Source organism: Rattus norvegicus, chromosome 9 (genome assembly GCF_036323735.1).
Source record: "Rattus norvegicus strain BN/NHsdMcwi chromosome 9, GRCr8, whole genome shotgun sequence".
NCBI lineage: Eukaryota > Metazoa > Chordata > Mammalia > Rodentia > Muridae > Rattus > Rattus norvegicus.
Window position 1 is genome coordinate 80,221,570 of NC_086027.1, and position 288,358 is coordinate 80,509,927.

Genomic DNA, 288,358 nt, shown 5'->3' on the forward strand with positions numbered 1-288,358 from the left:
GCTATCTTTTTTTTCCATTGCATGGTTTTAGCTCCTTTGTCAAAGATCAAGTGACCATAAGAGTTTGGGTTCATTTCTGGGTCTTCGATTCTATTCCATTGATCTACCTGCCTGTCTCTATATGAATACCATACAGTTTTTATCACTATTGCTCTGTTATTACTCTGTTATTACCTCTGTTATACTGCCTGAGGTGAGGGATGGTTATTCCTCAGAAGTTCTTTTGTTCAATATTAGAATGGCAACTTCAGCTTGTTTCTTGGGACCATTTGCTTGGAAATTGTTTTCCAGCCTTTTACTCTGAGGTAGTGCCTGTCTTTGTTACTGGGGTGTGTTTCCTGTATGCAGCAAAATACTGGGTCCTTGTTTCGCATCCAGTCTGTTAGTCTATATCTTTCAATTGGGGAATTGAATCCATTGATGTTAAGAGATATTAAGGAATAGTGATTGTTGTTTCCTGTTATTTTTGTTGTTAGAGGTGGAATGATGTTTGTGTGGCTCTCTTCTTTTGGGTTTGTTGCAAGGAGATTACTTTCTTTTTTTTTTTCTAGGGTGTAGTTTTCCTCCTTGTGTTGAAGTTTTCCACCTATTAACCTATGTAGGACTGGATTTGTGGAAAGATAGTGTATAAATTTGTTTTTTTTTTATGGAATATCTTGGTTTTTCCACCTATGTTAATTGAGAGTTTTGTTGGATATAGTAGCCTGGGCTGGCATTTGTGTTCTCTTAGGGTCTGTATGACATCTGCCTAGGATCTTCTGGCTTTCATAGTCTCTGGTGAGAAGTCTGGTGTAATTCTGATAGGTCTGCCTTTATGTTACTTGACATTTTTCCCTTATTGCTTTTAATATATTTGTTTTGTGCATTTGGTGTTTTGTCTATTATGTGATAGGGGAATTTCTTTTCTGTCCCAATCTATTTGAAGTTCTGTATGCTTCTTGTATGTTCATGGGCATCTCTTTAAGTTAAGGAAGTTTTTTTTTCTATACTTTTGTTGAAGATATTTACTGGCCCTTTAAGTTGGGAATCTTCACTCTCTTCTACACTTGTTATCCTTAGGTTTGATCTTCTTACTGTATCCTGGATTTCCTGGATGTTTGGGTTACAAACTTTTTGCGTTTTACATTTTCTTTGACTATTGTGTCAATGTTTTCTATGTTATCTTCTGATCCTGAGATTCTCTCTTCTATCTCTTGTATTCTGTTGGTGATTCTAGCATCTATGACTTCTGATCTCTCTTCTAGATTTCTTTCTCCAGGATTGTCTCCCTTTGTGATTTCTTTATTGTTTCTATTTCCATTTTTAGAACCTGGATGGTTTTGTTCAATTTCTTCATCTGTTTGATTGTGTTTTCCTATAATTCTTTAAGGGAGTTTTGTGTTTCCTCTTTAAGAGCTTCTACTTGTTTACCTGTGTTGTCCTGTATTTCTTTAAGGGAGTTACTTATGTCCTTCTTAAAGTCCTGTATCATCATCATGAGATGTGATTTTTAAATCAAAATTTTTCTTTTCTGGTGTGTTGGGATATCTAGTATTTGCTTTGGTTGGAGAAGTGGGCTCTGATGATGTCAAGTAGTTTTGGTTTTTCTTGCTTAGATTCCTGTACTTGCCTCTCACCATCTGGTTGTCTCTGGTGTTAGCTGGTCTTGCTGTCTCTGACAGTGGCTTGACCCTCCTGCAAGCCTGGTGTCAGCACTCCTGGAGACTGGCTTTCTCCCAGCAGGATCTGGGAACAGAGAGCTGTGTCACAGAGTCAGCTCCAGGCTCAGGCAGAAACTGGAAGGATCCTATCCCAGACTGCTCCTGGGTTTCTGTATCCTGAGGGCTCCAGTCAGGTCCCATAGAGTAAAAGTGGTGGTCTTACCTCTGCTCTAAGGTGTATCAGAGTTCCTGGAGATTGGCATTCAGCTCTGGGCACAGGCAGAGTCTGGAAGGATCCTGTCCCAGACTGCTCTTAGATTCCTATGTCCAGACACTCCAGACAGGTTCCTCTTGTGCCAGGAATGTGAGCAGAAGTGGTGGTCTCCCTTGAGCTCTCAGAATTGTCTGCAGTTCTGAGAGTCCAGCTTTCTTCCACATGGGATTGGGGTACAGAGAGCCATTGAGCTGGGTCAACTCCAGGTGCAGACAGAAACTGGAAACTTGTTTTATTTTTCTTAAAGAGGACTCTCAAGTTATGAAAGTTGCAAGTTAATCAACTGGGATTTCAGGATCTAATTGTCTACTTATGAGGAGTGTTCACTGGGGAATGAGGGCAATAGAAATGATTTAAAAACCCGAGTTTTGTTAGATGACTGAAAACATTTTTGCTATTATCTAGACATATATTGATGTTGCAACTGATGAAGAATAAAAACTAGTGACTTCCTTTCCCATATGGATATAATGAAACTCTTGAAATTACTGTCTAGACGGGAGGACAGGGCCTCAAAGACTGAGAGATCTTGGAGCACAGTACATGTTATGCCAGTGTAAAGAATTACCTTAAGGAGAGGTTGGGGCAACCTCTTAATGAAGGATTTAGTAACGTCATAGAATAAAATAATTTTGTAAGCATTTAAACATGACTATCAAAAGTTTACTGTGAGATCCTTATTAAATTATTTTCAATATAAAAAACACAAATGAAGAATCCTAGCTTAATACAGTTTCGGTTAAGATAGGAGAAGATGGCTCAGTAGGTAAAAGTGTCTGCCTCCCAAGCCTGGTGACCTGAGTTTGATCCTTGGAACTCATGTAAAGTGGAAAAGGGGAAAAAAGACTCAATAAAAGTATCGTCTGACCTCTACACATACATTTTATTATGGCCATTACACACACACACACACACACACACACACACACACACACACACACACTACTACTACTATTACTACTACACTACTACTACTACTATTACTACTACTACTGCTGCTAATAATAATAATATTTTTTAAAAATTAAAAAGAGGCAGATTCAGAATTAATATTGTAATGAAGGTCATTTCTCAATATCTTTAAAACTTTGTAGGGAAAAGAAATTGGCAAACACACATTCTCCACATAAAGGAAGATGGCTAGAGTGTAGGAATTAATCATAACTGAGAGTCACTCTGAGGAACAAATGGAAGTCAATATTAAAGGCTGATGTAATTATTATTCAGATGGAACCTTTGAAGCAAGAAGGAAACTAAATGTTACTCAGTATAATTATGGGGCTGGGGAAACACCAAGGTATCTTAGCAATTATGACTGCTATAGTCAGCTCCTAATTTAGGGTTGTTTCTTAGAGAAAGTATTTTTTCAATTTTGCAGTGACTTTAAAGAAATATGTACTCAGTCGAAACTGCATATTTTAGTTTAATTTAAAATTTGAATTTTGGTTTTTTCCCAGGCAAATGACGTATGGTACCTGATCTCTTATGATGATCCTGGGTAGTGACAGCAAGGCACAGCTCCGAGCCAGCCACATGATCCTGTGAGTAAATTACTGTGACCTACAGTGCATGCTGTTGCTAAGATATTCTGTAGATTAGGTGGCGGTGTTCGTGAATTTCCTGGGGAGATGAAAAAAAAAAAAACATCTATCCACCAACAGGGAAAAGAAACAATTCTGACCAAATCTAGCCTGGTGAGCCACTGAGTTTACTTGGCTACCCTTGGGAGCATCATGATTCAAAGGCAGGGACATCACTAGGAGATCCTCTGGTCAACAGGCAGCTGTGTTGTGAAAGATTCACCTCCCACAGCATGGCTAGCTCACGAAAAGCTGAACCACTAGAGCCTCCTGGGTAACTAATGACCATCTACATCTTTGTGCTGCACCTCCGTCATTGCTAACCACTTATATAACCTAGGGGAAAGAGGGAAGTTTTCGGTCTCATCAGCATCGTGATTCCTGTGAGCCCCCAGAGCCCCACAAAGACTCATGACTCTGAAAGATCTCTCTCTTTCCTCTACCAGAGAATCCTCATAACATCTTATAACACAGCTGCTGATGCAAGACATTGTAGCCCAGGAGAAACATCTATAAAACTGACATATTAAGTTCCCTTTCGATTTATAGTATTTTCAACTTATAAATTTATCAAAATGTAATTGCTAACCCCACTGAAAGTTGAGGAGCATACCTTCTCCCTCTTTGTTTAATATGCTAAAAAGAACATTAAAGTAAGAAAAAGAACTATTTGGGAAGATGAAGGGGAGGAGAGAAGAGTGGGGACAAGGAATGGTAATGGAGTAGACGTGTTTGTATGTATGAAAATGTCACAACAAAATACAGTCCTGAAAATGTCAGATATTTGGTATGCAAGTGTAGCTCGGGGACCCTGCATGAGGCTTTGGTTCAAGTCTCATCACTGATGATTAAAATTAAAATAGACATTACTTAAAAATTACATTTTCATTTGCCGTTCCCTGTTTAATGTGTATGTATAATTTTTGGCCTTTTCAATGTTTTAAAATCAGGATAGTATATGCATCAGTTCAGATGCCTGAAGAAAGAAAGGTGTGAGAAAACGACATTCCTTCAAAACAGCAAACATTGGAGGTGTAAAACCACTGTGCAAGCACACTTATCCCGGCTTGCCATGGTACCCATCTGCCCCCATCTTCCACCATCATGACACTTGTCTTTGTTACTTTTGTAATGTTGTCAAGAGATGCGGTAACCAAGTTAACTTATATAGGAAAACATCTACTGGAGCTAATGATCCCAGGGGGTAAGGACCCAGGATTATCTTGGCAGCAGGCAAGCAGTCAGGCATGACATTGGAGCAGTAGCTGAGACCTAACATTTGATCCACAAGTAGGAGACAGGTAGAAAGAGAGCTAACTGAGACCGGCATGGGCTTTTTGAAACCTCGAAACTTGCCCTCAGTGATACACCTACTCCAATATGACAGCATCTTCTAATCCTTCCTAAATGGTACCACCAACCTGGGGGGGCCAAACATTCCACTGTATGATTCCACCGAGACCATTCTTATTCAAAGCATCACAATACTACTCATTAGTTGCTTAAAGCCTGAAAGCCTCGGTATACGTTCTTACTTCAGAGTGCTGTATGCTCCCCAGTGGTTTCTATTAGATGTGTGTGTCACTCAAACAGTCTAAACTGCAACACTGACCTGTAAAAATACTGAATTCTGCCCTCGCTGCCGACATCCTCCCTAAGTCTGAGATCCAAGGACTGGGCGCCACACTGCTGCCTTTTATGTTTTGTTTAGTTTTGTTTTGTTTTGCTTTTTTTTTTTTTCAAGACAGGGTTACTCTGTGTAGCCTTAGCCATTGTGGAATTCACTCTGTAGACCAGGCTGGCCTCACACTCATAGAGATCTGCCTGCCTCTGCCTACCAAAGGCTGTGATTAAAGGCCAGCACCAACTGGTGACTCTTTTATCGGTTATGGTTTCTGAGACAGTCTCCATCTGTAGCAAAGAGAAGTTTCCTTGTGGAGGCATGAGGCCTACATGTACATGTGGATAGAAAGGTGAATATTTAGAATGAAGTATGCTGGTTTAGTAAAGTAGGTTCTTCTCCAAGATCCATGACTTCAGATCTAATCAAAGAGCTACGGCAACTAAGCAGTGCTTAGAACAGGAGAGAGAGTCTTCTTGAGGGAAGAACGCACCAACCGTTCATCCAATGTCAAATGGTCAGGCCCAAATACACACATAAAAGTAACATTATACAGTCTGAGTGCGTTGTATTTAGGAATGTATAAGCATATACACATATTGTCATATGCCCATTACAATAATAAATGAAAAAAGAGGCCATGAATTTGAAAGACAGCAGGGAGAGGCATGTGGGAGGGATTAGAGGGAGGAAAGGGAAGGGGGAAGTGGTATACTATCATCTCAAAAGTAAAATAAATTAACAAAAGCAAGTTAGCACATGCACATGCATAACACACACAGACACACAGACACACACACACACACACACACACACACACACACACACACACACACACACACCACTGCACTCGAGGATTCTGCTTAGCGTTTAACAATGGCTCAGTGTCATCCTTCCTTTCCTAATTTGTGAGGCTTGAGTAGCTCCCTGTTTCACTAATCACCCTGTCTAATGCTGGACCTGCTGTTCCACTTCAAGCATCAGGCATGGGAGTTTATTTTAAGGCAAGGAGGATGGAATTAGGGGAGAGGTGAAATGATCTGTGGAGCTAAGGGGGAGAGTTCACTCAGGTGCCTAGAAGCTGGAGAACTAGGCAGGTGAACACAGCACACGCACCTTTGAGATGACCTCCTTTGCAAGGCCCAGTTCTTTCATGTACCCTCTCCCTTAATACTTATACATGACCCATTGCCATCTATGCTAAACTTCCCTCCCGAAATCTCCCTAGCTTCTTATGAAGGAAATGCTCACTTCTCTGAACACCTGGTGTGCTAATCTCAATTTTTTTTTTCTACACATCTCTAGCACCACTGAGGACAAAGCTTTTCTAGCAGTTATCTTGCTCTATCACAACCAGTTCCAAAGCAGAAAGCCATGTAACAACAAACATGTTTGAACTTGTGGATCTGGCAATTGGACGGGATGTTTGCAGCGATGGTGGATGGTCGAGGACTAGGGCAGTCAAGCATGTATGTCTCTCTCACACAAGTCTCAGGCTTCTTAAGTGATCTTCTCACAGAGTCTGCCAGCAACATGGCCTCTGGGATGTCAAGATTTTCTTTACACAGGAGCTATGAACGCGAGAGTGAGCAGGAAGCTTCTTGTATCCCCACCTTAGGAATTCTGAAATGTCATTTCTGCCACATCTTCTATTTAATAAGTCTCTAAGGCCAGTGTGCATTGAACAGCAGAAGCACTAAATGATGTCTCTCAATGAGAGAGGTTGCAAAGCATTTGCAGATACACGTGACCCTTCACTGGGAACTTAAAAGCTTCCTGGGTGCACCACAACACAGATTTCAGCACTTGGCTGGCATTTCAGAAGGGTAACGCCCCACAAAGTTGGAAACAAAGAGGGATGATCCACAGCACGGCATGGTAAGTCTGACGGGAGAGCATTCAACAGAGACAACAAGAGCAGACTTCAAACCTCCGTAAAATGGGAAAAACATGTTGCTGTTGTGTTGGGGAAGAGAGGGGATCTGAGTCAGCTCTGTGAGTAGAAAGCAGGGAATACATGGAAATAATGTCAACTTCACACTGCACTGACAAGTCTTAATTGGCTCTCTCCCACATACAGCACAACACTGAACATAGCTGATAGGATTTCAGCACAGCCAAAATAACAGTATAAGGTCTACACACTCAACCTTATCTATGTGTTCATGAGAGGGCCAGTCTGATCTGACACAGAGCCCATTCCCTTTCACCTGACACACCATTAGAACATATGCGGTTTGGGCTATTTCAGTGGATAATACGTTTAATAATAATTTCCCAGAAATGCGAGATGTTGCTAGAGGCGAGTTCCTGATAATACTAAGAAATGATGCAGCTGTTAAGCCAAACAGCTCTATACCCGGTTAACATTCTCCCCTTTCCCACAACCTGCTATCCCCTGTCATGCACATCCCCGCAGACTCAGCTCCACTCCCAATTCTTAGGTCAATAGAAACATGAACACTTACACAACCTTCTGAGCTTCAACATTGTTCCACCGGTGCAGATCTGACGCTGAAGGGTTTTTTTTTTTCTTGTAATTACATATGACCTTCTTTCTCCCTAGCCCCCGCCCCTTGATTTTTCTAATCCCTGCTCCTTAGTTTCATGCTAGACATCTGTTCTTAGAGGCCTTATGCTGACAAGTCCTTCATAGTCAGAGTCCAGGGGAGCATCCAGTAGTTGGAGACGGCACAGGAATCTGCGGACTCTGTGTTCCACTTTGTGTGGGATCGTTTCCAATGCTGACTTCCTGACTACAGAACTTTTAATCCAAGCTCTTGTTAGTTTCTCCTTGTGCCAGGATGCCCTGCTTCTTCATGGCTAAGTGACATTGCCAATTAATTGTCTGAGCCGTACCTGAAGGAGTCTGAGGCTGGCCTCTTCGTGATCCTGTACTCGTCACTGAATCAGCTCCCGATGTCAGCAACCTCAGATGGTTTTGCTTATCTTTCTCCTCTTAGCAGTGGGGCCTATGTTTGATGACAAAAGTGGCATTCCTTGCCCTGCCTGACCATCTTGCAAAAAACAACTGGCTAGTGTTTATATTCCATCAATGCCCAAAATAGAACCTTCGGAATCTCCAAATTAAGGCATAAATGTGTATGAAACAAATACAAAATTCAAGGAATTTTGTTAACAACAACAATGGTAACATTTTTAGTTACTTTTCTAAATATTTTATATGTTTACCCAGTTTCAATTTAGTCACCTGGCTTATTCTGTGGGTCCTGTTATTCAATTTTCCATTGCTTGAGTAACGTACCTGGTTAATGATCTGAAAAGTGGAAAGGTGGTTTTGGCTTAAAGTTTCACAGGTTCTAGTCTATGAGTTGACTTTGACGTATAGCGAGGGAACACATCGTGTTAGATGGGTCTGCTAAAACAGCCCCTTCACCTCATGCTGCCAGGGAAGAAACAAGAGATGGAGGAGGGGCTGGAACACCACAGCTACTTGAAGGTTATATGTTAGGGACCTAATTTTCTTTATCTGCCCCCAATTTCTAAAGAGTCCATGAGCTGGGTATCAAACCTTCAACATAGGAGTGATCAGGGCTGTACCAGGGCCTAAGCAGGAGATTAAATTGAAAATCTGGCAATTGTGTTCAAGAGTCCTCCGTCAAACTGATTCTCAGAGGCTCCTGCAGATGTCAGTGTGTCCTAAGAGGGCACCAAGCAATGCAGTCCTCATTTGCTGACTTATGGCGATGGGTGTTTTCACTAATTTATCTAGGATCTGAATCATAGCAGTCTTAGTTACTGCTCAATCGCTGTGATAAGACAACATGACCACTGCAGTTTATAGAAGGAAGGGTTTACTGGAGTTTACAGTTTCAGAGGATGAGTCCATGATTATCACGGCAAGCAGCATGGCAGCAGACAGCCAGGCATGACAATAAGCAGTGGCTGAGAGCTTACATTTTATCTGCAAGTAGAAGGCAAAGAACAAGAGATTGGGAATGACGCTGGCTTTTGAAACATCAAAGCCCACCCCTAGTGGCAAACCTCCTCTAACAAGGCCACGCCTCCTAATCCTTTCCAAACTGTTCCACCCACTGGGGATCACCGAAGTATTCAGATATATGAGCCAATGGGGAAAAAATTCTTATTGAAACCACCACAAAAGCACAACTTTGATTCAACATAAATCTTTTCAAAGGATAAGAACATACATGAATCTTTCTCAGATATTACCAGGAGTAAGTACTTTAATTCATTTTCAAAGTTACAATCAAGAATCATCATAAACAGTATACCTTTGGTCTATATTTAGAAGGTAACAAACACATAAAAGAAAGCAACTTATACATTTCTTCCCCCTTAAAATAATACTTAGTGTAATTAGTGATTCCATTTTAATAAAAGTTAGTCCAGGTGACTAAATAAACTCTATCTCACATTTCTTTAAAAAAAAAATAGGAGTTTCAATTACCTTGCAATTAAGGCACAATTAGCTTGTTACAGGTCATGATTTAATTGCATCAGTCTGGAGTTTATTGCCAAATTATCTTGTTAGCATTCAGAGCCTTTAGGCCACTGGATGTCTAACTAAACAAAACATGTTGTCATAAATCTTTGCTGAGAAGGGACAGACGAGGGTATTAAAGCCACATAAAAATAAAGAAGGAACCAAGACTTTGAACGGTTCCTTCTTAACAAATATTCAGTGTTAGTCAGGAATGGTGCTCCACACATGTAATTTTAACACTTAGAAGACTGGGAAAGGTAGATGATCTCTATGAGTTTGAGGCAAGCGTAGGCCTTGTAGAGAGCTATGCACTAGACTCTCTGAAAACAAACAAACAAATAACAGGGCTGTTTAGCATAGCTGCCATTTCAAAGGACCTGGGTTTGATTCTCAATACCCATGTGATAGTTCACAAAGCTCAGTTAACTCCAATTCTAGGGAATATGATGCCCTCTTTTGGCCTATGTGAGAACTGCAGACACGTGGTGCCCCTGTACACATACAGGTAAACTACTTATACTTATAAAATAAATAAATATTTAAAAGTAGATTAAAATTTTAAACAAAAGGAATGCTTGATATTGCCAATACTAAAAAGGCAATATAATATGTGGGAAGCATTTCTCTGCTATGAAATGAGCTGAGAATCATAGCCAGACAAATACTCAGACTCTGCTCAGGAGATTAAATGATGCTTAGGGAATCAGCCATAGGTTTACATACATTTAAAAGTTTCCTATAATATTTAGTTCTGCAGAACATTGAGAAGGAAATCTAAGGCAGGTACTGGCTTACATAGCTGATTAAATGACCACTTTGTAGACCAAGGTCTTTTTTCCTTTTATTAAAAAGAGTTTTTTTCTCACATAATGTATGTTGATTAGAGTTTCCCTTTTTTCACCTCCCAGTTACTCCCCAACTCCCTTTCAGACCAGATCCACCTCCTTCTTGTCTCTCATTAGAAGACAAAGAGGCTTCTAGGCCATAATAATAAAATAAGGCAAAAAACTAACACATCAGAATTGGACAAGACAAATGAACAGAAGGAGAGAACCCAAGAGAAGGCACAAGATTCAGAGACCCACTAGTTCACACGCTCAGGAATTGTGTAAAAAAGCTAAACTGGAAGCCATAATATAGACACAAAGCACCTGTAGGATTAAAAGAAGAAAAATATATAAATAAAAATACAATATAATAAACTTAAAAGAAAAGGCCCAGATACAACATTGTAAGTCAAAGAATGTTCTAAGAGCTCAGTGAGTTCATTTTCTGTTGAACATCTACTTGTAGGTACCATTAAAAGTAGTCTGTTTCCCCAATGCAGCTCCTTTGGAGGAAAGAAAATTTTCACTTGCAAGTGGTTATCAGTTGGAGAGAGCTTCTCCGTTAGGGATGGGGTGTCTCAATTCTATTGCGTGATGAAATGCTATGACCAAAAAGCAAGTTGGGGAGGAAAGGGTTTATTCTGTTTATGCTTCCCCATCACTGTTCATCACCAAAGGAAGTCAAGACAAGATCTCAACCTGGAGGCAGGAGCTGATGCTGAGGCCATGGAGGAGTGCTGCTTACTGGCTTACTTCCCATGGCTTGCTCAGTGTTCTTTCTTTTTTTTTTTTTTTTTCTTTCTTTTTTTTTTTTTATTAACTTGAGTATTTCTTATATACATTTCGAGTGTTATTCCCTTTCCCGGTTTCCGGGCAAACATCCCCCTCCCCCCTCCCCTTCCTTATGGGTGTTCCCCTCCCAACCCTCCCCCCATTGCCGCCCTCCCCCCATAGACTAGTTCACTGGGGGTTCAGTCTTAGCAGGACCCAGGGCTTCCCCTTCCACTGGTGCTCTTACTAGGATATTCATTGCTACCTATGGGGTCAGAGTCCAGGGTCAGTCCATGTATAGTCTTTAGGTAGTGGCTTAGTCCCTGGAAGCTCTGGTTGCTTGGCATTGTTGTACTTTTGGGGTCTCGAGCCCCTTCAAGCTCTTCCAGTTCTTTCTCTGATTCCTTCAATAGGGGACCTATTCTCAGTTCAGTGGTTTGCTGCTGGCATTCGCCTCTATATTTGCTGTATTCTGGCTGTGTCTCTCAGGAGCGATCTACATCCGGCTCCTGTCGGTCTGCACTTCTTTGCTTCATCCATCTTGTCTAATTGGGTGGCTGTATATGTATGGGCCACATGTGGGGCAGGCTCTGAATGGGTGTTCCTTCAGTCTCTGTTTTAATCTTTGCCTCTCCCTTCCCTGCCAAGGGTATTCTTTTTCCTCATTTAAAGAAGGAGTGAAGCATTCACATTTTGATCATCCGTCTTGAGTTTCGTTTGTTCTAGGGATCTAGGGTAATTCAAGCATTTGGGCTAATAGCCACTTATCAATGAGTGCATACCATGTATGTCTTTCTGTGATTGGGTTAGCTCACTCAGGATGATATTTTCCAGTTCCAACCATTTGCCTACGAATTTCATAAACTCGTTGTTTTTGATAGCTGAGTAATATTCCATTGTGTAGATGTACCACATTTTCTGTATCCATTCCTCTGTTGAAGGGCATCTGGGTTCTTTCCATTTTCTGGCTATTATAAATAAGGCTGCGATGAACATAGTGGAGCACGTGTCTCTTTTATATGTTGAGGCATCTTTTGGGTATATGCCCAAGAGAGGTATAGCTGGATCCTCAGGCAGTGTTCTTTCTTAAAGAGCCCAGACCACAAAGGGCTGGGTCCTGCCCCATTGATCACTAATTGAGAAAATGCCTTACAGCTGGATCTCCTGGAGGCATTTTCTCAACTGAGAGTCCTTCCTCTCTGATAACTCTAACTTCTGTCAAGTTGATACATAAAACCACCAAGTACAGATGACTTAGTTTACGTCCCTTTTCAGCTCTAGGACCCCATCTGGTGCAGGCCCATACAGGCTGTATGTATTCTGCCTTAATCTTTGTGAGTTCATATATGCACTGATCTTTTGATTTAGGGGGCGTTGCTTTCTTGGTATCCCCCTTCCACTGGCTTACACTCCGCTTCTGAGCCCACCAGGAGGGGTTTGATGGTGTTATTCAATTTAGTGATGAGTGTTCCAAGGCCTCTCACCCTCTGTGTAAAATCTGGCTATTGGTCTTTGCATTTGTCCCCATCTGCTGCAGAAGGAATCTTTTTTTTTTCTTATTAACTTGAGTATTTCTTATTTATATTTCGAACGTTATTCCCTTTCCCGTTTTCCGGGCCAACATCCCCCTCCCCCCCTTCTTTATGGGTGTTTCCCCCCATCCTCCCCCCCATTGCCGCCCTCCCTCCAACAATCCCGTTCACTGAGGGTTCAGTCTTAGCAGGACCCAGGGCTTCCCCTTCCACTGGTGCTCTTACTAGGATATTCATTGCTACCTATGGGGTCAGAGTCCAGGGTCAGTCCATGTACAGTCTTTAGGTAGTGGCTTAGTCCCTGGAAGCTCTGGTTGCTTGGCATTGTTGTTCATATGGGGTCTCCAGCCCCTTCAAGCTCTTCCAGTTCTTTCTCTGATTCCTTCAACGGGGGTCCTATTCTCAGTTCAGTGGTTTGCTGCTGGCATTCGCCTCTGTATTTGCTGTATTCTGGCTGTGTCTCTCAGGAGCGATCTACATCCGGCTCCTGTCGGTCTGCACTTCTTTGCTTCATCCATCTTATCTAATTGGGTGGCTGTATATGTATGGGCCACATATGGGGCAGGCTCTGAATGGGTGTTCCTTCTGTGTCTGTTTTAATCTTTGCCTCTCCCTTCCCTGCCAAGGGTATTCTTGTTCCCCTTTTAGAGAAGGAGTGAAGCATGCTAGCTGAGAAAGGCACCAAACTATAGCAGAATGTCATTAGGACTTACTTTACTACTACCTTTTTGTTTGTTTGTTTTTATTACTGTAGTATTTGGTTTTACCCTAGATTCCCCAGGCTATCTAAGTCTCAGGGCTTTGATCACCTGAGCAGTGTTTGTTATGGGTTCCATCTCATGGAGTGGGCCGTAAGTCAAATGAGATACTGGTTGGTTACTCCCACAAGCCGAGCCATCATTACCCTAGGACATCTTGCAAGCACGAGGTCTGTGACTGGGTTGGTGTTTACATTTCTCCTTTGGTATTGTGCAGAGTATCTTCTTATACCAAAGATACTGACATGTAGGGTTGAAGTCTCTATATAGGCATCAGCTCTACTTCTTCGTGTATAATGAGTTGTGTAGGTGTCTCCAGCCATGGGGCCTTGCCATCAGTTTGTGGAGAGCGAACTATAGTCTTTGAAACAACTTGGGATATTTGGAGATTCCCCTGGGACCTCTTTGGCCAACAACTAGATTAGATATAATCCAATTACAGTATTGGGAGCTTTATTTAGTGACAAGAAATGCCCAATTCAGACTATGTATCCCCCATTAATTGATGATTTTACTTAGATTACCGTTTTCTCTCTCTCTCTCTCTCTCTCTCTCTCTCTCTCTCTCTCTCATACATCTACAGCTGCCAGAAGCTTGGGGAACATTGGCTAGAAGACAATTTCAAGTATACTTTTCAGGATTTGGGTCTCAGCATAGGATCAAAACAAAATCATCTTAACAAGCAATGTGGGCTTGAGCACGGAACATTCAAGCCATTCCTCTTTCTGCCAGCCTTACGCATTACATCTGAATCCATCATCTGATCTGGGCATTTTGTGTCTAATGCATTTGCCCTCACATTTATGCATCACTTTGTTCTGATAGCAAGTTTCCCTCCACTCTTCAGAACTGAGACTACACACAACTCATTGCAAAGTAAAAATGTGCTGTACTCTGTTCAGAAAGTATGAAAAATGCTATTTAGGGTAATAAAATAAAACGTGTTTTCCTTCTGGAATTCCTTTCAACTTAGCTCAGTATTTTCATTTGTCATTAAATGTTTTAAATGGAGAACATTACATTCCTTTTAATTATTAGGGCAAAAGTTACTGTCCATTTTTATATTGTCAAATAGCAGTTTTATATGTAAATTTTAAATTGCAGAATGGCCAAAATTATGTGTTATGAACTTTATGACTTGTACTTGCATGGATGCTGCATAAAAACAAATCAGCTTGTATTTCACTTCTTGGTACACACACACACACACACACACACACACACACACACACACACACAGCAAACACTGTAGCAATTGCTCTTTCTGCAATGCTTCAATGTAATCCATAAAAATAATGTAAGTAAAAAGGGACAAAATTGAGCTCCCCAGGCCTTGTTTTCTTAAGACACCAGGGTCCACTACTCTTTCAGATCCTCTCTGGTTTTGAGAAAACCCCTAGCCATTGAGGGCAGTCACACACACAGCAACCACATAACTTTGTGTGTGTTGTGAGTCATGTTGAACCCCAGCATGCTGTGAATTAACCAGAGTTCTTCATAAGTGCTGTATGTGCATAGTCCAGCAGACACACAGATTCTATATGCTTTAGATTGCCTCTCTCTCAGCTACCAAATGCTTCTGAGATTCACACATATCAAGAGTTCAAGTCTTCCTAATACCAAGTAGGATCCTATTATACAGATATGCCCCAATTTGTTGAGTCCATTTGAGAGCCGTGGGAGAGTTAGTGCTGCTTGTCTGCAGTTTGGGGACAACATCAAGTATGTTCTGTGCACATCTGCACACGAGGCTGTGTAAAGGCACACTTTCATTTTCTTGCACAGTTAGGTAAAGGTGAAATGGGTGAAATGTGTTATAGGTTAATGTCTAACTTTCAAATAAATTTCCAAGTAGTTTTCCAATAAGTTTTTGTGTTTCACTTGAGTGCCTGAGAATTCATAACTGTTCCATATTTAAATGTTCTGCATTTTTGATTATTTTAGCACTCTAGTAGTCTGAATCAGGATGCTTTAGTTAATGTTTTCCTAATGACTGACCATAGTATGTTTATTTTTTCCTAATAATTTCAAGGTCTTGTAGAACGGACACCTTTCTGAGCATCCCTAAATAGCAGATACTCTTTCCTTTCCTTTCCTTTCTCTTCCTTTCTTTTCTTTCTAACTTCTGGACCACCATCATCTTTGTTATTTTCTTTAACAAATACCTTAATGAATTATTTCAAAGGTAACTAAAAAAATGAGTACCAAACTCTCAGGAACTAACCACCTATGTACTAATAAAATCATTTTTAAAAGTCCGCCATGCTTCATCCATTAACTTCTCTTAAGTCCACCCCCACACTCACACCTGGTTAATTTCATTTTATTTTGCCTTGCTTAGTTTTTTTTTATACTTGGTTTTGTGAGACAGGATCTGGCCCAGGCTGGAGTCAAAGTTGCAATCCTCCTGCTTCAGCCTCCTGTGCCATTATATTAAGGCAAGTCTGGGACTGTATCTGTCTTATTCACATATATTAACTCTAGTGTTTAAAGAAGCCATATGTAGTATTTAGTGAGTGATTGCATATTTCACTTACATGAAAGTTATTTTGTGTTCTTACATCTAAGAAAAATCATCACTACGAGGGACCTGTAAGTGAACTCGTTTTGTGCTCAATTTAAATATGAATATCAAAAACCACTTAAAAACCACCAGTTTGGCATCTGTATCAGTTGTCAGTGGGATGGTATATGTTTAGAAACTCTACAGCTTTTTCTTTTTCCTGGAGCTAATACCGCGTGATTAGCTGCTGGGATTCCTTGGTTCTAAAGTAATAGCTCTGGGTAAATCAGTGATGAGAATGACCTTCAACTTGGTCGATTTCTAACCCTCAGAAGCTGTTTACTAAAGTCTGTATTAGGTGGAATATTGAAAAGTCCATCATACTCGTCATGGCATTAGAACAGAATTACATGAGTCTGGTCTGATGCAATTGAATACATGAGTCATAAAACTGACTGTGGAGATGGAGTAAACAACCAAAGTAGCCTGTAGCATAAAAACATTCACAGGCTGCTGATTGGGAGAAAGTAAAGCAGAGGCCATTCAAATTCCTGGAGCCTGCTTTCCTTCTAAGGCCCAATTCAAACCAGATAAATCCTCCAAGAATCTAGTTCTACGAGGTGACAGACAAATGAGAGTGTCCGAGAAGCAGGCCAGGTAAATATGCCTCCACGTCCATCTCCTTTATCCCCACAGTTAATTTGAAAACTAAAATGATCCCGAATCTTCTTGAGAGCTTCATTAGACTAAATGCTTCAAGGAAGGAAGTGTTTGCAAAAATACAATCATTGTATAATGGTCACAGTTTTGTTTTCCCAAGGAATAGCAGTCTCATGAATCAGGAAACTTGATTAAGAGGAGACATGAGTTTGTGGCTCCTGAGTTTCCCCACCGTGGTGATTGAGCCAGTGCATTCACTGACAGGATTCTCTCCCACAGCTGGCTTTTCATGCCACTGGCTGTGGACTGCATCATACGACGGTATTACATTTTCTTTACAAACGGCAGTCTAACAGTTTTGGTTAATCCTTATGTTGTGGTTAGGTGCCAAAGCTCTATGAAGGCTTCGGTTTAAAATAGCAATTATTTTAAACTATATCTCTTTTGTACACCACGAGTAAATTGGATTATGTTTTCTGAGCCTCCCCGGAGCATTAGCCAAAGCTTTTCCAGTATTATAAATCATCTTTATAGGCTCAGAGATATTTTATAATAAAGGTCGGGATTTCCCTAATCTTTTTAATGTGAAATTCATGTTTCCATCCCTCCATTAATCCTCATCCCATTCCGATGACTCCACTCACACATTCAATTTATCTAGGCTATCAGCCAAAGTGGAACCCTTGTTTACTTCCTTCCTAAGGCAATCTCTTCATCCAAATTACCCAGGGCACACTAGCCCTCTATTTTGACCTTGCTGGAAAAGAAAAGAAAAAGCCACATGCCTCCGTTGACTGTGGGTTGTGAGTAGGGGGCAGGTTTTGTAGGTATCAGTCTTTGTGGATGGTTGGTATAAACTGAAGACTTTTTTTTCTCCAGAAGCACACATTAAAGAGAAATAATGTAAAGATTCTTTTTATGTACCTGAACTGAACCGGAGTGTAACATTAGATTGCACTGGATAAAGAACTTACTCACTGACAGTCTGCAGCTTATACTATTGGATTTATGCCTATCCCATTGCACACTAGGTTAATTAAGCCAGTGCTGGGTGGCAGGAGATTTTAAAGCTGAACTCTATTTGGCATCGTAGATTGCCCTCTCTCCCTACCCACCTTTTTCCTCAGAAACAACAAAATCCAAGTAAATAACCAAAATCCACTCTACAAGAAGCAAAATGTCATTAGAATCTGAACCTATTTAAATATGATTCTTCACAGAAAATTAGAAAAATAATTGTCATTTCAGAAGTTCGTTTTAGGTTGAGCATGAAAATGTTCTGGTCCCTATCCACATGCATGGAACTCACAATTTTAGGTCAATGTTATTTAATATAGATATAGTTCCATGCTGCCTGAAAGTATTCAAATTGCCCATCAGTTAGTGTGGAGATATTTATATTACATTCTTTTGAGGAGAAGCAATAGAGCGCCCATCTTACATGACCCGTCAAAAGCATTGTCTTGTCCTAAAAGAAGTCTAAACCTTTGTTTTCGGGATCTGCTCAACAGACTAGTAATGTATGAAAGATTCGGGTCCGTCTGGATTTCAGTTCCTGTCTCTTGGAATATTGACTCTTGGCTTTATTTAATCTCCTGGTTCTATGTGTGCAGTTGTAGCTTAGGTGTTGCATGTAAACATGACATTGTCTGCCACGAAAGATGGACAGTTCTTTACTTCATACCTCAGCAGAAAAGAAAACTTCTCCCAGAAGCTTCCTAGCAGACTTTCCAGGGGGTCTCTTTTGCTAGAATTGGGTCACATGCCTATGTTCTATCTGCAAAGAGAGTTAAGAAAATTCTGTGTGACAGTGTGTCAGTTTTTAGTAGAATGATATCTGGGCCAGGATGGAGTATTTGGTTAAAAAAAAAAAAGACAGTAGAGGGCAATGACAGCTGCCTGTCAATAATTTATAATATATTAAGAGTATTTTATTTTTATTTTTAGATTTTGTATAAATGTGTATGTCTAAGTATGAGTTTCTGCATGTGAATACAATGTCCAAGGAAGGCAGGGCACGTGTTGGATTGCCTGTATCTGAAGTTATAGGCAATTGTGGGCTTCCCAAGGTGAGGTCTTGGAACCAAATTCAAGTCTTTTGCAAAAACAATATTTACTCTTCACTTCTGATGCATCTTGCCAGCCCTTTATATCACCACAACCCTGCCAGTTTTGGTGTTCATTAGTTAGTTGTCATGAAGACAAATACCAGAGATAATAAATTAGAAAGAGGGAAACAAGAATTATTAGGGCTTTTGGTTTTAGAGATTGCAATACATGATTGGTTGGTTCAGTTGTTTGAGGCCAGTTGTCAATGGGTCACATTTGAAGAGGATTGCAGAACAGACTAAAGCCTTTTCTTCCATAGCCAGATAGCTAGCTAGCTAGCTAGCTAGATAGATAGATAGATAGATAGATAGATTAGATAAGTAGGTGATGTATAGATACATAATGCATACATACATGCAAACATACATGCATACATATACGCACACACAGCTACTAAGGTTGTCCCTTTGAAGAGCCTCTAGTGAGCTTCTCCACTCAACCTTCTAAAGGTTCTACCAACTCTTAGTCACAACATCAGATGGGGACATGATCTCCTGGAATAAACTGCAGATACAAACTACAGCAAAGGAAGAAAAAAAAGTTACTTAGAGTTAAGTATAATTTCATTTAAAATAAACTTTTGCTTGGTTTTGGAAAGAAATTAGAATCATTAAGTGACAGATATGTTTTGTGGGAGATTCTAATTAAACCTTTTGAATTTCTCTAAAATGTTAGATTCCCTTTAAACATCCTTAGACAAAGAAACCATATTGTGATGTTACAATTCCAAATAATAAAAAACAATAAGATGTGATGAATTGAAAAACTAAATCACATTCTTTCAATGGGACACGGCAAAGACCAAACAAGTAGTAAAATGATTAGGAAAAGAGACCCCAGCACGACAAGGCACAATGGGAGCCAATCAGATGCAAGAGACAATCAATGCCGTAATTATATTCCTCAGCAGATGCAGAACTAAAGGCGTCAGTGCACCTGGTCTGCACAAGCCAGCGCTAGATTTGATGGACACTGTTGGAGAGGCAGAGGGCAACAGTACAGAGTCTCTCTTCGTTTGCCTTGATTCACTTAAGAGCCAAGTTAGATTAGATTTTCCCAGAGTAGGACAATGCCATTCAGGAAAAAAAAAAGTGACAAAAAGAGCAAATGAAATAATAACAAAACAAAGAACGCTCCCTCTTCTTAATCTTCCCATACTGAAATTTTCTGAAAGCTTATTTCTTTGATCACAGGCTTCTGCTTTTATTCTAAAAGAATACAGTTCTTCTACCCAAACAAACACACCTTACTGTAAAAATGTCAGGCAAAAACATTTCGTCAATAGGGATTCAAAGAGCCAACCTCGTGATGTCTTATTTTGTTGTTTACATCTTCTGACTGGAAAGAAAATGATACTGAGAATTGGGAAGGGACTTAAGATAGTTTAGAAAGTCCCCAACTAAAGAGACAGAAGTCTAAAACCTCCTATATTTTCATCAAAGACAGGACATGGTTGATGTTTCTCCTAAACACCGGAATAACCACAATCTGAGCTGCATTTAATTGAGGATTAATAAGAGCACAGAACTTAGAGCACGTGATGCTATTCCATACACTGAAAGAAAAGATCCTCCCCCACCCCAAACACACTACAGCAAAACTTATTTAAAAAAAGCAAAACCATCATAATGAATGTAGAGAAATGCCATTTTAATAATCTATTAATTTTTCACGAATAAAGGCTCTTAATATTCTTCATTATCCTAAAAGTCAAAATCTCCATTTCAATGGATTGTTTTTAAGGGGAGATGGAGGGAAAAAATCTAATGAATATTTATGTCTAAATCCACCTAGATTTGCCTGGTGACAGGACACAGAGCCTTTTTATAGGCTTTAAAAATGTGTGGAGCCCAGTGTGTTAAACCGAGATGAAAATCATGTTCAAGTGACTGGAGCTGGAGGCATCCCAACAGGTATTCCAAAGCTCTTAAGGCAATCACTGTTTATCATGGGGACAAATGCTATCCCTCCAAGACACAATACAATAAAGCCAGTAGTTATTACATTATAGCATAATTGAGCTGGATATATTTGTTTTAAGCCTGTGAAGCATTGGAGTTAGCACCGGTCATTCAGAGTACAGCAATTAATTGCTCCATCTGTTAGTAAGTAAGCAAATGGTTATTGAACACCTACTATATATTCATGGATATTGGAACAACGGCAGTGAGCTGATTGGAGTTTCTGCTCTCAACTTCCAATCTTTTTCTTTCTCTTACCATTTTCTTTAGGGTCCAGTGGAGAATTCTGAAACTTATTTTGAGAGACATTCTCCAGTGACCTCAATAGACAGAAAAAAGATAAACATTATGTCATGTAGATATGTACAGTCCTTTCCTATTTCACTCCAAACATGTCTTTTTCCTTTTATTCTTCTTTCATACAATCATCCCAACTGCAGTTTCCCCTCTACACTTCCTAGTCCTCCCCTCAACCTCCTTTCTCCCCAAGATCCACTCCTCCTCCATTTCCCTTCAAAAAGGAAAAAAAAAAAAAAAAAAAAAAAAAAAAAGAGCAGGCCTCTCAGGGATTTCCACTGAACTCTATGCATAGACTTGTTTGGAATATTTGACTTAATCAAATTCTGTTAAACTCATATGGGTTCTAATATTTAAAATATTGGCTGCTCTTTGAGTTCTTAATCCACTTTGAGTTGACCTTTTTAACACTTATTTTATGTGTTATGCTTATGTTATGTGTTTATGCTTTGTTGGCATGCATGTATGAGCACGATGTGTGTGCCTGTTGCCCAAGGAGGACAGAAGAGGGTTTTGGATTCCCTGACAGACTGACAAAGTGTTGTGAGCATCCGTGTAGGTGTTGGGCATCACACTGGTCTTCTGGAAGAGCACACAATGTTGTCTATCACCTAGCTACATCTTTCTAGTCTTCCTGCTCGGTTTTGTTATTTTTGTGGGTATGATGCTGTCAGAATGATTTTGTCTAGGGTCATGGGGTGGGGGTGGAGAACAAAGAGACACAGACACAGACACACATACCATCACAGACAGAGACACAGAGAGACAGGGACACAGAGAGAAAGGGGCAGACAGACAGACAGGCAAAGAATACTTCTCAACCTTAAAAAACCAATATCCTTCCACTTATGACAATTTGAGTGAAAGCAGTCATCATGCTTAGGGAAATCAGCAGGCACAGAAAAACGAAGTAATACGAGACTTTTCTTATCTGTGAAGTCTGCAAATGTGAAACCCATAGAAGCAGAAAGGAACACAATAGTTACCAGAAGCTGCAAGTGAGGCAGGAAGGTGTGGAGAGATGGAGGCGTCAGTGGGTGCAATAAGGCATTTTAGGTCACGAACTGCGTGATGACCTTGGCTAGTAATAATGTATTTTCAAAACCGCTAATAGAGTTAATCTTATACATTCTCATCACAAAAGTATAAATTTGTGGTGAGACAGTTAATTGGATTTATTGACTCATCCCATATTCTTCATATATCAAAGCATCCCATTATATACTGTATACAATAAAGCCTAATTTATCAATTAAACATAAACTATTTAAACGGTGTCTCCAGTAATTTAACAACCATGGGTGGATGATGAGACGTGTTTATCTCACAAATAAGATTAGCGTACTTGTCAGGTTTGTCACCATGGTCAATAGAGAGGCTCTGGAGAGATAGCTCCTTCATCCATGGGCTCGCTGCATAGGCATGAAGACCTGAATTCAGATCCCTAGCATCCATGTAAAAATCTTCCACAGAACGTAGAGACAAGAGTACACCCAGGGCTGGCCAGCAAAGCTAATCTAGCAAACCTGTGAGCTCCCAGGTTCAGCCAGAGATCCTGTCTCCAAACAAACAAAACAAAACAAAATGGTAAACAACTGATTGAAGAAATGGCTTGAGGCAGACTTACAGCTTTTGCATAGGCACACACATACACATCTACACACTCACAAGCACGTCTACTTTGAGTAAGAATGTCCCCCATAAACTCAGTTGTTTGAATGATTAATCATCAGGAGTGGCACTACTTGGGAGAGGTTAGGAGGTATGGTTTCATTGGAGGAAGTGTGTCACTGGGGGTGGGACTTTAGGTTTCAAAAGCCCAAGCTCCACCCAATGGTTCTGTCTTCAGGCTGTCTGTGGAACCAGATGTAGAGCTCTCAGCTAACCATGTCTGCCTGCAGGCCACCATGCTCCTTGACATGGTGACAGTGGACTAAACTTCTAAAACTATAAGCAAGCCCCAATTAAATGCTTTCTATAGAGTTGCTATGGTCACGGTATCTGTCTATCTTAGCTCATTTTGTGTGGCAACTTGACACAAGCTGGAGCTATCACAGAGAAAGGAACCTCAGTTGAGGAAATGCCTCCATGAGACCCAGCTGTAAGGCATTTTCTCAGTTAGTGATCAAGGGTGGAAGGGCCCAGCCCACTGTGGGTGGTGCCATCCCTGGGCCGGCAGTCTTGGGTTCTATAAGAAAGCAAGCTGAGCAAGCCAGGGAAGCAAGCCTGTAATATACCACCATGGCCTGTGGATCGACTCCTGCTTCCTGACCTGTGTGAGTTCCAGTCCTAACTTCCTTTGGTGATGAACAGCAATGTGAATGTGTAAGTTGAAAAAACCCTTTCCTCCCCAACTTGCCTCTTGGTCATGATGTTTGTGTAGGAATAGAAACCCTGACTAAGACACTGTCTATGGCAATAGAATACTGACTAAGATACCTACCCACACGTGTGATTGTTCATCCTCCCCAAACAACATCCCCAACCCCCAACATGAATGAAAAGGTAAACGGAAACAAGAAAAGTCCTTTCAGTATATGATAAATATCAAGGAAACAGAAAGGAATACATGGGTTAAAATGTCAGGTTTGGGGAATGGGGGATTTCTTCCATTTGAATGGTAAGAAACTGCCTCAGAGAACCTGACATTTAGCACCAGGATTGGGAGAAACTCAGGGTTTGAAACAAGCAGCTGCATTGTTTCTGCTGACTCTTTCCACTTAACTTGGCAGTGGGAGAAGCCATGGAGACAGATAGGACTTTCTAGGAGAAGTTTTAAATGAGGTCTTAATGAGAAATCTCCCTTCTAAATGTTACATACAAACATAGGACATTTGCCAGCCAATACTCCGGCCCAGAAAACTAACTATGTCAGAGTACAGGAGGAGGGTAGAAGAATACCAAGATTCCAAGTCTTTCTTCCTTTCTAGATTATTTTAAGGTTCACCAGATGTTAATATAGCCCAATTCGTTTAAGTCCAACACTGCCTTAATATCTGCACCATCCAGAGGTGATATTAAAAATCTAGCCAGTCTTTCCAGAAATATAACCAGTAAGTCATACTAGAAAGAGAAATCACTGAGAAAGATTGATCTGACTTTTACCTGACTCTCACTCCCTCAGATGACGACCATAGGACTCTACCACGTTTCTCCTGGGAATACTCAGTAATACATTAATTACAATTAACCAGGGACTTTATTATGGACCATATTCTATAGGCATATTTATGAATGTGTTCATTTCTCAATTATAGTCCTTCCTGGCTGAAATGAAAATAAATGGAAAGAAGGAATGTGCAAATTGTAGATACTGGTTCTTCAATTTAATGAAGGAATAGTCTGGTCTATAACTATTGTTTAATTACTTTATAAAATTAATTTAAACATATTCTTTGTGGGAAGAAGTAGACAATAATTGGCTGTAGGCAGGCTCCTTTGTAAGTGGGGAATTTTCCATCATTTCTTTATCTGACTTCAGATCTCAACATAAACTATGATTCTTCGGAAAATCATGCATATTGTATTAATGCCTTGCTTTTTCTAAGAAAATCTTTGTTCCACCCCTGAAGCCTAGAGCATCATAAGCAAGTCTCTATTCATTTTCACAGACAAGAATTAGCATGTTTATATAATTAAGACCTTATTCATTATGTTCTTTTGAAAATAATCAGAAGATAATTTCTGCAACATTTGACAAAGTTTCATTTTTTCTTTAAGTGTGAAACATTTTAGATCTACAAATACTGATGAAAGTGAATTGTATTGTAAAACATGTTAAATAGTGGAATGTTTTAGAATTACTTAAAATAATCAGGTAGAAGCTATCCAGGATAAACTCTTGAGCCAAGGAGATGGCTCAGAATTTAAAGATGTTTGCCTCCCAAACCTGACAGCCTAAGTTCAATCCCTAGGATCCATAGGGTGAAAGGACAACCCAATTACATAAATTGTTGTCTGACTTCCTGCTCATAAATGGTGTGACATGTGACACACATGTTTATACACATTCACATGCAAACACAAAAAAATGATAAAAAGATTTAAAGAGTACGACTAATTAAACTTTTAGGATTTATACTTTTTATTTTTTTTTAATTTTGTAATTATATTTATGTTTTAACTTAAGTTTTCTGTAAATAAATATAATTACAAAATTAAGTGTACATTTAACCCAGTTTAGTGGCGAGTTCTTTAGCCTTTGCCTTTTCCAGCTTGGCAATGCGAGCCACAGACTTAGGACCCAGGACGTTGCCTCCCCAGTGGTGGCGGATCTCATCATATCTGTCATTATAATTGGTCCTAATAGCTTCCACCAGCTTAGCCAGAGCACCCTTGTCTTCCGAGTTAACCTGTGTGAAGACAACAGTGGTACATGTCTCCTGTGGACCAGGCACCCCAGCCTGGCCTTTCCCTTGATGATGCAGTAAGGCACCCCCATCTTTCGACAAAGGACAGGCATGAAAACCACCAGCTCAATGGGGTCTACATCATGGGCAATCACCACCAGCTGAGCCTTCTTGTTCTCCACTAAGGTGGTGACTGTATTGACCCCTGCTCGGAGGACAGGTGGTCTCTTAGTTGGGACGTCCCCTTTGCCAGCAGCTTTCTTCTCAGCACTGGCCAGCAGCCTCTGCTTCTTCTCCTGCTTTGTCTCTGGCCTGTACTTGTGGGCGAGCCCTAGCAGCTGAGTCGCTGTTTGCCTGTCCAGGGCCTGGGGGAACTGGTTGATGGCAGGAGGTACTTTGAGCTGCTTATAGAGGATGGCTCTTTGCCGCTGCAGCCTGATGTAGCAGGGCCATTTGACGAAGCGTGTGAGATCTCTTTTGGGCTGGATGTCCTGCCCAATGCCGAAGTTCTTAGGCCTTTTCTCAACCTTTTTGGCCTCTTGTTTCTTGACCACGGCGGGGGCCGGGGCCACCTTCTTCCCCTTGGCCTTCTTTCCTTTGGTCATCTTGCTCGGCTGGAGGAGAGAGCAGGATTTATACTTTTGATTGTTTTTTGTTTGTTTGTTTTTATTTTTTAAAAAAAGGGAGAACCAAAGGTCTTACAGGCAAAAATAAATATCCTCCACAGAACAACATTTCAGCAAGGGGTGGTAGCTGTGGGAAAAGGCTGTCATATCACTTCTGGTGCTAAAAATCAGAATGACAAGGAGGTAAGAAGTGAAAGCTCCTATGTGCTAACATGAACTTATGACGTGAGCCAGCCCACTTTGCATTAAGCATCAGAGCATCTATTAGTGCACGTAAAGAGTTATGAAACCACACCTGACTGAACGGCTTTCATTGCTCTTCTTTCTTTGCTGAGTTTCTCATCCCCCTCCCTCTTTTGGGTATTCTGGGTAGGAGAGATGCATATTAGATAGATGCTGGATAGAAATTACCTGTGCTATGTTTCCTTTTTCTTTCAGAAGTCTTGGTAAGCATTATGTCCTTTGAAGAGGCTAGAGCATGTAATAATGATTCTGGAAGAAAAGCACCTTCTGCATAGACTTTCTTTTCTGAAACGGGAGGAAACTGTTTGTTCTTGAACAATGACATTTGACCTTTCCCTTAAATGACTATTTGGAGACATAATAAGCCTCAAGCTGTTCTTTCTGCAAAATGAGCTTGTTCTGAGTTAGACAGTAGTTGAGGGAAGGGATTTGTGCAAACCGTTTGGATAGACTGGTGCCTTGAGGGTGTGGAATTGAGCCCCAGGATTTAGTTCCTAGGCACATTTGAGTCTTGCTACAAAAGCAGATATTTAAGGAGCTGTTTTGATTTTAGTCTGGCTGCTGAGAGTATAGCTGATTTTCCTTGAGTTACTTTCAGGAAATAAGCAAACAGGACAGGAAGATGGCTCAGGTGGTAAAGATGCTTGCTGTCAGGCCTAATAAGTAGAGACTGGTCCCAGACCAGCAGTGGTGGAAGGAGAGAACCAGCTTCCACAAGCTGTCCTCCAATTTCTACATGTACACTCTGACACATGAGCATCCCTCTCCCACCCACGCACACTAAATATAACTCTTAAAAAAAAAAGCAATTATCGAAGAGAATCTTTTGCTTAGCTTTGCTTTCCCGTGCATGGTTTCTGTCTGAACTTAGAAAGCATCTTTTAATTCCTCCTATTCACACTATAAATTGTGTCATTTCCAAGTCCCTGTCAATCAGTTCACTTCCAGAGTGAATCCTCAACATAAACTAAAATTCAATCTACAACATTAATTAATATGTATTTAAAACACGGTACACTGGGGAATTCTGTTTCCTTTGTTCTGTACACCTTCTAGTTGTAATGACCTTTTCTCCTGCCAACATGTTCCTGTCCCTGTCACAGAAACAGCTAACAATGCATTCGATACTCATATGGTCTGCAGTCATCAGCTACTGAGAATCGTATACTTTCTTACAACACAGTTCACATTTAAGATATGTTTCACGGGGTATCTTTGATAGCATTAATGCCTTATGACATATTTCACTGTCTTCTAAGCAGCATAGACATATAATCTAAAATTTTGAGGTATATCATTTAACATTTTATGTCATCTTCTGTGGTCTTGCCACTAAATGACTGATCATGTATCGTTGAGATCATCACTTTCACTATTGAACGTGGTGCTGAATGGGAGCAAAACTGTGTCATGTACCCCAGGGTGCATGCTCAGCCAATCAAGCCACTTCCTCCTATCTTTCTAGGCTATGTAGAGTTTAAAACAAACAAATAACAATAGTCAACATCCCTCCTCTAAAATAGAAAAACCCCATGTAGTGAAAGTTGTTAAAACAATCCTTTAGTATGCACATAACACCCACCACAGCTTCATCAAAGCAGGGGACTACTGGAACAATAGCTCATTAGTCCAGGTTCCTGATAAGAAAAAAGGTCCACTCTTAAAATCAAATATACTGGATAACTCATCCATTCTATATCAAATCTTTTAATCACTGAAGGTGAATGGTAAAGAAGTGTTAAAGCAGTAAAGGAGACTCAACAAATATTTGCTCAGTGAATGGAAAAAGCAAAAAGAGGGTCCATATGTGGGCAAGTACTAAGTCCCAAGCTGAAAAGAAAAGCCAGGCATAGTGGTGCATTCCTTTAATCCTAGCACTTGGAAGGATGAGGCAGAAGGGTCTTTGGTTTACATATTGAGTTCCCTGCCAGCCAGGAGCTACATAATGAGACCCTTTCTCAAGAACATAGAAAACAAACAAACGAACACTGAAAATAAGAGGCAGGAGTAAGCCTTGGAGGTCAATGTGGCAAGTCACACTTTCAAGAGTTTCTTGTGTCTGGTACATGATCAAATAAGTCCAGGCAAGATCAAGTCAACCTTCCGTGCCTGCGAGTAGCTTATGCTGCATTTGACTGAAACTAACTGCTCTTGGGCAAGCAATGTTTACCATGCAGAGATAGTGACTCAGTGATGTCTGATTTTGTCATGTTCAAGAAATTTGAATTTTGAATGAAATATTAGAATATATGTTGATATTTTATTTTCTGAAACACTACATAAATTAATTAAAACTTATCTTTCTGTAAAGTCCTTTTTGGTGACTTTTATTCTAACAGTGGCTCTAGTCACTGAAAATTCTTTACAGTATATTAGTCCAGTTTTTACATGTAGCTAATGTAGAAATATTAACACTCTCGTCCACAGATAGTGTCTTTTATTGATCAGTACCCTTTTACCTGTCAGTTTCATGAACTGAGGGACCTAAAAGTGAGACAAACAGGGACTTATCTAGCATGTGTGTATTTGAGAGTGCCTCTCTTCTGTAGGTGACAAACTCTTATTTGAGTGTATACAGTATATGTGTGTAATGTAGAGACACATGTATATGAATCCATGCAGAAGCCAAAGGATAGCTCTATCATTGTCCACTATATTCCCTTGAGACAGGGTTTCCCACACTATCACATACTATAGCACATTATACTACACTATACCATACTATAACACCCTATACCACATGATAGCATACTATACTATACCACACTATACCATATGTCTTAATTAGGGTTTTATTGTTGTGAACAGACACCATGATCAATGTAAGGTTTATAAAGGACAACATTTAATTGGGACCCGCTTACAGGTTTAGAGGTTCAGTCCATTATCATCAAGGCAGGAGCATGGCAGCGTCCAGGCAGACATGGTGCAGGAGGAGCTGAGAGTTCTATATCTCTTCCTAAAGGAAGCCAGGAACAGACTGAGCATCCTCAGGCAGCTAGGAGGAGGGTCTCCGAGCCCACCCCCACAGTGACACACTTCCTCCAACAAGGCCACACCTTCTAATAGTGCCACTCCCTGGGCCAAGTATATGCACACCATCACACCATACTATCACACACTATACCACACTATACCATACTCTACCACACTATACCATACTATACTATACCACACTATACCATACTGTATGGTTGAGGATTGGTCTGTTGCTATATATCGTAATGCTAAGTACTGCCACCAAGGTCTGGTTGCCCCCATGTATGAGGAAATTGTCATGTACACCAAGTGATGCTGTGTAAAACTTCTTAATTTAAAATTACTGGGTTGAATAAAGATGCCCATAGCCGATAGAGCTGGACAGAAGAGAGGTAGGTGGGCTTTTAGTTTCCAGGCTTAGGCATCTGAGGTAGGACAAGAGGAGAAGAGAGTGTGAAGAGAGCAGATGCCATGGGGTAAAGGATCAGAAGAACTGGCCAGTCAGAGCAAGAGCAGCTCAGACAGAACATGACAAGGCATATCTTGGGGATATTGACAGGAAGTGATCAGAGCCTGGAGTGGTGATATCTGCCTAGCACTAGTGGTGTGAAGGCTTATTAGAAATAAGTATAATAATGGCTTTGTGTCTTTTATTTGGGAACTGGGTGAATAAAGGTGGGGTAGAACCCACAATTGACATTGAATATTTATAAAACACTATACCATACTATACCACCTGGCATTTTACATAGTTGCCAGACACTTGGATTCATGTGTCCCTGCTTATGCAGTAAAGTACTCTCACCTGCTGAACCATCTCACAAAGCACACAAAATTATTTTTAATAATTATGACTAGTAGCCAAGGGAATAAGGTCTTTATTAGCATGTATGAGACCCAAGCTTTGATACCCTGAGAATACAAAAATAATTTATAAAAAAAAATTTGAGAAAATAACTTTAAAGCAATTGAAATACCACAGATTTCTTTTATTTAACTTAATAGTTATATCAGTTTAAATCAATAAATTTAAATAATAAAAAGTATTAACAAATAAGAAAACAATGATGCTTATTTATCATCATGCATTCTTTAACGGGAAAAGTAACATCTAGATATTGGTCTGTCACTCAGTGAATTACATCAAATAGTTCCTGCATTCAAGTACTCCACAAATTTGTCAATGACTTTGTCATTTTTGGATACTTAAGTTCATAATCATGTGTAAGTCAGTCACACTATCTTCACTCTTAGTTGATCCAAGAACGTGTTCTATTAATTTTAATTCAAAAATGTTTCTCTGACACAAAGCAACAATTATACAAATAATAGCAATAAACTAGAAATAAATTTAACTTGGGTTTATAAAAATCTCATTTTAGGTCTCTGTACTGTGGACAGTGGCCACCACTATTATGAACAAATATGTGACAGGAAGATGGGAAATACATAAAAGACACTGAGGTCCTTGTGCTGCGGAGTGACACAGAACTCAAGATGTGACGGCGGTGAGGACCAGGCTGGTGTGAGTGGCCTGTGCTGACACCTGAGGCATTATGAGGACATCAGATCTTATTACAGATGTTTGCGAGCCACCCTGTAGGCGCTGGGAATGGAACTCAAGACCTCTGGAAGAGCAGCCATTATTCTTAACTGCTCAATCATCTCTCCAGCCCTGGAAAAATAAAATCTTATTTCACAATAATTCCTAGGTATCACAATAGTCTCCATTTGGTTTTCTCTTTAGGATTGATTGTAGCCACTTTAAAATGGCCTTGCCATCAAAAAATGTTTAACACTGAATGTTCCACTAACATGCATGAGGCCCTGGATTCTATCACCAATATCATAAAAATAATTACTTGGGGGCTGAAAGAGTAACTCAGTGGCAGTGTGCCCTGTTTAGTATGCTGAAAGCCTTGGTTTTAATCCCAAGTACTAAATAGGAGGTAAGTAGGTATATACGTAGGCAGACAGACAGACAGACAAATGCTAGACAAAGTCCAAACCCAGAATTAAAGATATGTGGAATTTATGAATGACAGACCCGAGTGGTTTCTTTCCTCTTTATTTTCAATATAACTTACTTTTATAATGAATATATTGTAAAAGATATTACATTTAATATATGTAATACACACATAAGATAATATGTATCTTGTTTCTCAAGAACATAGTTTGGTGCAGGCAAGGTAGCAAGTTGTCTTATAATAGATTTAGTTATTTAAAGAATGTGAGTATAGCATTTTAAGAAAGAAGGGAACAAAGAATAAAGAAATCTTTAGTGAAGACGGGATTAGGAGTGAGATGACCCTGGTGGCTACTTGTAGGATTAGAATGTTCTGCTCCAATGAGAAGTATAGCTCTCAGCAGGAAAGTAATAGCATTCAACAATATGCACTGGGTCAAAAGTGTACTTGGAGGATCCCTTGCATCCTCTTGGCCTGTATTTTGGCATCTCAACTACCTTTACCCATCTGCCTTTGGTTTTTCCTAAACATACAGAAGTATATTAGTAAAGCCCATTAGTAACTTTGTCAACCATTTCAAACTTAGCCCTGCGAAAGATTGCATTCCTAGTAACAATACTGACTGTGGATTTTGTTTGTAGTCAAAGACACGTGATTAAAACAAAAATGGCATTTTAATTGGTCTTTTTCTATTTTTAGATTTTCTACAAAGATTGGATCCTGATTTTGCCTGCATCGCAGTGGCAGATCCCACTGCCTGACTTATTTTAGTGTTTTTTTTTTAAATTAAGACATATTAATTATACTAAATAATGGGTTTTATTCTATTTTCTATGTACACATATTATACTCACACCATGCACATAACCACACAAATTACACATACACACACACACACACACATACCTTCATGTACCATACATACCTCCGCATACACATAACCACATGAATTACATACATACACATTACATACACACTCATCATATACCATACACATATCCACACATGCAACATGCCCCTACTACACATAGGCGTGTTCACACACACACACACACACACACACACACACACACACACACACACCTTGAACAACTGGGAAAAGTATAGGAAAGGGAGGGAAATACAGGTGAGGAAGAACTATCATGAACACACCCTAACTTCCCACTACCCTATTGGTTAGCATGATTCCTGTGGCGACATAAACAAATATCTACTAAGTTCAGATAGGGAACCAGTGACAGACCAAATTATGGATACTTTGGTTCAATTTGGCGACCTGTGAATTTTACTGGTCACTTATGGGAGTATAAATGAGGAGTTACTTGAAATGACTCAGAGACAGTTGCATCACCAAAGTCTACACTAGAACGACTGACAGCTCATGCAATCTGGAAACCTGAAATACACTGTGTAGCCTGCAGGCAACTCAACAGATTTGGAGAATGTCTCTTTCGAGCAGCTCAGGTGGTTTGGGTCCAACCTCTTCTAGTCATGTAAAGTCAGTATGGCTGTTCTGAGTGGTCTGATTTCTAGTAGTGCAAAGAGGTAATGTGGCTGGCCTGAATGTCTCTCAGTAGTAATGTGGCTGGCCTGAATGTCTCTCAGTAGTCTATACTGTTTATATAAGCTTGGTAGGGGAAGCCAAGGAGATCTAGTCAGTTTCTAGGACTTCCTGAGACCTTTGAGTTTGCTCCTTGAACGTAATAAGGAGATTTCCTACAGGGTGTAATGGTACACTTCCCTTTATAACAGTTCATGCCTTAAGGACCTTCCCTCCAAGATGGAGGGTTTTATCTCTAAGAAAATTAGTACCCTCTATACACCTGCCAACATCCTATTTCTGGGAGAGCTTGGCAAATTATCAGATTTCCCCTGTGTCTTACTTAGGGTGTCCATTGCTGTGAAGAGACACCATGACCATGGTAACTCATATAAAGGACACTTAATTGGGGGCTAGCTTACTAGTTCAGAGGTTCAGTTCATTATCAAGGGAAGTCCTGGGGCTGGAGGAGCCGAAAGTTCTACATCTTGATCCAATGTTCGACAGGAGAACACTGGATCCCATTAGTTAGAAGGGTCTCAAAGCTAACACCCACAGTGACACACTTTCTCCAACAAGGCCACACCTACTCCAACAAGACCACACCTCCTACTAATTCCACTCCCTGGGCCAAGCATATTCAAACTACCACACCCTACTTGATCTGATTTTCTACATACAATCATCACATTCAAAGAAAGGAAGACTCAATGGTGGACACTGAACTAACTGAGCCTGGTTCCCCCATTTTGAGTTAAATTTCTTCCCTTTACTTCCCAGAGATTCTGTTACTGCCCCAAAAGCTGCCTCTTAGAAGCAGGGTTTCGGCTCTTCCTCTTGTCTGTGGGTCTGTTGATGTCATAGAGTCGAGCAATGGTTTGGTTTTGACCTGCTTTATTTCTGCTTCTATAGAAAAGATGGGTCCAACAAAGCATTGACTTAGATTCAACTCTGCGCTGTTTCTTTTTGCACGTGCGTGTAATTGGACATGTACACATTAATGTAAAACTCCTAAACTTTTTGCTATTTTTATTAATTATATATATTTCTGTGTTCTAACCAGAAGAGGATGTTGGATCCCTTGAAGCTGGAGTTATGGCAGTTGTAATTTGTCCCGTGTGGGTACTGGGAGTTGAACTCAGTTCCTCTGGAAGAGAGGAATATACTCTTAACCACTGAGCCATCTTTTTAGTCCCCAATTTAAGGACAACGCACTAAAGATTATTATGGTGGTCATGCCTGGTGAGGTGGAGAGAGAGTACAAAGAATTGGACTCAAAAATTAACTAAACCACTACCCAAAGACTACACATGGACAGACCCATGGCTCCAGCTGCATATATAGCAGAGGATGGCCTTGTTGGGCACCAATGGGAGGAGAAGCCCTTGGTCCTGCCAAGGTTGGACCCCCCAGTGTAGGGGAATGTCCTGGGGGGAGGGGTGGTTGGAGAGGGGAAACAACCTTATCGAAGAAAGGGGAGGGGGATGGGATGGGGGGGCTTATGGACCGGAAACTGGGAAAGGGAATAACATTTGAAATGTAAATAAAAAATTTCCAATAAAAAAAGAAATAAAAAAACAAAAAGAAATATAAACCATTCATATATGCTAATACCAAAAAAAAAATCAACTTAATGTTGTAGTGCCAGGGAAATGTTAGAGATCTACCCCCACCCCCCAAAAAAAGAGGAGCCAATCCGATGCAGTTTACATTAGGGTCTTATTCTATTCCAGCTAGCTCAAGCCCTTCCACTCACTACCGCTTGGGCAGTTTTGGTGGAAAGAGCTGGAGAGACCAGAAATTCTGGTCTTGCTGGGGATTAGTTTAGACTGGAGCTCTCTGCTCCAGTTTTGTTGGGTGGAAACTTGGAACCTAATGCTAGGTACCAGCCTCTTAGTTTACCTGAGTTCAAACTTAGGTCAGGTTCTCTAAAATGGAGTCTGAACTTAAAAGATTTGGCATCTCGGTCTTACGTGAAACATGTAAAGTTTTAAGGGAGATTGAGTTCCAAATCACTGAATATTATACAATTAAACATCAGTGAAACAAAGCAGAATGAGACTTTTATAAATACCTGCTGGTGTTTTATTCTTTTTTAGTATATTTTTTGGCTTGCCTACGCGATTTTGTCTGTATTAAATCATATGCCATCGATTTATATGATATTCTTCTAATTATGCTTTCATGTACACTTAATATAAGTATTATTATATTTGGTTTAATCAAAAGATCCTGTAACTTTAAAAACGTGAGAATTCATTCAAGGCATTGCTAGCTTGAACTGAGGAAACCTCAGTTTCTCTGTTTCTGACACTGGCAGAAAGAGGCACGTATGTCTGTGTTGCTATCTTGTTTAAATCCATCAACTCACTAGGAAAGCTCTCTCTATGTGGTAGTTTCTGCTCACTGGTACATCATATAATGTCTTAATGACCTAATTGGATTGCTAGGTAGGATTTAAACAGTGAACTCACCACAACACTGAGACAAAGCCTCTTCCCTACGAACAGTTCATAGCCTAAGTTATATTTTAAGAAAACAAAGAATAGATCAACAACTGCAGATGGGAGAAATACTTGAGAAGCTGTTTGGTTACCTCGAATATTGCAGAACCACATGGTAAAAAAAAATAAATAAATAAAAGCAGCAGAGTTTATCATGATAGTTCTACAGATCATTGCTGGAAAGGGCAAGATCTGAAAACAAAGACTGCGAGTGGGATGGTCTGGGGGCGGGGTCTGAAAACAAAGGCTATGAGTGGGGTCATTTGTTTCTCACATATTAAGTAAGCACAGGTCTGTTTTTCAGTATTAGTTTTTAAATATGGTTACAAATAAAAAGGATAGAGAATAACTTGATTTTCACATCATTTAGAATCATTATTCGATTTCTCTAAAGGCTCTTCTTTCCAACTGCAATTTGGTGGGTGATTGTAAACCAAGTTTTCGTGGGCTCTGTATGGAGGCAACACAGTTTATAATTCAATCTTTGGAACCAAAATCCAGTAAATTTAATAAGGCTCTGGAGTTGCATATTGTTTTTGAACTTACATTTTCAGTAAGATATTAGCTGTTCTTAGGAATCAGAGCCTTGGATTTCAGCCTTTGTACTTACTAAAAACACCTGAGGAGCTTCAAAAGCTCCTGAGTTCATGCTGCATTGTTAGTAATTATTATTATTTATATGAATGAAACCTCAGATTAGTATAATTTCCCCAAGTAATTTCAATGCACATCTAAAATTCTGATATAAAAAACGCTACAGTGGGGGCTAGAGGTGAAAGGACAACATAGACCCCATTTGTCTCCATGTTAAGGACCAGGCCTGATTTCAAAGCAGGTCGTAAGGCACCAGGTTCAGGAGTAGAACATACATCCCAGAAACTAAGTCATAGGACACCAGCTCTAGAAACAGATAATAAAATCCAGAACAAGATCATAAAACCCCCTCCCAAAGAACAGCCTGGGGTTAACCACAAAAATGGGGAAATATATCAGAGTGGCCCATCTGTGCTGGGCAGCCCTATTTTATCACATGGTTGAATGTTCATGACATAGAAATGCAAACTAGGGTTGGGGATTTAGCTCAGCGGTAGAGCACTTGCCTAGGGAGCACAAGGCCCTGGGTTCGGTCCCCAGGTCTGAAAAAAAGAAAAAAAGGAAAAACAAAAAACCCCCAAAAAACCAAAAAAGAAATGCAAACTACCTGTGATCCCCCCTAGGACCCACCAATGAAATTTTAGATTATCTAATCCTTCTAGAGGGTTGCCCTGGTTCCCTACAAGAAGGCTTGAGTGCCTTTGTCTGCAGTCGCCATTTTAGAAAATGGTTGATCCCCACATGCTGGTTGTTTGTGCAGAATAAACACCCTTTGTTTTTCCATAATGAGTCTGGGTTCTTCCTTCAGCGATTTTCTGACCCTTATAGAGCTATGGCTCAGCAGATAAGAACAGGTTTCACTTTTTCAGAGGAGCAGAGTTCAGTTCCCAGCATCCACATTTGTGAGATCCTAACTACTTGCAACTCCAGTTCCGAGGGAATCGGGTACCTTCTTTGGCCTTCAACGGCACCTGCATGTAGGCGCATGTCCACACATACAGACACATAGGCATAAATAAGTAATAAAATAAATTTTGTTTAGAAAAGAAAATGCCAGACAGAAGACAGTATGCTTGAAATAAAGCTCTTCCCCTTATACAGTATAAATATACAATATAGCATTATGAGGTGCAATCTCAGATTGTTTAGAAAGGAAGGTGGGATATAGGACTCCTAGGAACTGTTTTATTATTCCTTATTTGTCATAATTTATGCAGAGGTTGACTGAGCTCCTGTATGTCCCATTTTAGGCTGAGTCGGTTTATTCTGTCTTTATGGTGTCACAGATGTAAAGAATATTCTCCAAATGAGTTGTGTTAGCTAGTTGACTCACCGAGCATTAGGTTGTTAATTATTTGAGTGGATAAACACATCTACAAATCTCTTACAAATTCCAGTAACATTGGTGGGTTTCGGGAAAGCCTACAGGGAACATGGGAATTAAGTCTATATGTAAATTCCTCTAAGGAATAATGCATCATCTGCCAGTCCCATGTCAATTTAAATTCTAAATACCTGAACTTGATTGAAACTTGGTTTGGAAGAATGCTTCTCTGGCATGCACAACACCCTAAGTCTTTTTCACTGGCACCGTGTAAAACTGAATGCAGTGGCACTTGTAGTTCCACCACGCAGGACGTGGAGGCAGGAGGATCAGAACTTGAAGGACATCCTCTGCTAGAGCAAGTTCACAGGCATCCTGGACTACATAACCCCATTTCAAAATACAAGCACAAGCATAACTCTGTTTCAAAGTACAAGCACAAACAGCACAGAATAAAGTTACATGAAATTTCAAACACTGCTTTCATTCTGAGTGTCCATATTCCAAGTGCTAAGAAGCTACTTGTAGTTAGTGGCTGTCTTGTTGAACAATACACAGAGAACACTTCTATCAGCGCAGAAGCATCACATAGGATAGTGCTGTTACAAAATTACCAATTCGTATGTTCCAGAAAGTGGTTAATTTTATTAGATCAGCACGTATACTAGGTTTATACTCTTGAGGTAGGAAGCATAGGGAGAGTTGAGCAATCTGGACCTCTGCTTGGTTTGGATTACACACCGTGTTCTAATGTGCTTATAATTCTTACCTGCACGTACTATTTACCCACACCTGAGAATCATTCACCCGCCAACCTATTAGCTTTCCAGGTCCCTGACCTTCATTGAGCTACATGCATACTCCACATCAAACAACAGAATATGTTTTTTTTTCTCCCATTAATGATCAACAAACTCAGGCAGACTCTATTTGATCATACTTCAGTAATATCTGGGTATGAAGGCAGAAGACTGATCTCGTCTACACCAGATTGGGTGCATGTACAATGAGGCAAGCTATGTCCTCTAAGTGATTTTTTTTTAAAGTGCGTGAGTGCGTTTGAGTTCATGTGTGCATGGGGTGCGTGCATGCGTGTGTGTGTGTGTGTGTGTGTGTGTGTGTGTGTGTGTGTGTGTGTGTAAAATGTGATTACAGGTGCCTTCAGAAGCCAGAAGAAGGTGTCAGATCTCCCAGGGCTAGAGTTTCAGGCTGTTTTAAGTCACCCATTATGGGTTCTGGAAACCAAACTGACCAAACTCAGGACCACTGCAAGAGAGCAAGTGTTTCTAATTGTGGAGCCATCTCTTATGCCTCCCTAAATGAACTTTTACAGTGATTTATTCTTCTTATTATCTATATTTGTAATTGGGCATTCATATGGCTACTGTCAAATACATCGTGGTAAAGGACCAAAGCAGTAAGGAGAGACATATGTAACTCAAGACTGTCATCAAAACACAAACCTTTAAAACGCATTCCTTAGCAAACAAGGAAATCCCATAATGAAAGTGCTTGAGTACTCTCCATCTTGCGGCCAGCCATCACTTTTGACAGTGCATTCTCTTGAAGATTTGTCCTATCATTTGACTTTGAATAAAGTTTTCTTGCTACTTTGTAACCCAGGTGGGTCTTTGTTTCAGTTTTTACAATCCTTACCTGCATGTACTATTTACCCACACCTGAGACCCAGGAACCTACCAAGCTGGAAAGAAGACTGAAGGAGCCTGGAAACACTGGCCCAGACTCTGACTTCTGGTAACAGTCTTAAATTATAGAAGATATCTTTCAAAGACTATAAACTTGATGGTAACTTGTAAGAATAACCCAAAGAGACAAAACAAAGCAAAGCAAAAAGAAAACAAAAGCAAACGAAAACATTGGGGTTCAGTATAAGGTGGAAACAATTCTTTCAACTGGAAACCATAGACTCTGACTATTCTCTAAAAGCTGGAATTTTCAGGGATTCCTGAAATGAGGATAAGCAAGCTCACCATCTACTTTATGTTAAGCAAAACCAGTCACTGTCTTCCACAGAAAACTGTGGTTTCAGGAGTTTTGTTTTGTAAAATTTTAATCTTATCTACTATCTGTGCGTTCACACACATGTGTCACGCACCATGTCATGGTATATGGAGGTCAGAGGACCACTAGCCATTGTTAGTTTTTGCCTTTCCCTGTAGGTTCTGAGTGACAGAACTCAAGTTATCAGGCTTGTGTGGCAAACACTTCTTTACCCGTTGCACCATCTCGTTGATGTTGCTTCTGCCTTTATTACTAGCAAGCTGAAAGGAAGTCACACTGTGACAGAGTCAAAGACAGCTATCACTATGCAGACCTTCCCATAGGACTTCACTGGAGGACTTTAGCATTCATTCAGTCCTCTTTTTAAAATAAGTCACACGAGGAAGATAATAGTACTTATGCTTATTCTAAAAATAAAGAAACTGGTTACAATGACATTGGGAAAGGTATTCAAAGTCACACTTATGGGAAACTGGTGGTGAACTTTCAAACCGGAAGCTGAAGCAAAGCACTGGGTCAAAGACTAATCCCTAGCTGTTTTGTCCACAGTCTGAGGAGGCAGCGGCATCAGTGTGCCTGAGCACTTGTTGGAAATACAGAATCCTGGGCTCTATCCCAGACTTATGATCAATATCTTCATTTTAATAAGATTTCTAGGTGACTTATGTGTACACTCATTTGAGAGGCAATTCTCTAAACCTCTGCTTTATAATCTCCCTCAGACGAGAAACAATCAATGTTGTAAGTGCTTCCAAAAGTGTACTTGGAATGAGTGTGCGTGTACTGGCATGGTGGGGTGCTCAGTTAAGAGCCAAACACAAGGCACATTGTACTGTAACAAGGCTTCTCTAAGCCCCTTTGTGATGATTTATATATGTTTGCTCAGGGAGTGGCACTATTCAGAGGTGTGGCCTTGTTGGAGTAGGTGTATCACTGTGGGTATGGGTTTAATAGCCTAGTCCTAGCTGCCTGGAGTGAGTTTTCTACTAGCGGCCTTCAGATGAAGATGTAGAACTCTCAATTCTGTCTGCACCATGCTTGCCTGGAGCTGCCATGCTCCCTCCCGCCTTGATGATAATGGACTGAACGTGTGAATCTGTAAGTCATCCCCAATTAAATGTTGTCCTTTATGAGACTTGCATTGGTCACAGTGTCTGCTCACAGCAGTAAAACAATAAAGAAACCCTTGAAGATAGAAATTCTTAGACACTTGTCAAGAATGCAACTTGTTCCCTAATCACCCACTAAGTCTGAAGGTGTATTTTATTTTACTTTAATTTTTAAAGAAAGTACCCTAAGCGATTCCTATGATGAGGAGTCATTTGATTCTCTTCGTTTGAAGACTTCATTGAGTTCAGCTTTAGAATCAATAAGTGATGAAGATCGGAATTCACTACACCTGAAAAAACTGTGTCTTAATTCAAAGTGCTATATTATCATCTTAAAGAGGCAAGGGCCTGTCAAAGAAAGGGGTCTTTTATTTTTTTTCCAAAGAAGCAATGAAAAAGAGTTTCTGGGTACAAAGGATGGCAGAGCATGGGGTCCACACAGCAGTGATGAGAGAAGAGATTGCCAGAGGATGATCAAGGCTACATCTTTTGAAGCTATAACCGACCATAGAGATGGGTGCTTCAGGCTTAGGAGGCCTGATGACATTAAATACTATAATCACATAATTAACTTAACTTGCTTCAAGTCTCTGCTCAGCAAGCAACCTTCTGATTAAAGCTCAACTTCCTAGGGAGCATGCTCTCAGGCAGAAAAAAATTGTTGCCTGGGGTATAGGCGTGTTCAATTCAGGATTTTGTTGTAAATCAATAATCTGGAATTCAGATTTCATCCACCAGCATCCTGGCATTTAATGTGAGTTCATCCATGGCAGAAGGATGTTAACACCTTGGATATATAAGGAGCTGGGGTGTGATGACAGGTTATATACTAATTGGTTTGTGCAGGAAAGGTCTATCTGAGCAGACCTACCAGAGCCTGTTTCCTTGGATGCTGTTGTCAAACTAGGATGTTGTAGACTCTAGATTCTAGAGAAATAACAGATAGAATGAGTACATTGTGAAATAGGATTTATTAGACTGACTTAAGCAATGTGGCTCAAGTGGTCAAACAATGGGTATCTATCAATACTAGAGAGGCTGAGAACCCAGTGGCTGTCCATTCCATGATGCTGGATCATGGTAGTTCCAATATGGTACCATATTGGCTTGGAGGATTCTTTGGTTTACATTGGGAGGCCAAAGAAACTGGACTCTCATGTAAATGAAGGATAGCAACAGCAGCAATAGCAAGACTCTAAGGCCAGCATGCAAGAAATTGCTTTTGTTTCCTACCTCTTTATATCTGAGCTGCCACTGCAAAAGAATCTACTCTGTGAGGGGAGTCTTCTTTCTCATTCCAGTTACTTCTTCCAGGAAATACTCTCCTGGGAAGTCTTAGTTGATTGCAGTCAAATGGCCAACAAGACTATCATGGGTGTGTAGATGTTCCTTCTGATTGAAACATTCCTTCTGGAGGAAGGATCAAGGTTACTAGGCTAAAGAAACTTACAAGACCCGCGAATCCCCTTCTTGATCTTGTTTAAGCAGTTAACAGTTGCTGTGGGTAGGAATCGGTGGTGGTGTGGTAGATGCCTACAATACCAAGAACTCTAGTGGTCCAACTTCCATGAGCTATCTCTCTGGCTTTTGATGACGTAGTTCCCTGTAGTAAAAATATTAAAAATCCTGGCCCAGAGCTTCTTTCCAGCCTTTGACCATTTATGCTCCTGAATAAAAGACACACAGAGCCTTTATATTTTTTAAATAGCCTTAGGCAGCACAGTAGCTGGGCAGCTGCCTACCCTCCATGCTGTTAGAATTTACTTCCCTATTGATATCCCCAAGTTATCACTTACTATTTACTATGTTTCATCTGGGCTGCTCTTTCAGCCCCCAGGACCATGTTCTCATGGTCTTGTGGCTCTCCTCCCTTCTGCAAGTTCTTCTTCTTCGTGGCTGCTTCCCTCCTCTTCTTCCTCCTCAGGGTTCTCCAGCAAGCCCACAAAACCTCAACACCACCTAGGTCACTTCTGTCCAGCTATTGGCTGTGAGCATCTTTATTCACCAGTCAGAGTTAACCTGAGGGCAGGGTCTCAGGGGCTACATGAAGACTCTAGGTCTAGGGAGGGAGGCGGCATGTGGCATTACAATAGACAGTAAAAGACAAAACTTCAACAGTTGCCCAAGTCATATCTACTCTAAGTGGTCTTAATAAACAATTTGTGCTTGGGCAGAGCCATAGTTTTGGTCGGGTGAGTTGCCATTTCTTCATGTATCATGAGAAATATGACACAAACAAATACTTTTGCTCACCTGCTTGTCTAATTATATAGTCCAAGACATTTATCTTTGGTGGGTAAAAGTCACTAAATAACAGAATAAACAAGGAAGAGTTTGCGAAAGTATACATTTTCCAGACAAAAAGGTATATAGGAAATCATGAAGGCAATAAATATTTTGCTTATGACAAACTGAAGTAAGTAAGATATGCAGTAGGGAGATGGTTATGAAGGCTGAGGTGCTGACTGAAGAATTTCTCTGAGGAGTTGAAGAGATAACTCCATGGTTACAAGCACATACTGCTCTTTCAGACAATCCAAGTTCAGTTCCAAGTACCCACGCATAACTGCCTGTAACTCCAGCTCCTGGGCCTAATCCTCCTTCTCCTCTGGCCTCTACAGGTTCTCTCTCTCTCTCTCTCTCTCTCTCTCTCTCTCTCTCTCTCTCTCTCTCTCTCTCCACTAGCCCTCCCATTCACACACATATGTATGCACACACAGCTACAAGTAATTTTTTTAAAGAACTGATTTGAAATTCTTTGACAGTAAATTTCTTTGCCTTTTCCCACACACCCCTTGTAGTAAGCTAAATCATTTAGCTAAGGAAACTAAATGAGTTCAAGGTTCCTGACAGTGTCTAGACTTAAGCTTGAGAAAGCATTCTTCAAATATCTGATTTACTTTGCCCCATTCACAAAGTTCTCCTGAAACATGAAATAGCTTTTTATCTTTGCAGCTTATCTCTTTGCAGAAGGATGTAGAATGCAGAAAAAGCCTACCTGTTCTCTGTCCCAGGGCTTTAAGGACAGAGATAGCTAAGAGGGAAGGGGGTAGCCATCCTGCTACTTCTTTGACATGAAAGTATGTGCCCAGATATAGTATGTCTCAAAGGAGTTTCCTGTAACACGTGAGATATTGTTAGGCACTCTAAGGTATGTCACATAAGACCAAACTGGACAGTAAAAAATGAAACAGGAAAGGAGGCATTGAGTTCCAGCCAAGTTGCCTACACTTGAGTGTCCATGGTCACTGACTTGAAAGGAATGACCTGTCACAGTCCTCCTGGCAGAGTCAAGTGGCCTCTGAGTAAGTGTGAGTCCCCATGCCCATGTAGAATGTGTAGCAAATGTCCAACAGAGAGCTGGAGTCATTAGGAAACAAGACAAAAAAGAAGAACAAATTATAAATTACATCAGTCCAGACTTCAGTCATTCATGGAAAAAATAGCAGAACCCAGGAAGAGGGGGTGTAATCGTACACAGAGGTTATTGCCTATGGAAAATATGATCTTTTTCTGCCACCACTGGAGCAGGCAAGATCCTCTTCATTATCCCTGCAACAATGTTGTAAGTGTTGCCTATGACTCTATCTGTTCTCCACTGAGGAAACCCGTTTGCCTCCTTTCCCTTTGCTGTCCTAATTTTTATTGAATTCATCTCCGAATCTTTCTTCTTATGATTACCCAGAAATGTCTCTTGCCAAGGTCACTCATGAATATGTCAAACCCAATGGTCAATTTTCAGCCTTTATTTTAATCTCACAAGCAGCTGCCTAGACAAGGTCAGCCACTCCCACCCTTTTAGAAGCAATTTCTTCCCTTAGCTTACGTCTTACACATAATTTCTGGCCATCCCTTCTCCACCCCAGGAGGACTCTCTCTGGCCTTTCCCTTTCAATTGTTTCTCTGCTGTGGCCATGCTTGAATTCCTAAGTGATTTTATTGAGATTGTGAGTTTCATTCTACATTTCTTCAATAGGGAACTTTACTAAGATTCTAGACACGCAGATCTGTGATGTACTCAATGTTTCCTTGTGAATATCTCATCAGAGTTTAAAACTTAATGAATTTTAAACCCAGCACCCCATGCATCCTGGCATCTCCACTATAGCCAACCTCTGCTAAGTGACCTATTCTTTTATCCATTTTCGTTTTCTTTTGGACTCTGTCTTCTTTCTCTTCTACTTATACCTTCCTCACTAATTTGCCAGAAAACTCCATTAGCTTTAGCGTCACAATATACCCAAAACTTGACTACTCTCTACCATATCCGCAGTCTCCACTTTCTGCCACACTGGCTGCCTAGACTGTCGTGACTTCAACAGGTCCCCACCTCTCTGCCCTCCTCTGCTACTAGAGTGCTCCTGCAGGCTTGGTGGATTCCACACTCAAAGAACAAAGACAGAACCACCAGGACTTTGTCTGTTAGACTATCAGTTCCATTTCCTTCTGCTTGGCTTTCCTAACTGTGCAAGTTCTTTCTGTAGCCTTGAGAAGATAGCCACTAGAAGCTCTTTTTTTTTTTTTTCTTTTCTTTTTTTTCAGAGCTGGGGACCGAACCCAGGGCCTTGCACTTGCTAGGTAAGCGCTCTACCACTGAGCTGAATCCCCAACCCCACACTAGAAGCTCTTGACTCTGCCTTTCCTAGGTTACTAATTTGAGAAGGAAATGTCTGTTCTGAAATTTAATATTATTTTGGAAATGAATGGCTAACTTTGCATGTGTCAAATCACTAAACTAGTTAAAATGGTCAGCAGAAGGAATATTACCATGCTGGGTCAGATGACTACATCAGTTACTGGGATGGAGAGGGGGCACTGTGATTGACAGTGTCCTCAAGACGGCCTTTCATAGGAACAAGGGAACTCCAGACATCAAAAATGAGAGACTAAGACATAACATGGACCAGATAAAAATATGACATCATAATTTAATACATTTTATTTATTGTTTTCAGCTATGTAATTCATTTGATCCCATTTCCCATACTAGCGCTACTCTACAGCATTAAGATGAGGCTAAAGTGATTTTGTGTGTGAACACATTCTTGGAAAAAGTTAATTCATTATATCTCCTATTAAGTGAATGCTGCCTATTGTAAAATGTAGATTGTTCCATGAGTAGTAGCTGATGAGATATGGACAGACACAAAAATGTTCTGCATAATTTGTCATAACAGTGAAGGTGTGGGTAACAGTCAACTAAAGATGACTTGGATATGTATTCAACATATTACTAGAGATTCTAATTGGAGACACAGACAAGAAAAAAATTAAATATCATGCAAATTAAAAAGGAGAGAAAAATAAAATGACCTTTGCTTAGAGATGTCTTAATAAATGTAGAAGTCCTAAATATTCTATGAGAAAACGGTTGGAATTAAAAAATGAATCCGTCAACACACAAACATAAATTGCTCTCCTATACAGTAATGATGGGATACTCCACAGAGGAGATGAAACAACTGTATTTTTGAAATCGGCTGTGCTTGCAATCCCCAGTAGCAGCTGAGTACCGTGCAGGTGCTTACATGATGAGAGCAAAGCCCTTGGCAATCGGGGCTTTGGGTCAGAGTGCTTGTAGCAGAGAGCTAAGGAACTTTTTCCTTCCCTTCTGTGCCAGTCCTGTGCATTCCTGAAAGACATACCTCAGAGAACTCTGGGAGTCAGAGCTCAATCAGTGTTCTGAGACTTCCACTCAGTCTTAGTCAGGGTTTCTATTCCTTCACAACATCATGACCAAGAAACAAGCTGGGGAGGAAAGGGTTTATTCAGCTTACACTTCCACATTGCTGTTCATCACCAAAGGAAGTCAGGACTGGAACTCAAGCAGGTCAGCAAGCAGGAGCTGATGCAGAGGCCATGTAGGAATGTTATTTACTGGCTTGCTTCCCCTGGCTTGCTTAGCTTGCTCTCTTATAGAACCCAAGACTACCAGACCAGGGACAGCACCACCCATAATGGGCTGGGTCCTCCCCTCTTGGTCACTAGTTGAGAAAATGCCTTACAGCTGGGTCTCATGGAGGCATTTCCTCAAGGAAGGCTCCTTTCTCTGTGATAACTTCAGCTTGTGTCAAGTTGACACACAAAACCAGCCAGTACACACTCCAACCACAAAGATACCATTACAGCCCACCACTACATTATGCACAAATTATACATATTCAAATTAGTGTATTCAGTGATAAATAACTGTAATAGTTTAAAAAATTCGGCACATATTGCCCAGAATTTTACATGTAACAAATCACTAGTAAGTGGTTGATACAATTGCTTTAATTATAACTCTGTTTTACTTTAGATTTTCTTATTTTCCACTTGTACAAATAGGAAAATAGTTAAACTGTCTTTTTGAAAGTGTTTTGTTCTAAGTGGTATCTTTGTTCTTAATGAATGTAATCATGGGCAACACTATTAGTAAAGTGGTTGTGTGTTCAATTCTTGGCACTTTAATGGAGTGTCTTTTACACAGAATCAGCATTTTAATTAAAAATTGTTAGCTATAGTCTCTCTCTGCTCCCCCAGCAATTAGTAATCTCCTAAAACTAAAAGTGCAAAACTCTGAAAGTCAAAATTACAATGTATAATTTATATATGTACATTTCTAAATTGAAAGACACTTCTTTGGTCTTAGAAACTGTTTATTTACTTATTTTACAGTTCCAGAGATTGAACCCAGGGCTGTGTATATGCTAGGCAAGGGTTCTGCCTCAAACCCCATTTGAAAATTTATTGAGCAATGAGAACATGCTACTAATATTCTGGATGTGTGTTAACACAGTGATAGGGAACAGCCTGGCCAGTCAGTACTCCGGGGAAATGGTGTGTGGTGGGAAGAGAGAAACACAGAAATGATTTATAAAGTAGTCTGGAAATGCCTCAGCAAAGGCACACGAAAAAGTGTTCTCGCAACAAAGGACAGAGCAATCCACTCAGCCTGCCCCTGTGAGAAGGAAGACCTCTAAGGAGGGTTACAAAGTAGAAGGGATTCTAAAAGGCTGAGGAAGAGGAAGTCTTTGAGGTAGAAAGAATAATAGGAGAAAGGACCCACTGAACCCCCAGATGATCTGGTAAGATGTATGTGTCTTTATGGGAAAGAGGGCTATGAATTATAAAATCAGCTTATAAGCCATGTTCGGGATACTGTCAGCATCTTTACTCTACAGATGATGGGGGACCAGTGTGGATTTGTAAGCAAGGAACCACTAGATCCACTGTGATGAATAATGTCAAAGAAAACGCTATTTGTCTCCTTTTAACTCTCTGCATTATGTTGAAAAGTTTTGGTTAATGAAGCAAGAAGGCCTTTGAGTTCAGGTAGGGTTCAGAGGATAGCAACTGGCCTCATCTCTCTATGCCACCTCACCTTATCCATCCACTGGAAGGTGGATGAGAAACCAGGCAGAGGACATTTTGGAATAAGATAAGTGTATATATCGTCTTTCCATTTTTTTTCTCCGTCACATTCGATGTTTTACTATCTTGAAAATTCAGATTTATAGGTGAAGTGAAAATTGCCACACTCCTCAGAGGCAATTCACTCCTGTGATTCAAATCACTCCTGTAGATGGTAGATTCTGTTCATATTATCAAGAGTGGAGGGTCCTCCTCAGAGAACAGGGAATTCTCAAAACACTCCCTTCCATTGTGGAGAGGCCCACAGGAATACAGGCTCAAATACTTCTTCATGTGCATTTCTTACTTTGATGTGAAAAGGAAACCATGGAGCTCTTATGTAGTATACCCCAACAAGACAGGGAAGAGATAAGTGTTCAGAAATCTATGAAAACATAGCATTAGAATTCTGATTCCAAAGATGTTATCAAAACCCTCCCATCCCAGCAGATTCGCTGTAATATGGCATCAAACATCATTCTTTCTCCTTTTGTCTGAATAAGCTACCTCATGGGAAACTGCATTTTCAGAAGTTTAAACTGCATTTCAGAATCAGGATGTGTGGTTTCCATGCCAACAACACCAGCTTCTCTTTTGTTTCCTCTTCACTTATTTATCCATTTCACCAACACATACATACTGAAACCACAGATGTGTCTTGTATGTGCAAGTAGTGAGAGGGTTAGAAGGGCAAAAGAGATGTCTCTGTTGAGTTTCAGGTCTAGTGAGAGAAACAAGTACCAAGCCCTTTAGCAAATGTGTGTTCAGTGAAGTTGAGTCTAGGTAAGACTTTTCTGCCTGCCAAGGGGTAGATTAGATTCGCTGGAACCTCTGACCTATGTCCTGGGATGGCTAGAAACTTCCCTAGGCACATGTCCTCAGCCTCCATGATCCGTATTTGTTCAGGCCTTCCATTCTCTGTGATGGAGCAGTCACATTTGCATACATCACTAAAGGTGTTGGCATGCCCATTCCTTAGTGTCCACATTCATTCGTGTAAAGCATTTGTGAATGTGACTAACTTTAACAAAGATGCAATGTTAATGGCACCAATCCATAAAGATGCTGCCCAGAAAATGGGTGCAAAAAAAACCAATTAGAGTATTCTTGCTTCTACAAGGCCATTCAAACCTTTGAATCCCTCCCCTCTACTGCCCAGAAGCAATCAATCAATCAAGCAAGCAAGCAAGCAAGCAAGCAAGCAAGCAAGCAAACAATCAACCAACCACAACAAGGGCAATTTCCAGTAGAAAAACTTGTTCTAGTACTTAATTAATTCCTTGGTACTTTTTTTTGAGACAAGGACTCAGTATGTAGTTGATGATATCCTTTAACTTACAAGGTAGCCCCAGTTGTCCTCAAATTCATGATCACCCTACCTCCACCTTCTGAGTCCTAGGGCCATCATATGCATGCCTGGCTCCTAATAACATTTTATACCCCCCAAAATTGTGTTACCACCTGTTAAAATATATATTGAAAGTCTAGATACATAACAAATTAAGATGCAAGATTTCACACGAAATGAGCAGATGATAAAATGTTAGAATAAGGTAGGGGGAGGGTCAGATTTAAGCTGAAGGAACAAGGCAGTGAAGCTTTGCTGAATCCTGCTTGGCCATACAAGGGATATCATAACATAGTTTCCACCCCTGGAACAGAGCCAGCAGAGTGTGGGCTTCCCTGAGTGTCTATGGTTGCTGTGGGTGTAAGGCTTGTTTGTATAAAAATATATATATTTTACTTCACATTCCATCTTCAGGAAATATTCTCCCTGCCAACATTATTGGGAGCTATTCTCCCTGCCAAGGTTAATGACTCCATGATAACTAGAAACAGCACAAGTCCAGGAGTTGATTTGTCTATGTCTCAGCAAAATAGTAAATGCTAAGACCATCAGGACAGCTCTTAAGACTGTGGGAAAGAACTCTGAAAACATGAGTTCAAAAATATATAATTTCTCTACCATGCAGAATATAAGGATGCAATATTAATTGTATAAGGAACTTCATACGTCTAAAAGAACAGAGGCATTTGCACTATGTCAGACACTAAGGATGGAGATAAAGAGATTTAGGAAGTGATGATCAAAGGGCAAGATTTGATCAGGCTAAGTTATTTGTTTGTGCTTATAAAGGCAAGCAGATTCCTGAGTTCAAGGTCAGCCTAGAACAGAGGAATTTAGGTTCAGGTCCAGGGGTGGTAGGAATGGTAATTTCAGGGCGGGGTCCCACACAGCTAGCTTACTGTTTGTGCTTAACAAAGGCAGGCAGATTTCAGTTCTTTTGCAATGTTAAAAAAAAAAAAAAGATGTGCTTGCTGTCTCTTACTAAACCAAGGGGCTAGGGATATGAGATGTTGATTCATGGGATAATCAAAAGGGACCTAGGGTAATGACTGAATTGACAGGTAAATAAAAGACTGGACTTTTGGTCTGTAAGAGATGAATTATCCAGAGAGATTTTAGAAAGTAAGAGAAAGCAGAACATAGGCCATCAGCTTGTAGCCCACACTTTGAGTCCTTTTTTTGGCTGCTCTCAAACATCCCTTCTTTTGGGAACCCCTTGTCCTGTCTGAGGTTGGTTCACAGCAAAGCTTCTCTGGGAAAGTGTAACATTTCTCAAAACTGTTAGATGGGCACTGTTAGATATTAAAAACTGTTAGTTCTTAAAACTGTTAGATGTTAGTGGAGAAAGAGTATTTGTACTAGCAAATCAGTGAAATGGGAAGGAGCAGAGCAGCACGAAAAGTGCAAGAGGTCAGAAGAACTAGATCTTAAAGGAGAAGGGGAAAAGGATCTGATGAATGGGGCATAGGAAGCAGAGCCCAGATCATAGGAACCTCAGGGGTTTAGGTCCATGGTTCTTCCCTATCAAACAAAATGACATCATTAATGGCTTTTTCTAAACTTTGAGTTTATTGGTCATTGAAACAGAAACAGTTGTGGCAAAGCTGGCAAAGTTGTACACGTACATTCTCTCTCTCTCTCTCTCTCTCTCTCTCTCTCTCTCTCTCTCTCTCTCGGTACAAAGCACTTCTATAAAGGGCATGTAACTTGGCGTTCTCAAGTAGCCTATCTTGTAATCATAGGTATAGTCCTCTAGGAAATAAGATAAAAATATTTTCATATTAATTTTTCTTTCACCAAAACATTTCTTGTGGAGAAACCAGAATTGTGAGGGTTTCTGGAAAAGCTTAAAAATGTTGTCTGCCAGCAGCACATGAGTTCTCTCCCCCTCTTTTCAGGATTTGCCCAGGTAACACACCTATTTCCTCTCAATGAGCAAGAAGCTTCTGGTCTGAGTTTGTTTACCACCAGGGTAAAACTGTTGTCTCATCATATTCTTACCACAATGCACTTTGTGGGGGCTCACTATATCCCCATGTATTCAAAGTCCTGGAAACCAACATGCATACCTTCTGTAGACAATATGCAGTGTGCTCCATGCTTCCTGTTAATTGATCTTTAGCGCGTCACACAACACACTAGATTCATGTTATTTTCTAGAAATAAGTTGTTTGAACACCTAACTGTCTCTTCAAGTCCACCTTACTTTTCTTCTCTGGCCCTATTTTTCAACTACTAACACCCGTGCCTTTTCAGCTGTCCTTTTATTGAAAGTAATAAGTTAAGACATCCATCGTGAGGTGGGTGGTTCACCTTTCCCCTAAGGCTCACCAGCATATACATGGCATGCTCACTGTGTTGAATACAGAGAAGCATTTTTGGGAGCAGTAACATTCAGCAATGTCCATTATCATTTGTCAGCCTTAATGCTGCACACTTTCTGTGGAGCGTAACACTTTCAAAGGAAGAGATGTTTAAAGGTGATGTCTTCTTCAGAAAGCATCCATCAGTTGTTGCTGCAATTGAATCTGCTGTAGGTGTTAAGAATCTAGCTGGTCTTCCTGTGAGTCTACACTTATGGTGGAACCTTGGCTACTGGTATCAACATTCTCGTAGGACTTTTGGTCTTTGGCAAAGTTGATGAAAACCTGAGTGTTTTCAAGGAAACGAAAGACATTAGTGCCAGGTTTACCAGAAGAAATAAAACTTAATTCTCTCCAGTTATCCCCATCCCCTCCCTCCCTCTCCTGCTCTCTGCTCTTGCTCTCACTCTTTCTCTGTCTCCTTTTCTTCCTTTACATATTCACACTCTAACAAGTTACAAAAGCAAGACTTCATCAGGACCTGCTTACATGCTTGGTCACATCCCCCTAGATGTCCTTGAGACAGCCAATCTCAGTTGGACTTTAAAAATCATGCCCATTGCTGTGAATATAACTATATTTTTGTCATGGTCTAAATTCAGAGCTATAGTTAAAGATCTCTAGCCACATATTTGTAGTCCATATGATTCACATCGATACTTTCATCATGTATGGGTGAGTCTGATGCTCTATCAGATGTTTACATAGAAATGTCAGGAGAGAATTCACTAGTTTCAGGAAGTTATATCACTAAAATAAAATGTGTGTAGAACACTCCCATCATGTTAAATTGGCCAATTTTACAAATAAGTTTGCCAATATAATTGCCAATGCAGCTCTCTTTACATGATTAAAATCATTAAGTAATTAGTTGTAGGTTTATCCAAATATCACCAAGAGTCTAGTTTTCCAATGCACGATACTCAATGTTGGTCACGTAAGTCTAAGACTAATTCTAGTCTTAATTCCCTATAAAATATTAATCCATAAACACAGCACAATCCATTGACTTATTTTCAGACTCACTTCAAAGTCAAGCATAGCACTTCATTTTTGTAGGTCTTGTTGGTAGAGCTACATAAAACTTAGTATGGAGATGATGGATGACCTAGGAATGTGCTAGCATTGAGAGGAAAAGTAGTTAAGAGGAAGGAATTCTTCAATTGTTAAGTATGTGAATTTAATAAACCTAAGGTTTGTTCATTTTCTGTCCCTTACCCTAGTTCAGAACTGACCAATAGAAACCTTCCTTATGAAACCTACCAAGAAAAAAAATTAGAGGAAGCATTAATAGCTAATTATTTTGCAGGTGACAAGAGTGGCTCCTTGCTTCCCATGTACAGGTAAACATTTATGGAAGTAGATGCCATATATAATAGAAAGAAATCCCTTCGTTTCTCCACTAAAAATAGTTAATGTCTTTCATATCTTATTTTTTTTTAATGCCTCAAATGCAGTTAGAAATAAATTAGGCTCTTTGCTAAGGTTTTCAGGTGCAAGATTAGGTACTGATTTAATTAAAAGTAAATTAAATGCCATTAAAAAGAAATAAGCAGAATGCATAATAACTAATGTGGATCATGGCACACATCTTACCTCCTCCAAAGTGGTCTGGCTCACGAGGAAATTAGTGATATTTAAAGCAGTCTTGTTGGTTTCCAGAAGGTCAAAAATGTTTGCCACTCCTCCTGCTGTGACTGGCACATGGTACTCTAGCATGCTCAGGTGCTGATCCTGTGGGGACCGAAGGGGAAGACTTGTTTTACAATGGCAAGGTAGCATTGACTTGATCAGATTTCACTTTCACTGGGGGAGGGGGGGTGGGAGGGGACGCTGAGAGTTGTTCCACTGGGGGTGGGGGTTGGGCTGGAAGGTGGGGATGAAGCCATTGGTGTAAATAGTGGGCGTATTTCTGAAACTAACAGCTTGTAGAGATGAGATGAAAAAAATTTACGAACATCAGAGAGAAAACAAATTAAAAAGTTAATGAAAATTTCAAAGCATCCTGGGCTCGTGAGCATTTTGAAAGTTACGTTCTCATCTAGAGAGGGAGAAATAACCCTGTAGGGTGCAGCCCGTTCACAAGGTCACGCTCTGCTTGTTGAAGAGCTTTAGTAGATTTGCTTCATGTTAAATAGGTCTAAAGTCCCAGGACTCGGCTGTTCAACTGATATGAGCTGAACATGCTAGATTTCAGTCTTGTCTAGAAGGAGCCTTTTTGTTCTTTTCCCCAATCGATGTTGCCTACTTTTCTTGATTCACCTTAAAAGGCTTTTCCATTTTCAAACTTTTAACACTAGGATCATCTACTCCTTACTCCATCACTAAGGCCTTGGAGAATGTCTAACTCCTGCTGTTCTGAATGGTTGTCTTTAGCCATCCGGTTTTCTGTAAGGCATCTCTCCACCTTGACCTTTCCCCTCTATTTGCACCAGGCCGGGACTTGCTGTTTCTCTCTCTGTTAGGAGTGGCTGCAACAGCTCCTTGGAAGCCTAGAAACTAGATATGCTGATTTATTCTGGGAAAAGCAGCAAGGGAATCTGTTCTGAGTACTAGATACATCAGATATCTTGGAATCTACTCCTGTGTCTGTAGATCCTTTTACAGCCTTTTATCCCAGACTTCCTCTTTCTCCCCTCTTTGACTGGAGCCTGGCCTCTCCCCTAAACTTGTACTTTCCTTGTGCCTGTCTCTGTAACCTGACCTTCTTTCGTATTTAATTCTCAAGTAATTGCTCCAGATATTTCCATCCATAGATGTAGACACTGCAGCAGACGTGTCAGGAATACCTCTTGGGGGAAACTGACTTTATCGGCAGCTCATCTGCTGTTGGTAGTTTTAGGTATGTGCCCAGGAGGCTCAGACCAGGCAGGGGAAAAACCCAAAACGTACGCTCCACTCAGCAAGTAAACTGACAGGACGAGAGAGACTAACATGGTTTATAGAGCAGAGGCTTCCTGTGGTTTTCAATTCTGATGATTAAAAATGGGCTTTAACAAGAATCTTGAAAGCTAATATTCCTAGAGAAATTATTCAAGGCTTAGGGAAACTGAGGCCAAAATTACGACATGGAGATTAAAATAATTATTTTAAAAATGTACTCTTTTGCTGTCTAATGCCACTGCACATGAATATCATGCCCTATAGTCTGTGAAGATATCAGACATTGTCCACACCAGGTTTGTAAAGTCGATGTTTATTCCTGCTTACAAATGAGAGAAAGCAGAGTTCAGAGGCTTTAAATGTCTCCTTAGATAGCGCCTCTCACAGCCACACTCAACCATCAGCTTTCAAACTTCTTTCTGTTATTTTACTTTGTTTTACTCTTCACAATTATTTGTCATGCTCAATTTGTATAAACTACCTGCCTCTCAATGATGTTAGACTGATTTTTTTTTTCTGCAAGTCCATTAAGTAGGCGCTATGTGAAGTTTAAATGTGTGTATCCCTGTGTGTCCATCTGGCTGATTTTACTAGCTAAGCAGGTGGGAACAAGCTCCGTCATACTTGAATCACCCTGGGAGCTGACGATTGCTCAGACCTGTGTGAGTTTAGTTTTCAAAGGAAAGGAATAGAGCGATTAAAAACAAAAACAAAAACAAAACAAAACAAAACAAAAAAAAAAACCCTCTCAGCTGCAGGATTCTGAGCTCACTAATTTTTCTTTTCTAAGAAATACTGTTGGTCATATAAAGCCGGCTATTCCTAGGTTCCCTAATGTATGCATGCTGCTCTAATAGTAATTAGAGTGGAAATGGAACTTGAAAACAAATCCAGTATGATCAGAAAGACTTTGCAAGGAAGAAACTAACATAACAAATGTGAAATAACCAATTGAAAAACACCTTTAAAGATATACAAAAATCTGCGGATATTACCTCTTTGTACAAAGTTCAAATCCTGAACTAATGGATTACGATGAATCTCGAAGCTGTGACCCACTAGGAAATCGTGAACACTCACTTTGTTAACACTGGAAAAGACAGTCAAGGTCAAAGACGGAGCCACCACTTACTTTTAAGTATGTTTTTGGAAAGTGCAGCTGCATAAACTTTGTGAGGTTTTCCATGCTCACTTTATTATTTTTCAAGTGAACCTTGACAGTAAACCCACGTCCAAACCTAAAAGTGCAAAATACAGTATGAGGTACATTTTGCCAAAATAGCTCCCCTGGAATTCGAGATAATGAAATAGGTCCCAAGCCAACCATCATGTCCCTTTTTCTTATCTAAAGACTGTCATTTGGCATAAAAGTTCAGGACGTGCTGCAAGCTGGAAGTAGTTCAACACTTTGATTTTTTTTTTTTTTTTGGTTGATTTGTTCTTCCTGTCTACCTCTATACTGTGTCAGAATGTTTGAAAGCATACAGTGGTGACTTCCTTTGACAATCGTCGATTGGCAATAATACAGGTCAATTTCTGGAGTTAAGTTCTTACTAAATTAGAGCACAGTCTTGAGAGGTCATTAGAGATTTGATATCCACCATGAAGATTAGAGGCACTGGGATTCCAACACTAAATATGGCGTTAATATACCAGTGTTAGCCTCACTAAGAGCAGACTTTGTAAACAGGTTATGACACCCTACAAGCGACTCAAGGTCTCCGTCATAATTTTGTCTTTATCTCAGATAACAGTTTTGATAAGACAATTAAGTTACTGTATGGAGAGGTATACAGTACCATCCTGTAATTTGACGATTCACATAGATATGTATAAGTACACATACACTTGGGAGTATAAACTAATAATATAATTCTAATGTGATGCTAATATGATATTTATGCATCTTTCCCCAATGCATTCTTGATTAAAAGGTTTTCAATGTGGTGAAAATGTTAAATAGCTTACAGAAAGCTTGTGCAAATGGCAAACGAACGTGGTAGATTAAAAAATCTATGCCTTCATGCACTTGTCAAGTCTAATTTGTTATTGGGTACATTCCTGACACTACTTCCTGGGAGTATTTTGGTTGCAAATTATTTATTAGTATGACTATTAGGAGCTTCAACCCTTCTAGGTCTTGAGAATTTTAACTAAAAACTACAATAAACCCTTAATAAAATAATTTAAATTTAAAGTGTGTCAATGAGTATTTCCAATGAGGAGTATCTCTACTCATCTCAGTTTTTCTACTCATTGCACAGTGGCTGCTGGGGTGTAGGAACTGTTGGAGAAATTCCCCTACACAGTGTGTAAACAGCATTATTTGTTGGTTACCTGCTTTTTATATGTTGTAGAGACCCAATGCACTGGAACCTTCCATTCACCATAATGGCCAGCCGGGTACAAAGGGCTTCACATTCTTCCATGCTGAAAGAAGAAACAGATTCCTATCAACATCCAGGGCACATAAAATTGGGTCGCAGTTCATAAGCATATGTTTAATTAGTTCATTATAGCACTGTGGCAATCTCCCTTGAGGGCTCTCTTGATATGGTTTAGCTGTTAAAGGCTAGGCTCATAGCCCAAACAAGAAATCTCTCTTGAGAAAGAACAAAAAAAAAATATCTTAAAGTACTAATGAAACATATGCTTATGGATGTATATTACTCTCCTCACACATTTGAGGTTACCTCTCATGTCTGCAACACCTCTACTGTCGAACCCAATAGTCCTTTCAAACTCATTCAAGCTTTGACTCAAGACCTATGTTTCCTATGAGGCGTTTCAAAAATGATCCAGAACACCTTTTATTCTATCTTATATCCCAGTTGATTTTGTCTGGGAGTTTATAAACAGTTCTAACTTGTACAAGCTCTCTCGTTTCATGCATGATGGTACTTAGAGTCTCAGTTCTCTCCCTGTTCACTCCATGCAGAAGTTTGTGGGACTAAAAAGATGAGCTCCCCGGTGATGATCTCAAGGCTGGATACAAACAAGTGATAATAAAGAGATTTAATTAGTTTCTGCTATGTGATCATTATAAGGAAATGTAAGGTCAGTCCAGATCATAAAGAAAAGCTAATATCCTAAGAGAGGCGTAGATCAAATGCTTCATTGTCACCCCTTACTTAGGAGACTAGGAGGCTATTTTGTGGAAGAGAGCCCCATGAGTGAGTTCTAGGGGACAGGTGAATGAGAACCTGCTGACGATTGTAGATTCTACTTCAAGAAGAAAGCACAGATGAAGAAATCCATGAAGACAGAAAGCACAGTGTATGCACACAGAGCTGAGAGTCATTTGACCTCACTAATAGGAGGCAGCATTAAGTGGGAAAGACTGAGAATTCTGAAAGTCCACAGCAAACAGTAGCTAAGAATAAGCAGGTCTTGAGAACTTCATGGTAAAAATGTCTGCCGAGACCCTCTGCCTTGCTGTACCCCAGTATCCTCACTCTGAACCCTCTAGTCTTTACCTGTTACCAATAAGCAATGATCTAAACAGGTTGGGGAGAGGACTCAGTGGGTAAAGGTACTTGACCACCTGAGTCTGGTCTCTGGGACCTATGTGGGAGAAGGAGAAAACTGACTTCCTCAAACTGACATCTGACCTCTACATGGAAACACACACACACACACACACACACACACACACACACACACACACACACACACTCATGGAGAGACACATACTCATACATACTCACAGGGAGAGACAGAGAGAGAGACAGAGAGAGAGACAGAGAGAGACAGAGAGAGAGACAGAGAGAGATACACTCACACAGAGACACACAAACTGACAGAGAGATACAAACATAAACATACACACACATACACACACTCACAGAGACAGACATACAGAGATACACACATAAACACACACACACACACACACACACACACACACTGTTAATAAAAATTAAAACCCAAATACTCCAGATAACGAGGAGTACTCATGTGTTCCCCAGGATTCCTTGGGACCTGACTCAGTTTACCTGTGAGAGGTGAGGATGACAGAGCATTTGTTCTGCACCTCTTCTGAAATGATCCTCCAGAGGTGTCGTTTTGACTTGGGATCCATTCCAGAGCTTGGCTCATCCTTAATAAAGAATTACCAGAAAAATTTATCAAATTAATTAAGTTTTGATGAGGTTCTTTATAAGAATTGCTGCATTTCAACTCTCTGGGACCAGAAATCATTTTTTTGAGATCCCATGACTAACGTGTTTTATACATAATAGGCTTTTTCTGCTTCTGTCAAAAGCTCAAAATTAAGCATTTTAAATTGTCAGTCTGTTTAAGGAAGTGTTTCAGAGAAGCTGACACCATGTTACTTTACATCCGTCTCTTATGTTTCCTTGGGGAAAAAAAAATCTACTTCAATTACCAGGAGAGCAGAGTTTTTACATTTAATTCTGCAGTCCCACATACAGAGTTGAAGCTTTGTCAACAAGATTGCCATCTTTCCCCTTGAAGCAGGATGTGGCTGCGAGCAATAACGTGCCAGGTGAAGCAGAAGGAAACACAGCCTGATGTTTCGGTGGGTACGTTCCACAGGTATTTTTAGTGTTTTGTTATTAATTGAAATTTAAGACTCTCTGGGAAAATAAAAATAAGATTTGTAGAAGGCGCCAACTGGAAAAAAATCCGCAAATACTCTTCAAAGTGGATAGGCTTTGAAAGATTCAGACAGAGATATTTTTAAAAATACAACAGATAGTGTAAACAAGCAATAGTGGATCCTAACAAGTGTTAGATAAAAAGAAGTTATAGGTTATGATTAGAGAAAAAATGTATGCACGGTGGAAAGAGTCTGGCCATCTGATGCTCACTTTGCATAGAGGTGTGCTAATTTAAACAGAGCGGTGAGCATTCCTTTGGGGGAATGATAAAGGAGGTATTGTCATCGCTTCTATTTTTGTAGAAAGTGGAATATGCAGTAAATACATACAGAAGAAGGGCTATGCCTTCCTCCTGTAGCCTGTATTTCCTTAGCTCATTACCATACAACATTTACACAGTGCTTTTACATGGAAACAGCTTTACGACTTTTATCTCACAGGGGTGCCCCAGGATTGTTTTGTTCAATTTAAAAGATGCTTGCACAATAGGGTTCCATTAAAAACATCGACAGGCAGCGATGTAACAACGCATTATAAGCTTCCAGTATTCTAGAAGGATGGTCGTTCTAGGTGGTTTAAATGACTGGATCCACCATGTGACTTAATCCCTAGAATCATCATATAGTGATTTATAACTGAACTTGAATGCATGCCGCTCAGGTTCTTTTAAAACTTGGAGATCCTTGAATGAAGACAATCTTGCAAAATAAGGACGTGTTTATTTCTCTGAAACAAAGGTCCTTGTGCTTTGTTGGGGCTGGGGAGTAGAACTCTACATCAGTAGCATGTGCAATTTATATGTTCAGGTGATCAATTAAAATTTGCAGCTCTTAACAAAATATAAATGTAGAGCGCGTCTCTTGATCCTCTCCCTGATTCATATAAAATAACACAGTGTATTTTCCATCACTCCACAAGTTGAATAACTCATTTTTAAGCTACAAAGGAGAATAAATTTAGTACAACACTTTGTTCTAAACTGTGCCTTTCTTCCTCAGCAAAAATTGGACACTGTGAGTTCACTTGATCAGTACCTAACAGAAATATGATTTCATCAATAAGTGGGAATTAAATTTGAGCCTGCTCTATGACTTATTTGGAACCCCTGAGCTGGCTGCAGTTATTTCAAACTCACATGCTGAGTGTTTTCTCTGAAGCCCCCCAAGCCATTGCTTCAGACACAAAACGCTTCCCGAGGATACTGTCATGATAGTAAATTATTTGCTAATACAAATTCTCCTAATGTGGTGACACTGTACGTGCTTTGACAGTAACTGGCACATAGTGGGACCTCACTGGATGTTGACGGTACTGCTGATGAGAACGATACACGCGCCTGATGTGCTGTTCTAATTATGTACTAGCAGCTTCGTTCACGATGCCTCTCTTACCAGCAGGAGGATAGACGGTTTCCCTATCAAGGCCAGTGCAGTGGACAGCTTCCTTTTTGTGCCGTAACTGCACATGGAGGTAGATCTGTCCTTGTATGCCATCAAGTGAAGTCTCCTAAGGAGTTTATGAACAGTCTGTGGATAGGAAGAGAAGGGATTAGGCAACCAGACCCCCCTTCAAACTCTTAAAGCACCAAATGGAACAAAACACACCACTGGATAGAAATGTTTCTCATGGAGAACATAGGCCTTGAAGAGATGAAAATATTTAAATTCAACATAGATTTTATTTTCATCTTTTAAAGACCACTTATAAAATTAACACTTAGTTTAAAGAGAGAAAAGTAATTTTCTGCAGGTAGGCTTTCAAATGGGATAACTGCCCCCCAATGTTTGTACGTGTTTACCTTCACAGATTGTACCATGCTGTTAGCATGGGATTCTCCTACAAAGCTTAAAAGCTGAAGAGATCTCAGGCAGAATTCAAAAGCAGGTTTCCCATTGATTGCCATCCGAGTCCATCTTTCCTTCTTACTGAGCCATGAGTTGTCAGAAAGACTTTCGGACTATTTAAAACTGACCTGCTCTCAAAACTGTCATACATTCGGAACCATGAGTTCGTGCAGTTATTTCTGTATTTAAGTAACCCTAGCAAATGACGGACATCCTGGTTGGATGCCCATCAGGTCTCCAGAGTTTGAAGAACAAAGAAACATGCCCCAAGAGGTTAGTCATTCCATTACAAAAATAAATTGTTGCAGTGGTAGAGGTAATAAAGGTAAAAATTAAGGCATTAGTAATATATTATATTGTGTAAAATATATATATATATAAATAATGGAAATAATAAAAAAGAAGTAGAAATCGAAGTTCTGCAGAGAATCGTGTGGACCAATTTGAATACTTTAAAAAGAAAATCCCATATCACCAATCAAGGTTCAACTTGGAGCAAGGCACAGTGGGACTATCTATTTATTAATGGAACTGAGCAAACTCAGGCCAAGAAGCTTCTAAAGTTAAGCTTGTGGACAGATGTAGATAGATACAGACCACATCATCAAGCCAAGTTGGCTCACTGGTTAGAGGGGCATTTTATGATCTCCCACGTGGCATGATGGCTTTGCCAGAACAGTCATGAGAGGAGGGACGGAGCCAGCAGTGGTCTTTAAATGAGGCAGTCCTCCGCATATGTACTCACTTCTTTGATGTCCTTCTCTGGAATCCCATGCACTCTGGCATAGAAATACAAGTGTTCTTCCACGGTCACCAGGTCGTCTAAGGCATCTTCCTGAGGGCAATAACCAACCAATGAGCTGTGAGAATCCACATGTCCCAGGGATCTAAACGGAGAAAATCAGAACACATGACTTTCTAAAAAGAGGTCTTGAAGTATCGGGCTAGCGGCTTTGTTTGGGTTAAAATAGACAGCAATTTTGATAAAAGGAGGAAAATAGTTTATCTGAGTCATAGTCAAGGTTTAAAAACAAAACAAAACAAAACAAAAAAAAAAACAACCCAGTTACTCCAGCGATTCCCGCCTTAGGTCAGGAAGATTTATAACACAGTCATGAAATTAGATAAAAGTCCATTTAAATTATGTTGTACTCAATAAATAGAAGGACAGGTTTGTACCCGCTCTTGTTTCTGATCAGGATGTTTCCACTGGAAGGAATTATGTCTCCAGTCAGCATCTTAAATATAGTGGTTTTCCCTGCTCCATTCACACCAAGGAGGCCAAAACACTGGAATGGAGAGAGAGAAAGAGAGAGAGAGAGAAAAAAAAAAGGCGTAAGCTACAGAAACACGTTGTTATTATAACTTCTTCCTCCACCCTGGGTGAGACACCCCCGGAAGAATAAATCACTATAATTACTTCTGAATCCTGTACTGCTCTTCTGGCATTTGGTAAGACTTTCTCTTCTAAAACAAATGGGTATTATGGGCTCTTTTCCCTCTAAGCATCTGAACATCTGCATGTAGAGAAGGTCTGCTTTACATATGCTATAGTGCCCCTTTATGTGACGTGATAAAGTACCCCTCAGGTAAGATGTGCTAACTCAAAGAAGTAATTACAGTTATAGATTTGCACATAATTTACACAAAATCAAAACTTTACTGAAAAAGCCACTGATGCAATAATTTATGTCATTGAGTGAGTCTGACGCATGTGGTCCAGCTCTGCACAGAAAACTAAGGGGAAATAGCAACAGCCAAATTCCCTTTCTCCTTCCAACGCTACCTGAATCTTTTACCTGTGAAAACCATAGGAATAAAAGTCAACACATGCTAAGACCCTCCCTCTGAAAATGGCTGTCTTTCTGGAAGACTTTGAATAGGTCTAGGAAGGAGAGGTGCCAAAAAGCATCCTGAACAAGCTTCCTGCTGATAGTGCACTCCTCTGACAATGACAGTGGCGATGGGCTCAGGACCTGCTGTGTGCTGAGGATGAACCCTCCCTAGAAATAGCAAAAATTCATATGGCAAACATACATAATACATACATATATATACACACATACAAACATATACACATAAACATACATAAACCTACAAACACATACACACAAACACACACACACAAGCATACATACCCTCACAAATAAACACACAAACACACATACATGCATACAAACATACACACACATACACACACAAATACATACACACATACATACACAAACACTTCCACCCCCACAATACTCAATAAACATACACATACAATTACATACACACACAAACACATATACACAATGTATACACAAACACACACCCCACAAATAGACACACAAACACAAACACATACATACATATAAACACACATACAAACATACATACAAACACACATACCTACCTAGACTATGAAAATATTCAGGGCTTGGGTTTTCAATTTCTAGAAAACAAAGCCAAACCACGCCCCCTACCTCTCCAGCAGGTATCCCCAGGCTGATGTTGTTGACAGCTATAATCTTCTTGTGGATAAGCTGGTAGGTCTTTGTGAGCCGATGGAGCTGGACCAGGTCAAACTCAGCTGCACCGCTCTCGACTCTTAATCTCTCAGTGTGCACATCTTCGTCTTCATCTACTGTCTCCATGACAGGCGAAGATGTAAATTTTCTGAAGAAGAGCCTGAAAACCAGATTCTGAAATGACGTGACTCAGTCTGGACACCTCAATGCTCTCACTTCTGTGGAAGTCCATTGCCTGCCTACCGTTAGGCTGTTCTTACATTCATTATGTTGTCCTGTTTAAATGATGTCGGCAGAGGTAGTCATGTTCTTCCCATTATCTCTACAATGCTGGCAAACAGTGCTTACTTTCCATGGACGACAGATCTATGGATCCATTGTTCAATGTTGGAATCCTGATGTCTAAATCAGGTGCCTGCCTGAAAGCTAGCTTCTAACAGGGAGCTCAGAATCATTAGTGGAACTCCACACTTAACAAGCCCAAGATCATCTATCCCCTTATTGCTCTAACAACTGTTCTCTCTCCACTTCTTCCTTCCTCCTTTTTGGCCCCCTTTCTTCTCTTGCTCCTTTTCTTTCTCCATCTCTTCTTGTTGTTGTTTATTGTGGTAAATCTAAAATGAGGCATACCCTCTTAATTACATTCTTTTCTCTCCTTATATCTTCAAGGGGAGATAGATCCCAGGGTCGTATTGCTAACAACTAGCAGGTCTCTCCTTTTAAATCATTAATAACAGGGACACTATTTATTCTGCATTCTATTTACAGCTAATGTCTCACTGAAGATCAAGGAGATAATTGAAGCTTCTCAGCAAAATCTCTCAGTTCTAGCCTCACCCCAGTCTTGTCCAACAAACACCCAATCAAAAGAAAACCAAACCTTTTAAAGTTCTGCAAATCAGTTATTTCAGGTCTACCCTGAAAATCTCTGCTTCTTTTAAAAATGGTCCAAGGATTCCAAAACACGGTGTTTTCTTTATATCTATTCTGGTCTAAAAAGCCCACTCATGCAGTCAGTTTCCCAACACTGGAAATGCCTTCGAACCCTCCCTTTGTCATGGGCCATTTCCCTGACTATTTCTATCTCCACTATAAGCTTCAGTTTTACCAGCATTTCCCAGGAACCTACACTGCTCCTGTGTCTCTGACTCTTGCGTCCCAGTCTGCACTGGTTCCCCAAGAATTATACCTGCTAAGGTATCATGTGCGTGTGCTGCTCTCTGTTTGCTCACCTTCAATAGACTGCCATTGGTTTGTTCAAATAAGGTCCAAACCAGATCTCTTTACTAAGCATTCAAGAGACCCCATAACCTTCCAGCCACACCATAAGCCAAATAGCCTGCTATTCACTACATTTATTCTATCTTCCAAACAAATAGTATAATCTTTTAATTAAGTAGTCTATAACATTTTCCTCTTTTTTTCTTTCTTCCTTTTATTATTACTTAATTAAAATTTTTATTTTCAGTAGGTAATCCGAGTTCATATTAAAGTTAAAATGGTACTAGAAAATAGAATGTCGAAAGTAAGCCATCTTCAAGCAACACTGACATTAAGATAATCCATTGTAAGAAGGTAAATTTCCTTTTATCTCACACAGTAATATATAATACTCATTTCTTAGCCTTTCACTTTCATTTAGTAACTATGAGAACAAATATTACATAGATATTGAACCGCTATCTGTGTGTGTTTACATGTGCATATTTGAGTATGTATCAAACGCCTGTGCAAGTATACTTGCTCATGAAAACGCTCATGCAGAAAAGGATGCTGGGTGTGTGCTCCATCACTATCTTATTCCTTTGAGAGAGAGTCTATCACTGAACCTAGGGCTTGCTTTTTTTAGTCAAATTAGATGCCCAGCAAGCCCCAGGGATCTGTGTGTCTCACACTACATCCAGCAACGCTGGCTGCAGTTACAGGCCTTTGCTGTGCTATGCTGGGTTTTGCATGTCGGCAGTGAGCATCTGAAGTCAGGCTCTTAGGCTTGCACAGCCAGTTTTCTCTGCTGAGTTGCATTCCTCACTCCTGGATCATTCCTTCTGATGGCTAAGTAGTGTTATATTTATGAATATGGATGTATAAATTAGGCAATCCCTAAATAAAGATAAGCTGCTTGTTCGTTTGCTATTAGAAATGACGAGTGTGGTGACGTAACTCTATACACATGGCAGCGTGAGGTTTGTGGTGTTGTCACTAGGAACACTTCCTAGGAAGGGGTAAATATACTCGGCGGTGCCCCTCTTCCTGTTTCTGTTGCTCTCCTTGCTTCATCCCGGTCATCTTCTCCTAGACTCACTGTCCACACTACCAACTCAAACTTCTTTTTCACTTCTGCATGCGAAGCCTTTATTAGCTTCCTCAACTCACTGACTCTCTTTTAGGGCGACAGCTGTGCTTACTTAATTTTGTTTCTTACTCTATACCAACCCACTATGTATAAGGTTTGTGGCGCTGTCATCCGGAACGCACAGAAAGGCTGGACAACTATTTACTAGACTTAAATGAATGATACATTATGCAACCAGGTTTTAAAAGGCTCTAAACTAGACTTTCCAGTGTTGCTAGAGGAAAACACCAAGATTATTGCGCGTCCCTGAGTGCTCTGACGCAAACATCACGGAGGGGAAATGCTGTTCTCATCTGCCTCACCTGAGCTTCTTTATCAGCCACTCATTGATGAGAAGTCGCAGCAAGAAAAACATGGTGCCCTGAGAAACCAAGGCCACAAACATGGCTCCTAGCTTATCCATTTCAAAGGTCTCGCTTGGATAATCCACACCATAGGCTTTTAAGAAATCCAGGACTGCCTGTTGCTGTGAGAGTTCAATCAAACCGTAGCCAAAACAGAATTGGGGGAAGATCAGGAAAATTCGCTTGAGGGTTTCAGAAATAAGTTCTAGAGTCTGAAACAAGAGAAATAACAAAATGTAGTTTTAGGATTCCGACTGATTGACGAAACATTTAAAAGTGGATGAAGACAGATGGAGACGCCTAGGCAGATTGGCAATTATTTCGCATGTATGCTGCAACTGCATATTATAGTTGCTCCACAAATGACAGTATGACAGAATTTGTTATCAAAATGCAAGTGAAAAGAATGTTTTTTCCTCAAAGTGGCCCAAGGTATCCAGCCCAATTCTGGAGACAAAAATCACTTCTAGACCTGGCTTAGATTCAGTGGGAGAGGTAAGCCTGGTTAGAATGTTGGGATGCAAAGCTGTATCACTGGGTTTGTGAGTGAGAGAGGGTTCAGGAAAGCTTTTGAACTTAGGGAATCTCAACCTGGGTAGGGACAGAGGTGAAATGAGATGGAAGGAGAGACAACAGATATCAAAGAGGCAGAAATGGCTCATTTTCACGTTATTCACACTTGAGGCCAATGACTTCCACTTTACAATTTCCCTTCCTCCTCCTGAAGTGGCCTTGCCTATCCCTCACCTCACTTCATTTCCTCTCTATTCTTTCGCACTCCATTGCCAGGGACTGTTAAAGCTTCTCTTTCACTGATCATAATTGTTAGCTCTGAATGGCAAATGATGCTTACAATGAAGTAGATTCCAATACATGATTGAAAGGGAATTTTTCCCCCTATGAGTGTTCAAATGAATCCTAACCCATAGCTATATACATAATCCATTCTTGCCACCACTGCACCTTTGGGATCTATTAATGAGTACAATGTTTAGTTGAGCAGTTAGTGCCATATAATCTATCACTTTCCTCAAGACCTAGCAAAAGTCAGTATTGCTAACATTCAGTCAATGCAATAATAATGAACATTAACCTATACAGAGCTTAATTTCTTTTCAAGCTATACTTTCTCATTTTCTAAATTTAAATCAAAAGATAGTCTTTCCTATCTAAATACAGAGTAAAGGAAATCTTCCCACATGGAGCATGTTAAGGCTTCTGGTTCATTTGCTGAACTTTAAGTAACAAATAAAAGACCTTACCGGATCATTAGGCTTTTCCTTGGAAAGGAAGTACACCACCGACAGGGAAACAATGGAATTGATGCCAAAGAACAGGTTGACACACACATAAGTGATGAAGGCCATCCCTGTTTCATGGAAGAGACCAGCCAGCAGGTACATCCAAGAAAATGTTGCATAGCTGTAGGACAGAAATACTAAAAATTAAAATTATGCCTTAGTTATTCTAGTCTACAAAACAATAAAGTAAAGCTCGGATGGGTTTCCCAGGGAACAGTAAACATGAGAGGAGAGTAGCCAAGCCCTGAAGCTAGGTCTGTATTTCATTCTTCATTTTGACAAAAGACCCTCAAAGGATGTTTTTAAAATGACAGCAAGAAGCTTCTCTTTTAAGAAACCCATACAGTTTCTCTGTCATCACAACTACAGATTCCTTCCCTGCAGGGTATGGTGTTACTCTGCCCAGGCAAGACTTTGGCTGCTCAGAAATAGGAGTTTGAATTGGACAAATCTGATCATTTAAAATTGAGGAAAGATAATGACATTGTTGTAGGTAGTTAATAAGGTCTGGTTAAAAGACAGGTGGCCTAGGTTGGGCAAAGATGAGCAACTTCAGTTTGAAATAGATCTAGCAACAGAAAGACCATCTAGTTGTCCCAGTTTTTAAACAATTGATTCTATCCATGCCTTTGTAATAGAATCAAGTTTTACAGTGGATGTCAATTATATCATGCAACCTATATTACTCTAACATAGAAACAACAGTCTTTATGCCCTTACCCATCTGGAAAAGACAAATAAAAACAGACATAAATTTTACATGTACCTTATAAAGCCATAGATAGTAATGTACTTTGTCAATACATCTACCAACACATACTCATACTTTTCTGATCATTCTAAAATATTCATTTTATATACTTTAGATTATGTGTATAAATTGGTACAGTGCATGATACCCGGTCAGTGCCTGTTAGCGATAACAACATTAACTTGCAGAAGTGTGGCACTTACAGGCTGTGCACTAGCAAATGTTTATGCTACATTAGTCATTACTCATGGTAAATGACCCCAAGACAAGTGTAAATTAACTGATGAGACTCAGGTCCTATTGTGTCTAGGAGTGCTTAATTTTATTCATTCTTTTTCTCGTTGCTTGATCAGCAGCTTACCCAAACAGCAGAAGTAGGAGGGATACAGCGCCTAGATTGTTTCCACTGTAGAAAGCAGGGAGCTTGAAAATTGCTATGACACCAATTGAAAATGCTACAGGAACCAAATAGAAGACCTATAGATATAGACAAAGCAACGTTTAGCATATGGCAAGCATTTTTTTTTAAATCAATAGTCCACCTTATTTAACTCTGCAATAAGTCAACCTAGAAAAATTCTGAGAAAATGAATTTTTATTTATCTTCCTGTCGTTGTAACATGCAGCTCATTTTACATTGATCTCACTTTAGGATTTGTCTTCTCCAATATGAGGTCAAGGCAATTTCAATCTATATAGATACACAAGAAATCCCTGGTGTTCCTGCCTCAAGGCTTAAGACTTGGGATCATTCAGTGACAGGGGTTCTGGGAGAAAGATAAGAAAGGCAGGGTTTTTTTTTTTTTTTTTTTGGTATTAGAGTCAGTCCTAGAAGTATTGATTTCATTTTGGATGCTGCCTCTCTCTCACATGGCTGCTTTCTGAGACTTGGTTATCAGTGTTAGGCATTCCAGGCAAAACAGCAGGACAACAGTTCTCAAATCACAGGTTCTTGAAATCACAGGTATCTGAACAAAAACTTCAGTATTCTGTTTACAAGCAAAAATATTAGAGGCTTAAGAGTTTGCAGCAAGATGCATGCAGCGAAAGCAGAGGTGAATCTTGTGAATTGTACCGGAACCAGTAGTCCTGATAACAGGATCTCAGTACCGAGTAGACCTTCACAGAAGAAAGCATTGAAGCTTCCTTAACATTTAAGCTCATGTGAAGTACAGAGCGGTCATTAGAATTCTTTTAGACTTGGGTTCTACAGCGGGCACATTTCAGACCTCACTGGATGCATTAGCAAAATGGATCTGTGGTTAATTACTCTCCAACTCTTCAAGCCAATGATCTTGACAACAACTCAGACAATCGCTGCAATCACAGGCAAACGCGTACATATTCATCTGGGCTCTTGGCCAACGCTGGTACATTTGGAGTCAAGAATGATCATCTGAACTTGGGGACCACTTTACATAACGGCGAGCGCTGTCAATGAAATACATCCCTCCTTGTCCCTGCTAATCTTCTCTAGTGTGTCATTCAGCAGGCGCTTACTTTGAATTTTTCACTATTAGTTGATTAAATTTTTATAAGCTTGATCATCTGGCACTACAGGGTAATGTTGATAAGCTCTTATTTTGCTACAATAGTGGTTCTTAGACTTCAATGTGCTTAAAAAAATCACCTGGGGGATCTTGTTTGAAATGCACGCTTTCTACACTCCATTTCCCAAGACACAGATTTAAACAGACCTGAAGAGAGGCCCAGGAATCTGTATGCTGATGTGCACTCTACGAATCTGATATCTCACAGATAAGGGAAAATAGGTTTCCTTTTCCCTCCAACCATCAGATGATATAAGCCCAAGTCAATTGGTTTTTCTTAATTCTCTGTCCTTGCAGTAATAATTTGAATAATTAGAGCAAATAGCTCCTGAATACAAAGCTGATAGACTTCTACCCAAATTGATCCTGTCTTGCAATGACAAAAGTTACTCACCATGTCATAGATGAAGTTTGTCACCCAGTAGCATGTCACACCGATGCCGGAAATGTGCTGTAACTGCTTGGCTTTGGTCTGATGCTCCCTGACAATGTAGGTGACAAAGCTGGCAGTGGTGACAGAGTAGCCCATCAGGATGGACAGCGCCACTAAAATATCGATTAAACTGCTGATTCTATCATGAGCAATAGGGAGAGGAAAGTACACATAAGTTTTTGGAACTCCTTCCCTTTCAGGAAGATTCATGACTAAAACCATCAACAAAGCAGTACAAGAGCTGGCTGTGACACAGATAAGGCTTCCTGCAAGGCAGCCAGATACTATCTTCGACATGACTCTTCTGTGACCCTGGAATAAATGTAGCACTAGTGCATCTGAATTGGCTAGGGATGCGCAATAGAAAAGCCGCGGTCTCCAAGGGTTACAGAGTGCATGCAAGGGATATATAGATCTTCAGCAAAGAAACAGTACTTAAATGCTATGCAGGGAAGTCAAAATGATGAAGTACTTGTGCACTTGACTCAGAAAAGCAGAGGACTCTGTGAATCTACAGTTGACAAGCTCTACTTGGCAGCCCTTCCCACACCCTTCCAGAAACTTCCTTTCGTCCCAGTTAGTGACTTATATATTACCAGCCCTACTAGATTGACATCCATTCAGATACCACTGTAATTTCCAATCATTGCACATTCTGCAGAAGTGCAGCTATGCCAAAGGGAAGGTAGTAATGTCAAGGAAAGAGATGCGCTTACGTGGCTTGTTCCTGGTCTTGCACCCCTGGATAAGGGTGGCTATACATGATGATTCCTAGAAAGAGGGGAGAGTTCTGCTGTTAGATGGTACTTAGTTAATCAGGAGTACCAAGTTTTACATGAATAATACACAATACTTTGTTTCTTACAAGATGAGCCAAAGAATAGTACTTCCAAGATTCTTAATCCCATCAAATTATCTTTTCTTAATAAAATAAACAATGTCTACTTGTGTGTAGAACATTCTGGAAAGATCTAAGAACATCTACTTCTTATATAGTACATGCCATACTCTGGAGAACATTCAAATGATTGCTTCCAACTTCCTTCTGTCTGGTCACTTCTATTCGCATTTCAGCTGTACTTCAGAAATAGAATACATTTAAATAAACAACTCAAATGGTCATCAATTATATAAGTCTCTTCAAATATCCAACAGCATTCTAACCCTCCTTTCTGAGTTAATGACAAGGGTCAGGAAACATGGCCAAGTGAGAACATGGTCCTTTCTCTTTTACTATTTCTAAGTTGCTTATTGTTTAAAAGTCCTACCAGAGCAGAGACTGGGAACCTCAATGTTGCATATCCATAAAAACTCAAGAAGCCCGAGAGCTTCTTGCTACATCCACACTTAATTACGATTCACTTAATTCTATGGTGACCACAAGGTATTGAGTTCTCAGAGTTGGTTATACTTTCTGAGTTGGAAGCAAGGCTCTTTCCTCTCCTTTCCTAAAGGATCTTACTAAGCCAGAGTCAAAAGTGGACAGGCAAGTTTCCCAAAAACTGTAATGTGGAGGCAGCGTGCATACTGTCTACACAAATGTGGGAAAGAATGGTAGGAAAAGAGATGTGGGGCTCCTCTGTACCTACACAGTTATAAACTGAGCAAGAACTTTTGTTCTCACTGCTTGTATGGGATATGTTAGAACATATGTTGGGACATTTCAGTGCAAGTACATATACTTTAGGCAACTTAAATTTGTAGAATTTATTAAGGTAAATATGCTACTTTAAGTTGAATTCCTCAACAATAGTGTGCTGGATAGTCTTATGTCCACCTGACACAAGCTAAAGTCATCTGAGAGGAGGAAACCTCCATTAAGAGAATGCCTCCAGAGGATTGGGCTGTAGGCAAGTTTGTCAGGCAGTTTCTTATTAGTCAGTGACTGATGTGGGAGGACCCAATTCATGTGGGTGGGGCCAACCCTGGGCTGGTGGTCCTGGGTTCTGTAAGAAAAGCAAGCTGGTAAGCAGCATCCCTCCATGCCCTATACATCAACTCTGGCCTCAAGCTTCCCACCCCATTTGTGTTCCTGTCCTGACTTCTTTCAGTGATGTACAGTAATGTGAAAGCATAAGCCAAATACATCCTTCCTTCTCTGAGTTGCTTTGGTCACGGTGCTTCAGCACAGCAATTGTAACCCTAACTAAAACAAATGGCATGTTGAAGAAAATAAACAGTTAAAAACAAAGAAAACAACAGCAACAACAACAACAGCAAACCTACTTTGAACTCTGTTTTTAATCACATTGTAAGGGAATTTCCTTCTCGTATGTTCTGTGAAGATTAATAGTCTCTGTTCTGTATTCATTTATTTGTTTGTTTATTTTAAAGGAGATCTCTCTGTGCTCTCTGACTCACCATGTAGACCAGCCTGGCTTAAAACTTACCATGTAGATCATCAGGCTGGCCTTAAACCTACACAGATGTGCCTGTCTTTGCCTCTCTTCTGAGTACTGGAATTAAAGGTACTGACCACCGTGTTCTTCGGCTTTTTGCTTTATTTCTCTGGGCCCTTCATAAAACCCAGTAGATTCCCTGTAGACAGGGGAACGTTTGTCTTTTCTTTATACATTTTATTTCAAAAATCAAGAAATATTTTTTAATTAACCAGCGGAATCTTTGAAAATACGGTCTTATCCACTCAGTGTAGTGCTGTGGAATAGGGCGCTTCCATGAATATCTACTGAAAGATGTAGTCAGGACTAAAGTCCTGTCTGACAGGCCTCCCCACATCCTCTACAGCAGCCAATACCGTGTCTTAAGAGCATGACTGATCAATGGGTGCATTGAAACAAATCAAATAATTTTTCAATTAGAATTTGTCCTTACATGGAACCTACATCAAAAGTAGGCATTTTCTGTAGTCACTATAGATATGAAGCTAAACTGAGATGCTCCCTGTGGGTACAACAAAGGGTGGGAGGAGCACATGGGGGGGGGAGCATTTGCCAGAGAAAACGTGCAAACCAATGTTCTTTGAAAAGAACCCTGATTTTCCATATGAAGTTAACCACTAGAGGGAACCACATGAATGTAACAGATACTGACATTGCCAATGAAAGCTAATTAAAATATTTTATGAGCACATTAAGCTTCAGAGAAAATGAATTTTACAGCTAAAGAAAAACCCCAGTTCACCTGGAATCCTGCAAAGATGTCTTTAAACACGTGGAGGATCGTGAGGGAGTGGTGGTGAGGGGAAAATAGGTTGAACTTTACAGACAGGTTAGGTTCTCTTGCCACGGGAGAACCCACTCATGTATTCCAAAACATTATGCATTTTTAAGAGTGACATAGATTTCTTCTTTTCTTTTCTTTTCTTTCTTTTTTTTTTTTTTTTCAGAGCTGGGGACCGAACCCAGGGCCTTGCGGTTGCTAGGCAAGCGCTCTACCACTGAGCTAAATCCCCAACCCCAGATTTCTTCTTTGAAAAGAAGAAAATATCTCACAGAGAGGGCAGAATGTTGCCACTTTTTTGTAAGTTTGAGTAGACAAATTAATAAGGAATAAAAGACATACTTTCCTTAATTTATGTAAAACTTCAAGTTTTATTTTTAAATTGAAAAGTAAATTTCATTTCAGGCTCAGCATAAGTTTTATGCTGCCAGACTCTTTTATCCTCTGTACCTTAAAACACAATGGTAAGGCCCCTCAACAAGCCTGCGGGAGTCTAGAGTGGTCCCGTTACATTAATCTCAGTAATGAAGACTAATTTTAGAGGAAACCAGGACACAGGTTTCCAGAAGCCAGCCCTTTAGACGAGGTCGCATCCTCCTGTTCTCTGTATCTTCGCTACATCGCCCTGGCTGTTTCTATAGCTTCTGTGCTTTCATTGTCTGTCACAACAATGTGTGTTTTTGCTCTGAATAAAACATCCCACAGAAGGCTTTCCAACACCATTTCAATCCAGGTTAGACTCGCCTGGCTTTAGTCACCATTTCATTTAATTTACCACTTTTGACTTTGTCCTTTATTAATGTGCTATACCTAAGGACTATTCATCTTGTTATTTTTCTTTAAAGCTCCTCCTGCTAGGAAAAAAAATGCCAAAACAGTTGGATGAAACCACTGTTTCCTCTGAGGAAGACTCTGCTGCTAGAGTGAGTGTCTGACACTGCAGTGACATAAGCAGACTCCAGAATGCATGGAGGTGGGGTGATGGAAGGAAAGGGGGAGGGTCAGCTTTCATAAAAGATAGTTTGTATCATTTATCCTTCCTAATAGGCTGTTTATGAGGCTGGGTCCTGGCCAGAAAATGTATTATTTCATTTTTTCTCCCTCCTTATTATTATTATTTTAGGATCATATGGAAAAATAATTTGAGCAAAGCTCAAGGAGATGAAATGGTCTGATGAACAGTAATTGAGTTAGAAAAAAATAAATCAACTTCCTTTAAATCCCAGTCCTATTTAAAAATGATGTGGAGGGCTGTGGGGAAATGAAACGGGAGTAGATCTGCCTGAGTCTGGAGAAACAGCTTGGAGCATTAGCAAAAGGACAGGCAGGACTCAGAGAGCCCAGAGTTCAAATCCCACTTTAGTACCTCAGTGAAAGCGTGGGGGCAAACAGTAATGTTAATGCAAAATCAAAGTATGTTTTTGCATACTTTGATAACATATATGTGTCATATATGGTAGCACTTTGGGTGCAGTGTAGACCTTTGTGTTTTAAAAGCTTTGTCTTCATAACTCAGTATGGTGGTGCACAACTTTAAGGCCAGCACTCAAGAGGCAAAGGCAAGTGGATCCCTGTTAGTTTCAGGCCAGTCAGGGCTACCCGGTAAGAATTGAATACTTTTCATAACATTTTTTTGTCTGCATATATAGATCATATGAACATATACTTATGAATATTAATTTATTAGCCAGCTTTTGTCTGCAGACAAATAAATAGCTCTGAAATATTTTCCACAAGACACCACCGCTACTAGCTGTGAGAACAGAGGGGGTGTTATTATCCTGACTTGATAAATGAGGAGATTAAATTAATCTGAAGTTAAGGGTGTCACCTGGAATGTTCCATCAGGAAAGAGTTACAATTTCCAAACGCTTTCTGAAGATCCCTGATTTAGATGCTGTGAAACACCCTTAACAGGGAAGCAGATACGGGGAGCACGCTTACATGGAAGGCTGTAGAAAGAGTTTATAATTAGAGATAGCTCGGCACAGTGACCCTACCGTGTCGGGCAGCATCGTACTCCGACATGTTAACTCTCAGGAGGAAGTTGTTGAGGCTGTTGAGGTAAGCGGGGAGGGAATGGTAGCCTTCTGGATCATACCACACCTGTCAAATTTCAAAAGGAGACAAGATCAGGATTGTATTCAAGTAAAATAGGGCTTTTAGAACATCCGATAGGATACTTCATTTTAAAGGAAAGCCTCGATTTGCTAGTGACTCATTCATAGATGGATCTGTGGGTTTTTGGTTTATAGGTGAGTAGAGATTAGGGAGTCTGCTATTCTAAGTAACGGAATGCCTAACAGCTGACTTAGCAGCCGCTCTAGATGCTTCTACGGGCAAAACCTGAAATGAACTGGAGAAGCCATTGTTATCTCCACAGTGGACACATAGTGATTCTGAGAGGAAAGTGAAGCCTCTTAACAGCAGTGATAAAAAATGGATAGTAAGGGAATGTCAGGGGGTTGGGAAGGGGGGGTGGATGGGGAGGGGAACACCCTTACAGAAGGGGAGGGGGAGGGGTTAGGGGGCTGATGGATAGGAAACTGGGAAAGGAAATAACATTTGAAATGTAAATAAGAAATACCCAATTTAAAAAAAAAGAGGAAAAAATGGATAGCAGCAGAGTAGAGAAAGTAATTTTAACAATATGCAAGCCTTGGGTCCTTACCAACAAAATTGCTAGTTTTACCTCCCTACCCCCCCCTCCCCACACTTGCTGTTCCTAGTTATATATAGCCCTCAGGATGTTTTACCCTCTACATCAAAAGCAAGGCGTTTAAGATACTAGCGTGCTTTTTACATGGTGTTAATTTAAAAATTGGACTCTGGTTTAGAGAGGGATAATTTCATATTAGAAAGTCCCTTGAGTTTGAAAGGAAATTTACTGTGTGGGGAAGGGGACACCAAAATCTCCAGGATTGTTATTTCCCACATAGCTCTGTGACCATCTGGGTTCCACAGTGTCTATGGAGTAGGGACGTTGTGAGAACGGAATTAATTTTTTTTCCTAAAAGGTGAAACTGCTGCTTGGCATAGAACAATCCTGGACTAAATGGATATTAATCTCTCTGCTTTCACCTTGATTCTGCCCAGAGAGAAATGTTCGCAGAATATGGAAATTGTCTGTGACGGAAAATAAGCAAACAACTAAACTCCTTATAACCACTGTTTATCATCTGGGCAGTCATCTGTGTCTGACTCGGTGGCTGGCTTGCCGCTCTTTGGAAGAAATAAACAGTGGGCTTATTTATCCCTGTTAGATTCGTCGCTACTCCAGTATTGGTGAGAAGCAAGGCTTTAGCCCACATCCCATTCTCTAAGAGACTGCGATATAAACATGAAGGAATTGCAGGGAAAATAAAGGCGTTTCGAGACACAAGCAACCATCAGGATCGCGCGCATTAATCCACCGCACACAAAAACAATCACTGGACGGCGAGCCCCGTACTGATCCTTTTCACAGCGCCACCCCTTTCCTTGACTGTGTGATTGAGTTTCCCCTACTCTTTATGTTTACAGAGGAGTGGACGCGGTCCAGTGCTACTGCCTGCATCTTGCTTTGCTTATCAGTGGTGCATGGGAGGAGGTTATTTCCACGGCTGAAAGTTCTATGAATGAATGAATGAATGAATGAATGAATGAATGAGCGAATGAGTGAGTGAGTGTGTGAATGAGTGGGCAGATGAATGAATGAATACTTGTGATATACAGATTATTTCCACTGCTGAAAGTTCTATGAATGAAAGAGTGAATGAATGAATGAATGAATGGATGGATGGATGGATGGATGGATGGATGGATGGATGGATGGAGTGAGTGAGTGAATGAATATGACCGGAAGTTCTTATTCTACTGCAGATGGGTGTTGAGAGCTACATTTTTGATTACTGGGAAAAGCACCATTGGGAACAGTTTCTACGTTCTTGCTCTCGTGTATACATGCCTCCTTAGAGTACATATCTGCATCATGCAGAATTGACTTTACATGTTTTACGATGTTTAATATGTTTCCTGTTTCTGACATGAAAGTGTTTACATATACAAATCCCATATCCCCATTTATTTGACCTCCCAGAAGAAAGTCCCAAATTTACCTTAGCAAGAGTTCTATTGACAGGGACAGCTGTCACATCAAAACGAAGGTCGTTAGTCAATTTCATCCCAAAACTCCAACCTCCATATCTACATAGAGCAACAAAATTTTTATTTGTTTTACTGGGTAAAATCTCCCTAAGTTGATCAAAAATATTTAAGTAGGAACTTTTTTTCTTTTCTACCCAGAATACAAAACGAAATAAATACAACAAATACATTCAGAACTAGATAAATATGTGATATTTTTCTATTGATCCTTTTTTATTATATTTTAACTCAAGTGTATATCTTTCCTAAGGCAAGAGTCTCGTGAACAAATGCATTGTCTGGGATGGTGGCTCTTGCCTGTGATCTGAACACTCAGGAAACTGAGGGAGGAGAGCGGCTGTGAGCTCTGAGTTGGCCTGATCTACAACTTACAATCCCGCCTAGGTAATAATTTTACAGTCACACTACATTAAACAGTTACATATACGCAGTGAGCATTCTGAAAAGGAATGCTATAATCTAAGCTTTTCCTCTTTCTATCTCAAAACTCAACATTATAATGCTTAAATCTTTTTTCAGGTAATTGATACCAGAGTGATCTAATTTATTATCTTTTTTTTCAAATTACTTAATTTTCCTTGGAAATGATTTTTCCCTAGATTTATAGATTTTTTTGATCGGTCCTCCTTTTTTTTTCTTTCCCTCTAAGATCCCTGAATGTGAGTTTGACATGTCAGTTTATGGTCTTCTTAAAAAATTGACTTTAAAATTCAAGTAATAATTCCCAGAATAGACTAACTTAGATATTCGCCAAATTAGATCCAACTTAAATAACAGGACAGTGCAATAACCTCATCATGGATGAGATGGTGTAGAGATATAATTAATATGTAAATGATACCATTGCTCTTTTTAAATGTGGATAGTTTAGACTAGTTTTTCATAAGAAATCCCTTTCTCTTATAAATTTACTTTACCATAAATTATTTGACTATATGAAACACCTGATATCCTTGAATATAGAAAACGTTTGTTTCTATGTAAACCCATGTCTATGAAATTTTTGTATATCTGTAATTAGAAATTTCAAGAGAGAAAAATACCAAAATATTAACAGTGGCTACATATGAGTAGAAAACATGATTTTTTCTTCTTTAGCTTATCTGTAACAATAATAGCGCACAGTGAATGTGAAGAATTTTATACACTGAGAAATGAAGGAGAGGTGGAGGGAAGAAAAGAGTTATGACCATAAGTTCATGGGCTTTATATCCTAGCAAATGTGCTGGGGGACATTTGACAAATGGCTTCACATGGCCTTGCCACACACAGGACATTTTGTCCACTCACAGACACAATCTGCATTGTAACTCGGGCCAACTGTCATAAAAAAAAAAGTCATGCTTTCAAACTCTAAGTAAATTCAATCCAGTCAAAAATTTTGTCTATTGCTCTGAGAAAAAATAAGTACAAATTCAACAATACATTTAAAGACCTTAAAACACTAGTGATTTTTAGTTTGCTCAAATGGATCTTAATTTAGAATCATTAAATTTCTATACATAAAACTGTACAGAAAGCACAGCACTAAAGCATCTGTGCTGCTATATCAATGATCAGATCAATCATCAATCAGTCAAATCAAAGCAACGATCAATTTCCCTAGATAAATAATTGGCAACCCTTACTTAATGCTGTTTTGGAAATCAATTAAGAATGTTACAAACAGAAGTTTTACCTTTTCTGTACAAAATGATTTGCAGTTGATATCAAATAATTTTCCATGTGTTTTCCAGTGAGGTTATAAATAACTTGGGAAGAGTAAGTTCTTCTATGAGGAGGGGAATAATTAAATTTAGGGCATTCCTGGAAAATAAAATTATCAAATTAAGTTCTTGCCTGTCCTGTGGAAGTTAAATAGACAATGTCAGTGTCTCCCGATTTGTCCATCACTGTACGGGCTGAGGTGTGATCAAACTGCCTTTTGATTCACAAGAACTTTGGGAAAGAAGACAACTTGTCTATTTGCCAAGAAATTAGAACAATTGTCACTTAGGTCGGTCGAGCAACTACATGTGCTTAGGACTCACCCGAGCTAAACAGAGCACGGGTTCACAAATACACCATCTTTCATTGTTCTGACGAGGTAAGCTCTTTTTGGGGAATATTTGGAAATTTAGGAAACAGAAACATTTCAAACACTTTAAGAATTCACAGGGAATCAAAAAGGGATCTGCCTCCAATTAAAAACAATGTTATAAGAGAAAACTCATCAAAACCACAGCAGTGGATTGAACACATGGTTCTCACTGCCTAACCTAGGAGTTGTGTGATTGTTTAGTAATTATTGGTTTACATATAGATTTTAACGTGTTAGTTACGTGTGTATGTGTATTATTTAAGAACTAATTTTAGGCTTACAGAAAAGTAACACATACAGGAATGAGAGTCTTTGTGTCTGCCTGAACCACTAGGAACATCTCCACAGACAGCTTATGTTTCTAGTTGCTTATTTATTATTTGGGATTTTAAGGCAGGGGCTCTAGTTCAGGCTGGCCTCAAGCTTACTACGTGGCTGAGGATTCCACTGAGCTTCTGATTCTCTTGCTCGCACCTCCCGAGGACAAAGATTTCAGGTGTGTGCACTCTGCCCAACTCCGGAGGTTCAAGTTCACACACTTATTTTTTACACTCAGCCAGAGTAAAAACCTAGCTCTCCTTTGGGTCCTGAAACTCATTGCCATGATATCTAGTCTGGAGAGATGCACCTCTTCCTTCCAGAGCTCACTCACACCCAGCCCCAGAGCCAGAGGCTCACGGCACATGTGAGCTGTATCAAATTGCAGACTTCTCTGAAATGCCGAGAGCAAATTTCACTGACCGCACAGCCACATCTACCCTAAAGATCACATTTCTGAATAGCCTTGGCTTCCCAATTAGTCAGAAGTTGTCTCCAAGTAACCAGTATAGCTCTGAAGGTTTTATTTTTTTTTAAATTGCATTGCATTATACGTATAAAAACCCACATGTATTATAAAGGCACTGCTTGATGAATTTTGACAAACTGGACACACCCACGTAATTAGTAAGTAGGAAGGTGACAGAAGCCCATCAGTTCAAAGCCTTCTCACACACCCTGCAAATTGCTACCACCCCCAAAAGACCATAGCTGTTGTTTTAGCCATTTATTTATGTAACTAGCACACAAAATCATGAAGGTTGTTGTTGTTATTGTTGTTAATTTAGACAAAAGAGTAAAAACTCTAAATGGTAGGTTAGACTAACATTTAAAAATTGAAAAAGATCTCTCTTATTTTTTTGGACCCTAGTTCTTATAGTTAATAACTACCTTGCACAGGAACTCCAAAATGGACTGTGCTCACTGGAAGGGTTTTTATTGTAAAATATTGTACTGTGATCAGAGTACAACACTATGACACTTGAAGAAAGCCTTGCTAGACTCTTCCTGCATGAGAGAAGAGGTTTGGTGCTTCTTAGAAACCAATAGTGACTTTTCTTCAATAAAAAATTTATTTAAAAACTTTGAAAGCATCTCCTCTAGGATGCTTGCTTTGATACATGAAATGTATGTGATACACGTGTATCGACTCAAATGGAAGTCTTGAACCTGCCTAGTTAGCTTTGCTATACAAAGAGTTTAGGGAGTTGATAGCTTAGAAAAAGAAAATCTGTATGCATGAAATAAAGATAAAGTAATTATTGGATAAATTTTAATATTTTCAGGAAATTAATGTTGATGCTAAACTTTTTCAGGTGTTGCTTGGGGACGCATGGAATTCCTTTCTAGACTTCCCAGTTAACTGCCTGGGAGCGTGTTCACTACATTTTCAAATACAACAGTGACGGTCACTTTTTGTGACACTGTGAAACTGAGCTTTCCAGCTAGAACAGAATTGGTTCCACAAAGACCATCTTCTACCTCTGGAAATGTGTCCTGGTTCAGATTTAAAACAGTGACCTGGAGTTCAAAGTCAATATTTTTTGAGCACCCAGGCCCATATCTTTTGAGCTACTAGCTTCCATAAAATGAAATTATACTGACTCTTTGGTAACCTGGATAGATCTTTCAAGTTTTGCTATTTATTCTCGCCTCTTTTTTTTTTCTTCTACTGAAATGGGATTCTCTTTTACCTGGACATTGTCTGAACAGGAGCAAACACCAAAGTTGTCGATAGCTTCTCCACTTGTGTTCCACTTTCCCAGATTGTCTTTTTTTAAACACTGCCTGTAAAGAGAAAGGATGCTGAAGTGAGGTGTGCATTCTGAACTGAGGTGTGTAGAAGTGAGGTGTGTGTATACTGAAGTGAGGTGTGTAGAAGTGAGGTGTGTGTATACTGAAGTGAGGTGTGTGTATACTGAAGTGAGGTGTGTGTATACTGAAGTGAGGTGTGTAGAAGTGAGGTGTGTGTATACTGAAGTGAGGTGTGTGTATACTGAAGTGAGGTGTGTGTATACTGAAGTGAGGTGTGTAGAAGTGAGGTGTGTGTATACAGGCGTGTGCATGCTTGTGAGAGAGAGTATAAATAAGTAGTTAGTGTTAAATTTAGGTGTGTAGACCCGGGTAGGAGATTGTGTAAGCCGACTGTGCGATGCACTAGTGCTTTTGATTGGCATTTCGTGGGGGTGGGAATTGCAGGGCAGCATCGGTTGACTAAGAAAAGTTAAGTCAAAGCTCAGTGAATTTTCTCACTGTGGCAGGATGAGGCGGGGTACTTTCTTTGTTCATTTTCATTCTTCTCAGCATCTCGGCTGATAATACACTAGGGTCAGGTTAATACATGCTATGTGCTATCTAGGAACTTTAAATAAGCTATTATATATATATATTCACATATATCAGAAGAAGAATCAGAATTCTTAGGTCTCATCATACAATCTAGACTTCCTTAGACATATACACTAGTCTCTATGGCCCCTACTTTCTTTGTCAGTAAAGAGATTAATGAGGCTAGAGATGGCTCGGTGGTTAAGAGAACTTGCTACTCTTGCAGATGACCTGAATTTGGTCCCCAGCATCCATATTTGTGGCTCATAACCACTTGTAACTCCAGTTCCAAGGGATCCAATACTCTCTTTGGCCTCTGTGGACACAAGGTGTGCATGTGGTGCACATACAAGCAGGTACTCATACATACACACAAAGTAGAAATAAGCAAATCTTTAAAAACAATAAAATGGGATTAACAATATGACCTAATATTGTGATTGTAAAATATAACAATACAAGAGGTGAGCAAATGTAAGGAACCTAATGTTTATTATTATGGTATAGTACTGCCGAGGAAATAATAAAATGAAAGATACAGACTTTCTATCATGATATTATCTCTTTCCAGTAAAATCACACACATATACTTTATGTATTCCTACACACACTCATGCAAACTAGAATTCTGGAAAGAAGAAAGGAGAAGAACTTACGAGTCACTAGTATTCAAACACACGTTGTCAATACCAGGGAAATTCCATAGAGCCGAGACCAGGGCATTAGTGCTTGGATCAAAATTCCTGAAACATCAAGTGACAGGGACTCATCAGTAAACACATGTTCACTAACAACCCTAAGATATGAGTTATGCTATCTCCAAGACTGCTTTTCCATTTCTTCCCTCTGGTCCTACTTCTCTGCCTCTACCAGTCTCCTCCCTTTCTCCACGCCTACACATATGCTGGATATGAATGGTGGTCCTGAGGTACCCACCCTATAGATATAAACACCCACCCTATAGGTGTAAACACCCACCTTATAGGTGTCCAAAAACCTATGAAAGATACAGGCTTTGCTGCCCCAACGTTCTCCTATGACTTGAATGTCGCCATCACATGTGGTTTAAGTCTGTTCAGTAAGAGTAAACATCCCCTTGACTTTATTTGTAGATGCATATAAATCCTCTTAAGTTACTTGGTAGGCACAGAAGCAGCCCATTTCTTTAGCAGAATTAAGTGGTGCAGCTCCCAAATTATTTGTTTTTCTCCACAGACCCTGAAATCATTGTGGAAACAATCTCGTCAGAAAGTAACTCACGCGTAGAAGGCTGTCTGTTCGGAGTTGCCGTAAATGGATGGAGAGATCAAGAGCTCGGGATAGCTGTTGCTGGAGTCTCTCAGGGTGCCCAGGCCCATGGCGGTGGCTACAAAGACGATGGGAAGAACGACCTGAGCGATGAGACCTTTCCAGTTCCTGCGAGTGTGATGGAACCTCTTGATGAGAATAGCCATTATCTTCTTCAGCAACAGCCCAAAGCCATCCAGCCTCTCGCTTCTCGTCAGGACTTTGTCTGAGTAAGGACAAGAGATTTAATGCAGTTCCAGGAAACCTCTGTACGACTTCATGAACTGCAGGTGAATGATATCATGTTACATGGGTGGGAGAAGCCTCTGTGTTCTCTATTCAGACTGAAGCCTCTGCAGTCCATTTCTAATATTGCCCTAAATAGGGGACCCCCAATACGGGCCTCGTATATAGCTGAACTTAAGAGTGTTATGAAAATTGTGATTCACTAGCATCAGTTACAATACATATGTATAGTAAGTTTTCTGGGACAAATGAAAGATTCTGAATTTTGTAAATGAGCCCTGATCCCTACTCCGATGTCTCAATGCAGACCCAATATATAATTACTAATTTTGATTAAATAGGAAATAGTCTCATCAAGATTGAATTCAAATAATATAAATAAAATATTGGCCTAGTGTAAGAACTGGTTCTTAGCACAGGCTATGAGTTTTGATGTTTCAATTTCTGATATGAAATACACTGAACTCACGGGACACGTAGGAAAAGGAAAGCTTCTCCAAGATATAATTCTGATTCAACCACATATTCATATGCTGTTTTTAGAAATTAAAAATGATTATGGCCTTTCAAGACTCCACATTCAGTTTCTATAAAGAAACCATTGAAAACTTGTCTACTATGCACCCCCACTCTGAAATGCCCTCCAAGGCTTAAGAAAGTTTCCATTGCTTTGAGGCCCATGGAAGACACGGTGGCTATTGCCGCTCAGTGGAGTGCTTAAGTCTAACCATTTCAGCAGCTTCCCCCAAAAGTAGCTTCAAATAGAGCATTCTCGTCAGAGACTCAGCACAAGACATTTTTACATGTTATAGGACAACGGTATCTGTCAACTCTGTGTGCGTTTAAAATTCTCCATCATAAATCATGCAGCTCAAAAAATCATGATCTCCATTTAGCTGATAAGGAAAAAAATACAGAGCTGCTTAATTTAAGATGAATTCCAATTAAACAGAGAGAACATGTTTAAATGCAAACTCATATCTCTGCAATGGGGAATTGTACAAGGAGCTGAATATTTTGAGTTAATTAGTATGCTTTTCTGTTCCTTGAGAAATGACATGCGGATGACTTACAGATGTATCAAAATGGAGCAAATGGGCTGCCTCAGAGATAATGCCAATGAGGGGACATTCTAAATGAAGAATAATCTCAAATCATGGGGAAAAGGCAGAGGCAAATACATAGAAGCAGATGACCACTTTCCAATCAAAGCCCCCAATTCCTCAGATTCCACAGTTTTATCCCCCAACAGTTGATAAACAAGAAATATGACAGAGGAAAGATGAGACTCTAATTCCAGAATTACACAAACATCAGAGATGATCTTTTCTGAGTTTTCGAGACAGGCAAATATTTAATTAAAAGTTCTGTTCCTAGAGATGTTCCTAAAGTTCTGTTTAAGCAAACGTTTGAAATGACTGCTCCATAATTCATATATCATTTTACTACATGTTTCCTTAAGTAAATTATGTTTCCAGGGTATAAATTAACTGTCAGCAGGAGACCAGGTGACAACAGAAGCTGTTTTTAAAAGAACTTAAACCCTAATGTTATACCGAAAATGTGATTTTTCAGACATATCCTGTGTGAAGAGTTGAAGGTGAAGCATTTTAATATAGACAATGTCTTCAGGTCTAACCTTATCAAATCATAGACGCTACCCCGAACAAAGCAATTTTTGCCCCTTGAGTGAATCATAGTTGGGGAACCTAAGGGCTAGACCTCACCTTTCCCAGTGAGGGATAATTAAAAAAAACACAACTTTTTTTTATGCTTTTGCTCCCACATATATGCACCTAGTGTTATTAGCGTGCTCCTGACCAGATAACTGTGTCCGCCCCTGCACAGCCCTGATTGCAGGAAGAATTGTAACTTGTGAAGCACACTTCTGAAATCACAGAAAGTTACATCTGCAGACGCATTTCTGACAAACAGAGAGCCTCCCTCCCCATCACCTGTCAAAGGTATTCCCTAGGTTTACCTCGCTTTCACAGCCATCTCCCTTTTGAAAGTGAGAATTTGATCTTCTGTAATGAATATTCTGTGTGTTGAAGGATGCTTGTGTGTATTGGGAGTGTTAGTTTAAAGAGAAACTTTAAAGTTGATTCCACAAAAGGAGTAAAAATCTGCACCTATTTTCCCCAATTATGTCGTCTACGAAAATTAAGCAAAATCTGCGCATTAGGTCTGTACCGTCTCTGTCAGTGAAGTTGCTGCTGCTCACAGACAAGTCATCCGGAGTTGAGGTGCCATTGGCACTGGGGTTCCCAACCTTCCTCTGCGTCAAGTGCTCCAGACTCATATTGCCACATTTTTGTGAATCTTTCGTCAAGTTCAGAAAGACCTAGAAAGAGAAGCCAGATCACTTCATTAACAAAAAAGATACGCATCTCTTGGACCAGACCTTGGTCTTGATTCTGAGTTATTATCACACTTATTAGGACAGCTGTTTCCAACTGACATTAAGAGAATATGCTTTATGTATAAAACATGGTCATTCTTACGTTTTGGATGAGAAATGGTGAAAAAATACTTTCTTTTTAGAAATCAATCTTCTGTTAGAATGGTACTGAGAATTGCAAGTGATTCTGTGATACACTTACTTAAAAAAATACATTTCCCTTCAATTAGAAAAACACCTGCACATATTTTTCTAAGGGCAGAGAAAGTCATATGAGCACCAATACATGAAGTAGTGTGGTGGGGTGGGGATAGGGAGAGCTCACTCAGTATAGTATCGTGAGGACTGGAGGTCCAATCCTAGAACCCACATACAAAAGTTGGATTCATAGTGTGCACTTGTAACTTCAGCACTGGGAGGGCGAGCATAGGCGGAACCTTGGTACTCATTGGCCAACCAGTCTAGACTTTGGTCCAAGCCAATGAGCAACATTGTTTCCCAAAATAAAGCCCTAGAGAAATAACCCTACAGTGTTGTCCCATGACTACTCCAGGCATGTGGACAAAAGTGCATGTGAACTCCTGCATCCACATGCAGCTCCACACATACACAATCATGGACATACACAGGAATGTGATATGGACAAAGTCCAGAGGCACAGCACTTCCCTATGTTTACAGTGCTGGGGTCAATTTCCAGCACTCTAAATTAAATAAATAAATAAATAAATAACAATGGATGATAGATAGATAGATAGATAGATAGATAGATAGATAGATAGATAGATAGATAGATGGGATAAGCAGTAAGGAGATGTCCCTCTACCTCTTCGACAGTGGTATCTGAAATGCCATAGCAGCCGATGTTGAGTTTACCCATGCCCTTGTCCAGTGCTCTCAGGAGTGACAGGTAAGCTCCTGAGACTTTGGTGCTGAATGGAGGGAGCACATATACAAGCTCTCCCCCAATGTCCTCCTTGAGGTAGGCTTCAGGGAGGTGTGACTGGATCATTGCTGTCACAGCCACTGTGTCACAGATTGCATTCGTGTCTAGGTTTGGGCTCTGTGGACAAAAAGAAAAGTTGTGTCAGTGCTCCTGAGTCAGACCACATACCATCCCTCCGGCCATCCCCTGTCCCACACGGAGACTTACGAGCCACATCCCTCCCAACCCCCACCCACCTTCCTCTCTCATGCTTTCATGCAGCAGCAGTTTTGCGTCTCTAAGGCTGTGGTACAGGATGCCATGCTGTGGTGTGTGTGCCCCTCAAGGTCTCTGCACCCAGGCAGCCAACACTCCCTATTCTCTCCCCAGCTCCAGCCCATGGTTTAACTGACACTTCTTTTCTCGCTCCTGGTTTATTTTGTCTACATTTATAGAAATAAATATTCTATGTAATTTATCATCGACTAATTGATAGTGTGTTAAATAATTTACATATTGAGCATAACATCTGAAATTTCACATTTCATCAAGCCCAAAGTTCATGCAGCCGGAACATGGAGTTTATATTATGAGTTCGTTGATGCAGCCTGGGTGCCTAAAATAATGATTGGGTACATCATTCACCACAATATCCTCTAATATATGAATTTCTAAATATAATGATAAATTATGGTTATTTTATTTTGGAAGCTCAAGGATAATTTTGTTAGGGTTTAAAAGAAAATATAGTATAGATTAGGAGAAAAAGCCATGCCTTTTCAGTTAACCAACGGGGTAGAAGTAGACAGCTTATTAAGGAAGAAAGCTTTATTAAGATGACTCCTAATGACTTATTGCCATGCCCATAGAGCAGGACATGCCACAAGTCTCATCTGAGAAGCATCTTGCAGCAGATGATAATTAACACAGATACCGTCACTTGATCAATGTGCAGAGATTAAGAAACTACAGCGTGTTCAGCCGTAAGTAGAATATTCATAGCATACCCTTCGTGAAACAGCTCATGGAATTTCAAGGAAGAGGGAGCAGAAAGATCATAAGAGCCAGCACTAACGGATGACTTCAAGGGCAGTTGCACATATGGACTCACAGTGGTAGGGACAGTATCCATAAGACTTACTCTAGATCCAGCCAGGCACAATGGCAACATGGGGTTGGGGGGATGGGCACAGCATCCCATCACTGTCTGGGAAGAGCAAATTCTACTTGCTGTTGGGAGAGGGAGAGTCGGTTTTGTTTAACAAGGTGACCACTATCAGGTTGACCTCAGTCATGGCAGGTCCCTGCTCTTGAAGGTAGTTGAGCAACACAAACTGGACTTGACTAGGGTTGTGTGGAGAAGGGGAAACTAAACTAAAGTTGTATGGGTAGGAAGGGGAGAGATGGACAGAGGGAGTATGGGAGTAGTCTGGGAGTGAATGTGATCAAGCTACGAGGTATCAAATTTCCCAAAAATTAATACAAATATTATTCATGGAAATAGGAAAAGGCACTTGTAAGAGTGGAAGCAGGTGAGAGATCTAACATAAGAGCCCCGCCCTAAGCCTGAAATACTGTGTATATTTTGGGAATCGTGCCAAGATAACTTAGATATAGAGTCATTCAGAAGAGTCACATCTGAGTCACAGTTTCAACTACACAGTTTAACACTTGCCATCACAAAGCAAAGACATGACCTCTTACGTGCTCTTCCTTTGCTTTCTCTAAGCCAGAGAATCTAAATTTCTCTACAGAGGCTGAAGTGGTACAGAAACAAACAAACAAACAAACAAAATGCTGGCAGTCCATCAGTAAACTATAGAAGGACAGCATTTTGTACAGTGCCCACCACAAGGGAAATTACTGGAAGCTTAGGAAAATTTGGAGGTCAAATGCAGAACTACTATATCAGACGCCCTTAGGAAGGGAGCAGAAATCTGGGGTTTTAACCAACCCATTTGCTGAGATTTGAGAACTACATACTGATGAATCTTGGCAATGAGTTAAGTTGGAGAGAATCTGTCTTCACCTTATAGAAGCGCTTAACTCATGACCCCACGATGCAGTGCCCTTTCTCATACAAACCTTCTTCTTGGTGAGTGTGAGGTGGTAGCCATCTCCAAAAGCTTCCTTGAGGTAAAATGGTGAACCACAACAACGGAGCCCACCCTGTTCCAGGAAGGCAATGCGGTCACTCAGCACTTCAGCCTCATCCAAATGGTGTGTCGACAGAATGATTGTTCTTGCTTAAAGAGACAGTCGAGAACAATGTCAAATGAAAAATGAGGATACAAGGCCCCCACAGAACAGAATTAGCAAGAGTAAATCCTGGGATTTCTGAGGACAGAGTGGCATTAATTGAGGTGAGTGAACCTCTGTAACAATCAAAGGAAAACTCAGAAGGCTGCCATTAAATATATAGGAGGGGGTCTTATATGTAATTTAGCAGCAAGTGCTTATTAAGATTCATAGCTAATGCGCTTCATTTTCTGTGGGCATCAGCTACCTTTTCTCATTTGTCAGAGTTTTACCTCTGTTGTTTCAGTGTGCTCTCTCTCCCTCTCCCCCCTTTTCCCCTGTTCTCGCTCTTGCTCTCCCTCCTTCCTTTATGATAAAAATGGTAATTTAAAAGACTTTTTGAATATTCCTCTCTGCACTCCAGAGAGAATAATCCACTCCAGTCTGATTACTTCTCTGAATCACATCCTGTTAGCACTTATTCCGTGTGTTTTCAGTTTATTTTCATTTGTGTACATTTGGTATCTCTAATTAGATTCCATGCTTCTGTAGGCAGACTCCTCTAGTCTCCCAATAAGCCTCGATAAGTTTAACTCACAGTAGTCCTGGCTATGTATTAACAAATTGACCCAGAAATCTCACCAAGAAATCTTAAGACAAAAAGATCTCACCTCAGATATTTAGAGGGTGTTATACACAGAAAAGCTTCAACTTGATTTTGGGAAGCCCTACAGGTAGAGTTATGACTGTCCTATGGAGAAGTTATGAAAATTATACATACCAGTTTTGTTCTTGGATATGACATCCCATATACTTCGGCGAGAGCATGGATCAACCCCAGTGGATGGTTCATCCAGAATCACGACCCTTGATCCACCGATGAGGGCAATGGATATGGATAATTTCCTCTTCATCCCTCCTGACAACGTCCCAACTCTCTTATGGCGATGGCTGTACAGTCCAGTGTCTTTTAAAGTCCTTCAAGAATAAATAATGAGCAGTCCTATTATGTTCATAATCAATGAATACATCTCCAATGAGGTGCAGTACAGTACTGAAAATGGGAAGTCATTTATTGTCGTTTATCATCTAATTATTGTCATAAAAATAATTAGTAAGAAGAACCGTTCATTTGACAAGTGGTTAGAACATTGAACATTTTGTGCTAGATTACGTCATAGAAAAAAAGCAATGAACAGAAAAAAAACTTTTTTCATAAAGAGATTGTACAGGCATGTGTGCAGAAGATGAAGAAAATCCAATTATGCCCAATCTCAAGAATGTTTATAATATAACAAGTGCTAATCAGCACCCAAGTAATAAAACAAAAAGTCATATGAGCAAAGACTGGAAAAGTGTTCATTTGGCCAGGAGTCTCCAGATGGCCCTCAGGAAGGGAATGGTAAGTGAAGAAGAACAAACAGAAGGACCTGTGGTGGGAGTCGGTTGTGACTGGTCAAGTGCACGTGCAGGCCATGTTCACAGGGCAGAGTAAAGGGAGAATGTGACAGTAAGTAGTCAGATGTGGGATGGAAGGTGGGTCTGTAGGCCTTGCTAATGACATTATGGGATATCATACTAAGTGTGGCAAAAGCCACCCAAGGGGATGCAGGAATGACACAGTCTGATATGCAGTTGACAAAGCTTGTTAATAAGAATCCATGAATGGGGTGGGGGGAGTAGTAGCTGGAAGTCCATTTAAGAGGCTTTGAGGTTTAGTACCCAGGCAGAAATGAAAACAAAAGATTTGGGGTAACATATAAGGCACCAGGGCAGAGTTGAACAGTGCATGCATAACTGTCTGGTGAGGATAATAATGTCAAATGAATATGTGACCAGAGAGGTAAGAAGCAAAGCAAAATGCTTGTGAGAGAAGATTTCCCACTGCTATTGCTACCAGAGCTCGACCGACATGGTATATTTCCTTGGGAGAGCTTAACCAGTCATGCTCTTATTTCTGGATTGACTCACCTTTTAACCTCTTCGTGGAGCTGCTTTTTGGTCCAGTGAGGGACTTTGATGGAACCATATAAGAGAAGGTGCTCCTTGGTGGTGAGATAACTGAATAAGACATCATGTTGCATGCAGACCCCCATGTTTTTCCGAACAGTATTCAGATCTGTCTTGATATCTTTCCCATAGACAAAAATGGTACCTGCCGTGGCACCAAACAGCCCGGTCAGCATGGAGCTGGAAAGGAGGATGTGATAAATTAGGAATGGACCAATCACTCAAGCCAGACAGAAAGACTAGGCATAATTCACGTGCCAGCAAGGGGGTGGGAAGAACATCTCTTTAGTGAAGTCAAGCTGTGGGGAAAAAAGACAATAAGAGGAAATGAAAAAAATGAAACTGACTTTTAGTTGTTTACGGTGCTGTGTGAATGCTACATGATAGAGGTGGTGGTGATAATGCTAAAACTGAGGGTGCTTTCTAGTTGAAGGTACGCTCTCTTTTTGAACATACCATGCTTCCTTGAAATCCTATTTATATACTGGCGAATATCCAATTTATGTCTCTGGACCGAATCCTATCATTTGCACCCAGATGTGTGCTATGAATCTACCAGAAGATGCTGCATCTTCATATGATGCCTTTATGGTAAGATGCCCATGATACTGTGCTGTATCTTCCATTCGCTAATAAACTCCCATAGTGCTTGCACAAAACTATATTTCCTTTTCCTTCCTTCCTTCCTCCTTCCTTCCTTCCTTCCTTCCTTCCTTCCTTCCTTCCTTCCTTCCTTCCTTCCTTTCTTCCTTCTTTTTGTTGGGAAGGTTCCAAAATATATATATTTTAAATGGAGGTCAAAAATTAACACGTGACTTTAATGCGTCAAATCCATTTAATAACGACATTAAGTCAGGCATAGCAAACATGCGCCTCTAGTCTAGTTTACTTTGGAGACAAAAGTGAATGTCAGAAGTCACATCTGCATCTTTGTCTCTTGGTCACCTAACTCTACCAACATCTGCTACCACCAGGGGGCAGCAGCCATCACCTCACCGCATGCCTGCTTCTTGATCCTCCTACCTCTCTGGTCTTCTCAGTGCCATTCTCTGTATTATGGCCAACATATGTCTACCTAGAAAACTGTCAACACTTTTCGAGTAGTAAGTTGGACAGTTATTTCAAAATCATCTCCTCCCCCTCAGAACATGATCCACAAAAGGTCTAGAGAAGGGACCAGATTTCCTACCAGTCTTTCACAGTCCTAAGTCATGAATCAAGGTAATATGCAATTTCCTCATGACATCCATCCATTGAAATACAAACAACATGTTTTTTCCCTCATATTTAAGGGTTTATATCTAGACCAATAAAATAGGGCATTCTTATCTGAAGTTATAGCCTCATCAAACACCTTCTCTATTGCTTTTCTCCCCAGCCTCTTATTTCCTATTAGAAAATTCACTTTATAAGTGTTCCCTTCTAGAACCCAACCCTGGCTTTTAGCAGGTTATACAAATAAGAGGCTGCGTGTTTACTCTTACCACAACCTTCACTTGTCTCCAGTTATTTAGAAAAATATATTGTGCCAGCATTTGAGTAGTTCCTGAGTCTACTCAAGATGATTAAACACAGAATGTGGATGAAGTGAGACATGTCCTTAAGGGCTTGGGTTTAACAGCATCTTAACACGGGTGGCACATGCGTGCTGGCGGAGCCCTGGAGGCTCAGCGTCAAAGCAAACACGCAAACAATAGAATGACCTGAGAATCCTGGGATCCCAATCCTCCCTTTATCAGGATGGTCAGTAGACAGAAAGAACAGCTGTGCACTGCTCTTGACCTTGACTGTGTGTGATGCTGGTGGTTCTGTGTTTCTCCACAAATCAAGGCTAACGCTTCCTGTGACAGGGCAGATGGTATGCTGTGTTCATGCTAGGGTGTGCAAACACAGACTCATCCCTGGCCTGGGTAGAAATACAAATAAAGAGGGACAAGCTGATTAATGTAGCCGTACACATCCCAGACCAGGGATAAGCCAGAGAGCACATGCAGTCTGAACAGAATGGCACTAGTGAACCCTACCAACAGCTCCTGTCTCAACAAGTAACTCTGGGTTGCAGAAGGCTCTATGCTTGGCAGTGATTCTCAACCTGTGGGTCTCCGCTCCTTTGGGGGTTCACACCAGATAATCCTGCATATAAAATATTTACATCGCAATTCATAATGGTAGCAAAATTACAGTTATGAAGTAGCAATGAAATAATTTTATGGTTGGGAGGAACTGTGTGAGAGGTTGCAGCATTAGGAAGGTGGAGAAGCACTGATCTAAGACATGCCAAGCACACTTACTTGTTATGTGGAAATTATACTGAACTAAACATCTTAAGACACATAGGGGAAGACAGCACTAAATGCAGCAAATGAACCTATCCCATGCTGGCCTAAGATTTAGAGCTCATGGTTTGGAATCTGTGGTTTAGATTTCATTTCATTCGCGGAGAAGCTGAACCATCCATAGGACGTAATAGCGCTGCTTTCTTCTCAGTTTAAACCCTTAGTTTATAAAAAGCCATTGTTCATTAATAATATCCTCCTCTGACATTTAGTTGAAAACTAACATACATTGTTGTGGTTTTGCCAGCTCCATTTGGTCCCAGCAATGATGTGATGTGCCCTTCGTAGAAGTTCAGGTTGAGGTTATCAACAGCTGTTTTTGAGCCATAGCTCTTGGTGACCCCATGAAGGGCAACTCCAACTTGGAGATCTTTAGGTTCAGGTTCAATGTTGGAGGGAAACGCACAGTCAGGACCTAGAGAGGAAGGAGAGGAGTTGTAAGCTCATAAGTAAGTAATAGAGCTGGCTTAGACTTTACTTTAAAAACTAAACATTATATAAATATAATCTTTAAGTTTAAAGAGTTCAGGGGCAACTAATTTACTATATTCTCTAGCTTCCTTCTGACCTGCTTACAGAATGAGCAGGACTACAAAACCACATTCTCTAGGGTTTATTATATCAGCCTTCTCTGTCAGAAGAAGCATTTCCCGAATGCAGTATCATGTTTATGGTCTCTTTTTTTTTTCTCCCCAACAGATCTTAAATATTCAAAAGATAACCCAGAAGGGTTGTTCTCTGATTGGGAAGGATGTTATCACTTTATGAAATAAATGTTTCCAAGTTGTGCTTTTACAGTAAGACAGTTTTCTTGGACCGGTGGCTTACAGAATCCAGCTAATTTTCCCATCTACAGCTTCTTCAGGAATCACCAGGCCACCGCTTGCAGGGGGATCTTTAATTTATAGAGACGATGGCACTCGCCCTGGGTTTTGTGCTCTTTGTCTCACGTTAGCTGTGGGTTATACTGCATGACCCAGTTTTGTTTCTTGGTCACTCCTATGACTGGCAGCAGATGGCTAGAGTAGGGGATGCGGACTGTGGGCAAGGAAGAACATTTTTCTCTACGTGAGTCTAACTGGACCACAAAGGGATCTACAGGTTTGCTTAATTAGCAACATATGCTTACCAACTGAGCTAATGAGCCCAGAAGAAGGCACAATTCAGTCCCTGTAAGAATGTAAACACATATGTGTAGACATACTCACCCATAACTAAAGGGTTGATAATTTTAGCATTTAGGAAAATGTAGCCAAACCCACTACTTATGTGATTTTAATGTCATTTCTGTTGTAATGACACAAGCTGTTGACCTACTTGTCTTATTGGCAGAAGGGTTTGTGCTCTGCATCATGATGTTAGTAAACATTAGGCCATTGCTTTTCTCATGCTTCACCTCGGCACATCCAAATCGCTCTTTCCAGTAAGAAGGAAGGACAGGAAAATACCATGGAGCTGCCATGCCGTATGTCCCTGTAATGAGAACACATAGGAAGAGCGATTACTACCTAAACAATGAAACGCTGGATGGTTCGGAAATGACTTCATTTTGTAGAATACTACATAACGTCAAAGGGTGAGTTCCGCTCACAGAGTAAAGCCAAAAGGATCCTCTCTTTTAAAAAGCAGTGTCAGTGAACAACAGTTATAAAATTTGCCCATTTGAAGAGTGCAGTTGGATTATTTTTGTTCATTTACAAATGCAGGCATCACCACCATGGTCCAGTGTTAAACTAATTCTGTATCCCCACAGCATTTTCACAGGATTCCTTTCCATATACCCTGGTCCTACCTCAAGTCCCACACTAGCACTGGTATGCTTTCTGTCTCAAGACAGTCATTTTTTAATAAACATTTTGTGCAAATGAAAGCACAATGTATTCATCCATCCACTGAAAATGTACACATATCAAGAATACTTCGAGGGAAAACACCTAAACGTGTTAGAAAGAATAACTGCTTGACATCCAGAGTGGGAGGCCAGTCTATGTTATAGAGTGCATTTCATTATCCATAAATTAAGAGACTTAGGTTTTATCTTATCGGTGTATCAAGCTTCTATTTGGAAAGACTGGTTGGACCTGACACTACCACATGATTTTGAATTTACCTTGTCTTTAAAAGGACAGTGATACAAGAGACACAGCAACAAATTTAATCTGAACAATTTGGTCAATTCATGGTTTTATTATACCATTTCAGAGGTTTTGGAGGGCCAGTCAACTATTAGCTCATGTGTATTAGCTGACTGACAGCCATGACGAGAAACATCTGTGCAGGTTCCTACCTGGGAAAACATTCCTGACGTACCAAGCAATAAAGAAATAAATGAAAGAGTCTGCTAGGATTAGACAGCACAGCCAGCCGAATGAGGTGGTATCATCCTGGACAGGGGATTTGTACATATTTTCCCATTGAAGACCTGGAAATTGAACACAGATGTTTATTCTTCCTTGGCACCCATCACAGTTAGAGATAAAGCCCCATTTTAAAGAAATCAAACGTACCAATGCCTTGTTCTTCATACCGGGCAATATATTGACTTGCATAGCTGAATGCTGTTGGGGACAGCAGGCTCTAAGAAGAAAATGAACAGTGGTGATAGAACAGCAGATTTCACTTGGAAGGTCTCAAAATGCTTAACATGTTAGACACATAGGAAAAGTAGATGCTCACTCTCTACGTCTATTTTAAAATACTGATGTTCCTTGCCAAAAATACTACAATGAGAGAGAGAGAGAGAAAGGGGGGGGGGAACAGAGAGACAGAGGGAGAGAGACAGAGACAGAGAGAACGAGGAAATACTTGGAGAATGCCTTTTAACAATCCAAAATATATGTTTAAGCTTATTAAATATTGTTCAGAAATTTATAAGGTAGGAAATTACAGAGTAATAGAGTGTGAAGACTCAAATTAAATGATATCAGGGCCAGAAAATGTTCCTAAATTTATTTCAGGTGATAGAGTTTTGAATGAGAATATACTAAAATATTTATTGGTTGAATATTTGATAATAACTACAAATTATAAATTTAAGTTTTGTTTAAACCTAGAGCAGTCAGGGTTGAATTAAGGTTATTCATCAAGCTCTATGTCTTTGAACAGAAAAGCCTTAATATGACAGGAAATGTTCTGCTTTTTGAATTTTAAATTCAGTCATCTTAGTTCTCAATTTAGTGCTTCTGGACTAGGAAAAAGCAGAGAAGAATCCACATTTGAGCATAGACTATCAATGCCTTCATCACTATTCCTGCTGGTTGTGTGTTCCTCATGAAAACTATGATGGCTTTTTATTCATGAGAATGGTTCTAACACAAGAGGTTCTGAGATGTTTAAGGATTCGAACCAGAGATGTCGGAATTCTTAGTGATCTCTAAAATGTGGCAGGTAATATTTTAACTGTTCAAGAACCAGAGCCTAACAGCATCACTAATGGTTCTAGAAGCTGTGGGGTTAGGGAAGGGGTGTTTCCTTTCAGAGTAGATGGCAATTAGAAAAGTCGTTAGAAGAGTTAAGTTTATTTTGCTATTGCATTATATTTTAATTATATAAGTGATCTTTCAACTGGAGTGTACTCATGAACTAAAGGAGGGAGGTATTTATATCGCACAAGGGTGCACTCCAACAGTTGGCTTACCATGAATACTTTAATAACATAGCTCAACTCATCCTCAACCGTAACCAGAACAATAAATGGGAAAAAGGCGATGACGTAGATGAGGCTTCCAATCAGAGCTGCAATGTTGGTGTTGTTGAAGAAGACACTGATGAGATAGCTCATGGCAATCACTGAGAAGCTGTAGTCCGAAAAGTACAGGAACAAAATGAAGCCATTTGTCTTGGGAAGAATATTGCCGAACTTGAGGATCACAATGAGGATGGCAATGGTGACCAGTAAGAATCCGATACTCTCTATAAGCCAGGCAAAGAAATGGCTGCAGGAGTTCACGCCCATCATCTTCATGTACTGGAAGAAGGAGGAAGAGTTAGATGCTTCTTTGTCTGATACCCAAGTAATGATTACTTCTGTATCGTGACAAAGTGTCCAAGAGTCTTACATGGGACTCATTTGAATAATTTATGAGAATTCTCTTGGATTGCTAAGACTTTTTGTATCAGCTCCTCTTGGATTTTATGTTCCCAAAGTGGCATCCCAACATAGACAATGATTTTATCAGAGACGACCCTTCTCACTAATAAAAACACACACTTCTAGGACCAGTGAGGTAGCTCAGTAGACAGAGGCTCTTGACTGAAGACCTGGTGAGTTGGATTCTATACCAGCATCTTAGAAGACGATAAGAAGGACCAACTCTTGAAAGCTGTCTTCTGACCTCAACAATGTGTGCCTGCTTGGTGTCTTTCTCTGTTTCTCTGTCTCTCTCCCAGAAAATAAATCAGTAGTGAGCACTTGCTTAGTTGCAGAGGTCCCGAGTTCAATTCCTAGCAATACACACCCTTGAGCATGCGCTCGTGCACACACACACATACCATATATGCACACACATACCTCTGTATGTACAGTACAGTGTTAGCTTTGAAACGGGTGTCTAGCTGACTTCCCTAGATTAAACCCTAGATTAAATTGATTTAGATGAGGATATCAAATTTATGGTGTCTCCTCTATTATTTTACAGCATGAACTTGACATTTGCTTAGGTATAAATATTTCAGTCTGGTTTAAAAGCCGCACATAGTTTAACTTCAAATAGGGATTGGAATAATAAAAGTCTATATATTTTTAATAAGCCTTAATGAACAATATAACTATTGCTTCTGTTTCTCTATTTCATGAGAGAAACACAGAAGATTAAGATTCTTATTACTCAAAATGTGGCGGTTTGAAGGATGATCTTTTGCCTTTTCTGATAACCTCCTCATCCCTAACATCAGTGGACAGCCTGTGTCAGTCTTGGCTTTTTTTTTTTTTTTTTTTTTTTTTTTTTACAAAAAGGCGTTCATACACCCATGAACTGAGGTATGCGATAGGTCCATTTCTCAGCTAATATTCTTTTCTGAGTCAGTAATATCCCTAGGGCCAAGATATTCCACTGGAGACCTTCTACCTGAAAAAGATCTGCTTTTACACAAATGCAAAGGAGTCTTGTCCATGACCCCCCCTTCAACCTCAGTAATCTTAAATTTGGTACAAGAAGAGCACTGAGGAAACCAGGACATTCTAGCTTCCAGTTATAATAATTTATGGTTAATATTAAGCTTATAAATCTAATGTCCCATTTTGAAATAATAAAATACATGTTCCGCTAACAGCTTTATCGTCCAATGTTTTTATAGAATAAATATTTTTTAATCTCTCTCTTAATACTGTATAGAAAGACAACAACAACAATATAATAATGCACTGGGTATTTTATTCTATGTAGCAGACATTACCTTCTGGGTTTCTTTCAACTTATCACATTTGATAACTCTGCTTGCTCTTGTTACCATGGAGACAGTGCCTGCCAACAGTCTAAGCAGTGGGCCTTAAGCTAATCACCACTGAGAAAAAGCCAGGAACTTCCTCTCTCAACTTCGTCCTCTCCCCTCACCTTCTTCTATGCCTCCTCCTTGGCTCCATCCTCTCTGAAAAGAAGAGCCCGTCTATGTTTCCAAAGGAAGAGGAAGAGGAAGTTAAATGTTTCCAAAGGAAGAGGAAGAGGAAGTTAAATGTTTCCAAAGGAAGAGGAAGTCAACGCGAAGAAGTTGCATTAAGCAAAGATTTACTGCGGAAAGTTCCCCGTAATTGCAATTCCTTGAAAACAAACTTACATTTTGATTTTTCTAACAGGAAGCAAAGCTCACTGATTTTACTCCAGAAATTCTCACCACATTTCTCACCCAGTTTAAGAAAATTATTTGTGTCGGTTTTGGTGTCTCGACTTCAGAGATACTTATCAATCCCAGTGTGATTCTGACATGCAGACTCTTTTTATCTGCCTGGGTATTATTTGCATTTTGAGATTTAATTACTTATGGAGGCTTGAACATAACTAATTGGAACACACATAACTAAACTATTTAATCTTATTGGCTCATAAAACAACGACAACAATGACAAGAGAGAAAAAACCTCCCCTCCACCTGCAATCTGAATACGAGTAAGAAACATGTTGCTACCTTTCTAAAGAGAATATCACATATGTAAGCTACACTGACACCATGAAATGAAGGGTACATTTTATATTAAATATGCTTTTCTCTCCTGGTGCCCAGCAGGCCCAATTGAAAGTCTTTATGTTTCTAGAATATTCTCTATCTGTAAACTAATTAAAAGATAATATGGCAAGCCTCACAACTAAGAATGAAGGTGCCTATCACAATAATTAGGAGTCGTTTAAACCCAAGATGTGATTCTGGTTGCTAAGAGCTGATAAAACTCTGAGACTGGTCATTTCACTTTCCACAGAAACGGGCTGAGCCAGGTTCTCTCTGAGGTAATCACAGTGGATACTCTAGCATGAAAGTTCGATGCAGAACTTGAGGATTTCACGCCACAAGGACCAGCTGTATTCATAACAAGAAAGAGCCCTGAGAGCACACAAGTCATTCATAAATCATCTGGAATTGCTGCCAACTTCCTGATAGCAAAGAAGACCAAAGACATGGGTGGAAGATGGCCTCAGAGAGTGGACGGCTGCTTTTCCTTGATGCCATTGGTTCTCCCTCAGTGTGGCAGATGTCAGGTGCCGGCTTTGCAATCAAAGAGTCACTTGTCTCTAGCCTCCCTAACCTGCCAGTGCAATTCATCAATATCCGATAACCGGAAAAGCCCGGCACACAGCGGTCAAAGCTGGCCCAGTTTACAGCAGTCACTCAGAAAGAGGTTCCAGAAGAATTTGTGAGAACACGTTGCTACACTCCTGAGAGGTTTCTGCTTAGAGACTAATGCTGATATGAGAAGGGAAGTCACAAATATTCACGATTTGTCACCATAGGCCAAGCACGAAGTCATGAGGAATAATGACATCTTTCATTTAAATTTTTGAAATTAATTTTGACAATAGATTTTTAAATTTTTTTGCAAGATTAAGAAGAACGTGAGTATTATCGGGAATGTTCCATAGTCCTGCAGGAAGGAGTGGGGCATGTTATGAAAGCGTAGAAAAGGTGTTTGCTGTGAAGCAGCCCCGTGGCCTGAAGACTCTGTTCTACCTCATAGATAACTTGGGTTGCCTGTCTGAACTGAAGGGAAACTCCAAAATTCTCTCTCTAGTTGTACATAAAGTCCCAACAATGGATTCTTGGAGCAACCTGATCCAATTAGCTCTGAACACACACACACACACACACACACACACACACACACACACACACACACACTCTCACACATGCACACACACTCACACACACTCTCACACACACGCAGACACACTCACACACTCACACATACACACACACTCTCTCACACATGCACACACACTCACACACACTCTCACACACACGCAGACACACTCACACACTCACACACACACACATACACTCTCTCTCTCTCACACACACACACACACACACACACACTATTTAAAAATAATTTTTTTTTTTAGCCAGGTGTGGCACATGCCTTTAAGCCCAGAACTTGTGAGGCAGAGGCAGGCAGATCTCAGTCTGGTCTACACAGTGAGTTCCGGGACAGTCAGGGGATACACAATAAAACCCTGTCTCAAAACTAAAAATTTTTCTGTTATAAAATTAATATTTTTATAGCTGTAGTATTTTAATTGTTAAAAGCACAGAATGTAGAATGAAACTCACAAAGGGTATTTTAAAAAGCATTTTAAGACTCAGTTTCAAAAATAGACTTATTGGTTATTAATATTTGTGCTATTTTCAAAGTTAAGGAGATTTCTCAGAGGCACATCATGACAGGGTCAAATATTAATAACTTCATTGAGATACAGCTAAATAGGTTTTCTTGCCCCATTTTTAAAAGTAATTATAGAAGGCAAGAAGTACAATGCTGTGGGTTTCTTTTTAACCTTCGTGTTTTAATTTGAGTGGAAAAGAAGTAGTCTATGGGCACTTTCATACTTTAACTGAATATAAAATGATGGCATTAACAAGTAATTTCAAGTTTCTGGTAACCAAAGAGATTGGCCATCACCACTCTCGAAACATCTTAAAATTCTGCACCACTGAAGGAAAGCAGCTACGGCTTTGAAAAGAGTTGTGTGAAAGTCAAGACAGTCCTACTGAGGACCATGATGACTAACACGGTCTTCAGCAGCTCACCTCTCACTGCCTGGGCACAGAGCCTCCTCATCTTTGAAAAGGAGGAGGTAGCCATGACCTGAGGGCAGTGGAGAAGCCAACCTGGGGACAGTAGGGACATTCCATCTGTGTTGCACCATGTACCAACTCATTTCACAACTATGCTGTATTCCTTTGAGTCTAGGACACGGTTGTTTTAAAGATGTGACATTAATTGGCATGTAGCCCCCAAAAGAAAAATTACTGCTAAGTTATGACACCATATTAACTATATCCTGATGTCACAGGCTTTTAAGGGGGAGGGGGCAGTAACTTAGCACTGATAGTAAGAAGTAACAGAGAAGTAACATAGAGCGTCCCCTCTGTTCTGAGACATGTCCATTCTGTAAATACTACACAGACTGATGTCTAGACAAAAGAGAGAGACTGAGTTTAGGGACTAGGCTCAAGTGAGGACGTTCCAAAGCCTCATGCTGGAATTCCAAGATCTCTGAAACCGCCCCCCCCCCATCCCCAAGGTAACTTTGACCCTGTTGTCATGTGGTTAGAACTTGAAAGTGGATGCCTCCTAAGTGAAGGCACAGAACTAGCACATAGAAATAGTTCACTGTTAAAAATACGCCTTTCATCTCTTCTGCTGAGAGAGGACTGCATTATGCTCCGACATTTCCGGGGACATACAACGGATGCATTCAAACAGCATTATGTCCTCCCGTAAAACAATGTGGTGAGCGTGACATATGCAGATGTGTACACGAGTACGCACTGACACACATGCACAAGCGTGTTTGTTGTTTTTATCACGAGTATCATATTTCAGGTAGGTATCTGTTTTGAAGTAGAAAACAGCTCAGTGTCTACCACAGTTTTCTACTTCAAAGTCGCCCTTTAATCTTTAAAGACCCACTTTTGAGGCTCAGGAACCTGAGACATAGAAGATAGAAAAGACCATGCAACCCAATTAAAGTTTGAGGTGTGAATCAGGCTTTTAGATGGTTATTAGAAAATCATGGCATTCAGACCAGAAGACAGTGAGGCTTAAATCAATTTATGAGACATTTAGCAAATTGTAACTGAAAGATAAAGGAGACGCAAGGTACACTGGAAAGGGAATTTATTCTTTAAAAGCAAAATTAACCTCATGCCTGCATCCACATCGGTGTCTGTACCTACTAGGGGCTTGCTTGGTTGCCCTTCCAGCCGTCATTCTTCCTCGATAGTGTCGGTAGTATTTAAACTTCATTAGAGCCTATATCTTATAGGTAATTTACTCTGGAAAAATTATTGTGAGGTGCATAACTATATTTTATTTTATTCAATATTATTCTGATTTTGACTTCTCAGAAGGACTCATTAAATGCCTTTTGTGTTGCTTTTTTGAGAAAACCAAGTAAGGACTGCCTGTGATCTGTAAAATGTTTGCCTTTCTCATTTGCAAGAATGTGGGCTATGCTGTCTGAGTCTGAATAGACATGATAAAAGTCACAGCAATTAGCTGTTCTATGACTAGGACATATTCCCAACAGGAGAAGATTCTCAACATACCTCGTGGAGCCGAAGGTCCTTCTCATAGACAAGCTTTTTAACAAAGGCAGCTATGAATACAACCCAGGCGACCATAAGCACAATCGGAAGGGAATAGGAGACACTGGTGAGGAAGCTGTGAAACAGAAGAGAAGATCCAGTCATCAAAATAAGTGCTGCCTTACAGACTGCAGCGTGCAAGAAGTGAACACCCCCGTGTGCGGAATTACATTCCCATTAGGGAGCTCAGAGTAACTGTTAACACAGCCTCACCATTTATGAAGTAGGAAGCTGATTTAACAGTGGCTATCTTTTTTTGGGGGGGTAGTACAAGAGTGAAGACATAGCTCTGGGGGGAGATAGAGAAAAATTGTCACTTTGTTTAAATTACACTTGAGTATGTCCTGGTTGGGAAAATCATTATTCAGCTATAATTACAACACTCAAAACTTTTCTTATCCGAATGGCAGATTCAAAATTAGATGATTGGCAATCCAATCTAAAAGTGACAGTGTCCGGAGTGACTGTATTAATCTTTAAGGAAGTTTGTAATTATAATTAAACTAAAAGTTCCTGAATCAAATGATATGAAATCCAGAATATTTTATTTAAAATCCAAAGAAGTCAGATTCTTTAAAGGCATTTCAAATGGTGTTGAAATGTCTCTCTCTCTCTCTCTCTTTCTCTCTCTCTCTCTCTCTCTCTCTCTCCCTCCCTCCCTTTCCATATATGTATATGTATATGTATATGTATATGTATATGTATATGTATATGTATATGTATATGTATATGTATATGTATATGTATATGTATATGTATTGGCAGTATGTTGTACTAGAGGGACCTTGGAAAGTCCATCAACCCTACATGTATTTCCGAGCAGTTGGTCATAACGCTTTGGTGTTATTTGATGTTTCTCTGAGATGACCATAGAGCAGAAACACTTAAACCTTCCTAAAAAACCTCCTCACTTACTACGTATGCACAGGCCAGGAGTTTGCTTTTGAACAATTTCCCTGGAGCTGGTGGTGGTAATAACCAGGAAGGCATGGCTCTGACAATCACAACCCTTTAATGGGCAGAGGCAAAGGTGGATGCTCTTTGTGAAGTTCCACATCAATCTCTTTAGCCTCTTGGGCTGCCCAGAAGTCTTTATTTAGAGAAAGGTCCCAAGACCATTCTTACACACTCGAGAAAAAGGCAAATATTAATGGACCATGAGGTCACTATCACTTGATATCACGGTACTGTGCAGAAGTGTATCACTACTGAAGAGATGGGAAACTAGCATTTAATTTGCTTCCTGGGGGAGATGTTTGTAATAGAACATTTGTTCAATGAATTTTGCCTCAGACCAGGTTTATTCTTAAGTCAGTTTCTGGATAGACAATTAGGTAAGGGCTCCCATTAGTTAATGACAATGCTCTCATAATGTTTCTTCCAAATAATGCTGCGTTTTAGGTTTAGTCTAGTACTGGGAAAAATGCAGATACTGTCATCAGATGGGTGTACATCTCAGTCAAGTGAGGTATTGAATTTCCTTATTATCTGAAAACTATGGACGATGATACTGCTTCCATTTAACTGACAGAGTGCAGCGGTCGATCAAATAAAATAACATACTGGGAAGAATTTTGTATGTTGCAGAGAGTTTACATTACATACAAGGTCTTTTGTTCACTCTCACAGAGCATGCAATGTCCTGGTGCCTCTATTCTTTAAGGAAATAGTCAGGCAAAATCTGCTTTCGGCTCTAAACATATGGTAAAGGCATGGTGAATGTCTTCCCTTTGTTGGACACGTCAAGGAGGAAGGGAGTTCTCTAAAGGGTGTTTGACCACTAGCCATCCCACTCACTTGTCTTTCATGAAGCAGGGATAGGGAACCGCTTGAACCTGGACGGCGACTTCCTGGGAGTTCCTTCCCGTTTGTAACTCAATGATGGCTCTTTCAATACTATCCTGCAAATAAATGAAGGCCCGGCCGTAGATCTGGTTATGTGATGGAGAATTGTGTGGCCCCGGGGCCCAAATCTTTGTTCTTATGCTCCTTGTGGTCTGCGCCGTCTTCAGACTCATGCGGATGGTATATCTCACGATAGGAGGAAGGGAGACTCTTTCAGAGTCAAAGCCTCTGTGTGAACTTCCGTTAGATGGAAGCTTAAAAATGACACCTAAAAGGAAAACAGCAACAGCAGCACAAAAGTTACTTCCTAGGCAGCGTTACTCACTGGTCAGAGGGTGTAACTTAGGGAGCAGACAACTGAGTTAGCAGTGGGACGGTGCGTTCAGGCTCTTTGTTTAGCCGGATGGTTTCTAACAGGGGTCCACGTCAAGGTTCAAAGCTGGAGTTAAGAATATCCTCACAGGGCAACATGTAGAAGAATGCAGATCGATCCATGCTTATCACCCTGTACAAAGCTTAAGTCCAAGTGGATCAAGGACCTCCACATCAAACCAGACACACTCAAACTAATAGAAGAAAAACTAGGGAAGCATCTGGAACACATGGGCACTGGAAAAAATTTCCTGAACAAAACACCAATGGCTTATGCTCTAAGATCAAGAATCGACAAATGGGATCTCATAAAACTCCAAAGCTTCTGTAAGGCAAAGGACACTGTGGTTAGGACAAAACGGCAACCAACAGATTGGGAAAAGATCTTTACCAATCCTACAACAGATAGAGGCCTTATATCCAAAATATACAAAGAACTCAAGAAGTTAGACCGCAGGGAAACAAATAACCCTATTAAAAAATGGGGCTCAGAGCTAAACAAAGAATTCACAGCTGAGGAATGCCGAATGGCTGAGAAACACCTAAAGAAATGTTCAACATCTTTAGTCATAAGGGAAATGCAAATCAAAACAACCCTGAGATTTCACCTCACACCAGTGAGAATGGCTAAGATCAAAAACTCAGGTGACAGCAGATGCTGGCGAGGATGTGGAGAAAGAGGAACACTCCTCCATTGTTGGTGGGATTGCAGACTGGTAAAACCATTCTGGAAATCAGTCTGGAGGTTCCTCAGAAAATTGGACATTGAACTGCCTGAGGATCCAGCTATACCTCTCTTGGGCATATACCCAAAAGATGCCTCAACATATAAAAGAGACACGTGCTCCACTATGTTCATCGCAGCCTTATTTATAATAGCCAGAAGCTGGAAAGAACCCAGATGCCCTTCAACAGAGGAATGGATACAGAAAATGTGGTACATCTACACAATGGAATATTACTCAGCTATCAAAAACAACGAGTTTATGAAATTCGTAGGCAAATGGTTGGAACTGGAAAATATCATCCTGAGTGAGCTAACCCAATCACAGAAAGACATACATGGTATGCACTCATTGATAAGTGGCTATTAGCCCAAATGCTTGAATTACCCTAGATCCCTAGAACAAACGAAACTCAAGACAGATGATCAAAATGTGAATGCTTCACTCCTTCTTTAAATGAGGAAAAAGAATACCCTTGGCAGGGAAGGGAGAGGCAAAGATTGAAACAGAGACTGAAGGAACACCCATTCAGAGCCTGCCCCACATGTGGCCCATACATATACAGCCACCCAATTAGACAAGATGGATGAAGCAAAGAAGTGCAGACTGACAGGAGCCGGATGTAGATCGCTCCTGAGAGACACAGCCAGAATACAGCAAATACAGAGGCGAATGCCAGCAGCAAACCACTGAACTGAGAATAGGTCCCCTGTTGAAGGAATCAGAGAAAGAACTGGAAGAGCTTGAAGGGGCTCGAGACCCCAAAAGTACAACAATGCCAAGCAACCAGAGCTTCCAGGGACTAAGCCACTACCCAAAGACTATACATGGACTGACCCTGGACTCTGACCTCATAGGTAGCAATGAATATCCTAGTAAGAGCACCAGTGGAAGGGGAAGCCCTGGGTCCTGCTAAGAATGAACCCCCAGTGAACTAGTCTATGGGGGGAGGGTGGCAATGGGGGGAGGGTTGGGAGGGGAACACCCATAAGGAAGGGGAGGGGGGAGGGGGATGTTTGCCCGGAAACCGGGAAAGGGAATAACACTTGAAATGTATATAAGAAATACTCAAGTTAATAAAAAAAAATAAATATATTTAATTTCAATAAAATACCAACAACATAAAAAAAAAGAATATCCTCACAAAGTGACAGAGTAAATATATCACCGCAAGCCACTCATTTAAATTGCCAAGCAATATTTTAAATGGATAATCTTGACTGATAACGAGGCTAGCCTTAGCTTCACCCTTTAATTGCATGACGCTTTCTACTCTGAATTGTTTTCCTCAGTGAAGTGAGATATTTGTTGAAGGGCTCTTGTGCTTGGACAATGCAGTCGGTTGAAGGATCTCGTTATACTAATGTCAGAAGGGGGCGACGGGCTTCAGACTATTTTTTGTGTTCTGGACAGAAGAGGGGAGAAAAGAATACAGTATGGTTTAGTCCACAGAGACTCCTCCCCTAACAGGGTAGCACTTACTTCCAAAGAGCTCATTACTCTTGTAGAGCTGCTTGGCTATCATCTCCATTTCGTCCACAGTGTCTGCTGCCTGAATACGGTCGTAAAGCACACAGGAGGAAATATTCACTGTCAGGGAAGACAGCGTGTTCAGCTGATCGATGATGTCAATGTTGTTCTCTAATTTCAGCCTGAGAACATCTAAAGGGGAGAGAGAGAGAGAGAGAGAGAGAGAGAGAGAGAGAGAGAGAGAGAGAGAGAAAGAGAGAGAGAGAGAGAGAGATTACGATCTTTATTTCAAAAGTAGTAAAACAAATACTGATTTTTATTTTTTGAAAAATGGCGACATGGTGTCAATTAAACTAAATTATAACAATGAGGTGATGCTGTAGAATTTATTTCAAAAATATCTAATATTCCATATTGAAGAAAATGTGTCCAGTTCTACAGAAATTCCTTGAGGAGAATGCTAAGCCAGTTACAAATACAACCAACCCAGGTTCAGAGGGACATAAGATAATGCAAAAGTATATTCTGTTATGATTTAAATAACAAAGGACTAAGGATGAATACATCTTAAAAATTATGCATATAGTTGCTGTGGAGATGGCTCAGTAGGTTTTAAAAACGTACTTGGCAAGCAAGCACAGGTACCCTGAATGTGGAGGCTTGGCGCCCATGCAAAAGCCAGGTGTGGCGGTGCCTACATTGACAAGGGTTGGGTTGGGAGCAGAAACAGACAAATCCCTGGAGCCTGCCAGCCTGCCTGTCTAGCTGAACAGGCAAGCTCCATCTTCACTGAGAGACCATGTCTCAAGAAAATAGGATGGAGAGATACTGAAGAGGACGCCCAACATCTACTTCTGACCTCCATGTGCCTACACATGAACATGCTATGTGCATAGACCACACACATAGAATAAATACATTATATATGTAATACACTTTGGGCTAACTATGACCATCTTAAATAAGCAAAACAAAAAATCTTCCTTAGTGTTGGGAATTGGTTCTAATGCTTTGTCTTAATTTGGCTCCCAAAGCTGCACTTCCAGACCTGAGGGTCCCTGCCCCCAGCTGACTTCAAGGTGAGACTTTTAAATTACGTGGTGGTCAGGGGACAGAGAGAGGAAGCGGGGGGGGGGGAGGAAGAAGAGGAGGAGGAGGAGAAATATCGCCATGCCTGGGCTGGGGTGGGGGAAGGGGTGAGAGAAAGCATCCAGCAATGATGGTGGAAAGGGAATGCAGCCTTATGAGGGAGCAGCACAAGGTCCAGGATTTGATTCCCAGTACCACTGTCTTAAATAAACAACACAGTCTTTTGTGAGTCATCTCTATTCATGTCTGAATTAACCTAGACAATATGACCAAGATTTAATTGTAAGTAATTACACTGGAAGAAAGAGGATTTAATTGTTCTTCAGTTGTCAGATTCCATGGGAAGAAGGCAGCAGGGACCAAGGGTAAATATAAAATCATGAGTTAACAAATCATTTGACCAATTAAGTTTTTATTAACTTGATCATTATGAAGACTGGGCTGTGACTATCATAAATCCTTCTAAACAGGTCCCTTACCTTATCCAGAGTAAGTCCTGGTTCTCACAGAGGGCAATTCCCTGACTCTATTTCTCGGTACATTTTAGCATAACAGGTTTTAGTTGGTGGGGGTGGTAGTAAGGAATGGCTGTGTTATAGAACGCCGTGGCCTCCAGCAGACACTGGAAACCAACAATGACAAGGAAGGAGTCTCCAGGCCTGTTGGTACATGGGTTTAAGGAAATGCTCGGGCAAGATCTAACTGTATACTCCTTACATATATAATTATAATACAAGTCTCATTGACAAACATATATATGTATACATGTATAATATGTATGTGTGTGTATGTGTATGTGTGTGTGTGTGTAATCAAGTTTGATCATTAAACGCAGGCCTTCAAGTGAGTTAGACTTACTGTTATACTTACTTTAATCTGATTTTAAATTCTAAGCCTCATCTATTTTAAAAGTTAGGAATGATAATATTTATTTAAGAACTTTATCCCTGATATTTTTATCACATGGTGACTTACCATTTCCTTTCAGAAAATAAATCCCCTAATACCTTTCTTTAACCAAATTGGGTTGACTATCATCCAATGGGTATAATTATACGCCATACAGCCACATGCAAATACAGACATGATTCCTTCCCACCGGTTTACTACCTAAGTCATTTGGGTCCCAGAGGTGCTAGGAAGGGGGAGGGTATTTGCTCTGCTACTGCCAAATTCTGATGCTCTCAATCCCTTCCTCATCCTTGTGGGTTGCATAGCAACCGTGAATCAGACACAGCCTGAATTAGATGTCTTGCATCCTTTAGGTTGAAGGTGGGGACTTGGCAGAGGAAATATGTAAGTTCAGACAGCTGCCTTTGATTCTCTGCAGCTTGTTCCTTTTACATGACCCTGCGAGGAAGACCGAACCTTGAATACTGATTTAGGCTTATTTCCTTTCGAGTCTCCAGTGTTTGCCTTTGTTAACTCTATAGTCTTTTCCAGTTCCCGTTCGGTTCTCACAGAGGTTCTCTTATGAGGCCAGTGGAGATCAAATGTTAAACGCTGCCAGAAATCATCTCACGTTCTCACACTTGTGAGGACTGACTTCTCACTGAGTGATCAGGGAAAAGGGGAGGGAGTAAAATGTGCCACCTTACTCTTACTTTTGCCTTTCTGTGATTGGAGTAAAAGTTGCATTCACATTACATGCATTGCTGCAAAATCATGGAAACCAACCATGAGTGTTCACACATCCCTATTACTAATTAACAGAAAATGTCGGTAGACGTGGCCAGGGTCCCGCTTCCCTTCCAATAAATAACAAAGAGCTGAATACAGAAGAAAAGGGGCGATCTCTCACAGACACAGGGCTCTGGGTTTCTTCCCCTGATTCTGATGTACAGAGTGACTGAGAGTACACGGCGTGGTGGGACTCACCGAGGTCATCTATCTGCTTCAGGAGTTCGACAGCATCGAGTCCCACGGAGAACTTCACAAAAACTTGCACAAAGGGGTTCCGTAGAGTATTCTAAAAATTAATAACAGGAACCAGTTTCAAAATGGGAAGAAAGCATGTTTAATCACTGTCAGCCTTAACACAACCTTGAACAAAGAAGCAGACGCCACTGGGCGTTATTAATGTACCTACCTACTTGTGGGCTTGTGCACAATGATTTGAAAGAATGAACTTTTGTCTTTAACACAAATTACTCAGATTTCTAAAAAGTGCCTCGAGGGGACCATAATTATTTTTTAACATCAGAGAATTATATTCAATTAAATAGAAATTTTCCCGGTGCTAATAAATTATTTCCAGTTAAACATACATTATAAATAATGTGTTTCAGGGTGCATTTCATTCTCCAGAGGTTTTTTTTTTTTTTTTAAAGGCAACTTGTGACATTCACAAGGTCTGCACAGAGTCTGACCTCACGGCTGCTTTGTATTCTAGTTCCTCGTCCCCAGCTGCGAGGCCTCCTATCTCTGGCTCCAGGTTATCTTTCTGTGAAGTGGGGGGATACATGACTAATCAGAAATGTCAGTGTCCATTATTGTAACACCGTTCTGCATTGAATAGGAACAGCTATATGGCCATGGAAAAACACACCAATAAAACCAACCCATCCACTGAAACACTGATCATTTAAAATAATAATTTATTTACAATATTAAGGCTTCTGTGGCGATTTTCAAACATAAGGGACGTAGCTTTCACTGCGTTAGCCATCATTAGCTCTTTTCGCTGTGAGCCAGACACTATGAAGATTTTTACCACATCTCACAGTGAGCACTATTCTGTCCATCTTCCCTATAGCGTCTTGGCGAGTGCGCATGCGCATGTGCACAGACGCGCGAATGTTTGCTAATGATTGAACCCAGAGCCTCCGCACTGTGGAGGAACCATTGTGTAGCATGCCATGTCATCTGTAAGTGCCTCCAGTGTCAAACTTGCTGTGCATTCACAGAAGTAAGTTCTTCCTGGAGAATTGAGAGTAGCAATTTATCCTTCTCTGGAGTAAAGATATTTCCGCTAGCTGCTAATCCCACTGTGAAGATGGTCACCGAGGTTCTAATAAATTCTGTACTGGGGAACTGTTGTTGTGTACAGAGCACGTCCTTTGGTAATTCAGTACTTTAGCCAACAAAAATTTCTTAATAAAATACTCTGTGTGTGTGTGTGTGTGTGTGTGTGTGTGTGTGTGTGTGTGTGTGTGTACTGTTCCCTCTCCATAGATAAAAGGATTTTTTTTTTGAGAAAAAGAGCAACCTTCCACTGAGGAGAATAGGTAGGGCAATAAAATTCTATTCACGACGCATTGCCATCTGAGACTTGCCAGAAAAGATCCACTGTAAATGAGAAGTTGAACTTAGAATAGTTATTTTGTTAATTGTTAAACTGAATAGTACATTGTGGGGACCATGTTTGATGAAAAAGTGCCCTTCATTTTGTAGTTATTAGACATATTAATGTTTTTTATATTTATTTTCTAATTCACACTTAAATGTAACCATGTATTGATTGTTACTCAAAACAAACCAAAGAAAGTAGCTTCCAGGTGCAATTGTCCTGACAAGCATTTATGAAACGAATCATTCATTCTGGGCTTCATTTACACGGCATGATGGTAAACACAGGAATGTTATTTTTGCCTAAATATTCCTGGGTTTCATCAGGATTACAGGGGGCATCCCTTTGCAGTGCAAACTGATTCCTCTCGAGTATCTTGAATACTATCATTCCTGCAGATTCTCTTTTCCAGCTGATCACAGGCTAGCCCTGCTGCTTGGCCTCCAGTCGTCAGAAGTCCCATTTGTGCTTGGAACATTTCCCTACACTGTCTTCAGTATCTTCAGAAGAGCCTGCTTCTTTTTACCAGAATCCCAAACCATACTTTTCAAACCAAAGTGCACAGGGCTGCACCGTCAAACCTGCAACTGTTCTGGCGTGAAAACCAAGAGTGGCTGAGTGAGGACTAAATTTGTAAAGAGGCCATATATTAGAACATTATTTTTTTCTAGGTTTGCCGTTTGCTTCTTTACAAAGACTTCAATTTAAGGCCCCCACCCATCTACCTCCATGAGAGTACCTTGTATACAGTCCGTGCCACATGCTTCAACTAAAGAACTCCTGGTGTTGAATGCTTTCTAGAATATTAGTACTTGAGAATTTCTAAACACATTAACTATCAAAGAATAATTTTAAAGAGACATAACTTAAGCATGTCTGTGGTATATTAATTATAATCATTTAATAAATAATTATAGCACCAGTTAGAGTTACGTCCGTGTGGAAGTGCTCTCACGTCTAGAGTAGTAGAGAGGCAGGAACATCAAGAGGGAAGGCTAGGGTACAAATGCGAGTGGGAATCCTGCTATCTTGTCTCCGACCCTCTCTCTGGAGAGACGGCTATTCCGATTTATTGAATATGGATGCTAAGTTACTATCTTCCCATAATCAAGGTAATTAAAACATCAGAGAGTTGTAGTTCCCAGGAAGGCGTATGACAGAGGGATCCAGTACCTGGAGCATTGGGATGGTCTGGTTTAGCAGGTGGAAGGAATTCATGAAGATCGGTGACTTATCCATCCACTCTTGAGATTTCTCTCTTAATTCCGCCAGCTGTCTCAGAGTTACATTGGACTTAACAACGAAGAAACAAGAGAGACATGGTCAATTTGTATTTTTCACATATTTCAGTATAAGACTTTTTGGTATATTAAAAGCAACAGCATTAAAAGGTAGAGTTGGTAAAAAAAAAAGAAAAGAAAAAAGAAAAACCATTGTCAGATTATTTCTATGTGTTCAAATGATATATCTTATAAGGACGAATATCATGTATTTAAAATTCTTGGAAATTTAGGGTTTGCTTCATGTCTTACATGAATTTCTAATCAAATGGGAGTATTCCCAGAGTTCTCACAGGTTTTAGTTTTTACCAAAGTCAAATTTCACTTTACTACTAAGCAGCGCCAAGTTCATGCACATAGGGAGGATAGTTTTCTTAAATGTTCTAAGACAGAAAACAGGATAAGTGCCTGCTTCTTGTTCCTGGGAACATGTACACCACAGCCATTTAGAAAATCACTCTGACAAGAGCAAATAAAGTGCAGCCAAGCATGGTGGTACCTGTCTACGTCAGCACATGCAGGCTGAGGCAGGAAGATTCTGAACCCTCAAGGATTGCATAAGCTACATATCGAGACCCTATCTCAATAAAATAAAATAATAAAACAAAGCAATAAAATATTCTCCTACCCTCCAATCTTAGACATTAACCTTACTGAAGGAAAAAAAAAAAACATGTTCAAATGTATGCAATGTGTTCTCTTGGCCACAATGTTTGCATTAGCACAAAACTAAAAATGTACCTTGGAGATAAAATGAGTGACCAGCAAGTGAGAATTAAATAAATGCATTTTCGTGTTATTAAACATCTTTGAAAAGCAAAGAATTTCACTAGCTCTATTGAGTTGAAGGAATTTTTTTTACCATGTAAAAGAGAGGAGATTCAAGTCGAGCATAAAAGGGCGGGTCCACACTGGAGACAGTGAGAGTGACTCACTTATACAAAGTTAGGTGATATTCACGTCCAGTAAGACAAATAAGATGTTAAATTACAAGCATTCAAAGCAGCAGCACTCAGTGGAAACCGCCTGTGCATTTTACATAGTCGCTGAGTAACACTGGACTCACGCCAACTGTGATTTAATGATCGGGTAACGTTAAGGCAGATTTTGTTCTCTTCCACTCTTTAGTGTTTTCAAAGACTTGGTGTGTAATTCAAACCACTATTTCTCTTTTGAGAGGTGGCGTCCCCTTCCAAAGTCTCCAGTCTCAGCCTCAAGGCACTGGGGCTCCATGCGTGCTCTGCATGGCTGTCTCCAAGCCAACCTCACTAAGGCTTTCTTTTCTTTTCAGTGCTGTGGATTGAACTCAGGGCTCTGTGACGTCAGGTGAGCACTCTACCATGGAGTGCCATGCCCACCCTTAAAGCCAACTTTAAAGTGGCAGAATGTTATTTTGATAAACTGAGGCAAGTGGTAAGTGCAGGTCCTGATGACATTGTCCTTCTGAGGATGTGTCATTGATGAAAATAAGAAATATTAAACTACACAGCCAACTACGAAGCCAAGAACTTATACTTTCGGGCTATTTTAATTTGAATGAGTTACATAATCACCCTTTTTCTCTTTCTAGTGTGATTTTTATAAATGTTTCTAACATTCAACACTCATTGAAAACTTTTTGGCTTTCTTAGATGCAGTGAGAAGTCTGAGTTCTAGCTGTATCTAATTTTATCCCCAAATGTCATATGGTTCATTTCACCAAGAGCTGTCACCACTGGTATTCAGTGTCATGCACACCTATCTAGGGCCAAAGCAAAAATACCATGAACAATAATGATGGCAGAGAAGACATAAGCCGGAATCATCTAAAATAAGTTTAGGAATTGACTATGTTAAGACAGAAACAGTACCCCACATACACACATTGAGTTTATCAGCCAAACCTTTTCCATAATGGCCTTTGTAGTTGGGTTATATGGCGCATATAAAATCTTTCCCAATAACATGGGTTTCAAGAAGGCCCAAATCACAGGTCCAGCCGGCATGTTAATGATGTCTTTGTAAAGGGAGAAGCAAAATGGTGCTGGAAATAAAAAAAAACAAGACAAAATAAACCACCAGTCAATTAATATATACAAGTAATATGCAACAGTCATCGTAATTTAGGGGAAAGACAATCATCCTAGGCACACCTTCCAAATTCACTTCTTCATGGAGAATGGGTGCAGACTATGTAGCCTAAAATGTATGTCTTAGCACTATCTACACTGGTAGCAGATATGAAACATCTGGTATTGATGTAAGACAGCAAAGTAACAATTGTTCTTTAGGAGCAAAAGTGTAAGCGGATAAGCCACCCTAGAATAAATGATGGCATTTTGCCAAGAAGAAATACAAAGATTTCAAACCCTATTTCACAATCGCTTCCAATACAAGCGTTTTACCACCACTTAAATTTTCTAAAAATACGCAAAACCCTACTCCCAGAATGAAGCCAGATATGTGAGACATTCATAAGTTTTTATCGAATGAATAAAAAGATGAATGAATGAGCCAACCCAATTGCTATACTAAACATCCATACATCACCTGGAAGAGTTCCTCGGGTCACATTTTGCATCTCGAAGTTTATAGATCAAGTGAATGGCTTTGATATGCCGCTAAACAGTTATGTTCAGCTGCATACACACAGTTCTACCAGATGCCACATAAACGTCTAGTGCTAGAAAGTTAGGGGAAAATATTGACCCAAGCAAATTTAAAACAAGCTTTTGCATTATGAACTGGCAAGAATTCATCGTTATGACCTACAGATGCTGCAGCCTATAGACCCACAGAGCTGTGCAGGCCAACAACAATGTTGTCAGTGATGGGATGCATATATATATATATATATATATATATATATATATATATATATATATATATGGATATATATATATGGATATATATATATGGATATATATATATGGATATGGATATATATATATGGGTCCTGTAGAATAACATCACTTGAGATGTGGAGGCTGGCATTCTAAGTTGTTATGATGTTCCCATAATGACCAAGTCACCTAATGATACATGATGGGCATGTCTCTTACAAAATGATCTATGACCCTACATTCTGTTGTTTACACAATTCAATAGCTCTGAGACCTCCAAGTTCAGTGACCTTGGGCAGGTGTTCGTTATCTTTGGGAGTACTCGCCCTCAGTAAGATGCAATCGGGTAGACATTACCTCATGGGGCTGCTGTGATGAGGGTGTGAGTTAACAGGCAGAACACGAAGTGAGTCCTGCACAAGTGTTTGCTATTTTTATTCCGAGGTAAAATTAATACTTCATTTACCAAGAAAAGTGGAGACAGAACATGTAATGCTCTTGTCATTAAGAATAATTATCATACCTAATTTGAGGCACACTTACTAGCATTTAAAGGAATCCCATATTTTGAAGCAATTTCTTCTTTAGTTAATTTATACGTGAGAAAATCCTTGGTGTGGTTGCCTTTTGGCTTCTGGGAACTAGGCAGCATAGAGGTTAAGTACTCGGTGGTGATCCCTTGGGAACACAGAGCTTGGGAGATGGTACTGAAAGATCCTGCCGGCGTGTTCATCCTGGTGCTTCTATACATGGCCTGGGAGACAATGTCCAAAGAGTTATTAATGTTACAGGAGCTACCTGTGCTCTAGAAGACAACATAGAACGAAAAAGTGGCAGCACTGAGAGTTTCCTTGATTTCTTTAAAGTGTGAATTGCAAACCTGAATAGAGAATGAGAAGCCTCAGTGGTTTACATGCAAGATGGCTAAAGTGGAGGGTTCTCTTCCTGTGAGTCTCTGTCTTCTGTGCACTAGATCAGTAGCTGAACGTATTGCACCCAATCTTAAATAAAAGCCATCCTGACAGGAATGATTTCTCAGGAGGAACGTTACCGAGCGACTCTTCTACCTGTGTTAATGGAACATTCCTGGGCAGATGCATTTGTCTCAGGGATCTCATTTTGTCCAGCAGTGGATGTGTGCCGGAAGCCAACTGATTGAGGATCTCTCTCAGCTTTATGAAAAGCTCCATCATCCTTTCCATGGGCTTTTGATCTTTCCTTGGGAAAAACACCTAATGGAAAGAGAATGGAAACGAATGGCTTACATGGAGGCAACGGAACCTCGTGGATGCCTGGTAAGATTATAAAACAGAACAGCCTCTTTGTGAAATGTTTTGGAAAGCCTACAGATCAGCCAAATGGAGATATTTACCAAACAAACCAACAGCTCCATTTCTAGGTGGTCACCCAAGCAGAGGGGAGACATAAACCCACATAAAGGCTGGTATGCAAACATTTGTAGGGATTTTGCTAACAACAGCCAACAGGTTGGGAGTGGGAACAATCTACCTAAATTTATCCTTAAAATGCAATATAATATGGACATATCAGAAAAAGAATAAGAAATGCTAATACACGTTACAACAAATACCAAACTTGAAGATACTGTACTAAGTGAAAGAAATCAGGCACACACACCAGATACTATGTGATCGGTTCAACTGATACGAAAGGCAAAGGCTAATTTGAGACTACACAAACTCGATGCTTGAGATCTCAGAGTGGGACTAGAAATGCTACTCTATAGGGGACTACTATATGGTCTTAACTGCCAAGCCATCCTTCCAGTCCCCAAATAAGCTATTTTCAACGTCAGAATGATAAACATCTATTGTGTAATGCCTTGCATATGTGCATGCTATTGCTTTAAAAAGTGTGCTCCTGGCTACACGTATACAAAGTAATAACAGTAAAAAAAATAAATTAAGCAATATAAGAATAAAAAGAATAAAGAGGTTTTGGGCAGACACAAAAAGATGTGTGAGGTCTTTGGGGAAGAAAAGCTCTTCCAAAAAGGAAGGTCAAAAAGGTTTCTCTCTGTCTCTGTCTCTGTCTCTGTCTCTCTCTGGAACTTTCCCTGTCCCGGTTCCAGTCCTCGTCCCGGACCCTATTCCCCATCCCCCATCCCCCATCCCCCATCCCCTTCCCCTCCCCCTTTCCTTCTCCTTCTCCTCTCAGCTGTGGAATTGGCTTGTGCTAGTGCCTCTCTGCTAAGATCTCAGCCATGAAGAAGCATGTGCAAGGAAAGGGTGAGTGCTACAGGTGGTCAGTGTGAACTACCCGCTCTTCAGATCCTGTGAACTGTGCTCTGGGGCGATACCACGCTGCCACGTGGTAAGCACGGGCCTAAGGATGGCTCAGTAGGTAGCGATTCCAAATGGGGAATGTGTACAGATCATAAGGGTGTGGATAGGACAGGGGGCTTTCCTAGGGGGTGGGGAATGGTAAGGAGAGCGGTGACATAAAGTGACACTTTTTTTTTTTTAATTAACTTGAGTATTTCTTATATACATTTCGAGTGTTATTCCCTTTCCCAGTTTCCGGGCAAACATCCCCCTCCCCCCTCTCCTTTCTTATCGGTGTTCCCCTCCCCACCCTCCCCCTATTGTCCCCCTCCCCGCAACAGTCTAGTTCACTGGGGGTTCAGTCTTAGCAGGACCCAGGGCTTCCCCTTCCACTGGTGCTCTTACTAGGATATTCATTGCTACCTATGAGGTCAGAGTCCAGGGTCAGTCCATGTATAGTCTTTAGGTAGTGGCTTAGTCCCTGGAAGCTCTGGTTGCTTGGCATTGTTGTACATATGGGGTCTCGAGCCCCTTCAAGCTCTTCCAGTTCTTTCTCTGATTGCTTCAACGGGGGTCCTATTCTCAGTTCAGTGGTTTGCTGCTGGTATTCGCCTCTGTATTTGCTGTATTCTGGCTGTGTCTCTCAGGAGCGATCTACATCCGGCTCCTGTCAGTCTGCACTTCTTTGCTTCATCCATCTTGTCTAATTGGATGGCTGTATATGCATGGGCCACATGTGGGGCAGACTCTGAATGGGTGTTCCTTCAGTCTCTGTTTTAATCTTTGCCTCTCTCTTCCCTGCCAAGGGTATTCTTGTTCCCCTTTTAAAGAAGGAGTGAACCATTCACATTTTGATCATCTGTCTTGAGTTTCATTTGTTCTAGGCATTTAGGGTAATTCAAGCATTTGGGCTAATAGCCACTTATCAGTGAGTGCATACCATGTATGTCTTTCTGTGTTTGGGTTAGCTCACTCAGGATGATAGGGTTACTCTGCTGCTTGAGAGGTGTCGGGGTGGGGTGGAGGAGTGCTATGGGGGATACGGCGTGGGCAGGACTAAGATGAAGCACATGCGCAGAACACGGTAAACCGTAAATAATCCTGAAACATTTCTATCCCCTCAGCCTCTGCATTTCCTAATATTTAAGCTGGGAAAACAGCATTTTTTTCTCAGCTTTTTGCCTGCTATTGGATCCCCCTCCCCTCAGAAGGCTGCCTGACTGGGCTTCACTGGGAGAGGATGTGCTTAGTCCTGCTATGACTGGATGTCCCAGGGTGGGGTGGTACCCAAGGGGAGCTTTCCCATCTCTGAGGAGGAGAGGAGGTAATGGAGGGGGAGGAATCTGTAAAGGCAGGACTGGGAGGAGAGGAGGGAGGTGGGGTGCGATCAGTATTCAATTTTGACTCAAGTATAGACTTTGGTACAGAAACGTTTTCCATTTTCCAACTTATACTTTTCTCTTAGTTCTGTGGTGATGAACACTTCCAGAGCATCTGCTCATTGCAGCAGAGTTTTGCTCACCACGACCAGAAATAATGGTTGTTTCTTACTAAATTGATGAAGGAAATGCAAACATTTGCATGTTGAAAACACCCCAAAGAATTTTATATATATTTTTGCATTAAAAAATCCTCTCAGTGTGTGTTTTTTACTTGCAATTTTAAAACAATGTTTCTTTTAAAATTTCAACCTTTTCTTCTAATTTTAATTAATTAATTAATTTATTTATTTATTTATTTGTGGTTGTATTTTGCCTGCAAATATGTCTATGCAGCAGGACGCAGTGCCTGCAGAAGCCAGAAGATAGTATCACAGCCCCCTGGGATTGGAATTACAGATGATTATGAACCCAGGTCCTCTGAAAGAGCAGCCATTTTTTTTTCTAACCACTGAGCCATCTCTCCAGTTCCCAATCTTTATTTTTATTGTACTAAATAATGCTTATTGAAATATAAGAAATAATTATTGATTTATGTTACGGTAGTAATGTTATTTTTACTTTGTTTTTAGGTATACAAAGTAAAAAAATTGATAAAGCTTGGTCACTAATTTCATTGTTAAGCCAATGCCCACATCTGTAATAGATGATCTCTGGTAGAAGCCTTATTTGGCTCTAAAATAAAAAGCACCTGTGAATAATAGTTTTAACCTAAACTAGCACGGAAACAGATTCAGCAGTGGCAACTTGCCTTGTATGTGAGATTATAAATGTCTAAGTAGTGCAGAAGGGTGAGTCCAATGAGGTAGGACTGATGTGATCTCTCTGGAAGGGGCAGCTTGCAGAATTCCTTCATGGTATCTTCCAGTTTGGGGTTGGTAACGTTTGTATCACATGAGTGCAACCAGAACACATGAGAAATTATCTGAAAATAGGAGAAAGAAAACCATTTTAGTTGTAAATCATTTGAGTACCCTCTGTTCACTTTAAGGAACATGTCTTGTGTGTGCGCGTGCGCGTGTGTGTGGTCCCTAAGAGTAAAATAACTTTTTAAAAGCATTAACCACTATATTTTCCTCTTTATCTACTTTCATGTTGGTGTGGTGTGTACGCTTGTGTGTGTGTTCTTTGTATGGGTATGGACACAGATGTGGAAGGGTGAGAGTGCACAGAAGTGCCCGAGGATGTCAGGAATCATCCTTCATTCTTCTACCTTATTCAACAAAGCAAGGTCTCTCAGTCAAAACCAGACCTCATCGATAGATATGACGATTCTTGCTGTCCACCTTGTTTTCAGACTCCCCAGATTTTACCTTCTGATGCTGGGATTATAGGCAAGACATTATGACTCTACCACGAGTTTAGGTGATTCTGGGGACTCAAATCTAGTCCTCAATTTTTTTTTTTTGCCACAAATGCTTAATCACTCATACACCTCACCAGGTGTATAAGGCACCAGTTACAATTAATAAAACTACAGAAAGCCCATAGTTCACTAGAAAGTACAGGATGTATGATGGGGGGAATAAGGCAAGTAGAAATTCAGGGAGAAAAACCAGAGCTTTTCTTGCACAATTGGGTACAAAACAACAGTAGATGGAGGGAGGGATGGATAGATAGATAGATAGATAGATAGATAGATAGACAGACCGACCGACAGACAGTTGGCAGTCAGTCTAGGGGACGACCAGCTTAGGAGTCATGCTTATTTTAAGCATTTACTCTTCCTTAATTTGGGTTGCATTCCATTTTGATGATTGTTTACTCTATAGCTTCAGAGAGGATTAAAGAGGAGGAGGAGGGAAAAAAGAAGGGAAGGAGGAGGAGAAGGAGATGGGGAAGGAGCAGAAAAAGTAGGAGGGAGGAGAAGGACAAGGAGAAGGACAATGAGGAGAAGGAGGAAGAGGAGGTGGAGGAGGTAGAGTAGAAGGAGGAGAGGAAGGAAGAAGAGGAGGACAATGAGGAGAAGGAGGAGTTAGAGGAGGAGGAGGACAATGAGGAGAAGAAAAAGGAGGCCAATGAGGAGGAGGAAGAAGAAGAGAGGGAGGAAGAAGAGGAGGACTATGAGGAGAAGGAGGAGGAGGTGGAGGAGGTAGAGGAGGAGGACGTAGAGTAGAAGGAGGACAATGAGGAGGAGGAGGTAGAGGAGGAGGAAAAGGAGGACAATGAGGAAAAGGAGGACAATGAGGAGGAAGAGGACAATGAGGAGAAGGAGGAGGAGGTAGAGGAGGAAGAGGAGGAGGAGGAGGAGGAGGAGGAGGAGGGGGAGGAGGAGGAGGCAGCCCAGAACTACAAACTAATTACCAACTGCAGACCCTAGATAGCCATGTATATCAGCTGAAGTGTGAGAGGAGAAGACAGGTCAATGAAAAGGTGTCGTTTCTATTGATGCCAGATAGAAACAAAAAGGAGAGCCAATGACAATTGAGGTTGCAAAACTTTTTCTCCTTCTTTAAATTCCAATCGGACTGTGCGCTCTCTACTTAGGCTTCTTTTACTAAGATAGCCCTGCTCTTCAGAAGCCAAGGACCTGATCACAAAGGTGACAGCTTTGAATCAAAAGAGCAAAAGGTGAGATCAAAGGGAACAGGTGAGTGGGTTTCACTTGCTAGCAGGATGGGGAGGGGGGAGGGGGTGAGAAAAGCCAAGGCAGAGCAGTTTTAGTTTTGGGTAGGGAACTAATCATGGTGACAGCAGCAACTTAAGTATCTTCCAGAGGGAACCTTCCAGGAACTTAATCTAGTTTTGGTTAATAACTGAGCTGTGCTTAGAAATGACACGCTCTGTCACATGTGACCATAAGCTGTTCAATTCTTTCGGAAAATTTTTATGACACTTCCAGACAATGACTTTGGAAGTGGGATAAAAGACAAACATTTTGAGTGGAAAACTATATTATCAGCTAAGAAGAAAATGACATTATTTTCACAGCCAAAAACTTTAGCTATAGCCACTAACTTTTCCATAGTTCCAATGACAACATCTATTGTATATAATAAGTCTCTCCCTGAGACTTGAATAAAGTAGACGTGACTATTCAGTTTTCGTTTTGTTATAACAAAGGGTGAACATCTCTGTGCTCTATCCCTAACTTGGTTTTTGAAGTTTGACCTTGATATCCTTGTAGGAGATCAGATAATGTTATTATAATAGTGGATACAAATTCAGACAGTTTAAGAAAACATTCTGTGGGGGTTGGGGGAGGGGAAGTGTGGAACCAAAAAAAAGCAAGTCAAGGACAAATACAAAGCATTGCAACTTAACGACGTTGCTTCAGAATTTCTCTTCTAAGGCTGAGCGTGTAGCTTAGTGGTAGGTCCAGCCTACACACACACACACACACACACACACACACACACACACACACACACAGAGAGAGAGAGAGAGAGAGAAACACACATAGACCTACGTACACAAACACTCACATATACATATGCACACATGCACACACAAAATACATATTCATACACACAACCACTCACACAGGCTTGTGTACTCATACACACACACACACAAGTGCAGAATACTTTAATCTTCACTTAAGGTGAAGACGTCTTTTACTATTTGCATGGAAAATTAATCAGAATCACATGCATCTTCCTGTGTCTTGTTGATGAGTACTTAAAATACTATGTGCTACATAAACTTCTACAAATGGCCTTTAAGTCCAACCATGAACCCTTACCTCAGCTCTGTTGTCTGGGATGGGAATGGCCAGCAGTTTGTCAATACTTGTGTTGGACATCCCTATGGCCCTCAGATCCTCTTTCAGCAAATCTATGTTTTTAAACATTTCTATTAATTGACCTGTAAGAAAAAAAAACACACACACACACACAGTCACACATCAGTTTTAATGCCACTGTTTTTAGCTACACCAACATAACTTCTAGATTAACATGTATTGAACTGACATGCCTCACCGGAAGTAGATGTCTCCCAGGTTTGGCAAGTTTTGCCACTTTAAGATCTATGTCAGTCTGATGTAGACTTGTGCCTATGATACCATTAACTTGGGCTAACAGATTGCTCTAGGTTGTAAATTTTCCTCAGGTGTCCACAACCCAGGGTTGATCCAAGGAAAATAGACTTTCTTCACAGACTTTGACCATATAATCCACTAAATAAATACATCTCCATTTGATTTAAACCATCACCTAAATTCAAAAGGCTCCTTAACCTAGGAGCATATATGATGGTGTCAATTTGAGGATAGACTTAATAAATCAACTACAAGATATTTGTCTTTAATTTGTCCATGAACTCTATTGTTTAAATGTTTTTTACAATCTCACACTCCTTATATATTAAAAATGTATAATTTCGAGCTCTTTAAGGATGACAATTATGATCATTTCACATTTGGGCCATTTTAGACACAGGAAACAATATTTTTATCTTATTTTTAGAAGATTGTAATCTCTGTTCTAGAAACAACTTTTGCTTTTAAGCATTTTTAGATTATTTAATTTTAATTTATATGTATAGGGATTTTGCCTGCATGTATGTCTGTGTATCATGCTAGTATAGTATCCAGAGGGTCCAGAGGAGTACATCAAGGGACTTAAGTTATAAATGGTTGTGAGATGCCGTGTTGGTGCGAGGAGCTGAACCTGGGTCTTCTGCAAGAGAATTCAGCGTGTTTAACCTATGAGCCCATCTCTCAAGCTCCGATTTCTTGTACTAAGTTACCCTCATGCAACACATCTTCTTCATTTTTAGATTTCATGTCCTTCCAGTTTTGTGCCTCAGAATGTCCTTCTTTCCCGTATTCAGGTATTGTGCCAAGAAGAAGTGTATTGCATGGTTTGTCATGCTCAGAATACCAACAGAAACTTCTGAATTGAGATTTCCACACACAGCTGTGCGTCCATTCTAGTATTTTTTTAAATCAGATCTTTCTTATAGAAGGGAGTAGTTTTCACCCTCCTTCATACAGTCAATTCTCTAATACACTTTACTATATCTAGAAACAGAAGATAAATTGGTCTAACTTGTTAAATTTTGGAAATCTTTTGCTCTAACACTCTTTCAGGTCTCAGTCCCCACTAGCTTGTTGTGTCTGCTTTGGACAAGCAGCTGCCTTTGGAAGCTTCGGGTTCCTCATTGTCAGGGCAGACAGTATAGCAAGTTTGCCTGGGGCCTTTGAGAAAGCCTTTTCTCAAACTGCAGATGGCAACCTGCGTCCTAATGAGTCTTTAGAATGCGGGCAGGGAAACACCTGGTTGCTCAGAAGCATCTGCACTGGTGTTGACGTGCAACATGGCCTCCACGGTTGGTATTAGCCGTGTGATATTTTCCAAGTAATTCATTTGCAGCGCCTGTTCCAGGAGCCTAGGACAAAACAGAGGAATAAATTCAACTAGGCATAACAATTTTGGAGACAGGATTTCTCCAAGGAAAAAGAAAACTTACCAGTCCATATCGAGATTAATTTTACTGGGATCTCCAGTGAGCAAATCCCTCAGCTTTGCAGATAGTATATTGTCGTGGTACAGTAAGCCAGAGGCGAGATCGGTGCCCAGCTCTGCCACTTCAATTAGTTGCACGTGAAAGGCATGGTCTTCACACAGCCTCTTGAAGCTCATATTAGGGAATTGGCAAGACTTCTCGATCGTACTGAAAGTCTCTGACTCGCAGAGAAGTTCCGTCAAGTTCCGAAGCTGAGACAGCTTCCCATAAAGGGGAAAGGAGAGAAAATAGATTAGTCATGTTATTTGGCATATTTAGTAGTTGAAAATAGGTAACCAAATTTGATCCTGTAAAAAATGTTTCTACCTATGCATTAGTTAGGCTTTGGTCTTAGCCTTATGACACAGCAGCGTCCTTTGCTGTCTCTCTGTACTTCTCTTTCCTAAGAATCAGTGGCATAGGTCTGCAGGTTTTTAAAATGTAGTTTTAAAAATTAAGAGGGATGGTGAGATTACTCAGTGGTTTAGAGAGATTGCTACACAGTTTTGAAGACAGAAGTTTCTATCCAAGTACCTACGTAACAAGCCAAGTGTCCTGCAGACTCCAGCTCCAAGGGATCAGACCCCCTTTGGGGTTTTGCACAGAGGGGATGCATTTTCTCAATTACTGATCAGTGATAAAGGGTCCAGCCCATGGTGGGTGGAGTCATCCCTAGGCTGTTGGTCCTGGGTTCTATAAGACAGGCTGAGCAAGCCAGGGGAAGCAAGCCAGTAAGCAGCACCCTCCATGGCCTCTGCCTCAGTTCCTGCTTCTGGGTTCCAGCCCTGATTTAGTTCCTGTCCTGACTTGATGGACTTGTGATAAGCAAGTATAAGCCAAATAAAGCCTTTCCTCTCTAACTTGCTTTTTTGGTCATGGTGTTCATTGCAGCAATAGAAACTCTGACTAAGACAAGTAGTTTTTTAAAATACAGTTTAAATCACAATCACTTTGAATTTTATATTTAATTTTTATTTTATATTATGTGTAAGGGCAGAGGGGAGGCAGATTTGTCTTGAATTTTTTCAAAAAGCCTTTTCTTCTTCACATCCATCATGATGACTGTGATATATAGCAAACAGAACCAGAAAATAACAAGTGTTGATGAGGGCGTACAGGCATTATAACCTTTGTGTATTGCTGGTAGGAGTGCGAGATGCTGGAACAGCTTCTATGGAAAACAGTATTGCACTTTCTCAGGACTCAAAGATAAAGTCAGCATATGAGCTCAAATTCCACTTCTGGGACTATGCTTCAGGGAATTGAAGCTAGTGCTTGGAGAGAATATTTGTATACCAATGTGCACAAAAGCCTTATTGATAATAGCCAAAGAATAGAAACAACGCAAAGAATGAATGGATAACCAGACTATATATATAAATGAAACAATGTCTAAAGTGCTATATGTGTGTGTATGTATAAATAAACATATATGTATACAAACATATATATATATATATATATATATATATATATATATATATATACAAACATACATATATGTATATCCTTAAATAGAAAAGGATATGCTGTTGTAACATGGGGACTCTTGAGGAAACCATGCTAAATTTAATCAGTCACTTCAAATGCTATGTAATTCCAATGTATGCGCAACCTAGAGGAGTGAAGTTCATAACTCAGAAAATCAAAGAGGGACTAAGAATTCCCAGAGGCTGAGAGGAGAGAGAGATGTGGAGTGATAGAAAATGTTTACACATGCATGATGAAAGGGATTCTGGAACAATGGTTACCCAACACCAGGAATGCATATAATCTGACTGACCCCTACAGCTAAAAATGGTTATGGTCTAAATATTATGGTATTTAGGACAATTAAATTTTAATCAATGTTTTCTTAAGTCTTTAAGCTGGAGCATGCATTAGCGACTCCATGGTGATAGATCTGATTTTCAGGCATTGCCTTGTTATGCATATTGGCTTTTGCCTTTTGATGTGTTTAGAAAGACTAAGCATTTTTGCTCTATGGAAATCGTCAAAATGACTTAAACTCCCAAACTGGCAAGAAGAAAGGATCCTGAAACTCTAATGATCTAAGCTCTCTAATATGTTCCTGAGATTGAATCCCAAACATTCACTGCCTACCCATGCCTACAGCCGCAGGGGAGATGGGGAGGTGAGATACCAAGATCTCACTGACTTGCTTCCAGCTCAATGAGAGACCTTGACTCAAAGTGTCAAGGTAGAGAGAGATAGAGGAAGATGTCACAAGTCCTGCTTTGGCTTCTGCGTGTTTGCACATGAGTGCACGAGGACACAGACACACATGTCTGCAACTCACACACACATTCACTGCATTTGTCAGTATAACAAGATGTGGTGGTGCACACTTCTAATCCCAACACTCAGGAGGCAGAGGCAGGAGGATTGCACTGTTAAGTCCAGTATGGGCTACGCAGTAAGTTCAGACCATCCAGGGTAATGGAGTGAGATGTTGTTTTAAACAAAGCATATGCTAACTTTAGACTACCGATTTTCCAAAGCCCTATACAGAGGCTGTCTCCATTGACATCGGCAGAGGTTCAGACCTATGATTGGGTAACGATTCCTCACTAACTCCATTTCTAGCTATGACAGGCTTCCTCATTGTCCAGGAGCTCTCAAATGAAAGAGAAATTTAATTCATATGATCACGAAGAGTCTATAATATTATAGACATCAACTGATAAGTCTTTAATCGATGTTCCTGACCCTTGGCCAGTAAATGTGTGGTGTGTGTGTGTGTGTGTGTGTGTGTGTGTGTGTGTGTGTGTGTACTTCAAAAATGTTGAAGTCATTACAATAAACATAGTATATTGTTTGCATTCCTGCCCAACATAACAAGTTTATTTTATGCAGTCAAGAAGTGTCCCTTTCTACCAAAAGAACCAGAGGGGGGGAGGGGAGAAGAGATTAAAAACAGACAAGGAAAGGAAAGAACACAGACAGTCTCAAACAAGATGTGTAAGCAGAAGGCTGAGAAATAGAAGGCAGTGTTCTAAGTGGGCAGACATTTTGTGTTTTGGAGGATCTACCTGCTGCAAGGAATTCTATGAGTAAAATTTGGGTACTCAAATGGCTGCCACACTGAGGATGGCAGGAAGCAATGGCCATAAAACCATAGGCGCCCGGCTTCACTCTTTCATAGCCATGTGCTGAGTAGCAGCTCAGAGAACACAGCGCCATTGTTGGTGTCCCACCTTGCTTATGTGTTCATGACTCAATCCCTTTCATTTAGAGATATGTGCTTATAGAGATGAAGAAGGCCTGGATTCGCCAGGGTTTCTACTGCAGTTAAGTGATACCCCCACAAAGCAAACCATGATGCTAGGTACCGCCTTCCAAAGACTGGAAGTCTCGTTACCAAGACCTCTGGATTCCTCAGGCCTCACCTTGGGCTGACCTCCTAAACCACAGTTGAAGCTCTTTCTCCCTTCTGTTCTCTGACTGCACTGACTCCACAGAGGCCATGGGGTTTTCATTTGTTTGTTTGTTTAGATTATTTCAGACGTGGCATATGTAACATTCTCCCAATCTTAATCTCTTTCTAAAATACAAAATTTGCCTTCTTCATATTTGATGCCGAACTCAAACTCCTCAACTCACAGATGTCTGTAGGACCTGGACGTGGCTTTTCTCTAAAGTCCAGTTTCTGACTTTCCCATAGGTACCTTCTCCTTCCTGTGACTCCAGCTAACTGCATCTGTCTTTGAGGCTCATACCTCTCTGGCTTCTTACAAACTTGAGTTTCGAAGTCTGGAATGCATGAGTATGACCCAATGATACACAGCCTTCAAGACTCAGAGTAAGTATTATGTTCTCGGCCAAGTTTCTTCCTTTCACTTCTGTACCCCATAATCTTGAGTTCGATACCTATCTTTACACGCAGAAACCCGTCGGTCCGCATACCACATCCTTTATCTTACTCTGTTACAATTGTGACTCTCACTTCCTGACTTCTCCCCTGGCAAGATTGTAAGAACTTGGAGGTTGGAGATTATTGTCTTATAAATAAAAGAGCAAATTGTCCTAGTAGGAGCCATTTCAAAGAAAAGATTTTCTAAAGTAAATTGTGGACTGCAGAGGTCTTCATTGTCTGCAGAGGAAGGAGGAAAAATGACTTTGTAAGAATCACAAGGTTGCGTGGGGAGCCCACTGGAAAGGGGCTTTTATCCTGACCTATCAGCGAGGAGTTTTGTTCAGATGCTATCAGAGTTCAGTATCCATATAAAATAAATGAAGGGGGCACAGCTGTCTGGAAAACAGGGGAAAGGAGATAAACTAGTGTTGCACAAGTGACATTTACACTGATTCTTGGAAGATGAATAAGAACATTCTGGGCGAATGTATGCCTTCTTTCTCATTTGCATAAATTAAGATAACACTAAATTAAGTACATTAGAAAATTTGATTCATGTAGAAAAGTGGGGCTAAAAGGTAGGTAGTCTAATGAGCACATTTATCTGTAATATACATGGACATAATGTTTTGCATGCCTGCTTAATTACGGCTTGTTTACCACACAGCAAATCACTTGCTTGCCCTAAATAAACCACTTCTAATTTAACTTTATCCCAGGCTACATAGATCTAATTAAACCGCAGTTCTTACTAGGAAAACTGTTTTCAAACCTTAATAGAGTTGCCTTAAAAATGAATTTCCTGATAATCTGTACACTGTGTGAACGATAGGCAAATAGCAGGATCTGATTCAAGCTTAGGAGATTTACAGGCTCGATTCTTCCCTTCCCTTCTTCAGCATCACACATTTTAATATGACTTCTTAGTGCCCGATACGATGACAAGAAAAACAGATATGTTAAGATTTGAGACCTTTGTGCACCGTGAAGTTGGGATATTCGCTTTTGAAATCTACTTTTATATATATGGAAGTCAAGAAATTAAAAAATAATAATAATACAATGAACTCCCAAATTAGGAAGCTTAATAAGATAGCTATATTGTGAAATGTTTATAGATGCTTATGAGCACTGTAAGTGGGCTCTTAATAGATCATCTTATGCTGAGGACGACATTGAAGACATTATGTAAAATCAAGCACCTTTGTCACCCTTTGGCCTGAACAGAGCTGCAGGGGAAAGGAGGTCACCTGTAATCATCAGGCATTGTAACTGAATCTTCCTAGCATATCGCCAAAAGTATTGCTGTTTCGTTATTTATGTTTCCTTTCTTGACTTACCTTGGATTTCAGGATCTCAAGAAATGGAGGGAAGCCATCCTCATAGGAGCCATTTTGAAGGAAAGGTTTTCTAAAGTGAATTGTGGACTGTAGAAACTTTAGATTGTCTGCAGAGGAGGGAGGAAGAATGACTTTGTGAGGATCACAAGGTTACCTGGGGAGCACAGTGGAAAGGGACTTTTCTCCAGACTTATCAGCAAGGATTTCTTTAGAATAATGTTGTAGTTCAATATAAATATAAAATGAGTGAAAATTAACCTTTCCTTGAACCATGTGGACTATAGAGTTCATTATTTCTTAAAATATTCACAGATAACGCTGCTTAGAGATAAAAGATGTTTCTAGTACAGTACCGCACAGCATTAGCTCTTTGTGAATTAAATAATTTTCTTATTTCTGACTCTGGGATACACTAGGCTGGAATATGTTAGGGCAAATAGACTGTATAGTCAATGTACCCAAGTCTGTACTTTCAGCCATAATTTAGTAATATTGGGGAAACAAACTCCAGGCTAAAATATGTGTTGTACTGTTTGCTTGATACCTTGTGGTATAGGAAAAAAGAATGCATGTGAGAACAGTGGAAAATGTTTGCAGTCTTATAGTTTTGGTTGTGATCCTAGCCTAGCTGTGCCATCTCTCCAGCCCAGTCACAGTCTTTATAATTTTTGCTTACGTACGTTAAAAAATTGAAAGTTCAATGTGTAAAAGCGGGAAGCGGTCTGACACAGGGTCCCCTTTGTTCATGTAATATGCAAAAACTTTGGAATTCTTGATTCTTTATCTTAATTTTTCAACAACCTAAGAACACTAAGGACACGGAGAATGTCATGAAGGACTGCATGAGCTCCTGGTGACTCTGGATTCTTGGGAAGTTTGTCCAGGTAACCCGTATCACGTGATCTAGTAGGAAACCATCCTCCTAGAATTTGTTCGGGTGACCGTGCAATGCAAGTAGCAGCAAGAGGTCAGCATAATGACATTAGCAATTCCACTTTAATATTAAATCACTTAGCTAGAATGGAAGTGTAACTATGAAAAAGAATATATTTTTTTAAAAAATCTCCTTTGATGAGTTGATGTCTGAACCGATTAGAACAGAACATGAGCTGAGTTAGAGCATCACCTGGTGATCCTTTAGCCAAGTTGTCAGTCATGTTCCTTACGCATGCCAAATAAGGAGAATATGGACTTCTGGATGATATGTTCAAGATGGCATCTTCAAAATTTTCCAGGATCAGGAGCCTGTCAATCAGATGAGAACATATGATTAGGACTCGTAAAATGGAAGCAGTCATTTAAACTGTAATTTGTTGGCCTGGGTAGCAAACCCCCTGAGAAATTGAGTACCCACCTTCACCAAGCCCTGCTGTACAGAGGTAGCACACCTCTGAATGTGTGCTCGTGTGTGTGTGTGTGTGTGTGTGTGTGTGTGTGTGTGTGTGTGTGTGATGTATTCCCTGCCACTTCAACCATAAGGCTACCTCTCCAATCCATGGCTTTTTTCATCACTGGCGGCTGTTACATTTTAACTGACAAACAGAATAAATGTTAATGCCCGTTTGAAAGACATATGCCCTGAATTATGCTAAACAGTAGGCAAAATAACTAATAGCAGGTTCTGTAAGATATTAACTTGTATTTTATCAAAATGCTAGTGGGTGAGCCCCCTCCAAACACAGCTAGTAATGTAGAAAAAAGCACTAATATTAAAGAAGCCTCTGGATGTTTAAATGTGGGCTAATGACTCTGGATCCTGAAGGAACATTAAAAAGAAATAAACCAACGCTAGGAAAAGTTTCCAACTTGGCAGTAAGAGCACACTTTATTGGTCATAAGACTAACTTTTAATTTTAATTTACATTTTATACATTTTTTTCGTTTTAATTTCTTTTCTGGTGATGGGGATTGAGTCCAGTGCCTTCTGCAAGCCAGGCAAGGGCTCTACCATTGAGCTACCTGCCCAGACTTTTAAATTTTTACACACTTATTTATTGTGGGAGAGTAAGAAGTGCAAATTCAGGACTAGGGTCACCAGTTCATGCAGCAAAGGCCTTTACCCATGGAGCCATTCTGATAGATCACGAATGTTTACTTTAAAGCACTGATTCTAAAAGCTCTTGTTTAGGTATTTCCTTGTCTAGAGACTGTAGAAAACACTATGTTTGCTTGCCTTAGATCACTAAGCTTTCGACACTTAGCTTTATCATTTATCATTTATCATTTATCAAAGCCTCCATGAAAGTAATCAATGCCAACATCAATTGACGAATAAAAGGCAGGGAATGCAGGTTTAGATGAGTTTGTATGGCCCAAATAAAAGGAATCATCTGTCAACTGCATTTCCATACTAAATCACCTTGTAACTGATAATAACCCAACAGAATAGGATGGCTAACAATGCCAACCTATTATAGATTAGCTGTAGAACACTGAGTCACGCCTGCATGCAGGTAAGTTTAATGAACTGTCTCTCAATCCATGGTATCAGCCAGCCAAGGTCATGAGGCAGGAAAGGAAGAAAGGAAGAAAGGAAGGAAGGAAAGAAGGGAGTGAGGGAGGAATAAAGGGAAGAAGGAAGGAGAGAGAGGGAGGGAGAGATAGATAGATAGATAGATAGATAGATAGATAGATAGATAGATAGATAGATAGATAGATAGATAGATAGATAGATGCTAGAGGAAGAAAGGAAATGACCCTGACCTATTGATTTTGAACATGAGACAATATTAATGGAACTGGGAGATGGGTTAAAAGATGCTAAGGATAAACTAAAATTCATTTAGGAACACAATGCCAAACAAGAGACCAACAGAATTATTGAAATTGCTGTAGAGTATATCTATTTGTGGGGGGGGGGGAGATTATCCATTTATGTCATTCCTTTGTAGTAACAAGAACAGATTTCAAGATTTCCTGTGCACACCTTGAAGGAATGACCCACTTAAATTTATATTCCATCCTTTTTGACCATAGAAGACTTTCTAGCATTCACATTTGTGTGAGCATTCAGTGGATACAGTCATCTGTAGAAGAGACGTGGGAAACTGCAGAGACATTAGCTATTGAACCCGTCTGCCAATGACTGCACCTCAGGATGGCTTTTTGTGCACTGGTTCCAGTAGGAAGGTTCTCATGGATCCAACCTTCCGGCACCTTCCCCCTCTCTGTTCCCACTGCAAGATACATAACACTGCATGTAGAGCCAGTTCTCCCAGGCAGCAGTGTCAGTAGCAAAATGTTGGCCTAACCTCCCACAATAGCTGAACTTGAGTGACCCAGAAGAAGCATATAACCCTCCCCCTCTTACTTTTGTAGAAAGCACTGATGACAACTTTTAAAATGACTTAATATGTTCAAAAATTTAGATGACATATATATGCCCCTGTTTTGGCCTAAACACCATGAGTCCTTTAAATGACTAATTTAAACTTCTTTATACAAAATCCTTTCTTCACCAAAGTGCTTACAATAAAAGACAGGTTATGGATATAAACACACATCTGTGTGTACGAGTGCAGGAGTGCACACACACATAAATTTTAAAGCGACATTAGAACATGAGTAATGATGGAAAGCTGTGGGAAAAAGAGTGAGATTGAGTAGCCGTCATTAGCACAAGCTGAACCAAAAGCCTTTCTGCCTTGTGCCGTTACTGCTGTGGTGTGATCATTTTAAAATGGAAATGGAGAGAGAGTCTAAAGAAACTCCTTAATTTCATCAATCCCAAGACTCATCTATGGGTATTGAATTCCCTCTAATAAACTGACAGCAGCAGCTGAGGGATTTGCAAGACAGAAGTGCTGAGGACTGTCAATGCTATGCATGCCTGTAGGCTCTGACAGGAATCTCTCGAATCCGCACCAAGCATCCACAGTGTCAATTTAAAGAGGTTTTTTATTTTATTTTATTTTAAAGTTATCATTATGTATGATGGTTATCCAGGGATTATATCAAAAGTCCCAGATATCTGAAACATAGCATAACATAAGAGGACGTTGGATTCTCTGGGATTGACAGTAACATTGGATGTGAGTGGCCATGGGAATGCTGGGAAGGGAACCTGGGTCCTCTGGAAGAGCAGCCAGCGTTCTTCACTGCTGAGCCATTCCTGCAGCCCCTCCTTACCTTTTTGAGCACATCACTGCTCTCTTAGTCTACTAAGCAACCATGCTGTGGGACATCCTGACTCTTCCCTAACTGTGTTTTAGAACCATTGAGCAACGTCTCCTTGCCTTTTGAGTCTTCGATTTTAATTGTGCAGATTTCTACTAGTTGCAAACATGTCTTTGGCGTGACTAAATTCTTAGAACCACAATAGCATGATTTATCAAGCCAAAGCAATCTTTACCCACGAGACCAACTAGTCTCTAAATTTACCTAAGTTTGATATATCAGGGAACTGCTTGCATTCCCTGTCCTAATTATGAGTTCCTTCAGAACTGCTCACGTTTGTGGTCTTTAGACACCATGGTGACTGCTGTCATTTCCTAGGGAAGTCCAAAATTAAATGATTTGTAATCTTTTTCCCCCTGCTACGCCAACATTCCTGAGAGCAGACAAAATTTGCATTATCTTGATTAGGCTTTAAGAATATTTTGACTCTAAAACGCTATTGAAATAGCAATGTAAAAGTTCTGGACGTTGCTCTGGTCTGAATGTGTTGAAGTCTCTATACTGACATTCTACATGCCAAGATGATAATGACCTTAGGAGGTGGGGTCTTTGGGGACAGAACTCTTATGGGTGGGACTGGTAGCCTATACAAACAGCCTTGGAAAGAAGGTGCCCTTTATGATCTGGAAAGTAGGCTCTTCCCAGACACCAAGTCTGCTCCCACTGTGATGCCAGGCTTACAGTATGGAAACTAAGTCTCCATCATTTGCCAGTTGCCCTGTCTGTGGTATTTTGCTACAGGAACTGAACAGTCTAAGACAGATGCTTATGTATTTTTCATAGAGAAAGAAACAAGTGCCCACGAGACTCGGCTCACAGGCACAAAGAAACCCTTCCAGACAAGGCGGAGTACATCTCAGAACTGGAAAAGAGCGCCTCAGGCTGTGTTATCCAAACCACGTTAATTAATACGCCCAAATTAGTTTCAACTTTACTACATTTGATAATGCCCTTCGATTGAGCACCGATTTCCGGGCTGATAAGATAAGGAGGTTTATGAGAGGCTTGGTTTATCCAGCCAGCTAGCCCACGGTCGGGAAACACAACTTACTGTGCAGCCAGACTGCTTGGGGACAGTGTCTGCTCGTCATCATCAGTCCACGCATGCGTTGAATTGTCACCTACAGCAATAATACACAGGTCAATATAGAACGTGTTTGTTCAAAAACACTTTCCTCCTCATCAAAAAAATTACCATAAGTCAAATTAATAGTGGAAAAAGAAGGTGCAGTTTTTGTTTTGTTTTGTTTTGTTTTTACAAATGCTATTCATTTTCTTTTTGTTGGAAATATGTAAGGTGTTTGTAGGAAATGGGGCCTTTTGATTAAAATAATCCTAGTTTATTCGTTTTTCGTTCATACATCAGACCATATTATTTCGTCCCGAGACCTGATTCCATAGGTGACTTTCAAACACCGTAACGAAGATTGAGCACGAAGCAATTTGTTGATCAAATCAGTCTAATGTGACCCTCAGGGTTGTTTTCTCTGCCGTCCCTTCCCCCACCCAGACCTGGGCCATTCAGATGTAGACCTGGGAAGCATTTGCCCTCGCTGCTAATCTACTTTATTTCAAGGAGCAGGCAGTGATCACTGCACGCAGCTATGAACGAGCACTGGCCAATGTAAACAGGATTGTGCAGTCGTTATCTCAAACAAGAAGTTGCCAGGGCGGAGTGGGGGCGGGGCGCGCTGGACGACTGTACTGATTGCAATGAAGCCATAGTAACCACTGAGATTTATCCCCTGAAGATAAAAAAGTCAGTGATTCTGCTTGTTATGTAAGTTGAATGATAAAGAGAAAGCAGGCGTAGAAACAACATGGAAACTGAAAATGAAAAGTTCCTTAGGCAGTCATGGTGTAAATGAAAACACTAAATCCAGGGCATTGGGCCACCTCGCTTCGGAAGGGTATCAGCCTTCTATTCTCGAGCTACTTCAGTGGGCCAGGATGCTCGGGTGCAGTCATGTTTTAACATGGGTTATCGATAGGATATCAATTAGCCATTTTAATGGTTCTTCCATTGTTTCTAGGTCATGCACCCTCCAGTCTTCTAAAACTGCCTTTGTGCAGAGACCCATGCTTTTGAAATGTTTTCTGTTCTATTGAAATAAATATTTAGATAAAAGAATATCCCAGAATTTAACACCTGTCCCCATCCACTTTCTGAATTGTTCTTCATGTCCAAGTTGGCTTGGCCTCTAGTAACTGTCAGAATGGTCTTTTTTGCTTTTCTGTTCAGCGGAGTGAAATTTTCTGAGAATTATCAAAAGGGCAATTGAATATTATTGTCCTCCTTATAGAAAATGTATAATCAAGGTAAAAGACTAGCAACAAAGACATCACAATAAATACACCTAATTGGTATCAGTAATAACATTGATACCCATATGTTGAAAAATTAAGGACAGAAATATATTGCGTTTTATGATTTTTCAACGGAAATGTTTGCACAACCATTTTTGCCAAGGTCTGTCTTGCTCACATTGAACTTCTATGTGAGGCTGTCAGCAACTGGGTCAGCATTTGTATACCCTTTGGTTATGGAGTTTCTTTTTTCCATTAAACCAATAAAGAAAATCACTAACAGAAATTAACTTCATGTTATCAGTGAGGCTTAACTCTGAACTTAAAAGAAACCTTTCTGTCTGTCCACTGGAGGCTGTAAAGTACTTTGGAAGAAATATCCTTATCAGTAGACTAACTAGACCAAAATGGTGGGAAACATTAAAACCATTAAAAAGCAAGATTTTACCTCTTTGACTTTTTTGGGGGGTCAGGCATGTATAAAATGGTATCCACAGACATCTAGATAACATTCTGCATTGGTAGTTTGTTTTTTTTTAATTATAATTACTTTGGGGGAGTGGCCTATAATGAAATGGATTTCACTGTAATGTTTCTCCTTTTTCTCCTATTTATATTTATTTATTTAATTGATTTCTCAGCCATGCTACAGAATGAGTTAAGGTCAGAGGTCAACTTGGAGAATTGGATTTCTACTTCCACTTGTGAATCCCAGACTGAACTTACATCATCGTTCTTGTCAGCAAGTACCTCACCCACTGAGCCACCATGCTGGCCACTCCCTGTGACATTTTCATATAATATACACACACATATATACAATAGATGTATGTGTGTATGTATGTATATATATGTGTCTATATATGTGTATGTATGTGTTTATGTATATGTATGTGTATGTATGTGTATATGTATGTGTATGTGTGTATGTATGCATGTGTCTGTATGTATATGTGTATGTATGTGTATATGTATATATGTGTGTGTATATATATTATGTGTGTATGTATGTATATATGTGTTGTCCTTACCTGCTCTCCACTGCCTTGCTCCATTCTCTTCTTTCTCCTGTTTGCTCAACCTCTTTATCCTTCCAAAGAGTTACCCTTCTACTTCTATGATACATGCATTCCACAACTCTCTTTTTTTTTCCATCACTCCCTTTAGATTCTTTCTCTCTTTTCATGGTCTTCTTTTCAACTTTCTTCCTGTTTATCACCTGTTTATCTACCTAAACTTAAATACGAGTTCTAGATATAAGAATAAACTGGTATTTGTCTTTCCAAGCCTGGCTTATTTCACTTAACATAATGTCCCCTTGCTTCATTTATCTTGCTGAAATGTTCATACTTTTATTGTTCTTAACACCTGAAAATTCACTGTGCATATATGCTTTGCATCCTTTATCTGTCCTAGTGTTGACAGACATCTAGGCTGTTTGCATATCGTGGGTATGATGAATAATATGAGAATAAACACGGATGTACAAAGATACCTGTGCTGTACTGTCTGTAAGCTGGGGAGCATTACTGCTTCAATAATCAACATTTACTTTCTTAATTATTATTGCACATGTATGCAGTATGTGTGTGAACGTTGGTACATATATGTACCATAGCACACATTGGGAAGTCATCAGATTATCAAGACAAGTGCTTGCTCTACCCTCCAACAATCTTGCCCACGCTGTACTCTATATTAAAACACTGTTTCACTGGACTTATGACTTTGCAAAGGAGCACATGCTCACAAGTCACCAAAGAAACCTCTGCTCCTGAACCTCAGTCTTCATAAAAGGAAGCACTTAGTATCGGGGATCCAGCAACACCAGGCGGGGCAGAATACAGAATTGAGACACCTTACCACAAAGAGAGGAGACAATATCATCTCCATGTCTTCCTGGCTGATGTGGAGGCTTCTGAAGGTGCCCTAAGTGTATTTCAAATTCAGGCTGGATTAGAGCCATGGCGTAGGTAGCAGGAAGTGTGGTGTATCAGACTGTGTCGGATACTGGAGCATCACTATGAAACTTGTCATGGTGGAAGAATTGTGGCCTGACATGTTACACTCTGTAACTTCTGTGGCTGACTAGAAGTTTTGCAGTCTGATGGCAGCAGGCACTGATGTGTTCCAGTGAGAAACTATGTGTCCTAGGGTGTCTGAAAGGATGCATGAAAGGGGTCATCTATAAAAGAGCTCAAGGAACCTGGCTTTGTGAACAGATAGGTTCAGAGTCTACTCTCAGACTGACCTCTTGCTGGCAGAACAACACATATCGAGCCAGCTATGAAATGGGATAATACCTCAGATTGTTTTAGTAATAAAATCACTTAACATTGACACAGAAGATACTATTATTTTCTTCATTTTTAAGGGTGCTGCCGTGAGATCTACAGAAGACAAGCAACATCCCTGTGCCTCACATCAACACAAAGCTTAAGGAACAAGTACATGCCCTTCAAATATACGGCTAAAAATCATCAAGACTAAGCCTGTGGTAACCTGGCCAAGGTGGCAAGTATCTGCCCTTGTGGTCAGGGACACTCGTGTAGATGAATTCACATTATAGGTTTGAATTCGACGTTCCACGGAATACCTGTGGAAACCTTTCAAAGGTGATGCACTTTCTGTTCGAGCTGGGATTAACAACTAGGGAAAGAGTTGGCTCAGTGCTGCTACCCTCACTGATGACCTCACACGTGCTTAGATTTAATAACAAAGAGGAGTTAATCACATCCAACTTTGCAGATAAAAATAACTTTTCTGGCTGCATTTCCTTGTTACCTTGACCATCCAATTGCATGTTTTAACATTTTCTAGGTCATTAACATAGTCATGTTTATAAATCTTGACCATTGTTAAATATGGAAATACAGAAAACTGGATTACATCATTCACCAGGAAAGGGTTTGGCTGTCACATTAGTAAGAAATATTGTTTACTTCTGGCTTCTCAAGCACAGATAACCTTTTGTCTTCTGGGGAGAAAAGCCTTGAGTTGATCACTTAATTATTTATATGTTGTTTTTATTAATTATATTCTTTTATTGTTATTAATTTATGATTTAAGTCTAAAGATGAAAAAAGAGTGATCATAGTCCTCAAGTCTTTAAAACGCAAATATTAAAAAAAAAAAAAAAGCCCACAAGGGAATAATTATCACACTGTTTAGTTCTCCAGGCTAGACTTTTACGAGAGTAAACCTCTCCTGGTTTTCATAAAAACATTAGCATTAGAAACAATCAACCATGTAAATGAGTCATTAATTCTGTAACTGTAGATAGGAAACGTCTCTTTACTGGCAGAAGCTCGTGTACAAGTATGTCGGACTCAGCGCTTAGAATTCTTCCTGGGTGTCTAATGCCTGCTTTTCCTAAGGTGACTGAGACAATACGAGGAACAGTCGGCTTTTTGTCTGATGCTCGCAGTTCAGTCTGCTTACTTTAGAATCCAAAAGCAGAAGGCTACTTGTTTAAAAGCCGGCAAACACAGACAAGAAAGCATAATTCTGAATTCATTCAGAAGAGGTAAATGTTAACCTGTGTTTGCTTCGGCAGCAGGGATTTGTGTCTCACAGCTCTAAACCTTTGTGTGTGCCTGCGTGTGTCCACCCAACCGTCTCCATGTGGTTTCTAGATAATGACATTCTATGTATTCAAAGGTGACATTTTCAACCCCTGCAACATGCTCCCTTTGTCTTCCTGGGGCTGATTGGCTTTTACTGACATAATTTATGCTATGGTGTCTATCATGCATTTCTAGGAGGTTGGATGAGCATGTATTTTTACCATCAGAACATTCTTTCCAATATTTTTTAATTCGAGCATAGAAATGAGGGTGCATGCCAGGCGTGGTGGCACTCACCTTTAACCCCAGCACTTTGAAGGCTGAAGCAGGTGATCTGTCACCCTGCTCTATAGAGTGATTTCCAGGACAGCCAGAGCTACATAGTGAGACCCTATCTCAGAAAAACAAAACAAAACAAACAAACAAACAGGACATAAACCTTATAATTCGGTTTAGGCTTTTGTCCCAAAATGTGATAATATAAATCTATTCATTATGCGTATTATCTGATATTCATTTTCTATTCCAAACATAAACATGATTTTGTACAGTGAGAGGGCTCATTTTTACATAAAGAGAACTTTTAGGAATTTGTCTTCTTTGGAGCCATGGCTTCCTCTCTGTACGTCTCTGTACATTTCCCATCTAGGAATAATTCTGTGCCTACATGATCATATCAACTGTACCCTGCTTCGGTTTTCTGGTGCGCTTGGTGATGCTGTATTAATACAGCAGGATGGAAATGCGGTACCTTGTGTTGGGGAGTCCAGAGTGTTCAGCAGATGCTTAACAGACTTCTGGAGGGTGCTGAATCCTTCATCAGTTTGAACACGTGGGTAAACCTCCCGCACTACCAGCAGTACCCTAATGAGTGGAGGAACAAATCAAACCAGATTGTGCGTCAAGGCTCCCAGACAGAAGCAAAAGGTTATTCAAGGAGAAAATGGCTACAATATAGAAAATGATTCCTATAAAAGACAAGATGCTGCCTTTGTAATTTAATTACTTCATTGTCTATTCATGCACAAAATCCCCCAACACTGTTCTTGAACCAGAACAGAGAACTTAATGTTTCCAGAATTGTAAAGATTTGTACTCAAGGACCTTGAACTGAGGAAGCAAAGGTTCTGTCAGGCATTTTGTTTTTATTTTTCCTATTAAGAATTATAAACAAGTGAGTTTAGCAGCCCACGATGAAATAAAATTTCCTTTTTAATTAAAGGAAAAATTAAATACTAGACACTATTTTTTGTTAAAAGTCAATCTTAGATCTAGTTTCAGGAGTAATTATATAAGCATGTCATATATATGAATATTTTGTTAATAAATGATAATTTTTTTAAAGCAAAGCTCTTACTAATTAAAGACTGTACTCTGTCCCACTGTATAAGTGGCCCACAGGCACTACTCCAAATGCAGCTCAAATTTAATTTCCAAACACCCCACATTGCCTTTCTGTGAGTTATGTAACCAATAAGACAGGCAGTCCACACTGGGGACACACAATTTTTTTTTTGCTTGAGTTCCTTCCACATCTCCAAGTAACAACTAATTATTCAAGAAATACCCTTTTGTCTCTTTATAATCCTTAGTGAATTTCTAAAAAGAGATGCAGCTACTGCGCGAGGCTGTCTGAATCTCCCAAATACAGTGATTTGTACCAACAATCAGAGTTGAGTCAGCAATTTAACGTTAGTAGCACGTAGCTTTAGCCCTGAGCCATCTTGTCTTGTTGGTTCCCAGGCTTGTTGGTTCCCAGGCTTGTTGGTTCCCAGGCTTGTTGGTTCCCAGGCTTGTTGGTTCCCAGTGCTTTGAGTACAAAAGACCATTGCCAACCATTTGCCATTGCAGAACTGACACAGCACAAATTAGCCATTCGTTTTTCCCTATCAAGTATCTCATCCCGAAGCTGAAAGTTTTCTTCAGCACTAGATCCAGTATGTGAGTGGAGAGAACCTGCATATTCTACAGTGTTTTGGGAATCTTTTTAACTAGAATCGATTTACTCTTAGTCCCTTAGATATAAATGAAACCTAAACTGTAAGTATCTCTTAGGTACTACTAGCTTAATATATAAACATGCGTATAAACATGAACTCATGCTTATATAATACATATAAGATAAATATGCATCAATTATGCTTACACGTATTTTAAAAATTTGGTTCTCCAATGCTTCCATGAAGGTAATTTGACTTGTCTTGCCTTTTCAGATGGATACAGTTTTAAAAGTTAAATAACTGGCCAGGGAGTAGTGGCTTATGTCTTTAATCCCAGCACCTGGGAAGCAGAGGCAAGCGAGTCTTTATAAGTTCGAGGATCTCATGATCCAAAGAGTTAGTTCCAGGACAGCCAAAGCGACACAGAGGAAAAGTTAAATAACTTACCAAGGTTACCTGGTTAGTAATAGGCAGAGCTGGTTTGACTAATTTCAAAGTTTATATTATGACCTTTAGCATAAAAATGCACCAACATGGTGGGGAGGAAGAACATAGACTGTTCATGCACAGAAGCACAGATATGGCTGACTTATTACCCTACGTGTGCTTACAGTGTTCAGCCACGGAAGTGTGGCTGTATTTTGTTCTGCTTTGTCTGTGTAATGGTCAACATTGGGAAGTTTTATATTTGCTCTAAGAACCTTGTCATTTGCACTGGGTCTTCAGTAGCATAATTCTGGCCTGTTGAGAATCTCCTGGTTCTCTGAGTCGTCTCTGAACTCTGGTAACCATGGACACCGGCTGAATGGGCTGCACATTGTATTGATTTCAGCTAACTTACAGCCAATCTCACTAGTTGGCCTAACACCTTAATCTATTGTTTCAAACTGAAGGACTGAACACTCACCAATCTGATAACAGCATCATTATTATTAATATTATTAATAAACTGTCAGCAAGCTGAATTTATTTTTAGCTAATTCAAACACTAGTGATGCAGGCTCCCATCCTCTCTGAAATACATTGAGTTCAAGATATATTTCATAGATTTTTTTTTAAATTTATCATATAAAATAGAAATTATTCAAAACAAGTCACTTTCTTCATAAAGATTTTTTAAAGGGTTCCTGACTCATATCTCAGTCTAACCTTTTCCTCATAAAAGATGGGAATCAAGTATAGTCTTTCATAGACCCTTCTGATAATGCCCATTTTTGCTAGTTACTGTTGCTATCTTAACAGCATAATCTGATATGGAAGATCATTAATATACAGATTACCATTGAAAAGGACAGGAAAAAGAAAGTAAGTTTCTATGGCACCACTTGATATTTTAGCGTGTGCAACAAAGAGTCAAATAAAGCAATGAGACAATAATTTGATGAGTAATTTGAGTAAATCGTGACTTTAATGGCATTGTCAATTTAGTAATAATAATGAAGACTTATTTATTAAAATGTATTATAAAAATACAAATTTTACTTTAAAATGGAATTTCAATGAAAATTAACCTGAGACCTTGAATTTTTAGGTTTTCTAATTATATATCAAAAAGCTACGGGAAATAAAATTAATTTTAATACAGACTTCTATTTAACTGAAACATAAAATTTCTTCATTTGGCATCCAGTATTCAATATAAAAAGTAGTAAAATATTTAAAATCTTTTATCGTACTGTACCTTCAAACTTCACATGGGTTTTATACCAACATAGAAGCCACTTCAGTGCAGATTCACTGTTAGCATAAACCTTTGCATTATATTGTTTTTTCATTTTCAAGTGAAAGCATATGTTTTTTAAAACCAGTGATGGATGAAACCTACACATATTGTTGTTGGGAGGTATTGCTTCAGTATAGAATAATTCTGTATGTAGTGTGGTGTGTATGAAAGAGAGAGACTAATTGTGGGCAATTGCACACATCCAAGCACATAACAATGGGGACCAGAAGAAGATTTTAGGATGTCTTCCTCCATCATTTCTACCATATCACATTGAAACAAGATGTCTTAGTGAATTGAATTCATCCAGGCTGACTCCTGGAATCCACTTATCTCCTCCCTCCCCCCGTTGAAATTATAGATATACACAGACATCTCAAGATATTTATGTTAGGGGTTTGAACTCAGGCCTTTACTCTTGGGTAGCAAATATTTTTCTTCCACTGAGCCATCTCCCTAGATTTTAAAAATAATTATTTCTTAAAGGGATAACTTAGTGTAAGGATAAATTTGATTTTTTCTAATATAATTAAAGACTGATCAACTTTAAGATGTTATGCACTGGCCACATATAGCTGTTGAAACTTGCTATTCCCCTTTGAAGATTTATTTTTTAATTATTTGTGACAGAGGGTATTATGTGCACATTAGTAAAGGTGTCCCTGGAAACCAGAGGGAGGTGTCGGATCATCTGGAATTGGAGTCATAGCTGTGAACTACCTCTTGGGGTACTGGGAGTTGAACTCAGGCCCTCTGCAAGAGTAGTATGTACCCTCAACCCCTGAGCCATCTCTCTAGCTCCAGACTATTGCCAATCTCAATTGGGATGCTTTGCCCTATGTTTAAATTCCATCAAACTTACAGAAATGTTGAAGAAGTACACACTCAAGATGTTCCAAACTCATTTAGAAGTTTTCTAGTAACTAAATTAAGCACAAGTTTTAAAATTTTAAATTAAGGCTCAGTTGTCAGTTCCTCTGTCACCCTAGCACATGCCAAGGATTCAGAACCCTCACTGATCATGATACCATAATAAAAATAGCAGATATACAAACCAACAGGAATTTACCAGATCATTAAGGAAACAATGTTGCTTAATTGGATCAAAGTCAAATGCCACTCTCTTGTAAAAGCAAGGAGCATAGTGGGAGGAAAAACTTACAATCCACATATCTGATTAAGTAAAGATTTAAATCCATGTAGCCATATAAGCCAAACAATGCCATCCCCACCTGTGCTGGCTAGTCCTACGTCAACTTGACAGACAGTTAAAGTCATGTAAGGAGAACCTCACTTGAGAAAATGAGATCCAGCTGTAAAGCATTTTCTCAGTGATTGATGAGGGAGGGCCCAGCCCATTGTGGTTGTTACCAATCCTGGGCTGGTGGTCCTGGGTTATATAAGAAAGCAGGATGAGCAAACCATGAAGAGCAAGCAAGTAAGCAGCACCCACCCATGGCCTCTGTGTTAACTCTGCCTCCAGGAGCCCGCCATTTGTGTTTCTGACCTGACTTCTTACAATGATGAACGGTGATGTCAAAGTGTAGTCTGAATAAGCCCTTTTCTCTCCAACTTGCTTTTTGGTCATGGTGTTTCATCGTAGCAAGAGAAACCCCAACTAAAACATCATCTGTTGACTTAGAAAGACCATGCGAGAGAAGTCAATCCCATTTAGGTGACTCGAGTAAACGAACAGGGCTGTCTTATATTGAATGGTACACAGCAAACTCCACTGAGACATTTTATTCTTACTTAGCTTAGTGACATGTGCACAGGGCTCATGCTGTCCCTGAATGATCCTGTGTTACCGATCCAAGCTGGGTCTGTTCTGTGCCTCATCCTCAGAAACTCCAGGATACAAAACGATATAAAGTTCTGAGGTGGGCTTCCTCATGGACGCCTGCTGACCTGGATGAGCAGACACAATGTGTCTTTCTTCTACACTCAACTGACACACTTACCTCCATTGCTAAAAATCTCAGGCAGGATGCTCAAGAACTGCTTTCCCAATGTTTAAATGACCTACTGGACAGCGACTCTCACAGGGACAAGTTTTTAAAGACTTCTTTGTGAGCAATTGTATTCCAATTAACGTTCCATTTACTTACCTGTTTGCCTTTTGAAGAACGCCAAATATACTATTCAGTGAGGTGTCATTCTGAAACACGTCTGGTAAGCTGGACAGAAATTGCCACACTTCTCTTTGCTGCTGCACTTGAGAGAAAAAGGACAGCACCTGGACAAGTCCCCGGAACACCCTCTTCTGATTGTTGGGGTCACTTGACATCTTCAAAAGCCAAACCACAGAGGAAAAGGATAATATGTTAGCATTTGTAATCGCACGGTTTACTGTCTTGGGAAAGTTTTTTTTTTTTTTTTTTTACAAAACTAGATTGTTCACATTCACACTGTTTTCAAATCCTCACTCTGTTGGAAGCCATCTCTTTCTCAGAAAAACTGTGAACATCTCTCAACATCATTGGATTTGTTTTCGCCTGTACAGTTCCAGATATTAGCATATTTAAAGTTTGATTAACAAAATTGTATCATGATAAAATGTTCTAAGTTAGATATTAAGAAACTAAAGCTAACTTAATTAAAACGAAAATGAACAAGTTAACTTCTGAATGCTTTTCTTCTTTTAATATTTTGTGAGTTCTTTCAGAATTTAATATAGTGTGCTTGACCCATACTCACCCAATACGGGACTCCAAACCCGCTACGCCTTCCCTACCTACCCAACTTTGTGTTGTACTTTCTTTTTTCTTGCCCATCAAGTCCAACTATTGCTTATATATTCTCAGATGAGCAGTTTCCCACTGGAGTGTGGTCACCTTATCGGGAGCGATACTCGAAGAAAACTGACTCTCCCTCTCCTGGCACCTCAATTGTCAATACCTCCTTGACTATCACTAAGACTCATGCCCACCTCTCCTCTCCATGCTGGGATTTGGTCTAGCTTGAGCTTGTACAGGTCTTATGCATGATCCACAATCACTGTGAAGTCAAATGTGCAGATTCTCTTTTGTGTCCACAGGACCCTGAGTGGGGGGGGGGTTCCTTATAACATTTCTGGGGAGCTGTAGGCATATTATTCCCATATCTTTTACTAAATTATCTATTTTTGGTAGAGATCCATTAAAACTAATGCGTGTGTCATCAACAGGACAAATGGCAGTCTACAGAATGGCAAAAGGTCTTGACCAACCCTGCATCTGACAGAGGACTACTTGTACTACTACTACTACTACTACTACTACTACTACTACTACTACTAATAATAATAATAATAATAATAATAATAATAATAATAATAATAAACTAATGCGTGTGAAAATGCCAGAAATATTTTATAGATATACTCATGTAGAAATATATTTACCAAAGTGCTTACTATCAGAGCTATACACAATAGAATAAAGTGTTTTCAGATTCTGTTGCAAAGCTATGGACATTAATTATAATGAACCCCTAACCTGATCACCACACTATCAATAACTGTACTGTATCAATAAGCCAGGGAAACTATGGCTTTTGGATCACATGATCCAGATAGTGTCTTCAGAAGTATTTCTTCATTATGTTCTCAGCGAAAGCAATTCTCTCCATCACCCCACTCACAGCAGTCAGGAGGAAGTTTCCATCTGTCTTAGTTTGATTGGTTTTGAACAGAATAATTTTGGCCACTAAGGCTACTCTATTTGATGAAGAATTTAAGGGTGGAAGGTTTTGGTTTACTTGTTTGTTTTCTGCTTTTGTTTTCTGATACTGGGATTGTGGACAAACATTCTCTTCCTGAGCTACACCTCCATCTGTACTGGCTGGTTCTGTGTGTCAACTCAACACTAGCTGGAGTTACCACAGAGAAAGGAGCCTCAGTTGAGGAAATGCCTCCATGAGACCCAGCTGTAAGGCATTTTCTCAACTGGTGACCAAGGTGGGGGAGGACCCAGCCCATTGTGGGCAGTGCTGTCCCTGGGCTGGTAGTCTTGGGGTCTATAAGAGAGCAAGCCAGGGGAAGCAAGCCAGTGAGTATCATCCCTCCATGGCCTCTGCATCAGCTCCTGCTTCCTGACCTGCTTGAGTTCCAGCCCTGACTTCCTTTGGTGATGAACAGCAATGTGAATGTGTAAGCTGAATAAACCTCCTCCCCAACTCGCTTCTTGGTCATGATGTTTGTGCAGGAATAGAAACCCTGCCTAAGATACCATCCCTCTTACAATTCAAGGATGGGAGAGTTTCATATAATATTTGAACTAATACAATAGTGTCTTTAACCTGGCTCTTTTGGAAACCAGATTACTAAAAGATAGATTTTTTAAAAAATTAAAAGTTACTTTCAGTATAATTAGAGACTCAAGGGTAAATGTTAAAGTATGCATTCTTTATTTATTCCTGTCTATAAAATTTGTGAAGAATGTTGCCTATAGATGTCATTAAGTTTAGCCTATCGGTGTCTTGATTTTGCTATCACAACTTAAGACTAGCATACACAGATTTCACTGAACAGGATTGGCTTCAGCATGTAAAATTGAGGAACAGGGATAAATGATTCCATCAAAAGTCGCCAGATGAAATTTGATGTCGTGAGAAAAATAAAAAGACATCACCCATTTTTCTAACTTCTGACAAGAATATGACTCTCATAGTTGAATTATTAAACTTGCATTCTGTCCTATGGAACCACACTCCCGGGTCTCAGGGAGCACACTCATTATTCAACATGGAGCCAAGCTGTATTTCATCTGAGGAACATGTACATTAACCATATGAAATATTTCAAATCAACATCAAATCATTTCAGTCCTGCACATTTTAATGATAAATATCTGGTACTTAACATCAAATCCCGGGTGCAAATGTTTATGTGGGAAGAAATTATGCTGAAGTTCTCAGATATTCTAGTCAATATTTCCCAGTCCAAATGGACTACAGAAATGTTTAGTAATTCATAGTGAGTCAGTTTGAAGATCCAAAGGAATATGTATTTATACATATACATATTTGTATATATAATATACAAATAATATATGTATATATAATATACAAATATGTATATGTATAATATATATTATACATGTATTTTATATATATTATATATATTATATATATATATATGTATATTATATATATATAATGCACTCACCTGAGAGACCTGATATTTTAGTTCCTGGAGAGAAGACTCTAAAAGTGTCATGTTTGAAAGGCAAAATTTGTTGAAAACATTTTTTCCTAGAGTGACCCAAGAGAAGGCGTAGTCCGCAGTGTACCCAGGGTAACTCTCGCACAGCTCTCTTCGTATGTCTTCTGGAGTTGAATTTTGCTTCAAGAGCTAGAAGTGTGTAAGAGAATTGGGAAGTGATATTAGAAAATATAAATAGGAAAAGATTTTTATCTTTAAGGCCACTGGCTTATCTTTACAACAGCGAGGTTTAAAGTTCTGCCTTTCGAAACAATAATACACAGTTTTGCCTCTGTGGAGCTGTAGAGGAAGCACACACAGGAAGGTATAAATTCTCATCATGCTTTTGATTTAAATGGTTCACATTTCATTTGTATAACTGAACCTACTTCTTATGTTTTGCCAGAGAACATAAAAGCACCCAATGTTGTCTGATAAAAAAAAGTCTTTGTGAATAAAAACCGTATCAATTTTCGGGGGGGCTTTGTGTGGCATAAGCTCAAGTGCATTAACTCTGTGTTGTTTCTTGTAAAATTGGTCATAATTTTTGGAAGACCTCAAAAGAATGCTTCCAGATCTACTCTGACAACCAATTGTGCTTATTCCAAAAGGGGGCAGATGGCTTGCATTTCCTTGCAGAAAGATAAAAAAGGAAAATATAAAAATGTTATTTAAATAGATAAGCCAACCTAATTACAACAAGCAATAATGTGAAATAATTTTTCATAATGAAATTATTGTAACTGGGCGATATTTTCCATAGTTCAGAAGAAACACAGATGAAACACTCCTTCAGCCACGATATTGATCAGCATAACAGTTTATGCATCTGCAATGTTAATTGCATTTAATTGTAATACTCAAGGATTTCCTTCCAGTAGCCAACTCCTATGACCCTGTGAGGTAATGGCTAACTTCATTCTCCCTTAAGTTTCCATCATAAAATTTATACTCTGTTCTCCAGCAACTCAACTTCTAAGTATAATGGAACAAGACAGAATCCACTTATCTGGGAGGCATTGCAAGTGCTAGGTTTTCTGATCATTCATCCACAGCCCTGATCTAACATTACACATAAACTCACCCCAAAGTGATTTCTCTACTCATTCCTGCAAGGGTTGCAGAAAGCAGCAAAGAGAAAGAAAGGAATCAGAGAGATTGCTGACACAGCCATCGATATGTCATCCTAATTCTTACATCCCTGCCTTGTTCCAAGTACTCTAAAAATATGTGTCCATACATACTAAATTCACTTGGGGCTTATATCTCTGGGATATGTGACTTTGTGCTGTCTCACAAAATTCAAAACTCCCATCCCATATGAAAAAGAGAACTTGGAAGTTCCAAGACCGTAAAGCAGTAATTTTGAGAACAGTGTTTCTATTCTATGCACTACAGAAGTTGTCTGATCCGATACAAACTCCCTCTAGGAAGCAAGAAGAAAGCAGAATGAAATGCTACGGATTTTTCTTGTGACCCAGTGAGGGGAGGACTTAGAGTGGCATTAATTGGGAATGCTGAGGAACTCCAGGCCACCAAAGGAGCCTTAGCAAGCATGGATGTGACAGAATATCAATGTTCAATGTCTAGAACATACATACAATGATGTCTAGACTATACATACTATGATGTCTAGACTATACATACTATGATGTCTAGACTATATATACTATAATAAGAAAGTCTTCTATCACAACCAGCTCAGGAAGGGTCAGCATAATTGTTGATTATGGTGTCCTTTCATGGAATATATTTTTGTGCTTTCCGTTTATTTATATGATTTAGTTTGATAGGACATGACTCAGTTCAATGAGATGCCTCCATTACATACAATGGTAACCCGAGAGTCAGTAATAATCTCACAGTGAGCAGTAGTGGCTAGGATTACTGGAATGGGGATAAATGTCAGAGGCATGTCTTATGATTCACATGGGAGAAATGCCCACTACATGGATAAAGTGTGTGAGAGAGAAACGGGGAGAGAAGACAAGGTGGGGAGAGAAAAGCAAGATGATGCAGCTAACTGAGGTGGCTGGAAGATAGCAAGAAATTGAGAATGTAGTTAACTGCAGAGTAACTGTTTCCCTTTAAAACTATTCAAATCCATTTTCTATACACACATACAGAGAGAGAGAGAGAGAGAGAGAGAGAGAGAGAGAGAGAGAGAGAGGTTATAGATGCCAGCTCACACCTCTTATTAAAGTGTGTTTATTATCTTTCAATCCGAGGAATCATAAAGTAGGTGATCTTGGGAAACAGAAAACTCCATAGGTAAACTCTCTAAAATGTGTTAAGGAAAAAAATATTTCTACTTGGGGGAGAGATTTCCATAGCTCCAATTTGTCCAAAGGTATTAGTGTGGATGAGGCATCAAACGCAGAGTTTTACAGCTTCGTATTTTATTTCCTTGCTTCATAAAATTGAAAGATCACATAAAATACTACATTATTTCCTAGTAAGTCAAAACTGTAAGTTCAATTAAGGGACTTACCAGGGCAGTAAATAAATGCCCAAGGCCTTAAGGAATTTGCAATGTCTGAAAATTAAGCTATAATTGAAAAGTGCCCAAGAAAAGAACCTGCCCGAGACAGTACTTAAACTGGAGACGTTCTGTAAACCCCTTTCTGCTTGGGAGATCCCTCCATTAATGTAAAATATGTTTGTCCATTGCAGAAATAAATGAAGTTACCTTTTCCAAATCAAGGATTCGTGTAAGCAACTGGCTGCCATTGAAATTTTCTGTGCCCATTCCTTCCGAATCATAGCTTGGTCTAGGAGGTATTGTGGCTGTGATAGAAGAGAGAGTATATTAGAAATTTAAATACACACATACACATATGCTTGCAAGTGGGCACAGTCACATATGATTTCATAGCTATGCTATGTAACCTCATATGCCCCACAGCAAGAATGTGCTTACCTATGACTCACCCATGAGCATTGCATGCTGGCAAAATGGTAGTTTTTCTTTCTATATAAAATTGTCATGTTTTTAGTCTGCTCTTCTATTTCTCCCCACAAACATTTTGATGGTATTTGCATTCATTCCAGCCTCTGCCATTAAACTTCATCACCAGTGTTATTGCCCAATAAACCGAATCATTTCTGTGTGAGCTTAGAGGATTGAGGTGCTCTGACCAGCTCCATAGATCCATCATCTCCAACATCTGTTCCAAGGACCAACCAGTGCACATCTGGTGATAATGGTCTTTCTTTTTAATTATCCTATTGGGATGCTGAAACCTGTGTAGGATCATAAATCCCTCCTCCCCAAAGTGGCTCCTGAATGATATTTTAGACCAAATAGATGGGACGAAGTAATTAGTTTAGACTATAATATATTCTATCTGAGGTTCTCAAAGTGGCCTTGTCTAGTACTCCTTATAGTGTGGTATAGTTTTCTGAGTTTGGGGCATTAATTAAGTAGAGTATAGATTCATATTTATACCATGAATGTCCAGAAAGCAAGTATGTTGACGCTCTATAAATTTTGGGCACAATTATTTGTTATCTTCACAACAGAAAATATCAGCATTTAAAGATACCAGTGACATATTTCAGGAAGACCTTCATTTTAGTGCCTATCAGGACTGAATGATTTACCATCTGATTTCTCTGGAGCCAAGCAATCTATTAATTAGATAGGTATCCAGGAGAAGCAGCACGATCTATAGATACTGAGCAGAGCAAAGCTTAGTAGACTGTGAGGCTGACATTACTTCTGCTGTGCCTGAACCTACTCAAGCAGATAGCCATGGATCAGTTGTAACAACATTAACTCCCGAGACAACTGCCCAGCATACTGCCTATCATAGGTTTAAATCTTCCATTAGTATGATCCTTCTTTCCCCCAAAGAGCCAAATTCCAACAAGTCAGGAACTTTGTTCTGTTCCATAGTAGATGCCAAGTCCCTAAGGTACCAAGTAGAAGATAACACACCCCTGATTCCTATTTGTCAAATGAATGTAAACACTCCTCTGGGTTAAGGGTTTGGGGTTCTAATTAGTGTTTACTTATGTAAAAAGTTAGAAATTTGTGTTTTTACAAAGCAACTGAAGAACTTCAAGGCACACCACACATATTTGAAGGGTACTGGCTTTATGAGAAACAGGCTCAAGCTGAAGACTTTGAAACCTGGCATGAAGGGGGAGAAAGAAGCCTACAGCTCAAAGATCACTGGACATCATCTGCCCAATGTCTATTGCTCTTATGACCTTGTGCTTAAACTCACTGGGCTTCATAATCTTCACTCGTTAAAATGAAAGTTTGGACAAATCGGTGAAGTGTTTGACAATAATTTTTGTTGCTGGAAATTCCATCCACTCCAGTTCTGGTTATTATGCAGATGAAACCCTGATTCAACTTTGGGACTTGGTGCAATTCTCAACATCTAGATGTTTCTTCCCATAGAGCATTTCAGTCGGAACTTAATTTCTAATTATTCTGAAGAACTGCACAATCATACTGCCACACTCAGGTAGCCATGGGAAATCTTGGGGTCCCGTAGGGGCAATCTAAGCAATCCATTTTTATTTGAAAATCTGAGGTTGAAACCTTTTAAAGAGTATCCCTTTTGCTGACTGTTCCAAAAGTCTATTCAAAGCCTTACAAGAGAGAGCCGGCTTACCCAATGATGTGTGACTTCTTTCTGGAACTTGGGTGCTCTGGAGTGATAAATTGCTGTCCCTCTTCGGGTTGGATGACTTTTTCAGAACTTCACTAGAGAAGAAAAAGCAAGAACTCTCTGACTTTGTCCACATTAATTTCAGTTAACTAAAGCAATGTATTATGCAGAAGGTTCAGGGGCTCCAAGGACTTGCAAATTTCTCACCTATTTTCTAGAACTCTTAAAGGATGGAGTCACTTAACCAATGTACCAATGAACAGATAAGGTTTCCTGCCTGGTAAACTTTTATTCCTTGATGGTGGACTAGATAAGACTTTAAATTAGCCATTATTATTTTATTCTTGTAAAAAGAACTTACTTGTACAAAGGATTGCAAGCAGACACTGAAAATATTTATGGCGTTCTTTCTTATTCACAAAATGACAGATCCCAAGTACAGGAGTCGTGTTTTGAAGACAGAAACAAGGCCTGCTTGTTTGTCATGAATTTAAAAAAACAAAGTCTACTGCATTTAATTATGGATGGCGTTTTGATTCAAAGGGGACCAATACTTACAGACAGATTCAAGGAAAAAGAGAAGAATAAACATTTGGTGGGTATCCAGTACATGCCAGGAACATACTGAGATTGATGCCCTTATGGGTGGCACTGGATATAAAGGGATAGCATTCAGCCACATTTCAAATCCCACCAAATATGCCAATGTGGTTACAACTGCATTGTGGAGCCAGCTATTTCCATGTCACATAACCATGCTAGATTTTGGAAGAAAATATTATTGAATTCTCTCAAATTTAGTAACCCCCATTTTAAGAATGCTTTCCCCATGTTTATGACTAGTACTAAAATGCAAACATGCACACACCAAATAAACATATTTTCCTCCATTTTTTCACTAGTGAGGATTGAACTTAGGACTTCATGTGCACCAGGCCAGAACTTGACCAGTGAGACATAATCGCCCATCCCAAAAGTGGAAATAATTGTATTTTCTTGAAATTCGATACAACTAAAAACAAGCACTTAAAATAGATTTGTCTCCTCCACAAACAGAATACCCTCACTTGAAATCATTTTCAGAATTCTGGGAAGTTGGTGAATTGTATGTAATTGTTTATGAAGTGCATAATTAAGATACATAAAGATGGCAAGAAACTCTACTTATAATTGCGTTTCAGCCCGACTCCTGCTTTACAAAGCTGATCTTAGCAATTTCTAATTGGGAAGCTCTGTTCAGTGGCGGATTTGTTTTGGTGTCTTCTTTTTATAAAAATGGTAAGAAGAGGTAACATTTGTTTCCAGTCCCCAGTGTTTTTCCAATATTCTCCTTAAAATGTACTGGTTGCTCCAAAAGTTCTGCATTCTTAATGTACACTTGAATTATTCATGGCCATGACTATATTCCCCTAAATCTTTTTACATTCTTTATGCTGACTATTTGGATGGAAAAGCCATTCAGATGAAAATAAGAACTGACCTGAACCTTCCCCTTCTCTCAAAAAAAGAAGCGTTAGAAAGTTGGAGAAAGTTGGGTTTGGTTTACTTTTTTCCTTGACTATTTTTTTTTTTTGTAGTCCAGCTTGTAACTCTATAAGGAAGACCACTGAATATCATCACATTTTTAAAATAAAAAAAAATACAAAACATGAACAACAAAAAATCCCTGCCTTCATAAAAATTTTAAGGGCCAGGGACAGCAAAAACAATCTGAGGAGACCTGAGGAAGATCAAAATGGCAGAGAAGAGCCAAGGGATAACACACTGAATAACAAATGGGAGGAAAGAGGGAGAGAGAGGTGGGCAGTTAAGAACCGTGGTCTTAGGAAAGCAAGGCTTCTTCTGCCACACAGAGCCAAACTACCCAGCTTCGCTTGTCACTTAACAGCCCTGACTGACCCTACTGCTGCCAAGAGGACAGTTCCTTCCATTCCTTGCCATAAGAGAATTTCTGGTTCCAGACAAGGGGCTATGGAGGTTCCAGTTCTGGGAGAATCCTCCCTAGATGAGAAAGTGACATGTGTGCCATGCCCACTTCCTTTTGTGAGGCTGGGCTATGGGATCCTGGGGTTTCAAGATTGTATGTATGTACCTCAGTTTGTCCTCTGGAAAAATCTCCCCAATTTTATTTCATGTCGATACTATTAGTTGAAATACAACTTCTGTCAAACAAAGATCATTTTATTACTCCTCTAATAAAACACAAAAAGGGGTAAAAAGGAAGCCAGCTATCCTGAGTGGCATCCTCTGAGTTTCCTAATGAACATGATTAGAGAATCAGGAGAGGCAGAGTGCCCTTTCTGTTACTTCACATAATTGACTCCTGCCATTTAAACGCTGTAACTTCTGCATTTTAGGTTGTGACATCTTGGATACCAGGGAGCAGGCACCATGTGTCATTCACCTCTTCACTCTAGATCTAACGCAGTCCGCCTAGCACTGGACCATTTGATGCAATGGCTGATTTAATAAAGAAACAGAATTGCTGGATAGCTCACATTAATTGGAGTTAGAGGTTACTAGAAATCTCAGTTCTGTTTCCTCCTAAAAGATCTCGGATATTGTTCTCCTCGTCTGTATGCAAGGGACATAAAGTAACTTGAACTAAGCATCTGTGTGGGGACCCCTCACCATAGGCGTGTTCAAGTCTGCAGCTATTCCTGCAGAAGGCAACACCCAGTGGTGGCATTACAGACACAAACACATAATGGCACCCCTTCCTATCCTTATTCATCATTAGCTTACCAACATGTATTAAATTGCTGTTCTGTAACAATAGGAAAATCAAGAGTTCTGGTGTGCTCATAGGAGGAGGAGCTAAACAAGGTCACATACAGGGGGTGATAAAAAATATGATGGGGCTCCTAAATTGGAGCTATCATTGGCCATATTTGTAGAGCATAGCCATTAGACTCACAACCTGAACCTGAACCCTTGTTACCTGATTTTTTTCTTCATTGTCCCACAATCCATTGGCTCTCTAAGCCATGCCTAAGAATGCCTTTACTCGCTTCTCTCAGAGGGTATTTGACCATACAGTGTCTAGAGACAGTCATTTGTCACTACCTCAGACAGGATGCACTTGGGACTTAGTAGCAGAAGCTGGCGATGATGCTACACACCCTGCAACACACTGCACAACAATGAATTATCTGTCCCAAGTATCCGCTGTACCCAACCTGGAAACCGCTGCAGGAGTCTGACCATGGAACGCGATTACATGTGGAGAGCTCACGCCCATTCACACTCCCCACCACCAACTTAGGAGACTTAAAGTTCCTATTCAGGAGCTCTGAATAGCTGCTAGTAAACTCATCTAAAATCTATTTCGTATCGGATATCTCTGGGAATATTTGAAAGCATTGTGCAAAATGTAGAGAGCTTCTGAATTTGACAGATAGGTCCATCCGATTCGAGAAAATTTATCCTTGGGCGTGAGCCAAGAATGTCTGACACACATCAGCAAGTGGCCTGTGGCATTATTTAATGGACCTTCATTGGTCTAAGATGTGTGTACGCATGCCACAGAGTCGGTTGAGGACCTTTCTTCTAACATGCCAGAGATGAGGACTTTGCTCAGTGGCATTTATGAAGATCTCTTCGGAGCAGAACTCAATAAGAAAGATGTTTTGTATTAAAATTTCCACTCAGTTGTGATGAAAACTTAACCCAGAATAGATTTGACTTCTCAGACATGTCTACCAACAGCTACATTTGGGAAATGTCACATTTATCTATATATGTCCTCATAATAGGATTTCTGCACTTGTGCCTCATGTCGGTGCTTCCTGTGAGAGAGAGCGACTACCTGGATAGGTAACGTCTGTGTGCCTCGGTGAAGTGTGTCTATATAAAGCACTCTTACTAGGAAAGAGACATATGGTCCATCCTGGAAAGACGCGCCTGACATTCTTTTTTTATCTCTAAGGGTTAGTTAAAATTTTGTAAGTATTTTTCACTTCTCCTCAGAATCAGAATCATATGTAGTGACATCTGGAAGAAAAATGAGCTGTAAGGTTTCATCGGATCCCAGTTCCTCCTGCCATTCATCACCGACTTAACAACAGAGACTCAGGACACTGTAGTGGCCATGGAGTCATTCATGTTGACTTGATGCAGTTGACCTTCTGGGCTATCTCTGAGCCAATGCCATTCACAGGAAAATTTTAATTGCTTTAATTATCTCTCTGGTTTTATTCTGACCTTCATTCTTCAAGGGCCGTCCACCACTTCAGATATAATACCTGCCCGTTACTTTTGAAACCGTTCTCATCTAGGTCACCCAGTTATGATCAAGATCTATAAATTCCTTAATATGTTGACCTATGCTTTAATATTCATTGGAAGACCTTCAGGTTTATAGTATCTAACTAAAACAAGTACATGTCTAGAAGTTTTTTTAAGGTCCTATGTTGAGTGTATGAGGAAACATGTTATAGAAGTCTTAGGAACACAGGCAATAGAGAGGAAGAGGCAGCACCAGTGGCCTTTTTAATGATGCTGTGCACCTATGCTCTACCCAGACACAGAATAGATGTGGCAACACTGAGAAAATTCATGAAAATCACAATTTAAAAGAAAATCCATTCTCCTGTCTCTCCAGGCTGATTAATCCACATCTCGTCTATTTTTTTCAATAAGTTCTAGGATTCTTTTTCTGTGGTTTATCCTAAACACATCTACTATTCTCTCTAACACAACCACAACTTCTATTCTTAGTGGCAGAACCTTTGTTAGCACACAATTTCACATGCACACATGTGTGTGTGTGTGTGTGTGTGTGTGTGTGTGTGTGTGTGTGTGTGTGTGTGTGTCTTACTAAGGCTTGAGCCAAGGGCCTTAGCACATACTAGGCAGGAGTTGAGCTGCATCCTCAGCGCTCAAACGTAGTCCCTGGGTGAACTTTCCTGCCATCTCCTTACCTAAATCTACTTCTACTCTAATGGTATAGCTAACTGCAAGATCCACAATATTTTAAGAAAGCTGTGTGACGAGTCACCATTTATGTCTAATGTTCTGGACTCAGTAAGAGCTGAGAACATATATTCATCACATTTAGCATATTATGTGATCATTTGACTGTTATTTTGTCTTTCTACCTCTTCCTCCGAGGTTCTAAATTCTTGTTGAGCATGAAGTGTGCATAATTCATCTCTGCATCTGCAGCAACTTGCATCGTCTGTAGCACATTTTGTGTAGTCAATGTTTTCAATCTGGCTGAATAATTGGCCTGTGTGACAGATAATGCATCTTTCCAGTTTGTTCTTAGAGAAATGAATTCTAACCTTTATTTTAACACCAATTCCACTTAAAATGACTATAGCTTGAAATTAAAGCAACATAGGAACTATATATACATCCTATTTCATTTCTACAGTCAAACCAACCTCCTTATCTTGTTTTCAGATTTATTTCAAAACTCAGTTATGTGTGTTATAATTTCTAACACATACATACACACACAGACAAATTCCCTGAATAAATTACATTGTCTATTTTTCTAGTTCTGCAGGAGCCTTCAAATAGGATCAAGGACATGAATTCACAAGCCATGGGTCATGGAAAGTATGATCAAGAACAGGGGTAAAATCTGTAGAGGACTCTCCCCAGAGTCCCTAGGAATGCTGAATCATTTCTCCACATAATGACCCTGTGAGCTCTGAGGGAGGTGATCTCTGCCCTTCACCGACTGTGTGAGCAATGGCATGGGTCAGAGGTTCCCACTGTGTGATGTATTTTTAGACACTGCATAGGGAAGAGGTACAGAGGTAAGCTCCGATGTCAGACCATCCATTGCTCGAGAGAGCAGGAAAGCCATAAATACAACCGTCCCTCTGCCACACAGATGCTGAGTTCAGCATCTTGTTGTTGTTGTTGTTGTCATTGCTGTGTTGTCTTTCTTCCTTTCATTGTGAAGCTTACGATCAGAGAAGTATGAACTTAATAACAGAAGACTCGTGCCTAAATCAAAATCACATTACAACACTAGGCCACTGGCCAGGCTGCAGTGACTGCAATGGGATCTTTCAGAAGAACATCTTCTAGAATCTTTCAGAAGAACATCTATTAAAGGCAACCTTGCAGGGCTCTTTGGATGCCACCAAAGGTGTTTCTTCCCTCATTCCAAGACCAGAAGAGGAAGACTGTTTGGTGTTTAATGAGGCTCTGTGGTGAATCTTCCTTCACCAAAGGGAAGCAATTTAGAAGTTCACTGAGCAACCAGGTGCCAGTTTCACTGCAAGGCTGCATAAAAGTTAATAGGATGCCAAGAAGTATCATTAGTACAATTTTATTATTGTACATAATTTCCTAAATTAAGCCAGTTAGTTCAGAAAAGTACTGAATGGGCAGCAATATGCAATGGATTAGATAAACAACCTGGAGGTTAGAAAGTCATTTTAAATAGCAGACATGACCAATTGCATTTGACTCTTTATGCTAGGACACAGGAACATTACTATTCGGGGGGAAATGTATTATTTCATGAGGGCCCTGTGGATAAGAAAAGCCATAAAGAAGAAAGTCATATTAGATAGATAGATAGATAGATAGATAGATAGATAGATAGATAGATAGATAGATAGATGGATGGATGGATGGATGGATGGATGGATGGATGGATAGATAGATAGATAGATAGATAGATAGATAGATAGATAGATAGATAGATAGATGATAGATAGGTAGGTAGGTAGATAGATAGATGCTAGGTAGGTAGATAGATGCTAGGTAGGTAGATAGATGATAGATAGATAGATAGATAGATAGATAGATAGATAGATAGATAGATAGATAGATGTATGGATGTATGGATGGATATAAGGATGGATGGATGGATGGATATATGGATAGGTATTAGGATGGATACATGGATACATACATACCTATTTACATACGTACATACATACATACATACATACATACACACACACACACATATAAACAGATAGATGACTAAATAGTAAGTACATATCCCAAGTGTTTTCTCTAATGACCCGGTTAAAAGCCACCAATCCCAACCAAGCATCCCTCACAGCCATCCCTCACAGCCACCTCACAACCATCCCTCACAACCATCCCTCACAGCCATCCCTCACAACCATCCCTCACAGCCATCCCTCACAACTGTCCCTCACAACCATCCCTCACAACCATCCCTCACAGCCATCCCTCACAATCATCCCTCACAGCCATCCCTCACAGCCATCCCTCACAACCATCCCTCACAGCCATCCCTCACAGCCATCCCTCACAACCATTTCTCACAGCCATCCCTCACAACCATCCCTCACAACCATCCCTCACAGCCATCCCTCACAGCCATCCCTCACAGCCATCCCTCATAGCCATCCCTCACAGCCATCCCTCACAACCATCCCTCACAACCATCCCTCACAACCATCCCTCACAACCATCCCTCACAGCCATCCCTCACAGCCATCCCTCACAGCCATCCCTCACAGCCATCCCTCACAGCCATCCCTCACAGCCATCCCTCACAACCATCCCTCACAACCATCCCTCACAGCCATCCCTCACAGTCATCCCTCACAACCATCCCTCACAGCCATCCCTCACAACCATCCCTCACAGCCATCCCTCACAGCCATCCCTCACAACCATCCCTCACAGCCATCCCTCACAACCATCCCTCACAGCCATCCCTCACAATCATCCCTCACAGCCATCCCTCACAGCCATCCCTCACAACCATCCCTCACAGCCATCCCTCACAACCATCCCTCACAGCCATCCCTCACAATCATCCCTCACAGCCATCCCTCACAGCCATCCCTCACAACCATCCCTCACAGCCATCCCTCACAGCCATCCCTCACAACTGTCCCTCACAACCATCCCTCACAACCATCCCTCACAATCATCCCTCACAGCCATCCCTCACAACCATCCCTCACAGCCATCCCTCACAACCATCCCTCACAGGGCTTCCTTTCTATCCATGGGAAGAGTTCCTTTTCTTCCTTAAGCGTGGAGAAGGTATTGCTTAAGTATCTTCTTAAGCATTTTCAAGGAACAAAAAGGACTTTGTCTTTTCTATCTCTGTGTGGTGTCTGGCTTATGGGAGTATCATCATCATTATTTGTTGAATAAATTAATAAACAAGTGAGAATATTAGAGTTATTTCAAGCACTAACCTGATTAACTCACTAAAACAACGAAACCTGCGATATTTACCAACCCAAATGCCACATTTGTGTGTTCCACATTGTTTCTCATGATAATTCTTGACATGTTTACAGTTTATGCTAAAAAGGTTGCAGTCGATCTTTCTAAAATTATCAGTCATCTTGTAGGATGATGGCCAAAATGATGCTGATACAGTCAAAGGAGAAACAGTGCTACATGCTAAGAAATTTAACATTCAAATTTCAGAACCAACTATCCTTAATTTTTTATTCAGTGAACCTTTTAAAATCTCTGTAACTGTTATCTCAGTTGATTTAAATTACAATATCGTTTGCAGTTCTATTGACTGGTGGGCTCCTGGGCATCTCTTTGAGATTCAATTTCCAGGGAGAAGCTGAGGCTGTAAATGATAAGGCTGTAATTGGTCTCTATTGTCTATCTTCATTCTTCAGCTGTTTCTTACACCATAAAACAGAACATGAATTAACCCCATTTAAAGGTTATTGTTTAATCACTGTACTTTGAGGGAGTACTCAAAGTTCTCTGTGTAGCCCTGGCTGTCCTAGAACTAGAACTAGCTTTGTGGTTCAGGCTGACCTTGAACTCAGAGCTCTACCTGCCTCTGCCTCCTGACTACTGGGACTAAAGGAGTGTGCCACCATCCCCCAGCTGATTACTGTACTGTCAACATTATTACTTTGCATTTTGAGACCTTTGGGTTTTCTTATATGCACTTCCTGGTTTTCATTATAACTGGAAGGACCACACATAGTAATATAAATGTGTCATTCTTCCTGGAGATGTGTCCCTGCTGTTTACTTTATATCTGTGACTGTGTCTTAGGACAATGTGTCACTGACAAGGTAAGGAGGTACAGAGAATCTCTGAGGGAAGCAAAATAGAACCTCAGCCATTCATCTTACGATAGAAAATCTGAGGAGCTAACTGCCTCAGAATAAATAGAATGTGTTCAATCTTTCCTAATGTTGGGACTTCAGTGTACACTCACTCTTTCACAGTTACATCCACTCACATAGTTCTCAGATGGATACACTGGTTGTTTCACAAGGAAAGACAGTTGATCTCTCAGAAAAACTCGGCGTCCCTAAGAAGCCCCGCCCCCACCCCCACCCCTACGCCTTACCTTTCTTTAAATATCGTTCCATCAATGCCCTTCCTGCGGAGCAGATCTCTTGGCCCATAGGGTGTGTCTTTACACTTAGAGTCTGTGTCACAGAGGAGGGTTTGTAGGAATGGGAAGAATCCAGCACTGGGAAGGTTTCGCGGTGCGAGGTAACCTGAAATTAAAAAATAAAGATGACATCACTGTGACAGACACACCTGGGGAGGGAGAGAAGGGTAGTAACAGCTGCATTTTACAAAACTGCATTTGGGGTAAGACTGCCTGGGACCTTAAAATCAGTCCCACATGGAGGCTAACACTGGTCTAGAGACGGTTTTCTTCACCCTGATTTTTCTAGACTTCCTAAAATGAATCAAAGGACTTAAAAAATGCTGGTTGCCCCATGGGCTCTTCTACCTAGAGTTCATTCTAAAGAAACACTTTAAAAAATTTTTTGTTGTTTTTATTTTTGACTATGTGATGTATCCTGGGATGCAGGATGTGCATATGAATGCAGGTACCTGCAGCAAAAGAGCATCAGGAGCCTGTAGTTCCTTAGTGTGGGTGCTGGGAACGCAATTCAGGCCCTCACAAAGAACAGTGAGTATTTTTAACCACTGAGTTACTGCGGCCCCTTAAAATAATGCTTGAATGAGAACACTTGTTAAGTGTGGTTTAAAAATAAATCTATAAATCCACGTGATAAAAGGTTATGTAACCATTGAGCATGCCAATCCACATAGGGAAAGTTTATAAAGTATGCCAAAGGGGACAGACTTAAAAAACAGAATATTCCAAATCCTTTAAAATAAATAAGCACATTTGTATTAAAAACCTGAAAGATCACACCAAAAAAATAAAAAAAATAAATATATGGCCTTTTAAATTTGGGTGATACATTTTATGTGAATTTCCTTTCTTCTTTCTGTGTATTATCAGCTTTTCCCACAATAGATGTCTGATTTTGTAATCAAATGAATACAACCAACTTTGCAGAGACTAAGAAATATTTTAGACTCCTCGCACTTTGGCATTTTAACTGTTACAAATAAATGTTCTTTTGCCCCTTGTTTAAAAACTCAATAGTGAAAATATCAGCAGAGTTAACAGACAGCGTACAGACGGGAGAAAAGCTTTTGCTAACCACACCTCAGATAGGGGCCTAACATATGGGAGATATAAAGGACTGCACAAATTAAACACCAAAACCATGAAATTTCCAATCAACAAATGGCGAATGAAAAGATGACTCTTTAAGAAGCCCACAAATGGCTGGCAAATATTTAAATAAGTATATGTATCTAATATTATATATTTAGTAGTCAATATCCTTTAATGATTAAGGAATGCAGATTGAAACCCCTTTGTGACCATTTGTTACCCAAGTCAGAATGGCTACTGTCAAGAAAACAAATAATGAGTGCTATTGAGTAAGTGGGAAAGAAAAGCGCATGCTCTGCTGGTGGGTGTGTAACCAATGTGAACACTAGACCATCAGTGTGTAACTAATGTGAACACTATGGCCATCGGTATAGAGGTTCCTCAAAAGGCGAAAAATGGAAGTACACTATTACCCAGCCATGGTACTCTTGGGAATGTACTCAAAGCACTGTGTATCATCCTACCACAGAGCTGCTTGTGCATTTACGCTTATTAATGCACTATTCATAATAGTGATGATATGGAACAGCCTAGATGTCCATCAGCAGGAGACTGGATAATAAAAACATGGTCTATAGACACCAAAGAATGTATTCAGCTGTTAATAAAAATTAAATTGACAGGAAAATGAATGGAACCAGAAAATCTGGCATTAAGTGACCTTGCCTCCTCTCAGAACAACAAAACCCCCATGTTGCCTTTTATATCTGGGGATCTTAACTTCAAATGTTAGTATACACGAGATATATGCATATATGTTTGTAAATGAGAGGTTGGAAGAGCAGGTGCAGACCGTGGAACTAGACAGGAGACCAGGAGAGTGGACCAGGTTGGTTGAGAGGGAGGGGCAAAAGGCACGTGCAACTCAAAAGTAAAAGTGAAGGGCTGGGAAGCAGGGCACAGGAATAATAGAAACAAATTTCATTTGAAAAATAAAATGTCAAACTCTGTAAAATAATAAAAACAACAGTAAATGGTGTGAATGAACATGCAGGTTTTTCCCCAGCATTACTCATGCACCGCAGTGGTGAAGGGCCGACTTTAACAACCGCTTTATGCAATGTGCTGGCTGGCAAGGCAGTTGGCCAGCTGTAGAATATGAGGGTTTTCTCACACTTAGGCTTGATATTAAAACACTAGATGTGTCCTGTGGGAAAAGATGGGAGACAATGAACTTCAAAAAAAGACAGATGTTATAACTCCAAGGGAAATTCCAATCTGGAGGCTCAAAACAACCTTAATTTCCTCATGAATCTGGTTTAAAAGGGAGTCAGTGCGAGCCTAGTTTCATTTTAAAGAGAAAGAGACAAACTTAGTGGTGAGCTCACCATGACCATGTATTAATATGAGAGAAGAGAGGAGAGGTGAAGAGATGTGGTCTAAATTGCCTAAAGACAGGCCAGTAGAAAGAAAGAACTGGAAGGGGGCCTAGAATGTTAGCCAGAAGAATAGCAAGAAGGTAAAGGAAGAGGTTTTAGGAAAAATGGTGTTGTTGACCTTGAAGATGAAGAGGGCAGCTACTAGTCCAGGGGTGAGCTTCATACAGAAGTCTACAGAAGGCTACAAAGCCAATTCTTGCACAGAAAGTCTGAGAGACATGAAGGTCTGCTCATGCCGTAATCAGTTCGTGATTACGTGATGCACACTGAGATTCAGTTCTGGGACTTCTGATCTCCAGAGACGTAAAGTAATGCGCTCCTATTGTTTTTAGGCAACTGACTTTCTAGTGAAAAAATTTTTATTATAGCCTACACAAAGGAATAATGCAGAAACAATCACCAATTGTCTTCAAAATGAATACTGGTAATTTCCAAAGCTTGGAAATTCAGAAGAGATTCAAGAGAACTTAGGGCCACCTAATTACCCACTAGTACCACAAAAACTGGCCCAGTTTATGACACAAGGAAGCTTCCTTTTGCTAAACCCAAAGGCAAAATAAAGTGGACCAACCATTCCTATGTGTGTCTTCTTCGGGGAACTAGCTATTAGGGAACAATCAAGTCAGCCCTTATCCTTTCTCACCATCCCTTCTAGAGCAAACTTCTGCCTGAGTGAACATCATGCAAGACCAACACACATCTATAGTACAGGTTCACTATGAATGGTCATCCGTCTTGTTACATAGATGCCTGCTATAGCTGCTCATTTAAATTATGACCCTGCCAATGAGATTATCCCATTCTATCTCAAGCACATGTAGACACTGACTTGAAGGAATAATAAGGGACTGGAGAGATGGCTCAATGGTTAGCAGCATTGGTTGTTCTTCCAGAGGACCTGAGACTGCCCACTTGTGAGACAACACACAAGTGTCTATAACTTTAGTTCCAGGGGATCCACTGTTTTAGCATCTGTAGGCACTGCACACATGTGGTACACAGACATAAACATGTAGATACAAAGTAACATGGAAAGGAAGTAAATGAAGAGATGTAGAAACATGATAGAAGTTTCCATTACTCTGCATCACTTAATTCTGCTGGGATGAATGAGTGGGGCCGGGCTCTAACAAACAGAAGTACACCAAGGCTACGCTATGGCCTGAAATGAGGCAAAGAATGAAAGATGCTGTGGGAAGGAGGGAGTTTTGCATCCAATTTTACCTTTTCTGGAGTTGATTTTAACTTGCAAATTGCTCGAGAAGAATTTGAAACAATATAAACTCACAATAGTCTTCAATGTCATAAAAAAAAAAGGACCAACCTACTTACTGTCTTGATTAAACAACAACAACCAGCTCCGGAAGTATCAGAGGGAGAGGTGATAACACTGTGCCTAGATTATTGATAAGTGATATTTAAGCTGTCATAATGGGACCATGCAAATGAGTAATAGGTTCCCTTTTGCCCAAGTGCTTCACAGGGCGTGTTCTGCCTGGAGCCCACACTTGGTCATCTTTGAACTAAGGTCTGTGCATTCGTCATAGGGAGGGGACTGATGCAGGAGCATGCCTGTGTCCTGTGTTCTCTGCGAGACGTGTACCATGCATTTTGCCACTCATCCTAGGTTCTCTGCCAAGATTTCTTTTCTCTTCCGTACCAACTTTCCGCAAAGCATGGGAATTCTCTAGAGCTAACAAACGAGAATCAAGTAGAATTAAACTCTTGTGGCTTCCTTGTGAAAGGAAAATGGATTTTTCTGTCTTCTGATGATCTCAGTTATCTGCTCAAGGAAGGAACGACTGAGAGCAACTTGTCACTAGACAACCACGAGCTCTAAGGAGTGGCTAAATTTAGCTTGAACTTATTCTACTCTAAAGGTGTCTCTGTGGTGTTCAGATCCTAAAATAATGTTTTCCCTTTATATCCCTAAATGTGAGTGAAGGGGGGAAAAAGAAAAGCTCCCTCTCTTTCACAAGACGTTTAAGATGCATGCATAGTTTATCCTAATAATTGATGGCCATGTTCTAGACCAGAGCTCAGATTTAAGGAACAAGTGGAAGAAAGCCATGACTGTAAACCAAACCACAGCAAAACTTGCAGGTAAAATCAGATCTCAGGGGCTCAGGATATCAAGTAGGACAAGATTCTTGGTATCATGATACCCAAAGAGTCCACACTCAGGAAAACACCCATGCCCATCACTGGGAGAATAGCTTCTGGAGGTCAGATTTGTCCCTAACCCAGTTTGGAAGAGGAGAAAGAATAGTAATGAAAATCCCAAGTCACCACTCAGTTTCCCCAATATATATAGTGAGTGACCAACCCTGGGTGGGAGAAGTTACTGCCTTAGAACGGAGAACGTCCGCATTACTAACACCACCCCATTGGAATGTCAACACATTTCACTTGTCTTGGGAAGTAGAATCAAAGGCAACCATAGGACAGCTTTAGGAATGAATCTAACCTAAATCAAATCCAGTAAAACTCGCCGTACAAACAGATTCAGATCTAAGGTCTTGAACAGCACATACTTTGTGTAGTGATGCCAGTCCATATATCCATGCTCACTGACAGGAAAGATCAGCTTTTCCTTTCCCACTACACAAAAATCCTTATTCAGAGCACTATTCGGGAGACATACCATGAAGATTAAAGCAATGGGTGGACCACAGCCTCGGTGGCATCACCTGGGACTGAGTTAGAAATGAAGTTTCAGAGACTGGGACACCTGCTTTGCATGCGTAAGCTACCCAGAGTTCAACTCACCCCATGGAGAAGAGAGACATTACTTAGCTCAGCTCCCGACTTAGAAGTGCTGCTCAGGCATCCAAGGGCCCACTAAAGGGCATCCTGGGCTACACTGAGGACCAGGTTGTCTCCTGCAACTTCAACAGCAACTCCCAATCTTCCACCTTTGATGCTGGGGCTGGCATTGCTCTCAATGACAACTTTGTAAAGCTCATTTCCTGGTATGATAATGAATACAGCTACAGCAACAGGATGGTGGACCTACATGGCTTCCAAGGAGTAAGAAACCCTGGACCACCCACCCCAGCCCAGCAAGGATACTGAGAGCAAGAGAGAAGCCCTCAGTTGCTGAGGAGTTCCCATCTGAACTCAGCCCCCAACACTGAGCATTTCCCTCATAATTCCATCCCAAACCCCGTAATAACAGGAAGGGCCTAGGGAACCCTCCCTACTCTCTTGAATAGCATCAATAAAGTTTTCCCCCACCCCCAAAAAAAGTGCTGCTTCAGATTTATTGAAAACGCTGGTGGGGAAGGAGGGCTCAGTAATCTGTGGTTACAACCAGGTTAGGTATTTCAGGCACATACTCTACAGAAGATTAGATGGTGGGCCTTTCCATAAGAGTCAGATAGGAAACGTATTTGCTCAGTAAACTGACCAACAGCATCACAATTACTTAACTGGGTGACTTTTATTTTGAAAGAAGCCACAGACAATGTGTGATCAAAACTTCACTTACAAAGGCAGGCCGTTGGCTGGAGGTGGTCTATGAACTATAGTTTGCTGTGCTCTGGGAGGGGAGCCTTCCTAATTCATTCTCTCTCTCTCTCTCTCTCTCTCTCTCTCTCTCTCTCTCTCTCTCGCTCTCGCTCTCTCGCTCTCTCTCGCTCTCTCTCGCTCTCTCTCGCTCTCTCGCTCTCTCGCTCTCTCGCTCTCTCTCTCGCTCTCTCTCGCTCTCTCTCTCTCTCTCTCTTGCTCTCTTGCTCTCTCGCTCTCTCTCGCTCTCTCTCTCGCTCTCTCTCGCTCTCTCTCTCCTCTCTTCTCCTCTCCTCTCCTTCCATCATTCTCTAGTTTTCTCCACACTGCCCTTTCCCTGTTTCCAAATCTTTCTTTGCTTTCTGCACGCCTGCTTCCTCCATCTCTCTCCCCATCTTCTGCTTCATCATCTCTTGCTCGTCATGTGACCCAGAGTGTTCTCCCAGCATCCTCCCTTTCTGCTCTACCTTCACTTTAGTAGGATTGTTGTTCACTTCCACAGTCAATTCAAGAGCATGTTGCTCTCCCGTACTGTCTACACAATTACTCTACTGTTCAAAACAGAAATGTCAATCTTTATTGTAATGAAGCTTCTTTCATTTAACACTGTTTGGCCAGGAAGCATTTGGGAAGCTGGCTTGGTGACATTTATAGATATTCTAGTAGTGGCAAAATTCACAAATTTCCACTGTGTTTCTTTGTGTCTGTCTCAAAACAGGTCAGAACCCTAACCTACTCAGTAGTTTTTATATTTCCAGGTGAACAGAAATTAATCTGTATTCCAAAGAAAAGATTAATTAAGTCTCAGAAAATTTGGACTAGAAACTAGTGAGTTATTCATGAAGGAGTTTACATTTTTTCTTCAGTTTTCAGACAGAGAGCCCTCTTGTCAGGATAATAGAAGGCCTACTGCTCACACACAGGATGGTTCTTTTTATTAAACAACTTCAGGACATGAGTAAATAAGGCAAGCAGATCAAAAAGCATCATCTAAAAGCAATGGAAATACTCAATACAATTGAATGTAAAATAATATAAATATGGAAATGGGTCTGGGGAGTATATTTGGGAGTATATTTCTTAATGTAAGTTTTTACTCTGGTAGTTTTTGAACAAGTTTTGCTCTTAATTACATTTTGAAGACATAATTAAAACTGTAAAGAATGTAAAGCTGACCTTCCAAATCATTTAACAGACATGGTCACTCCACCAGAGAGCTCTCCACAGGAATCTCGTACCAGGTTATACCTGACAGGGAAGTCTGCTGCTCTGCCACCCTCCAGTGGGTGGAGAAAAAAATGTATCTGCTCCTCCTTGTTCCGCGCCCTCTGAGGAAGGGTGTTGGCACCCAGAAGTCCCAGTGTGACAAATTAGGGGAAAACCTGATAGGACTTTAAACACTTCTATAAAGAAAATCAGCCCTTCTTTAAAAGGGGAACAAGAATACCCTTGGGAGGGAATAGGGAGGCAAAATTTAGAACAGAGACTGAAGGAACACCCATTCAGAGCCTGCCCCACATGTGGCCCATACATATACAGCCACCAAACTAGATAAGATGGATGAAGCAAAGAAGGGCAGGCTGACAGGAACCAGATGTAGATCTCTCCTGAGAGACACAGCCAGAATATGGCAAATACATAGGCAAATGACAGCAGCAAACCACTGAACTGAGAACGGGACCCCTGTTGAAGGAGTCTTAGAAAGGACTGAAAGAGCTTGAAGGGGCTCAAGACCCTATACGAACAACAATGCCAACCAACCAGAGTTTCCAGGGACTAAGCCACTACCCAAAGACTATACATGGACTGACCCTGGGCTCCAACTGCATAGGTAGCAATGAATAGCCTAGTAAGGGCACCAGTGGAAGGGGAAGCCCTTGGTCCTGCCAAGACTGAACCCCCAGTGAACAGGATTGTTGGGGGGAGGGCAGTAATGGGGGGGGAGAATGGGGAGGGGAACACCCTTACAGAAAGGGAGGGGGAGGGGCTAGGGGGATGTTGGCCTGGAAACCGGGAAACGGAATAACAATTGAAATGTAAATAAGAAATACCCAATTTGAAAAGATCTTTACCAATCCTACAACAGATAGAGGGCTTATATCTAAAATATACAAAGAACTCAAGAAGTTAGACCGCAGGGAGACAAATAACCCTATTAAAAAATGGGGTTCAGAACTAAACAAAGAATTCACAGCTGAGGAATGCCGAATGGCTGAGAAACACCTAAAGAAATGTTCAACATCTTTAGTCATAAGGGAAATGCAAATCAAAACAACCCTGAGATTTCACCTCACACCAGTGAGAATGGCTAAGATCAAAAACTCAGGGGACAGCAAATGCTGGCGAGGATGTGGAGAAAGAGGAACACTCCTCCACTGTTGGTGGGATTGCAGACTGGTAAAACCATTCTGGAAATCAGTCTGGAGGTTCCTCAGAAAATTGGACATTGAACTGCCTGAGTATTCAGCTATACCTCTCTTGGGCATATACCCAAAAGATGCCCCAACATATAACAAAGACACATGCTCCGCTATGTTCATAGCAGCCTTATTTATAATAGCCAGAAGCTGGAAAGAACCCAGATGCCCTTCAACAGAGGAATGGATACAGAAAATGTGGTACATCTACACAATGGAATATTACTCAGCTATCAAAAACAATGACTTTATGAAATTCATAGACAAATGGTTGGAACTGGAAAATATCATCCTGAGTGAGGTAACCCAATCACAGAAAAACACACATGGTATGCACTCATTGATAAGTGGCTATTAGCCCAAATGCTTGAATTACCCTAGATGCCTAGAACAAATGAAACTCAAGACAGATGATCAAAATGTGAATGCTTCACTCCTTCTTTAAAAGGGGGAACAAGAATATCCTTGGCAGGGAATAGAGAGGCAAAGATTAAAACAGAGACTGAAGGAACACCCATTCAGAGCCTGCCCCACATGTGGCCCATACATATACAGCCACCCAATTAGACAAGATGGATGAAGCAAAGAAATGCAGGCCGACAGGAGCCGGATGTAGATCTCTCCTGAGAGACACAGCCAGAATACAGCAAACACAGAGGGGAATGCCAGCAGTAAACCACTGAACTGAGAACAGGACCCCCGTTGAAGGAATCAGAGAAAGAACTGGAAGAGCTTGAAGGGGCTCATGACCCCTTATGAACAACAATGCCAAGCAACTAGAATTTCCAGGGACTAAGCCACTACCTAAAGACTATACATGGACTGACCCTGGACTCTGACCTCATAGGTAGCAATGAATATCCTAGTAAGATCACCAGTGGAAGGGGAAGCCCTTGGTCCTGCTAAGACTGAACCCCCAGTAAACGTGATGTTTGGGGGGAGGGCGGCAATGGGGGGAGGGTGGGGAGGGGAACACCTATCAAGAAGGGGAGGGGGGAATTAGGGGGATGTTTGCCCGGAAACCAGGAAAGGGAACAACGTTCGAAATGTAAATAAGAAATACTCAAGTTAATAAAAATAAATAAATAAATAAATAAATAAATAAATAAGAAATACCCAATTTAATAAAGATGGAGAAAAAAGAAAATCACCAACAGTGCATATTTGAAAGATACTGCATAAATCATGAGTTATTTGAAAGAAGGAAATTCCTGGTATAAGTCTTAGCACAGTGTACAACACTCCGCAATCAACCATGAGATGTATATAAATTAATAATTGGTTAAAACTCCCAAGGTCAAAAGAATATTGCATGATGTATGAGTTTAGTATAAGATAGGCCTTCATGTTATTAATACACCAAAGTGTTAGCTTTTCCCCTACTGTTAATGTCAACATAAATTCCACCTTCGATAGGTAGGACTGTCCTATAGTCTTGGGTTATAAAAATGAGTAGAACTTTCTCTCATTGCTCTGTATTGCTCTGTAATACTGCTTGAGGTCAGGGATGGTGATTTCCCCAGAAGTTCTTTTATTGATGAGAATACTTTTTGATATCCTAGATTTTTTGTTATTCCAAATGAATATGCAAATTGCTCTTTCTAACTCTGTGAAGAATTGACTTGGGATTTTGTTGGGGATTGCATTGAATCTGTAAATTGCTATCAGCAAAATGGCCATGTTTACTATATTAATCCTGCCAATCCATGAGCATGTGAGATCTTTCCATCTTCTGAGATCTTCTTTGATTTCTTTCTTCAGAAACTTGAAGTTCTTGTCATACAGATCTTTCACTTGCTTAGTTACAGTCACACCAAGGTATTTTATATTATTTGTGACTATTGTGAAGGGCGTCATTTCCCTAATTTCTTTCTCAGTCTATTTATCCTTGGAGTTGAGGAAGGCTACTGATTTGTTTGAATTAATTTTATATGTAGCCACTTTGCTGAAGTTGTTTATCAGCTGTAGGAATTCCCTGGTGAAACTCTTTGGGTCACTTAAATATACTATCATATCATCTGCAAATAGTGATATTTTGACTTCTTCTTTTTCCAATTTGAGAGCAATCTTGTTAAAAACTGCATGGTATTGGTACAGAGACAAGCAGATAGATCAATGGAATAGAATTGAAGACCCATAAATGAACCCACACACCTATGGTCACTTGGTCTTTGACAAAGGAGCTAAAACCATCTAATTAAAAAAAGAGAACATTTTCAACAAATGGTGCTGGTTCAACTGGAGGTCAGCATGTAGAAGAATGCAGATCGATCCATTCTTATCACCCTGTACAAAGATCAAGTCCAAGTAGATCAAGGACCTCCATGTAAAACCAGATACACTGAAACTAATAGAAGAGAAAGTGGGGAAGAGCCTTAAACTCAGTCACAGAGGAAAATTTCCTGAACACAATACCAATGGCTTATACTCTAAGATCAAGAATCGACAAATGGAACCTCATAAAATTTCAAAGCTTCTGTAAGGCAAAGGACACTGTCAGTAGGACAAAATGGCAACCAACAGATTAGGAAAATATCTTTACCAATCCTACATCAGATAAAGGGCTAATATCTAATATATACAAAGAACTCAAGAAGTTTGACTGCAGAGAACCAAAAAGTCCTATTAAAAATGGGGTACAGAGCTAAACAAAGAATTCTCAACTGAGGAATATCGAATGGCGTGAAGCACCTAAAGAAATGTTCAACATCCTTAGTCATCAGGAAAATGCAAATCAAAACAACCCTGAGATTCCACCTCACACCAGTCAGAATGGCTAAGATAAAATACTCAGATGACAGCAGATGCTGGCAAGGATTTGGAGAAAGAAACACTCCTCCACTGCTGGTGGGATTGCAAGCTGGTACAGCCACTCTGGAAATCACCTGGTGGTTCCTCAGAAAATCGGACATAGTACTACCTGAGAACTGAGTTATACCACTCCTGGGCATATACCCAAAAGATGCTCCAACATATAACAAGGACACATGCTCCACTATGTTCATCGCAGCCTTATTTATAATAGCCAGAAGCTGGAAAGAACCCAGATGCCCTTCAACAGAGGAATGGATACAGAAAATGTGGTACATCTACACAATGGAGTACTACTCAGCTATTAAAACAATGACTTCATGAAATTTTTAGGCAAATGGATGGAATTGGAAAATATCATCCTGAGTGACGTAACCCAATCACAAAAAAACACACATGGTATGCACTCACTGATAAGTGGAATTAGCCCCAAAGTTTGGAATACCCAAGATACAATTCACAGACCACATGAAGCTCATGAAGAAGGAAGATCAAAATGTGGATGGTTCAGTCCTTCTTAGAAGGGGAACAAAATACTCAAGGGAGGAAACATGGAGACAAAGTGTGGAGCAGAGACTGCCCCACCTGGGGATGTATCCCGTATGCAGCCACCAAACCCAGTCACTATTATTGATGCCAAGAAGTGCTTGATGACAGGAGCCTGATATAGATGTCACCTGAGAGGTTCTGCTAGAGCCTTACTGATACAGATGAGGATGCTTTCAGCTAACTATCAGACTGAGCATGGAGATGCCAATGGAGGAGTTAGAGAAAGGACTGAAGGAGCTGAAGGGGTTTGCAGCTCCATGCGAAGAACAACAATATCAACAAAGCAGACCCCACAGAGCTCTCAGGGACTAAACCACCACCCAAAGAGTACACATGGAGGGACCCATGGCTCCAGCTGCTTATCTAGCAGAGGATGGCATTGTCTGGCATCAATAGGAGGAGAATCCCTTGGTCCTGTGGAGGCTCCTTTCCCCAGTGTAGGGGAATACCAGGGCATTGAGGTGGGAATGGTTGGGTTAGAGGGGCAGCATCCTCATAGAAGCAGGTGGTGGTGATGGGAGAGAAGAGAAACAACAAGAAAGGGGATGACATTTAAAATGTAAATATATAAACTATCCAATAAGAAATGGGTAGAATTGGTTATTTGAAATAGCCAGTAATGCTTACTTTTGTACGTTTCATAAATATTGATACTTCTGAAAAATCTAACTAATGCATGGCATCTATAATACCAACCACTGAACACATAGTGAAGCTCTCTATCTTTTACTCAATAAATATTTACTAAAATACCCTGTGCTTGGCACCAAATAAGGGATTAAGTAAGGCTCATTCTTGTATTTTTTAAAAAATAAAAGTTCTTTTTGAACATAAAAAGTTAATAGGGATTATAAAGGGATAAGACAATGGCTGTGAACTTGTGTCATTTTCAAGTTCATCAAGCATTTACTAAATAAAATGTACCTGGAAAGTCTCTATTTTCCTGAACTGCCAGAAATTCTGGATATAGAAAAGCATTTATTTTAAAGAAATGCTGAAAGGAATAGGTTTCATTTTATCCTGATCACTTTGCTGTTGTTCTGGTTGTTTGTTTGTCAACTAGACCCAAGACAGAGTTATTTGGGGAGGTGGGGGGTGGACCTCAGTTAAGAAAGTGCCTCAATCAGATTGGCTTGCGGGTTTTGGTTTGCTTTTTAATTAGTGAATGTTGTGGGAGGGCCCAGTTCACTGTGCGCGGTGTCATGTGGAAGGGCCCAGTTCACTGTGCGCGGTGTCATTCTTGGGAAGACTGTCCTGAGTAGAAGAACAAAGCAAAAGAGAACTGTGTGAGGAGCAAGCCAGCAAGCAGCATTCCTCCATGGCTTCTGCTCCAGTTCCTGCCCTATTTGAGTTCCTGTTTTGTGGTGGACAGTTATCAGGGTACGTAGGCCACATGAACCCTTTCCTCCACAAGATGGTTCTATCCACCGCCATTGTCATGGCAACAGAAAGCTAAGATACCATCCTAAGTTTTAAAGAAAATTAACATATACAGTTTCTCATGAGCCTTGTGACAATCCTAAAGGACAGGATGGGCAGGTCTGACATCCATTTGGCAGCTCACGCCAGGTTAAGTTCAGGTGAACGACGACATGTCAAAATGCAACCAAAGGAGACTTGGTGATGGAGACACCTCGCTCAGCTACGTTTTAGTATCTTGGAGTGGCGGGAAGTTGAAAAACGGGTACATTTCTGGGTTTTGCTCTTGAATTCTTAAATCATTAGGGGGTGACGGGGTCAATTAACCTCTCTAAACCTATTTCTACATCTATACAATTGAGGATAATGGGCCTTGCTGCCTCACAGGGCTCAAGGAAGAGTAATTAGATGAAGCTTATGAGAGACATTATGAGCACTGAGGAGGCAGGCCTGTAGAAACATAGGCTGCTTTGCTCATCTGGCTGCTGTTACACCATCTTTTTTTAAACTGCTCAGTGGCTGTGGCTTTGCTGCTCAATCTAGTCTTTGTGCCCTGAGCCAATGAATGGTTAGAGACATTGCATGATGTTTCTTTCTACCTAGTAATTCATAATATATACTTGTATCAACTGGAGCAGTATTCCAATTACTGCGTGCTCAATGGGTGTGGTACAGTGACGCATTCTAATTCTCCCTGGGGCAAGTCTTGCTCCATAGGAGAGATGGTTTTTCTCAGTTCAAGTTCATTGGCAAGAAGTCTAGTACAGCTGACAGTGAGAGCTCATGTCTGAGGTCTGATCCTTAAAGCAGTGAGCAGTGAGGTCCCGTGTTCACCTGATCGCCATCTGAGGACTATTGTTCAGGCCTAGAGTGTCTGTCAAAAATGTGTAAGATCGGGGTTTAATCTTTAGCTTGCTGAAAGCATTGTAAAAGTTTAATTGGCATTTACTTGGCTCAACATCTACACTCACCAAGAATAAGAACAGATCCTGGACCACTGGGGCTGGGGCTCACATTGTTAGACCCAAACCTACATTCCTCAAAGTTGTTGGCAAAGTGCACAGATGGACAGAACATGAGAGGTGTGAAAACTGCCCCAGCAGAGACGATTTTGGAAATGGATGCAAACAAAGACAAATAAGAAATGATTTCTGCCTCTTTATGATTTTGGCTTACTGCACATCAGATTTTAAAGGAAAATTCCTTGCTTTAAGAATGCAGTCTAGACTCCAGACCATGCTATTCCTCTGGCCGTTGCTTCTTTGACCCTCAAATGCATGATCGGGTTGAAGTTCAGAACCCTGCCTCAGCTGAGGCTCCAACAGAACAGGTTCCCTCTTCTATGAATGCCACCCAGAGACAGTTGGATAGGGAGTTCCCACATCCCAGCCCTGATCTACTTAAATTTTATTTTGAAATATCATGATTTAAGGCTGGAAGATTGAACAGAAACAGGTACGTGGCAGATAAGAAACTCCCTTGTGGATTGCATCTGGGGATATTTAAAAATAAGAATCTCAGACACACTATTCCCAGTGGGCAAATATGTGGAGGCCCGTGGCTTATCTGCAAGGCTCTGTGGATCTTTCTAGATGAGCACAGTGGTAACTAACTGGCTTGCTTTTTCCAAAACTTCCTTTTTAGCAACAATGCTTCAGTTTCGCTTGTGAAGAATCTCTCTGCTTTTGCCATCTGTAAACAGACGCTTAAGCAGCAAGTTCTCTTCTCTACAGCTAAATTAGACTTTTAAGGGGGAAAAAAACGAAGGCTAGATTCTCCCTTCCCTTCACTGTGCTATATATACCCTCTTGCTTTAACTTAGTCCTTTGATTCTCTCAGACCTAATCAAGTAGGAACCTTCTTTTTGGCCTTTGGGAGGGGCTGAATGAGGCTGGATGTATGCCTACTTGGCACAACTGTGTTGCTGAGAAATGTCAAAGATGCCTGATGCCTCAGTTGGGAGTTTCTGCCAGGAGCCCTTAGTAATAGTCACTGTGGGGAGCCCTCCCCTGAGCCTGTCCCTATACAGATCCATCAAACCCAGCTGACCTCATGAAAGGAGGAGCACACTGGAGAGGGTACCATCCTACAGCATCAGGGCATCTGTTATGAGTGGTGAGCAAAATGCTGCCTGAATAGTTATCTGCACCGTAGATCACCCAGGGCTCTAGGCAGCAGAGGCACCAAGCCTGCAGTGGGAAGAGATGAGTGGAGGATTTAATGCCTCTCTGCTACCCTGAGCTCAGATGCGATGTTAAGTGTAGGCCAGTGGAGAGTGGAGGAGCACCAGAGATTTCCGTAATCCAGGCTCTTGGGCCCAGAGTGTTTATGAAACTTAACTCAGGCTCCCATTCTGGGGAACACAGGATATCTTTGCATATTAAAGATTTTAAAAAGTTTTGCAGGGGTTGGGGATTTAGCTCAGTGGTAGAGCGCTTGCCTGGCAAACCCAAGGCCCTGGGTTCGGTCCCCAGCTCCGAAAAAAAAAAAAGTTTTGCAGATAAACACACACACACACACACACACACACACACACACACACACACACACACAGATCCTGAAGGATTAAAGTTAGTCAATTCCATACATTTACATGCATGATCACAGGATTCATTTTTTCCTTTACTTGTGTTTTTTTAGAGATGGTGATGAATAATGTCCCTGAGTGACTATTTTATGGAGCACAATGAGAGAGTGCCTAATCCAGGAGCTCACACATTCTTAGCCAAATGCCCTGCAATGGGGAGTAGCTTCCATTAGAAAACATCATAGTTTCACTTTGACCTTTAAGAGTTGCCTGTGAGTTGCCACCCCACTAAGAGGGCTTAGCTTTGGTGAGTCAGGAAGCATTTTGGAAATGAGCACTGCAGTCCTCGGCAGTTCGTCTCCAAAACTCACCTGGGACATTGCTCAGAGGCAGAAATCTCACCGCAGAAGGATTGGCAGAGGCTTCTAAAAGTACCCACTCCATAATGAGGAAAAACAATAAAGTAATGAGGAAATCAGAGGAGAACAAACAAGGGTCAGAAAAACAAAGCCCGCCCAGTAGTTACATCATAGGTCTACACATGCTGGTCAAGGTGCTATAGGCTTGGATCTGGATGTCCTAGAGAAGTCCAGGAACTACAGAGATGTGACTCAGTTTACAGCATCCATAAAATAAAATAAAACTAAATAAATGTGTTGGGAATGGAGATGGCTCTTTCTGTATAGAGAGAATCCTGTCTATCAGGTACTAAGAGCTTCATTCTGGGGCCTCCCAGTGATTTTATCCTCCGGCCAGCACAGAAACATCACTAAAGGTACATCAATATCTTTAATGAGGATGGAAATAATGAAAGCATTCGCTACTGGAGTCAAAGCTGAGCTGGCTTACTCAGTAAAGTGGATTGCTTGCCGTGCACGGATGAGGACCTGAGTTCAATTATTAGCAACCATGTCAAAAGCCAGGTTCAGTAATCCCTGTGAGTAACACCAGTGAGGGACAGAAGGATCCTGAAGCTTGCCCATAAGCCAGGCCAGCCTAATTGGGAAGCTGAAGGTTCAGTGAGAGGCGATATTGCCTCAAAAAATGTAAAGTATGATTGAGGAAGATAGCCAGTGTTGACCCCTGGCCTACACAGGCACACACATACACACATGTGCACACACACACACACACACAAGAAAAATGTGAATGCACATGTGCATATATGCAAATACACACACACACACACACACACACACACACGAGGGGGGAGGGGAGGAGCAACTGTATTATTCTCCTTTCACCACTCAGAAGAGAAGTGATGCTAAGTTGGGGATGGTATCTTAACACCAGTAGGCAGAATTGTGATCAGGACCATGAAATAACTTTCCAAGTTGATAAGGCACACTCAGAAAAAAAAAATGTCCACTCTGACTTTTCTACCAAATCCTTTCCCTTTGGATAATCTGAGTTTGGGCTTGTTACTCGAAAGTATCTATCAGCAAAATTTTTACAAAGTCCTCCAGTGAGTGAAATACCAGATAGGAAGAGAAGTCTAAAAAGCATCCTTCAAGTATTAGCTCTGAAATGATTTATTATTTAACAATCACCTTCTGTCTCAAGTCAATTTCCTTACTTACACAGGAAAAAAATCTGGACTACCCATCCATCATAATGTTGTGAGTTAAAAATCTCCTGTAAAACAAAACACCAATGGCTTATGCTCTAAGATCAAGAATCGACAAATGGGATCTCATAAAACTGCAAAGCTTCTGTAAGGCAAAGGACACTGTGGTTAGGACAAAACGACAACCAACAGATTGGGAAAAGAACTTTACCAATCCTACAACAGATAGAGACCTTATATCCAAAATATACAAAGAACTCAAGAAGTTAGACCGCAGGGAGACAAATAACCCTATTAAAAAATGGGGTTCAGAGCTGAACAAAGAATCCACAGCTGAGGAATGCCGAATGGCTGAGAAACATCTAAAGAAATGTTCAACATCTTTAGTCATAAGGGAAATGCAAATCAAAACAACCCTGAGATTTCACCTCACACCAGTGAGAATGGCTAAGATCAAAAACTCAGGTGACAGCAGATGCTGGCGAGGATGTGGAGAAAGAGGAACACTCCTCCATTGTTGGTGGGATTGCAGACTGGTAAAACCATTCTGGAAATCAGTCTGGAGGTTCCTCAGAAAATTGGACATTGAACTGCCTGAGGATCCAGCTATACCTCTCTTGGGCATATACCCAAAAGATGCCTCAACATATAAAAGAGACACGTGCTCCACTATGTTCATCGCAGCCTTATTTATAATAGCCAGAAACTGGAAAGAACCCAGATGCCCTTCAACAGAGGAATGGATACAGAAAATGTGGTACATCTACACAATGGAATATTACTCAGCTATCAAAAACAACGAGTTTATGAAATTCGTAGGCAAATGGTTGGAACTGGAAAATATCATCCTGAGTGAGCTAACCCACTCACAGAAAGACATACATGGTATGCACTCATTGATAAGTGGCTATTAGCCCAAATGCTTGAATTACCCTAGATCCCTAGAACAAAGGAAACTCAAGACAGATGATCAAAATGTGAATGCTTCACTCCTTCTTTAAATGAGGAAAAAGAATACCCTTGGCAGGGAAGGGAGAGGCAAAGATTAAAACAGAGACTGAAGGAACACCCATTCAGAGCCTGCCCCACAGGTGGCCCATACATATACAGCCACCCAATTAGACAAGATGGATGAAGCAAAGAAGTGCAGACCGACAGGAGCCGGATGTAGATCGCTCCTGAGAGACACAGCCAGAATACAGCAAATACAGAGGCGAATGCCAGCAGCAAACCACTGAACTGAGAATAGGTCCCCCGTTGAAGGAATCAGAGAAAGAACTGGAAGAGCTTGAAGGTGCTCGAGACCCCAAAAGTACAACAATGTCAAGCAACCAGAGCTTCCAGGGACTAAGCCACTACCTAAAGACTATACATGGACTGACCCTGGACTCTGTCCCCATAGGTAGCAATGAATATCCTAGTAAGAGCACCAGTGGAAGGGGAAGCCCTGGGTCCTGCTAAGACTGAACCCCCAGTGAACTAGACTATGCGGGGAGGGTGGCAATGGGGGGAGGTTTGGGAGGGGAACACCCACAAGGAAGGGGAGGGGGGAGGGTGATGTTTGTCCGGAAACCGGGAAAGGGAATAACACTTGAAATGTATATAAGAAATACTCAAGATAATAAAAAAAAAATAAAAAAAAACAAAACAAAAAAAAAATCTCCTGTAAAACAAGACTGGCATGTGGAAGTGTCATACATTTAAGATGAAAATTTTGTTTGGAGATTAAAATGTGATTTCTATAAGCCATTAGGAATAATGATACTGAGGAAAGAATTATGCCCCGTAGAAGTATGCTCCTGACACTGACTTTTCCATTTGGAAATGAGTCAGTTGTTACTTATCGAGGGAAACTGTGTGTCACTTACTGCAAAATAAGAGCTGGGGACCCACACTGCCACTGTCATTTGTATAAAGGGGAAAAAAAAATCTCACAAAGGCACAGGTTAGTACTTCTCTAATCAACAGATGGCCTGTTCACTGGGGAAACACACAGTTTGGTTAGGGGTCTCGCCCTCCTCATCAGCCAGGAAATGTTTAGGTCTTTGATATTCAGGTATCATCTGTTTACAAATGATACAAATGACAACCTGCCAGTGGAAAACGTTGTGTCACAGCCTTTTCTCTCAAGTGGCACTGTTGGCAGGTAGCAAGACCATCCTCTTGTCAGACTCAGCTCTTCTGCTAAACCACAGAGTCCTTTACCAAGACCCCTGCCAATGGGAAGAGAAATCGTGCGTGACCTGTGGCTTGCTTTGTAACCCTCAATACATCACTGGGCACCTCCCCAGCTCTGCCAGAACCACTTTTCATCAAATTCCCTCTCTAAGGGGTGGGGGTGGGGAGATACAGAGAGAAATTTTCTTCTGGTAATTTTGCAAGTCATGTGGTTCAAAAACCTATCATGAATATTTTCTGTATCTTCCTAAGAAATCTTTCTGCTGGAAGAGAAAGACTTTAGAGAAATTAAAAACATCAACCATCTTGGATGAAAACAATCTGATATCTCCAAGAATAAGAGAGTCAACGGAGAAATAAGAATTCTCATCCCACAGTGGGAAAGAGGAAGTTGGTAAACTAGCTGTAGAAGGCACTTGGGCACGTTCAACAGTGATTGAAATATGCTTAATTCTAAGGACAGATTCTACCAAAATAAGAGACACCTGAGAGAATGCTCATTGGTTGACAATGAGCTGAAGAGAATATAAGTGCCTATCTGAAGACTACGGATAGATTGTGATGTATCTGGGCAGGAAATGCATGTAAAGATCAGTGGAGACAAGTCCATACAATACAGTGCCAAGCAAAGCATGATGCTGAGCCTAAAATGAACAAAGAAAAAGGATACACAAGTGAGATACCATTTCTATGAAGTTTAGGAAACTGAAGGCAGAATAAAACAAACAAACAAACAAAACCACAACAACAACATCAAAAAAAATCACTGGATATCATAGTCAGGCATGAAACAAACCAAGTGTGAAAATATTGCTGCTCACAGTTTCTCTAGCAATGAAAGGGGGAGCAAGCAAGGAAGGGAGAAACGAGATCTGGAAGATTTACACTGGAGCTTCAGTGATCGTGTTCAATTTCTGTTAAACATTAAGAAAATAAGTGCTGAGTCCAATATAGCATAAAATGAAAGGAATTGATAAGGTCATATATAGTGGGTACAGTTTGATATTTGTAAGTTATTTTCATGCTTGCCAATGTGTTCTGAGCATTTCACATTTTTCTTAAGTGTGATATACTAGAATTGCATCAGACCATAATAAGAAGTTTTAGTTACCGAAGAAGCCAAGAAGGCTCATTAGAAGGCAATCTTACCTAGAAGCCAGTTCAAGGAGAGCTTTATTACAATGCTCTCTAAGTTAATAAACTCTATACCCTTTGTGCAAATCTTGTGAAAAACTCATTGACCTAGGTATTTTGTTTTTGTTTTCTCGACATCCTCCTTGCCCTGTTGATTATGATATTAGCTAGGATCTGTATTCCTAAGAGGGATGGCTAATTCAGAGCTCATTAAAAACAGGACTCCAAACTGTTCATTTTACATTACCTCCGTGTTGTTCCCACTGAGCATTGTGTGCCCCATTACTGAGCTTAATTAAGTCCTTTAAGAGTTCCTCCTAATCCTTCAAACTTTGTGTTGTTGGTTAAATATGTACCATTCATTTGCATTGCTTCTGAATTATTAATAAATATATTTTACTTGTTTCTAAAATCTGACTCAGTGTTTAATCTGAGTGCCTTTCTCAACTGTTTGTTTGAAACTCTTCAGGTCTTAGACATTTTATCTACTATACCCCCTGGTAACTCCACGTGGGAGTCTGTTATAGTATTATGGGGCAATCACAAAAATACTGACAATAACTAGCTTTTCCTAGCTACAAATATTTAATTAATTTTTACAAAGAATTTCCACCAGCTAGAAAAACATAACTTACTTCATTACAGCTGACCCAACCAGGCTACCAGGGTAGTCACTGCTCTCTCCTGATGAATGGGAAAAAAAAAAGCCCAATCCTTGGGTGAATTCCCAGGATCTCTCATTCTCGTCTCACATATTAATCAACAGATTCATCATTTGCCACTTAACACCTCCCCCAGGATACACTTATAAATAAGACAAGTGACAAGGATTTGTCAGTGCTTTGGTTCTGTCCTGAAATCTCATCAGATTTTTCTTAAGTGAAAATTCAGAGAAGCAATCCATTTCCTCTCCACTAGACTCCATGGCTTCCACCGGAAAACTTAAGTCAGTGGTCTCCATAGTTCTATGGAGAAATGTAATGCAAGGCCTTGCAGTATCATGTTGACCTTTGCCCTTCAACACTGTTAGTTTGAAAGGATACAGTCATTATAGACTCATCTGATTTCATCCTGTTTATGACACCATCAATTTCCTGCCATGATATCAGGTAATTCTGCCTTCAAATCCTTTCAGATTTAAAAAAAATTTTTTTCTGGATCTTATAAAGTCACATGTGGCAGTTATCCCCTTTGTTGTCATTGTCTAGCTAGATATTGTTCCCATATCTGGGCCTGCAATACAGACACAGCATCATTAAGCATTTATCCATCCAATCAATGCCTTTGTCCGAAGACTCGTTTATGCACATAACATGGAGCTATCTGGAAAAAAGATGGTTGTCAGCTTTTATTTGGGGCCATGCAAATCTAAGAGTTATCCCTAACTAACACAATACCTTCCTCACAATGGCCTTTCTCTTTCTTATTTTAAAACTTCCCTTCTAGGATTAGACTTCTCTAAAGTAGCAATAAAACGAAATCCTATCAGGCAAGTACAGTAATTGAAAGAAAGTGAATTGGCTAGCAAACTTGGTGAGTCACACAGGGTATTGTCCTTCAGTTTTGTCCTCTCTGTGCCTATTCAGTGCACTCTGTGGCAGCCTAAGGTCTCAAGTATGCACATGCTGCTTTTCTCCTAGCTTAATGACGCAAGGAGAGGCAGAGAAGACGAAAGACTTCCAATGGCCCATCTTCAGAGATATTAGCCATTAGAATTTCTCCCTCTACCGTCTTTTCTTCCCAGTTCAATATTGGTGATGGGTGAAGCACATTCAAGAGAATTGCCCTATAACACAGGAGGAAATCTTGGGATGATCTTTAAAATAAATTGACAGCATACGTGAAACTCAAGCATTAGACCCTGGAAATCAATACACTTCCTTTCTGGTTCTGAGAGAATAAGTAGATCACTGACTGAAAGATCTCACTAAATAGTCAATACTCAATATCAGATCCTCAGGGTCAGCCCCAGAGCATGTTGATAAATAATAGAAAAGAAGCAGGGAAGATATCTCAAAGCTCCATCTACTCTCCACTTTTCAAACATCACAATTGGAGTAACTTTATCACTGCCGTCTCCAGATGCTTAAAGGCTGAGTGAAGTCAGGGTATAGACATTAAAGTCATTCAGTCCACCCTCTGCCTCTCCATGGCCTCAGACTTCTGCCTTCCCTCTCACGGCCCTTCTTGCTCTTATCACTCAAGCAAGCAGAATGAGCGATCAGCTTTTCCTATTGTTCCTAAAAATGCCACAGGTTTTCCCATAAGCATTGGACTGTCATTTCCTTTGCTGAGACTGTGCAGCTCTTAATATTCTGCCAATGCTAAGGGAAAATGAGCAAAAGCTTTAAGTTCAAGGAAGATGGCTTTCAGCATTAAAATATGCTGATAGAACGTGGGTATGACAGAAAGTTGAAAAAATTAAATACGTATATTTCAGTCAGATTGATACCAAAATACAGATTGCAGATAGATACACTAATTGTAGTTCTTACTGTAGTCTCAATACATATCCTGTAGGTGACATTTGTCTTTCATTTTTGTAATGGATTAGCTAGATGGGATTTCTTTCTGCTGTCTATGGTAATTGGTAGACTCTGGCATGTATTTGAAAGGTCTATTTTACATTTTCAGTCCCATGTTGTCTCCCTGATTTTACACATGAAAATGGGGGTGTGAACAATTGTTCGTAATTCAATACAGTTATTTTAAATTCCTGGAAAAGCATACTCCCTTTAAGAGGTAAATCTAAGTCAGAAATTTATAAGAGCTTAGCCTGGGATGGACACTTATTCTTTACTGGTGCTCAAAATGCTTTAAACACACAAGATTATAAATCCAAGAAACAATGGCCTTCGTCTTTCTAAGAAAAAGGAATTACTTACTTAGATGGGGAGTGGGCCAAAGAGAAGACATGTTCACAGCCACTTTATTCTCCCCTCCACTGAGGATATGTACTGGAAAGTGCACATTGTCTTGGCTATGCCACTTCTACTCTATAGCCATTTTTGCTTGTTTAAGTAGTGGTGGTTTTATGTAAACCATCCCGAAAGGGTCAGGCAACCCATGAAATGAGTTCTTCATCAAGGCCTTCTTTGCTCACTGTCAGACTGTATTTTTTATCTTTTCTGGACCCATGCTTGGGAACTCCTCTGTTGGTTGATCAATGAGTTGAGAATCACTTGGTCTATCAGGAATCATTGCTTCTTGAGTTAAGCCTAATTTTATGGCACCAACTTTTGGTTAGAAAAATAGATACCAATTACCCTAAGTTTTATATCGTACATATTTGTGTTCAAAAGCTCAAGGTAAATTGTATCTTAAGTGTACTAGCCTGCACCTCTCAGCAAAGCAAACTAATAAATGAAAAACAAGGCAGGGCTTAGATTTGGTTTTCCTTCTAAATAACATTACATTTGAATGCTGGTATGTTCTGATCTGTGACGCCGATCTTACAGCTTACCACAAAGTGAGTACAGGTTCTACACCTGTGTTTTTAGAAAGGTCATGACTTTGCAAGAGAAGACACTGTGTCAGGAGAGAGAAGGGGGTTCAGGAAAACAAGGTTCACAGTGGAAATTTATATTTAAAATATATGTGTGTGTGTGTGTGTGTGTGTGTGTGTGTGTGTGTGTGTGTGTGTGTGTATGGAATTTTGATGGTTCTAACCCAAAGTCAATATGAAAATGGTATTGGATGGTTTCTTGTCCTTTGACTATTGGAAATACTCTTGCTAACAGTGCTACCCAGCTTATCCACACTGTTATACAAAGTAGAACATTGGCATAACCTATTAAGAGTGTTGCAGAGGAAAGCATGATTCTTACCTGACAACCCACCTGTAGTTGCATCAAGCCTAGGTATAGGACTGAAACTGCTTGATTATTCTTGGCGCATTAATTTATTCTTTCTTAAGCTGCCCTCCCATGTTTAGAACATAATCAAAGCTTAGTGTTGAGTAAGATCCCTGCCAGCCTCCATCCCTCAACTATCTTCCAACTGCAAGATGTGTCTCCCATCTACTAAGATAAATCATTTTGTTTGTATCCTAGTACTTTTATAATTGTGCCATAGCACTTACAGGAACCTGAGACCCTGGACAATCAATATTCCTCATTCAAGCAGTCCCCTTGTTTTCCACACTGTTTCTAACCTGTTAGCTTTAAGGCCAGGCTGATGTGAAAGAGCGGATGAGTGTCATCAAAGAGACTCTTACATCAATGTCTGAGTATGTGACCCACTCATTGTTCCACACATATTGCTAATGCCAGTCTTCTTGTAGTTTTCCTAAATGCAAGTTATCTTTTGTATCTCCCAAAGAGCTTGTTCAAGGCATCTTTTTCATTCTCTGGAATTACACTATCTATACATAAGTACAGTGTGTTTTGATGAAAGGTGTTTTCACAAATAACATTGCATTTGGGTCTTATTCAGGTAACCATGGGAGATCAGCATCATTTCCTTGTTCATGGGTTAGGTAGTAAAGCTCAATGGTATTTGTGAGTATTTGTGAGCATTGGAACTTTAGATTTTTGCTTACTTTAATTTAGACATATGTATGTGTACCTGTTTATCTGTGCACCACATATAAGCACTGTCTTTAGAGGTCAGAAGAGTATATCAGATCACCTGGAACTGAACTTAGGAATGGTTATAAACTGCCATGTGAGTGCAAGGAATTGAATCTTAGCCCTCTCCAATGTCAACAAATACTCTTAACCACCAAGCCTTCTCACCAGCCCCTCGCTGGAACTTTAATCAGGACTTGTGCCTCACAATCTCCCTACTTCATCATTGTGTGTGAATGGGTGATTTGAGAGCTGACAGAAATTAATCATGATTCAAAATCACGCTCATGCCCCCACACACAATTTAACCATCTAGTAGCTATTAGCAATAACAATGTAGAGGGTTGTGCATTTAAATCATAGTAATGGATTTAAGTTATTGGATCGCCAACATATCCCTGGAGAATATTGCTACTACTCATCATAAGACCTAGACTCTCCAAACAAAAGAGAGAGTTTAGCAGTAGATTGTGAGATGATAAAGTTTAACAAGGAAAGGAAGAAACTGGTTATGGGGTTTTATTCCAAGTGGGACATTGGAGAGGGTTGTTTGGATGTCAGTGTTACAAACTAAAGGACAAATGAAGGCTTAAAGTCACAACAGGAGAAAAGGTGACAAACAGGGAGTGTTTTGTGGTCTCAAAACCCTGATTGCATTTGGCATCAGAGATTTTATGATAATATTCCTTTATGATAAGCAATGAGGAAAGGATTTGTCACAACAAGGAAAAAAATTAATCCCAGTCAGTTGTCACTGGTATGACCATGAGACTGCTTTCTACACCCTGTCTAGATGCTTACTAGATGTTCTGAGCACTTTGGCATCATGGTGCCCTGTTGGGGACAATAGGGTCAAAGCCACAGCTCATCTGAAATAACATAAGCAGCCCACATGAAATAACAAATGTCAACAACAATGCCAAGCAACCAGAGCTTCCAGGGACTAAGCCACTACCCACATGGACTGACCCTGGGCTCCAAACCTCATAGGTAGCAATGAATAGCCTAGTAAGAGCACCAGTGGAAGGGGAAGCCCTTGGTCCTGCCAAGACTGAATCCCCAGTGAACATGATTGTTGCGGTAATGGGGAGAGGATGGGGAGGGAAACCTCATATAGAAGGGGAGGAAGAGGAGTTAGGGGGATGTTGGCCCAAAAACTGGGAAGGGGAATAACAGTCAAAATGTAAATAAGAAATACTCAAGTTAATAAAGATAAAAAAATAGAATAAATAGAAAAAAAGAAATAACAAATGTCTTTATTATGAATATTCAGCCCAGTGACAAAGCTTGGGCTATGACATACTGAATTAATTGCTTTCCGTTGCCATGGCGATTTATAAAAGAAAGCATTTAATTTGGGGCGAGGGGGAGTTCCCAGTTCTAGAGGGTTAGAGTTGATAATTTTCCTGGTGGTAAGCACGCGAGCAGGCATGGTGGTAACAGTGACTGAGAGTCATATGTTGAAACGACAACCACAAAGCAGAGAAGAACCACGTAGGGATGGTGTGGCTTTTTAAAAAGTCCAGCCCAATGACACACCGATTCAGACAAGGCCACACACACTAATCCTTCCCAAACAGTTCCATCAACTGGGGACCAAATATTCAAACATGTGAGCCTGGGGGGCGGCATTCTCTTTCAAACCACCACACATACCAAGTGTATATGATGCCTAATTTTTAGGCATATTTTCCTTAAGTACCTACAGCAAATGGAAACTTGGTTTGCTGTGGTTGCCCTTTGTGATTGTCTTATTTGTCATTATGAAATTTCTACCCTTTTGTACAAAGCACATTTTCAATCTGCATTCCAGATGACAATTTTCACACATGGACCAAACTTCCTTATATCAGAAGCCATAAGCACAATGACCCTTTACTTACTGAATGTCAACCCAAGCCACGGCACTTGGGTGTCATGTGATACAAATTAAAGAAAACATCTAGAATTGTTTTCCTACAATTCTTTACAAACAAAAATGGCTTAAGGTCAAATACAGCTTTCAGATAGCCCGTGATGCTATAGACTGAAATGTTCTAGCTCTCAGGGGCACATAGAAACCTTAGTGGTCAGAAGAGGGTGCGTTACTGGGAGCCTCTCATCTTGATTAATATCCAGCTGCATAAAGATTGATATGCCCATTCCAGCCCAAGAACCTATGGAGAGTTACAGCTCCCTGTGAAGGTCGATTTGCCGTTCTCAGAAGGCTTTTTATGTCTATCGTGCCATGTATAGAGCTGTCATAATACGATTGGAGAAAAAACTCAGTCAGTTACAGCGTGGTGGCCAAAAGAACAAATGAACGGGTGGCTTGATGCTAAGTGCCCATCTAACGAAGCCTGAGCTATAAAGTTCAGATCTCAATTATAATGTGTTTCCCATGCCTTGTGTGGACTGGACAGTCACTGCTTTAAAGACAAATTGAAATTAAGTGAACCGGATAAGGATTTGAAAGTGCTTTTGGCAATGGGTTATAATGGACTCATGTATGGTGTTATCCCAGACCTGGAATGTAAGCCTTATCATTGAATGACCTTGCCCAGCTGCTTGTGAGTGCTTTTTTATCTACAGGGGCAAAAGGCAATAACATCTTCCCATAGTAATATTTTAGAGATCAAATGGGATGTTGTATGTGAAAGACTGACAGTGGTTATATACAGTAGCTAGTCTTTGGGCTAAAAACTGTTAATTCTTGAAACAATTTCTTTAATAATTGTACTCACCTCTGCAAGTCCTGCCTAAATTGATTTGCTTGTGTATGTAATTTCCTATCTTCTTCATTTTAGCTTTATACACATAGGGGTAAAATTCTCCCATTAGTAACTTGGATAGTCATGCATTCACAGTAGACATTTTAGATCATTATATTTATAAGTAACTATGACCAAGCTAGTAGGCAGAGAGGGGAAGGGAAAAGAACCCTGGAAAAACAAGAATACTCTTTGTCTATGTCCACAAGGACATTAAACTTATAAGAACTAGGGATGGCAAGTAATTGCCAGACCCCAAATGCAAGTGATAGGATGAGCATGTGGGAGTTTCGGAAAGCATAAAAGGCAGCACATGGTGTTGGAAGATGGAAGGCAGAACCATGAGAGAGTGGTCCTAACAGAGAGATCCCTGGGAGAGAAAGAAGAATGGGAAATACTAAATAGATTTAAGCCAGAGGAGAAAAGTCTTTGTTCAGCTCATCCAACATCCTGGTCATGCTCCTCTGTAATCAGCCACATTTTCAATGGTTCATCTTTAGGAGGGAGCCGGCGAGCACCCATCATGCCCGGCTAGAGGATCTAAAACACCGCTGACTTATTTTATAATGCATCAGGTGCAGTGGGCCAGGTGCATTAGTTAATTTAAATCTACAGCCTAGCCACTCTCAGTGAACTTTCTAGTTAATTAGAGCTTACAACCCACAGGGAACAGTTGAAGCTCCCAAATCAGAAAGACAGACATGCAGGGATAGTTAACTAGTCTAACAGAAAGTGAACTAGGGTGGTACTTTGCAAGGAAATGTTTCTCCGACCTGGACGTCAGTCAGCCCTAAATGGTGTTCAGAAACAGAGCGGTGAAACCTAAGTTTTTCTCAGTGAGATAAGGTGACAGACATGTTAATGCTGTAAAGGCTACCACTGCATAGACAAGGTCTTAAGAACCAGCAAGCCCAGGACTCTAGGATACTCTAGAACATGTGTAGTATGAGGAAATTCCCAGAGCTGAGGCGCTATGTGGACTGGAGGCTACTGTACAGGTCTCTGCTGCACTTTACCATCAGTGACCTTGTTTGAACACCTACAAGGCATAGGATCTGGTCCCTCATTCAACTTCTAGAAGAGCATCATGTGATTGCCTTTGTGCATGCTGGTTAATGAATGTTTTCACAGTGTGGCAAACTGAAGCTTGTTTTCACTGTAAATATACAACTGCAAGCAAGACTGGATGAGGGGTGAGACCCACACAGTTCACCTTTCTGGAATTAGCAGCTAATTGTTATACTGTCTAGAGAGAAGAATCTAATGATCGATCATGAATGGGCGGATTGACTTGGGATGTACGAAATAGGCTACAGAGCCCTGTTGAATGCTTGCTTTCATGGTTTACTACATACACAGAGCTTCAGTATCCACGTGGATCACAGATGAGTCCACACTTACAAGCAGAGTAGGTTGTGCAATGCCATGGAGTTCAGGAAGATAAAGGTTCAAGGATGTATGTAAATATTGCCATTGATATAGTGTGTGGTGTGTGTGTGTGTGTGTGTGTGTGTCTGTGTGTCTGTGTGTCTGTGTGTCTGTGTGTCTGTGTGTCTGTGTGCGCGCGCACGCAATGGTAGAATTGTACCCATGGTACATAAAGCATGAAATCTGGGCTCGATACCATTTGGTATCACAGAATAGGGTGGGCTGGAGGCGGGTGTTAGCGAAAACAGTGCCTGCTGTGAGATTTGAAGGGCACGTTGCAGACAGCTGAGCAAGTGACAAGGCAGGGGAAGATAATATATGCAGAGGCATGACTGTAAGAAAAGCCTGGAGGAGCCTGAAGTAGAATGGAGCCCCATGGTAATGCAGTAACTTGAATTCAGATGAAAAGCAATTGGCTCACCTGGTCATTTCATTATCCTTGCAAAATAGGCCACTGCGCTGCACACAACTGAATATTCTAGATCCCATTTATAGCAGCAGGGCAGCACTTCCTTTATTTGGGTGACCGATGTGACATATGCAGCTATGACAGGGAGGGAATTCTCAAAAAAAGTTGGTCCATTCATGGAGGTCTAAAGTGGTCTGTGATAGCACCTGACAGCCATGTTGATTCGGCAGGCAAGTAAGCAGGCAAGCAGTATTTGAGTATAGGAACATAATTATCATTAGTATAAAAGGTCAATAGAAGCCTAAATGGAGGCATGGAAACCAGACAAAACGGCACTATACTATGACCGATGGACAGGATAAAGATGTGAACAGTGGCAGCAGAAATGGACATTTGGAAGGATAAACTGGCAGATCTGGTGACTGAAAAATGGAGGGGTGAGGGAAGGCCAGGGTGTCATTTTTTGTTCAGGATGATTCAGTGGGTTGTGGAGTTCTCCCTGGCATCATCCAGTGGCCAGCTTAGGGTAAAGGAAGATAAAGGGTTTATCATTAAATGTATTGAACATTTGTAACAAGCCCATATATCCGTAATGATTTTTCCTTAGGAATTGCAGAGGAGTTAGTCTGACCTAATGGAAAGCCATTAGGTCACAAGAGCTAGAAGTGGGATTTGATTCATTCTTTATAGGTTGACTGGAGGATTGGAAATGAAGCTGTCAGAGGCTTGCCATAGAGGTATTTGTCATCAGTTCAAATCACGATTTTAATAAATGGGAAGGGGCGATATTGACTTTATTAAGGAAAGGAAAATGAGGATGGAGACACCCATTTTTGTGGAGAACAGACTGTCTGATCTCAGTGATCTTCCATCCATGATAATGTTGCTGAAGGAGGGAGTCCAGCACCACGCCTGTCAACCGCTTTGTGGTGAAAGAGAAGCCGGAATTTGTTCTTAAACTTCAGCATTCCACAAAGTTCACAAAAATGGATGTCTGTCCATCCCTTTATCTGTCCAAATATTCTACAAGAATAGGAAAGCCTGAGAAACGTTCAAAAGAAAAGTATTGAACTGTGGTCGGAGCACTAAGAGAAGGCTTTGGAACTTCAAATCTCCACTTTCAAATGTGGAGCCTGCAACATAAGACAGAAATAACCGAAGCAGATTAACGCCCGGATCTCAGATGGATTCATCTCAGCTGTGATTCAGGTTTACTCCTTCTAGCAATACTAATTTAGAATTAAGAGAGTTCTTATTCAGAATTCTTGGCACAGTTGCACTTATATTATCTGGTATATGAGTATAGAAATCAAAGAACAATTTGTGTCTTTCCTAAAATCTTAGGATAATGCATACTGGTGAGCTTATAAGTAAAAAACTATTTCTTTTTTTTTTCATTTCTTTGAACACCAGATCAGTGATCCTTTTAGAGCATGATTTGCAAAAATAAATAAGTTTTAAAATAGGGGAAGAGCCTGTTGGTAGCAAACAATTAATCATCCCAAGTCCCTATGCCTGTGACATTGTCCTACTGTGGCATCATGCCATACATAATGAATACATCAACGGAGCGGGACCCAAAGCAGAAGGTTGCTACTTAACTACCTGTCAAACCTAGGACAAGTCACCTACTCATGCTATCATTTATTGAGTGCTTACTATATGCACAGATCAATTGTAGGCCTCCTTTTTCCATATAGCATGAATTACCATATTAGATACTATTTCATTGGTTGTAATCCCTTATTTAACTACCCCTGCTTAAAGGAGGTAGCTGGTTCTCTCCAAAGTCAAATGATTTTGCAAGGACACAAATACTGATCTTGTCAATTTGAGTGCTGTGATCAAGCACTCATGGGTTTGACAAGTACCCTATACTTTCTACTTTAAGAATCCTTTCTCAGTACAAAGGAAACCATAAGAATGAATCCCTCAGGATTGTTACAAGAACTGAGAGACAATACTACCCAAGAACATTGCTACAATTATTTGTTTTGTTTTCTCACACTTTTGGGTCAAACCCCAAGAGAATGCTCCCATTCCTTCTGATCCTCTTGTCCTCGACACCCAATCTCCCTCATATCCTAGTACAGCTCTCTCTCCCCAGGATCTCCAGATCTTACCCATTTTTCACATTTTTATCTCCCAATTTGTATTAGTGAGAGTGCCCACTGATTTTTATAATTTGGATAAATGCTTGATTATGTTTTCACTCTGACCGCCCCTTATCCTAATCCAGTCTTCTCATCAGATCTGATTAATATGCACTGAACGCCAGTTCTTATTGCCATGTCCTTAGATAAATGTATCATAATATTTTCACTCTAGTAGGGACCGATCACTTGGTCATATCTTACAGAGACAAATGTGTTTCTTGCTGGTATCTAATGGAACCAGGCTGCATGATTGGTCTGTGACGTACTAACAAACACTGGTGATGTATTGTGGTAAGAAAGACCCCTCAGCATAGACCTTGTTAAGGAGAAAGCAGAGGAATATGGATGAAACAAATCCCACGTATATTCAGATTGTTATAGCTGTAGGGATGGGTGGGAAAAGAGTGAAGAAATCAACCCTAAGAAATAACTCTACTCACTCTACATCCTCACCCTCATGATTTGGGTTCCTCTCCTTTCCTGCCTTGAGAAACCTTATTTGTCTCCACGAGAACCTAACTATAGCTGTTCCTCAAGTCTTCTTCGGAATACTAAGCTTTGCCTAACTTCTTGACCCTGCAAGTTCTCACTGTTGTTTTAAGTCTCAGTGGATATTTGATTCTTTGTTCCTGCTGTTAGAGTCAATGATACTTGATACAATGAGAAGTACTTGCTGCTCTTCCAGAGGACCCCAGTTCAGACTCCAACACCCGCATCAAATTCTCATATTCTGGGGGATCTAATACCTTCTTCTGGCCTCCACAGTTGCTGGTACATACATAGGGTACACACACACACACACACACACACACACACACACACACACACACATACAAATAAAGAGTAATTGAATGCTTACAGAATCCACATTAACATATATGGAAATCTATGTAATAAAACATGTATTATTGCAGTCATGGCTCTAAGGCTTTAAACATCCTTCTTGGTGCTTCAAATGAGTCTAATCCCATTCTTGCTCATTTGCTTTGGGCTTTTGTTGAGCTAAAGTTTAATACCCATTTCAGAAATTTGATCACTGCTTGTTCAGGATGCTTGGTTACATTACCTGTGCTAACATGGCGTTGATAATAATGGCAAACAGAGTGCCTGTGCACTGCACTTGCTCCTATTGCTTCCCCTCTGGATTACATGTGTAAGGCAAGACTTCCACATAAAACTAAATATATACCAACAAAATGATGACATTAAACCAGCTTTTGGTCTGCCGTTGGAAGGAATATAATCCAGGTTACAAAATCATGGACTTTCTACCTGCTCAGTTTTTGAACTCTAATTAAAAATAAATCCTAGAGACATCATTTTAAAGCAAACAGGATTCACTGACCGCGAGGAAAGTTTGCAAAGTAGTTAGGTTCAATTTTAGGATAATTTTTTTATAATAATTCATGTTAGAGTTGCAGAGAGAGGTATATGAGAGCAAAGGATAGCATCTGGTCCCCTCGTTCATCTGGTTCCCTTTGTGGGTTAAATGTCAATGCCAATGACTCTTCCAGAGGAATTCCAGCTGCTTACACTTGTTGGACTCCTACACATGTGCTCGTGCATGCATGCACACATGCGTGTGTGTGCGCATGCACATACACACACACACACACACACACACACACACACACAAAACCTTCTACTCTTAATAAGACTGTGTCTAACCAGACACAGTGATGCATACCTTTAGTACAGCACTCAGGAAACAGAGGTAGGTAGATTTCTGTTAGTTCAAGGCCAGCCTGGTCTGGATAGCAAACTATCCAGCTGATGCTACATAATAAGACCCTATCTCATCATCATCATCATCATCATCATCATCATCATCATCATCATCATCATCATGACGACTGTTTAGTAGTAGTAGTAGTAGTAGTAGTAGTAGTAGTATCAACTGTGTCTAAAATAATATTGTTATGATACAAGATCATTTGCCATAAAGTCCTTCCTCGAAGTCATCATAAAACTCCAAATACAGGAGTTTCTTGTCATTTGTATCTTTAGAATGTAACTTCTGACCTTGGAACATGATGTCCTTTCAGTGAATGTGGAAGAATGGTCCCATACATAAGAAAGAAGCAGGCTCAGCTGTATGTCTTTGCTTCACCTCGACTTGTGAGTAAATTTGAGCAGACTTCTTTACATCACTAGCCTCAGTTATTCTTGCACCAAATTCATCCATTTGTTCACTAAATATTTGGCAGGTGACCACGGAGTAGCAGGCAATATTCCAGAGAGTGGTTCTGTTAGCTGTCCCAACAGCAAGGTGAGCATATCGAATAGCGGAGAGTGATTCTGTCTGACAGATCACATAGTGAGGGGAAAGCAAATGTTCACAGGAAAACTGAAATGAATCTTGGCTTCCACACTTGGTGAGGTCTGTCGGTAACATCTCTAAAAACTAAATATCTCCGTCTATAAAATAATTATAGTTCAAAACTTATGTAATGAAGCCCTCAGTGTGTAGTAGGCACTGTGCTATACATCAGGCAATCAGATAAAGGTTCTGCCATGGCAAGTCGTATTTCTCAAGCACAGAAGACTTGTGTGTCTTCTTACTACACCATCGAACCTGATAAGTGTGTTTGCAAAGTCTGTCCTTAGGATGCTTGGAACTTTTTCTTTTCTTTTTTTTTTTTTTTGTTCTTTTTTTTTTTTTTTCGGAGCTGGGGACCGAACCCAGGGCCTTGTGCTTCCTAGGCAAGCGCTCTACCACTGAGCTAAATCCCCAACACGGAACTTTTTCTTAAAGACCAGAGTCTTGTTCCCTTGCCCTTGGATGAAGGTTGGCCACTTGTCTCTGGTATTAGGGAATGTGGCAGAAATGGGGCTTGTAAATCTAAGTCATAAACATCCAAGTTTCTGAAGCTGGAGAAAGAGATGGCTCAATGTTAAGAGCAATTGCTGTTCTTGTAGGAGACCCAGGATTGATTCCTGCCATCTACACATGCAGCTTATAAGCATCTGTAGCTCCTGTCCTGGGGTATCTGACCCCCTCCTTTGTCCTCTGAGGGTACCAAGCATACACATGGTGCACATACATACATGCAGACACATTCTCATATGCAAAAACACAGTTTTTAAGTAAGAGAAAACATCAAGTTTCTATCTGGTTATCTCCTGGGTTTCGAGCTCTGGGGAAATCCAGCTGCCAATTATGAGAACACTTGAGCAACCCATAGAGAGGATTCTGTCAGAGAGAAACCAAGGCCACCCACCAACAGCTAATAACAGCATGTCAGTCATGGGAGCAGTCTGCCTCAGAAAAAGATCCAGTCCCAGTTAAATCTTACGATCAGAGCAGCCCTCGCCAAAATCTTGATGCAAGATTATGAGAAATTCTGAGCCACACCCACAGCAAAGTCACTCCCTAATTTTTAATCCATGAGAACCAGTGGGCAAGTTCACTCCTGCTACCATGAATTTTGGGGGTGGAAGGGGAGGCGATTATAGAATAGTCCACATGGTTAATGATAGGAACATTTATATAGATATAACGATAAATGATTTGGGCAGGAAAAAATTCATTTATAGTTTCCTTTAGTTTATTGGCCACATAAACTCTCTCCTTTCCAGCAAGACACTATACTCTGGTCGGATCAGTCTTTCATTCATTAGCCAGTTACTTCTGGAATCCTGGCTCCAAAATTTTTAACTTTTCTTGTTGCCTATTTATCCTTTCCCTTCCAAATATAATTTCATTTTATCCTAACTCTAAGCAATGTTGTATTACTTTTAACTTCCAGTAGACTTTGCTGTTAACACTATGTGATCAGTACTGAAGTACTGATACTTAGTGCTCCAGTTCACAGTCCTATTAATCAATGAGTAAACGTTTGAGTGAGTATCATGTGCACGGGGCTATACCAAATACAGTTATATTTAACTTTCTTACTTTCAAGCTATGATGGAGGTGGTGTGTGTCCCTTCACTCTTAAATTATGTCATAAGCAACTTGCGATTAGATGGCTCCTATTCACAAGACACAGGGGCATCGCCACACTATTTCCATACACGTCAGCCATTTCAAAATAGCGGGAAGATGTTGACATTTCTCATTGTTCTTCATGAGCAACACAGCATTATCTGTCACTGTGTGAGGTGCTTTGTCATGTGAAACTATGTTCCTCTGAACATGTAAGTCATCTACAAAAGTCCTTCTGGAGGAACACCTACTCAAGATATTGTGACTATTAAGTCATTTGTCACTGGCCTGACAGTACTCTTTAAGACCCCCGCCTTTCTTTCCCTTTAGTTAGTGTAGTCCTTTACTCACATCTATCTTAAACTGTATCAATTACATTTGGATAGCTTGAAGCTCGAAACCATGACCGGCCTTGTATGGAAAGCTTCTGGTTATAAAGAATAATTCTCTGAATTATAAAAGCACGGAAAGTAAAGGATAGAAGAAAGGGGTGTGAAACACTGGGGAAATAACTGTGAAAGAGAAGGCTACAGACATTGCAGACCTCTAACATTTCCAATAAAGTGATGTTCAAAGGAGTTTCCAAACTAGAACTCCATTTCCAACTGGGCCACCTGTGTTTACACTTCTGGGCCATGTCCCCTCCTGATGTAACAGGACATCTGAGCCTAGTGGTCTGAAGATGGCTGTGTGTGTATGCATGTGTGAGAGTGTATGTATATGCATGTGTGAGTATGTATGTATGCATGTGTCAGAGTATGAGTATATGAATGTATGAGAGTGCGTGTATGCATGTGTGAGAGAATGTATGCATGTGTGTGCTGTGTGCCTTGTCAGAAACTGTAGAGGGAAGTGATAACAGTGCTTCCCTTTAGAGTAATGCAGGACTTCTGTATTTTATAATACAAATGTAATTATTTAATTTATCAATAGGCTTGGAAAGAAAAATACACACGTGGTATAAAATAAAATAAATTCAGTTTAAAAAAAATCCACTCCCTTAAAAAAAGATGAATAATTGTAGCTCCATCACCTACACTTTTAATAAGCACCTTCCTTAGACAATAGACTCGGAATCCCTACCCCGTGACCCACCCACAGCAGTTGGTATCCCTAAGGAATGTAAAGACACTTAGTCTTGACCTCACAGACTCCCACAGCCCTTCAAGTATCCTGCTGAGACACACCTACCACAAAGTTTTCCTGGGTGCTCCACATGGGGGTGTAACCATATGGGGGCCACAGTATCAGCAAACAAGAAATTGGTAACAGTGACTCTGATTTGACATTAAATGCTGATGTTTCTGTCAATATTGTGTTCTTGCATAAATTTCTAAAATAATTGAATTAAAATATAATTGACCTTGAATCCTAGCTTTTTGCCAAATGTGTGAATTTGATTTGCCTCTGTCCTGCCACAGCCTACTCCAGGTCGTAGGTAAAGTCATCAGTTGAATTTTGTTTGGTTCCTTTGTTCCTGGACCTACCTAACCAATGAGATGAGCATAGCTAATATGCTTAGCATGTCTAATGTACTTACTACATGCATCGAGACATGATGCTGTAAGTGCTCAAGATACCTATCAAGCGGCCTTTAAATATATGACGGCATGAGTATATGTTGAGAAATTTCAATCAGCAATTATTCTTCTCTCAATAATGACCAGTGTTCAGTAGCTGATGTTTGTTTCTATATATAATATTACTAAAATAATAATAATAACCATAACTAAAGCTGCTGTTCTTCAGGATCAAGCACTTAAGTATTTAGGAGTTGTTAACTGGTTTATTTACACAGTAACTCCATAAACTATACATCATTATACAATACCAGGAACCACTCACTGCATCTGATAGACTTCTCCAAAATATGTTTAAACAGGCAATCTCAACTGAATCCATGATTTCAACCTCCACATTGCCTCTCACGATAATAGCAATTCCATCCCGATTATAATTATGTAAGTGTGTAACCAAAACAAAATGTCAAAATGTGAAAATGTCATAGGGCATTCTCATATTAATCCACAATGGAATTCCAACTGACCAGAGAGAAAGAGAATAGTGTGTGCTATGGCATTTCTTCCACATGGGCTATTTCACTCTAAAAATACACGGGTTCATTTATCAAAGACATAAGACATGATGTGACCTAATCAGAAACAACGAAAAACTTAAACAGCAAGAGTATCACGGATGACTAAAGTCTGGTAGGCCAGGTTTCCTGAGTGATGCTTAGAAGCAAATTTTAATGAACAGTCACTTGGGAAGATGTGGTCAGCCAACTGCATCACAGATCCCTCACCCATGAGCCAAGCTGGGCTGTCCGCTCCCCAGTAAGTGAAAGAGAATTAGGTAGATTTCTATCTTTAACTCTGGATCTTAACTTTGAGTAGAGAGAGCAACTGCGATTGGCAACTTCAGGAAATGATGTGACTATTCTTCTAAGAGCACTTAAAATAATTACTCGGTTACTCTCACCTATAGATGCAGACACTCATGTTTCCTGTGTGAGAGTTACAGGAGGTCCATACCAAACTTGAGTGGAGCAACAAGGAAGTTTGTCAGGCAACGCTCTCAAAGTGGGGGTGATGTGGAATGGAAAGAGAGTAAAATTAAGACAAGCCCATTGATGGAATCAACAGCTATTCGGTATCCTGAGTCTCTACTAGATGAACCAACCTCCTGTACTTTAAAGGCATTTCTGGTAGTCTGATGTAACTCTGTGTTCTTAACTCAAGAGAACATGAGCTGAGAAATCTCTTCCCCACATTGTCTGGCATCAGGGTGTGCCCATCTGCACTGTGAGAGACTCAAGCTGGAGCTAGGGAAATGGGCACCTGACAGCAAGCGCTGCAGCTGGCTGGCTAAGCAGAGCTAAGCCTGCAATAGCCTCTTCTTGCTTACTATAAACAGCTCTGAGAAGAATGCCAAGAGAAGCAGAGTCCAGTGTCCTCTCCATCTTTGTCTCTATGTGTCTCCCGGAGTTCCTCTTCATGTTTTCATGGAAAGTGTCAGTACTGCTTTCAAAATGACCATTAACTGTTGTTTTAAGAATGAGAGACTGGGTATGGGATTTAGAGGCTATTTGTGAATTTTTCTGAAATTTCTTAAGCAACTTACAGGTGTTAACTTCTCCTACATAAAAAATGCCAATGCCGGGGTTGGGGATTTAGCTCAGTGGTAGAGTGCTTGCCTAGCAAGCGCAAGGCCCTGGGTTCGGTCCCCAGCTCCGAAAAAAAGAAAAAAAAAAGCCAATGTCTCCTATGAATTTAGAATTTCTAAATATTTGTGATGGGAATGTCAAGGCAGACCTACTTTGAGATGGGTAATGGGACTTCCATTTTCAATGTAAGCATCATTGATATTTTGGTATTTTTTCTTCATTACTCCTCTCATTTTAATTTTTTAAAATTAAGGCATATAATTACATGCTTTCCTCCATGCCCATCCCTCCCCTTTTTCTGATAGCACAGTCACATTCACTCATATCTGGGAACTAAGAATCAAAGCCAAACAAGGTGTTGGCCACTTACGCACCACGTATCCACACAAGAGTGTTTTTACCCTTACTCCTTACTTGAGAATGAATTTACGATCCAGTCTCCAATAACCATCTCCTAACTTGGACCATCTTTGACTTGTTGGATTCCCATTTGCTCATCACACTGGGCGCCAAATGTAAAAGAGTTAAATTACTAATATTCCAGTTAGCTTCCAAACAAATGATACTCAAGCTATGATTTATTTATTTAGCTTTAGCCCAATTACTGGGGATTGCCCCCTAATCTGTATTTCCATTCGCTGGACTGTTCATTTTCAGCAGCGCTTCCCAAATGCTTGCTGACTGAACCTCATCCTGGGGTGACTTCTGCTCCAGCAGTACTTCCTAGGGGTTGCCTATCACTTGGGCACATGCTTCTGGTTCATCACGTCTAACAGGATCTCCTGTTCTCTCTGTCTTCTTCCTCCTTTCCTCTCTCCTCCTTTCTCTCTCCTACCTGCGGCCCACCTCTCAGCCCAGTGACTGAAGCCCTGGAATTCTTTTTCCTTGAGGAAAGAATTCTTTTTTCCTCATTAATTGGTTGTAACCAATTTATCTTAGCCAATAGTTTTAAATTGGAAAGCAAAATTTACATAGTATCAGTTGGTATATTTGAAGATCTGTTCATCAGGAACAGCCAGATCTTGGGGACCAGTATTTAGCATTTGAATACATAGCAGCACCAGACCAACCCCCAACACATCTAGAACTGAGCTGTATCTGACATTACTGTGATGTTATAAGGTGGTCCCTGCTGTCAATGCACCCTCTGTGTGATAAGTAAGTTAAAGTTGTCACCAGTCATGCAAATGAAACTATACACGTCAATGACAGGTGTAGTGATTAGAATTTAAGTAATCAGAAGGCTTAGAGGTGAAGATATGAATTTATGTCATAATAGGCCTTGAGGATGTAAAAGATACAAGCCAATAAGAAGGAACATAGAATGAGGCCATTGAGATATCTTCTCCTTAAGTCTAAGAATGATAAGCAGGTAAAGTTGAGAAAATCCTGTCTTGAATACAGAGTATTTTAGGATATGCGGCAAAAGATAGAAATAGGATTTGATCCCACCCCTTTCAGCTATGGAATCAATCCAAGCATGAGATGATGTGGTTTTGATGTCAGAGGGAAAGAGGAAGGATGGAAATGTACGGGTAACTCGAGGATACATTTCATAAGAGATTCTGACTGAGAGCTATTGGTCATGGGAGGTGATAAAAGAGAGAAGTCCAAGATGACTCAAATGTTTCTAAACCAAGAGATTGACTAGAGGTGCCGGAATGGATGCGAATGGAGAAACTGGGTGGGGCAATCAATACTCAACAAGTGACGAATAATGCTGAGTCATGATCTTCCCAGAACAAAATCCTTCCATCCTGCGAACAACAAATGACCAAGTGACCAAGAATTTCAACCTTCCTTCTCATTTTCCCTAGACCTGACCCCCCAACAGAAAAAACACACAAGAGTTCACAGCCAAGTTCAGTCAATATATTTAAACTCAATCAAGACAGTAAGCAAATTATGAGTTCTGAGTCCCTCATCAGCTCCTCTGACTCCTGTGACTGCTAGAGTAGATACACCTTGGACTCCTGCACACATCCCTCTACCTTCCCTTCTGTGAAAACACCCCTGGCAATTTCAACAGGAAAAAAAAATGTCTCATCTCCCTGACTTTCTTAACTCTCACCTGAGAGATGCCTCATAGACTCTTTCAGCATAAACTGACTCACCAGCCTCTTCCTAACAATTCAGGAGTCAGGCTAAGGCAACCTGCATAGACCCCACTGACCTGCCATTGAGCAATAATGTCTTCTTTTGGCTATTTTATTTATTTACATTTCAAGTGTGGTCCCCCACTCCCCAGTCTCCCGTGCCTCTAAGAGGGTGCTCCCCCACCCAACCGCTCCATTGCTCCCAAGACTTGCTGATAGGTAGAAAAACCAATTGAAGTCATTTGTCAATCTATGGACATACTGATAGATGGTGGGCAGAAGAAATCAAAGACTAAAGCAAACCTCAGGTTCTTGATGGTTGGCACCTACCAGCTGGATAAATGTGTGATGTGTAGGTGGAAACTAGGTAAAATCCAGGCTTGTACGTGTGGGCATCGGTGAGTTCTTAACATTTGCATGCTTCTGAATTTTTAACTTTCAAAATAGCTCAAAGAGGTGATGAGTTAACTGAGATCGAATGAGCACAGGACTCAGTGTAGTGTCTACTGCATAGCAGTATCTAGTAAACGTTTTCTGTTCTTTTCACCTGTCTGTAAATACGAAAGGTATGCTTTGGTGGTCAAAACACATGCCAGAAAGGCTAGCGGAGCCTGCATTCACCCAAACTGTGAAGTCACATCTGGATGTACAGAATTTAGTATAACTTTATGATAGCGTAGACTAGTATAGTTCAATTAATCCCTGCTAGCACCAGCTCCTATCAATTCTAACCTGTGGAATATGAATTTGCTCTAAGGAAGAAGGTATACGAGGAAATGTTAGCTTTAATATATTTGGGATTTAATTCCATATGTGATAATATTTGTATAATATATTTTTCACCATGCTTTTAGCAATATTTCCAATTACTTGAAAATACTTATTAAAACCACACACAAGAATGCATGATGGCTAGTTAGTCAGAACTGCATTCTTTGGTATCTCTGGTCTCAGTAAGACCGGATTCTATTGGTCTTAACAAACAGCCCCATAGCAGTCAGCTGCCCTGGACATTTTGGGTATATTTATAAGAAAATAAGAAAACTACATGATACACTATAGCTCAGCTTAGTCTGAGTGTGTGCTGGAGAAGTTCATTTACCCTTAATTGTGGCATTCGCACTTTGAAGTTTATCTCTTGACAAGTTTCCTCATGTGGAGATTGCAAGAGTTTGGATCAACTTCAAAGTTAGTGCTATGACCCCTTTCTGTTGGAATGAAGCATCAGGGCCTGCCTGCCAGGCTTGGGAGGTTTCCTTTCCCAGAGATTTGTAATATGCAGGAGATGTTTGTTGCAACACGAAAGAGTCAGAGAAGGAGGCAGACGATGGCAAGAAGAAGTCCAGATTTCTTCAGGTGCCCAGCCATCAAAAATACTAGAGTCTTTTGAGAGTCACTTATTATCTTTTCCTGAGTGGTTTACAGAGTCCTACAGGCAGGTCTGCCAAGCTATTCTGAGAGCAGAATGTGGCTGTGGAATTGCAAATGTCATACTCATCATGACCAAGTTTCAGCAAAGGGTGTAGTCTAATGCCTCATTTTTATTATGCAATTGCCCAACCAGTAGTGTAGCCCAGAAAGGGTTTTACCTTTTTAAAACAGGATCTGTGATCCTGTGATTTCTGTGATACTACAACCACAGTGATACACTATGAGTCAGCACATGCCACACTGAATATTAATATTAAGGGAGACTCTGAGATGCCCATTTCAATGACTTTATATTTCTTAATTTTGTGACAGAAGTGTTTATATTTTTAATCCTTGATCTTTAGTCCTCTTTTACTGACATACATGATGTGACATGAAAATCAAGCACTAACTACTAAAATGTAAGAATTATAATTAGCTGGGAGGTGGTAGCACATGCCTTTAGCCCCCCAGCACTTAGGAAGCAGGGGCAGATGGATCTCTGTGAGTTTGAGGCCAGCCTGCTCTACAGAGTGAATTCCAGGACTGCCAGAGCTACTCAGGGAAACCCTATCTTGAAAAGAGCGAGAGAGCGAGCGAGCGAGAGAGAGAGAGAGAGAGAGAGAGAGAGAGAGAGAGAGAGAGACTTTCAGTAGCTTAATGTCCGTCTAGAGCCAACCCACCTAGGTCAGGCATCATCACTCACTACTGTGAAATCTTACTTGTTTTAGGCTTCTGTATGATTAGCTTTCTCAATTATGAAATGAATAATCCAGTCATCATGCCCCTGAGGGCCTGTCTCCAAAGTATGAGATCAATAACAATTTATTATTATTATTTGCTATTAGTCAGCTTTGATTGCTTAACATTATAAACAAATGTAAGACCCAAACTGAGGACAACTAAAACAATAACATAAAAATACCTAAACTCAAACTTTCATTGACGAGTTATGTTTTATACTGTCAATCAGTGAGGATGGGGGTTGAATGGGCTGTTCCTTTTATACTAGTCTCAGATGCTCCCCAGAACATTACCTTCAATAGTATAATTGTGTTTTATAGCCTATTAATTTTGAGTTGAAATCCTGAACATATTTTTCTTTGAGTGTTATTTAGGAAGATCTAGAAAAGGTTATTTAAGAGATTTAATATAGGCTCCAAGTCTCCAAAACAAAGAACAATCACCAATAACCAATTTCCAATACCTTTCTCTTGTGCCCACATGACTGAATTTTGGCAAACAGAAATCCCCCTGGACTCTGGGGGTCTCATGTATAACATGAACAGGTTCCTTCCTGGTCCTGATAGCAAACCAATCAGCTACTTTTTTTTTTGACAAGGTGTATGCTGTCTAAGAGGCAGGAAACTGTGTCTCTGTTTAGTTTCTATTTCCATGATTGGTCCATTGATGAGAGTGGGATGTTGAAGTCTCCCACTATTATTATTATTGTGTGAGGTGCAATGTGTAAAACTTTAGTAAAGTTTGAGCTTTAGTAAAGTTTCTTTTATGAATGTGGATGTCCTTGCATTTGGAGCATAGAGTTCAGAATTGATAGTTCATCTTGGTAGATTTTTCCTTTGATGAATATGAAGTGTCCTTCCTTATCTTTTTTGATAACTTTTGGTAGAAAATCAATTTTATTCAACATTAGAATGGCTACTCCAGCTTGTTTCTTGGGACCATTTGCTTGGAAAGTTGTTTTCCAGTCTTTTACTCTGAGGTAGTGTCTGTTTTTGTCACTGAGATGCATTTCCTGTATGCAGCAAAATACTGGGTCCTGTTTACGTATCCAGTCTGTTAGTCTATTTCTTTTTGTTGGGGAATTGAGTCCATTGATGTTAAGATACTAAGGAAAAGTGATTGTTGCTTCCTGTTTTTTCTTGTTAGAGGTGGAATTATGTTTGTGTGGGTATATTCCTTTGGGTTTATTGAAAGATTACCTTCTTGCTTTTTCTAGGGTATAGTTTCCCTCCTTGTGTTGAAATTTTCCATCTACTATCCTTTGTATGGCTGGATTTTTGTGGAGATACTGTGCAAATTTGGTTTTGTCATAGAATATCTTGGTCTCTCCATCGATGGTAATTGAGAGTTTTGCTGGGTATAGTAGCCTGGACTGACATTTGTGTTATCTTAGGGGTTGTATGACATCTGCCTAGCATCTTCTGGCTTTCATAGTCTGTTGAGGAGTCTGGTGTAATTCTGATAGGTTTGCCTTTATATGTTATTTGACGTTTTTCCCTTATTGCTTTTAATAGTCTTTGTTTTGTGTATTTGGTGTTTTGATTATTATGTGACAGTGAAACTAAGAGAAGATATGAACCAAATAGATTTAATAGATACTATAGAACATTTCCATCCTAAAACCAAAAGAATATACCTTCTCAGCACTTCATGGTACCTTCTCCAAAACTTACCATATAATTGGTCATAAACAAGTCTCAACAGATACAAGAAGATTGAAATAACCCCATGCATCTTATCAGATCACCACAGACTAAGGCTGGTCTTCAATAACAACAAAAACAACAGAAATCTCACATATACATGGAAGTTGAAAAATGCTCTACTCAATGATAACTTGGTCAAGGAAGAAATAAAGAAATTAAAGGCTTTTTAGAATTTAATAAAAATTAAGGCACAACATAACTAAACTTATGGGACACAATGAAAGCAGTGCTAAGAGGAAAACTCATACCCCTGAATGCCTCCAAAAAGAAACAGGAAAGAGCATATACCAACAGCTTGACAGCACACCTAAAAGCTCTAGAACAAAAAGAAGCGGTTGGGGATTTAGCTCAGTGGTAGAGCGCTTGCCTAGCAAGCGCAAGGTCCTGGGTTCGGTCCCCAGCTCCGAAAAGAAACAAAAAAAAAAAAAAATCCAAAAAAAAGCAAAAAAAGAAGCAAATACATCAAAGAGAAGTAGATGGGAGGAAATCAAACTCAGGGCTGAAATCAACCAAGTAGAAACAAAAGAAATTATGCAAAGAAACAACAAAACCAGGAGCTGGTTCTTTAAGAAAATCAACAAGATAGATAAACCCTTAGGCAGACTAATCAGAGGGCACAGAGACAGTATCCAAATGAACAAAATTAGAAATGAAAAGGGAGACATAACAACAGAAACTGAAGAAATTCGAAAAATCATCTGATCCTACTACAAAAACCTATACTCAACAAAACTGGAAAATCTGGATGAAATGGACAATTATCTAGACAAGATACCAGGTTCCAAAGTTAAATCAGGATCAGATAAACTATCTAAATAGTTCCATAACCCTTAAAGAAGTAGAAGCAGTCATTAAAAGTCTCCCAACAAAAATAAGCCCAGAACCAGTTTGGTTTAGTGCAGAATTCTATCAGACCTTCAAAGAAGACCTAATACCAATACTCTTGAGGATTTTTTTTTTCCGGAGCTGGGGACCGAACCCAGGGCCTTGTGCTTCCTAGGCAAGCGCTCTGCCACTGAGCTAAATCCCCAACCCCCACCAATACTCTTGAAACTATTCTACAAAATAGAAACCAAAGGAACATTACCCAGTTTGTTCTATGAGGCTAGCAAACACACATTCGGTGTTTGAACTGTCCTATAATTTTTTTTCCTCTACCTTCGGACAAAATTTATTGCTACAGTTGTAAGAGCTGCATATTACAATAGTTTCTCATCTCATCTCTGATACTATGTTTCTTTCAGAACCCTCCAGGTTAGACCAGGAGGCACTGTTCACTCTTTCTTGATTCTTGCCCACTCAGTGGGATGCTGAGACCTGTGCATCATTTCCTGAATGAGTCTCTAACTCCTATCAGTTAGTTTAAGACCATTCACTCCTAAACCTTTACATTTCTCTCCTGAAAGTTTCACAACACAATATTAGGTAACTGAAAGGGGGGAGTGGAAATCCTTAAAAGTAAGAAATTGGAGAAAATGTGTTGAAGGGCTCTAGTAAACTCCAGACACTATCAGTGAATCAACTCACAGCATCTTAAAGTAGAATATCTTGAGTCCTATTGTCCTGCTTAATAAGTTGAATGTACTATTGCTAAAGTCTGTCAAATAATATACATTCTATTATTCATATGTATACAAATACATTATATTATATGTGATTGCATTACATATACATTTAACATGTGTATATTATGTATGGCATACATAGTTATATGCAAGCCATTAAATACACAATAAATTTGTTACAAAGAACTAATGCACTTACAATGCAGAAAATGAAAGTATGCTGTTTTAATAACAACTTATTAAATTCTCTTTGACAACATTATATAATGACTTATTGGAAAGTTCTTCAGGGGGAAAAAGGTGCTATTCAGGTGTAAGGAACTGCTTATTCTAACACCAACAGTTTAAATGCTTCACACTAACTGAATTGATATTTTCTGGATTATTCTACCATGCCTAATTAAAGTACACTCCATGTGGTTTTCATCCTATTTCTGGAGAGCAGGTGACTGAAAATCACTGTATTCAAAAGTCAGTAGTGTGTTACTATTACTCCTCAAAAAATAATTCAACATTGTACTCTGGCACAATACAATTGTGTATTGTCATAATCATTTGATGCTGGTTTTGTAAGGTTGCTTTCTATGGATCTTCTTAGGAGGCTGCTGCTTTGAAACACCTGACTAGTTGCTTAGTCCTAAACTAAGAAAACCATTCCCCAAGAGAAATTAACAACAGCGAAACACTGACAGCCGCACCAGACAAATGACTGAGGCTCAAAGCTCTCCGTCTGATACTCAGGCCTTCCCAAGTCCTTCCTACATCTCTGTATCAGATCCAAAAGAAAATAATGGAGTGAGTTAGGCAGTCTGCCCACTTTATAACCGGGCAATGACTTCATAGATGTGAAACAGCCCTAATTGGGAAACAACCTTCTTTCAAATGAAATCTGTCGATTTGGAGAACTAGGAGGGAAAAAACACACAAACTGTTTAGGCAGTAGCCAAGAGAAAATGCTATTTTAAAAAGTTAAGTTTAGAGTGGAGCAGTAACATGGCACTAAGAAAGTTTTCAGTAGAATACTAACATCAGAAAACCAGTCATTTACTTACAAGTTGGCTTTGCTGCTGGTGGAAATTTTGTCCGGGTAATAGCCAGAATTATGAAAATAATCACTGGCCATAAGATCAAAACAAGTGTCCAAAGCTGCAAAGTAACAATAGAAAGTGTTATAATGCTGACAGTAAATTAAAGAAAAATATGTATACTCAAAAAAACCCATACCACTTCTAAATTTAAAAAATCAAATTATTATATTCCTACAGAGGCTAGATATTTGACTACATGTTTATGAACAGGAAACAAATGAAAGAATTTTATAAATGCAGACAAATTCATAAGAATGACTATTTCAAATCAAGTCTTCAAATGTCCATCTGGCGTTCCCTCTCTGGTTACCAATTATGACCATCCCAAGAGTGATTATCTTAAACCTCCAATCAGATCAGTAACTTCCAGAAAAAATACTTTAGTATTTTCCACTTGTCTGATGGGTAAGGCTCAGTGTCCCAAGTAGGGCATATGAAATACAGGATTATTTCAACCTGGAAACATAGTACAGTTTCCATTGTCAGCATTCTATACTCAGTCACAAAGACTAGCGTGTGGCCTTAAGGAACCGCCCAATAAATGTGGTTGAACAAAGCAGTGACTAGTTGAGTCAGACAGTGAACTGTAGCTCTTTACCGCCCCAGTGTAGCATCCTGTGTGCTTCCATTGTCGAGCCTAACTTATTGCTATGGTTGCCTGGATCCCAGAAGAAAAAAAAGCCAACAACTCATTTATGCTAAGGACAGTGTTGTATTCATTTCTTAATCCTCAGTACCTGGTGTAAAGTAGGCTCCCAAGGAATGTACACTGCCCTGAAACGCCTATGGGAATTTCACTTTTAGGCACAGTAGTGGCTGCTTTCCCTTCCAATGTAGATACAGCCAGGGCCAGGGAGACAGATGAACCTCAGTGGGTAAAGATGCTTGTCAGGTAAGGTTAAGGACCTGAGTCCATCCCCAAACACACGTAACAGTGCAAGGAGAGAACTGATTCCACAAAGTTGTCTTCTGACCTCCACATACATGCTGTGATACACCCACTCCTCACATACATCATACACACGCGCACACACACACACACACACACACACACACACACACACACAACAATGATAATAATAACAGTAATGGTAAACATTTTAGAAGTTACATTTGGGCCTGATGGCACAGGTCTGTAATCCCAGCTTCCCGGCAGGCTAAGGCTGAAGGAATAAATGTTCAAATCCTGTCTGGGCCACTGAGTGAGTTCAACTTGATCCTGGGCAATTAAGTGAGATTTTGTCTCAAAATAAAGAAATAAAAAGAAGACTCATCTAAATCGTGCAAGGGTTGGGTTCAATCCTCAGGACTGAAAAAAAAAAAACTTTAATTCACTATCTGCCTAATATTTTTCAGGCCTAGGATACTGGCCCCATAACAGTGGAAACTACATCTTCACAAACCCGTGAACTGTGGTGCGTAGACACAAGATGGGGCACAGACTTTGTTTGCATTCACTATGGTTAAATATGAACCCTTCTGCTCTGCTTATAAGTCGGACTTTTATCATTCCCCACCCGCTTAGCATAGCACGTCTCAAATTTTCTCCCTGTGGCTCGTCAGCGTTTCAAAACCTTCCAAAGCCAATCAGCTCTTGATCCCTCAGTAAGTCCCAGCTGGCAGACTCCACTCAGGTCTCTGCCAAGGATCTAAGATCGTGATTCTCCTCGCTGGTGGGGAGACTTTGGAAGGCAGCTCTGCTCGCCACTATTCCACCAACACAGGTGTAGGTAGACTTTGGATCTAAGTACAAGTTTTTCTAAGATCGAAGACATTTTTTTAGCTCTCAGACATCTGACATGGCTCGGTTTGACAGAAGCTAAGACGTACCCAGACAGGTGGAACCGCTCGATATAATGTGACACTTCTCCCACAGTGATGTGTGCTCCAAGTCACCTGGGGAACCTCTCAAACATTCAGACCGGGGCTTGGGAGATTTGAAGGGAGTCCTGAGGGTCTACATGTCTAAGGCTGCTAGGTGGGTGGTATCGATGGTCCTTTGCACAGACAGGAGCTAGATGTGCAGAAGAACTGTTTATCAAGTCTGACAACATCTTTGCTGGAAAGTCTCATTGAATCATCTGATGGATAAAAGTTAGGGTATTTGAAAGCTTACATATGGGGACACATTGCATTTTTATTTTTCTGTACCTTAAATTAAAATTTCCAAAAATCACGCATGTAGGCCTCTGACTGTGTCAGCATCGGAACTCATGGATATTTAAAAATCACATTTGAATGATGGCACTAAGGAGTACCCGCTAAGCTTCTTACTTAATGCTATAATTTTTAAAACCCACCTCTTATCAGATCATAAATTCCCCTTTAACACTTCAGTAACAATTCTGATACAGCTGACTTAGTTTACAATTTTATTTATTCAATTTCCTTTTGTTTTATGAATTGTAAAAGACCACTGTTAGAAGAGAGAGCCACAGACTAGGCCAGGCCGCCGAACACAACAAAGACATCAAAGATGCAAATGAGTCCTTATCTGATGCAGCTCCTTTATGTCGTCTGCTTATCAAGTGCTAGCAGAACGTGTCTAACATCATATACAATGTGTAAACAGGTTGTGAGCAAGGGTGTGTGAATCTCAGAACATTCAGGGCAGGACTTTTTAATATAATTATTGTGCTATTTTGAGGATTAAAAAAGAAATCGTCGCAGAACACAGATTCTAAAAAAATAAATATTACTGCCAATGAATTATAAACAATATTGTTATCCTTGCCTAGTCTTTGAAGAGTTGACAAGTGGAGTCTGTTTTTCAAACATTCCGGATACGGAATACCTATTATACTTTGTATGACTCATTTGAAATGTGCACTATAGGGAATTGAATTTAAAAAAAAAAAACATGAATGAAGGTGGATTTAACCATTTGCTATGGGAGACCATTGCTATTCTTTAAAAAGAAAATTCTTTTGGAATAGAAGGTGTGGAATCCATTAGTTGCTTTTAGAAGTATCTATTTGTTTCCTCTGGTAGCCTCAGGAGAATAAGAAACTGAGTTAAGCTATTCCAGACATCCACCTTCAAATGAAGAACACACTATGGCATTTCTTAAAGTTGTCTTTTTGATTGATCTAATCGGATGATTGCTTTCATGAGGGTGCTTTGGCACATTTTGAAATTAATTTTAGATCTATTTTAAATCCAGATAAAAATCACAGTCTAAGTCAGAGAAATGTAAGGCAATGTGGGCCCTGTTAAAGCCAAAAACAAGCAAGCGAACAAAGAAAAAACCAAAAACTATCACGAAACCCATAAGCATATCTATTCTCCCAGGCTTTCCCTGGAATTTTAGTTCACAGAAGGTTTGAGGACTCCCCTGTATACTTCATCTCCGAGGGATGATAAACACAAAAGTCCTCTATACTGTGGTCTAGGGAATGTTGGAGTTGACAAATTAATCACAAGAGCAAGAAATAAAGTTTCAGTTTCCATAACGCAGGGCTGCTTTCAGTTCTGTGCTAAGTATCATCATAAGTGGCCAGAAAGCAAAAACAGAGTTAAGGCTCCAACGCTCAGTGAGCCATGACTTCTGTTTGTTTGGCAAAAGGCAGATGTATTGATTTTATACTTAGAGCCACAGGTGTTAAGTAACACTCCGAGAAAAGCTATTCCTGAAAGGTTCTGCATTTCTTCTTGATATTTTAATTGTCTCAGGCTACTCCTGTAACTCATTTGTATCTCATCACCCTGTGCTCTGACCTTTAAAGAAGTATGCACACTAAGTTACGAAGTCCTTGACAGGAGATGGTATTTGTGTTCTTCAAATCATTTGAGGTTGATTTTTATCTGAAATGCCCTGTTCTGTTATTTCTCTCTCATTTCATTCCTGAACAATTTATTTTTAAAAAAACCTTTGGGTAAAGTCCATCCATCCACTAGGTTTGAAGATGTCACGGTGGCCAAGTAAGAGGTGTGGATTTCTAAACAGTCGAAGAGGACCCAGAACTATAGAGGATCGTGGGTCAATGAGCAACATCACAGCCCAGTGGGCTGAAGAACATGGGGATAAAGTTAGGATGGCCAGCCTGGTTTGTCAACTTGGCACACCTGAGAAGAGGGAATCTCAACTGAAGAACTGAGATCTATAGACACGTCTGTGGGGACATTTCCTGGCTGAAATCTGATGTAGGAGGACCCACTCCACCGTGGGCAGCACCATTCCTAGGCAAATGAGACTGGGAACAAACCTCATTCCTCCATGATTTCTGCTTCATTCTCCTACCCTGAGCAATTCCCTTGTCACCTAATTGTGAACTGTAACTTGTAAGCTAAAATAAACCCTTTCCTTCCTAAGGCTGATTTTTGACTTTCACAGTAACAGAATATCAAGCTAAGACATTCCCCATTTCCAAAATGTATTTTGAAAGGTCATAATGGCATATTAGTTAATGCCAACACTAGAGAGACAGAGATAGTGAGTTCAAGGCCAGCCTGGTTTGTTTAGCAAATTGCAGGCTAACCAGGGCTACATAATGAGATGCTGTCCTTAAAAAAATAGCAGTACAAATAATAAATATAAATACATGTTACTTATTTCCTGCCTTTATGATTACAAAGTTGTTTCCACCTTGTTTTATATCATTATCTCAACCCTGAAAATGCTAATTTGTTCAAGAAATCTTGTCTTCTTCAACTGGACATCCAAGAGCTACCAGTGACCCTTGCTGGTGGACTATCACTATTTCCAGGCCTAGACATAGTTAGAAAATCATGTGGAAGATAAAGAGAGATCTATTCAACAATCAATCAATCAATCAGTCAATAGATAAACATAGGCAGATAGAAGGAATTTCATAGTTCAGAGATGGTCAAATGATGAAAACATACGGAGGACACAAGTACCAACCCATGAGAATACAAACCAGATTTGATCCTATGGCCAAATTTAAACATTAAAATTCAATATAATAACCAAATATTTAAGGGTCACACTGAGTCTATAGATATAAACAAATGCATAAGAAAGCAGACAACTCTATAGAATGCTCAGTAAAGACTAGAATGCATGTGCATATTTTCCTGCAAGGATGAAGTTGACTTCATGCACTACTGATAAAATGCAATAAGAGAGAAGAGAGATCCACTTTTTTGGGTTTTTTGCCCAAGATAATGGATTGCTGTAAAACTGAGGAAACGAATGACCACTGCCACAAAGCAGCTCCTCCTGAGAGTTCATGAGAACTAGGATCATGGATGTCAACGGAAGACAGAAAGGTGATTTCAGACTGAAGATGAGAGAGCTGAGAGACACATACAGCATCTGATCCTGAACAGTCAGTCCTTTAGCTTTAAAGGACTCAGTGCCAAGAATGGCCAAGCTTGAAAGGAGCCTAAGAATCTGATGACTTTTCACATGTATGTATGTATGTGTGTGTGTGTGTGTGTGTGTGTGTGTGTGTGTGTATGTGTGTGTGTGTGTATATACACATTTATATATACATTTTATATATGTGCAAATATATATATATAATCTAAGGACATATAGAAACAAAAACAAAGTACATCAAGATAAATACATGATAGACTGGAAACATAGCTCAGCAGTTAAGAGAACTGGCTGCTCTTCCAGAGGTCCTGAGTTCAATTCCCAGTAACCACATGGTGGTTCATCTATAATAGGACCTGATGCCCTCTTCTGGTATGTCTGAAGACAGCTACAGTGTAGTCATATACATTAAATAAATAATACATTAAAAAGATAAATACATGAAAATGTCATAATGGGGTCCATTATTTTGTGCACAAACTAAAAACAAAAGGATTCTGTTCATAATTAGAAGCTGAGAATCTATGAATCTGATAGTGTTTTACATTTATATAGAGAAAAGCACACTAAAATATTAGTGCTAGCCTCTAATGGTGGTGGACGTGTGTGTGTGTGTGTGTGTGTGTGTGTGTGTGTGTGTGTGTGTGTGTTGTCCTAATGACTTTCCTTTTAATTTGAAATTATTTCAAAATGAAAAGTGTGGAAATTGTTTTAAAGATCTCTGTATCTCTTCTCAAAAAAGGTCCAGATCCAATCTGAAAACACAAATATAAAGACAGAGCAGTAGGAAAAGACATAACAAACAGACAAGCTTTGTAGGCAGAAATTCTATCTGCCCAGATACAAGGCTCTTAAACTTGGAGGGCGCTTTTTAACGTTGAGATAAATGTGATTGCGACCTGGAAGTCAGCTCATGGGTTGGGCACATGCTTTGCACAAACCAACAAATGAAACAGAGGGACAAGCATGACCCAGGAACATCAGCTAATGAGGCTGCTGGGTTACAAGCAGGCTAATCAGCAGGGCCCATATGGTGGCCTCTTTAGGTGTGCAGTTGCAAGCTATCCCAACGTACTGTCACAGCAGCCCAGGCTTCCTTCCATGGGGCAATGGTCAGTAATTAGACCATTCATATGAAGTGGGGAAGGGTGTATAGGATTGTGGGGGGAGAAGGGAAGGGGTAGTGTGTTGAATCTTATCTTTGTAAGACTGTGGGTGTGAGGGCAGGATGCATGGCTTTCACATTTCATTGCTTAACACATGCCAAGCAAGTATTCTATCGCGGAGCTCCATCCTAGCGCCATGATTTTCGTTCGGTTTTGTGTGTTTTTCTTTTAATTAGTTTTTAGTTAGCGTACAAAACAATGGCTTTCATTATGACACCTTCACACACGTGTCTTGATGCGTCTCGTTCTTAGTCACTCTCAAGTTGGGCACGTGAATGGAGGTACTGGACGACGTTTTTATTAACTACACTCGGTGATGTCATCCACAGCAACTGGCGCCAATCAAATGTAAACTGACCCCCAAATTTCCACTGAGAGTTGATCTGTAGAACCCAACAGCTAGAATGAATCACACAGCCCCATTTACATCTGTAAGAACCATTGTTTCAGAAGCTTTGAGAAATCTCACAAAACTGATTTTCGAAAAAAAAAAAAAGCTATCATTTCGACTTTAGGTCATTCTTACCTCTACTACTTTGTCGGAATTGTTTACTGTAATTCCTGCCAGTCTGTCTGAGTTTATTTGTGCCTAACATTGTTAGAATTTTCTGGTTATTGTACTAATGGGAAAGTTAAAAAAAACATAGTTAAGTTAAATTTCAATGCCTATTTTAAAACTTGAAGGAATGACTTTAAAATATCACTTACAGACTTTTACCCTTTTACCCAGATCAGATACTGACTGGGCCTAGGTGTCTAATCAGACTCACTGAAGGGCTGCGTTCATTGCACGTGGATTGTTGTCAGTGGGGTTGGAATGCTTTAGAGCATGTGATCCACTTTATTATAGCTACACCATTCCTTCCGGTTTTATTCTTTGTGTGTCTCACATGGTCACATTATCACCTTGCCCTTACAGACACCAGCACCTCTTGCTCCACAGTGATTCGAAGTTGGTTATGTAACAAATGAATAATACTGGGTATCAGCACTCAATTTAGTTAGGGGTATTTTGCCAAAATAAAACCAGAATGCCTTGCATTAACCATCTAGTCTACTTCACCATAGTCTGGGAGACTCTTAAGGGTACTTAACATTGAACATATAATACTGTATTCATCTACACAAGGTTTGTGCATTCATTAATACATCCACACTTGCTGAGCACCTACTGTATACCATGGCATAAAGATAAATGAATAAAATAGTCCATCTTTTAAGGAGAGGAAACATAAAAAAAATACAATGAATGTAATAGACAATGCTACGGTGTAGAAAGATAGTGTGAAAGGGATGGTAATTCAAGGAAAGATCATTGGAAAAGCCTCAAAGGTAAAAAGGGGTCAGAAAGGAGAAAAGACATGTACATTAGATGGGGGAGGGGGGATGAAATAGAAGTCTTTCAAACAGAGGAACCGTGTGACTAATGTTCATAGACAGAAAGGACTGAAGACTATGTATGCCAGGGGCACATAACTGACTCATCAAAAGTTAGGGGGAGCATCTATGCCATACAGTTATTCAGCCTCACGCTTCCTTCTAGTGACAAGTCTACTGCCCTGAGACTACATTATCAGACAATGGATGCTGTCTGTCATTTTTGATAATATTGATGCAAAATTTTTCCTTCCTTTACTCACCACTTGCTTATTTTAGTTTGGCCTGTCTGCATGAGAGTTTTGCAAGTATCTGAAGAGAGGGAAAAAAAAAATCTTTTCACTCCCAGGGTATCTTCAATAACTCTCTCTACTAGTCTCATTTTGAAGTGTATTTCCCTGAATTTCAAGATGGTTCAGTGGATAGACATACTTGACAGCCTGATTTTGATCCCTGGATCCCACATGATGGAAAAAAAGAACTGTCTCTTGAAAGTTATCCTGTGACTGTCTCATATGCTGGGACACACTTAGCTTGTGTACCTCACTTAGCATAACAGGTTCATTTTCTCTTGCAGGTGGGAAAACACAAGAAGACGAAATAAGCCTCTCCAGAAGGCGCAAAGCCATAGAGCGGATGTTTGAACCTAGAGTCCTGCTTCAGCACCAGTGCAATTAGCCACTAAGCTATTTAGATTAAACACTACAGAACAGAACTCTGGCTTGCTTTGATCTGAATATTATATTTTTATTAGTTCATCCTTGAGACTAGTAAAAGAGTTTTTATTATTTCGAAGCTAGAGAGCATTGAAAGTCATTTAAAGGTCTTCCTGTAATCTAGAATCATAACTTTTTATTACAAACTTGAAAATAAAAGTTGTCCAACCTTTCATAACATAAAATCCACTGAATACACTGCCTCCTTCTCCTTTATCCATTTCATTTTGCATTTCCCTATAAGACAAGGATGACCGTTACTGAAAGCAACAGAGGAGCCCAAGATTCACATTCAAAATAAGAGCTCAGGATCTTAAATCTGGGATAAACCTTAGTTCTACCTCCAAAATAAGGCATTATAGGTGACATGGACACCTTAGTCAGTTGGAAGTTCTGATATTCAATGCTGCCCTGAACATAATAACTCAATAAGTCAATTAAGTGACTAACAATAAATCAATTTTCTGGATTCTGTCCTTATGAATTACAATACCGTCTTGGAGATAGGCAAATGTCCTCTGATGGATATAGAAACAACGTACTCTGTTGGGTTGGCAATGGGAGTTTTTTTCTTTAGTCTGCAAAGCTAGCATACAAGTAAGCCCTGGGTTTCATCCTAGAGTTTTCGCCCCTGTATGTCATACTGCGTGTAGGGCAACACATTATTGCTGGGATTTCATTGCTCCAATTCCTAAAGCACCTTCATGTCGTTCACTTCACATTTCTTGACAGAACTTAAAACATGTGTATCTGCCATGTATCAGGTGCCATAATTAGCAAATGGAAAAAAGTTTTTCAAGCAGTTAAAAGGAATGAAAGGACATCATTGGTCCTCCATCTCCACATGGTGAAAGGACCAGAACATTCACTCACACAACCAAGTAGACCATACAGGACTTACTTTCTATTAAACTGATAAAAGAATTAAACCTGGGAGTAGAACTTAGTCCCAGCTGATTCTCATGCAAAGTTTATTTTAACACACAGACCAACCCATGTTAAGGCTTCTCCCTTCATTCTCTAGTCTCTCTAAAGGGAAGAGGGGCAAGAAGGGCAGAGAGAGAGGGAGGGCAAACTTGGTCCACAGTGCCATTTTGACAAACGTGAGAATGTCCATAGGAGCAATTTCTGTCCTCCCCTGAGCTGAGTGTGGTCCCCAGCTAAGCATATAGAAAGGAAAATATTCAACTAGCATGAATTTTTCCTCTTCAGGTCAGAAGTTTGAAATTAGAATCCGCTTCTGATGAGACTTGAAGCCCCTATTTAGGACCCATCTTCTAAATGAAAGATAATCCCTTCTCCCATTTAACCCTGTCTTTCAGCCCACAACTCTCTGCGGTCCCCCTTTCTCTCACTAAGGAGCCTCCTGTTGCTGTTCTGGAATCTGTCTTCATTGCCCATAATTTTTAAATTCCAAGTTCAGCAGAGTAACATCTACTTGATTTTCTCTGCTACCCACCATTTCTGTTGGTACTTAATACATTTCCCACCATAACCGAGAAGTATATCATCAGAAATCTATTAAATAAATAGAAAATATCTATGGCCTATACAGTAGATACAACCTCTTCTTTGGTGGGCTCAACTCTGAGCAAAGATCAGAGAAAATAAGATAGAAAACTTAGAAGAAACAAAAAGAAATCGTAGTACAGATAACAGATTCATCACTGGGGAAATCTGACTTTGATTCTTGGAGCCATGGTGTAATCTTGGATAAGTTCTTGGATAACTCTCTGGAATTCTGTAAAATTGTCAGTTGCATATCCCTAAATATTTTGAAATTCTCATCTGCGGTTTTCTAAGTAAAAGTGAAATTCATTTCAGATGCAGTTTTAAGAGAAGATGTCCCTGCAAAGTATGCCCCAGATGAACACTTAGGCTATTCTTAACATTCTTTTCTTGAATCATATAGTTATCGATAATTCTTGTGACATTCTCCATCCTGCCGTGAGCAGTTGAATTTTCTCCACAGTACCCCGTCTACCTGAATATTTTTCGCCTTTCCTTTTCTTTCTTGTGCCCTTGTTTCTGCACTCATTGGTTCCGTTATCTTCCTTTGTAATCTTTCTTTCCCACCATCTCACTTTGAGACGATGCTTTTCTAAATTAGGGGCAGTTGACATAGTGGTGATACTGATGTTTTGCTTGTCATTCAGTAAGGACAGTTCATTTCCAGTATCACACACCTTCATTCGGATTTTCTTGAGTATGAATGTCTGTCTTTGACATACCATTTTCAGAATTAACGTACAGATAAAAATGCTGGCATTCTAAAATCCTGACTGGGGAGAAAAATATTCACTTGAAATCTCGGTGCGTGTTTTGGGGAGGTTGGGGTTAAATGATTAAGATTTTAGAAACTGAATGCCAAAAGGCAGGCAACTTTAGCACTGATTTTGTCAACAATATACCAGCTTTCACTGTTTTTTGTTTGGTTGGTTGGTTTGGTTTCTGTTTTTTAATATATATTTAAATAATGTCTTCTGCATTCTCTGTTCAAATGAACTTTTGTCATTAATTTGAATAAAATAATATGTCCGTATTACTCCAATTCCTCAGCAATTTAGACTTATTAGAAAGCAGCTGGGAATCTAGGTCCGCACTTAGATCTTTCCACATTATAGGATAAATCTGACAGACCTTGTGCCCATTTTATGAGTAGAAAAACCAGAGCTCAAGTGATAGGTGCTGGGTGATCCTGGGAGGAGCCCCAACTCATGCTCGGGACATCCACATACCGACAACTGTGTTGCCCTGCTGAACGACACCCAGAATCACCCACGAGGGAAGTATGGGCGAATTTCTTTTTCTGTGCTGGTTTTATAGTTGACAAACAAACAAACAAACAAAGTCAATGATTTCATCAGTTTATCACACCCATTCAATCACATGACGCTTTATGACTTAAAGCCCTGCCTATCAAATTCCCTAGCGTAAGTAACCACCTAACTAATTCTTCCTTTGAGTACATACATTAGAATACTGGGGTTGCAGGCTCCACAAGCCAGCGCAGAGAGAGATAAGGAGCCTGGATCAAACGCTGGGTTTTATGATGAAACTGATTTGCATTTGCATAGCTGCATTACCCCACAGAGGCTGGAGTGACTGCTCTAAAGAGAAGGATTCAATAAGGCTTGGGATTCTCTAGTTCTTATACACTCTTCTGAATGCACAACTCACAGAAACATGCTCCTCCCTCAGCTCTCTGGACTCTGGACTCTGTACAGTGGAGTTCTGAATAACTTGTCTTTGTAATTTAAAAAAAAAGCATTAATGTAAGACTTTCAAAATGATGTGGGGAAAAAAAAACAGCAAAGAGAGTCAGTGGTATTCTTAAAAACAGGAATATGTATGTGAGACATATACATATATATGTGTGTATATATATATACATATATATATATATATCACACACACACACACACACACACACACACACACACACGATCTCATTTCCAGTAAAAGATTTTTAGATACGTGAATTCCTTTCAAAGCTTTTCCATTCTAGCAGCCTTTACCCTACAGTCTTTTCAACCAAGTTCTTACTACTTTTCCCTTTCTAGAACAGTCCTTCCCATCTCCGATGTGTTCAAATGTTACTTTCATTCATCCCATTGGAAACACACCTCGTTTCTTTCTCAAAGCACTCTGGCTTGCATCCAAACTTCCACGCCAGTACCAGTTCATCCAGTCACAAGGTACATCCTCTGCTTTGCCCAAGGAGCGTCCCGATTTACTCTTTCAATTTACTCAAATCAAAAGGCTGCTTTGGGGGCATGTTAAGACTCGCCCCATTAGCTGAAGGACAGATGGAGGCAAGAACTCGAAGTATCTTATTTCTCTTTTGAAAAAATGCCTTTAAGCTCTTCTCTGTCTAGCTCTCATTAACATCACATTTCAGGATTTACTGCTTCGCATCCCCACGCTCCCACCTTAGACAAAACAAACCCAAGAACTCCTCACCGGCTGCCTTTTGACACCTAGCCAATTTTTCCACACCAAGATCCGAAGCTGATGAAACTGGGAAGCCATCCTTCAGACACTCTGAACAAAAAAACAAAACAAAACAAAACAAAAAATTCCCGACTCTTCCTCCGGTCCTCAAGAGAAGTGGTGTCCCGTCTCACTTGCTGTATGCCGATGGGTCGGGAGCCTTTTCACGGCATAGCTTCGTAGGGCCTGGGGTAAGAGGCCCACAGCTCTTCTCTTCCCAATGCTTTTCCCGTCAGTAAATCCTTAACCAAGAAACTCTTCTCAACCAAAATGTCTTCAGGAATGAGGAGCCACCTCCGGGCCTTTCAGTGGCTTGTGCTTATTGTAAAATAATGCCTCTTGTGCGAAGTCCACACTCCAGACAGAATGAGTATCATTCAGATAATGCCCCACTGTAAAACAAACAAAAGGTGAACCCACACCTCCTACTCTCCAGAAATTAACTGCCTCTCCACACCTTAGAGAGCATGTCACCTGCACTAGACGCGTCATAGGAATTAGGCGGGACCCTGGAAGGGCCAGTAGGACTTGTCCTACATCCCTTTGCTTTCTTCCCTACACATAGTCCCTGCTGTGACGGGGACTGGGCACTGAGGATTTTACAGGTTCCTTAGGGCAGAGAGTGAGACTCCTGGCGTGTTTTAAATGTTTTAATCGGATGTTTTAAATCAGATGCAAAGCTGTAATCTCAGCCCATGATTAGATGATAGACTATGAAAGCTCCAAACTTTAGCTTAAAATGTAATGTTCTGATCTGGGGAAGGTGACCAGGCCAATTGAGTCCCAGCTCCTAGGTTTAGTGGTCAGTGAAAGGTAACAAAACAACATGTGGGAAGTTACAGTTTGCAGGAGACACAAAGTGACCCAGAATGCTTCTTCTGTCCTCTCTGCCCATGTAGACCTGCACCTCTCAGAATTATCTCCACGATGGCAGCTTCCACACAGGCCTTTAAATGACCTCATCAGATATATCTCTCCCTCTTTATAGCTCATTACAGTTCTTTCTACTATCTCTCTCCAGTAATTTATATTGCTGCCTTGTTGTTATTTTGAATATCTCAATTAGATTAAAAATTCTATGAGGGCACGAATGATTATAGATCACAGTGCTTTGTGTATGATCGGTGCTTAAGAATCGCTACTGGATAAAAAAGACAGACCATATAAGCCAATCAAATTCATCTCTGATTCTTACTGCTTGACCTGATTGATCGAGAGTCTACTTGCCAAATCAGTTACAGCATCGTTTGAGTTCTTCCTTCAAGTCAAGCCAGTAAATGCTGGCTCAATTGCCTGGTCTCCATGCCAACTCTGGGAGCTTGGTGGCAGCCAGCCTGGGGCAGACTGGATCCATGATAGAGCATGCCCATTACCTCAGCTCTGGCTCTCCTTACTGTGAAGTCTCCAAACCCAATCTGCCAGGCAAACAGTCCTGACTACGGAGAGTGTGGCCCCTACAGGTTCTTGTTTCTAGACAAGGTTACAAAGTATTCTCTGAATGAGAGAAAGCCTCTAAAATAGTGTGCCCCTTCAATGGGGGATGGGGGAGAGAAGAGCTAAGATTTCTCTAATTAGCAGTGTTTCTGAAAATGTCTGCAGTTTCTATTTTCCTGAACTCTTTAGCTGCTGTCACAACCCACAAGGGTGTAATGGTTCACATATAAACAGCTTATGTGGGAAGACAGAATAGGATTGGGGACATTGCAGACATGGTGGCTTTCCGAAGTTAGGTAACCTCAGGTCAAAAGGACCTGAATTATCATGTGACTGATGCAGAGAGGTGAGAAGCGAGCTGAAGATGAACCATGTGGTTCCAAGAAACTGTTTGTCCATTTTTACAATATCATCCCAGAATTGTGCTGTTTGATGGCCTCTCGGGCAGCTCTTTTGACGGGAAACCTTCACCCAACCACCTCTGACTATCCAGTGAAGACAATGCATTTCCTTACACCCCAGGACCTCTTTGGGAGATCTATTTCTTCAGCAAAATTTCCTAGTTGTAAAGTAGGTGCTCCATATTCATTGGCTAGCCCTTGGCATGGGAAGGAATGTTGTAACTGGTCCAAACATCACACACATTTCCATGGAGGATGGGCAATCTTCTATAAAATATAACTTACGGAGTTAATTAAGTTGAGGTGCGTTAACAATATTGTTTTAAATGTGTACATTCCCTTTAAAAGGATATTTTCAAAGATGAATTTTTAAAAGTCTAACATTAAAAAACATAAATCTTGGGCTGGAGAGATAGCTCAGTGGTTAAGAGCACATACCGTTCTTCTACAGGTCCTGAGTTCAAGTCCCAGCCACCATAGGGTGGCTTAAAACCATCTATCATGGGATCCGATGCCCTCTTCTGGTGTGTCTGAGGATAGCTACACTGCACTCACATAAAATAAATAATTTTAAAAAAATTAAAAAAAAACATAAACCTTGGAAGGTATAGCTTATATAAATTAAGTATGATCTACTTTACACAGATAAAAATTCAAAGTGATTATTGACAAACAAAAAGACATAGGAGGAAGAATGTTCAGGGAGATTAGAGATAGATATCGTATTGGGGAGAATGTAGCATTGTTCCCCAGTCCTGATTATAGGTTGAGGTGCTGCTGACAGATAGATTCAGATTTTCCTCGAGGGAAGAAAAGATGATTGTTAATCAAAAATAATCTGCACCCAAATACACAGCTACTAAAACCACTTTTACACGAAAAGGGTAAATTGCAGGGCAAACAGAGGCAAAGTTTAGGTAACACAACATAAGGAAAATGAAAAACGTCCTTGCTTACATGGACGGGCATGATTATGCCCGTCTATAATCCCAGCATTCCACTGTGCGTTCAAGGCCAGCCTAGGCCCCATGTCAGGTTCCAGGACAGGACTACATAGTGAGAACCGTCTCGGAAAACAGCAGACAAGCAAAAGCAAACCCTGGTTCACCAGTTGAGCCCTGCAAACATTCACTTAGGGTTCTTCTGAAGAGTTAGTGCCACTCCGGTTTGATCACCTGCCTTGTGTGTCAGCCACACCAGTGCTTCTTGGTCAGTAAACCCAAGTTGTCTTCAGTCATGATTTCCAGCATGTGTACCTGAACTCCCTCTATTTTCTGTTGATGCCTTTACTCCCTGGAGATCAATAGGACCCCTTAATCAATCAGAGAGCCATTCTATCTACATGCCCTTTGATAGTGTGTGTCTTTAAGTGCTCCTCTAACCAGCAGTAAAATATGATGAGTTCATATGGGATGTGAGGACTCTGAAGTTCTTCTTTCCCAAGATGTATTGACTGCAAATTTTAGGAGAAGCCCAGCCAACCCAAAGTTAACTAATCTAAAAGTCCAGAACTCATTTTGAGAGGGTGTGGCCATCCTTCTGAGGCTGCTTGTATCTAAAACCCGTCAGGACCACCTCTAACTACGGAACATAGCTTAAATGATGAGGTTACCCAGGCTGCATGGTGGTACGGATTCAGGATCCGCACAAACAACGGACATGGAAGCTATGATTAGTCAACCAGTCCTGAAGCACACTCCACAGTTGAATCAAAAAGGAAGCAGTCCAGCCCCACAGACGGGGCATGAAAATGGCTAGAATGCATTTTGTTTTAACAGTATTTATTGAAGTCATCTCTCATATAATGATGGGAGTAATAAAAATTAAACCAACAGACTATAAGGCCCCAGTCTGTGTAGCTTGTCACCATCAAGTAAGAATCTTAGTACAGGGAGGGCTGCTCCACAGTAAATGGTTAATTATTGCTTAGTAAATGGTGAACAGAAAGCACTTACTAAGCAATTATCAAAGGAGCCTTACCATATTGAAATTGTCACTATCCTCCTTTCAAAGAAGAAAGTGGCATTTGGTGATTATTAGAAGACCCAGCTGGAAGCAGAGCTACTGAGAAATGGCAGGCAGGAAGTCGCCATGCTGTCTGTCTACACTTTCAGTCTTTACACTACTCTGTCTCCAATACCACAGGGCAAGGCAATAAATAAATAAATAAATAAATAAATAAATAAATAAATAAATAAATAAATAAATAAATAAATAGAGAGAGAGAGAGAGAGAGAGAGAGAGAGAGAGAGAGAGAAAGTTAGTTTTGTTTTGCAACAGAGGGTTTTACAGTTCACTGGAAAACACTGTAGAGATTGTTTTAAAAGTACATTCATTCAAAAAAAAAATCGCCCAAATGTATTCACAAGAATAACTGGAGGAGAGGCTCTGCTTTCTGCTTTCAGGCTTCTTGGTTGAGCACCAAAGCATTTCACAGCCGGCTCTTGCCAGTTCCACCAGAATTGTATCTGCAGCTATCCCCGCTGCCATCTGCCGTGGCACGGTAGAGGACTGCTCATTTTCAGACTTTGTCATCCAGTTTCCTCTGCCCAACATGAACCTGTGTTCGTTCCTAAAGGGCTGGCTCAAGCGTTACTTCCTCTGTGAGGCTTTTTCCAGCCCTGCCACCCACCACACCCCACTCCTAGCTGAACTAATGACTCCTTCAGCAGCTTTCCCATAAGTCTTTGTTCATAAAGATAGCCAATAGCTCCCTGCCTTGTATTCTACAGTCAGCTCACTTCCGCCTCCACTCCGATCTCCTGGGACACAGAGAGGATGTCTGAGGGGAATACGAAGAATCGAGAATGCTTTGTCACGTGTGTGAAGAACTGTGGCTGTACTGCATTAAAGAGCTGGTTGGAAGGGAGAGATAAAATGGAGAGTTGGGGACCTAGTACTGAAGAAAAGATGGTGACATACTGAGGTCAGAGAATGGAAGCGCCTAGTGACTCTTCCACAGATAGTGGAGTAGAGTTGATGTTGTGGGGATGAGGTGATCCTTGAAGTTAAGATCTAAAAATCCTCATTTTCAAATCCACAACAATGTGAAATTAGCAATGTAGCGAAATACTTCAGAAAATGTAATGGCAGTCAGGACGACACTTTTACTGCTTTCCTACCAGGCTGGTTTTTCACCAGTTAGCATCAATAATGAGTTACTATTTTTAAGATATTGAGTTTGTACATTAAGATACCATGGCATGCGAGTCTTGCACAGGAGCTAATCTATATGATAAACCTTGGAGGTCAATATTAGCCTTTCTACTCCATACATGAGGCACGGGACAAGATGCTTTCCCAGGTCACAAGCTAATGATACTCAGAGGAGTGATTTGAACCCAGGCCCTTATGTCTACAAGGCCTGTTCGCTAACTGCACCTCATAAAGGAAACCTGAGTGAGGAACTGCTTAAGCACATACATTAAACCCATGTGGAAAGACACCCCAAATTGGGAAACTGAAGCTAACTCACAAAAATAACAACAGCACCTTCTTTTACAAAGAGGAGAGACACCACCCTAAGATTAAGATAATGAGGCACCTATTGCTAATACCTTATTACCTAAGATCAGACTGTGTGTGTAGGGAGCCTATAGCCAATGCTGTGAATCAGGTAGGTATGAGGACGTAATAGAACAAAAGTTATCAGCTGGCCTGTACCGAGACATTCCACTGAATATGTAGACAGAATAGCTGATTTAAAAGTCAGCTAGAAACAAAGCTGGTCTACAAAATCACAAAGGAAAATATGATTTCAAAGAACTGAAACCAGTCTCTAAGACAAGCAGGTCCTCCAAGATGGTGGCGGGGCTGCCGACTTCCCATCACAAATGACAGTCATGTCAGGACAGCCAGTCTGATAGAGCAACTGATTATCTTAGCATATGAACATGGAAATTTCATGGAAATTTACCATCTTGCAAAGAAGTGCTCACCCACTCACTCAGAGTGAGTAATAACCAAGTTGGTTAGACAGGTAAAGTGTGTTTAATTAGCAAGTTTTACTACATGTACTGCAGTCATCCTGTGAGAAGATGTAATAAAAGGCTTTAAAAATTGGTGTCCCCTCCAAGCCAGAGAAAAACCCAAGAATGAAGAAAAGATTTGACACAAGGTTTCAAGAAAGATCGTGCCTCCTTTTTAAGAGTGTAAAGTTTAACCAACACTTCCCCTTTAAAGACAAAAGAAAATTAAAATGAAGATGAAAAAAAGTATTCTCCTGATTTAAGCTTTCATTCCCTCACATCTAGGCATCTAGAGGAGCTGAAAACACATACACACACACACACACACACACACACACACACACACACACACACATACACACACACACACACACACACACACACCTTCTTTCTTTATGGAAATGATTGAACAGACAAATATCTTCACATGCTTACTCTGATAATTGGTCTCCTCACTGAATTCCTGGGGCAGGGGGAGAATTTCACAAATATTGAAGAAATCCAGATATAACTAGAATCATAGGCTCTCCTGAAGACACCAGAAACTGTCTGGAAAAGAGATCTCTGGGCTAGGAGTTAGCCTGCCTGTGATTTTTAACATTTCGACTTTCAGTAAAGAAAAACATCACCCTCTTATCCATCCCCCCCAACCCTGAGCAACATAAAATTTTCTATATATTTTCTGCATGCAGTTACTATTTGAAAAGGATAAATTTAGAAAAGTGTGACCAGCCACACTTTTCTGGTTCGATTTAAACCAGTAAAAATATATTTTGGTCAAGAATCAAGCAGTAAGTAGACATTGCAGAGAAAATTAAGATCTCTGTTTCTGTGCATGCCTAACTGAATAGCACCTCTCTTCTATCAAGTCCTTGACAAGCAATAATTTGAAAGGGGAAGAGAAGGAAAGAATCAGGGAGAAGTAGAACAAATGAGTTAGTGAATGGTAGTCATTGTTCTGAGGGGTCTGATTGCTCGGTTCCTTAGCAAGAGGAAGTCCTTTTTAATTAAGATAGAATTTTGTGCATACACCTGGCCATGCCCAAAATATTCATTTTATCTGTGCTTCTATCTATATAAATATACATCTGTAACACCTTTTACATAAATATGGAAAGAACGGTCACAAAATTTCACTCGCCTTGTAACTATACGTAGATTGTGAATGTTAAGGAAATAGAAGGCAATAAAAATAAAACGTCTGGCTCTCTGGTTATGCATTTTAATAAGGATTTTAATGATAGTGTGAGAAAAACAGAACATATGGACATCATGCCAGAGATGTTTGCTATAGAGGACCAAGGCTCTGAACCAGAGTTTTGAACAGATAGGTTCAATCACAGGATTTTTCTAAACACTCCAGTTCAAATTATCCTAAATTAAGTAGCCACACATTCAGTAATTTTCGTTATGACTGTGAACATTGGGTTTCTAGTTTATCCCTTTGTCAACAGGAAAGCATCCATGTATAATACGAAATGGATATAGTTCAATTGAGAATAATTCAAATGACAGACATGAAGCTGTCTTGTCCGGTGTGTTATCACCTGCGATTGCTTTCTGGATCATGGGGTTGTTTAGAAAGCTGGTTATGATCTATATATAGGCTATAATTAAAAACAAAATCTGTCCAACGTTCTCTGAGAAGCTTGCATGAACTTTGCTACCACCAAGTCTCCTCTTCTGGGAAACATAATCTGCTTTTCACCTACAGTTTGACCCTCAACTCCTCCGCCTCCTGCAATAATAAAAGTTCATTGCTTAAAGCAAACATCAAGTCTTCCACGTAGCACAAGGAATCCACGAAATGAGTTCTGTTGATGCAATGGTCTCTCAGCCTCCAGAGGTCACTGGCAAGATGCCATTTTGTTATAGCAACTCCATTCCCTAAACCAGAGGTCACGTGAGAAATGTCAAATCATGTTGAAAGAGAAGGCACTAATTTACTGCAAAATGCCGGAGTGCTTCCAGCATTTATTTGAAGAGCTGCTCTGACAAAGAAGCTGAGAATGGGGGGCAACTGAACAGAGAGATGCCAGTGATGCTATCTGGGCAGTTTTGCATATCTTTATCACTTTCTGTCGCCTTGGCTTGTGAGGCTCGGCTGCTTTCTCTAGAAAATGCAGTAATCAGTCTTAGTCCACAGACGTGTCCTTCTTCTAACAGTCCAAATAAATCTGGCTAACTCAAAATGACCTGAGACCTCTCTGTCCCTGAGTTCATATGTCTATGCATCTACAGACACAACCACTGTGTTTCCTAAACACAAATTTAAGTCATCTTTATTATATAACTGTATTTTATTATAGGACTGTATAATAAATATAATACCTATAATATCTTATCATAGAACTATATACACACATGAGTATATAGTTCTATAATAAACTCATTTTTTTCAAAATATCAGGTTGTCATATCAACCTTTTTGATGAAGTACTTACTTGTAAATCCAATATGAAAATGAATTTCAAATTTTTGAAATGCATAGAAACTCAACACATTGGTGATAGATATAAAAACAAAACAAAATCATGTGCTAAGTATTTGAAGAGTTTAGTACCCTCACTGGAGGATAGTAGGTCTTACTACGGTTAGAGTCTGGTTTTCTTATCTGTCTTTCAAATCGTAACTTGCTTACACTCCATTCTTTTTCTTTTCTTCTAGGTACTAAATTCCTCTTGTCTTTCCTGTCAAGTGTTTCTGCAGTTTTCTGTGATCCTTTGGTGTCTGCTCACCCCGAGGTGCCAGAGTCGACCTCAACTGCACACATCTCAGAGCAGAGTTTCAACACCCACATTCCTTAGTCACTAGAAGAAAGATGTTCTAATTTTCTTCTCTGACAGACTCGGCGAGTGGTTCCTAAAGAAGTAAAATGTCCTTACAGCTTACCACGATTAACCGATATAATGCTTCATCACTTAGAACCTTCAGGCAATGGTAATCAAGGAAGATAATGAGATTAATTTCATATCAAACATTTCAAATGCATAGCTATGTGCAATTCTACATCAGGACACATGAAATAGGCTCACTTTCTATTTTTTCTTATACTTCAGGAATTTTAGTTCACCCCTCTGGGTATCTGTGACATATTCTCAAGGCTCTACCACATCCTTAAATCCTTTTGCAGATTTAATATTTTGCTGTTTTAATTGTTGTCATGCCCTTTGATGTTTATGGAAACTTGCGAAGATTATATTCTTGATATCACTTGACAACCTATGATAATTTTTGATAGCCTTCAATAATGCTCATGTTTATACTATCTCTTGACATATATGTCCTTTGAGACCATCATATTTATGACACCCTTTACAACTTCGATGTTCTATGATATCCTGTGATATGCATTGACTATCTTTAATGTTTATGATACCCTTTGTGAAATTATAGAAGTTAATTTCACTTTCTCCAGGCATCCTAGATGAAAAATTAAGCGGGATGTGATCCCATATGATAGAGATATTTAACCTTTCGGTAAATTAACATTACCTAGTTTCTTACATCCTGAGGTAAAACTGGTATCAACTGATTTATATCTGCCACTACAACTGAAATGCAAAAGAACTGTGAGATTTATTTACAAGTTACAAATGTAGTACTTCTCTTTGTAATCCTACAAAACTGGATTTTTCCTTTGAGATATATATATATATATATATATATATACTTATATGTGTATTTACATATATGTAAGAGAGATTCAAGACATTCTTATTACAGAACTGTACATTCGTTCATTTTTTTTATAATTCAGAATATCAGGATGTGCCTTTTTCCTACTGTTTCTGAAGATAAAAAGTACTGACCTTAATAATGTTTTATATGGAATCTACAGCCCATAATTCAAACAATTACTGGAAACTATAGATAATAAACAATAAAGAGACTGTAATGAAAGTAAATCTCTAAACAAATGGTCTTGCTAAATGGTTATTAATTATAGATATCAGTATGATGCCCAAACCATGAGGCAGAACTGTCTTAGGAATTGTAAGTTCAATGTAGAAACCAGATTTGACACTGTAGAGGAGTCCCGTGAAGAATCAGGATGATTTTACGTCTGTGGCTTTTATAGTTCATGAATCTTACAGGCCCACTTGACCTCTTTACCACGGTAGACCCATCCCTCAAAAGTCATCATCATGTGATCCTAAAGAAGATTGTGATTGTGAGATGGAGTGTAAAATATTAAGCACTTACCCTGAAGAAACACTAGACCATCGCAGAAAAGTTATCTTTATATGACATCATCTAAATGATGATAAATTAGATACACATGCACACACACACACACACACACACACACACACACACACACACACACACTACCCCATTCCCACCCTACATCTCTGTGAGGCTGAAACATCACCAGATGCACACTTGCAAGAAGAGTTCAGTGAGATAGGAAGCCAGCAAGTGACAGCTATGAACAGTTTTCAGGTAAAATCCTAAAAGATTAACTTGGGTTGGGGGTAGGGTGTTAGAAGCAATCATTGACCTCATCTGAGAGCACTGAGCAAAAGGGTCAGGAAAAGGAAATGAAAGGATGCAGCAGCCAAGTGCACCAGGCAAAGGCAGGGGTTATACAGAGGTTCTGCACACACAGGGGTCGCACCAAGCACAGAGCAGAGAAGAGACCCACTACGTATTTTTCACTTTCTAGGGGTTCAGCAAAGGGAAGCCATCTGGAAGACAATTTTCAGCTAAGCCTCTTGACTTCAAAAGTAAATGACCCTCATTTTTATATTTCCAAACTTCAAAGCACACCCCTGCTAGCTCACAGATGATTCAGATGAACAGAGGGGCGAGTAGACAGTATTAGTACACTAGATCAAGGGAAAGAAAGAATATACCACATTAAGACAATAAATAAATAAATAAATAAATAAATAAATAAATAAATAAATAAATAAATAAAAAAGGATAATCATAACATTAGGACATAATCAACAGACCAATACTAAGAATTCATGAGATAGATAAATTTAAGAACTGAGTTGTGAGCTGAAGCATAGAACACTTATGCATTATAGCACTAAATTCCCAACACTGGGAAAATATATAGACATTTACATACTAGAAGAGGCATTTAGAACTCCTAACATGTTCAGAAACCTTTCCACGGGACATTATAATGTAAAATGCATAGATTGCAAAACAAAGAAATGTTATTAAAAGCTACACGAACATAGCAAACTTACACGGCACGCTCATAGAAGAATAGCAGTAAACCTGTCTGTTTCCACTGGAACCCTAAAAGCAAAGGAAGCCTGGAATATTATTTCCTAATCCTTGAGAGCAAGTAGTTTGCAACTAATATCACTGTATCTAGAAAAGTTATTACTCCAACAAAAATAAAATCAGTTAGAGAAACCTCAGAGTTAAGTTGTATCATCCAGCAAATGGACTTAGCAGGCACCTACAGAATGTTCCAGACAACTACAGAGTATATATGTGTGTGTGTGTGTGTGTGTGTGTGTGTGTGTGTGTGTGTGTGTGTATGTGTATATGTATATGTATTATGTATATGTATTGTATATTATATATGTATATTATATATTATATAATCCAATAGAGTGTTATCCAAAATAAAAGACATTCTATGCTGTACAAAAAGTTTTATCAACACAAGAGTTAAAATAACTTTTGCATGTTTTGTGACATAAATTAGAAGCAATAGGAAAAAAAAGCTGTACTGAAATCACACAAACACGTAGTGATAGAAAAAATACCCTCTTGGATTATCAGTGTGCCATTAAAGAAATCAGGAAAGAAATTTAAATTTTTTTAAATCAAGTAAAAAATGAAAATGCAATTATCAAAATAAGTGGGCTATAGTAAAGGCAGTCCTAAGACAGATACAAATATAAAAATAATTTAATAATAATAAATGATAAAATTAATAAAGACATAAAAGGAAGTAAGAGAGGCTGCTTATATCTAAAACTTAGAAGACAAATAAGTCATCTAATGACCTCAGTGTCTTAGGGAAAGAAGAAAAAGGAAACCCAAAGCTCTTAGATAGAAAGAAATAACCATGATCAGGGCACAAATGAATGAAGTGGAGAATAAATTGGAACAAGACAAAGACTCCATGAAAGTGTTTCTTTCAAAGGAAAAACAAGGTAGACAAACCATGAGCTAAATTAACCCAAAGAGAGAGGGCACCAAATTAATAAAATCAGAAACAAAATAGAAGTATTGTAACAGATAATCAATGAAATCCAGAAGCTTCTGAGAGAATACTTGGAAAATATATTTCTTCATGGAATTTATCAGAATGCCTGGCTATTCTTACTATAGCATCAAAATGCTCGACCAGAGTGATAAGAGAAGAGAAAGGTCTAAAGGGACAAATAGGAAAGGAAAAACTCAAGTCATTCCTATCCGTGGATGATATTAGCCTATATGTAAAAGACAAAAACCAAAACAAACCAACAAAAACCTACACCAGAAAACCCATCGATGTGATAAATACTTTCAGTAAAATTAGTCTACTACAACATTAATGTATGAAAACCAGTATCTATGTATCAGTGACAGAGATGCAAAGAAGTGGACCAGAAAATAATCTCACAACAGTCTCTAAAAATTACCTAAGAACAAACCTAACCAAGGAGGGGAAAGACATCTACTATAAGTTTTAAAGTATAGAAGAAAGAAATTGAAGACTGGAAAGAAATCATCTGAAAAAGAAAATGTAGGTTAACTTGGAATTCACGGATGGCTTTATGGAGTGGAAATGTCTTGACATTTGGCCTCATTATTTGACCCAAATCTGTCCAATGGCCTCAGGCATTGAGAGGTGAGGTAAATACCAAAGTGAATGACATTTCAGACACCCTGAACCCATACCTGGTTAATGATTATGTCATCGTGCATGATAGCATCATCCCTAAGCAGAATTACACTGCAAAGGACATGAATAAGGCAAGTTCTATGAATTTTTATTATTGACTGGATTGTTCTTATTAAATGTTGGTAAAATTCAAAATAGACTGAAATAAACACCTGTTTGTGTACTTGAGTTGAAATTCTGAGATATTTAAACTTAAAGCTATACTTCTGTCAACATTAAAATGTTGCTCAAATGGTAAGCCTTAAAAGCTATTAATTTAATGGACAGGACCAATTACCAAAAGTTTTTAAATAGCTAAATAAATAAGAAACTATATTGGTAATTAGTATGAATGTTAAATGAAAATGTATGACCCTAACAGGTAAGAAGACAATTGTAAACGAGAAGTCCATTAATAATCCCTGTGAATGTTAAATGGAAAATATAACCTGGCACGTATGCTAGCACAGGCCTGAAATGTGTTCCTCACCACTACGTCCATACCCTTCTATTGTGTTTGCCACACTGAGAGAAACCAAAAAGAGAGATTGCATGAATACTATGTCCAGGGAGAAAAGGACCTATTTGTTTATAGGTGACAGTCCTTCTTTGAGGGAAGCCAAGGCAGGAACCATGGAGGAATGTTGCTTACTAACCTGCTTTCCATGGCTTGCTCAACTTGCTTCCTTATATAACCCAAGACCACTGGCTGGGTCCCCTACATCGGTCGTAATGCATGTGTGTGAGCTGGACCCTCCACACAATCAGTTCATGAGTCAAGAAAGTCCACTACAGCCATGCCTGTGGTTCCCTCTTCCTGGGTGACTCTAGTTTGTCTCGAGTGTGAAAAAAGGAATGAAATACAATACAGTACAATACAATAAAATGCAATGCAATAACTAGCACAGAACATTCAAGTTTCTAATCCACTTCAAAACTGTGAGAATAGCTAATGTTTACTATTGTTTTTTAACTGCTTAAGAGTCTTGTTGCTCAATCATGAAGACCTGAGTCAGATCCTGGGACTCATTTAATAATCTAGGCATTCTACAAACACCGATAACTCCAGTTCCAAGGGATCGAAAGCTATATTTCAGCCTCTGCAAATATACAAACACATGTACCCATACATATAAATACAAATACATTCACGCCCAGACAGATTAAAGAATCTAAATAAATCTCTAAATAAAAATTTTGGTGTAACCTCTGACACATTAATCTAGCACTATTTATAAATATAAATCTTTCAAACCTCACCTCAAGTACTACACAAATCCACATAACTGAGGTCAAATCACCACACAAATTATTTGGAACTATTTAATGTGCTATACTTATTACATAATATACATTTTAGGAACTGTGCTCAACCTTTCAATTTTAGTGACGCGCAGTCCTTGAATAATTGAAAAACAAAATCTTAGTTTGGAATAATTTATATTCTGAGCAGAGGAAACAAAATCAAAGCAGCAACTTGGCTTCTTCCGACCTGCGGCGGAAGAAAAGCTTCTCAAATTGTGTCTAAAAATATCAGTGATGAATTATCCTCGATCCAAGCACAATGAAGGCTGTGAGAAAGAGAAAGTATTAAAGAAAAATGAGATACCCAAAACATCTCATTGTCATTAATCAAACCGGAGGACAGTAGGATTTATAAAGACTTTGAACAAAACTTCTCCTCCGTACTCCAAAGACTAAAATGTAAACAAACGACCGTGGACCGGGGAGCACTTACTTACTTGAAGGAGAAGAACTGAGATTTGGCAAACTAAACCCTTAGAACAAAGTTTATTTATAGAAAACATGCTGCTGAATTCTTCTCATTAGTCACGTAATAAATCCCTCCAGGTTATATTGTTAATTTTACAAAGTCGAGAGGACTTAACCTATTGGTCATGTTGTTGAGTCGCCATGTGTATGTTAGAAGTTAATCAGCGCAGCCTAATACAGTGAAGACCACTGTCATAAAGGAAGAGTTTCATAGGGCATACAAGAGATAATATATATAGATAGATAGCATTGCCACTTTTTTAAGACATATGATGTTCAAGCAAAACAAACTTACCAAGTCTGGCATGGCCCTACTAGGGACAGAATGACATGGTTCTTGCCCCAGGATAGAGTCAGCAGGGGCATAGGCCTCCACAAATGTCCACAAGCTGTTTTGGGCATAAGGCTTCTGTGTATGATAATGTACATATTTTCACATTCCTTCCAGGAACGTCCTCCTTTTTAACATTAGTGACTCCATGATAATCAGAGACAGCATGCGTCCAGGAGGCAAAGGTGTGACTAAGGTCTCAGAAAAATGCTAAAAGTTGGGACCCTTTCAAGACAGCCCTTAAGACTGTGGAAAAGAACTCTAAAAACATGACTTTGAAAAAAATATCATTATTCTTGGCATCAGCAATATTGTCTGGGTTTGGTGGCTGTATGTATATGGGTTGGATCTCCAGGGAGAGCAGGCTCTGAATGGCCATTCCTTCCAGTGTAGGGAAATGTCAGCATGGGGAGGGAGTAAGGGGTGGGTAGTGGGGTGGGGAAAGGGGATAATATTTGAAATATAAATTTAAAAAATCCAATTAAATATATATGTAATTTTTCAACTATGCAGAAATAAAAGTGTGCAATATGAATTGCATAAGGAGTGTCACAGATCTAAAGGAATAGAGCCAGCTTGTCAGAAAGATACAAAGATTCCTGAGTTCAAGGTCAGCATACGACAAAGGAAATTTAGGTTCAGGCTTGATCAGAAGGGTAATTCCAGGGCGGGGCCCCACCCAGCTATCTTTTTTTTTTATTAACTTGAGTATTTCTTATTTACATTTCGAGTGTTATTCCCTTTCCCGGTATCCGGGCAAACATCCCCCTAATCCCTCCCCCCCCTTTATGGGTGTGCCCCTCCCCATCCTCCCCCCATTGCCACCCTCCCCCCAACAATCTAGTTCACTGGGGGTTCAGTCTTAGCAGGACCCAGGGCTTCCCCTTCTACTGGTGCTCTTAATAGGATATTCATTGCTACCTATGAGGTCAGAGTCCAGGGTCAGTCCATGTATAGTCTTTAGGTAGTGGCTTAGTCCCTGGAAGCTCTGGTTGCTTGGCATTGTTGTACATATGGGGTCTCAAGCCCCTTCAAGCTCTTCCAGTTCTTTCTCTGATTCCTTCAACGGGGGTCCCGTTCTCAGTTCAGTGGTTTGCTGCTGGCATTCGCCTCTGTATTTGCTGTATTCTGGCTGTGTCTCTCAGGAGCGATCTACATCCGGCTCCTGTCGGCCTGCCCCACCCAGCTATCTTATTGTCCGGGCTTAAGGTTGCTGTCTACTCCTAAGAGTCAAGGAGCTAAGCTAAGGTCGTGGAGTGTAGATTCGTGAGATGATCAAGAGGAAACCTGGAATAAATAACTGGATTGGTGTATGTATATGTGTATGTGTATATGTATGTGTATATGTATGTGTATATGTATGTGTTTGTATGTGTTTGTGTTTGTGTATGTGTATGTGTATGCATATGTGTATGTGTATGTATATGTGTATGTGTATGTGTTTGTGTTTATATGTGTTTGTGTATGTGTATGTATATGTGTATGTGTATGTGTTTGTGTTTATATGTGTTTGTGTATGTGTATGTGTATGCATATGTGTATGTACATGTGTATGTGTATGTGTTTGTGTTTATATGTGTTTGTGTATGTGTATGCATATGTGTATGTATATGTGTATGTGTTTGTGTTTATATGTGTTTCTGTATGTGTATGTGTATGCATATGTGTATGTATATGTGCCTGTGTATATGTGTATAATGTATATGTGTCTAGGACTTTTGGTCTATAGAGTTGAGCTAGCAAAGAATGATAGCTGTTTTTCTTTAAAATTTTTTCTAGCAAGAACTGAGCTGTCTGGAGATCTCTGGGAAGCAAACACAGCTCTTCCAGAATTTTTTTCTAATGGGATTTCTGATTTTAGTCAGAAAATCCATGGAGAGTGAACACAGCTCTTTTAGAATTTTTCATACCTCTTTTAGAATTTTTTTCTTGGTCAGAAATCCCAAGAACTACTCAGAGAGCTGACACCGCTCCTTCAGGATGTGTTCTAACAGCTGTCAGAGAAGCACAACTCTTAGAATTTTTTTTTCTGGCTTACTGATTTTGATGGGAAAACTTTTAGACTTACTTTTAGAATTTTTCTAACAGGACTTATGACTTGGTCAGAAGATGAAAAAATAAATTTAGAATTTTTACGGGAAGTCCCACACCCTCGGATCCCGGCCCGCAGCAGCTCTCTGCTCCAAAACCCCGTGGGAGAGAGACCTCACCGCCTGGTCAGGTGGGCACTCCCGAGGCTGCAGAGCGGAGGAGACCACCAACACTGCCCACCCCTGCCCACATCCCTGGTCCAAGAGGAAACTGTATAAGGCCTCTGGGTTCCCGTAGGGGAGGGCCCAGGAGCGGCAGGACCCCTGCCTGAGACACCGCCGGAACCTGAAGGAAACAGACCGGATAAACAGTTCTCTGCACCCAAATCCCGTGGGAGGGAGAGCTAAACCTTCAGAGAGGCAGACACGCCTGGGAAACCAGAAGAGACTGCACTCTGCGCACATCCAGACACCAGAGGAAAACACCAAACGCCATCTGGAACCCTGGTGCACGGAGGCTCCCGGAAAGAGCAGCGCAGATCTTCCCGGTTGCTGCCGCCACGGAGAGGACTTAGGCAGTACCCCACGAGCAAACTTGAGCCTCCGGACCACAGTTAGGACCAACTTTTCTGCTGTAAGTGACCTGCCTGGTGAACTCCAGACACAGGCCCACAGGAACAGCTGAAGACCTGTAGATAGGAAAAACTACAAGCCCGAAAGCAGAACACTCTGTCCCCATAACTGGCTGAAAGAAAACAGGAAAACAGGTCTACAGCACTTCTGACACACAGGCTTATAGGACAGTCTAGCCACTGTCAGAAATAGCAGAACAAAGTAACACTAGAGATAATCTGATGGCGAGAGGCAAGCCCAGGAACCCAAGCAAAAGAAACCAAGACTACATGGCATCATCGGAGCCCAATTCTCCCACCAAAATAAACATGGAATATTCAAACACACCAGAAAAGCAAGATCTAGTTTCAAAATCATATTTGATCATGATGCTGGAGGACTTCAAGAAAGACCTCAAGAACTCCCTTAGAGAACAAGTAGAAGCCTACAGAGAGGAATCGCAAAAATGCCTGAAAGAATTCCAGGAAAACATAAATAAAGAAGTAGAAACCCATAGAGAAGAGACACAAAAATCCCTGAAAGAATTCCAGGAAAACACAATCAAACAGTTGAAGGAATTAAAAATGGAAATAGAAGCAATCAAGAAAGAACACATGGAAACAACCCTGGATATAGAAAATCAAAAGAAGGGACAAGGAGCTGTAGATACAAGCTTAACCAACAGAATACAAGAGATGGAAGAGAGAATCTCGGGAGCAGAAGATTCCATAGAAATCATTGACTCAACTGTCAAAGATAATATAAAGCAGAACATACAGGAAATCCAGGACTCAATGAGAAGATCAAACCTAAGGATAATAGGTATAGAAGAGAGTGAAGACTCCCAGCTCAAAGGACCACTAAATATCTTCAACAAAATCATAGAGGAAAACTTCCCTAACCTAAAAAAAGAGATACCCATAGGCATACAAGAAGCCTACAGAACTCCAAATAGATTGGACCAGAAAAGAAACACCTCCCGTCACATAATAGTCAAAACACCAAACGCACAAAATAAAGAAAGAATATTAAAAGCAGTCAGGGAAAAAGGTCAAGTAACATATAAAGGCAGACCTATCAGAATCACACCAGACTTTTCGCCAGAAACTATGAAGGCCAGAAGATCCTGGACAGATGTCATACAGACACTAAAAGAACACAAATGCCAGCCCAGGTTACTGTATCCTGCAAAACTCTCAATTAACATAGATGGAGAAACCAAGATATTCCATGACAAAACCAAATTTATGCAATATCTTTCTACAAATCCAGCACTACAACTGATAATAAAGGGTAAAGCCCAACATAAGGAGGCAAGCTATACCCTAGAAGAAGCAAGAAACTAATCGTCTTGGCAACAAAACAAAGAGAAGAAAAGCACACAAACATAACCTCACATCCAAATATGAATATAACAGGAAGCAATAATCACTATTCCTTAATATCTCTCAACATCAATGGCCTCAACTCCCCAATAAAAAGACATAGATTAACAAACTGGATACGCAACGAGGACCCTGCATTCTGTTGCCTACAGGAAACACACCTCAGAGACAAAGACAGACACTACCTCAGAGTGAAAGGCTGGAAAACAACTTTCCAAGCAAATGGTCAGAAGAAGCAAGCTGGAGTAGCCATTCTAATATCAAATAAAATCAATTTTCAATTAAAAGTCATCAAAAAAGATAAGGAAGGACACTTCATATTCATCAAAGGAAAAATCCACCAAGATGAACTCTCAATCCTAAATATCTATGCCCCAAATACAAGGGCACCTACATACGTAAAAGAAACCTTACTAAAGCTCAAAACACACATTGTACCTCACACAATAATAGTGGGAGATTTCAACACCCCACTCTCATCAATGGACAGATCATGGAAACAGAAATTAAACAGAGACGTAGACAGACTAAGAGAAGTCATGAGCCAAATGGACTTAACAGATATTTATAGAACATTCTATCCTAAAGCAAAAGGATATACCTTCTTCTCAGCTCCTCATGGTACTTTCTCCAAAACTGACCATATAATTGGTCAAAAAACGGGCCTCAACAGGTACAGAAAGATAGAAATAATCCCATGCGTGCTATCAGACCACCAAGGCCTAAAACTGGTCTTCAATAACAATAAGGGAAGAATGCCCACATATACGTGGAAATTGAACAATGCTCTACTCAATGATAACCTACTCAAGGAAGAAATAAAGAAAGAAATTAAAAACTTTTTAGAATTTAATGAAAATGAAGGTACAACATACCCAAACTTATGGGACACAATGAAAGTTGTGCTAAGAGGAAAACTCATAGTGCTGAGTGCCTGCAGAAAGAAACAGGAAAGAGCATATGTCAGCAGCTTGACAGCACACCTAAAAGCTCTAGAGCAAAAAGAAGCAAATACACCCAGGAGGAGTAGAAGGCAGGAAATACTCAAACTCAGACCTGAAATCAACCAAGTAGAAACAAAAAGGACCATAGAAAGAATCAACAGAACCAAAAGTTGGTTCTTTGAGAAAATCAACAAGATAGATAAACCCTTAGCCAGACTAAGGAGAGGACACAGAGAGTGTGTCCAAATTAACAAAATCAGAAATGAAAAGGGAGACATAACTACAGATTCAGAGGAAATTCAAAAAATCATCAGATCTTACTATAAAAGCCTATATTCAACACAACTTGAAAATCTACAGGAAATGGACAATTTCCTAGACAAATACCAGGTACCGAAGTTAAATCAGGAACAGATAAACCAGTTAAACAACCCCATAACTCCTAAGGAAATAGAAGCAGTCATTAAAGGTCTCCCAAACAAAAAGAGCCCAGGTCCAGACGGGTTTAGTGCAGAATTCTATCAAACCTTCATAGAAGACGTCATACCAATATTATCCAAACTATTCCACAAAATTGAAACAGATGGATCACTCCCAAATTCCTTCTATGAAGCCACAATTACTCTTATACCTAAACCACACAAAGACCCAACAAAGAAAGAGAACTTCAGACCAGTTTCCCTTATGAATGTCGACGCAAAAATACTCAATAAAATTCTGGCAAACCGAATCCAAGAGCACATCAAAACAATCATCCACCGTGATCAAGTAGGCTTCATTCCAGGCATGCAGGGATGGTTTAATATATGGAAAACCATCAACATGATGCATTATATAAACAAAATGAAAGAACAAAACCACATGATCATTTCATTAGATGCTGAGAAAGCATTTGACAAAATTCAACACCCCTTCATGATAAAAGTCCTGGAAAGAATAGGAATTCAAGGCCCATACCTAAACATAGTAAAAGCCATATACAGCAAACCAGTTGCTAACATTAAACTAAATGGAGAGAAACTTGAAGCAATCCCACTAAAATCAGGGAATAGACAAGGCTGCCCACTCTCTCCCTACTTATTCGATATAGTTCTTGAAATTCTAGCCAGAGCAATCAGACAACAAAAGGAGGTCAAGGGGATACAGATTGGAAAAGAAGAAGTCAAAATATCACTATTTGCAGATGATATGATAGTTTATTTAAGTGATCCCAAAAGTTCCACCAGAGAACTACTAAAGCTGATAAACAACTTCAGCAAAGTGGCTGGGTATAAAATTAACTCAAATAAATCAGTAGCCTTCCTCTACACAAAAGAGAAACAAGCTGAGAAAAAAATTAGGGAAACGACACCCTTCATAATAGACCCAAATAATATAAAGTACCTCGGTGTGACTTTAACCAAGCAAGTAAAAGATCTGTACAATAAGAACTTCAAGACACTGAGGAAAGAAATTGAAGAAGACATCAGAAGATGGAAAGATCTCCCATGCTCATGGATTGGCAGGATTAATATAGTAAAAATGGCCATTTTACCAAAAGCAATCTACATATTCAATGCAATCCCCATCAAAATACCAATCCAATTCTTCAAAGAGTTAGACAGAACAATTTGCAAATTCATCTGGAATAACAAAAAACCCAGGAGAGCTAAAACTATCCTCAACAATAAAAGGACTTCAGGGGGAATCACTATCCCTGAACTCAAGCAGTATTACAGAGCAATAGTGATAAAAACTGCATGGTATTGGTACAGAGACAGACAGATAGACCAATGGAATAGAATTGAAGACCCAGAAATGAACCCACATACCTATGGTCACTTGATTTTTGACAAAGGAGCCAAAACCATCCAATGGAAAAAAGAAAGCTTTTTCAGCAAATGGTGTTGGTTCAACTTGAGGTCAACATGTAGAAGAATGCAGATCGATCCATGCTTATCACCCTGTACAAAGCTTAAGTCCAAGTGGATCAAGGACCTCGACATCAAACCTGATACACTCAAACTAATAGAAGAAAAACTAGGGAAGCATCTGGAACACATGGGCACTGGAAAAAATTTCCTGAACAAAACACCAATGGCTTATGCTCTAAGATCAAGAATCGACAAATGGGATCTCATAAAACTGCAAAGCTTCTGTAAGGCAAAGGACACTGTGGTTAGGACAAAACGGCAACCAACAGATTGGGAAAAGATCTTTACCAATCCTACAACAGATAGAGGCCTTATATCCAAAATATACAAAGAACTCGAGAAGTTAGACCGCAGGGAGACAAATAACCCTATTAAAAAATGGGGTTCAGAGCTAAACAAAGAATTCACAGCTGAGGAATGCCGAATGGCTGAGAAACACCTAAAGAAATGTTCAACATCTTTAGTCATAAGGGAAATGCAAATCAAAACAACCCTGAGATTTCACCTCACACCAGTGAGAATGGCTAAGATCAAAAACTCAGGTGACAGCAGATGCTGGCGAGGATGCGGAGAAAGAGGAACACTCCTCCATTGTTGGTGGGATTGCAGACTGGTAAAACCATTCTGGAAATCAGTCTGGAGGATCCTCAGAAAATTGGATATTGAACTGCCTGACGATCCAGCTATACCTCTCTTGGGCATATACCCAAAAGATGCCCCAACATATAAAAAAGACACGTGCTCCACTATGTTCATCGCAGCCTTATTTAGAATAGCCAGAAGCTGGAAAGAACCCAGATGCCCTTCAACAGAGGAATGGATACAGAAAATGTGGTACATCTACACAATGGAATATTACTCAGCTATCAAAAACAACGGCTTTATGAAATTCGTAGGCAAATGGTTGGAACTGGAAAATATCATCCTGAGTGAGCTAACCCAATCACAGAAAGACATACATGGTATGCACTCATTGATAAGTGGCTATTAGCCCAAATGCTTGAATTACCCTAGATGCCTAGAACAAATGAAACTCAAGACAGATGATCAAAATGTGAATGCTTCACTCCTTCTCTAAAAGGGGAACAAGAATACCCTTGGCAGGGAAGAGAGAGGCAAAGATTAAAACAGAGACTGAAGGAACTCCCATTCAGAGACTGCCCCACATGTGGCCCATACATATACAGCCACCCAATTAGACAAGATGGATGAAGCAAAGAAGTGCAGACCGACAGGAGCCGGATGTACATCGCTCCTGAGAGACACAGCCAGAATACAGCAAATACAGAGGTGAATGCCAGCAGCAAACCACTGAACTGAGAACGGGACCCCCGTTGAAGGAATCAGAGAAAGAACTGGAAGAGCTTGAAGGGGCTCGAGACCCCATATGTACAACAATGCCAAGCAACCAGAGCTTCCAGGGACTAAGCCACTACCTAAAGACTATACATGGACTGACCCTGGCCTCTAACCTCATAGGTAGCAATGAATATCCTATTAAGAGCACCAGTGGAAGGGGAAGCCCTGGGTCCTGCTAAGACTGAACCCCCAGTGAACTAGACTGTTGGGGGAAGGGCGGCAATGGGGGGAGGGTTGGGAGGGGAACACCCATAAGGAAGGGGAGGGGGGAGGGGAATGAAAAAAAAAGAATTTTTACTAGTAGAGAGCTATCTCGAGCAGAAAGCTGGATGTCTCAACCACAGAGTTTTGAGAATAACAAGAAAACTCGGTCTAGAGCAGAGCAGAACCCAGAGAGCGGCCTGGAAAGTCATCTCAGCAGGACATAGGCTGCCAGTTTGGACCCAGGATTTGACTTCGAATCCTTTGTTTCTCGGCTCTCATACACCCCTTCTCTAAGGCACTCTGACCTAGCTGAGGTCCTTGGCAGAAACAGTACATGCACTTAAAACCAGTCCAGGCAGATGGGCGCACGGCCTCGTTTGTGTTCTAGCATATGTCCCAGGATGGCTCTGATCTCTAACTAAACACAAGAGTGGAGTTGTTAGGGAATCCTACGGAACTATTAAGAAAACTGACCCTTGCCTCATTCAGAGCGGGCATGTCCAGATGGATGCAGTAGGGGGTCACATGTCCCTAAACTGTCCCTGTAAATAACCTACCTCAAGACCTAGTGTTTTCTGAGTCTTAACTTTTCCTTTCCCTTCTTTCTACCTCCCCTCTGCAGATACTGGTGAAACTTCAAAGTCCGATTTCCCTACCATTCACCCCTTCCTCTCGCCCCCACTCTCCCCTTCAGCCCAGCTGCTCTCTGGTTTTCACAGTTGAGCCTACTCACTGTGTGGACCACCAATTCAGAAAACTTGACTTTCTTTTCCTAAGGATGTGTGTTGCTTTTCTCTCTCAAATTTCAAAATTATCCTAAAGTTTCCTCCTTTTATCTATCGGGACTGAGAGCCCACAGAAGGGACCCAATGTTTCCTGTTAACAACGTAGGGGAGATTCGTGAAGCCAAGGTACTGGGATCCCTTAATGATGGGTGCTTCTCCACTGTCAAGTGGCTGATTTTGAGCAGATACCTAGAGACGAATGTATCATGTTCCTCCTTTGGACTTTCTCTGCTAATTTTGGCATCCCTGGTGAATCTTGCCTGAAGCAATTATTACTGCAGGGTTGGAGTGGTTCTATATTTACCACCATCCTTCTGCAGTTACTAATTGCAATTCTGCAAACGTGTGTTACCCCTTGTCTTCTGCTGTAATCGTATTTGGCTCTTCAGACATGTCAACATAGATCCTCACTTCGTTCTTCTTTATTTGTGCTTTATCTATTTTTATTTTTGTTTATGTATCAGGATCAGGGTTTTTTTTGTTGTTGTTGTTTTTTGTTTTTTGTTTTTTATGCCCTAATTACTCTGTGTTTTGCCTGTCCATCGCCACCCACCCTTCACTACCAGGAGTCTCCATGGTATTACCATTACTAGAACAGGCATATAGTTGGAAGGGCTCAGTCTGTAATTTTTTTCAGATTCACTTCTTCCACAGAAACATGCCCTTGACTTTTTTCCATCTTGTTTCATAGCTCGTTCATAATGGACACTGAATATTTTATTGTCTGGATACGCCATGACTATTTATTCAGTCACCTGCTGATGGACACATTGGTTTGTTCTAAATTCTCACAATCATGACTAAGACATAATTAGTATTACTATGGCTTTTTCTTCTGGGCATCTCTTAGTCACATAACTTTGTCCTGGCAGCCATGGCAATGGAGCAAGGGGAAAACGCCAGAGATATCTAGTTCTACAGTAATAAGAATGGAGCTGTGAATACTCCATAGGGAAAGGGAGGATTGTCACAGGTCCCTCACTTGACTCACCTTGGATTCCAACCACTGTTCCCTCCTGCTACCAATCCAGCTGCAAGCGAGGGTACCCAGGAAGTGACTCTGCTACCCAACCTTCTGGAGGTGAGCTCTGCAGTGGTATAGCCGCTCCTGGGTCACTGCTGCTCCTGTCAGTGTGTTTGTAGGTGCAATAAACTCACTGGTTTGCCAAGCTGGACTCGATGGAATCTGTACTTTCGCTGTGTCATTGGTGCTTTATATACAGAGTGAAAAGAAGTTTATTCATATCTCCCCAGAAAAGTTAACAGCGGCTATAAATACCTGTGGGCAGAAGTTTGTGCAGATATAAATGTTAAGGTCCTTTGAGTAAATACCAAGGTATGCAGCCACTACATTATATGTTGGGAATATGTTTAATCCCACAGACAGTTTCCAATCAGCCCTCCAAAGTGACCGTAATGCTGCACCTCCTTCAGTGACTCCAAATTGTCACCATCTGTCCCCAACCGTTGTGTCATTGTTTTAGGCTGCAGACTTTCTGCAAGAGCTGAAGTATTTGTCTTTGCTGTTTTCATTTGCTTTTCCCTGAGGACAAATCATGTCTAACATTTCTTTATTTTCATTCATTTTATTTGGCAAGCTGTCTGTTTAGCTTTCATTCTGGTTTGGAAGCAAGGTATTTCCCCATTGTTGTGTTTTAAGAATTGTTTGTGTTTTCTCTTAATAATAGTGCTTTACCAGAGGTACATTTTACAAATATTTCCTCCCAACTGGTGGCTTCTATTGACCACGACTTTGGCAGAGCAGGGATTCTGATTTTAATGAAGCCCAGATTGTCTATTCTTTCTTCCACAGATCCTGTCTTTGGTCTTACTTTAATATTACTAAGTTGAAGACTATATAGATTTTTGTTGGCCTATTATCTTCTAGGACAGTTACTATTTTTATAGTGTTTTTGTTTTTGCCTTTACATCTGTAACTCATTTTCATTCTATTTTTGTGAAGGGATGTATATTCAGTTATTCCTTCCAGCCCCACTTGTTAAAAAGTCCTTTTTCTGCAACGTATTGTACTTTCTCCTTTCTCTTCCACAATCCAGAAACAAAACAAACCAAATATATATATATAATGCATAGATTATAATATGCCCATGCATACATATAGCATAAATGAAATCTTCCCATCTGGGCTGACAACACTGACCTCAAGAGCCACAGTATAGGTAGCAAAGCCCCCAACATTAGGCATGGGAAGGCCCCTTTGGTTTGCTGGTTAGGGTTGTCCAAAAGACTTCCAAAACATTATAGGCTATGATGTTGCCCTTGGTTGCCTTGCTGAGGTAGAAGGTGAGTCCGTATTGCTGATGACACCATGCACTTCAGACACATGACCAAGAGAATCCAGCTGGATCCAACCTGCAAACCTCCTCCCTGAGGACTAGCTTTGTAAGTACCAGAAATGCCATGCAAGCTTCTGAGAGAGAAAAATAAATAAAAGTTCTACCCAGCAAGAACACCTACGAGCTATAACATCGACCAGCATGGCATAATAACCCTTAGGGTGCAAGAGTGGCATGGATACCTTAGTGGAAACCAAGAGCTCTCTAAGTGGTCTTCCGTACCACTCATCAAGAAGAAAAACATACCTGGACCTAGATAACTAGTCAATTACCTGAAGCTGGTGACGTCATGGGTCTTGGAGGAAAACCAACATAATTTCTAACTATATTCTAAAGTATTTATCTATCTTTATATCCACAGATAACTGTAGTCCTTGCCCATCATCAAAGAAACTTTGCTTTGCTACAGTTAGAGACCATGACCGAAAACCACAAATGCAGAGAACAAGAGATGTCATAGTGGCAAACTGATATACCTACAACACCGTTCCTATACCTAAAGTTCAGAGCTCACTGAGATAGAACAAGCAGGAAGATTGTAGGAGCCTGAGGGACAGGAAATTTGCTATGAGATTTTTGTCTCCAAGCAATGTCATAGAGAGAGGCTCTGTCCATGAAGTCCTATCACAATAGCTGCCTACACAAAGACCTGAACCGTGAGGACACCAGCAGTCATGCTAGCATGGAAGGGGGAAAACTCATGAGGTGTCAACTCTAGACAAAAAATACAGGCAACTGGAAAGCGCTGAGAGCAGGAGAAATAATCTTCACCCCAAAAGAAGTCCAAGGTAAGTTATACAATACCAAGTGGTTATCCCTGAGCTCCCATATGTACAAGTAACATTATACACACTAAGAAGGTTGTATTTATGTATTTAGGGATGCATGAGTATGTGGTGTGTGTGTGTGTGTGTGTGTGTGTGTGTATAACAACAGTCAGAGTAAAAGAGGTCATAAATAAAATTTTAGAGAAAGCAATGGGGCGTCGGGGGAGGTTACATATGGGAGGAAAGGGAAGTACCAGAAATGATGTGATTATATTATAATTTTAAAAATAATGCCTGTACTAGAAGACCCTATGTGAATGATTAAATCAAAATTCTGACCCCGCTATGATCCCAATCATACAATGACATTCATTTGAGAGCATTTTCTTAAATAAATGTGTGTGTACGTTCTATATAGATTTCCTTTCCAGTGTTCAAGAAGTGTGGAATGAATTAGCAATTGCTCGTCTCTGAATGCTTATTAGGTAGACAAGACATAATAGTAACTATGTCAAGTAAAGATTATGCCGCTGCCAATAAACACTATGGGAACTGCATTTATCGGGCCTGTCTTCCACTCCAAGTGGATATGAGCAAAGAGTGTCAGATTTCTCTCTAGGATACAATGTTAATTACCATCATCATACTATTATCTCAACATGTTACTCTGTCGTTTTTTATGTGTGTGTGTATTCACATGTGTGCCCAGCCACACGCATTTGTGTGTATATGAAGAACAAAAGAGGTTGTTGGATCACACGGGGCTGGAGTTACAGTCATTTGCATAACTCCTTGCTTATTGTCCATGTTAGAGTCCAAACTCATACCCTCGTAATTAGGCACGTGCCTGAGTCAACTCTCCAACCCTCCAAGTATTGGTCTTGAGCCCGTGGTTAAAGCACTGTCCTCCAGTTTTTCCACTGCAAGACGACTATTTGGATAGATACTGCACAGATATTCTGTCTTCCTTTAAACTTGTTCCCCTAATACTACCCACTCCATCAGACCAATAGGATTAAAAACCACAAACCACTTTGCATTCATAATAGCAAAACTGGAACTATGCCTAGGAAAAGAAAGGTACATAATAAGATGTCTATAATTTCAACAACATCCAAGACGTCTTTCTGTTGCTTTGTCATTTTAATTAAAAACTAGTGGCCAGGTATAATGTCTACTCTAGGTACTGAAACAGAAGGATCAGAAATTCAAGGTCGACCTGAGTTATGTGATGAACTCAGTGCCAGCCTCAACAGTATAATAAATGACTAAAACTCGGGGTTGGGGATTTAGCTCAGTGGTAGAGCGCTTGCCTAGCAAGCACAAGGCCCTGGGTTCGGTCCCCAGCTCCGAAAAAAAAGAAAAAAAATTACTAAAACTCATACAGTAGGTAGTGATACTAGGTCTGATATAGTAGATAGTATTAGGGGAGCAAGTTTAAAGAAAGGCAGAATATCTGTGTAGTATCTATTCAAATAGTCGTTTTAACTATTCTTTCTTTAAACTTTGAGAATTTTGTACCTGAGTACTGTATTTACATCTTCATCACTCTTTCTCCCTCTCCCAACTCCTCCTCACCCATATTTGGCCTCTTCTATAATTATTGTTGCTACATATATATTTGTACCTATGTGTATATGTGTATACATGCATGTATGAAACTTACTGAAACACGTAGTGTTACTCATACGTACATGTGTTTAGGAATGACCACTTGGGACTAGCAAACCTGTGAGGGAATTTGTGCTTGAAGAAAATTGATTCTGCCTCTCTCAGAAGAAATTGATTACTTGTAGCTCTTTATCTGGCTATGGGACCTTACAAAGTTCCGTCATCCACGCTGACATGTTAAGAGGTGTTTTCTTTATGCAAATCTTGTTTCAGCAGCCATATTGTTGAGATTTCACTGGTGAGGCATCCCTGTTGTATCTAAATGACAATATCTTGCCCAGGCATCCTGGCCCTCCAAGTCTTATCTTTCTGCCCCCTCTTTGATGTTCCCTAAGCTTTAGGGATGTAGATAAACCTTGGGCTGTGTACCCCATGATCGATTATTATTTGCATTTGACAAGTTGTGTATCTCTGTAACAATCTCTGCTGCCAAAAGAGGTTTCTTTGACGAAAGCTACTTAAAGGGGTTGGGGGTTGGGGGGACGTATTTTTTAAAAGTTAGGGATTTAGCTCAGTTACTGAGTACTTATCTAAAATTTTAAAAAAAAGTACTGGGTTCATTCCCTAGAGAGGAAGATGCTTTTCCTAAATGTATCTAGATATATATGTATATATATGTATATATAAATGTATATAGATAACCATATGTTAAAAAAGACATGTAGATATATGTTTTGCCAGTGATCTAAAGATGAATTTCAGTATCTATTTAAATATCTTTTCATGATATAAAACATTTTCTTCTCTGCTCATTACCAAATACCAAAAACCATCAAATCATCTAAAGGTCTTTTCTTCATGCAATTTTTAAAGAGCAGTGAAAAATCTTGAATTCTAACGTTAAGTCAGACGCTATGTAGATGCTGAGAGGAGAGACAAAAATGGAAAACTTTTCCAGGAATTCCTGTTTTTCATTATTCATTCCTTTGCAGAAATAGGGTCTCACAATGTAGACAAGTCTGGCCTTGAACTCATGATCCTCCTGTTTCATACTCCCAAGTGCTACGATTAAAGGCATGCAATACTCTGCCTAACTATCTTAGTTATTCTTCCACTGTGTTGAGGAGATACTGTGACCAAAGTGATTTATAAAAGGAATTATTTAATTTGAGGGCTGGCTTACAGTTTTAGAGGACTGGTCCGTGACCATCATGGCAGGAAACAGACAGGAATGGGACTAGAGCTTCATACCCTGATCCACAGGCAGCAGGTAGAGAGAGAGACACTGGGCCTGGGGTGGGCTTTTGAAACCTCCAAGCCTACTCCCAGCAATGCACCTCCTCCAATATGGACACACATCCTAATCCTTCTCAAACAGTTCAGCAACTGGGGACTAAGCATGCAAATACACCAGCCTATGGGGACCATCCTCATTCAAACCAGCAGACTAAGCTTTGGGAAATTTAAAATATCATTCACTTTTAAGGCTTCTTCGAAGCTTTAGAAAATGGTTAATCAATATTACAAATAGAGGTCAAACAAGTGAGGCTGGTTAACATCAATATCTGTGACAGAATATTGCTGTTACATGAATTTTTAAAACAATTTATGAACATCACTTTTTATCATCTAAGAAAAAGTTTTGCATTGGAAGGTTAAAACTTCACATTAATCACCTCCCACGGGATGAAGATGGATCAGCCCTAAAGATCCCGCCATGTATATCTTGTAGCTGAAAGTTTAATGAGCCCATTTCTGCTCATAAACTGTTATGAACAAAGCTGCTTTTGGGAGTTAACAAGTAGCCTAGAGGAGTAAATGAACTTAAGACTAAAATGGACAAAATCTTCATTTTAAATGTAAAGGGATAACCCTATTAAAAAATGGGGTTCAGAGCTAAACAAAGAATTCACAGCTGAGGAATGCCAAATGGCTGAGAAACACCTAAAGAAATGTTCAACATCCTTAGTCATAAGGGAAATGCAAATCACAACAACCCTGAGATTTCACCTCACACCAGTGAGAATGGCTAAGATCAAAAACTCAGGTGACAGCAGATGCTGGCGAGGATGTGGAGAAAGAGGAACACTCCTCCATTGTTGGTGGGATTGCAGACTGGTACAACCATTCTGGAAATCAGTCTGGAGGTTCCTCAGAAAATTGGACATTGAACTGCCTGAGGATCCAGCTATACCTCTCTTGGGCATATACCCAAAAGATGCCCCAACATATAAAAAAGACACGTGCTCCATTATGTTCATCGCAGCCTTATTTATAATAGCCAGAAGCTGGAAAGAACCCAGATGCCCTTCAACAGAGGAATGGATACAGAAAATGTGGTACATCTACACAATGGAATATTACTCAGGTATCAAAAACAATGCCTTTATGAAATTCATAGGCAAATGGGTTGGAACTGGAAAATATCATACTAAGTGAGGTAACCCAATCACAGAAAAACACACATGGTATGCACTCACTGATAAGTGGCTATTAGCCCAAATGCTTGAATTACCCTAGATTCCTAGAACAAATGAAACTCAAGACAGATGATCAAAATGTGAATGCTTCACTCCTTCTCTAAAAGGGGAATAAGAATACCCTTGGCAGGGAAGAGAGAGGCAAAGATTAAAACAGAGACTGAAGGAACACCCATTCAGACCCTGCCCCACATGTGGCCCATACATATACAGCCACCCAATTAGACAAGATGGATGAAGCAAAGAAGTGCAGACCGACAGATCGCTCCTGAGAGACACAGCCAGAATACAGCAAATACAGAGGCGAATGCCAGCAGCAAACCACTGAACTGAGAATAGGACCCCCGTTGAAGGAATCAGAGAAAGAACTGGAAGAGCTTGAAGGGGCTCGAGACCCCATATGTACAACAATGCCAAGCAACCAGAGCTTCCAGGGACTAAGCCACTACCTAAATACTATACATGGACTGACCCTGGACCCTGACCTCATAGATAGCAATGAATATCCTAGTAAGAGCACCAGTGGAAGGGGAAGCCCTGGGTCCTGCTAAGACTGAACTCCCAGTGAACTAGATTGTTGGGGGGAGGGCGACAATGGGGGAGGATGGGGAGGGGAACACCCATAAAGAAGGGGAGGGGGAGGGATTAGGGGGATGTTTGCCCGGAAACCGGGAAAGGGAATAACACTCGAAATGTATATAAGAAATACTCAAGTTAGTAATAAAAAGAAAATGTAAAGGAACACCCATTCATAGCCTGCCCCACATGTGGCCCATACATATACAGCCACCAGACTAGATAACATGGATGAAGCAAAGAAGTGCAGGAAACGGATGTAGATCTCTCCTGAGAGACACAGCCAGAATATAGCAAATACAGAGGCGAATGCCAGTAGCAAACCACTGAACTGAGAACGGGACCCCCGTTGAAGGAATCAGAGAAAGAACTGGAAGAGCTTGAAGGGGCTCAAGACCCCATATGAACAACAATGCCAAGCAACCAGAGCTTCCAGGGACTAAGCCACTACCCAAAGACTATATATACATGGACTGACCCTGGGCTCCAACCTCATAGGTAGTAATGAATAGAATAGTAAGATCACCAGTGGAAGGGGGAGCCCTTGGTCCTGCCAAGACTGAACCCCCAGTGAACAGGATTGTTGCGGGGAGGGCGGTAATGGGGGGAGGATGGGGAGGGGAACACCCATCGAGAAGGGGAGGGGCGGGGTTAGGGGGATGTTGGCCCGGAAACTGGGAAGGGGAATAACAACTGAAATGTAAATAAGAAATACCCAATTTAATAAGGATAAAAAAAAAGAAAAGAAAAAAATGTAAAACTTGAGCTCAAGAATATAGCTTTATGCTTAGAATAGCATTAAGAGATATCCAACAAGAAGAGACTTCTGAGCAACAATCCTTTACTTTGATCATAGTTTTAAGTTCTCCAAGACGTTTGTGGCCAATGCAGTCATCTGGGTGATACCGAGAACTAAAAGCAGGAGAAGAAAATGAGCAAGTACCACCAGCTTTCACTTTTGTCATTCCCTAGGACAAATCGCTGGGTTTCTCTGCTTCTAAATCCTTGAAGTCCACATCTGCACAAATTGAAATGATGCCAACTTATTTCTCCATGTAGTGCTGAATGTTCCCTACATCAAGAGTGCAATTCTCAATAGGTTCTCCTGTAATAAAGTCAAATGCCAGGATCTGTTCCCAAGAGATATGGTGGTTATTTCTCTCTTCTGGGGGCTTTATGAAGTCATTTGTCCTGTGTGTTTTCAGCATTTTCTGATCTGAGAGTAGAACATTTGATTGGGTTTCTTGACATTCTGCTCAGGTGTGCGCTCTTATATTAAATGCTGCTCTCCTGTAGCAATGAGTTCGGCTTTGTCTGCTCTCACCTTTCTAAAGTTTTCTCTAGGTTATGGCCAAAATGATGATAACAACATATTCTCCTCTTCTTCCTCTTCTTCTCCCTCCTCTTCCTCCTCTTCCTCCTCCTTTTTCTTTTCCTCCTCCTTCTTCTGAGACAGGCTTTCCCAATGCAGCCCAAGCGTCAGAGGTCGGCATCCTCCTTCCTTAGCTGAGACAAAACTGTCCTTGAAAGCACTAATGTAAAAATGTCACCTGTTTTTATGGCCTTAAATTTCTCCTTATGTTAGGAATAAAGCAGCTCACTTGATGACCTACAGAATTTTCCATGGCGTGACCCTACCTGTGTGTTCTTCTGCTCTGGAAGTCTCTCCTCCAGTTTGCTTTTAGCACCTCTTCCTCACAGTGATTTGCACATGTGTCCCTCTTACTCTCCCCAAGTTCTATATTACTTACGTTTTCTGGGGATCACTTTCTTAAAAACATCCAGCTTAACATTCACAGTATTGCATTTATCTTCTTGATAGTAGTCACTTCTAGTTGTGTGACAGTTCACTACTGTCTGTCTCCCTCTACCAGGCTGTAAATACTGAAATCTTTAACACATTGGGATCACATTGTGTCTCCAGGACCCCCGCTGTGCCGGATACCTAGGAGATCCCCTGTAAACTTTTGTTAAATGAATAATATTTGCTTAATTATTTTTCATGATGGGTGACGATATCACATGAATATGGGCATGAAGAAGACACCCCCTTTTGGATTATCAGGATTCGCATAAACAAATACACAGGAAATAACACTGACATCTAGGCAAGATCTTTGTTGTTGCTGTTGTTTTCAAAAAGTTAGTTAAAACAAAAGAAAACAAAACTCGAGCCTCTTTTGAGCCAGCGTCTCTTTTGAGAATAACAAATGGTTCTGTTCTCAAAACACACAAACCTGGGGAATAGCAGCAGCCGTTGTTACAGTGCATTAGCAGGTCTCGGCTGCCCTTGAACACGTACAATTTCACCTCAGGACGAGATTAGCCTAGCTTCTGTCATGTGAGATTGTGTGGCTGTCCTTCCATCTACCCTCTTGAATCCCAGGGGGATAACACTGATAGCTTTTAGTTTCTATTGTTAGAGTCCTCTGGGCAACTGGCTTCTTTAGGGCAACAGAAAACTGCTAAAATGCCCATCTGAGGACTAATGCCCGTGAGAGGACTACTGGGTGACATCTGCTTCCTGTTTCGGTGAAAATAAAATCTACAACACTTATGCCTCCTTAGGAATGTAAAAGTACTGCCCAGGAAGCAATGAGTGAGGCCCCACCCCTCGGGGGAATTATGTTAAAGGACTTCCGGACAGTTTTCTGAAGCAGAGCGAGAGTAAAAGTAGAATGTGTGTGAGAGCCCCAACACTGGAGGGGATGGGGCCTGGAGTCTCCTCGGCCCAGAAAAGATGCTTTTTCCGCCCTAGGACAGAGCATCTTCCTTGAATCCATTACTGTCTTTGCTAACACAGGCATCATTCTCCATTTTATCCTATGCTTTCCCTCAGTGATTTAATTTATCAGTTTTTCACGTGTCTCTTATTGAATGTGGGCTCCTTGAAAGTAGGGTCTTATTCAAATAAGAGATGTTCTTAGCAAGGTACAAAGATTGATAGGTCCACAAAGCTGTAGCAGGTTGTTGACATTTATATTTGCGATAGTAGTTGCTGTCGGGAACTAACTAAAGTGCTTTCATGGCATGCTAAGTACTTTACTCTCTAACTGGCAGCTACAGGCTCAGTACTATGCTCTCTGTAACAAAATACAGGCTCCTGCTCCTTTTAGCCCTGATATGTATAACAAATACCCCAGCCACACCGCCCACCTCTTCCCAGACAGGAGGAGGAATACCTAGTTCACCGTGGTAAGAAACACTAAGCTCGCTCCCCTCTAACTCTCCAGGACTGATGAAATCTGTTGTTTGATCCCTTCGCTAGCATCTTTTTGAGGATAGACTCCCCAAGAACTTGCAGTCAATGTATGTCCTCGGGCAGGAGAACAGTGAGTTTCTTCCCAGAAGGCAAAAGAATCCATCCAAAAGATTTTCTGTGAGGAGCATCTTAACAAGGGACAAATCCTCCATCTACCTTCTTCCTGTCAAGGCCCACAAATTGGTTACACTGCGCCTGCAAACACAGCTCCATAGGGGACTTCCTTTCTAAATGAGCAACTGGAGAGAACCAGGCAACCTGGGGGACAGTTCCATATCACAGAGCAGAATCCACAGAAGGCAGAAACAGGAACACAGAGAACATAAGTGGCGAATAGGAAAAAACCTTGGAAGACTTGTAAACTTATTTCATTTGGAAGAAAAGCTTATACCCTGCAGTAACCAAAAAGAAAGGGTGTTGAGAAAAGGGAAGAATTCAGCATTAATCTTTTCTGTGAAGCAACAGGAAAAGGAGGAGCTCTTGAAAAACAGCAGTGTAAAATAATATATACTTCAACGGCAGCTCTGGAAAACAAGAGAGTAGTGGGTTACAAAGCCATTGAAAATTGAGGGAAATTTTTATTTATTTAATTAACCCCAAAAGCCCAACATTTAAATGATACTAGTCCCAGAAACAGGGAGCAGAGAAAACAAATGAGATTAGCCAAGAATAAAACAAGACTCTGCTAGAATGAAAAGCATTTGAGAATATAAGGGGACTCACTATAGACCTACCTCAGCCATAGTAATGACAGCCTCAAACTTCCCCTTCGCAAAACAGAAGCTGGCCACATTGGAGGATGCATTTGAAAAGTAAAAAGCACTTCTACTCTAGAATATGAAGTAGACAAGCTAATAAGTTTGAAAACAGAATAAGTATATCTTGGGATATAAAAAAATGAAAGTATCACTCATAAAATGATTCCTAGAAAAATGCAGAATATGCTTTCTTATGAGAGGAGAGGAAGTCAGGAAAGAGAAAGAAACACAGTGTGGGGAACAGAGTCCCAAAGCTGAGAAAACTGGATAAGCATTAGCCCAGTGGCTTTTAAACTTCCTGATGCTGTGACCCTTTAATACAGTTTATGTTGTGGCCCCCAACCTTAAAATTATTTCATTGTTACTCCATAACTATGATTTTGCTACTGTTATGAGTCATAATGTAAATATCTGATATGCAGGATCTCTGATTGTGAAACCCCAACCCCCATCAGCTTGGAGACCCACGGGTTGAGAACCACTGCATTAGGAGTAGACCTGGGATGGCAGCTCTGACTCCAGGCTCAGCGCAGCCAGTCCTATGGAAGTAAGACAAAGCTTCAGGAGGCCCATCTCCAAGAATATGCAAGTGATGACATTTCAATATGCTTTAAATTAGAGAAAGAAGGCTGGGAAAACAACAAAAACTTAACTGTAATAAACTATAGAAGCAACTCAGGGTCTGAACCCAGCACTGAGCTCTGAGCCTTTGTCCTTCAGGAGCACAGCCATGTGGAAAAGAGGCTGGGAGCCCTGGATGCTAACCCACACAACAGGGGAAGCTGACTGCATGCAGGCTGGAATCTTCAAGACGCAGACCTTCTAGATGATCATCTAAGTTTCAAAACGGGCACTTGAAATCGGAGCAGAAGCACGGGGGCAGAGCATCGTTAATGGCCTCAGCTGTCTGCTAAGTAGGAGTGGCTACTGAGATGTGTGCACCCTAGACACATGTCATCCAGTGTGGCTTTATGGGGTGATGGACCCATTTCGAAAAGTTGTGCAGGAAAAAAAAAAGGTGCCATGACAGGACTCACTAGTAATGCCCCAACTATGAGCAATGTGTGCATACACAAATATTACAATGTTCAACTATTGCAAATAAAAATTGAGATAAACATATGCGAGGCAGTTTGGGAAGAGTATGTATTCACAGCATTATACGTATTGATTAGTGTGAAGAGATTGGCAAAGTCCTTTCACCCACAGTCTGAAGTAAATACAAAACGTCTAAAGCTTTGAAAAGCACAAAATTGCCCTGGGGTTAACCAAGCTTAAGAGACCAACCCTAAACACACATGAGTAATGCCAAATGATCTCGGCGCATTATATTTATCAGCTTATATGCAAGGATAAACAATTATAATTAAAGAATGAGCAGCCATGGATTTGAAAAGGAATGGGAAGGACATGGGAAGATCAGAGAGAGGGGATGGAATTAACAACAACAACAACAAAATTAAAATAAAGAAATCAACACGTGGAATATCCAACTCAAAAGTCTGAAGGCCAAAATAACTAAATAAAAGTAAAAAGTGTTACAGAGATGAAAGTGGTGGCCTCTGAGTAGCAGTAACCGGGCAATTTGCATTATAAATCGAATATTTTATTTTTAAATTATGTCTCATTTTAACTTAGTGGTTACAAGAAAAAGTTAGCAAATAGACAGGAGTAGAGTAATCTGAAAAGAAATTATTTATTGGTTTTGCTCTTGCCTCTGGGTGCCATTGCTGGGCTGAGGGTATAACCTTCAGTTGTTACCATGCTCCAAGAAGACTAAGAACTTAATTTTACACACACACATGCACACACACACACACACACACACACACACGGGGGGGGGGGGGAATCCTTCTCTAGGAGAAGCAAGGAAAGTTGTGTTGATTGTAACTATGAAGCCTATTAACATAGGGGAAGCCTCATGCTAGCAGCAGGTAGCATCTGTCTGCTGCATCAGTCATGCATTCTTTCCCATGGAGAAGCCCAGGCCATGACGGTCTTGATTGTCATAAGAGATGGCTGAGAGGATCTGGAGCCTGTACTGGTCAAAATCTCCCTGCAGTACCTGGGAAACTAAGAAGTTGTAATTAGAGAACGAATTGGAACCAAAACAGAAGGGAACCAATGACGTAAACGATTAATGGCCTAGTCCTAGACTGTTCCAGCAAGTCCTCAAGATGGTGTCCCTCTCTGCTGCATTGGTCTTCAAAATAGTCCCCTCTCCTAAGAACAAAGGTCTATGCTCAGAAACTTAAAACAATTCATTCAAAGTCACAGTTAACAGGGACTCTCATGATTTCCTCTTGTCGTCAAATTTCTCCTGACACACCGACTTTCAAAACACACATAAGAATGGGGGACCTAAGGGCTAAGTTTACTTTGTTAAGCCTTTTTTGCTTTTTATTTTTTCATGATCATACTTTTAACAAACTCATCTTCCAGAAACAGAGGATTAAAAATGAACAAAAGGGAGGGTATTTAATATTTAATGAATGCCTATCACACGAAGCTTTGTGCTAGCAATTTTTCAAATCCCTGCCTGCCTAGTTTTGCATAGTTAATTAGCTGTGTTTACAAGTCATTATCCGGCTTTATATGCTATTGTTTACTACGTGGAATTAGCCATTATTAACCAGACTTGGAAATTTGTCTTGCCAATTTTAGGGAACTTTGTTGGCATTTTTTTTCCTCATAAAAGTTGATTGTGTAAAAACATGCCCAAAAGGTCTAATGTATCTCCAATGAGTAATGTCATGGTCATTTCAGAAAATGAAAATTGAAGTAATAACACCACATTCTATTACTACCGTTGCTCTTGCTCTACAGCCAGATTTTAATGAGTCCTGCTCTATAATCTTCCTGAGCATTTATAGACCTCAGGAGGGGCAATCTCAGCCTGCAGCTCCAGGCTAGAAGAAACAGGGAATGTCTCTCTAGCACACAATAGCAGTATGGATATGACCATTCTGTGGTCTGGCCCCTCATCTGTGCCACTGGCAGAGGGTAGCACCAAGGGCTGGTCAAGTGTACCACTACACATTACAGAACATGTAAAAAAAAAAATCCAATTTTTTCCATCTCATTGTGAAGAAACACAAAAGAATACAGTAATCAGCTTCTCCACAGTCGGATGGACAGCAAGATTACATTAACAACATGGATCACATTTTCTCCCCCCAGAAATTCAACTGTACACCTGGGGAAGGGGAAGAAAATAATGGAAAAGGCGAAAAGATAACAATTAAGACCGTCCACCTGCTGTACCTCCTAGCGTGCTTGACAGTGGGAAAAATAAGCCTAATTCCCTGTCAGCTTGGCTCAGTTTCTCCCAGCCTCTCTTGTATAAGAGTCAGACTCCCTAAACAAAATCCTGGCGCTTGGATGCTCAAGATGGTTCTCTTACCACATGGCCCTGGCATACAAGCCAACACCTTCATCTGTGGCTCAACTGAAGAAAAGCCACTTGTTCCAAAGCTGGGAAGGAACTGGCAGAGCTGGATTCAGCGGCAAGATGCTGTGGCGGCCTCCATCTTGGCACCAACCTCAAGGAATCTGGGAAGTAGCTTTAACTATAACAATTAGTTTTTCTTTTCATACTGATGAAAAAATTAACCCTCCCTTAAAATATAACCCAATCATTGCCCATTTTGAACAGCTCCAAGATGGGCAGGTCCAACTTTGAGGTTATGAGATGCCATGAAATAGATACTACAGAGAGGACACCAACTTTTTTTCTTGGTTTTTTCAAAACAAGGGCTCTTCTGTGCAGCCCTCACTGTTCCGGAACTCGCTCCATAGACCAGGCTGGCCTTGAACTCAGATCCACCTGCCTCTGCCTCCTGAGTGCTGGGATTAAAGGCATGAACCTGTGAACATTAGCTCTTCTAAAGGATGTTGGATCACCACGAGACTGATACTTAAAACCAAGAGTTACAGCTGAAGGGGATGACACATGCTTATAATCCTATCAGAAGCACTAAAGGCTGAGCCTCCCTGAGCTACACAGTGAGACCCATTCACCAAACAAAATAAACAAAGCAAAACAAAACATCAGGAATTCCATTCATCTGGAAACAAAAACAAAGAAGAAAACTCCCTAGAAAAGATTCAAATGTATTTCTTAAAAACAGGACTGGTGGTATTGTCAGACCCATAATGTGAATGGTTGCTTATTATTTTTAAATATTCTGAAATATTATATATTATGAAATGTTATATAGTGGCAAATTGAAGGGACTTTGTCACTTCTGAACACTTGGTAATGGTGTACAGAGCAAGTGAGCTAATTTGAACCTATGTGTTTTCTTTCTCTTGACCCAAATGTCTAGTTTGCCATTTGGGAGGCTTGTCTTGGGTTTGAAATGGCATCTACTCTATCCATCCTTTTAGCCAACCAGATATAAGCAAATGCCTACTCTACCTGGGCCACTCTGGATGCTGGCAATTTAATTCAAATGCAAATGCATGAGGATGCAATGTTAAATGTTAAAATGTAAATAATGTCTTTAACTTTTTTCTTATATTTACATATCTATGTATGTGCATGCAGGCACAAGGAGACAGGTGATCAGTCACTTCTCTCCATCCACCTTGTAGGTTATGGGGATCTGATTACTCAAGTTGTCAGGTGTGGTGGCAGGTGTCTTTGACCTCTGAGCTATCTCACTAGCCCTGTTTTCTCATGGTTTTTTAGGGATCCATCTCAGTATTCACCTTTGACTACATACTGAGGAGGGAGAGAACAAAGTTTGACCATGTGAAACATTATCAGAGGAGTTTCTGCTATCCCTATGCATCCCTAGTGGGCATCCAAAATAGAATAGCCACACAGGCAAAAAGTGGGCTTTTTCTTACAAAATAAATCACAAGGGTACCATAGGACTTGGCAACTCCACTCTTAAGTACTTACCTATCAGAAATGAAAACCAATAATCATAAGAACTTGTTAACATAAATGCTTCTGGCAACATTATTCATAATCACCCAAAGCTGGAAATAACCCAATTATATCTCCAAAAGTGAATGAAACACTAAAGTATCCACATGTTAGAATAATATTCTGTTATAAAAAGAAAAAATAATGAAATGTGTGGATATAAATGATTCTCGGGAACATTATGTAAAGTGAAAAGAAGCAGACTCAAGAGATTAATGCTATACTTACTGCTCTATGGTCCTCTTGAAAATGCAAAGCTTTAAGGGTCAGCATGCAAATCAGTAACTGGCAAAGGGTTTGGGAGAGGGAAAGTTGGAGGTTTGACTACAAAGGAAATTTTAATGTAGCAGCCCTAATCTATTCCCTTGCAGTTGTATGCTATATGTTTGTCAAACTTATATTAACAGTATGCCAAGATTTTCTTAAAGCAAACTATAAACAAAACTTTAGCTGGACATGGTACACACCTATAATCCTACAGCTTGGAATGCGGAGACAAGGAGACTTAGTTTGAGGTTAGTTTATGCTTCAGAGCAAGACCTGGTCTCAAAATAAATTAATAAACAAATGTAGAGCACACACTGCCACTAAAATGAGGTGATTAGCTAAATCCCCTGGTAAATGGATTTTAGAAGAAAAACTGAAGGGATCAGAAATGCAGGGCCAGCAGCCCTAAGAAATACAGCAGCAGGAAGGGCACAAGGGAAGGAAAAGGACAGAATCCTCTGAGAGTGTCTAACCCTCAGGGTACAGACCTCACAGAATCCCTAAGTAAAAATATCATCACTGTGTTTAAGAACCAGCTTTGAAGCTGGAAAGATGATGGCTCAGCAGTTAAGAGCACTGACTGCTCTTCCAGAGGTTCTGAGTTCAATTCCCAGCAACTACATGGTGGCTCACAACCATGTGTAATGAGATTTGATGCCCTCTTCTGGTGTGTCTGAACACAGCTACATTGTACTCATATACATAAAATGGGGGGGGGGAAGTATCTTTTCTTAAAGGATCAGCTTCAAGTTATGAAAGATAAAGTCATTTCTGTGTTGTGCATGCATTTCAGATGTAGGGAGGCAATGAACAAATCATGCATGTGCATGTGCATGTATAAAATTGCTTTTAAAGGATCTTCACATTTCCTTCAGTGTCCCATGTAATCCTCCTATGGAAATATAATCATAATAAAGTTTAAGGATGAAATTTTGAACCCTTTAACATCTCCTCCCTTTAACATCTATTGGTATTTCTATAATTTACTTGTGGATAACTGGTCTACCCAATACAAAAAAGACAAAGTGGATGTGGATTTTAGATGGGGACAGGATCTGCGAGCACAGCAGTCTCACTTGAATGATATAGATAGGTTATACAAGTGAAGACTTTTGCTAGCCCAGTGGGGCAACATGGAGCTCAGCTAAGACACCTCTCATCCTAAAGATGAGAAACAATGTGGCTGAAGTGTGTACAACAGCTGTCCCAAAGCTAAGTGTCAAATTCTACAATCTATAATTCTGCTATACAGTACTCTCAGTACATTTTTCCAAACAACAACAACAAAAATAGTTTGCTATTTCCAAAAAAAGGAACAATACATAGCTTAAACAGTGTGTAACAAAATAGGGAAAACCTATGTATTTCTGGTATTTTGTTAAAATGATAAAGTTCTTCTTAAACAGAATTCTGTTACTAATAACTACAGTTTTATATTCCAGAACTCGCTCAAGTGAAAAATAAATAATTGAGTCTCTTTCTCACCTCTAGTAACAAGAATGTCACATCAGTACCAAGGAAGCCAGAGCCATGGGCACTGTGCTACACACTCAGATATTTCATTGGGTTTTAAGGTTTGCATTCTACCCAGTGGCCTGCTCAATTAACTGTGTCATCAAATCTCCCTTCTTGGAATTATTAATTCATTGCTGCACACAGAAGCATCCCTCCAAAACAGTGCTTCACCTCTAGAAAGAGATTCTTAAGGAATCAAGAATAACATTAAAGAAGGTGCAGGAAGTGGGAGAGGTTAGTCTACCTTTAAAAAAAATGTATCCTTTTCATTTGGTTGAGTATTAGAAACCACAACATATTGTGTTAAAAGGTTTGTAATATATAATTGTGGCTCGCTGTCCTAATGAATGCACTGTGGATCAATACGAATACTTCTCTGTGAGCTTGCATGCATGTTTCTTACTTTATAAAACCTGTAAGAACAAAGCATGATGAAAGAATTTAATGTGTACCAGTAAAAAGAAATGCTATCTTTCCAGTATTGCCTGATGACTATCCTTCCATAAGCAGAGAATTCAATTCATTTAGTCCTTATAAAGATCAACACTAGGGGACTGGGGACATGGAAATCAGTAAAGTGCTTACTGTGAGAGCATGCAGTCTTGAGTCTGAATCCCCCACCACTCACATAAAAGCCAAGTGTGGCCATATACAACAAAAACCTATCCCTTTGGCAGGAGGATCGATGAGGTTTTCTGGCCAGCCAGTAATGGTCTAGCCAGTGATAAGGCAAGCTTCAAGTTCAGCGGCCTCCTTGGTCACATGCACACAAAACAAGCATCGACACACACACACACACACACACACACACACACACACACACACGAGAGAGAGAGAGAGAGAGAGAGAGAGAGAGAGAGAGAGAGAGAGAGAGGAGAGACAGAAATACATACACACGGACACATAGATTAGAAGAATTCCTCCACATCCCTTTTGTTTTCTTCTAACTCCACGTATTTTAAATATTTTTATTAATTCCTTAAGAATTTTATACAATGTATTTTGATCCTATTCACCCCTCTTACCAGCTCCTTCCAGATCAATCTCCCCTTCCCAACTCACCCAACTTCATGTTCTTTCTTTAAAAAAAAAAAAAAAAAAGCATTACCCAGATACTCTTGGATACAAGGTGTCTTAGTCTGGCTTTCTATTCCTACACAAACATCATGACCAAGAAGCAAGTTGGGAAGGAAAGGGTTTATTCAGCTTACACTTCCAAGTTGCTGTTTATCACCAAATCAGGACTGAAACTCACACAGGTCAGGAAGCAGGAGCTGATGCAGAGCCCATGGAGGGATGTTACTTACTGGCTTGCTTCCCCTGGCTTGCTCAGCTTGCTCTCTTATAGAACCCAGGACTACCAGCCCAGGAATGGCACCGCCCACAATGGGATGGGTCCTCCCCCCTTGATCACTAGTTGAGAAAATGCCTTACAGCTAGGTCTCATGGAGGCATTTCCTCAACGGAGGCTCCTTTCTCTGTGATAACTTCATCTTGTGTCAAGTTAACACATAAAACCAGCCAGTACACCAGGCCTGCCCTAAAGCATAGTAAACCTACTAGGAGTCACATCTTGAGACAAAAGTGACTCTCCCTCTTCCAGCAGTTAGCAAATGCCAAAAACTTCTCAGAGATAACTAAAACAAAAGGCCTTTTGAAGAAGCCTTATGAACACCTACTACTGTGGACGCTTCTTAAAACATACAACTATGTAATTTCACACATTTCTGTTAGGAATTCACAGGTGCCACTCCACTGAATAAGGCAGTAATTTAAAGTGGCAGACATTATGGGTAAGGTAAATCTCCTCTGGTGGACTCACTGAAGGCAGGGAGGAGCCGAAGCTCAGGCACAGGGATGCTTTTACATGTTTTATCTTGTCTGTGTCCTCACAGTAAAGGACACCATCCTTCTATGTCTATCTCCTTCACTGCTGTGTATCTCCAGGGTCTGTCACTTGTGAACTGACACTCACCCCTTACACACACACACACACACCACACACACACACACACACACACACACACACACACGCAAATCAAAAAACAACAAACAAACAAAACACACCTGTGCTAAACATCCCACAAAGCTTATTGACCAATTAGAACTTCTGTGATTGTGGGAAACTAGAATGTTACAGGTTGGGGAGCTAAATTCTACTGAACTAGCTTTAACCCCCTAAATTGCCATTTATAACCACTTGTGTGGGTAATAAAGTCCTTCCGGTGTGACCTAACATACCTGGGACTGTTATGTAAATTTTTTGCAATGTACAAACAAGACCCCTGACCTCCACCAACCCAAAGACTGAAAATGTCATCACAGAGTACCTGACGCACAATTTTTCTACTTGGCTGTCACACACCTGGCTGTTTTCACAAATGTATTTTAGAAGTGTCTTGTTTACAATTTTCTCTGGTTTGTTACTATAAAAATGTTCATGAAACTCTTAGTGCCTGGGAACACAGTATTTGTGGTGACCTGCATCTGTGTTCCGAGGCTGCGGGCGGTCACATTTGACTCCAGAATAAACTATCTCATATTCACATTGAGCAGAAAGATAGCTATGTTCTTGCATTAACACAGTAAGCGGTCTTTGTGAATAGAATTAATAAATTGATCATTAAGGTCAAAACACATGGATGTTTATTAGACTTCTACGTTTTTTAAAGCAAAAAGATTAAGACATTTGTCATCATAATCAAATGAAAGGAATTTTTGTTATTGCAGGTTGAACATACATTTGGGATACACTATTTACACCCCGTTGGCTTTAAGACCCTGAAAACAGCTATATCTACCAATATTTCTAAGAATCATTACTCTTTTTAGGTATTAATAGCTTTAAATACAAAGCTGTATCACATTTTGACAGAAGGCCACCATCAAATGTGTGTGAATTAGGCCTGCACACAAACCTAGCCTGACAGCAGATACCAGGGCAAGAAGAGAATTCATTCCAGTTTATCATTTAATACTTTGGGGGAAGCACTCTGCTGGAAGACTTTTAATGTTCTTTTTGGTATTCAATCACAGAACTGTCTGAAGAGGATGTTGTGATTTGGGTAATAATTTTCTCAAACACATTTACATCCCTAATTTCTTTTGGAGTTGAGTCAATCAGCATGCGATTTGCAATGCACCTGGAGGCAACTTGTTGAAGGTTTCTTTTTTTCTTTCTCTTTTTTTTCCTTCCCTTTACTTTCTTTCCAGAGAGTTAAGAACTACTCAACATCCATTTTCACTTGAACTGCCTGTAAATACCTCCCGAAATCCCCACGCTCTACAGAGGAAGAACAAAGGAAAAAGCCATTTTCAGCTGGTGCTTTGTGCTCTCTGTATTCTGCAGGCTGGAGAGCAGAGCAGAGGAGACTCAGCTCTCCCTGGAGTCTCTCTCTGGAATGGAGAGAAGAGGCTGTTTTCACACGTGCAGATGCAAAGAGCCCCAGCAGCCATGCTTCAGGGATACTGCCTCACTGATGTCCCCTTGGTCATTCACTCATGTGGTGACTGAAAAAAAATGGAACAATTAGTTTACTCTTTAATGACTAATTAAGCATTTAACATTCAAATTCTCTGTCTTGATTATATTCCCTCTCTTTCCTGGTGGACTCTGAGATCCTAAACCTTTCTCCCAGTTCTCATGGCAAGACATCATATCCAGACTGGATACAGAGGGGTTTCTTGAGGAAGAGGAGGAAACCAAGAAGGGGGTGGGAAGGATAAAGGCAAAACCCATCATGTGTTTTTAGTCCATTTCCTATGTTCGTGGCACAATGCCACAGACTGGGAAAGTTTTAAAAAAAATAGATTAGCTTTGACTTAGGTCTCTAGATGTTTGTGGTAATGAATCCTAATCATCACGACTCTGTAAATTCTCCTGAGGGAAGAGAGTCTCGATGATGGATTGATTGCCTAGATTAGGGTGGTCTGAGGGAGATTGTCTTGACTTAACTGAAGGGGAAAGACCCAGCCTAAAGTGGGCTTGGTCCCCTGCACTGTATGAGAGTGGAGAAATCCATCTGGGCACTAAGCATACATGTGTACACGCATGTCTCTCTGATCTTGACTATAGGTTCGCCTAGCTGTTTCAAGTTCCTTCTGTCTTGACTACAATGAATACAAAGAATACTTCCAATATTCTGGAATTGTGCACTAAAATAAACCCTTTCTCTCCTAAGTGGCTTCTGTTGGGATATTTGACCAGAGAAACAGAAGTTGTAAGAGATCACTGCTGGCTACAGCCTTCTTGTTACAGGGTCCAGAGGCAATGTAGGGTACCACATGGTACCAAATGTGCACGTTCTCTAGACCTTCTCACTTCTCAATCATGACAAACTTATCTGATCCGTAATGACCTACAAAGGTCTCATCTCCAAACAGTTGTTTCTAACCCAACAGGAATGTTTGAAGGAGACATAGCTAAGCCAAAGTTCTTGTAATATGCCTTATCACCCCTATTTCTGTTCAAGTATCTATGTGATGTGACCACTGGCTATCTTTTTGGCTTCAACACAGACATGAATTTTGATGTCTGATGATTCTAGCACAGTTTTTCATTCTAAGACTGTGTTCTTCATTTCCCTCTTGCCCCTGTCTTGACTCCTGCTCATCCCTCCCCTTGATCTCTCAGCCTATTTCAATCTTGTCCATACTTAACATGTAATCTCAAGTCAATAACACATTAGCCTTTTTGCTTCTGACTCCCACCTAAATAAAACTAGATGAGACTTTAATTACTCATCAGAGCTGTCCGAGAAAATAGTGAATTTAATTCATGGGGACGGAAGATGGTGACCTGGGGATGTAAACTCAGGAAATAATGAAATGAAGATGGTTCTACCCTTCCCCAGAAAGGAGAGAAAAAGACTGAGAAGGAGGCTATAAATACATGGCCCTCACAGAAACAGTCAGTGGAGATACCTTGCAATGCTCAGTCAAGAGATAATCAAGAATAGAGATACTGCAAGCCAGGGAGATGGCTCCATGGATAAAAGTACTTGCTGTGAAAACCAGACAGCCCAAGGACACTCCATAAAACCCATGTAAAGATGAAAGGAAGGAGACGACTCTACAAAGTTGTCCTCACACCCCCACATAGTCCATGGTGTATGCAAATGAACCCCACACACAACACCAATCTTACATTTTACTTGCACTAACTTCACACTAACACCGTTTTGTGTGGTATAAGCATTACCTGCTGGTGTTAATTCCAAAGATGGGAGGAGAAAGACCACTAATCCAAATCATCATTAATTTAAGTTAATTTAATTGGTTAAAGTAAACATTTTTATTCATGTATGTAGGCTGCCCCTAAGGTGAGGTTTTCGTGGTCAGCATTGGATGTGAGAAAAGCAAGACTTTTCTAGCTCAGGGGTAGAGGGGTTCCAAATGGGGGATTCGATGAGCAAAATAGTTGAGATTACAGAAGCAGGACATCATAACAAGTGAGTCCTAATGGCCTCCTGAAACGAAGACCTGGTTGTAAGATGAGTATAACAAGGTCGTCATAACAACAAGGAGCTCTAACAAAGCAGTTAGAGGTGGTAATTCAACCTTCTGAAACAAAAGTAGGGTTGCAAGATGGTTATAAACAACTTCTTAAAACATAGACATCATTGCCATTCCTGGAACAGGCAGCACAGAGCCACTGGTCGTTCAAGATAGAGGTGGCCTAACTCTCAAGGTTTAATCATGAACAGGAATGAACCTTATTGTTTTTACTATCAGATGGCTTTGAAAACTAAGGTGGAGGCAGGTTGGTTCTTCAGTTGTGCCAAGTCGAGTGGTCTACAGAATCCCGGTAACTTTGAAAAATTACCAATCTAAGCATTGCTATGAAGAATTGTGTAAATGTATATAACATCTACAACCAATTGACTTTATGTATACGATTGACTTTAATGCTATGAGTGGGCCGCAGCCAAGTAGGTGAAGGAACTCCTAGAATTGAAGATTTCTTAAGGAAGAAATTATGACAAAACAGTGTAGCATTAATTCCTGATTGAGTTCTTAGCATACCCATATATATACACACATATATGCATGCACATATATACATGTAATAAATATATTACACATATATAACAAACCCATTCTGCCAACCTTCCAATTCACAGATTCAATATTCTCTAATTTGTCTACTTGTAAAATTACCTGTAACACCAAAATCATTGCTTTTTGGTGGTTTGTGGACAAGTGAGAGCTTGAAATTCCACCCTGCCTTCTCCCACTACCCAAGAGAATGAGAACCCAGGAACAGTGGCATTTCCAGATCAAGTTCCCCCTTTCTGTCATTGACTACAGCTCTGCTGGACGATGTGAGTGCCACTGGTTCTAGAGGTGGCTTTAGAAACCCAAGCATTATTTTCTGAGGAAGAATGAAAAGACACAAATCCAGGAGTGAGCAGACAAAATCCAAGTGTCCTGAGAAGTACCTGATAGATATGAAGACAGCAGCGAAAGAAGCTCACTCTTTATTTCTGTGAGCCTTGCCTGGGCACCTAGCCAAGGGCTTGGTGTGCAGCCAATGCTACAGATACATTGGATAAGACATGAGTCATCCAGTAGCATAACCAGGGAGGGGGTATCAACCACGTCTATGTCCTTTTTGATGTGTCTCTCTAACACATCTGTTTAAAGGTATTCACAAAAGGGAAGAGTTCTGAAAATATTTTTACATTTCCTTGAGAGACAATCCTTTTCCTAGAACTACATGAAAAAAAATGTAAAATTGTTAGTCATTTACTAGAAATTGTGAGAGATTATTCTAACAGTAAGCCAGAGGAAATTTCATATTCGACCTAAACAACTTCAAGAAAAAATAAATGTACATTGTCAAATTGGAATTCTCCCAATTTTTCTCTTTCTCAATTCTTGACACCTTTCTGTCTCTGTCTCTCCATCACACACTCACTCACTCTTTCTTTCTCTCTGTCTCAATGTCTCTTTCTCTTTAAAAATAAATGGATTCATATGTACACACAGTTACTCTTTCCATTAAAAAATAATTCTAGGGCTGGAGAGATGGCTCAGCAGTTAAGGGCACTGGCTGCTCTTTCAGAGGTCCTGAGTTCAAATCCCAGCAACCACATGGTGGCTCACAACCATCTGTAATGAGATCAGATGCCCACATCTGATATGCAGGAAGACAGGGTACTCACACACACAAAATAAATAAATAAATCTTTTAAAATTATTTTAAAAATAATTCTATACTCATCCCAAAATTCTAATGTCAATAAATAAATACCCAGATGCAGGAAAACCTAAACTATACTTTTGTTTTCCAGGATTTGGGGGTTTTTTTGTTTGTTTGTTTGTTTAGTTGATTGTTCCTTTGCTTATTTTTGGAGACATGATCTGGCTGAATTGTGTACAATGGCCTCAAACTTGCAATCCTCCTGCCCCAGTCTCCCAAATAGCCAGAACTATTAGCACACACTATTGTGCTCAGGTAAACTATAGCTTTAAGTATATTTCCCACAAATTGTCCATTAACCAAGGAAAAACACTTACATGTAAATACAAAAACAGTCATTTGTAGAGCTAAAGTTTAGAATGGTACCTACCTTCTAGAAGAATTATTCCAGTCTCACCCAAATTTTAGAGCACGAAATATTTAATGTGTTCTTAAAAATTCTGTAAGTACAGTTTGAGGCAGCCAGGAAAGGCTGGGCTACACCGTCAGGTACTTGAATTGCTCAACTTGAAGGAATAATTACTATCACCACAGGATCAGGCTTGGGATGCTTAGCATAGATCTTTCACCAGCACCTCAACCTGTCTTCCAGTCATATTTCCTGCTCCGCCCCCTCAGAGAAGCTTCTCTGGAGCCACCCAGATTATTCATGATTTCCCCAATGGAGTGGGCTGTGCTCTGACTTGCTGGAATATCTCTCCACTTCCTGCTCTTCTCCTTGGCCTGTTGCTGGCCTCTTATGGCCAAACACTTATTCTTCAGGAAGCAGCTCAAATGGGCTGTGAAGAAACCCCTGATCCTCTTGCCCAAAGCAAATCAATCAGACAGACTCTTATGGGCGAAAGCTTTTGCACATTCCATTTGGTAGAACTTTCTCCAACTTGGCAGTGTGTGCACCACTTAAAGACAGAGGAATGCAGCCTGTTTGCATGCAAGTTCTTCGATGACGATCATGGGACCTTTCTTTTTAAATTTTTGTTTACTTATTTTTATGTACACTGGTGTGTGGCCTGCATGTACGTCTCTGCACCACATTCATGCCTAGTGCCTGCTAGGGCTGGAAGAGGGCATTGGATCCCCTAGGTAGGGCCAGAGTTACAGATGGTTGTGAACCAGCATGTGGGTGTTGGGAATCAAACCGGGGTCCTCTGGAAGAGCAGCCAGTGCTCTTAACCACTGAGCTGGCTCTCCTGCCCCTTCCCTTTCTTTCTATTAGAGCAATACCAATGCATCTTTGGACAGATGTAGTAAATATTAGAATTATTTGTGATTCTAAAATGACTTAAGAGCATTTAAAGCAAACCAACGAAAAGAGATCTCTCCCCAAGGAGATTAGGGAGTGTCAACACACACACACACACACACACACAGACACACACACACACACACAAATGGAAAGTTAGATATAATCATATGTTGCTGCAGCATAAATATTCTAAAGTTTTCTTGAAATAGGTGCACTACATGAAAGCCATTCTTGTGAACTGAAGATGAAAAGTAGCATCCTAGGTTTGAGGAGGACAGAGACTGGCACTACTGTGGAAGAAGAGAAAGACATGCAATTTAAACTGTGAGCCATCTGCACCGAACACGGGTCTGTGGGAGGAACTGAGTCAGAGTTTCATGAATAGGAGGTTCAATACACACACACACACACACACACACACACACACACACACACACACACACATATATATATATATATGTATATATATATATTGGAAGGCTAAGGTTACAGCAGAGAGAAGACGATAGAAACTGTCTGCAGGAAGCTGTATTCAGAGATCGAGCCAGGCAAGTAGCCAAAGGCATCTGGAAACAGGAACAGGGTGACAAGCCAGAGACTATAGTCACAGGTAGGAATCCAGAAGACTGGCAATATAGTTTGAGTGGATGAGAAAGCACCAAGCAAACGAACAAAACAGAGTGGGGCTTAGTGGGTCAATCCCCAACATCATTAGTTTAAACAGACAAAAAAAATTTTTTTTAAAGGGTAAGAGATAAAGTCTGGAATGCAGGTGTACAATGGAATATTTATTTATCAAGGCCCGGAGTTAAACATAGTCACCATCAAAAGGCATAGTGCTGAAAGAATAAGATTTTAAATTATCCCTCCACTGACCCTGCTGTGAGGACAAGTGCACCTCACAGCAAAGAAAATCATTACATGTTTTGGGGATGTGGCCTGGCTATAGCCACCACAAACCATCTGGCCTCGATAAGGCCTGACTCAACAGTCCTGAGAAAAACGAGAATTAGGGTCAGCCTGCCCCAGGAGCAGGGTAGCCTAAAGTTGAACTGAGCCCAAGTTACAAACCAATGAAATTGCTTTGTGTGACTGTTGCCAACTGCCTATGTAATTTTCCCTATAAATCCCTTCCCCTAATTGGGCTCGGGGTCGACTCCTCTGTCTCCTGTGTAAGATATGAGTCGTCCCCAGAGCTCTGGTTCCTCAAATACACCTCTTGTTTATTACATCAAGATCGGTTTCTCGTGAGTTCTTGGGGGGTTGCGTCGTCTCTAGATTTGAGTGGGGGTCTTCCCCACCCCAGTGTTCTTTCAGTGCCAAGATGAACCAGCAGAAGAGCTAAAGAGTGACTTTGCCATCGGAGCCTGTGACTGAGCGCTCCTGGAACTGTCCCAGATGGAGTGAAGAGTTTAGTGAGGGTAGGCAGCCAGAAAGATGGAGGAAGGGGTCAAAGGCAGAGAGCAGGATGCTCACAGAGAAGGCTGGGCACTTCCGCACACACTATTGAGTATCTGGACTTTGCGTCTTCAAGATGATCGGTGACATAATGGGTACTGAAGGGAGGAAAGAGGATCGGAGCGATCTGATGACGTGGATGTCCTGCAGGGAAAGATACTTTGAGTCACTAGAAAAGGGAACAAAGGCAGAAACATTTCAGAGAAAAGAGTTGCTGATTCATGGGTGACCAGTTCTGACATTGTACCTCAAAGACTGCAAGGGAATTGAAGGGAGAAAGAAGAAGGAAAACGCTGCAGGTCTTTTAAGTTGGAAAGGAGATGATGACGTCACAGTGTAGTTCGTTGCAGCAGCACCCTATGCCCCAAAACCATTTTGATCCTGGCTAAATACTTTACGCATTTTCTGGTTCTCCTTGTCAACACTTGGGTCAGCAAGGCTGACTTTCTTGAGTTTCTGTAAGAAATGTGGCAAGTGACAACAGGACCCATCCATGAACGTAGGCCCTGGGGAAAGCGGTGTGAGAACAGGAAGTAGGGTGACTGCCCGAAGCAGGTGACGATGACGTCACTTTCTCTGGAAAGGGGTTAAAATTACAATGAAAATAATACAGTGGTTTAGAGATGGAAAAGAGAACACTAGCGTGAAGAGAAGGGTTAGGCAAGACTTCATGACCAGAGCGAAGCTTCCTCTCCTCACCTGGAAGACAGTAAAATCCTTGAGCCATGCTCACTTACAGGGTCGTAGTTTGTCTGTTGGAAGTGAATAAACTCGATCAGTCAATTGAATTTCCCTTGGTGAATATGAGCTCTCTGATTTAAAAATAAAAAATAAGTTTCTTTTTGGACTTTATTCCATTAAGCCAGTTTGACTCTTTGATTAATTTTCTATACAGCGCATTTCATATTTTCCTATTTTTATCTGTAATGTAACTGATAATTACTTCTATCGAGATTGATTCTTTCCAACTTAAATATTACTCTGAAGCTATGATTATTCTATTGGATTTCCTCAGAACATCATATTTTTCCAATTATAGCTTCTGAAGTGGCGATTTTTCTCTGGTAGCTCTTCCCTGTAACAAGCCTGCTGTCCTCCAGTCAAATGTAAAACACCCTAGACTCTGTCAAAAGGATCTTACCTGACACTGGGTTTTTGTTACTGAGAAACTGACAGAAAAGATGGAGTTTCTGTGGCATATTATACAGTTTCTACTAACTCCAGTTTCTCCTAGTCTTATTCGATGTGCTTCTTCCGTATGCTTTAATCTTTCTGTGTGTTACGATGTACACATGTTTACATGTTCATATGTGTGTGGGTCCACATGTGTGCATGTATATGTGAAGGCCAGAGGTCAATGGCCTTCCTTTATTGCTCACTGCAGTATGGAAAATGTCTTTCATATTTATTTATTTTGTGTGTGTGAGTGCGTTGCCTGCAGGTATGCCTGTATGAGATGGCTCACGCATAAAGGTAGTTGTCCCAAGCCTGACAAACTGAGTGTGACAGAACCCACATGGTAAGAAAATAGGGGGTTGGGGATTTAGCTCAGTGGTAGAGCGCTTGCCTAGCAAGCGCAAGGCCCTGGGTTCGGAAAAAAAAGAAAAAAAGAAAAAAAAAATAGAATTGACTCCTACCCAGTGCCCTCTCACTCTCCGACAAGACTTGCATGTGTGCCTCCCACACCAGTAATAAATAAATGAAAGGGAGGGAGGGAGGAAGTCTCCCCAGGAAGTGATGTCATTATTGTTTATATGGAGTATAATGAGCACATAAGGCTACATTTCATAATAAAGTGAAAATACATACAATAAACACACGCAGAGAGAAACTTTTTACAGAAAGAAACATGTGAAAATGGCCCAGAACGTGAGAACAATGTTTGTTCATCTGAACCTGCACAGCTAGGTATTTCCGGAACCCCAGGACCCCTTTTGTGCCCTTTTCTGTTTTAAGCTGGATATGAAATATGCGTGAAACCTGAACTCCAACACTGAACCATGAGTCAGCGGAATCTGATAAATGAGCACACGGGGAAAAATCACACGTTTTAATTCTAAGTTAATCCCCTGGAAAGTTAGAGCAACTCCCTCAGCTGCCTCACAAACACTGAATTCAATTCCACGCATCTGCTATCTTGTGGGCTCCGTGCTAATCACTCCTGCTCTTCGTGGAAAAGTAGAAGTTTGTGGGGTTCTTCAGAGAAGGGCATTCTAGGTCAGGAAATAATCAAGACAAACCCAAAATTCTCAGAATGCAGAGAAAACCTACCCCAAGGATACCCCCAAATAAGTGGGTGACATTGTGAAGATTTAACAGAAACCGAGAAAGGAAGATTCCTCACTTTTCTAGGAGTTGATCTTCGGGACAGTAAACAAAGCCCACAGTAACAGCACGGGGCTGTGTGTCACAGCTTGGATTCCGGTAAGTATTCCTGAATGGGGGTGCGGGAGGGGCAGAGGCTGGGAATTCTGAGTTCAAAGCTAGCTTGGGCTACTTAGAGAGGTTATTTTTCAGTAAACAAAAATGAAAGCAAGCAGACCGAGAAACAAAGACCCTCAGCAATGAAACCAAAGCTACTGAGAGTCTGCGCACACACGACGAGGCGCTGACCTCAGTGGCCACACTTTATGGCTGTTCAAAGAAACAGGGATGGGAGTGTCTGGGAAGGAACTCCGCCAGGCTTTCTGTTCTGTCCAGGCTGAATAACCCTGCAAGTATTTTCTTGGTGGGGCGGGAGGGAGCGAAGCAGTGACTCTGATAATCTCACAACAGTCCTAGGAAAGCAATATGCATCTCTTATCAACCGGTCCCTGTGAAAATATAACTCTAAGATAGTTCTGCAATTTCGCTACTGCAATATAGAATTAATAAATATGTTAAACAGGTAAAGGGTGGAGGTTACTTAAGGGAACTAGGGTGTGAGTTCCTTACATAGTCTTTTCTATTTTAACATACATGTATATTTATATATTAGCCTTTATTGTAGATCTCTTTAGAAATAATGTAAGCCTTGATACCTCAGGCATTTTATGCAAGTCATTTATATTATTGACCACATTTTTATGCCATGACCCTCTCTTGAACTTCATTTGTATAGATTTTCAACATATTGCATAATATAGCACCTACCTGTGGAGGATTAACTGCAATATTCTTCTGAGTTTGATGGGAAGAATTGTGTAACTAGTACTTTGCTTCAGGTGAAATGTAGATTCCTGCTTTCTTTTGAAGTTTAAAGTAACTACAGATCTGGACGCTCTTTCTAATGATTCATCCTGCTCTTTTCTTCCTCTCTCTCTCTCTCTCTCTCTCTCTCTCTCTCTCTCTCTCACACACACACACACACACACACACACACACACACATACACACACACTTCTTGTGCGTAGCTTGATAGTTGTTGGTTGGCTAGTCCTATTCAAACCTTAAAGCTAATCTGAAAGTTCATATAGGATCTGTGTGTATCAAATTGCCTGGATATAGAAAATTCTTGGATGGTGAGGCAAATCCTGCTTAACTGATACTTTAACAAATAATAAAATACTTTAGAGATTGCTGGAATGGCAGATGCTATCAAGTTCAATCATTATATTTTACATATAATCAGTACATGACTTCAAAAGCACCATGAGCTAATAATAAACAGCAAAAAAAAATCTGAAGGAGAGGGGTTGGGGATTTAGCTCAGTGGTAGAGCGCTTGCCTAGGAAGCGCAAGGCCCTGGGTTCGGTCCCCAGCTCCGGAAAAAAAAGAACAAAAAAAAAAAAATCTGAAGGAGAGAGCCAGAGATAATTCGATCCTGGAAGCTTTTATACCAAAACACTTGGACAAATCCAGCCCTTCCCACCTTAAAGAAGTGGCCTTGTGGAAATGCTTCTGCCTCTTGAGGGAATGGGAGGGTGGGGAGAACAGAAATCTGTCCTGGGATAGTTAACAGACGCCTGACACCTCAGACAGTTCCAAACCATACATACCCGGTTTCCTTCTCTATATTTATACCTATAGTGAAACTTAAAGATGGACATGAAATGATATCAACAGCGAAGCTAAGAATAAAACAGAATTATGGGGAGACAAGACAGCAACTGTTATTTCAAACGCACGAGCTGTTGGCTTCTAGAAATTTCTATATGAATTTTTCAAACCATGCTTGACTGTGAGTAACTAAAACGATGGAAATTGCGATGAGCAGAGGCTACTGGATGCAGCTGATTGTCCAGGCTTCCTTGCGTGTATTCTCTCGAAGGCCTGTGTGAGGTGCTCTCAGAGAGCACAGCTACTTGCATACCCTGAAGAATGGTCCCCTTCTCTGCAAGGCCATCTTCTCCCAGGAGCACCCGGTGAAGAAGTGGACACACTCCTAGCCTAACCCAAATCAAGTCAACCTGAGTGATCAGTGTGGTACCGAGTGTCACTGATATATTGTCCTCACTTCCTGCTTTTCTGTTTAGCCTAATGCTCCTCTCCTAACCCTCTCTCCCCACCTACCCTCCCTCCATCCCTCTCTCCCTCATTCCCATTCCCCTGTGCATGTGCCTATATATGCATACACACACATATGTATTTAATAATCTTTTCTACACAGGAATTTTAATTTAATTTTATTTTTTTTTTTGCTTTGACCTTGAACTTGTGGTCCTCCAGCTTCAGCTACCTGAGTTGTAGAATTAACATGTGCCAACATCCTCAGTGGGATTTTTATCTTTAACAGCAATTTAGCATGAATAGACTATCTGGACAAATTCTCTTCATGCTTTACCTATACAACATAATTTCAAACCTATAGAATATTTTTGGTCTATATCATTTAAATAAATAAAAGCTTTACATTTTTAATAATTATTTATTTTTACACTCCAGATTTTATTCCCCTCCAGTCCACCCTCTGACTCTTTCACATCCCATACCTCCTCCATGCCCCCCGTCTCCATGAGGATGTCTCCACCCCACCCACCCCATCAGACCTCTATACTTCTTGGGGTCTCCATTCTCTTGAGGGTTAGGTGCATCTTCCCTGACTGAACCCAGACCCAAGAGTCCTCTGCTGTATATGTTTTGGAGGCCTCCTCTCAGCTGGTGTGTGCTGCCTGGTTGGTGATCCAGTGTCTGAGAGATCTTGGGGATCCAGGTTAATTGAGACTGCTGGCCCTCTTACAGGGTCACCCTCCTCCTCAGCTTCCTCCAGCTTAATTCAACCACAGGGGTCAGCAGTTTCTGTCCATTGGTTGGGCGCAAATATCTGCATCTGACTCTTTCAGCTGCTTGTTGGATCTTTTGAAGGGCAGTCATGGTAGGTCCCTTTCTGTGAACGTCCCATAGCTTCAGTAATGGTGTCAGGTCTGGGGGCCTCCCCTTGAGCTGGATCCCACTTTGGGCATGTGGCTGGACCTTCTTTTCCTCAGGCTCTTCTCCATTTCCATCCCTGCATTTCTTTCAGACAGGAAGAATTATGAATCAGAGTTTTGATTGTGGGATAGCAACCCCATCCCTCACTTGATGCCCTGTCTTTCTGCTGGAGGTGGATTCAATAAGTTCCCTCTTCCCACTGTAGGGCCTTTCATCTAGGGTCCCCTCCACTTTGAGTCCTGAGAGTCTTTCATCTCCTAGGTCTCTAGTACATTCTGGAGAGTCTTCCAACCTCCTTCCTCCCAAGGTCACGTATTTCCATTCTTTCTGCTGGCCCTCAGGGCTTCAGTCCTTTTCCCCAACCCAGTAGCAGACCATGTTTCCCATGAACCCCATCCCCTTTCCCTCCCTTCCTCCCCCCCCCCTTGAGGTTGCTTTCTTCTCCCTCCCAAGCGGGACTAAGGTGTCCTCACTTGGGCCCTTCAGCTTGTTGACCTTTTTGAATTCTGTGGACTGTATCTTGGGTATCATGGGTTTTTTGTTTTTGCTTTTTTTTGGGGGGGGAAGGTTGTTGTTGTTGTTATTATTGTTTTTGGCTAATATCCACTTATTAGTGAGAACATACCGTGCATGTCCTTTTGGGTCTGAGTTACCTCACTCAGGATGATATTTTCTAGTTCCATCCATTTGCCTGCAACAGATTCAGTGCAATCCCCATAAAAATCCCAACACAATTCTTCAAAGACATGGAAAGAGCAATGCTCAAATTCATCTGGAATGGCAAAAAAAACAGAATAGCAAAAACAATCCTTAACAATAAAAGAATGGCTGGGGGAAATCACCATCCCTGACCTAAGGCTCTACTACAGAGCAATAGTGATAAAAACTGCATAGTATTGGTACAGAGACAGACCGGTTGATCAATGGAATAGAATTGAAGACTCAGAAATAAAACCATACACTTACACATGCTTGATCTTTGACAAAGAAGTCAAAAATATACAATGGAAAAAAGAAAGCATCTTCAATAAATGGTGCTGGTCAACTGGCTGTCTGTGTGTAGAAAAATGAAAATGGATCCATATTTGTCACAACACACAAAGCTCAAATCCAAGTGGATCAAGGACCTCAACATAAAACCAGATAAACTGAATCTAATAGAAAAAAAAGTGGGAAAGAACCTTGAACTCATTGGCACAGGGGGAAATTTCCTAAACAGAACTCCAATGGCTCATGCTCTAAGATCAAGAATTGATAAATGGGACCTCATGAAACTGGAAAGCTTCTGTAAGGCAAAGGACATTGTCAATAAGACAAATTGGCATCCTACAGATTGGGAAAAAATCTTCACTAACCCCACATCCCATAGAGGGCATATGGGCATATATATATCCAAAATATATAAAGAACTCAAACTAACCACCAAAATATCAAACAACCTGTCTTAGTTAGGGTTTTATTGCTGTGAACAGACACCATGATCAATGCAAGTTTTATAAAAGACTTTTAGTTGGGACTGGTTTACAGGTTCAGAGGTTCAGTCCATTATCATCCAGGCAGGAACATGGCAGCATCCAGGCAGGCATGGTGCAGGAGGAGCTGAGAGTTCTACATCTTCACCCAGAAGGAAGCCAGGAACAGACTCAGTATCCTAGGAGGAGCTAGGAAAATGGTCTCCAAGGCCACCCCACAGTGACACACTTCCTCCAACAAGGTCACACCTTCTAATAGTGCCACTCCCTGGGCCAAGCATATGCAAACTGTCACACAACCTAATCAAAAAATGGAATATAGAACTAAACCAAGAATTCATAACAGAGGAATCTCAAATGGCTGAGAAGCACCTAAAGAAATGTTCAAAGTCCTTAGTGATCAGAGAAATGCAAATCAAAATGACCCTGAGAGTCCACCTTACACCAATCAGAATGGCTACGATCAAAACCTCAGGTAACAACACTTGGTGAGGATGTGGGGAAGAAGAACACTTCTCCATTGCTGGTGGGATTGCAAACCTGTACAACCACTCTGAAAATCAATTTGGAGGTTCCTCAGAAAATTGGAAATATATGTACCTAAAGATTCAGAAATACCACTCTTGAGCATATACCCAAAAGATGACCCACCATGCCACAGGGGCACATGTTTCACAATGTTCATAGTGGCCTCTTTTGTGATAGCCAGAGGTTGGAAACAACCCAGATGTCCTACAACAGAATGGATACAGAAAATGTGGTTCATTTACACAATGGAGTACTACTCAGCCATTATGAAAGAGGGCATCTTTACTTTTTAATCACAATGCCTTCTTGTCTTCTAGTTTGACAAATACAAACATGAGAAATTTTGGAAATGAAACCAATGTCCAGCATGTTGTGTAACAAAGCCAACACAGTGTGTTGTGAGTATCTAAGTAGTTTTGTGTTTGTTTGGTTTTTTTTGAGAAAATTCCCTTACATGTGGTACGTCACAAATAACTGTTGGGACTGGTTTTGGCATTCACTGTTTCTATGACACAGTTTTCATTGTGTTTGTAGCTTGCTGAATGGGCTTGTGCCCTACACTAAGGATAGAGCCATGCTGGTCAGTGAACCTGTCAATGGGTCCCCAGCTTTGTTTCCCTGTCTTTGTTTCCCTGTGTGTCACAGATGTATCTCGTGCCACCAAAATCACAAACCGCCATATGTGAAGGCCCAGAATTCTAGAAACGGGTGTCACATGCCTAACTGGTTTTCTTTGAACAATTTATTTAGAAGAAAGCTTTTCATCTTCCCCCATCATAGTTATAACATCACAGTTCATCTTCCAAATGGCCCATTTCCTGTAGTTAGTTTTTGGCGCCCAGAACAGGAATGTTCGCTCCTGACCTGAACCAAGTCTGACTGGAGGCTGAGGCTGGCAGGTAGAAGCACAGAGACAAATCAACAGATAGCCAAATGCAAGTCTAGTTTAAAGGTTAATGTGCAGAAGAATGGTCCAAAATGATAATTGCCTTCTCTCTGTCCTTGCTTACCTGAAAACCTGGGGTCTTCAGCTAATAATGTGAACTCTTCAGCTTTCAATTTCCTGACTTTTTTTTCTTCCTCTATAGATTTCCATTATGCTGCAGGGTTAGACTAAAACTGTGCAAGCTGGTAGAAATGCACAGACTCAGGAGAGGTAGATTGGACAAGTGGGAGAAATACAGTGCAAGTGTGGGAGTGAAGTGAGGAGACCAACGGTTGCCCTCTGCTTCTGTCGAAGGTCATTGTTAATGACAATGACCGAGATAGGGAATAAACAAAAGAGGAAGGTTTTAAGGATAGGAAAAGGCAGACAAACTCATTGGATTTGATCATTTTCGTTCTAACCTTCCTTTTCCCCCAAAGGATCCCCAAATGATTTCCCTTACTTCTGGCTTAAAATTTGCAAAACGTAGAGATAAATAAAACTATAAGAATTAAGATAAATATCAATTTCTAATCCTATTATTGGCATCTGGCACTTAGTGGCATCTCTTTCATTGCCTTTATAAGCAATCCCCTTTGTCTCCCAGAAATTAAGGTGGAGCAAAGGATCAGGGCCCTCTCTACATAGACTATTCTATTCTGCATGAACTACATATGTCGCTTCTGGGTTCTGTGCTAGAGAATTTCTCCTTCCTTTTCCCAGGGAAAGGCTTCAGGAAGACAAACAGGGAGAAGTCGGGAGAGGAAGGAGGATCTGCCTGGCCAGTCAGGCCAGCCACATTTCCCAGCAATCAATGAGATAATGAGTGGAACAGGCTGCCAATCTTATATATAAGATTCCCTTTCATCTGAATTGCTGTATCTGATGCATTTTTCTCCCTCAAACTATCATGCAGTTGTAGACAATGCCAGACAAGGAATACAGGCAGGAAATGTTTAAATATTTCCCCAACTCAAAGATTCTCAAGACTGGGAGTTGGGAAATTGTTATCTTTAAGAGTTTCATTTAATAGAAATATCACTTAAATGAGTCATCAAGTAGGTAGACAACGGCAAGAAGATGAGTAACTGTAAAACTCATCAAAAATGGTTCACTGGTTCACTTAAAGATCAGAGAAGCAGCCTTCAAAAAAGGCAAGGATTGTCTTCAGGGAGCAGACAGCATTTGGACAGAGGCTAGAGGATGTTGCCTAGTAAGGATGGGGTTGGGGAGGTTGTGGGAGTTTATTCTGAGGCTGAAATAAGAGAAAGAAAGCTGGAGACCGACACTTTGCACAGTGTGGCTGAGGGTTATAGTGGAGATGAGATGTGTAGGAAAAGCTGGGGTGCAGTTGGAATGCCAGGAGCCCTCAGTCTATTCTGCAGTCCTCATAGTGAGCTTGGTGAGAGTGTGCATGCTTGCAGTCTGCTAGGCAATGGGCCCACGGCTTTTCCTTCTCTTGTAAGAACTGCTTTATGGGTTCCCTATGGCTTTGCAGGGAGAGGAGGAAGGCAGCTGGCAGCAGAAAAGGGGGAAAACAATCTTAAAGAGAGTCTGCAATTACATGGATCAGCAAGGAAGGAGGTGGCCTCCTGTGTCCTCAGAGGTGACTTTCATCTTAAAACCCTCCCACAATTGACTACCCCACACCTGAAATCCCAGTGCTCTCCTCTCTCAACGCCCACACCTTTCCAGGGAGAAAGGAGCTATTTTTCTTGCATTTGCCAAAGGTAACGCTATGGTCTTCAACCAAATGCTAAAGCAGTCTTTCTCTGCTTGGACTTTTTAAGCCGTGCAGAGAGGTAGGTGGGCTCCTGAGGCAGCCAAGAAGTTGATCCAGTAGATACTATGGCTGACTTCCTCTCTCACCACAGAAAACATTAACTTACTTCAAAAAAAAAAAAAAAACCACTAACACAATTTAACCTTCTACATGGAACCCATTTCTCTCTGTCACCAGGCTTTGACCCACATGTGTACCAACAACCTATGCAGGAGGAGCATGTGACAATTTCCTGCAGCTGCTTAAATATAAAAGACAGAACTTTAGATCATAATGACTCAAGTAGGGAAAGTCCCCACACCTTCCTGGAAGGTGAGAATAGGGTCTCAATTCTACTACTTGAAGCTTTAAGGGAGGAAAAATAAAATAAAATGGTTGCTTTTAAACATGAAAAGGAGACTTTATAATAGTTTTGCTCTGGAATGATTCTCAGAATAATGATAAGATAATCTAAACTGATGATAATGATGATGATGGTGGTGGTGGTGGTGGTGGTGATGGTGATGATGGTGAAGTGAGATAACCAATCAGAAAATGACATTTAGCCTACTACAGTTTCAAGTAAAAAGTCCACACTCAAAGGCTCTGCCAGAGCTTTACTGATACAGATGAGGATGCTTGCAGTGAACCATCAGACTGTGTGCAGGAACCCCAATGGATGAGTTAAAGAAAGGACTGAAGGAGTTGAAGGGGTTTGCAACCCCGTAGGAAGAACAACAATATCAACCAACCAGACCCCTCCCACTCCAGAGCTGCCAGGGACTAAACCACCAAGGACTACACATGGAGGGACACACGGCTCCAGCTGCACATGTAGCAGAGGATGGCATTGTCTGGCATCAATAGGAAAAGGAGCCCTTGGTCCTGTGAAGGCTCATTTTCCCAGTGTAGGGAAATGCCAGGGTGCTGATGTGGGAGTGGGTAGGTGCAAGGAAGAGCGTCCTCATAGAAGCCAAGGGAGGAGGCATGGGGGAGGGAGAACCAGGAAAGGGGATAACATTTGAAATGTAAATACATAAAATATCCAATAAAAAAAAAAAACCTCACCAAACCCCGTGGGAGAGAGACCTCACCGCCTGGTCAGGTGGGAGCTCCAGAGGCTGCAGAGCGGAGAAGACCACCAACACTGCTCACCCCTGCCCACATCCCTGGCCCAAGAGGCAACAGTATAAGGCCTCTGGGCTCCCGTAGAGGAGGGCCCAGGAGCGGCAGGCCCCCTGCGCCTGAGACACCGCCGGAACCTGAAGGAAACAGACCGGATAAACAGTTCTCGGCACCCAAATCCCGTGGGAGGGAGAGCTAAACCTTCAGAGAGGCAGACACGCCTGGGAAACCAGAAGAGACTGCACTCTGCGCACATCCAGACGCCAGAAGAAAACACCAAACGCCATCTGAAACCCTGGTGCACAGAGGTTCCCGGAAAGAGCAGCACAGATCTTCCCGGTTGCTGCCACAGCGGAGAGGACTTAGGCAGTACCCCACGAGAAAACTTGAGCCTTGGAACCACAGGTAGGACCAAATTTTCCCCTGCAAGAGACCTGCCTGGTGAACTCCAGACACAGGCCCACAGGAACAGCTGAAGACCTGTAGATAGGAAAAACTACATGCCCGAAAGCAGAACACTCTGTCCCCATAACTGGCTGAAAGAAAACAGGAAAACAGGTCTACAGCACTTCTGACACACAGGCTTATAGGACAGTCTAGCCACTGTCAGAAATAGCAGAACAAAGTAACACTAGAGATAATCTGATGGTGAGAGGCAAGCCCAGGAACCCAAGCAACAGAAACCAAGACTACATGGCATCATCGGAGCCCAATTCTCCCACCAAAATAAACATGGAATATCCAAACACACCAGAAAAGCAAGATCTAGTTTCAAAATCATTTTTGATCATGATGCTGGAGGACTTCAAGAAAGACCTCAAGAACTCCCTTAGAGAACAAGTAGAAGCCTACAGAGAGGAATCGCAAAAATGCCAGAAAGAATTCCAGGAAAACATAAATAAACAAGTAGAAACCCATAGAGAGGAGACACAAAAATCCCTGAAAGAATTCCAGGAAAACACAATCAAACAGTTGAAGGAATTAAAAATGGAAATAGAAGCAATCAAGAAAGAACACATGGAAACAACCCTGGATATAGAAAATCAAAAGAAGAGACAAGGAGCTGTAGATACAAGCTTAACCAACAGAATACAAGAGATGGAAGAGAGAATCTCGGAAGCAGAAGATTCCATAGAAATCATTGACTCAACTGTCAAAGATAATGTAAAACAGAAAAAGCTACTGGTCCAAAACATACAGGAAATCCAGGACTCAATGAGAAGATTAAACCTAAGGATACTAGGTATAGAAGAGAGTGAAGACTCCCAGCTCAAAGGA

General features: G+C 40.4%; 1 protein-coding gene across 3 annotated transcripts; it reads right to left on the reverse strand.

Moving 5' to 3' along the window:
- Window positions 1–50,551: 50,551 nt before the first annotated feature.
- Abca12 (ATP binding cassette subfamily A member 12) lies at window positions 50,552–223,771 on the reverse strand. 3 transcript variants are annotated; one of them, NM_001427691.1, is made up of 53 exons: window positions 223,470–223,771; window positions 210,928–211,021; window positions 163,322–163,475; window positions 154,033–154,124; window positions 152,094–152,191; window positions 149,369–149,554; window positions 146,331–146,509; window positions 141,311–141,423; window positions 135,738–135,807; window positions 131,637–131,755; window positions 130,511–130,617; window positions 125,279–125,535; window positions 125,085–125,197; window positions 123,549–123,670; window positions 120,615–120,788; window positions 117,207–117,371; window positions 116,683–116,893; window positions 115,201–115,340; window positions 113,211–113,330; window positions 110,627–110,717; window positions 107,672–107,851; window positions 105,045–105,360; window positions 103,209–103,323; window positions 97,090–97,419; window positions 95,960–96,029; window positions 95,740–95,874; window positions 94,770–94,925; window positions 93,681–93,867; window positions 91,078–91,296; window positions 89,888–90,084; window positions 88,954–89,114; window positions 86,770–87,006; window positions 85,737–85,887; window positions 83,271–83,523; window positions 82,667–82,753; window positions 81,377–81,470; window positions 78,963–79,090; window positions 77,236–77,323; window positions 75,139–75,244; window positions 70,675–70,729; window positions 69,920–70,097; window positions 68,337–68,452; window positions 67,186–67,345; window positions 65,882–66,135; window positions 63,182–63,386; window positions 61,893–62,002; window positions 61,459–61,600; window positions 60,261–60,395; window positions 58,243–58,346; window positions 56,585–56,677; window positions 55,380–55,485; window positions 52,961–53,098; window positions 50,558–51,649 (listed from the first exon to the last, which is right to left on the reverse strand). In NM_001427691.1, exons 1-53 carry the CDS (start codon window positions 223,536–223,538, stop codon window positions 51,542–51,544), a joined length of 7,788 nt encoding a protein of 2,595 aa, NP_001414620.1. In that variant the 5' UTR covers window positions 223,539–223,771; the 3' UTR covers window positions 50,558–51,541. The 3 variants fall into 3 exon arrangements, with proteins under 3 accessions (XP_038940559.1, XP_038940558.1, NP_001414620.1); XM_039084631.2 differs by lacking the exons at window positions 103,209–103,323; window positions 105,045–105,360; window positions 107,672–107,851; ... (18 more) ...; window positions 210,928–211,021; window positions 223,470–223,771 and adding an exon at window positions 99,005–99,124 and having other exon boundaries at window positions 50,552–51,649; XM_039084630.2 differs by lacking the exons at window positions 103,209–103,323; window positions 105,045–105,360; window positions 107,672–107,851; ... (18 more) ...; window positions 210,928–211,021; window positions 223,470–223,771 and adding an exon at window positions 98,847–99,087 and having other exon boundaries at window positions 50,552–51,649.
- Window positions 223,772–288,358: the final 64,587 nt, after the last annotated feature.

Excerpts from the sequence above, each read along its gene's own strand:
- Abca12 (NM_001427691.1), bottom strand. The coding sequence starts at position 223,538 with ATGGCTTCCCAGTTTCATCAGCTTCGGATCTTGGTGTGGAAAAATTGG. Across the intron at positions 68,453-69,919 it reads CAAACTTCATCTATGACATG|GTCTTCTATTTGGTTCCTGT; the intron begins GTGAGTAACTTT and ends CTATATCTATAG. Across the intron at positions 53,099-55,379 it reads TTCCAAAAACATACTTAAAA|GATCAGCACCTGAGCATGCT; the intron begins GTAAGTGGTGGC and ends CGGTCCCCACAG.